Raw genomic sequence first — 288,358 nt, forward strand, 5'->3', positions numbered from 1 at the left:
GCAGATCATCTGAACACATCGGCGGTGTGTTTTTTTGTAACATATTGTTGAGAAAAAGTATAACCGATTCACATTGAGATCGAATCGTGAAAAAGAAGTTTGAAGTTCGATCCCTCCGCTCAGCTCAATCTCAGCTCTAAAGTTGGGTGCCTGATGTCATATTCAATAAAATATTTTTGACTTCGCATTTTCAACAGGTGAAACAGTGCAGCTGCGGTGAAGCTCAAAAGGCCGTTGTTGGGGGGAAAGAACTTACATTTATTTCAACGTTATAACATTTTCCCTTGTAAAATTATTCTTACCAGAAACTAATTCGTATCTCTAACCACAGTTATCACTCAATTATCCTGAGATTGCGCGCTAAAATCAGCAAAATGTTGAACACAATCAGCACCGTCTAATTCGTGCAAAAATTGTAATCCAGCTGTGCAATTTTGGAATTATGTTTCGTTCCTTTGTCGGGAAAACGACGGAGATTACTGCCAACCCTTTTTTCCCCACAGGGTGGTTGGGTTCCCGCTTCCTGCTATTAAATTAATTCCATTTGGACGTATTTCTATCAAACAGAACTATGTGGAGGTGAGGAATATGGGGTGTGCTCTAGAAATCTGCATAAGAAACAATGTAAAAGTGGGCGTGATTCCTTTTGAAGAATTGGAAAAGCGGAATATTACATTCTATCAAACAGACCTATGTGCCAACTGAATGCGGAGTTCATGAGCCGCGGGCATGGCACGAGAGCGTTGTGAACAGGGCTCATGAGTTAAAGCGCCCAGACGAAGATCGCGCTCCTCGCTCCCCAGATCGATCATTGCCGCTGACGTCACTGGCGCTTTATTATTCTCATTCACTCTTACGCAAAGAGAACTAACGAGCACACCCCATATTTCTCACCTCCACATAGGTCTGTTTGGTAGAAATACGTCCATTTGTACCTGAGAATAGTACTGTCCCACTAAAGAATAACGCCGTATAAACATTCGAGAGCAGCCAAACCTCCAACGAAATGTTTATTATTTAGGTGAGTTATGAATATTTTCTCATGAAATTTTCAGATTATTTAGATCTAATTACAAAGAAAATTCCCCGAAAAATTGAACGGTATGTATTTACGAGTTTTACGGAAAATTTGTATTTAATCTAAGGAAATTTGGCAACTGACGAAAGTTCATACGGCATTTTCCCGTAGCGTGGCAGAATAGGCCATGACAATCACACTTGTTCGATGGAGATTTTTTCGTACAAATTGAGTATGAATTTGCTACTAGATCTTTTAACTCAGTCTAAAACCAGGCATACACACACCACAACTTGTGGTTTCACAGACGATGGAACAAAATCACACTTTGCAAGGTTGTCAATTGACTTGAAAAATTTAACATTCATAAAAATATAACTGCGCGATTTCTATTCAAAATTATTCTGGTCTTTGCCTATTCTCAGAGGAATTATCGGCGATTTGGTGAAAAGCAGTATGGCGTAGCGAGCAATTGTCCACAGGAGAATCTGCGACCAAAAATTGCTTTCAAGGGGGAAAAGGTTGTCCGAAAGTTATAAATTACTAAAAAAACACGCAAAAAAACGTTAATTTGGAAAAATGTCTCAATAATAGGGGGAGAGATAGACAGCATAGATCCCTCTTTTAACCACATGAATATTTACTACGGCTTATTTTTGAACTGCGGGCCGATTATTGAAACTTATAGACAAAGCTATAGACAAAGACGACAAAAGGGATTTGGAGGGATCCTATTGATGGAAACAAGTGGTGGCAATGGATATAGGAGGTAGGTTATGGACTAACTAACGGCAACCCACTAAAGACCCGACAGTTCGTCCATCATTTCCTTCCTTAGTCTATAAGAACCAACCATGTCAATCAATAGGATCGCTCCATACTCCGTATGTCTTCTTTGTCTATCGCTTTGTCCATTAGTTTCAATAAGCGGCCCGCTGGTAGACAAAAGAGTAGACAAAGAAGATGCGTCCACCGAAAAGGTGATTCATTTTTGAATCTCCGAAAAACCACGTTTGGCTTGAACTTTCGAGCATGAAAGGATGTTGCCGTTCACCCAGCAGTCTGATTTTTGAAATTGATAGAGAAAGCAATAGACAAAGAAGACAAAGAGGAAATAGAGCGATCCTACTAGTAGAAACTGGTGGATGCAATAATGGACAAAGGAGGTATTAGACGAACAACGGCAAACGGCAACCCACGTGAGACCAGCTCCGTTTACCCGATAGCAGCCGCCTGTTTCAACGTATAGAATCGCTTCGTTATCCGTTTATCTTCTTTGTCTCTCAATGGAGAATTTGCATGAAGAAACTTCATTGCTGCATCTAAGAGTGCTGAAAGAGCCGATTTCTCAGTATGTTTTATAATTTTTTTCTGGTATGGGGAATGGTATAAAAATAGATCTAAAAGTGAAACATGCACTGACTTCATGTGGCGGCAATTTCCATTTAAACACATGTATTTTAGCAGATTAGAAAATTTGGTCTTATCTCCTCCAATAATTTGCCACGGCTCATCTCAAAGAAACGTAAAGTGCATTTTAATGTTGCCAGATTTTCCAGCGCAAATTGAATTTTTCCCCGCAGAATTTTGAAAATTTCTTATTGAAAATTTCACTAATTTTTTCCCAGCTCCCGTTCAAAAATCGGACAAATTTCCGACGAAAATCATGCAGGTTTCTCTCTCGTAAAAAATTCGATCACTCGAGTCAATTTCGCAACCATTGGATAGAATTACGCTCCTTCGTTTGAAGAAACGACGAATCGTTCAATTTACAAACAAAGAGTATCCTCGTGTTCAGTTCACTTCGTTATTTCCACTTAAACACGAAATTCGTCGAATTCCAGGGTATAAAAATTCTCCGTTCACGAGCGATAGTTGGCAACGCTGAAACGTAGTTAGGATTTTTGGCCGGGAATCACGACCGACTTACCGTGCTTTTTTGTCCACTTGCACTCTTGTTTTCACATGCAATACCGATACCGAGCCACGCGAACTTACATGACGCGTTGACAGGTTTGCGAACTCGGGGTGAAAATCGAGCAAAAAAAACAAAAAAAAAAAACAAAAAATTCTAAAAGCCGCGCATCAGAACGGGTTTTTTAAAAGCTCCGGTGACTGACTGGCGTGACACACAGTCCCACGATCCGTCCCGCAACGCCGTTCTCCCAGCCTCGGCGTCGGGAGAAATTTCTAAATTTAAACCCCGACCGACGCCCGACGGCCCACAGTAGGTCGAGCCCATGGGGGAGCTCAGACAACATTTGGAAGATTTAAAAGCTCACAACTCTGTTCATACAATACATCGAGGTTACACTGAAAGAAAAATCTCGGTGTATTTACTAAGAAAAGGGTAAAATTACCAAGAATTCAGGGTTCTATTTGATCCCAGTTTTTTCTTGGTAAAATTACCATTTATGGAATTGGTAATTTTCCGAGAAATCTCGGTAAAATTGTTGAACTTTCCCGGTAATTTTACTGGACCTTGGTAAAAACGCCAATATTTTTTATCAACTGTGGTAGAATTACTGAGATAAAATGGCAAAGTTACCGGGAATTGATTACCGATAAAAGTGGTATTTCTACCTGAAAAAACAGTAAAAATACCGGTTTTTAGGTAAGCTTACCAGTCTGTCTTGATTAAATTACCAATAATTGGTAAAAAAAAGTGAGATGGTAAAGGTACCAACGGACCTTGGTAAAAACGCTGAGAATTTTTTTTAGTGTATAAAAGTGATTTCAGTAGATTCTTCGTGATATTTCCTTCCAGAAGCACCCCTCAAAATTCAAAATTTGACGAAATGAACATCAACATTTTTGTGGAAAATTTCATGTCCAACGTATAACCAAGATTCGGACCTATGTGCGGCCCGGCGTCCGGCCCAATGCCCTAATGCGAAAAGCGCCGCCAAATATCGCGTACGCAATTTTTAACCCCGGACCCCCCGCCCCCCTTCTCCGGGTCTTCCTGGGGCGGGCGACGTATAATTTATTGTGAGTCATTCAACCAGCTCTTAGTCCGCGTCCCGCGCGTGTAGCGCAGCGTTCCTTGCACTTTTCACACAGACATGAGAATTTGAATAATTTTTTACCAGCCTTATACGCATGTCAAGCGGGGTGATTGTTGAAATTGATAGACAAAACGATGGACAAAGAAAACGTAAGGTCGAGTACGGAGCGAGCGATTGGATTGGTTGGAATGGATGGTTCTTGGACTAAGGGAGAAAATGGTGGACGAACTGAAGGATATCTCGTGGGCTGCCGTTAGTAAGTCTTACCTACCTCCTTTGTCCATTGCAACCTTTCGCTTCCATCAATAGGATCTTACAATGTACCCTTTTTGTCTATCAATTTTTCTACCGATTTCAACAATCAGCCCGCTATTAGTGACTTCTGGATTTTTTTCTAGAACAACTGAAATTTCCAATTCAAATTGAAAATTACAAAAAAAAAAAAAAAAAAAAAAAAAAAAAAAAAAAAAAAAAGGTCGATGTAGTTATAGCTCCGAAACGCGTCCCACAGAAAGGAAGAGAGGAAAAAAAAATCATTTATGTAAAGGTAAACGATGCAATGTTATATAAGGAGGGGTATCAATAAGAACCGTTTTGGACCCACCCTGAATTTCTCTAACCCTATAATTTTTACTCAAATACGGTCTATATTTTACGAAATGCACCAGGATGTGGTCATTTTCGTTCTATTTTCGGGTGTGATACTGCCCTACGCATGAGTCTGCGCGTGGACAGATTTTACCAAAAAATGCGGGTCCGCTGTCGAATGCCGACAAATCCGTATTCGCCGCCGAGATCGGCCCCCTTTCTTATATATTTAGGCTACAATTCAGATGTTGCATGTGTGAGGAATTTGCAATTTGACTCCTGATTCTTATGTAAAAGTTCACGAGAAACACGATGGTGCCACTGGTTTTCTCTGAAATCAACCCCCAAGCTCGAAAAAAGCTCTCAAGTTGAGGCCAAAATGAAGGGAATATCCCACGCTATCCTGCGAGTCCACCTCTACATCAAGACAAACTCTCCATACAAAGATAGGAAGCATATACATTGACAGGGCTGCCACTTTATTTGGGGACTCCAAAACTGAAAACACGGCATCACTGCTGATGTATTTGCTTCCTATCTTTGCATGGAGAGTTTGTCTTGATGTAGAGGTGGACTCTCAGGACAGCGTGGGATATCCCCTCCATTTTGGCCTCAACTTGAGAGCTTTTTTCGAGCTTGGGAGTTGATTTCAGAGAAAACCAGTGGCACCATCGTGTTTCTCGCGAACTTTTACATCAGAATGAACAGTCAAATCGCAAATTCTTCACACATGCAACATCTCCAGTGGTTGTATTTCTACCAAACGAAACTATGTGTATTAAGACATGAGCCCTGAGACCCATAAGAATATGTGTATATGCATAATAGGGCTTAAATCGTAATGGAAGTTGTTCCGTTTGGTAGAAATACATCCAATCGGACTTGAAAAAAGACCGGAAACGACCAAATCATGATTTACTCCATAAGATATAAACCTTTCAATGAGCAACAAATTATAGAGTTGAGGAAATTTCGCTAGGGTTCCGCCCGAGAACGGCCTTTTCCCTGCCCATCTTTTCGATTTATCTTATTTATTTGACTTCTGTAGACCCTAACTAAAGTTTTTCATCCACTTAAATTATCTTCCTCTGTATGCTTGCTGTTTACAGCAGCCAAAATTATATCGGAACAACGAAAATCTGCAAATAAAGTTCTTCGAAAATTCAAAAAAAAAAAAAAATTCATGAATTTTTCGAAAATTTTGTATTTTATCGGACGAATTTTGGCAACATTGGATGTCTATATGGTGCGTTTCCGCATCACGATAGCGTAAGCGAAGATGAAAGTAATATTAAGGCATTTTGTCACGTGAATAATGATAACGGATGCGCCATGCATGTACTCGCTTGTGCCTCTTACCAAGGAACATTTCAAGCGATAAACTCTTTAAACCTTGCGTTAAATGGGTGTCGAATTGTACGGAGGGTGCACCGCTCTGATAATTACCTCTTGTTAAGCGCTCACCTGATGTCTTCATAAACCTTCAACCGCCACTTCAATTATCCTCCCGAGGTGTCTGGTCTCTGGTCTAGCGGGAACATTGAGCCATTAAGAACCTAATTTATCTTGTGCCGACGAGTACCAAGCGACGCGACGTCGCGCTTCTAGCGGTTTAATCCCCCCCCCCCCCCCGACCCCTCCTTCCACTTCGCTCGTAAATATGTACTGACATCGTAATTCGAGAGGATTTAAAGGTTCTTGGTCCTATTTTTCTGCTACGGATTTTTTTTCGTCCCTGCCGTTGAGCAGATGGGTTTCAGAACATTTTGTCAACGATTTTTTGTCCGCGCACCTTTTTTGTCCAGTAGTTTACGCCCACACGTAAAATAAGCAACGGTGACTTGGGCCAAGCGTCATATTTTAGTCGGTATGTAAAATTATATTGACAATATCGAAATGAGAAATTAGGAGAGAAGGAGGTGTTGTTATGGTTGCTCATTTTCTAAATGAAATGTTATTACTTTCTCCTTTTGAATCATCTTTTTAAATTGGCATTGGTGAATATTTGTTTTTATTTCTATCCTTAAAATATTCGATGTACAATATACCTTATATGTGTATAGGTACTTTTTTTTATTTTTTTTTTAATTTTTTCTTTACGAAATTATTACTTCATTTTGAAAGCTTTTATATTTTTAAAACGTGACAAATATTTGCAAAACCTTTTCCAAGCGGCATTCATCTCAAGAAGCCGCAGTTGTGCCGACAGGAACTGCAAAAATGAATAAAAGAGGGGAAAAAACCAAGAAGCACGCAATCTTTAGTTTTATCCCATCGGTACTCTCTCTAGGAGAAGATAAAATTCCACACGACAATGTCGCCAAATATCTTGGACTTCACCTGGATTCCAGGCTCAGGTGGGGCAACCATATTAAAAAAAAGGTAGCACAATTGCGACTGAAATTTTCCAATATGCAGTGGCTCATCGGACGTAAGTCACGGTTATCTCTAAATATCAAGTTGCTCTCTACAAATCAATGTTGAGGCCTGTTTGGAGTTACGGTTGCCAATTGTGGGGTTGTGCAGCCAAGTCAAATTTAGATAAAATAGAAATCATGCAAATGAAGATTTTAAGAAGTATAGCTAAAGCAAGATGGTATGAGAGGAATGTAGATATTCGCACGGACCTCAACATTGATTCAGTGGAGGACTACATCACCAAGATGTACACTGCATATGAATTTCGACTACACCGGCACCCCAACCCTGAAGCTCTTGAGCTCTTGGAATGGGACCGATGTGGTCGAAGATTAAAACGTCGCAAGCCCTATGAGCTTGGAATCCAGGGCTTTTCAAAATTTCCCTAAATAGTTAAACCACACATGCCTCTCTACGCTCTCAAGACGTGATCAGGGGCTTTTTCGGGCTTTGACCGAGTCCGGTCGCCCAATTTTCCACACAGATAAATCAAAAAGACCTTTTTACTTTGAAGTAAACTTGTCTTTATTCTTTCTCCTTAATATTGTAAAGGTAGTACTTTTTATAAAATGTGTTTAGAATTAGTTTAATCTTATTTAGACAGTTAAGAAAAGCTTTTAAAAGACTTTTTATAAAGTCTAAAAGTGTATTTTGTACAAAATCTCTTATGTGCAAATAAAAAAAAAAAAAAAAAAAAAAAAAAAAAAAAAAAAAAAAAAAAAAAAAATCCCATCTGTACATCGATCTTTCAGAGTCAAATACGTTAAATTTTGAGCGTTTGGTTGCGCGTACACCTCGCTGCAGCACAATAAAAGCAAAAAATGTAAAAGAAAAAATTAAAGTGCTTTGGAAATCATTTTTGACACGGAACCACCAATATTTAAAAAAACACACATTATATGATTATTCTCCTTTGATAAATCAATACATATTTTTTTCCCATCAATTTAAATGAGAATAATCGATGCAGAGTGTGCAAACATTTCAAAATACTGAGTAAAAAAACACTGACTATGCGAGTATAAATATTAAAGCCTAACAAAGTGGACCGGCGTGCAGCCAGCGCGAGAGGCTCACTGGCGCCTACAAACCTAAGTGAATACTTCACGCATTGCACAATGCTGGAACAAGCTGCGTACAAACCTAAGTGGATACTTCACGCATTGCACAATGCTGGAAGTATCCACTTAGGTTTGTAGGCGCCAATGCGCTCTTTGCGCTGGCCGCCCGCCCGCCGTGCGGCGGCACCTGAAGCAACTATTTCACAACAGAGGTGTTGCACAGTATTATACGAAATTGAACGTATTAGGAATGGCAGGCATCCTTTAAAAGCACAGATCTTTCCTCGCAAAATAAATCAAGATACTTCTCGTACACAGGAAAATTCTAAGAGCCTTTAGCTGAGGCAAATAAAGAGGTTTATCCGGTTCAGGTATAAGAAGGTGGGAATTTCTTGAAAGATAATTAAGTCCTGTTACACCAAAGAGGTGTAGAGAGTTTTAGTGAATTTTGTCTCATGGAATTGACGCTCCCCCATTTTTACCAAAACTCTCGACGATATATTATTCTCCGTTGGACCAAACAGACATAACAAAAAAACAAGTAAACCCTCATTCTTCCAAGACATTTTACATGTTCATCCAAAAACGTCGTGAGCAATTGTCGCTCGTATTTACATGTGGGCCAATTAACATTGGGTCTCAACTGGCACGTGGACCGAAACTCCCGTGCCGAAAAAACGCGTGGACGTAAATTACTGGAAAAAACAGGTGTGCGGACAAAATGTCCTATAACCAGCAGATGCGTTATTCACGGAAAAATAAACTTCGTGTGTGAGACCTGAAGTTGAGGTCACATGGATCTCTGAAGTTTTCAGATTGCGCATCCGAAAACTCCGAGGTTCACTTACCGAAGTTCGGATCAAACATCCGAAGTACTCTGGTGTTTCCGAGGGGTTCGGTTCACACATCTGAAGTATTTCGGTATGTTATTGAACTCGTACATGTTTCATTGTTTTATGTGCATGTCTGCGATATGTACTGTTTGACCCGAACTTCGGCAGGAGGACCTCAAGTTTTTGGATGTGTGATCAAAAAACTCCAGAGATCCATATGACCTCAACTTTGGGTCCCAGACTTGAAGTTGTTTTCTCCGTGTAGTTAAGTGGCCGCTAAGGGTGGTTAGAAGTTTTCCAAAGAAGGATATATGTTTTTGGAGTGGGGATGGAATTTTGGAAACGTGAAAGAAAATTTTAAGCCTGCCCTTACGTCAATAAAAAATGCCCTTACGTCAATAAAATTGACCAGAATTTTTCTAAGTAAAGATCAATAAACACATATATCTTCGTATACGGAGAAACTAACTTCGTGCGTGGGACCCGAAGTTGAGGTCATATGGTTCTCTGAAGTTTCGGATCACGTATCTAAAAACTTAAGGTCCAGCTGCCGAAGTTTGGGTCAGACATCTGAAGTACTTCGATATATAATGAAGGGTTCGGGTCACACATCTGAAGTACTCCGGTACATACGATGTCTCACCCGAACTTCGGCAGCTCGACCTCAAGTTTTTGGATGCGTGATCAGAAAACTTCAGAGATCCATATGATCTCAACCTCGGGTCCCATGCACGAAGTTTTTTTTCTCCGTGTAGCACCCCCAGGCTGGTGCTCTACGACACCCAACCGCCATTATCCCCTATCAAACCATAACCCCTCGGGAATCGAGAACCTTAACATACCCGCATCAGTGTCATCCCTCCGCCCTTTCGTGGTGGCGAAGGGGGCAATATCTCTCATTGGACTTCATTTGAGTCATTTCGTCTGCCTTCCTGTCGGGCTGCGCTAAGAAGGAACGTCGTATGTACACTAAAATTTGTCAGGATGGGTCCCTAAACCTAGCTCTTTGTATTTACCCAGAAAAAACAAACTTCGGCCGGAGAAGCCGTACTTACGGGCTATATAGACATACCGTCCGCGTTCCTGTCTCAAAGATCGAAACTTTCGGACCATTGGCGGATCCAGCAAACTGGCAACATTGTCTTTGCTCCATTTAAACCTATGGAAATCTATCTTTTCTTAGAGGGGCCAGTTGTCCCGACAATGATCGATTTTTACCATAGGGTTGAATGGAGGAAATCCAGTGTTGCCAAATTGCTGGATCCGCCTCTGATTCAGACCTAACACCCGGAGCAGTCAATGCTACTTCTCCAGCACCCGGAACTTTCGGCCTCTGAGCCCGGAACGGACGGTATGCCTATATAACCGAGAACTTTATTTTTAGTATAGAGATACAAATTGTTTAGCCTACTCATTCGGCAACAGAGAGGCCGGGGCCGTATCCGTCGGTGGCGGCGGCCAAAGCGGCCACGGCGGGGGGGGGGGGGGGTGCGGGGGCCGGGCCGAAACTCCTCTGCTCACTTCGGCTCAGTTCGGCGGCCCACTGCTCCCGAGGAAGCGGGAATCCGTCCAAATTCCGAGTCCGCGCCTGCGCGATTTTTCAGTGTCCATCCGTGCGCGATTTCCCTCGCTCAACCCCGATTTTCGGATTTTTTTTTTTTTTAAGGATTATCGGTATGTGCTATGATCCGCCCGCCTGCAATTTGAATTCGTTCTAAGGATTTGTGCACTTATAATTTGTGATGTGCCTCTTTGGACGGTCTCCCCTGGGACCGGCTTACTTAACCTCAAAATTTGCCGGAGCACTGTGAAGAGCACAGGAGAATTGGATTGCTGATCTAACAATTAAACAATTAAAAACTAAGTCCGACATGTTAAAAATATAAAAAGAGAATTTGCAATTGTCTGAAATTTGATGGATTTTGTGTTCAAGTGGAAACTACTGAGTGAACTGAACACGAGGATACCCTTGGTTCATGAATTGAACAATTACCTATTGGAGAAGATATGACAAAATGATCTAATCTGCTGAAATACATGCGTTCAAATGGGAAATGCGGCCAGATGGCGCCACTAGGCGGTGCATTTTCTCACTTTTAAATATATTTTCATACCATTTTCCACATCAGAAAAAAATTATAAAAAATACTGTGAAAACAGCTCCTCAAGCACTTTCAGATGAAGCAATAAAAAATTCACTTGCAAATTCTCCATTTCACAAAAAAGGAAAGCAGATTCATCCACGGGGGTGGTTAAATTAGCATATTTTCATTATAAAATCTACATTAAAACATGTTGGACACTTTTTTTTAAACTAAAAAATTGTCAAATTAGCAGTATCATATTTTTCCGTGAAGTTGGCTTTCGATGGTGCACGGAAGGGAATATTACTGATCGAATCTCAAGGGTTTTAAGAGCGGAGTCAAAATATATAACCCTATTTGGATGAATTGTCACTCATTTCATTTATTTATTTTTTCCTGAGGCTAATTATCTTGAACGATTTCAAGAAATTCTCACACAGGCAAAGATTAAGCACAAAAATGTTGTTCCTTCCCGTTCGTTTCGCTTTGATTTCTATTGAAAATGTTTTCTTTGAATCAATAACGCTTTGGGGAACAAGAGGTGAGCTTGTGATTGTCTCGGCTTAATACTGCCGTACTAAGGAAAAACGCCGTATGAACCTCCAGGCGTTGCCAAATTTCCTTTGATAAAACAAGGATTTCCTGGTAAACTTATGAATATTTTTCTTCCGATTTTTCAAATAATTTTGTTCGCAATGTCACCTAATGTTCTTGAAATTTTCAAGGAAAGATATTCATAACTTTCCTCAAAAATGAACATTTTATTCGGGGAAATTTGGCAACTCTTGAATGTTCATACGGCGTTCTTCCTTAGCACGGCAGAATAAGAGCAATGTCAATCAATGTGCGTTTTTCTCATCTTCATCAGATATTTTATTTTACCGGTGGATTTTTTTTTTTGAAAACAATCATTTGTATGCACTTTACGCAGCGATTTAAGAACATAGAGAATGTAGACGATGGAATAAATGTGGACGATGGATGCAAAGTCATTTGCATTTAATTATCTGTTTTGGATTAAGTATCGTCCTATAGCAGTCTTAGGGAGGATATGTGCCTAACAGTCGGCTTTCCACTTTGTCTTGACGTATGATTCGTCCAATGATTAGCAAAGCCAACCGACGAATCAAAATCACGCTCATGAATTAATAAGACCGATTACAAAATTACCTTTAAAGCATCCAAATGAAAGTTTTGACATTGAGTACTTTCTTCACGATAATTGACGAATGTAAAATCCTTTCAACATCATTCATTAACAGGCTGACCTCTTCTTCCCCTCGTAATCCGGCATTATCTTGCCAAAGCTGCCCATTTTGAAGTGCACGAATATTTAAGACGAATTTTTAAACACTAATGTCTATAAATTTTAACTGCATCTCTCGATTAGTAATTTTCTCGTGACGATGACTGTTCGTCGATGTGCTACGAATTTCGTTAGGTTCTCTTGGTTTTAATGTCAGTCAAGGCGTTCAATGCGCATGTTTAACGTGTGAAATTGACTTTAAAAAAGATGGTTTTCTGACGACGACCCTACTCGCTATTAGCGCCAATCTGCAGCAGATCCTCACTGTTGAAACAACTGGATTATGGCCTCCTCAGGTAAATCAAACTTTTTTTTCAATAATCGATTTCTTCCACCACGAGAGGGATAGCGGTGAGTCTCTATCGATGCCATGAAATTGAATTTCTAAAATTTTACACAATTCTAGAAAGAGCACAATTACATCACGACATTTTTCATACATCCAGGAAAAAGGGGCTTTTAGCTTGACAACTTGTAGAGTAGTCACCATATTAATAGTTTGAATGTAGAATGAATATCTCATTTTGTCGTATTTCTGCAAAACGGAACTATGTACATTAAAACATGAGCTCTGAGGCTCTCAGGAATACATGCATAACAAGGTTCACGTCATAACGCTTATAGTTTTGTTTGGTAGAAATACGTCCATTTAGATCCAAAGGGAGGCGTGATACTAATCAGTTATCACTAAAGTATTTCTGGTAAAATTCGTTCAAGAGTGAATAAACCAGATTTCACCAAGATTTTGGGAAACACGGAGAAATTAAGCTCGACGACACGGCGATTGGTATGAATATAATCATAATCAGCGCTAAAATTGGCGGAATGAACTGCTAAAACCCCCTTTATAAAAAAATTAGGTCCTTAAGGACCTAATATTTTATCGTCGTCATCTAGTATGCTAACTCATTACAACCTTTCATTCACAACTTCTTTCCATTCATTCATAACCACGATGAGTGGTGGAAATAGTAGTCGTATGTGTATGTATACCTACTTCGATTTCCACGAATTTACGTTGCCTACTGACAATTCATGTCATACCATATCAGTTTCATTGCAGTTTATTTACATTTAAATGTATGTCCTTCATTACATCACATTCACATTCGAGAAATTTTAAAAAAAAACCAGGTTCAGTTGTCGTAGCTCTTCATGGGTGTGTCGATTTATGAGTGTGGACCAACTAATGAAAAGTGACTATTTCGAGCATACTTAAAGCTTCCCTCGCCAGTCAGCTCGGGGCAAAGTAACATGCGTAACGTAACGTGCACAAAGTAACGTGTGGTACTTTTATAGGTCTAATATCACTCAGATATATGCCTCTTTTAGCCGGTACTTGAAATCTGATTCTCCTGTTCGCGGGAAAGAGGCTGTATAATCCTAACGCAATACCAAACTTGAAGTTGGTCCAATATGGTTCTAATCGCAGCCACCGTTCTGTTTTTTGGTTTCTTTCTTTCTTTTTTCCTTTTTTTTTGACGAAGATAAATTTTAGACTTTGCTCAACATTTCTCTCGGATGTTGAACATTTTTACGACACAAAAATGAATATATAATCATGCTTACTAGGATTTCTTGTTCAATATTGAACATCAGACCGATTTTTCAACAAATGTATTTGTATACATTTGTTGAAACATGTGTCTGATTTTTGCAGGAAATCAGAAGAAAAATCGAGGAAATTTCTAGTTGAATATTTCCAAGATTCTCCCAGTAAAAATGCCATTTGTGAGAGAAAATCGTCCTTTTCCTCCCGAAAGAACGTAACATCATTTTGGTGTCGTCCCCATCGCAAATCGTATATTTACTAGGAAAGACTTAAAATTCCTAATTGAAAATCCCACCGATTTTTTTCTGATTTCAATCAAAAATTGAAAAAATTTCGGACAAAAATTGCACGGGTAAATTCTTGTAAAAAATGTAATTGTTCCGACCATTTTTGCAACCTTGCAATTATGTTACGTTCCTTTGTCCGGAGAACGACAAAACGTGGCAATTTCGAAATTTAGTTACCTCTTTTCGTGAGAAAAACGATGAATTTTTCCCGGCAAAAATTTTTCTGACTCGAGAGATCCGTCTGTCAGTGCTAAAATGGCCAAGCTCCGATATGACGAGCCAGAAAAAAACGGCGACCTAAGAGTGGCGTGGCGTGCTTTGCGATATATCGATTAATCCGTCATTTAAAGCCATGGAGAATAATCGATAAACAGGGTGTTGGCAAGGGAGACCCGAATAATCGATTCTTTACCGTAGCTTTAAATGAGGAAATATCGAAAGTCGATCGTTCTGGCCTCGCCGCCGCGACGAGAGCGATGTGGAGCAAAGCTGGTCAAGTAGAGAGAAAGCCAAGTCGTGGCGGGGAGCGGAGGGGCTATTTACGTGATGGAGCATGTTGCAGATGAAATTAAAGAAATATAAAAATTAAACTGGCTTACGCTTCATCCTCGTCCTTCTCAGCCCGGAGGCTGGGGCCGTCCTCGCAACGAGAGATTTGAGACCGAGGTAAAAGTGAAGACGTAAGTTCAATGCATCCTCTTTTTTCGGCAGGCTCTTATAGAGGACATTAATTAGAGTACCTGCGCGGGGAGAGTTTTGCCATGTCTGTCTTGCTCTCTGATTGGTTCCAGCAGAGCCATTTCAGGGAAAGCTTGGGGGAGGGGGTCTACAAGTTGTTCGGAGGAAGTAAAGTTGGCTGGCAGTACAGTCCCTTTATACTGAGAGTCAAGACAATGTGAATCCATTTCTGATTGGTCACCGTATTTTAGGCCTCCACCGTGTCACAAACGGGAATAAAGATTACATTTTCACCAATTGCAAAGATTATAATCTGGAATGGACCGAGGAATAACGAGTTCGACAAGGAACAAACACGAGTTCAATGGAGAAAGGAATTTGAGAATGGGCCGATCAAAGATTATGAAAAACGTTCAATTTGTGTAATTTTTATTCCCGTTTGTAACTCCATGAGGGAGTGTTGTCTTAACTCTTAGTATAAAGGAATTCTAGCTGGCAGGAGGGCCAAAACTAGAATATCTTAGACACAAAGGCAATGAATCACCAGAAAAAAAAGAAAAAGAATTTAGAGTACCTAAATGGAGAGAGTATGGACGAGTCGACATCTTCACCTTCCGGCCGAAGTATCACAAGCTCCATGCGACGTTTCATAATTTCCGCCGCCATTTTATTTTTTACAGAGAAATTGTTCAACGAAGCTGTCCAATAATTTCACTAAATTTTCTTTGTGCTGCCGAAAAAATTCAGTGAAATTTTCAAACAGATTCAAGCAACAAATTATCTGTAAAAAAAATAAAATGGCGGCGGAAATGTTAAACGTCGCATGACGCTTATGATACTTTGGCCGGAAGGTGACGATATATGGAGTGCTAGGTCCAAAAAGGGCAGCCAACCTCCTAGCACGAAAAACACTAGGAAAGTGCCGCTGCTAATCTGCAGATGCCGATATCAAACCAAGTTGGCAAGGAACGTGCATAAGCGATTGTTTCTCCGCAAAAATGAGTGAATTTATGCAACAACTAAGTCATACGTGCTTACAAATTATGGGTTGTAAAAATTACGATAATGAATAATTCTGGTTAATGATTTTACTCTACAGGTTACCAAGCGCTCCGTGACCTTACCTCGAAATTACCGACATGCCCGTACTTTCCCCGCACAGTTACTCAAGCCAAAACTTCGAAAAGACCTATGTTGGTGTGCTGCGGTTAATACCGACCGAAAAGTCTTGGGTTCGAACCTCAGCTTGGGCGACAAGAATCGCCTCAGAGCTTGTCACTTTGGATTATGGCATGAATGGATGTTTGCTCTGTCTCTCTAACTCTTTCCCTTTTGTGGTCTTCTTCTTCTCTTTTAAATTTTCTTCGTTGAATCCTAGTTGACGAAAGAGGCCTCTTAAACTAGCTAGGAAAAAAAGAAGAAAAAATTCTCAAGAGGGCCCAATTTTGCATCATACGTATAACACCCTTATCTGGTGTAAACTACTAAATTACTCCTTTTTGCCATTGTAAAGGGCAAATGAATGTTCACTTCGAAATTCTGATGTCAATAGTTTATTTCGTGGCAAGGTATCAATTTTCCTCAGTTTTGAACCATTACCAGCCGCCTTTTCAAACCGTGATCTATGGTTTTTGCCTATATTTTGATGTTCCAACGGAGTATCACACAACGGAAGCTCCCCCTGTCTCCCACGCCCATCACCCCCTCCCCTCACCCAGAGAAGGTGAAGGGTGTGGGAGACATCAGACATGCGTATGACATCAGAATTGCGAAGTGAACATTTATTTGCCCTTTAAAATGGCAAAAAATTAGTAGTTCAGAAGTTTACACCAGAGGAGGGTGTTGTAAGTATGATGCAAAATAGGACCCTTTTGAGATTTTTTTTTCTGGGGTCTCGTCCAAGCCGCATGTCAAAATCTGTAACCGTTCTCGAGGTATTAAAAAATTATTCATACTTTTTGTACGTCCTATACAGTGAGGATCCGAGCAATGAGCGACAGTGGGTTTAATGCACCTCTAAGTATAGAGTCGGAGATGTTAACGTCATTTACGTCATAGCCACCCATGCTTTTTTCTCTAAAAATTGAACTGCTCATTTCAAAGGGGGAAAAACTGTTAAAAGGAAAACGACTTTTTGTTGCTCTCTTGATTGGTTGAAACTTATGTTCCTCCGAACAGCGTGACGCATAACTTAAAAGGGTAAATAATTCGCTCTCGATGAATTTTTTCCCTCGTAATTGATATTTCTGTTTTTTAAAATTACAGAACATTGATGACCATAAAATGACGTAGTATCATGATTTCTGTCTCCGTAGTGGGAAGGTATAACACAGCAGTGATGTTTCAGGTTGAACATTGCTTATTTTACTTCCACACAAATCGCCCGTATTACACAATATTCGTGTCAACCGCAATCCGTATTCTGCACTCTGCGCCGAAAGAAGGAATATTTTGTAAAGAAATCCGATCAAGATTTATGAAAATTTCGTTACCAATAATGAAGACAAAATACTCATAATTTTGAACCGAGGAATATTGACGATGCCATTAGAGGGTTTTAATTTAAAACGCACCATTTGAAGTTTTTATTTTAGAACGCCCTATTTGTATTTCATACCAACGGGGCATATATAGCCTATCGCAGGAATGTGCGGTTGCATTAATTTTAACTACCCTCAAAGGAGCTATAGAGCATTGAGTAGTACTTCTATGTATCCGCCGAAAATCGCCTTCAGATCGAGTGTATACAATCCCGCACAACTCATGCGCCGCAATAGTAATTTCTCAAAATCCATCGATAACTCGAAGGGGTTTTCTTGAACCTGCCTCTGACTCTAATTTGCGTTTTGCATGAAGCCACGAATTTCAAAGATACTGCCAACAAAAAGAAAAAAAACTACAATTCTATGAAAGTATTCTCGCCTTTACTAATTTTACAAAATTTAAAAAATGCACCCTAACTTTAAAATGTGCTTATATATTAAGCACATCTTTTTTTCAGCTGGCTAACTATCATGTGGATTTTTTTATCATGGGTGAGAAAAATAGGCATAGAAAATAAGTCTCATCCAAAGAACAACTCAAACAAATAGCCACCCTGATGTTGGCGTGAATGCGAATCAACGCAATTGAACATTTGCCCAAGTGCCAAATGAAAATGTGGTAATTTTAAAGCAGGCTTACAATAGCGCACTCGCATGTATCGGCGCGTAAAGTGCGATGACTGTGGAACAGTCGAAATGACGTCACTGATTTCAACAGCGTTGTCGCTGACAGCTTTATCGGATGGAACCTTAGTGGCAAAAAATTGATACACGGACGAAAAGGCTCACGAAAATTCCGCAACTAGTTAGAGCAAACACGTGTTCGGTTTTCCAGAAATTTCATTTCATTTCCTTTTTAAAGGTGGAAAAAATTGGCCCACGCGTTAAAAACTACTTTTCACCACAGGCAGACGAGGAACAAAAAATAACTTTTCGAAAAAAGTAGGTGCGCGTAAGCGCAGTTTTACGGAAATGTCGCAATTAACTCTTGTGTTAGAACATACATTCTTCCTGCTTCCCGATAAAAAAGTTTTTAAAAAAAAATCTCAAAATGACGTAGCGTAAAAGTCACCACCAGAAGGCATCTCTTTTTCAAAATCGAGCTCTAAAAAGTAATGTTCTATCCAAAGAGGCGCTTGTTACCGCTATATCAATGTTCTTTCATCTTTGTCCCATTTCTCTTTTTCTCTTTGTCTCTCATCCCATCTTTTCTGCCCTCTGTGTTCCCTTCTTTTTCTATCTTTCTCCTCTTTCTTTTTGAAGCGCTCAGTCGAGAGGGAGCACTTTTTGACTTCAATAATTCTAGGATAGTAGTGGCAATGCGTTCAAATGCCGCACTAGCTCAACAACAGAATGGCGGAGAGGGGCATAACATATTGAAAAATAGATTGATATGTGATACTTTTATTCAACGATTTTAATGTCAAAGCACGGAGGAAGATAATTGTTTTTCATTAAATTATTTTTTTAGTGGTAGTGTAGTTTTCTCAAAGTTGATTTTTGATTTCAACCGTCCTATAGAATTCTATAGTACACTCGTCAGGATTGCAAAATCTCTACAATTCTGTGATCCTAGGATTGCAAGCTCGCCGTGTGTACCGTTCTGAAATGGTGCATACCGAGGTAGGCTCGACACCAAGGAAATATGATTTTCCAACGACTTGAGCGCGCACCGTGGTATACGCGCAATGCACGAAGTATCCTGCAGACTTGTAAGGCGCTATATTATGCGTTGCGCGCACCATGATGTACGCGCAACGCATGCAGTATCCTGCAGTCTTGTAAAGCGCTACTATGCATCTTGGCATTCAAAATTTACGATGTTGCGTTCTAATGGCGCACTGGCTAAACAACAAGATGGCGGAGGGGTCTAACATTGTTCGAATAGATTCATCTGTGATACCTTTATTAAATTTAATGATTCTAATGTCTAAGTATGGAGGACGATAATCGTTTTACATTAAATTATGTTTTAGTGGTAGCGTAGTTTTCTTGGAGTCGATAGTTGAAATTTTGGTAAGCGAGTTCTTTCGTTTCAATGGTGTTCCTCTCGTCTTCTCTCCCTCTCTCTTCGTCTTTTCCTCCTCCATCTATACACATTTTCTCAAAACGGTTTGAGTGGTTACGTGATAACGGCTGGGGTCAGGTCGCCACTCAATTTTTTACTTGTTTTTGTGTGTTTTTGCAGCTGAAAATGAGCTGGTAACAGCTCGAAACGTCCTGCCTTTTAGTGTTTTAATATTTTTTTAGCCTTGTTTACCCATATTTTAAGTAAATCTCCTTCCTTATTTTCTCAAAACTCTTGATGGAAACTGCTCCTTCCGTTGAAATGCATCCTGTGGCAACTCTGTGTGAACAGCAAGGATCACGGAATCGTCAACGAGTGGCGGTGCAAAGCGTGACCATGCAGATGAGAGCCCTCCCCCTAATTACGATGGATCGAATCGAAATTCAGCCTATCGAATCGCGATACTACACCTCGTGCCTGGTCCCAGCCTCGTATCGAAGAAAGTCGCTAGCGCGATATGAAGACGAGGACTAGCACACTCATCACCATCTTCACTCATCGCTGCCTGATTCGATTTGCCGTGACACTGACGCCCGCTGTTGCCGAGTGGGTCGCCGCATCCCTCGGTTTTTCCATGGGTCTCCCGATTTCTGCGCCCGATTTGGCGGCAATGCGTCTTGGATATAGAGCAAACACGCCACCGAATTTTGGCTGGAATTGCTATGTGCTCATCCAACTATTAGAGAAGGCCCTTTTGTGGCACGCTAGTCGCAATGCATTGGGAGGGCAAGCAGGAGAGCAGGAAAGCAGGGTGAACGCAGTTAAAAATCTGGGAAATTAGAAAAAGTCCGGGAAAATAAGCAGTTTTGCGGGGAGGAAAATTCGGTAAAAACATAGTACGGTCATACCTCGTTAAAAATTCAAAACTTGCATTGCGCGTTTTAAAGCAAATTTTTTATGGAAGGTTTTTACTTTCTTGGTAGGGGTCGTGGAAAGCAGGGTGACGCAGTTAAACACCTAGAAAATTGAAAAAAGTCTGGGAAAATAAGCAGTTTTCTGAGGAGGAAAATTCGGTAAAAACATAATACGGTCATACCTCGTTCAAATTTCAAAATTTGCATTGCGCGTTTTAGAGCAAATTTTATACGATTTAAAAACGCATGAGTGTAATTATGAAAGAACCTCAAAAACAGAATTTGCGTCAAACTGGTCAGCTTTAGCCTGCATGTCGCCTGCTGCTGGTCGATCGAGCAACTCGAACTTGTGCGCTATTTTTTCTCCCTTTTCCACTGACCTTTTCCTGAAAAGAGTCTCGCTGCAAAAAATTTGCGTGCTGTTTGAAGCCATGAAAATTCTGTTCCGATGCAATATAACGCGTCATCGCTCATCATAGTTCTGAAGCGATTCCACGAAATTTTTTTCTGAGCAAGAGCATTGTGGAGGAAAATGCAGGGAAATTTTCACTCGACCACGCACCGGCCGCAAAAAAAATTGGTCGCAAACTTTAAAAGGAAAATGATGGTTTTTAAAATCTCTCCATGCCGTTTTTTTTTAAAAAAAATTGTGCTCGAGCGATTCTAATACGTAAGCATAATCCACGCTTTCAACATTCTGCCACATGTGAGATGAATACGAGGGTCATCCAAAAAGTAAGGTTCCCTACCTTGTATCTTCCGAACGAAAAGAGATAAATCAAATCGGTAAAAACGTACATATTAGGCATACTCTAAGCTTTAAAACAAGCTCAAGTTTTCGAAAATCGGTTGAGGACTTCGCGAGAAAACTCAATTTTACTGAGACGACCTCTCGTCGTCGCGTGCCCACCTCCGAGGTCAGGATGCGCGGAGAGTCCCTTACTTCAGACTCGGCTTATCGCCTCTAATCGCATCAAATCGAAAAGGAATTTAAAAGCTTTTATCAAGTAGGCCTTACCTTACTTTTTGAGATAGTCTCCGCATCTTTTTTGACATTTCTGGTATCATTACAGCAGCTCTTTCATGCCTTCCGCGTAAAAGGTCTCGTCTTGGCTCCAAAACCAGTCATTGCCAGCGATCTGCACATCCAAATCAGTTGTTTACCGTGGTAAAATTTTTCCCCAATCCTCCGTACTCTCTTAATTTAGCCTCAGGTGACTTTCGTCTATTCCTGAGATGAAAAACTCCCAATGTGGAAAGCGATTTCCAACCGATTTAGAGGTGCAGATCGCTGGCAATGACTGGTTTTGGAGCCAAGACGAGACCTTTTACGCGGAAGGCATGAAAGAGCTGCTGTAATGATACCAGAAATGTCAAAAAAGATGCGGAGACTATCTCAAAAAGTAAGGTAAGGCCTACTTGATAAAATCTTTTAAATTCCTTTTCGATTTGATGTTTAAAGGCGATAAGCCGAGTCTGAAGTAAGGGACTCTCCGCGCATCCTGACCTCGGAGGTGGGCACGCGACGACGAGAGGTCGTCTCAGTAAAATTGAGTTTTCTCGCGAAGTCCTCAACCGATTTTCAAAAACTTGAGTTTGTTTTAAAGCTTAGAGTATGCCTAATATGTACGTTTTTACCGATTTGATTTATCTCTTTTCGTTCGGAAGATACAAGGTAGGGAACCTTACTTTTTGGATGACCCTCGTATTTCTCGATACTGTCAAGCTTTGAGTTCACGATGACCGCGTGGAAAACTCCATTTTTATCCTCTTCTTCCTCATGTATTTACCTAATCAAAGAATTCGGTATCTCTATAAATTCTGTCAGAAAATTTTTTTCCTCCCCGTTCTTAGAATTATAAGAGCAGTTTGCTAAAAAAAAGTATTCTGTACATTGACTCATCTCATGTGAAATATGAACGTTGCAGTGGTGTTGCGTGCTTTGCGATACATTGATTTGGCTCTCCTTTAAATCTACGGAAAAGGATCGATATACAGGGTGTTCGCAACGAACACTTTAAAAATCAATTCTTTACCATTGATTCAAATGGGAAAATATCGATAGACGATCATTTACGCCTCGCCACTGAACCGTTGCAATGTATTTTAGCAGATTTCATTATTTTGTTATATTTCCTCCAATAATTGTTCAAGATAAAAGCCACGTATCCTTGCGTTCAATTCTCTTCGTTATTTCATCTTAAACATGATTTCCTCAGACATCAGACACTTGAATATCATCTCCATCGCTCTTAGTTTCAGGCCAAGACTCGTCATTTTTAGACACTTATATTTCCGTGCAGTGAAGTACTCGGTTGCACGATCTCAGCAATGGAGATGTTGTATGTGTGAGGAATCTGCGATTTGACTGTTGATTCTTATGTAAATCTTCGTTAGAAACACGATGGTGCCACTGGTTTTCTCTTGAATCAACTCCCAAGCTCAAAAAAGCTCTCAAGTTGATGCCAAAATGGAGGGGGTATCCCACGCTACCCTGAGAGTCCACATATACATCAAGACAAACTCTCCATGCAAAGATAGGGAGTAAGTACATTAGCAGGGTTGCCTTGATTTCAATTTTAGAGTCCCTAAACAAGGTGACAGCCCTTTCAATGTATTTGCTCCCTATCTTTCTATGGAGAGTTTGTCTTGATGTAAGAGGTGGACTCTCAGGATAGCGTGGGGTATCCCCTCCTTTTTGGCCTCATCTTGAGAGCTTTTTTTGAGCTTGGGAGATAATTTCAGAGGAAACCAGTTGGACCATCGTGTTTCTCGCGAACTTTTACATCAGAATCAACAGTCAAATCGCAAATTCCTCATACATGCAACATCTCCATTGCTGATGGAACTTAGTTTGTTTTGACACCCTCCTCCTCATGCGCCGTTGATGAATGAATGAATGAGCCAATGAATTGAGCATCCTCGCCAAAAAGCTTCAACGTGCAAATTTTGGCTGTGAAATGCCCGCGCGGAGAAATCAGGAAGTCGCCGAGTTCCTGATACTTAATTGCCCGAAGCCGGTGAGTTTGAACTGTCGCGCATGCGCACAGACTCGCGGGTAATTAGGTCTCTTCCTTGTCGCTTGTCGCACCGTCGGAAAACTGCCAACCGTGTCGTGGACAAAACGCTGAAAAAGTGGCTCATCCTACAGTCTTAATGTGCCCTGTGGCTGGTGCGAATAGTAGGCCCGCGTTAAGGTGATTCGATGGACGCAATATTTTGTGTCAGAACGGCATGCGATATATAGCATCAGTTGGTTCCATTTTTCAGCTACTCGTCATTTTTCTCCAATTTTGAGATCGCAATTCTGTTGTCAGGAGACTAAAGCACTCACTTACCAATTTTAACAAAGAAATTCAACGTGATAAAGACGTGGTCTTTTTAGAGAGAAAACATCGCATACGATACTGATATCGAAACTGCACTCGAATGCGATATTTTACCTCTAAAAAAACCACGCCTTTAATACGTTGAATTTCTTTGTTAAAATTGGTAAGTGAGTGCTTTAGTCTCCTGGCAACAGAATTGCGACACTCACTTACCAATTTTAACAAAGAAATTCAACGTAATAAAGGCGTGGTTTTTTAGAGAGAAAACATCGCATACGATACTGATATCGAAACTGCATTCAAATGCTATATTTTCTCGCTAAAAAAACCACGCCTTTATTACGTTGAATTTCATTGTTAAAATTGGTAAGTGAGTGCTTTAATCTCCTGACAACAGAATTGCGATCTCAAAATTGGAGAAAAATGACGAGTAGCTGAGAAAATGGAACCAATTGATGCGATACATCGCATGCCGTTCTGACACAAAATATGGCGTCCATCGAATCACCTTAACTATGATTCAAGGGATAAAGCTCCAACACGTTCGTATTAGAGAATCATTCGGTTGTCTCCTATGTAGGCGCGTATTTTTTAAGTTCCCCGAAGAGGATGAGCACCGTTGAGATGAAAGGACTCGCTCATCAAAATTTCAACCATCAATTTAAAGAAAACTACACTACCCATTGGAAACTAAATTATAGAAAAACGAGTGCTGTCCTTCGTGCTTTGAAATCAGAAGCATTCAATAAAGGTATCACAGATTAGCACGATGATTAGTCCTTGTGAGCTGTTTGAAGTAGTAAAAATAATAATAATAAAAAAAGATTAATCTATTGTAAAAATGGTAGGCCCTCAAACTAAAGGTCTTCTAAATATCTTCAGATTCCAGTATCAAACCACGAAGGTCAAGAATGTTCTTAGATGAGTGTACTTCCGCGAAAATGATCGAATTCATGTGAAAGATAGGGAGCAAATAAATTAGAAAGGTTGCCACTTTATTTGGGGACTCCAAAACTGAAAAATTGGCAACCCTGCTAATGCATCTGCTCCCTATCTTTGCATGGAGAGTTTGTCTTGATGTAGTGGTGGACTCTCAGGATAGCGTGGGATATCCCCTCCATTTTGGTCTCAACTTGAGAGCTTTTTTTGAGCTTGGGAGTTGATTTCAGAGAAAACCAGTGGCACCATCGTGTTTCTCGCGACACGTAAAGAATCAATGGTCAAATCGCAAATCCTTCATACATGCAACATCTCCATTAAGAGAAATATGGCGACGTCTAAAGGCTCATACGGCGTTTTCCCTTATGACGGCAGAATAGACAAAGTTGCTTTATGACGGCAGAATAGACAAAGTTGCTTTATGACGGCAGAATAGACAAAGTTGCTTTTTGCCCACGAACGGTCACATTTACGCACTGGCAGCTCTCCTCACGATTAGGACTTGTCGAAGAAGCGCAATGGGAACTGGTCGACTGGAGCATTGGATCACGGGAGCAGCGAAGCCAGGTTGCACTCGGTGTACATGGCCGCGCCGCTTCGCGTCCGCAAGTGGCATTGCCTGCAACTCCTGCAAGTGCCTTACAGTTATTTTAATTATTAGAAATCGTAAATATTCGTATTAGCGTCCCCCTCGCCCGCCCCCCCGCACCCGCGGCTCCTCCCGGAGTCGTCGTCAACTTTCTTGCCAGCGCTGAGCTTCGCGCGCTGTTGCCGGGGTTCGCGGCAAGACGCGTCGGGAATGTGGGGAAACGCGGGGTTTTCAGAGCGGTTTGGCAACGCCGCGTTGCATCCTCCGCCGAGCGGTGCAGTCCATCTTTCACCTAATCTCAATATCTGTCGCCTTGTCACCTCGCGCAAGCTGCGCCGCCAGATCGCCGCCTCGGAAACTTTCGGCACCTTGGGGGAGGCATCGTCTTCAGGGTTGGATTCAATGAAACAAATGGTTTTCATACATGAATAGTACGCTGAAAAAGGAATGACTTGGTCAATTTTTGACTTAAAAAGCTCGGATTTGTCTTGTTTTATCGGTAATTGGCCGGTCTTTAAGACTACACAAACCGCATTTTGATATCTACTACCGTTCGTCCAAAAAAAAAAAAAAAAAAAAAAAAAAAAAAAAAAAAAAAAAAAAAAAAAAAAAAACGTGCAGTACTTTTACATACATAGGACAACCTATGTATATAGTTGAAAGTTTTGGTAAAAATAGGGGAGCGTCAATTCCATGAGACAAAATTCACTAAAACTCTCTACACCTCTTTGGTGTAACAGGACTTAATTATCTTTCAAGAAATTCCCACCTTGTTATACCTGAACCGGATAAACCTCTATATTTGCCTCAGTTAAAGGCTCTAAAATTTTTCCTGTGTACGATGAGTATCTTGATTTATTTTGCGAGGAAAGATCTGTACTTTTAAAGGATGCCTGTCATTCTTAATACGTTCAATTTCGTATAATACTGTGCAATACCTCTGTTGTGAAATAGTTGCTTCAGGCGCCGCCGTACTGCGGGCGGGCGGCCAGCGCGAAACGTGCATTGGCGCCTACAAACCTAAGTGGATACTTCAAGCATTGTGCAATGTGTGAAGTATCCACTTAGGTTTGTAGGCGCCAGTGAGCCTCTCGTGCTGGCAGCACGCCGCCGCTCCCCACTGTTAGGGCGACACCAAATCGCCATCCTTGCCTATCGATCCAGAGGTCATCTGGTAAATGGCATCTTGTTCCTCTGCGACACCTAATCGCCATCATTGTCTTTCGATCCAGAGGTCATCTGGTAAATGGCATCTTTTGATTTCATCTTGAATGCCACCAATCCACGATTTTGCTGGACGTCCCCTACGTCTTCTCCCAGGAGGAACCCAATCTAGTACCTGCTTAGGCAACCTATCATCTGCCATTCGTTGAACATGACCGTACCAGACAAGCTGTTTGGTCATAATTTCATGCACGATGTTTCGCTCGGCGTTCATGATCTCACGGACTCTTTCGTTCCTTACGTGATCTCTCCTCGAGATTCCAGCTGAGTTTTTGTAAATAAGTTTAATATTATCAAACTGAGCGTTCAATCCTTAGGTTATGAGTCCACATCAGGCGAATTTGAGCATTGATTGCCGGAAGTAACTTTTATACTTTGGAGAATATAGCAATGCGACGTTTCTAAAACCACGGTGACTACTCACTACTCAGCCGTGCTAAGGAAAAACGCCGTATGAACATTCGAGAGTTACCAAATTTCCTCCGCTTATAAAACGTTCATTTTGGAAGGAATAAGTTTTGCATACTTTTCCTTGAAATTTTAAGATATTTTAGATTAAACTGCAAACAATATCGTCTAAAAAATTGGAAGAAAAATATTCATAGCTTTTTCAATAAATTCGTGTTTTATCAAGGGAAACTTAGCAACGTCTGAAGGCTTATACGGCGTTCATCCTTAGCACGGCAGTACTGTCACATGTCCCCACACGTACTTAATCTTCATGCGACAAAAACCCGAATTGATCCGTAAAACAAATGGATTCTTTTATAAAAAAAAGAGATATTGTGATTATGACTATGCTTGACGATTAAAAAATAAAAAAAAAATAATGTACTTAGAATGTTTCATTAAAAAGTGCCAAAGCCCGGTTTCTTCCATTAGATTTAATATCTACTTCGGAAGGTTCAACTTTTGAAGGAGTACCTGCATTTTTTTTATGTGACAAGATGTTCAATAATAGTGCATGCTTCTTGTTTCAGGAGGCCTACTGAAACATATGGGCAATGAGAGGAGGCACTACAGTAGCAAACTTATCGTCCAGGACAGAAAAAACCATTCGATTGGAGGTAAGTTGTTTTATGCAATTTTGAGTGTCTTTTACCGGATGCTTTGTTTTGTGCTGAATATAATTTTTCCCCAAAATGACATGTACATTTGAAGGTACGGCTTTCTAATGTTTCAGAAGGTAGATTTTACTTTCCTCTCCTTTTCTTTTCTTGCTTTCAAGATTGTGATAGAGTTTTCTGGACCAAAACACGATCCTTAATTTGAGCATGAGGTCCATTCAAGATCGGCATTTCAATTACCCAACACTGGAGAAAAAACACATTGGATCTAGAGTCAAGACTCTTAAAAACATCAACAAGAAAAAGTACTCTTGATTCAATCAGAATCTAGCTTAAATCAAGAACCAAGCCTCTTAATTTAAGCGGATTTCGTTTTGATTCAAGCAAAAATCCGATTGAATCAAGAGTATTTTTTCTTGTCAATGTTTTCAAGAGTCTGGACTCTAGATCTAATGTGTTTTTTTTCCAGTGAAGAAGAAAAAATCGTAATCTTTGGCTTTAACCCATTTGTAGATCGATCTTTTAGACTATATCACGTCAAATTTTAAGAATTTTGTGGCGCGTACACCACGCTGCAGCACATTAGAAGCACATAATATGAGAGAAAAAATTAATGTGCTTTGGAAATCATTAAATTTGACACGGTACCACATTAATATTTACAAAACACACAGTATATTTTCCTTTAATACATTTCTTAATTCATCAATTTAAATGAGAATAATCCATGAAGATTGAGCAAGCATGTCAAAATTATAAATTGGAAAACGCTGACTGCGCGAGTTTAAATATTAGAGCCTTAAACAGCGGAGCAGCGTGCTGCCAGCGAGAAACTCGCACTGACGCCTACAAACCTAACTGGATGCTTCACGCATTGCGCAATGCTTGAAGTATCCACTTAGGTTTGAAGGCGCCAATGCGTGTGTTGCGCTGGCCGCGCCGCGCACCGCGGCGTGCCACGGCGCTTCAAGCAACTATTTCGCAACAGAGGTTGCACAGGATAATACGAGATTTAAGACGCTCCAAAGCATTAAGAATGACAGGCATCCTCAGAGAGTACGGAGCTTTCCTCGCAAAATAAATCAAGATACTACGGCACAAAGAGAGAGCGGTAGTCCAAAAACTCACATAGTCCTAGCATCCTTATTTAATATCGTTTGGCATAATTGGCAACCGGGCAATTAAAAATCCTTGCAACCAATGTAAAATTAAAATATAGATGTCTTAGTTAGGAGTTGATTTCAGTAATTTTTGATGACAGAATTGTGTTTTACGTGAAATTCTGGTTTAGGCGTATGTATCAGTATTCAGGAATTCGTACCTCGTCTAGTGGTCCATTCTACACGGAGAAAAAAACTTCGTGCGTGGGACCCGAGGTTGAGTTCATATGGATGTCTGAAGTTTTCGGATCAGGAATCTCAAAACTTGAGGTCGAGCTGCCGAAGTTCGGGTCAGACATCTGAAGTACTTCGATGTACACCGAAGGGTTCGGGTCACACATCTGAAGTACTCCGGTACATACGAAGTGCCTCGATGTCTGACCCGAACTTCGGCAGCTCGACCTCAAGATTTCGGATGCGTGATCCAAAAACTTCAGAGATCCATATGACCTCAACTTCGGGTCTCGTGCACGAAGTTTTTTTCTCCGCATACGCATCTCTCAAGAATGAGCGGCAATCACCGGATATGGGTCACCGGGAAACAAGACAAAACAATATCCGCGGAGCTTTTGACCCTCCACCACCGGAGAAGGGGGGCTGTCCCGACGGCGATGCTGAACAGCTGTCATGCTGATGGGATTGCAGTCTGCACCGCAGCTTGTTGTTATGCCAGCGCGCTATTGAAAAGCCGTCGCCACCAGATCGTCCCGGAAAACACCCCCCGAAGGATTTTCGAAGGGCGGAGCTTCGGGAAGTCCGGCAACCCTGGATTCAGACGAGAATGAGGCGTTGTCGAATTGTTCGCGGTGAGGATGTGCCAAGCCGGGAAACCGGGGGGTTTTCGGAGGAATCGGGCGGCCGCGGCGGGACTAAGTGCGTGGTCACCGCAATTACCGGATTACCGGCACCGGCAAGGAGTCAGCCAGAGACCGGCGCGTCTCTAACCAGCTTTGCTCTAGCTTCTGGCTCCCACTTTCTCGCTCTCCGACTCGCAAGCTCATTTTGCCAATTTGGCTCCAAACCGCGCTGCCAGTTCCGCACGAAAATCCTCTTGCGTCCGTCGCCACTCACTCTAAAAGGGATTCAACGGGATTCGCATTGGCGGAAATAGGGGGAAGTTGCACCATAATGGGCCTGTTGCAAACTTTTGCTGGAGCAAAAATAAGAGTTGCTCCTTATAGATAACTAGGGGGCTATGTGATAAAAAACCTCGTGTAGTGAGTGATTTTCGAGAGAGCACAGCAACCTAAAGCAAATTTTCCGATCTGCGTAGGAGAGCACCCGCGAAGTGAATGCACCGATCGCGGTGACAGCTGCGAGCTCTTCCACACGCAACCAAGAACTTCGGTTCCCGTAAAAAAAAAGTTTTTGGTTCAGGTAATCGCAAGCGCCTCACAAAAAAGTTCTCCATCTTGGAGAAACTCAGGACTTAGTTCAAACTAGGGGGCTGTGCCCCCTATCCGTTACGTGGCCCAACCCCCAGAGGGCGTTTCGCCCTCTCTTAGGCCCGCTTTGGCAAAAGAACTACCTAAAAAATGAAAAGATTTTCATGCCCGACCCTCATTTGGACGAATTTCTGCTAAACGGAACTAAGCGCCAAATTAAGGTCCTCTTGAGGAATTCAGAATGTCGGGTATCGCGGTCTGTCAAACGGAACTAAGCGCCATGGAAAAGCATTGCGAGTATTGGACGGAATGAGCCCGACGCCCGGCCCCGCCGCTAATCCAAGCCCCCCTCTACCTTTCTCCCCCGATGGCGCTTAGTTCCGTTTGACAAAAATACGTCCATTTTTCCAACTTCCCTCTGTCCCGAAGCGATGGGACCAATAAGAATCAAATGAGAATACTGCCATTTATTTCAAACTTCAGGCCTAGACTGAAACGAAACGTTACGAACGGAACGGAGAGTTTCGTTACTTTTGGATAGTCTGTAGTAAAGGAGCATACCTTCGATTCACTTACCTTAAACTACTAACAGACCAAGATTCACATTTTCCCACTTAGTTCGATTTCCGGAAAATTTGAAATTCCCGCCAATGAAAAATGGCGGGAATTTCAAATTTTGCCCCCTTTTTAAACTTCCAGCTACACTCTATTATAAAAAAATCTGGGTCCAATCTCTAAAATCTGATTACAGCGGGCTCATTTAGAGGCTATTACCTGTCGACAACCGCAAAAGTTATGGAAATCGGCTTAGTAGAACGCTTAAACGAACCATGACAAAAAATAAAAATTACATTGTTTAAAAGGGGGAATTTGCAAGTTTACCACGTAATATAAAAAAACCTGGGTCATATTTTCAAAATCTGAATAAAATGGGCTCATTTAGAGACAATTGTCTGTCGATAGCCGCAAAAATCAAGGAAATCGGCCCGGTAGAACGCTAGAACTAAGCGTTACCAGATACACAAATTTAGGAGGTCTCGGAGCTTACATTTATGATGTCTTGAAAATCACGATGAGCGCATCGGCAAACTCTGAAATACACTCCTAACCCCACAATCTGCGTAAGAAACTTGCATTTCTTTAAAGCTTCCCGCATCAAAAAGGATACTATAGCATAGGTGAAAATTGCGTTAGAGGAGTTGTTCTATTCAATCCCTGTTCAACATAGCCGGCGCTTCCGCGCGCAAGTTATAAGGATAGCACGGGGTCAATCAAGGCGGATATCCATCAACGCGAGAAAAATGTGAATGTTAACACGTCGATTGTAATCAGGTGGTCAGAATCATCGTCCCGTCACATGTGTTTTGGCGGAATGGCGTCGGCTATGTTGAATATTGCGTAGTATCCTTGTGAGCAGGGGTTGGATGGAATGACTCCTCTAACGAAATGCTCACCTGAGCCGTGGCATATCGTTTTTGAGGCGGGAAGCTCGATAAAACGCAAATTTTATATGCAAACTGTAAGTCTACCAGTAAGGAGTGCATCTCAGAATTTGCCGATGCGCTCATCGTGATTTTTGAGACATTTTCTTTGAGTAACAACTCTTATTTTTACTCTAGCAAAAGTTTGCGACAGGCCAATTCTACTAGACCTCTTCCAAGAAATGTCAAGGACCCAAGCTACTAATTAGATTTGAGGTAAAAGGCATGGGGAATGTAATAAATTTGAGCTTAATCCTAATATAATCGATCGAAGGTGTCAGAAGATGAAGATTTCTCGCAAAGAGGGCAGCTTCCTCCGATTAAGGAACATGGAATGCAGTTTGACTGTATCCGGTTGTGCTTTTTCATTTTGATGACAGCAAATTTTCTGTCATCTGTAATATTTAATTGCATTTAATTCGTCATTGAGGATGACTTAAATTTGCACTTGAGACGTTCCAATTTTCAAAAATTTTCAAAAAATTCGGAAGCGGGTGGTTGCAATGGACAAAACAGGTAGGTAATAATAGACTAACTAACGACAACCCACGAGAGACCCTTTAGTTAGTTGATCATTTTCTCTCTTAGTCCATAAGAACCACCCATTTCAACGAATAGGATTGCTCCATACTCCTTATGTCTACTTCGTCTATAGCTTCGTCTATCGCTTTGATGGACGTCTGAGGAAGAATAGACGAGAGAGGCGAGAGGCAGTATCTATCGACAACGACTGAAAAAGAGCACAAGTATGAGGACCAAAAAATGGGGTACCTTTATGGATGCAAAATGCAAACTTTGAGTTGCGGTGTACGATTACGGAATTCAGGAGAGAGTGAGTGCTGTGTTTGTTGCCTACACGGTCCGTTGAAGGCGATTTGAATTCCTAGCGCGCAGACTGAGGCGTTTGGTAAAAAAACCGCTTGGAGTCAATTTCACGCTTGGTGCAAGGACTGCAAGGAAAATTTCTGCGACGGAGAGCAAATTTTGTGGGCCGAACCATGCAATGGTAAATTTGAAAGACTTTCTTCCTATTTTGAGATCTGGTTGTGTTACCTCTCTTTCCTCCCGAAACAGCCTTTGGGCATGTGATAAGAGCTTTGGGGACTTGGTTCTTGAGTTAAGAACTCTAATTTCCCCAGAATAATTCATTTAATGATTACAATGGGTCTCTGGAGTCTGAACAAGGTGTGGAATAAAGCACAACGCTATGTGTTTCCTCAAAATTCCGCAAGAGCCTGTGTCACACTATCAAAGCTAGCCATCAAAATATCAAGGGCAGGTGTTGTGATTGGCTTATTCGATGACTTGGACTAATCACAGCACTCAACCTTGACATTTTGATGGAGTATTTTGATGGTGTGACACAGGCTTAGGAAAACGAATCACACGACTGGAAGTTTGAAAATCACCTCCTAAACAAGATATACGTGTTTTCTGTTTTTATTGGGTTATAGGACATTTTGTCAACGATTATTTGTCCGCGCACTTGTTTTGTCTAGTAGTTTACGTCCACGCGTTTTTTCGACAAGGGAATTTCGGTCCACTTACCAATTATTAGAGACCCAAGTTAATTGGTCCACAAGTAAATACAAACGATATTGGCTTACGAGTTTTCAGGATGAAAATGTGTAATGTCTTGGAAAAATGAGGGTTTCCTTGTTTTTTCTTTGTTTGTTTGGTCCTACGGAGAAAAATATATAATTGGAATTTTTGGTAAAAATGGAGGAGCGTCAATTCTATGAGGAAAAACTCTCCACCCCTCTTTGGTGCAACAGGACTTAATTGTCTTTCAAGGAAATCCCATTTTATTATACCTGAACCGGATATACCTTTTGATTTGCCTCAGCTGAAGGCTCTCAGATTTTTCCTGTGCACGATAACTTCGCGACGGCGCGGCATCGGCACGGTGTACCACGGTGCTTCGCTACTATTTTGCCATAGAGGTGTTGCATAGTATCATACGAGATTGAAGGCACCCCAACGTATCATGATTGATGGCATCTACCAAAAGCACTAAATCGCCTCGCAAAATAAATCGAGTGATGTCGACGACCAAAAGAGAACGGTAGTTATTAAGTCCTAGCATCTGTATTCAATAACGTTTAGCATGATTTTTTTTACTTCATTAGCGGAAAAAGTGACTTGATTCTAACAGAGATATGCTTGAATTTACCGCAGAGATTTCCTTATGACTCATAATAAAGAAAATAATGCTTGTTTAAAGAGGAAAGGATACTCATATATAGAGAAAAGTCACTTACATCAAGCAGAAACCCACTTTCATTCAGCGATTCTATTCTTGGTTCAAAATAAAATCTTCGTTCCGGCATACTCAAGAATGTTTCTGCCTAAATCAAGTCACTTTTTTCTCTGATGAAATTCAAAAATTATGCTAAAAGTTATTTAATATGTATGGTAGGACTTGGTAAGTTTTAGGACAACCGCTCTCTTTTTGTGCCGTAGTATCTTGATTTATTTTGCGAGGAAAGCTCCGTACTATTAAAGTATGGCTGTCATATTTAATATGTTGGAGCGCCTTCAATTTCGTATGATACTGTGCAAAACCTTGGTTGCGAAACAGTTGCTTGAAGAACGCGGCGGGCGAGAGCATCCAGCGCTATGCGCGCGTGGGCGCCTACAAACCTAACAGGGATACCTCACGCATTGCGCAGTGCGTGAAGTATCCCTGTTAGGTTTGTAGGCGCCACTGCGCGTTTCGTGCTGGCAGCACGCCGCTCCGCTGTGTTTGACTCAAATATTTAAACTCACGGAGTCAGCGTTTTTCGACTCATGATTTTGAAATGTTTGCACACTCTTCATGGATTATTCTCATCAAAATTGATGAAAAAAAATACGTATTAAGGGAAAACCCAATGTGTGTTTTGTAAATATTTAGGTGGTTTCGTGTGAAATGTAATGATTTCCAGAGTACTTTATTTTTTTTCTTTTATATGTAATTGTGGCAAAAAATCCTGGAGGCGGTTACGCTACGTGTCATTTTCATAAACCTGTATCTCTGTTAATTTTTGAGCTAGAGAGCTGTTCTTGGTCTTGTTTTATTGGTAATTACGTCTACTTTAAGCACACACAAATCGCAAATCAACAGCTGCTTTCATTCACTCAAAAGCTGGAAGTGTGCAAAACTTTTTGAAGACCCTATGTATGTCTCCTAGTCAGAAACAGCACTTCTGAAAAATGAAAAAAATTGAATTTATATGAGTTGAACTTTTCTACTCTTCTGAGTAGAATATTTTAGTGGTATGAGTGGAATTTTTTCTCATATGAGTAGGATTTCTACTCGTATAAGTAGGAAGTTCTACTCATGAGTTGGCGAATTCTGAATAACCTACTCGTCATTTTTAGCAGGGAAATTTCAACAATCAGGCTGCACGTTTGGGACACGAACCATGCTACACGACAACTCTCGAAGAAACGTAACGCTCCATTAGCTACCCTAGATTACTGGTCGTAAAAACTTTTATAGTCACTTCCGACGAGAGCCGATGACACCCTGGTGGCTAAATCATATTGCACAACGCGCACCCATCACTAGTTTTCTCCATTACCGTTGTATCCTCACCTGGATCATCATAATCGCTGAAAGGGAGAGTCGGCCAATGCGATTATCGGAACCTGCTATCGGGTCCGGCCGGGGGTCTTTTTCAAAGTCACCGGTTATAGCATCGGCGGCCGGGCAACCGGTCCCGGCGCGTGACGCCGCCGTTAGCTTCACTTTCCTTTACGCGCTCTTTTGATTCGCATTGGCTCGTCGGAGAAAACAAAGCTGCCCGTGGGGAGGGGGGAGGGGGGCCCCTCGGCCAAGGCGCCGCGGCGCGGCTCTTGTTTCGCGGCCGCCAGTGCGAGCGGGTCTCAATTTCGGTGCGCGTCCGTAAAATCCGTAACCGCGTTGCGTTGGTGCTGTGCGCGGCATGGCAGCATGACCATGACCATGATGAGTGATAAGAGTGATAAGGAGAGTGATAAGCCGGGCTCCGTCACCTCGGCCAGCGCCGCTGATAAGCGCGTCACCACCACCGCTGAGAAGACGAGCATCGGAGGATTCGAGACTTACGGTAGGTCGTCCTTCCGCACTTTGTTTTACGCTTCACTGGAAAAAAACTCATTGGATCTAGAGTCCATACTCTTGAATACATTGACAAGAAAAAATACTCTTGATTCAATCAGATCTTCGCTTAAATCAAAAGGAAATCCGCTCAAATTAAGAGGCTTGGTTCTTGATTTAAGCTAAAATCCGATTGAATCAAGAGTATTTTTTCTTGTCAATGTTTTTAGGAGTCTGGACTCTGGATTCAATGTGGTTTTTTTCCAGTGTTCTAGTACGGCAGTTTCCCTGTGCACTTAAGTGTTTTTCTAGAAGAGCCAGAACTTATAGTTCCAAATTGCAAAATGCAGTCCATTTGTAGTTCCTAAAAATGAGAGCACTGGAGGACGAGGGATTATGAGCGAGGTTTCAAGGATGAGGGACCCAGAAAGGAAATCAGCAAAAACTGGGAGAGTGAGGGATTTTTTCTTTTTCTTCTTTCTGGTCTGGTTCTATCTCTTCTTGGGGGCTGTCTATGAATTACGTAACGCTATTTTTCCACCCACCATTTCCTTGTTTAACGCTCTGCATTCACATTGCTGGTTTTATAACCCTCCCCCTCTAATAATTACGTAACATTTGCCTTAACAGCCTCTTAACCTCTGTTGCCAAAAAAACCCCTCAAAACTAGCCCATTTTTGTATGCAACCGTCTAAATTCTAGAAACATACCCCAAAGTAGAAAAAGTAAAGGGGGGTCTCGATCGTATTTTTAGGTGATATTTTCTTGGCGACTGCTTTATAGAGTGCCACTCTACAATAAATTAATTTATTGTATTTAGGGGGATTTTGTTACCTCCCGGCCAAAATATCACAAGCGCCATGCGACGTTTCAAAATTTCCGCCACCATTTCATTTTTTTTTCAGAGGAATTGTTGATTGAATCCGTTTGAAAACATTGAATTTTATCGGCAACACAAAGATAGTTCAGTGACATTCTCGGACAGCTTCGTGGAACAATTCCTCTTTAAAAAAAGATGACGGCGGAAATTTGTAAACGTAGCATGACGCTTGTGATACTTTGGCCGGAGGGTGACGATTTGTCCATGATATGCATTTTGCCCTCTCTGAAGAAAGGGGACAGGATACCTTCTATTTTTAAGAGGCTCTGAGTTTCAAGTGACAAGAAAAAATAAGGGGAAAACATCTTTGTAAGATGTCAGACCACTATAGTAGTAGGACCAACCCCTAAAAAGTCAAAGCAAAAATTTTGTGACCAATCCTCTGTCTGGGTTATAATCATGACTGTCTTTGTCATCTCTTCTTGTGTTAAAGTAAAGCTACACAATGGTGTTATCCGCAGTTTAAAATTTTCCAGCCATTGTAGAGATAAGTCCGGAATACATATAAATCAGGGAGTTGTGCCAAAAAGAATGTTACAGGAAAGTTTATAAGCGGAGCTACGAGAGACTTTTCTCTCCAAGAGCGCCGTCTAACAAATTCAAAACAAGTAACTTTAAGAGACAGATTTAAATAGAAATTGTGTCTGTCACGTATATCTCAATGACAACAACACCGTAGGTTGGTAATGAAGAATTAACGCATGTTTTGAGCAAATTTCTAAAAAACCGATAGGAGGTATAAAAAACTGAAGTCTTTTTCGGCTCAGCAGCAAAAATAAAACAAGCAGGAAGCTCCAACGCATTGGCGTCGGAGAGCGGCTCTGGGGGCAGTAGTTGTAGTCAAGAATGAGGGCCTAGACACATTTTGTCATTGATGTACAATCCGACAACTGTCGATTCAATCAACGAAAACGATTCAAACTGTCGAATCGCCCCAATGGCCACGATAGTTGTTAGACGTTTACGGTTTCCCTGGTAACCTTTGTTTGCTATCAGCTGATATCGAGTAAATGACTAGGAAGCTCCAACCCAGTGGTTAAAGCTTCCTTAACCGCGAAAACTTTCAAATTCAAATTTTCAAATTTTGAACGTAAAGTACATTTTTTCCATCACGAGATAAAAGCACAAACAAGTTTTGAATTGTTGACTGTATCACCATGATTCCAAAAATACAATACACAACATAGCATTGACTAACAATAAAACAATATGCAATAAAATAAAGTCATGACAAGGAACATAGCCGAAAATGGCGCCGATTCCCATCAACCAACGCGCGGTCTCTACAATGTAACATGCTGCATTGATACTCCCCAGCTGGGACCGTCCGGAATAGCAGCTCTAGTGCAAGCACCAGAGCCGCTAAAATAAGAAAAAAAATGGCAGCACACCCATTAAACGCCAAGGTTTTTGTCGTCATTTCAAACTTAGAACAAGCGGACTAGTTTTTCATGGAAGTATACGGGCAGGACACCTGGGAGTGGGATTGAGACATACAATATATGTCACGTCATGTATTTCTGACTTCTGAATCTGAAAATAACCTTGTGTTTTTTTATACATCAAACCTATTTTCCTCGGTGAAATCCATTTTTTGTTTTAGAAAAACCTTGATTACGGGGAAAAGTAATTCGTTGAAGGGAAAAACTACATTCAAAACTGGATTTTGGCGGTAAAAATTACTCAGAAAGTCAACAATCAAATCCACTGTCTTTTTTCGGTGCAGACCTGTGTTACATGCCATCTATTTCCTCCACAAATAGATTTGCTTATGAACGTGCTCAACTGCTCATGTACTTTTTTCGTTTCTGCAAACAAGATTGAGCAAAGTGATGCACCTCTGTCTTTTAAAAACTTTCTTTCTTCGGTTCTCTCCGGGGAAGGGACTTGAGTTACCATTTGGCTCGTCAAGCACACCCACACACCATAACACATGACCCTTAACTTCGCGATAAGTGCCATCCTAATATCATGCACACATACTCAAAGATTCCATGCGCTTCTACACCATTGCTTACTGTGTTGTCAAACGCAACACCTGGTGATCACTTTATTTCAAACACTCTCTGGCGGAATAATGCATCTTACGGCTGCTTCGTGTCAATTTTTGCGCCTTTCCGGTTTTCTCATAGGTCTCGTTTACATACAAATTAGACGATGTGTGCCGCCTTGCCTGGTTCAATGCTAAGTCACCCAAAAGAGATTCGACGAATTTGGAAAGAAATTCGATTTCGAAAATTTGAGAGTTACGGCTCTCTTCTCTATCAAAGCAGAATACTGCCGTGATTGTGAAGAGAGCAGTAAGTGTCAAATTTTTGAAATCGAGTTTCTTTCAAAATGCGTCTATTCTCGCTTAGATAAAATCACTGAAATAGCTAAAAGAGCAAAATTCATCTTAATTGTATAAAAACGAGACAAATGAGAAAGCTGTAAGTACGCAAAAAATGACGTAGTTTTAGGCGAGATAGCCGTAAGTGACATTATTCCCCCAGGGAGCCAATAAAAACAGTGCTTTCAAGTACAGTGCCGCTCTCATCGGCCGATTTTTTAACTGGAAATGCGTTTGTTGCGTGACCAAACCGCGACCACGAAAACATGTTTAAGATAGCACACGGTTGTTTTTCCTAAAACTATAGCCTAACATGAAAATGAATGATACTCCTTATACGCAACAGAAATAAAATCGGTGGAATTTTAATCATCCAAACGATTTCTAGGAGTCTTATGAATGATTAGAGGCAATTTGACAAAGATCGGAGGCTTTTTTCAATAAAATCTTCCCGTCAGACACTTCCGAGCCCGAGTTCTCAAAACCTCATTTTTGCACTTACTGGTCTCTTCGCTACCACGGCAGAATAGATGGATTTATAAAACTGCCGTACTAAGCAAGAACGCCGCAAATCCATCAAGATTTTCCCTCGTTTCTGGAACTTAACACTCAATAAAATGAAAAATGTTTGACCCATGCACCTCAAATTTTTAGGATAAGTCCTCGACAGTAGTTGCGAATGGTAGATACACAAGTTTTTCCGCTACGATATTTTGTTTCCAAAAAAATGTTAAATGGCGTTTACGGCGTTTTCGCGTTGCACGGCAGAAAAGTACTCTGCGGGCTGATTGTTGAAATTGTTAGACAAAGCTATAGACAAAGAAGACAAAAATGATATGGAGGGATCCTATTGGTGGAAGCGGGTGGTTGCAATAGACAAAAGTGGTAGATAATAGACTAACTAACTCCATCTCACGAGAGCTCTTTTAGTTAGTCCATCATTAACCCCCTTAGTCTATAAGAACAACCGCCCTGGGAAAAGAAACACATTGGATCTAGAGTCCATACTCTTGAAAACATCGACAGGAAAAAATACTCTTGATTCAATCGAAGTTTTGTTTAGATCAAGAACCAAGCCTCTTAATTTGAGCGGATTTCCTTTTGATTCAAGCAAAAGTCTGATTGAATCAAGAGTATTTTTTCTTGTCAATGTTTTCAAGAGTCTTGACTCTAGATACAATGTGTTTTTTTTTTTTTTTTTTTTTTTTTTTTTTTTTTTTTTTTCCAGTGGGGAATTAACCAACAGGATCCCTCCATACTCATCATGTCCTCTTCGTCTATAGCTTTGTCTATCAACTTCAATAATCAGCTCGCTGGTAAGAACTCGGAGATTTGAGCCGCGGTCTTGGAATCGCGAAACGGAGGCGCGACCCGGCAAAAGCGCATCTCGGATGCACCGCGACGCCCAAATTGTGATGCAAAGCAACCGAAGCCGCAGGGGGGGGGGGGGGGGGGCTGTGGGCTGAAATATTTCAGGGGGATCCCGCTTCAGCGGGCGAGCAAAGGCGCTTTCGCTGTCCGCAGTCACTTTCGTTTTCGTCCGGGCCCCGACGCCGACGCCGGCTCAACTTTGACCCGGCCACGGTCGTCGTCGCGGTCGCGGCCTCCGGTTACGGTTACGGCCACGGCGAGATACGGCCACGGCGGGATACGGCCACGGCGAGATGCGGCCACGACAACGGGACTCGATCCCCGACGTCACCGCGCGCTCGTTTGTCGAGATTTGTCACGATATTAAACCTTTGAAAGCGACTCCTACTTGGGAGCATGGTAATTTTGCGCGCGGCAGGTCGCTTCAGCGGGCTGATTATTGGAATTGGTAGGCAAAGCTAGAGACCTATATAGGAAGAAATTGAAAGTTTTTGCATTTATCAGCGCCTTTATTCCCTTTGATATATACAAAGTTTGGACTTGTCGGCACATTTGAGTCTATGACCGAGATTTTAGAGCAAAAAAGTCAGCCAAAGCGCGAGAAATGGATGTGTGCTAATTTTACTTCTTCTTTTTTTTCTTCCTCTTTCTTTTTAATTTGACACATTTTGGGCCATTTTATCTTGGAAAAAAAAAAAAAAACATACTTTTCAATAAAAGTGTTGATTTTTTAGCCTTTGCGCTAAGGCTCTTTGAGGGAAAGAAGAAATTGTTTTCAAAATTATGTAGAAACCCTTGGATCGGTGCACGAATTCAGATGCAAGCGTAGTGGTGACATTCTGAAAGACTTAAACGCCAGAGTATAAAATTTAGCTAATCGATCTCTCGCTTGAGCCGCTGACTTCGAACCACCGATTGTAAGATTTTAAGTAAGTGTTTGAACTTTTTGGATATTATTTCAAATATCATTTTTCGAGCAACTTGAACTGAGTAGCTGAGTAGTTTATTAGTATTTTATTATTCATTATACGGTTATGTCAATTACGACCGACGGATGGCTTGCTTTTTTTCTCCCAGGAAAATCAGTAAAATGTATGTCTCAAACAGCGGTGTCCGTCCATCGCAGCCTATTTTCGCTGAAAAAAAGTGCTTGCCTCAAGCCTGATAATTCTTGAATTTGCCACCAATAATTATTTTTCTTGATTCGAGCTGAAATTCTCTATAATCAAGAGAAAAATCGCTTGTATTAAGTAAAAAATTAAAACAACGTAATTGATTCAAGTAAGAACATTTTTTCGCGGTAAAGGATGTGTCCCATTAAGGAGGGTATTTTGGCCCCACTTTGGTCGAAAATCGAAGCAGCTTAGAATAATGTCATGTAAAGTCAAATCGACTATTAATCATCTACCCTGTGAGAACTTTTCCTTATTTGAGGTGTTTTTGAAAGGTTTTTGCCTGATTTACCAGCGCAAAGTAGTGAAGTTTTGCAGTTTTCTCGAATAATCGCTCATTTTCGGTCCTAAATTAGATTGTGTATGTATGAGCGTAAGTGACTACAACTTTTTCCATTTAATATGTTGTAATGGGTGTACTAAAGATTAACATATTCGAATATGAAAGTGGTGGTCCCTTGTGCTCATACATAAACAATCGAATTTAGGACTGAAAATGAGCAATTATTCGAGAAAACTGCAAAACTCCACTACTTTGCTCTGGTAAATCAGGCAAAACCTTTCAAAAACACCTCAAATATTGACAGGTTCTCACAGGGTAGATGATTAAAAGTCGATTTGACCATACATGACATTATTCTGAGGTGTTTCAATTTTCGACCAAAGTTAGGACCAGAATACCCTCCTCAATGGGACAAATCCTCCAAGCCTTTTTTTCAGCGCTCTTATGAAAATGCCGGTTCAGTTCCAACGACCATCGATGTCGTACTCTTTTAACTCGCATGCATCCCAGTGTCGAAAAAGATGAACGCTGCAACCAGCGAAACAAGCAACACTGCAAGCGGTAGTAGCAGTTGGAAAAGGTCACCGACAGAGTTCACTGCCATCGCGCGATCTGCCGTGCAATCTGATCGATGGGTATCTATTCGACGATCCCATGCCGGCGCGGCGCGGCTATCCGTGGGCCGTTCTCGTTCTCACTTTCGTTGCCCCTTGAACCGCCCCCACCCCACCCCGCACAACCTCAAGCGAGGAAGAGAAACCTCTCTCGATTAACAAGCGCAAAAACGCAACGCGCTTACGTCTTTCACCACGAGCTCCACATTACACGCAAATCGCAAAAGTTATGGCCTTGGCGGGGCCCTCATTGAATTCAAGTCGGGCGTATCTATGCTTAAAGGATCTATGACGATCGAACTAAATTGAAAGGATCTATGCGCGCAGGATTCATGTGCTGTATATCGTCGCCTTCCTGACAAAAGGGCGTAACTCCACTTTGCAATGAGCCTTGTCTACCGTGCAGTTCAATGCTTTTCCGGGCTCATCTCAATCTGTAGTTACGCCCTTATGTCAGTCAAGCGACGATATAGCTCCTTTCAGCATGAATACGCTCAGTTCGATGAGATCCGTTCCAACCTGAAACTGCTTAACTTTATCCGCGGAAGAAACCGTGGAGCATAGGCTTTTAATTAAGAGGGAAGGAGCGCCTTGTGCTGGAAGCTTGGGTCTTAATCTGGTGTGCTAAGGATATACGCCGTTGCACCTCTAGACGTTGCCAAATTTTCGATTCGATGATAAAATACAACTCTATTGGGCAAGTTGTAAATATTTTCCATCCACTTTTTCAGACAATTTTGTTCACAATGGAGATGTTGCATGTGTGAGGGATTTGCGATTTGACTAAGGATTCCCATGTAAAAGTTCGCGAGAAACACGATGGTGCCACTGGTTTTCTCTGAAATCAACTCCCAAGCTCAAAAAAGCTCTCAGGTTGGGGCCAAAATGGAGGGGATATCCCACGCTATCCTGAGAGTCCACCTCTACATCAAGTCAAACCCTCCATGCGAAGATAGGGAGCAAACACATTCACAGGATGTATTTGCTCCCTATCTTTGCATGGAGAGTTTGTCTAGATGCAGAGGTGAATTCTTAGAGTAGGGTGGGTTATTCCCTCCATTTTGGCCTCAACTTGAGAGCTTTTTTTTTGAGCTTGGGAGTTGATTTCAGAGAAAACCAGTGGCACTATCGTGTTTCTTGCGAACTTTTACATCAGAATCAACAGTCAAATCGCAAATTCCTCACACATGTAACATCCCCATTTTGTTCACAATTTAATCTAAAATATTTGAAAGGAGGGGTATCGTTAAGGGCCTTTTTTGGGCCCACCCTGAAATTCCTCAACTCCGCGATTTTTTGGTCATTGAAGGTCTATATTTTACGGAATTCATAATGGTTTGGTCATTTCCGATCTATTTCAGGGTCTACCACTGGCCTAAACATGGGTCTGAAGGCCGATTTTGGCGAAAAATGCTGGTTTTTCGGCATTCAACGCGCTGTTTCATACCGATCCCTTCGGAGGACAAAAAAGTCCTTCAAGTATGTTCATTAGGGATGTAAGAGAGTCACTTTGGCCAATTTTCGTTGATGTCAAACTTTGCGCTCATAGTTAAAAAAAAACTTTTTATAGAATTCTCCTGTTTTTCATCGTTATTTAAAATGGCTTAAAAAAGCGACTCATCTTACGCCAGAGTTTAACTTTTTTGGCAATAAATGGACGTGGGTGGTCAAAACCTTCCTCAAAAAACTTTTTTGGATTCAAAGCCCCCCCTAAAAGCCGGTGTTGCCATATTTCATTGCCTGAATTCACGGAAAACCTAGTATTTTAGAATTCGGAGGCTGCTCCTCGTCAAGAACATTCCGAGAGTTCAGAAACCTTTATTTTTCACACGCAGTGGCCACATTAGTAGGAATTTTATGCATGTTTTATCTATTTATGTATTTATCTCCCGCTGTGGCGCATCACTTTTTTCTTCATCATTCCAAGAACTCGTAAGAGAATGGGTCGTCTGTAGGTGCATGATCTTAGAAAAATTAATACCGGCACATATGATCCACTTGTACCTCTCTTATATATTTATTCCATAGGCATGATCCGAAAACCACCTAAACGCGAATTTTTCTCGATTTTCACGAATAACATGTGGCAACGCTGCGCCACAGCGGGAGATAAATACATAAATAGATAAAACATGCATCAAATCCCTACTAATGTGGCCACTGCGTGTGAAAAATAAAGGTTTCTGAACTCTCGGAATGTTCTTGACGAGGAAGCAGCCTCCGAATTCTAAAATACTAGGTTTTCCGTGAATTCAGGCAATGAAATATGGCAACACCGGCCTTTTTGGGGGGCTTTGAATCCAAAAAAGTTTTTTGAGGAAGGTTTTGACCACCAACGTCTATTTATTGCCAAAAAAGTTAAACTCTGGCGTAAGATGAGTCGCTTTTTTAAGCCATTTTAAATAACGATGAAAAACAGGAGAATTCTAAAAAGTTTTTTTTTTAAGAATGAGCGCAAAGTTTGACATCAACGAAAATTGGCCAAAGTGACTCTCTTACATCCCTAATGAACATACTTGAAGGACTTTTTTGTCCTCCGAAGGGATCGGTATGAAACAGCGCGTTGAATGCCGAAAAACCAGCATTTTTCGCCAAAATTGGCCTTCAGACCCATGTTTAGGCCAGTGGTAGACCCTGAAATAGATCGGAAATGACCAAACCATTATGCATTCCGTAAAATATAGACCTTCAATGACCAAAAAATCGCGGAGTTGAGGAATTTCAGGGTGGGCCCAAAGAAGGCCCTTAACGATACCCCTCCTTTCCAAGTAAAAGTATGCGTAACTTTCTTTCAAAATGAATTGTTCATCAGGAGAGGTTTGGTAACTTTCGAGTGTACGTAGGACGTTTTTCCTAAGCAAGGCAGTAATAAGGACGCTTTTGAAAAGGAAAAGGAAAGGAAAGGAACGGTGGGGGAAAGTTCAACGCTTATTTTCAGACTGCGGTTCATAAAGGCCCGCATAGTGAATGTACGACGTGAAGCGGTGTCTGAAATGCGTTGGTAAAAAACTGTTGCATGTTACTTATGGGTTTTTCGTAATGCATAGTGGTTCCAACTCATTTGCGATGGACTCTTTGGGAATCATTGACTGCAATGACGGAACAGATTAAACTTATATGTGCATGAACCTCTAAGTTTCCTTTATACTAAAAGTGTTTATACCGGATCCCGTCCATCGAATGAAAAGAGACCACTCAGGTTATAGGACGATGCCGTCACCTTCTGGCCGAAGTATCACAAAATTTCCGCCGCAACTTTATTTTTTTTACAGAGAAATTGTTCAACAAAGCTGGCCAAAAATGTCACTACATTTTCTTTGTGCTGCCGATAAAATTCAGTGAATTGTCAAACAAATTCAACTAACCATTTCTCTGTAAACAATTAAAATGACGGCGGAAATTTTGTGATATTTTGGCCGGAAGGTGACGATGTGTCCACCCTTTTATGTCCGACATAAAAATTGGTCCATATAGTCGATTTGACCTATGAAATTTGTCTTGAGGAGTATCTGAATTTTTGGCTCAAAAACTGAATCTAATCTAATGGAAGAGTGTAAAAATCTTGGAAAATCGAGGGTAAAATTTCACAAAGTGCTAATGTTTAATGAAATTTCGAGGATGAAAGTTGAGATTTTAAAAATGCTTCATGAAATGTATGAAACTTCGCATCTCTGGCTGTAACGTGCTGCAAGGGTCTCGATGGGTATCACTCGATTTCGATGCATGTAAAGGGCGAAATGAGGCCACAGCATATGCAATATTGTATTTTAAATAATTTTTTGGACTACTTATTGCAATAGACATATGTTGATTGCACAAGATTTGCATTCGAAGCAACAGATTTATCGGACAGAAAAAGTGACAAACGAATCGGTCAAGTGGATTAAATGTGCACAAAAACAAATGGGTGAATCGTCCTGAAACCACCGCACCACTCAAGTATCATCATATCTTATCATACCTTCAAAAAGCTTCAATTATTGCATTCAAAGGTGCTATTAATAAATTTCGGAAAGTTAAGATATTCTCGTATAAATTTCGCCGCTGAAGGCATAGAAATTAAAGGATCTACGCCTAAAATGCTTCAACCTCCCAGGAGAATTATGATAATTATTCCCAAGAATAAATAGAGTAATAGGAATATTTCAACATACATGTCTCGTTCCAAACGACTTTTGACGTATACTTTTAACGCGCTGAACATCTTTGAAGGGTTAGGGTATTGAGGTTGCATAGTCATCCACGGTCACGATGACTGATAATAATTATCAGTAATTAGTTTAACAGTGAAATAAGTGTCTTCAAATATTAGTCACCTCCGGGATTGAACCCGGGACCTCATTGCTGGCAACGAACAATATGACCAATAAAAACTATTTTATAGCTACAACGGAAAGATCCAAAACAGAGGAGAAAACCAGTAATGTCGTAGAAAGAGGAGTGGAAGGAAAACTAAATTTGGATTTCCCAAGGGATAGTTTTAATTCGTGTTATTTCAAAATTATTGTGGTACATTCTAAATCTCTTTATATCCAGGTAAATTTATTTCGATTGTTTGTCCAGAGTTTTTTTGTGCTCAGAATAACTACACAATTTTGGACGGAAACATTCAGCTTCCTAACATAATTCTAGCAAAGATTCGGCATAATCGTGAAGTGTATTTTCTGTTGCTGCTGCAAGCCAATACTTTCCATTTCTTGCAAAATATGCTACTCTTCTTATCACTGCTTAGGTTAAGTTTCTCGATGCGGTGCAATATTCCGTTTAATTTCGCCTTCAAGTATCCTGTCCGTGAGCGCAGCGTAGCGGTCGGGCTAGAAGTATCACATCGTTTTGCGGGCGCGCCATGAGGTCACTTGACTTGCGCTTCGCGAGGCCAACTTGTAACTTTACTCCAGTGTACTTGTCTGTCTTTACGCTTAGGTTCCAGTTCTCGTGAATCACGGTATTAGTTAAACTTTTGAAATACACAGTTTTCCTTGTCGCCTAATTTAATTCTCAGAAATTGGAAATATAAATATATCTGAAAATTCTGGAAACTACCGGCATGTCATAATGAAGACGATTCCCTCCATTTTTTTGTTTTTTTGCTTTTCCATTATGAAACAAGTCAAATATTACAGCGCAAAGTGGTACACATTTTTTATTGACAGTACTACTGTTTTCAAATAAATCAAATATGTCGTAATTTGGCAAGCAGGTTTCCAATTTCCATGAAGGCCATGAAGGCATTTTCACCTTCTATGTTTTACTTCTACAATTCTACAGTTTTTCTTTCAATCTAAAAATTTCAAAAATCTTTGAGTGTAAATTCATTTTTTTAAAAGCTTCGAAAACAAATAAAAATAGGTAGGAAAACGCAGAATATCTCAGAAACCTGAGTGCCAAATTCAAATATAATATTATAAGATTACAGATTAAATTACTCAAATTACAGATGATACCAATGCCATTGATCCGCACATTTTTACCCATTTTTGATCCGAAATTGTTTTAGGAGGGGAGTAAGAAGGGGCAGGAGACTGACCCAACGATTATTGTAATTTATTCTCATTCAGATTTTTATAAACAAAACAAAAAACGTAAAAACAGTGCAGTAAGGCGGCTTTTTAAAACATTTGTATTTATGCCCTTCAAAAAAGTACCTGAGGTTCTACCGTAGAAATTGCAGGATCATATAAGAGTATGAATTCAAATTAGCATTATATATAGCGATGAAAAAATTAGAGTGAACATGGCATCCATTCAATCTGCTTTCGAGGAAATCCAAAAAGTTCAATTAAGTATGACTTTTGAAATTTGTAGCTCTACTTAAATTAGAGCTTAACTGCTATTTAAATAGCATTTTGCAAAAGAAACCTTGAGCATTCCAATGTCGCTAAGATTTTGCCACTTTCTTTACCTTGCAAATATGAATTGATCATCTAAAAAAGTTTCTTTACTCCTGATAAACTATAAACTCCCGATGAAAATTACCTTTATGAATTTAAGTTTACACGATTTTTGTAATATTATACATATAGCAACGAATTTAAGTTGTACAATCCTAGCAACATCGGAATTCTCTCGCTTCTTTTTTGCAAAATACAATTCATTTAAGTATTGATTCATAGCAATGTATCATGCCTTTTCCAAAAAACTAAATTTTTGCGTGATTCTTTGAAAGTTACAAGAAGTTTTCTTTTTTTCCCTTTTGACCCTATTTGCGTGTTTAATTTTCCTTTTGAATAATCATTTTACCATCCATTCCTCGCTCAGAAACCTTGACATCTGCGATGAAAGCGAGAAAGTTATCTCAGTCCTTAGTGACAGTCCTCAGTCAAGTACAAGTCCGAGCTTTTACGCACTCGAAACTAGAGCAGCTTTTTCTGTACTTTTACGTTCGATCGCGGCGAGCTTTCATGCTGGGAGCTTTTGTCGCCACATGTCAATCGTTCCGTCGTGGCTATGCCGTCAAGCCTTTTCACTTTTCACTGACCAACCAACGGCCGATAGCCATTCCCTCTCGTTCACGCCATCGTCTCTCTCGCGAATATTTCGCATTCTTAGCTCTCTCCTTTTTCTCTCCAACCAGCTGTTGTAACGTCTCCTGAATAAATGAGTCCTGTACTATAGGAAATCATACAATGCGATAAAATCAATAATAATAAATCAATAGAAATAAAGGGAAAAAATTAGCCGAAACTGTATTTGGATTACATTTTGCAAAAAGGAATACCAAGAGCATTCCAATGTCGCTATGATTATTTAACTTTTTATACCTTACAATTATAAACTGATCATCTAAACAAGTTTCATCTTTTACTTAGAATAAACTATGAATACAAGAAGAAAATTACTGGTGTAAATTTAATTTTTTGCATGATTTCGGTGATTTTATTGCAAAGAATGTAAGTTGCACACTCCTAGCAACATTGAAAAACTCTTTGTTCCTTTCTGCAAAATGCAATCCAAGTCATGTTTTTTAGCTTTTTGTGTTAAATTTACAAAATTTCGTAAAATCTGTCGAAGTTTCACCATCTACCGAGGCATTTGATAAAATACCTGGTCATACTTGGATCACAATTAGCAAAAAGGAACTAACGCGATCACACCATTGTAAATGTTGCCTCTACATGATTATCTAACAAATCTCTCAGAATAGCAAATAGTTTTTGTTTCCCACCAAAAAGAAAATACTGTTAATATTAAAGAAAAATAATTGTGTAAATTTTAATACTGTGCATACATTATATATTTTTAAAGGAAGTAAGAAGTTGAACGATTTTGAAAACACTATAATTGCGCTGTTTCGTGCGTTCCAATTGACCTCATTTTGCACTGAGGAACCACTATTTCTTGCTCATTTTAGAAACAACATATCGACAGTGTAAGTAAGCAATCACATAACTCGCTTTGGAACGTCGCAGACTTCCTGTCATACTTTATTTTTTAAACGGAAAACTAATCAACGGCAACACTTTGAAACTGCCATGATTTTTTTTTCTCTGTGCGAAGAAAATTCTGCAAAAACTTCAAGGAATGATATCAATTTGTTCTCCTTTGAAAAAATAACATAGAGGCGGAGATTTTCAGACACCGCAAACGAGTTATTTGATTGCCGATTTACACCGTCGGTATATGCAATTGGTTTCTTTATGCAGGAAGGTGCTTTTACAGAGGAGCCAGAGATAGTGGTTCCTTATTGCAAACTGAAGTTCAATTGACTGCAATATGTTGATACCATCAATGACAAGACGCTGGGACACGATGCTGGAAGCTCCAGGCGTGGAGAATGGATTTTCGGCCATCGACAAATCGTCAAGGACAACCGGTGGGCCAACAAAACTTCCGCATCGGTTGATTGGGCGGAGCAGTCCAAGTCACTCCTATTCCTTCCTCCACTCACACCGCACCGACCGCCGGCCGCCTCTTCACTAATGAGACTAATGACGCTTCCAATCGTTCGGCCACAATCCTCAAAAAAAAAAAACTCCGATGTCCAACCCACCACACCAGTTTACAGTGATTTTAAGGCCTTCGTAGGACCAATGGAGAATTTGCATGCATATTTTTTATTGCTTCATCTGAAAGTGCTTAAATTAAAGAGCTGATATCACAGTATTTTTTATAATTTTTTTCTGATATGAGGAATGCTATAAAAATAGATTAAAAAATGCACCGCCTAGTGACGTCATCCGGCGGCATTTCCCATTTAAACACACACATTTTAGCAGATTATATCATTTTGTCATATCTTCTCCAATATCAGTTTATTTCATGAACCAAGGGTATCCTCGTGTTTAGTTTACTCAGGAGTTTCCACTTAAACAAGAAATTCATCAAATTTCAGACACCTGCAAATTCTCTTTTGGACCGAGTTCATCAGAAAGGAACCAACCCACATTTTAGAAAAATTGAGTTAAAAATGTTTTTGAGTTCCTCCAGTTGTGTATATTTTCTCCTGCCAAAAATTCAAAGTCGAAAAAAAATATTAGTTCGTGAAAAGTGGGGTGAAAGTTTATTTTCTACGTTGGATCTCATGGAGGAATAAAACTTCAAACCTCTTTTTCTCAGTTTCAACTTGATGTGGGATGGTATCTTTCTGAAAAACTCGGTCCAATTTAGCTGTCCTCGGGATTTAACCGAGGAAATGAACGAGTTTGAATCAACGGAATTGTGATGGAGTTTAATTTGGACCTTCAGCAGTATGGAATTACAATTTTGGCTCGATTTAGAAACAACTTATGTGTCATTATTTCCCCCTGCATATAGGGATTCTTCTCTGTGAGTCAAAAATTGTAGTCTCTTATTGCAATGCTTCTTATTGATCTTTATTGATTTGCACCAGCATTTAGCAGAGAGGTGCCAAGCCACATTAGCTTTTGCCAAATTTAACGAGCAATTTAATTTCTTACAGAAAACGTTTGCGTGGACTCCTTTGAAAATTTTAAGGACTTTGCCTTGTGCTTTGCAAAAAATTCACTGAAATTTGCGCAAAAATTCCCACAACCCTTTGCATGTAAAACATTAAAATACCCGATAAAATTTGGCAATAGCTGTTGTGGCTTGGACCCTTTCTGCTTAATAACACGGTACAGGTTTGACCGCGGGACTCGTTTTGAAAACTACATAACATGCGTCAAAAAATTGTCCGTCGATTAATTTCGTCTAGGTTGAGTTTCTTACACTAAAAAAAAGGAATTTTAAATTTGCCGCCAATAAATATTTTTTCTTGAATCAAGAATTTTTCTGCTTAATGTAAACTACTTTTTTGCTTAATCCGAGCATTATTTTCTTGTGTCAAGAAAAATTTAGCTTAGATAAAAGATAAAAAAAAAGTATTGGCGGAAAATTCAAGAATCATCATTCTTGAGCCGATCACTTTTTTTTCAGTGTAGTTTTTTACCGTTTTTTTTCACACTGAAAAAAAAAATTCGGTAAATCCGAACTAGTTATAGGATCATATGGAGCCACGATTTTGTTCGGTACACACGACCGAATTATTCGGTCTGCTCAGCCGAACTGTTCGATCCACTGAACCGAACTGTAAGAATTTATTATGGTTCGGTCGCACAAATCGAACAATTCGGTTGAACAGACCGTTCTGTGTACCCAACAAAACCTGGCTCCATATGGACGTATTTCTACCAAATAGACCTATGTGGAGGTGAGAAATATGGGGTGTGCTCTAGAAATCTGTATAAGAAACAATGTAAAAGTGGGTGTGATTCCTTTTGAAGAATTTGAAAAGCGTGATTTTACATTCTATCAAAGAGACCTATGTGCCAACTGAATGCGGGATTCATGAGCCGCAGGCATGGCAAGAGAGCGTTGTGAACAGGGCTCATGAGTTAAAGCGCCCAGACGAAGATCGCGCTCCTCGCTCCCCAGATCGATCATTGCCGCTGACGTCACTGGCGCTTTATTATTCTCATTCACTCCTACGCAAAGAGAACTAACGAGCATACCCCATATTTTTCACTTACACATAGGTCTGTTTGGTAGAAATACGTCCATATGATCCTAACTAGCTCGGATTTACCGAACTTTTTTTTTCAGTGCAGAGTTCCATACCACGAGAGGTATGGAACGTATAAAGGAAGCTCGTATCGAGTACGAACTACTCAAATTTGTGCCACGACCTATCCAAATCGCGGTTGATACAGAGCTATGCGCAAAGCGGCGTGACATATTAAATCAAAGAGTGATTTGATGAGTCATTAACGGAGTTGATTGGCCGCTCGAGAGGGCCAATCTTTTCCGCCGTCCAACCTCCCTCACGGCTGCCTCACTATTCCTGCGTAACTCGAGTTCCGCATGAGCCCCAGAAAGCATGAAATCATACAGAAAGCAGGGCTCACGTGGGAATCGAGATAATCCTTTGCGTCAGAGGAGCGACCTTATTTGCATATCAATCAGCGCGCAGCATCAATGGCTTCATTCTTCACCCGTCAGACCGCGCCACGCGCCACTCACCATTTACTTTATGTTTCCAAGGAAATAGCGGAGAAAAATCTATTAAACACGATTTGCATTGTAAAATTACGCTAATCATACACATTATTTGAGTTACATATAATGCATCGTGAACATCATCGGTCTTTTTTTTAAAATTATTTCTTGCATAACGATGGTTAAGAAACAGTACTGTCCAACACTGGAAAAAGAAAACACATTGGATCTAGAGTCCAAACTCTTAAAACATCGACAAGGAAAGGACTCTTGATTCAATCAGAATCTAGCTTAAATCAAGAACCAAGCCCCTTAATTTGAGCGGATTTTGTTTTGATTCAAGCAAAAATCCGATTGAATCAAGAGTATTTTTTCTTGTCAATGTTTTCAATAGTCTGGACTCTAGATCCAATGTGTTTTTTTCCAGTGAACAGACATTTTAGCTAAATAGACCGTATTTGATAGTAGTTCAACATATCGTTTGGTTTAAAATAATGCAACATAACCTGAAACGAAAATTTCAGGACAGTAGTTGAAAAAGCTAAAAATGCGAACATTTTAACAATTACACTTTTTATTGGTATTTGACACTCGAAGGCTAAAAAATCAATCACTATAAAGACTCGTTCCCTCATATTTCTAAATTGACTTCTAAGGCTTTGTTTACATGTTGATTCAATAATCAACATCGATACAATGTCACCTGTTTGAAGTATCGAATACAATCTATTGAGTTGGCGACTTTACCATTTTCTAAAGTATAAAATACGCAAACTGAGAGTTTTAGTTTTTTCCTATCACGCGTTAAAGCTCTGTAATGACGCGTAAAAATTTAAAACAAATTTAAAATCAAACCTCAAATTTTAAAAAAACGGCAAATTTGCTCTCCGTCCCCTTAAAATCGTAAGTTTGCAGATAGATGATATAGTTCCTTAGCCAATGATCACTTATCATTTTGTTCTATACCCTTTTGCTTTCAAGTCTCTGAAATTGTTGCCGCTTATATACTGTTCATGCGTTACATTACTTGGACCGAGTTTAGCAGAAAGGAACCAAGCCACAACTGTTATTTCCAAATTTGATGGGCATAATTTAATTTTTTACAAGAGAACGTTTGTGTGGATTCCTTGGAAATGTTTAAGGAATTTGCTTCGTGCTATGCAAAAAATTCACTAAAATTTACATAAAAATCCGCATAACCGTTTTCATGTAAAACATCAAAACATCAAAGTGCCCAATTAAATTTGTCAATATCCGATGTGGCTTGGCTCCTTTCTGCTTAACGCGGTTCGTATAATACATCATATGTTTTAATCAGTGGCAAGGTATAGATTATCGACAATCGATATTCTCCCACTTAAATCTATCGAAAAGAATCAATTAATAAGGTGTTCGTTAAAACACCCTGATAATCGATCCTTTTACATAGATATAAAGGGCAGAATAATCGATACATCGCAAATCACGTCAAGCAATTGGTTTATATTGAATTCTCCAATCTCTGAAATTGCTCTTCGTCTTCGTTATCAATTTGTTCTACCCTTGCGTTAAAGTCTCTGACATTGTTGCGGCTCAATTCTGTTCACAACTTGCATCAATGAGTCATATTTTAATCCTCTAATTCCTGAAATTGCTTTTCCTCTTGGTTATCATTTTGTTCTACCCTTGCGTTTAAATCTCTGACGCTGTCGCTGTCGCTGTGGATGAGTTACATTATATAGTTATGATATTATTTTATCATTTGTATTAATACCTCACTGTGCATTGTTTTATCGTGTTTCCTTACTTAATTAATTCAAATTTTATTTTATCTTTTTTTTTCAGGTAAGTCAGTGGCTTTGAAAAGTCCAAGCTGTCATTTTGCTAACGTGTGAGTGTTTTCAATGCTTAAAATTTCTTAGAACAACCCAAAAATTACGCACTGAAAAGTTTTAAGATTCATTCTTGGTATTTCATTCTTCCCGTGATAACTTTTATTGATGCGGCGAATATATTCTAATTATGACTCACTGGACGATATAATCATAATTTTTACGTTATGATTTACCGAAAAATTGCTGATATTTTTTAAATTAAAACAGAACTTACTGGTCAAACTTTGACCTTTGGTCAAAAAGAAATTATTTTAGGGGGAAGGTAATTTTGTAAACGTTCTTTTCAATTTTCCATTGATGACAAAGATAAACTTTTTCGAAAAGTAACATTTCACAAAAAATTGTTCCTTGAAACAAGTTCACAGCCCGCTCTTAACTTTTAACGAAGCTTAAAAAAATTTACAATAGCTTATGTTACAAATTTTATCCCACAAGATTTATTCATCATCAGGGGACAAATATGCGTTTCTACATGTACACTGCTGATGTAAGATCTCTGATGCACTCGGATACGTTTCCAGATCTGCCGTGCTAAGGAAAAACGCCGTATAAACTTTCGAGCGTTGCCAAATTTCCCCGGATAAAACGTATATTCTTGAGAAAAGTCAAACATATTTTTCCGTGAAATTTTCGGATGTGCAAGATCAAACGGCGAACAAAATTACCTGAAAAATTGGAAATTAAATATTCACAATTATTCCGGTAAACCCGGTTTTTCGTAAAGAAACTAGGGCAACGTCTAAAGGCTCATACGGCGTTTTTCCTTAGCACGGCAGATCTCTTTTCAAGTCAGAAAAAACTTCCGGGCAAGTTTCGTCGCGAATTCAAAATGAGTTATCATCGACGCTTCTAATAATTGTGGGTTCCACCTTTCATAATTTGGTGAATGGTTTCATACCATACTAAACTTATCGAGATTGATATCGATCCAAAATAACCTGTAATTAAGTGCGCTTCCACCGTTTTACTGACACGCACGCGTTGTCGCCAATTTTACGTAAAACTTACCCTAACACCCTCGCATCTCACAGAAAAAAATGATATTTATCTGATAACGTGGCACCTCTGCACGCACGGTCCCTCGCGCCCAGTTTCACAGCAAGTAAAACCTGTCAATTATGTGGATTGATTGCGGAGCTGAGAATATGCAATTTCAACAGCCTCTGAATTTGTATGAATTAATGCGTCTGTTTGGAATAATATTATTGTAATTTAAATTAGAAAATCGACGAGTTGGGATAATGTTCACCTTTGAAGTGTCGATAGTAGTGCTGGTCTTACGTTCTGAATTTTGGGATTTGAGGTGAAAGACGACAAATACGCATTCTGTCGTGCTAGGGAAGAACGTAGTATGAACATTCGAGAGTTGCCAAATTTCTCTCAATAAAATTCTTATTTTTAAGGAAAGTTATAAATATTTTTCATTGAACTTTTCTGGAGCTTTAGGTAAAAGTGCAAGCAACATCTCCTGAAAAATTGGAAGAAAAATATTCATAAGTTTATTAGGAAATTTGTATTTTAGAAATGGAAATTTGGCAACGCCTGAAGGTTCATACGGCGTTCTTCTTTAGCACGGTAGCATTGATCCCGTTCGTCCTAAAAGGCATTTTATTTTCTGATTTTTGAATATTTAAGAAAAAATCTAGTTTTCATATTTCTCGTTAATATCTTCACTAGAAGAAGTCTTTACAAAAAAAAGAACCCGAATCATTTTTCCAGTCCAGCGTTACGTAATTCTATTTATTTATTTATTTATTTATTAAAACTTTGTACATGGGAGCCCCATTATTAAGGCTATGGCACAGGTCAAGAAACACTATACAATAATTAAAAATAAATTACAACTGTACATTAGTTGGTGGTTAGAACGTTACTCAACCGATGAGTTTAGAAACTCGTTCAAATTATAAAAAGCCTTGTTCAAAAGAAGATCGCGAAGTAAATTGAAAAACTTCCGGATATCACCGTCGCGGAGTTGTTTTTTGATATTCCAGGGTAGAGCATTTATAATTTGGATAGCCGAAAATTTGCAATCTTGCTCGGATAGCTTCAATCGGACTTTTACGTTTTTGATATCTCTATGTCTGCTGTTGTAATTATGAGACGGTAGAAGATCAGAGGGAGATACCAATCCATTTGAGATTGCAAACTTTAGGCTATCCAAGATATAAAGGGAGGTCAGGGTGAACAATCTATGCTCTATGAAGATTGGGCGGCAGTGGGCATTCCAGGGCATATTAAACATAATTCTGACGAGCTTTTTTTGTAACATGAAAACTTGCTCTGCTCCAGTGCTACGGCCCCAAAGGATTAGTCCGTATCTCATATGGGAAACAACATGGGCATGATAGAATGCTAAGCAACACTGAAGGGTAGATATTCTTGACAGGTTGCGCAGGGCCCAAGATGCTCGGCTTAATTTACATATGACTTTACTGGTATGTTCTTTCCAGGTGAGCCCTTTATCTATTTGGATACCAAGAAACTCAACAGAGTTTTCCAGTCGAATACTATTTGAGTCTCCTAGAATACAATAATCAATGGATGGAGCATTACAAGAGCCGGCTGAGTACATTAAAGCTTGTGTCTTACTTTGGTTAACCGTCAGATCGTTGGCATTAAACCAGGCGGAGGCCTGATCATACACTTCACGAGCCTTAAGTATTATATCTCCACCCTCAACTAAGGCAGAAGTGTCATCCGCAAATAGTAAAATGGGGTATTTGACATTAAAGGGAAGGTCATTCATGAAAATGATAAATAAAAGTGGGCCTAAAATTGATCCCTGAGGGACTCCGGTCATTAAGGGTAAGACACTAGAAAGAATGGGTCCATTGACAGAGTCAATTTTTACTCTCTGATTACGATCAGAAAGATATGAAGCAATGAGCGTTAAGGCATTTTCAGAGAGACCGTATAAATGTAATTTCTTGAGTAGCAAAGAATGATTGAGGAGATCGAAAGCTTTGGTTAAATCAAAATGTATACTCATTACAGGAAGTTTTTTTTCAAAGGCGGTGAGAACTTTATCTATAAGTTTATACAGAGCATGGGTGGTAGATAAACCCTTTCTAAAGCCAAACTGGTGATCATATAGCAGGTTATTGGACTCAAAGTGGCATAGAAGCTGCTTAAATAGGATTTTTTCGAATAGTTTGCTTACTGTAGAAAGAACAGAAATAGGTCGATAGTTAGATACATCCTGCCTGGAACCCTTTTTAAACAAAGGAGTTACATTGGCAGATTTCAAGCAGTGCGGGAACACACCTGTCACGATACATTTATTAATCAGCACGAGCAGATGCTCACCAATGATAGAAAAATAGTCACGAAAGAAAAATGGAGGTATGCAGCCATATGTATCAGCTTTGTTTGGCTTGAGACTACAGACACATGAGTATAGCTCATTTAGTGTTATCTGGGAGAATGTAAAGGTTGGAGGGGGGTTTTTCAGGGACTTTTTTGTCATCTCCAGAGCCATAGAATGAGCTAAATTACTTGGAAACGTATTATGCAGGGAGGTGAGATGTTCATTGAAAACATTAGCTATTTTAGTTGGATCAGAAACAATCACCCCATCACAACGAACAGCATCAATTAGAGAATTGTTATTAGTACTCGGCGTTTGGTCCTTTATAATTTTCCAAGTAGTAAAAGATTTGTTCTTGGAGTTCTTAATCATTCTCTCAACATTTTTACGCTTTTCTCGGTATAAGGACTTTTTAAGTAACTTATTAGTTTTATTGAAGAGCTTTTTATATTTAAGAAGACCAGTATTTTTATACAGAGAATGATATTCTTTTTTACGTTCACTGAGTGAATTGAGGGTATCATTTTTTAACCTCCTGCAAGAAAATGACTTTACTGGTCGGACAGGACAACATAGTTCAATAGCAGAGTACAAGCCTCTGATAAAATGTTCTACTGTATTATTTACATTTCCAAGTTGAGGGTCAAAAGTGGAGCAAAAGTAATGAAGTTGCCCAGTTAGACCTAGACAGGCCTCTTCAGACCAGTGTCTTTTAAAACGCTTATTATTAATATAATTGGCTTCGGTATCGATGGGAAATGAGACAATTTGACCTCGATGGTCTGAAAGACCTGGATCCCACGTTACAGAATCAATGGGACGAGAGCTAGAGAAACAGTTGTCAAGCAAAGTGGCAGAAGTTTTAGCTACCCTGGAAGGTTCATCACAAAATATCGGTCGAAGGTTGAATTCAGAGAGCAAGTTACATAGAGAGATAACATCTTTACGCCGTGGATCCAGAAAGTCGATATTAAAGTCACCTGATAGACTATAATGACAATTCATTTCGTGTAAGGTACTAAGTACTGCTTCTAATTTTTCCAACATTACTTCAAAATCGCCAGTAGGCGGCCTGTATATTGATAGAATAACCCAAGGCTTTTTAAGATGAATATTATTAAGTTTATGTATTGAGATAGCCGAAATTTCAAAGTGGTGTTCTACAGAATGGGCTTCAAAAATTTGAGGACGAGAATACTTAATAGTTGGCTTGACATAGATTGCAGACCCCCCTCCTCTTGAAATTTCTCTAGCCTTGGAGTCAGCGCAAATGTAATTGGAGAGGGGAATAGCGCTGTCTGGCTTAAACCAAGTTTCTGTAAGGCAGATAATATCCGGCTCGGACTTTAATTTGCCCATCTCAAGAGCAAGAAGATGAGTTTTACCAATTTTATGGAGGCTTTGAATATTTAGATTAAGTAATTGGAATTTAGGCGAATTTATATTGTTGATACGGTTATTTTCAAGAGTCAAAATTTCAGAGCGCAGAAAATTAGCATTTCCATTGTCAGAGGAGTTTAGTTTAAATGAAAGTTGAGGAATGACGTCAACTCAAGCGCCATCAAGCGTTTGAAATTATCTTTCACATGAAGTCCGTCCCTACAATAATCATTCTCAATAGCAAAACACATCCTATTGAAGAAGGTACAATTTTCATTCTTTTGTCCTAGGTCAAATAAACTTAAATTAAAATCATAGATTTGTTGATTCATAGGATCAGAGGGTGCTTTGTCCCTCCTATAGGGTACCGCAGAAACAATTACATTTGTATGTTTATGCCTAGCTGCAAAGGAAATGATAGGATGATTGGCTGCACTTATACTATCATGGTTTCTGCTACTTATCTTATAAACGTCATTAGAACCCGAGAGGATTAGTACACAGTCATTTTTGGATAGGTCAGGAAAGTTTGCACTTGCAAGTATTTTATTTGAACCCGCACCTGGGTGTACATATGATTCTATGGCAAAGTTTGTTGAGTTTAAGCGCAAATGCTTGGCAAAATTTCTAGAGTGACTATCACCTAGGATAATTATTTTCTTTTTTCCCTTCCTTGCCTTAGCACTTTCTTCCTTTAATTGATTTAATCTATCAACATTAAGGACTACCTGTTGAAACGCCGTTGAATTTCCTGTATTCCTAAATTTTTTAAATATAAAAGTGTTTCTCAAGCTGAACTCTAATTTTAGACTCTGTTTTGGCTTTTTTGATTTTAATTGCTTAAGTATGCCTCTATTTGCTTTTTGAAGGGAATAGTTGTCGGAGTTTACCTTGCTTAGGTCATTTTTAAGCGTGTCAATTTGGTCTAATAACATTTTGTTCTTTTTGGTTAAGCTGTTTTTTGAAAGATTTGAAGTGTCCTCTACTTTATTTACATGATGTAATTTTTCATTCAAAACCCTTATCTCCTCTTTTAAAATTGTTATCTCATCAATCAACATCGAGTTCTCATGCAAAGAAGAACTTAATTTATTTTTAGTATCTATAAGTTCATTATTTAAAGCATCCCTTTGGACTTTTAGATCGAGCTCAAGACTAGTTTGGGTGCTCATTGAGGTTGTGACAGGATTACTAGTATTACTAGTATTACAATTTACTATTACATTTGAAGTCGTTGCTTTGGTTTTGGAAGAAGAAGTAGATTTCACCCGCTTAGAAGAACACAATGGAAGACTTCGTAATGAAAGCGTTGGTGAAGCAGTTGTTTTTGTATCACCGTCAGTTGAAGGGGCCAGAGACTTAGTAGATGAGACCGCATTTCTTTTCTTGCTATTATTGCGGGCTGCACTCGGAGAGGCTTGACTGTTAGGTGTCACTGATGCTACCTTTGGTGCCGGCTTGGACGTTATCTTCTCGCGCCTTGTGGTCTTTCGGCCAGCGGTTGAGAGTGACAATGGAGAAGGTGAGGGCCTGTTAGAGCTGAAACTGCTTTTCTTATCAGACTCCAACTCCTTGTTCACGTTGCTCCTTAGCGCATATGCTCCATTTCGTGGCGACGCTGTCTCAGTCGGAATATTCGCCGTCGATAATCCAGCGAACGATTTAATCGTATTAGTGATGGTCGCTGATATCATCATGCCTTAAGTGTACGCAGTGTATTTAGACTTCAATAGAATCGACTTTCGATAGGAATGTTACGCTATTGGCATTCCTCACATTCTTCAGATTCTTTAGAAGTTGTGCAAGCTATAGCTCCGGTACTAGATTGAGCTCGGAAAACACGTCGTAACTGAACTAACTTGAAATCGCGGAAAATTCACACATAGTCTTAAAGAGGAGATTAAGACGAGTAACTAGATGTTAAAATCTGTTCGAAAAACGCCCGAATTACACACTATTCGTAATAAACACTCGGAGCGTCACAAAGACGCGTCCGTTCACGGCGGCCCGCGTAAAAAAAAAAAAAAAAAAAAAAAAAAAAAAAAAAAAAAAAAAAAAAAAAATATAAAAATATTAAAAAATAATTCTTGAGAACAGTGTAGGGCTGCGTCACGGGTGCGTTAAAAGGGAGGAGGGGGGTCAAAAAATCGGGAAAAGTGCGTTACGTGAAACTTGCAGGCCTCTAAGTTCGTATTAGTAAACTCAGTTTACCGCTGCTTCTATCAAAATCAAGGGTTTACATTTGAGTAAAATTTAGAGTCATAAATCATGGCAAGAATTGTTGAAATGGAATTTTCCCGGAACTTTCCGAACTTTACGTCCGTACTTTACTTTTGTGGAACTTTACGTCCGTAGGATTGTCAATTGTGATTACACTGAAATGCTGTAAATTTTATAATAACATCTATTTGCATTCAAATGCAATATTTTAAATCCCGAAAAAAGCGACATGTGACACCTAACTGACTTTACTCATGGCCCAGCCAAAATATTGCTCAGTCCCAGGAATACGTGCATACGAAAGCTGGAATCATGACCTTGGAAATGTCTCAAGTGGGAGCCACTTCAGCCCACATAGATCTAATTTTATGTCCTTGTATATTGTCTAGGTCCTAGAAAGTAGTTAGAACTGCCAGGATGAGAGGAGAAGAAGAAAAGCGAACAGTTCATTTTACGATAAAAGCCCTGGCATCGTATTACAACATAAAGTTTACCACTGCACGCAGGGTCAATACGAGGTAACTTAGTCCATAAAGTTTGAGCCAAGAAGAAGTGGGGGGGGGGGGGATATGAAAGATTGGAGGAGCAGAATTGGCGCACGAATGACTCTCACTTTCTCTGAACAGGCCCCTTGGGGACGGAGGGGGGGGGGGGGGGGGCATTTACAAAGTACTTAGTCGCCCGTCGTCCAATAATTCATACGCAGAGATCGGCTATCCAGCACCTGCGGTAATTACGCTCTTTGATTTCATGTTACGCGCTAGGCGCACCTTGAGGGCACGTTAGTGTGTGGATTAGTTGAAAACGGTGTTGAGAATCCCGTTAATTGAAGTGTCTCTCAGGGCAAGCTTCAATGGTACAATGGATGAGGTGTGAATTATATCATAATTATGCCCTACGTGATTCTGCAAAACAAAAGCATCAGTGTTTTTCAAAACGCAATATATTTTTAGATTTTTTAATAGGTTGTACCGTTGGTACTGATCTTATATTTCTCGGTGGAGTGATGAGAAGCGCCTGGTATTTCTGCCGTGCGACGGAGAGTATACAAATAGTACAGTAGACTTTCGATAATGCGACACAATATAATCACTTCCGGCCAAAGTATCATAAGTGCCATCCAAAGTTCCAAAATGTTCGCTGCCATTTATTTTCTTACAGAGAAATATTTGATTCAATCTGTTTGAAAATCTCACGGAATATTATCGACAGCCTCTGGACTAACAATATGGTCTCTCGTGGGTTGCCGTTAGTTAGTCTATTTCCTTCCTTCTTTGTCCATTGCAACCTTTCGCTTCCGCCAATGGGATGCCTCCATATCCCTTTCGTTTCCTTTGTCTATATCTTTGTCTACCAGTTTCAATAATAGGCCCGCAGCTTTGATAGTCGCTCATTGCCCCTCTTAGTCTGTATGAACCACCCGCTGCAACCAATAGTTCTTTCCAATGTGGTTTATTCTTCTATGTCTATCGCTCTATCTATCAATTTCAATAATCAGCCCTCTGATATGGCAAGAATGCCCTTCCAATCCTTCGGTCTTTATTCTAAGACTACCCGGAGCACTTAGGACCAAGACTCTTTATCTCAAGATCAACGAACATTGTAATACAATATCTAAAGGGTAGTAGCACTGAATATATTGGTATTTGGAGTGTAGCCGAGTGCTAGAAATAATGTAAAATTTTCTTTAAAAACCTACATTTTATTCATAAACTTTGACCGAAGCTTTTCGAAGCAAAAAATTCATCGTCAGGGTCACAAAATCGATATAACAAAGGCCATAATTTAATTTCAAACAAGGCAACAGATTTCAGTGGTAACAATTGAGCTTGTAATAATGGCAAATTAATAGCTTGTTATCAACTGTTACCGCTGAAATCAGTTACCTTGTTAGAAATTAATGCAAGGCCTTAGCGATATCGATTTTGTGACCCTGACGATGAAGCGTTTGCTTCGAAAAGCTTCGGTCAAAGTTTGTTAATAAAATGTAGGTTTTTAAAGAAAATTTTACATTATTTCTAGCACTCGGCTACACTCCAAATACCAAATTCTTTATCTATCGCTCTGTCTATCAATTTCAATAATCAGCGGGCTGATATGGCAAGAGTGCCCTTGGATCCTTTAGTCTTTATTCTACGACTACTCTGGAGCACTCGGGACCAATAACTGAATGAAGCCGGGTAGCGGTAGCGGCCTTAGACGCGGAGAAATTAGAACTGGAACCTGCCCCGGTCTGTCTGCCCCCTCCCCCCCGGGGGGGGGGGGAGGGAGGGGTACAGGGATAATTAACTCATTAAGTGCATTTATATCAAAGCGAGCAGCCTCCGTTCGGATCGTGCACTGGCGTCTGCATGTGTGTTTCTGTGCTTGTGTGCTTGTGTGCTCACCTTAATTGTCCACAGTAAACACTCACCCGTCCAGGGGGGAAGAGGGGGGAAGAGGGGGAATGGGGGGGGGGGAGCTCTTGGCGCGAACGCAGGATCCTCGCCGAATGATAACTTTCTTCGCGGTGCCGTTGGCGTCTTTCGATGCAATTTGTTGAGTTGGATGTCGAAGTATTCAAATGCGATATCGTAATTCGTCACCTAGCCGACAAAAGGGCGTAACTTCAGATCGACATGAGCCCAGCGGGCCGATTATTGAAATTGATAGACAAAGCTATTGACAAAGAAGACAAAGAAGACAAAATGGATATGGAGGGGTCCTATTGGTGGAAGCGGGTGGCTGCAATGGACAAAATCAGTAGGTAATAGACTAACTGACGGGAACCCACGAGAAACCCAACAGTAAGTCTATTATTTTCTGCCTTAGTCTATAAGAACCACACATTTCAACCAATAGGCTCGCTCCATACTCCCAATGTCCTTTTTGTCTATCGCTTTGTCCATCAACTTCAATAATCAGCCTGCAGAAAAGCATTTAATCGCACGGATGACAGGGTTCATTGCAGGGTGTAGTTATGCCCTAATGACAGAAGGGTGATGCATTGTTGAGGTACACCGAGGCAGAGAGTACCTTTGATCGAGAGTTTTCTTTCTTGTAAAATGTTTTTAAATGTAGGTAAAAAAAAATTCGGATTTAGAAAAAAAAAAAAATTACAAAAGAGAAAAGGCGACCAAAACTCTAATTTTCTAAGAGAATAGTAATTTCTACTTTTGTTGTCTTTCAGTGATACAAGAGACAGCACCTTTAATTAGTCGAGTTAAGAGCGAAACCAAACACGCAATTTGGCCTGGAACGGCGCGACTTACCTAGTGAGAAATGATGACGAGGACTTGAGATGAAAAGGAGAAGCCCTCGGCCCTGCGATCGGCATGTAACACATATTAGCGCCTACAAGACTCCATGAATACTTCACGCATTGCGTTAAATGTAGTTCGGTCGGCAGTGGTCGGCGTGAAACTTATAGTGCCTACAAGACTGCATGAATACCTCACGCATTGCTGCAAACACAGTGCGATCAGCGTGAGACGCATAGCGCCTACAAGACTGCGTGAATACTTAGCGCATTGCGTCAAACACAGTGCGGTCTGCGAGGCGCGGCGGCGGAACTTAAAATCATTATGTTTGTTCTTTCATAATTTTTTCGTTCATTTCTTATGAATGGAAGGCCTTGTCCACACAGAGATAGGTTTACGAAACTTAACTTTCGCGCGAAGTTCCGTGAACTTTTGCTAGTAGTGTTGACAGGGTTTTCCCAAAAAATGTTTTCAACACCAGTAAACGCGTCTTATATGCACCCCTCCCCGCTGGCACGTTCATTTGATGGTTTTCATTGATGTTTCAAAACGAATGAGAAGGGGGCGGCGAAATACTAGCGGCCCATGGGCGGCAAGTAGGTAAATCCGGCCCTGCGGAAGGTGACGATTTTTTGAAAGCGTGGTCAGTAAGTAGTTTTCTGAAAGTCTCCTGAAAGTATGTCAGATAATCAAACCTCTCTTGTGATGTGATTACTTTTAATTAGGCTTTTCTTCGCTTCCGATTAACTTGTTTCGCTTACTTTTTATTCTTCGGTCCTGATTCTTTGTACAAAGAATCAGGACCGAAGAATAAAAAGTAAGCGAAACAAGTTAACGTATTCACCTGATAAAGAAATAAACCCAGCCAACTTAAAAGCCTCCAACTAAGTTATATACAGTGTAAATATTATATTTCTTTACAATGTACGAGTAAATAAGACGTGTACCTGTATAAAATAAAACAGTTTCTAATTCGTAATTTCTATCGGTGGGAATCCTTACACCGCGGAGCATGGGTTTAGTGCTTAGCTTTAGTTTCGACTTGGTTCATAACTCAGTCATTGAATCCTCTCGTGAGACTCCTTCTTCGGTCGCATTTCTCCCGCAAAAGCGTCCTTTCTCCAGCGACACAACCTTAAAACGAAGCGATTTATGCCAGAAGGACCTATGCACATAGGGATCCATGTGACATAGTTCCTTTTGGTATAAATCGTCTGAATGGCCCTTTTCCTCGGCGAATGTGATCGCGCTCTCATAAATCGTCAGCTTTTATCGCGCTCATGTTTCCGACCAAAGTAAGTGAGCGTCCCATGACACGGTTCACCGCAGACACGGGAGCAAACTCCCACAGCTTTAAAATTGGCTTTCTCCCACCGCCAGCGCCACCGGACCCTTGTTAGAACCCACTGACTCGCGAAATCGTGATCTGAACCTGATCGCACTTCGGCACTTAACATCCGCGAGTTTTTGCATCCTTCCGCGTTCCCAACACCACGATGCCCGATGGCGCTCGCTCTTTCCCGCCGAAATGGGCCTGCGGGCCGATTATTGAAATCGATAGACAAAACTAAAGACAAAATGGATATGGAGGGATCCTATTGGTGGAAACGGGTGGTTGCAATGGACAAAGGCAGGGTAACAGACTAACTAACGGCAACCCACCAGAAACCCGAGAGTTAGTCCATCGTCTTCTCCCTTAGTCTATTGGAACCACACATTGCAACCAATAAGATCGCTCCATACTCCCTATGTCCTTTTTGTCTATTACTTTGTCTAAAAATTTCAATAATCAGCCCGCTGTTGAGAACAATGCCTTTTATGCAAAGGATATTTTCCTTATAGAGTGTGATTTTAAAAAATGTCGATGATTACTTGAGAAATTTCTAACATTCACGATTTCTTAAAAAATTTGTTAAACAAGTTTGTCGACAAAAATTTGTCAAAAAAATGTGTCTGATTTTTGCAAGAAATTGGAAGGAAAATCTAGGAAATTTTCCGTCGAATATTTCGAAGATCATCCTTGTAGAAATTCCATTCGTGAGGGGAAATCGTCCTTTTCCTCGCAAGAAAATTTAACTATATTTTGGTGTTCGCGCAAATCGCATATTTACCAGGAGAATCTTAAAAATTTATAATTGAAAATTTCACCGATTTTTTTCTAATCCCACGCAGAAATGGAACCAATTTTGGACAAAAATTGCGCAGGTACATTCTTGTAAAAAATCGAATTATTCTCGTCAATTTTGTAACTTTGGACTGAGGGTAAGCTCCTTCGCTGCGGAGACGACGTTTTGTCGAAACTATAATCCCTAAGAATATTCGTCGATATCTTCAGGAAAAAACGTAACTCCACTCCAATGTTGCCATATTTTATTCTCGCAAATTTCATTTTTACTAGGAGAATATAGAGCATTTCTGACTGAAATTTTCACCCATTTTTCTACTAATCTCATGCTAAAATCAGAAATATTTCGGCAAAATATCGCGCAGGTACATTTTTGTAAAAACTTGAAGTACACTGGAAAAAATAGCACATTGGATCTAGAGTCAAGACTCTTAAAACACATCAACAAGAAAAAGTACTCTTGATTCAATGATAGAATCTAGCTTAAATCAAGAACCAAGCCTCTTAATTTAAGCGGAGTTCGTTTTGATTCAAGCAAAAATCCGATTGAATCAAGAGTATTTTTTCTTGTCAGTGTTTTCAAGAGTCCGGACTCTAGATCCAATGTGTTTTTTTTTCAGTGTATTTGCGTTAATTTTCGAACCTCGGAATGGAGTTACGCTTCAACATTAACTGCAACTACAAGTAGCTACATTTTAGGTGGTACCAAAGTTCCCATCGCAAATCACATATTTACCAGAAGAATCTTAATAATTGCTGATTGAAAATCTCACCGATTTTTCTTCTGATCTCATGCTAAAATCAGAAAAATTTGGCAAATTATCGCGCAGCTGCATTTTTGTAAGAACTTGAATTATTCGCGTCAATTTTGCGACCTCGGAATGAAGTTACGACGTTTCGTCGACGCCATAATCCCGGAGAATATTCGTTGGTTCACGCGTGGAGCGTTTCCGGTGGCTACCCGCAAGGACACCGCGATTACGTCCGGCGCCGGTCAATGAGCAGCGGCCGCCGGGGGGGGGGGGGGGGGCGCCGGGCAAAAATGGAAATGGAAAGTTAAGAAAACAAAGAGAGGAGGTGCCCGAGGCCCGGTGCAAGTTGCAAGTAAGAGATGAAAACCAGATACGAGACGAGGAGGAGGAGGAGGAGGAGGAGGAGGAGGAGGAGGAGGCCGGGATGGTAGAAATCAGCGACTCGGAGTCGGGCACCAAGATCAAGTGCCCACTCTGGAGTCCGGACTAAGGACTCGCCGCTGCCCAACAAGCTTCGCCCCTCGCCAAGAGTAGCAGCGCGTGCCGTCGCCCGCCCGTGTTGCCATTTAAATATACACGGAATAAATGAAATTGCTCATTGAATCATTTTATAGTTCAAATACGTGTCCGACATTTGTCAATGTAAATTTTACAATCAAAAAATGCTAATTTAACGACCTCCGCACCGGAAAAAAAAACACATTGGATCTAAAGTCCAGACTCTTGAAAATATTGACAAGAAAAATGACTCTTGATTCAATCAGATCTAAGCTTATATCAAAAGGAAATCAGCTCAAATTAAGAGGCTTGGTTCTTGATTTAAGCTTAAATCTGATTGAATCAAGAGTATTTTTTCTTGTCGATGTTTTTAAGAGTCTGGACTCTAGATACAATGTGTTTTTTTTTCAGTGTGGGGGGGCATATTCCCTCCTCATAATATCGATCAGAATGCAATGGGCGCGTTTGAAAACTTTACACTCCATAAATATGTGCTTCTTGGCCAATTCATTGGTATCCTCTATCAACAACTACATTACTGGTCTAATCGGGCGTTGGAAACTTGTTTTCATCTTGTTTCGTTACAGAGTGCATGCTGCGATGAACCTCGAGACACATAAAAGCATGTGCTAATCATGGCTCATATTATACACTAACTGCTCTCTTCGCTATCACGGCCGACAGGACTGCGGTTTTTGATTCAAGCTGCAATACGCACACACGTACCTTGGAGACTTTAACGAATGTTATGAAAGTAGACCTATCTATACTTTAACAAACTCACAATATGCATTGAAAAACCGTTGAACCGGGAGACGGCCGTTCAATTCTTGTTTTCTTTTTTGCCCCCTTTTTCTATGATAACCACCTCATTTGTCATCTTATCTTGCCGTAAGTGAGGATTACAGCGGACTCAATCGTTTACTGAAGGAGAGTAGATTTGTTTTAACGTTGCTGCGTATTGTTCAACAGCGTTTCGTCTTATCGTTGAACCAACGTTGAGAACGTCACATGACACTTCACCGTCCATTCACGTTTAGGTCGCTAGTCGAAGTTTGAAACTACGTACCTCCGTTTGCGACGTTGCAGACATCCTCACCGATGGTGGAACTCGTGCCGCGTTTGTTTTAACCTCGGATGAGATGTCGGAATTTCTTCACGACTGATTAACGAACCTGCTATTCCTGATGAACAGTAGACGAGTGAAATGTGTTTCTTTCCTCTTAAAAATTGTTGTCTTTTATCAAAAGTTCGATAGTCAAACGCGAATCAATAATCTGCACGGTGTTGCCAAATTGTGTACAGAAATAAAATGAGTGGAAGGATTTTGTGCGAAAATGTCAACCTTCCGTTCCGATGACCAGGGTGGCAAAATTTCACGAGAAATAAAATCTTGAAACCTCATGCGAAATATTTCATGAAATTTCAGAAATTTATGACGGATATGTAAAAATATCGCTCCCTTCTCATGTTTCGCAAAAATATAAAGATCGTGACTTTCTTCTATTTTCTGCGTGTTTGAGTGCGAGTTGCGTACCCTAGCCCCTAAAAAATATGCAATATTTCACAGCCTCGTGAAATTTCATGAAATATCATTCGAAAATTCCAATATTTCATTTCTTTCATACGTTTCATGCCACCCTGCGGGTCGATCATTGAAACTGATAGACAAAGCGATAGACAAAGAAGACGTAGGGAGTATAGAGCGATCCTATGGTTGACATGGTTGGTTCTTATTGACTATAAGGAAGAAAATGATGGACTAACTGTCGGGTCTTTGGTGGATTGCCCTTAGTTAGTCCATTACCTATCTCCTATGTCCATTGCCACCACCCGCTTCCACCAATAGGATCCCTCCAAATCCCTTTTGTCGTCTTTGTCCGTAGCTTTCTCTATCAGTCTCAATAATCGGCCAGCGGGCCGATTATTGACATTGATTTTTTTTTTTTTTTATTGTTTATTGTTGCATGAAATAGTTACATATTATAAAATTTCACTTACAATGAAAGTGAATTGACATTGATAGACAAAGCTATAGACAAAGAAGACAAAAGATATATGGAGGGATCCTATTGGTGGAAGCGGGTGGTTGCAATGGACAAATAAGGTGGGTAATAGACTAAGTAACGGCAACCCACCAAAGACCCGACAGTTAGTCCATCATTTTCTTCCTTAGTCTATAAGAAGCAACCGTGTCAACCGATAGGATCGCTCTATACTCCCTATGTCTTCTTTGTCTATCGCTTTGTCTATCAATTTCAATAACCGGCCCGCTGCTGCCGATGACTCATCGTTCAACGACCATTATTGATCTGGCAAGCGCGCCTTGAATAGCTCGTGCGAGATCCACGGCAAAGACTGGGTACAACTAGGTAACTAGAGTAGAAGCGACTGCGGCGGGGACGAGCATGGGCACCTACCACCCCGAGGCCCCGCGGCCACTCTGATAAGCCCACTCGCACATCACTTTTACCGCGGAGTCCGCTAACCTTGATTCCCGCAGAAATCGCCCACCCCACCGTCCGCGGACCTTGCTCTTGTGAGAGCCGGGCCGGCTGCGGTAAAGCCGGTTGCCATCGCTTATTTTCTTTAATTGTGCCCTTGGTTGGCCACTCGCCGCAGCCGGCTCCACGTTTCCTTTTTACGACATTTGCGAGACTCACTTTCCGTTGGCGCTGCCTGCGCTCGCCGAGTCCCGCGTGTCCAACCCGTTTCCACTTCCACGGCCATGCCGAAGAAAGCTGCCGTCATGACGTCGACTGACGGGTGTCGCCAGCGTCGTGCGTGGACCTTGGACCAGGGTCGCCGGGGGAGGGTGAAGGGGTGAGAAAGTCGAGGCAGGGATGCCCGGCTGCGATCTTCACTTTACGATTACAGCGGGTTGATTATTGAAATTGATAGACAAAGCTATAGACAAAGAAGACATAGGGCACTGGTAAAAAAAAAAACCTCTTGGTTCAAGAGTGCAGTTTCTTTTCGCTGGATTTAAGAGTCTGGACTCTTGTTTCAATGCAAAATCCGCTTGAATCAAGAGTTCAAGACTCTTAAATCCGAAACTGAACTGAACTGAAGAAACTGAACTCTTAAGTCAATGCAATGCGCCATTGGTCCAAGAGGTTTTTTTTTACCAGTGGGGGTAAAAAGCAATCCTATTGGTTGAAATGGGTGGTTCTCATAGACTAAGGGGAAAAATGATAGACTAACAGTCGGGTCTCTCGTGGGTTGCCGTTAGTTAGTCTATTACCTGCCTCCTTCGTCCATTGCAACCACTCGCTCCTACCAATAGGATCTCTCCAAATCCTTTTTGTCTTCTTTGTCTATTGCTTTGTCTATCAATTTCAATAATCAGCCCGCAGAGGAGCTCCTCTGAACGCAAAAATTGACGCATCTCAAATTGGAGTACGGACGTATTTATGCTGAGCGGAAATATAAGCAAGTGAGAGGATGGGGTGTGCTCGTGGAAGCTGCATAAGAAACAATGTGGTCAGTGGATATAATTCATTTTGAGAAAATGGAAAATCGGGATTTGGCATTAAATCAAAAGGAGCTGAGCGCTAACTCGTGAGTCGTGGACATGTGATAAGAGCCTTGTGGACAAGGCTCATGAGTTAAAGACGAGCGAGAACGACAACGGAGACGGCTTCGTTGCCGCTGACGTCACTGGCGCTTTCAAATCCTCACTCATTCTTATGGCTTAAGCCATAACCAGCACACTCCGTCTTTCCACTGGCACATAGTTTTATTTGACATAAACACGCCCATATACGGTTCGTAATGGAACGTCCGTTATGAAAGTGACGTTTTTGCAGAGCCGAGTGAGGGAGGAGGGAAATTGAGCAACGGGTTGATTGTTGTGATAGGTAGACATAGCTATTGACAAAGAAGACAAACGGGATATGAAGGGATCCTACTGGTGGAAGCGGATGGTTGCAATTGACAAAAGAGGAAGGCAATAGCCAACTAACGGCAGCCCCCTATAATTAATCCATCATTTTCTCCTTTTGTCTTAAGGAACCACTCATGTCGACCTATAGGATCGCTCCATACTCCCTATGTCTTCTTTGTCTATCGCTTTGTCTATCAAATGTCAACAATCAGCTCACCGAAGACACTTTATATGCCAGTATTTCAGCCTCTGAGTGAGAATCCACATAGCGCACTTGAAAGTGTTGAAACAACCACTGTAGGTATAATACATCATGGTATCATTGTAATGATGATGGTAATCCAAACCGTCAGGTGGTCTATTGCATTCCTCATTTGTCCATTGGAACCATCCGCTTCCATCAACAGAATCCCTCCAGATCCCTTTTTATCGTCTTTGTCGATCGCTTTGTCTTACGTCAGATAAGATGAAGTATAGTTTGGATGTGAATTACACCAGGTCATTTTACGCTGATTCGATAACTACTCTCGAAAGTTTCGACGTCGATAACTAGACCCCAAAAACTCATCCGTCTGGTTTTCGGATCGTTAGTTCTCCGGAGCGGTGGCATATTTTATTTAATGGATACTCAAAGTGATTTTGTTCAGTAGAGCGTAGGGCATTGTTAACTACGGCTTACGAGACTCACCTTATGAAGAATAATCGATGTTATCTAATCCGGCTCTGATTGCTGGAGATAACTCGGAGATTTTCTGCGGCACTTGGACCCTACTTCCCAGGAAAAATAAAATTGCTGATTTAACAATTTTTTAGTTGAAACAAGTGTCCGACATGTTTCAATGTAGATTTTACGATAAAAAAATGCTAATTCAACCACTCTCGTAGTTAAATTAGCTTTCTACTACTGTAAAACGTACTTTTGAAGCATGTCGGTCATATTTTTTAACAATTTAATTGTTAAATCAGCGATCCATTTTTTCTGTGTATGTTGAATCGTAATCGCTCCGTAGACATGTTTTTTCTTCCTTATTTTGCACCAATAGGGACTCAAAAAATTTCTGAAGTCACTAAGAATTAATAACTTAACTCTCAGTAATAAAGATTAGGCCTGTCATCAGTGATTTGGCTGTACGCAATGACTACTAATCGATCATGCTGGACTAAATATAGTCGCGTAGTTCATAAGGGGGTATGGTGAAAAATTACCTAACAAAACTTTGTTGATAATTGCGACCAATTTCTGTAAATTGAGGATCAAGTATCGAAGATGGGACTTAATCTCTACCTCTTTTTTCCACCCAAGGACTGCATATTTTGGATTTAATTACTTAGAATGAACGTGAAGTAAAAGGGTGTCTCCCACTTGAAGCATGCTTCAAAATCCTTGACGCTTCATCCAACAGGTGATACCGTCGAATTATTATTAACTCTCGCTCTAATTTGCTGCGTCTGTACGGTTCTCGATATTATCCGCGATTAGATGTGCGTAGCAACCGCACCTAATCATAGGTTGAAGTTTAAAGCGCATGGATAAATCGACTTTCTCCATGCTTTAGTTTTAATGCAAGCTCGAGTTAGTAAACTATCTCGATTTTTTTATAAAGCTTTCAATGAAATGAGTTAAAGATCCAGAATATGAACAGTTTTGTAAACGGTCGAATTAAACGTATCATCAGATCGAAATTGGTTATTCATATTGAAAAATTTGCCGGTATAAACTTATGGATTCTCGTTTTGAAAAAGGGATAACTTGTATTAGATTCACTTCTGGGATGTAAAACAATGTTTAAATGTTGTGTATGTCAAGAGAAAAAAAAGAAAAAAAAGAGAAAAAGCTAAACTAAGCCAAGCAACTGGTTAGTTATGCTTGTCACGTAGCTGGATCAGGTGGAACTTTCGATTAGTTGTCAATCACAGTAAAAAGAATACCCTGATGGCTTGTCGTCCATCATCCGATACATCTTTGTGACAGTCGTGACCAACAAATTGCACAGCTTCATTTTACTTCAGTCTTTTCTTATTGAAATGCAGAAGTACAAAAGTCTTAAGTCAAACTAACTTCAGTAATACATCTCGAACATTTTAACAAAGTAAAATGACAACTTAAAGCCGCTGTAAAAAGTGCAAAATATCTCTCAAGAACCTAGACATAGTGAAATTATTAAAGTCTCATTTTCAATCGGAAAGACGATGAAATTTTAGCGAATCGAAAACTCGCTATTTGTAATGTCAAAACGTCCCAGGATCTTCGTTTTTCACTACAGCTTTTCCTGGATTGAGTTGTTATTTTACTGTGTTTTTTGGCTGATGAAGTTGTTCTTCATTTCAACCAATATATACAAACACTTTTTCATGGGGCAAAGTGAAGCACCAATACTTAGGCCAAGTTAGTTCCGTGTAATCATAACATCATTTGACACTATGATATGGTTCTTGTCATTGACATCTGCATATAAGCACACGTTTATTTGTGTATCATAAAGGCTCTTGTTGAAAAAAATAGACAAAGAGGATTATGAGTCTTTTTTATACCCTAAAATTGCTCTTGAAAAATGCAAATTATACCCCTGTTTTTGTCTGAGAACGATTTTAAGTAATTCATTTTTCAGTGTATGTACTGCTTATGACCTGTGGTCGCAATTTTGCAATCATAGAAACTAGTTCTGCCCCTTCGTTTGGGTGACGTCTAGCCGGAATAAAATAATTTACTTCCAGTAAAGATCTGATACCTTATACACGACAATTTGGCCTCCAACCAACCCTTCATTATAAGCTAATACCCGCCTACAATTAAGAAAATCTTTGCCTGTGCCTTAAGAAACCCGACGTTCAGTGCCAAGGCTTACCGCAGCTGAAATTCTCATTTGTGTCAACGGAACGAAAGACATCACGCCTTCTTTGGAAGCGTCCCAACCGAACGCCGTCGCAATCCAAGAGCACTTTTTCTATCGAACTAAAGTATTTTGCCAGGTTGTGCGGAAAATTTAGCGAAATCAGCACACGTCTACTGTGCAACTCGATGATTTTCACACAATCTGGCAACCTGAACGAAAGTGAATCGAGCCTCGAAACGGCATTTACAAGGAGCAAAAGCTAGCGAGACCGCGCCCCAAGGAGGCTTGTGCGCGGGGAAAGTGAAAGGTTCCCGAGCCTTTGAGGATGGCGTAAGCCACAATGCGTCGCCTGGAACTACAAATAAATGATCTTTCTTTTAATCGACTCGATTCTTGCGTAAGGCTTTTATCTCACGACTATATTTTCAAAAGTTGAATCTTTGATAATTTGTTGACTATAATTTGAAACATTAACAAATAAAAATTGTTCTCGTTCTGTTAAAAATGTCAACGTCAATGGAGAATTTGCACACACAAATTTTATTGCTTCACCTAAAAGTGCCCGATGAGCTGAGTTCGCAGTATTTCTCATAATATTTTTCTGACAAGTGAAATTGGAGAAAAATTGATTAAAAAGTGAACGCCGCCTCATGACGTCATCTGGCGGCATTTTCCATTTGAACAAATGTATTTTAGCAAATTAGGTTATTTTGTTATATTTCTTCCAATAATTGTCCAATTTAGAAACCAAGAATATCCTCGTACTCAGCTTTCCAAGTGGTATCATTTTAAAAACGAAATTAAATGTTCGACACCAAGAAAATATGATTTTTCAACGACTTGAGAGCGCATCGTGGTACTCGCGCTATGCATGAAGTATCCTGCAGACTTGTAAGGCGCTTCTATGTGCTGTACGCGCAATGCATGAAGTATACTGCGGTCTTGTAAGGCGTTACTATGCGTATTGGCGTTCAAATTTCACCATATTACGTTCAAATGGCGCACCGACTCAACAACAACATGGCGGGTAGAGGCCTTACATATTTAAAGTAGATTTATCTGTTACATCTTTATTGAATGCTTATGACGTCATCTGGCGGCATTTCCCATTTAAACGCATGTATTTTAGCAGAATCAGTTATTTTGTCATAAATCCTCTAATAATTGCTCAATTTATGAATCAAAGGTATCTACGAGTTCAGTTTACTCAGTAGATTTCATTCAATCACAAAAGTCATTAAATTTCAGACCCTTGCAAATTCTCCATTAAAACGATAGAATCTCTTTTTATACCTTTGTCTATAGCTTTTTCCGTCAATTTCAATAATCATCTCGCTGGGAGATGGCGACGTCAGTTCATACTATACATTTTTGACAGTTCGTTAAAGTCACCAAGGTATATGTGCTTGTTGCACCTTGAATAAAACCCAAAAAGAAACTGATCATTTCGTCGCCCGGTGTGAATATTGTGTAGTAAACTAGTGCATAGGGGTTGAATAGAATGACACCTCAAACGCAATTTTCATCTATTTCGTAGTATCGGTTTTTGAAGCGGGAAGATAAAAAAAAACGCAAATTTCTTACGCAGATTATGCAGTTGGCATGAAGTATGCATTTCAAAATTTGCCAGTGCGCTCATCGTAATTTTCACACATTTACTGATTGAAACAACTCTTATTTTTGCTCTCGCAAAATTTTACAACAGGCCTATTGTAATAAAGAATCTCCCTGGATGATTTGAATTCATAGGGTGGCTGTATTTTTGGACCCTGTAAGCTCTGTGACTTTACCTAAAAATTACCGACATGCCCGTACTCTTCCTACACTGGAAAAAAAACACATTGGATCTAGAGTCCAGACTCTTAAAAATATCGACAAGAAAAAGTACTCTTGATTCAATCAGAATCTTGCTTAAATCAAGAACCAAGCCTCTTAATTTAAGCGGATTTCGTTTTGATTCAAGCAAAAATCCGATTGAATCAAGAGTATTTTTTCTTATCAATGTTTTAAAGAGTCTGGACTTTAGGTCTAATATGTTTTTTCCCCAGTGTATGTAGGTACTCCAGTCCGACTTCGCCCAGTGGCCCATTGAATGCAGGCTTGAAGCATCCCAATCGAATGGAGTCGGAATGCAAGCTCACTTTTTCTATGAACGAAAGTGCAGAGTGCATAAACGGCATTTGCAGCGGGCCTCGGCCCTCGGGCCGGCTCGTTTCGCAGGGAAAGTGAGGGACTTTGGAAAGGGCATATTACCCTAGTATTACACTAGAAACCGGCACAATCGACATAATTATCCGACCGGCCATCGATCGAAAAACCCGTCCACTTTCCACCGCGAGACCGGTTCGCTCGTCCGCGCGTGTGACGTCACTGGGGGACGCGCGCTGATTGGCCGCCCGGCGCGGGTCCGTGGGCCCACAGCGGGGCCCGTTCGCTGTGGTGCGTCCAGGGGCTCAGTGACGACGCGCATCTCAGTGTGCTTGCCTCGGTGTTCGCGCTCCATGCGTTTGAGTTCGCGTGTGTTCGACCGGTATCTGTGCCTTTGCGATAGTGTTCGATATTGATTTTGAATTGTGCGGATGGATCGCGTCTGAATCTCGGAGTTTATCGAGCGGGCAGTGGATTACCGCGGCTCAAGTTTGTCGAATTGTAACGCTGTCTTTTTATTTTATTTGAATACCTTTTGGTGAAATGATGAATGGATACATGGATATCTTTCTGGAAATGTACAATTTGAATATCTTTTGGTGAAATGGTGAATGAATACATGGATATCCTCCTGGTAATGTACGAAGTCTAGTGCTCAAGGGAAAAGTGTGCTCACTGTGAGTTTTTGCTCTTACTAATGGGAATTTCCGCCGTGCAGAAAATATCGTTGATGCCTACCCCGTGATATATGTAGACATTTTTGTTTCGAAAAGTCAGATAATATCATTAAGTGTTCGCGGATTGGATATCAATTCAAAAAAAGCGAACGTAAAATGAATGTATCCCTTTACTCACGGCCCAACTAAATGTACATAAGAAATGCACCCTCTAATTGAATCATGGCGTGCGAAAACCGCTAATGTCCATTTTTGCAACTTTCAGTTTTTTCATGTTGATATTACTCCTAAGGATTGATGCAATCATAAAAACGCTGAAAATACTCTTTTTGGGATCGAGACATCATCCCAAAATTGAATGTCAACACTATTTTTATGGTTGCTTGTAAAGTATTGAAAGTGCTGAAAAGTATTTTATCAACCCCAAAAAACTTAAGACTGGAAAATAGACATCAGCGGTTTTCGCACGAAACGATTCTTTGAGCTTGTGCAATCCATTCTGAAAAAATCAATGCCGTGTTCACATCAATAGCGCTGAAGCATTGTTGTGGATTGACGGATGTCTGTATGAGAACTATAATGTGCAGAAATTCGAAAATTGCTAGAAAATGAAGAGAGGATTCCTATCTAAAACGAAATTTATCAGGACTTTTCTCACCTTAATCTAAAATTCTGCCCAAGTCCAAAATCATTTGGACTTTTAGTGAGACCTATAAACTTATTTTTTGGTGTATCATAGCTATTTTATGATCACCAGTTTAACTGAAAGGACTTAAATTTTGACTCGCACCATGGAAGTGTTGCGCCCCATTTGAAACTTGATAAGACTAGAGTTGCATTGTTGAAACGGTCCTTGAAATGTTTTAAAAAATTTAGCGTTTGCTTTCACTAAATTGAGTTTTTTTAGATAAAAATCTCATGCCAAAAGGTCGGACAAAGTTATATTAGTTATCTTTTTATAGTTTTGCATCACTTTGCCTGGAACATATTGACGTTTTTATGGTTTTAGGATAAATCGTCATTGGTCAGCTTTTTTAAATGTCTAATTTGTGACGAGTTTACCTACACGTCAGTTCAGCTAAGAGGATGAGGATTTGCTTCTCCAATATCCTGAAGTGGATCACTCATTTGAAGTAAAATCTCGAGAGGAGATCTCAAATTGGCGCGAATTCCCCTTCGGATTCACCGTTCTATCGTTCTTGTGCAAAAATTTTATCTCACGTACGATTCAAAGCGAACAAATTAAACAAATCGCTCTTTTCCTATAGTATCTGACGAGGAGAGGGTTGTCTCTCCGATGCAATTAGTAACCATTTATAGCGGTGTTCATTACACCTGTTGCGTTAAAAATCTCATTTTCTTGTTGTTGAAACGTCAAGATCAAAATCACTATGTTGCAATTTCGCATCATATCTGACCTACAGTGAAAAGTGCCACTTTCCCTCAAAACTATACCCGTCTTTGGGAATTAGTGATTTTCTTCCCGTCTTTTTCGTGGTATAAAGCGATTCCATTAATATTTTTAATAAAATATTTTTAATGTTTTGTTCTTGAAAATAGTTCGCTATCACATAAAAAAGTCGCCGGTCTGAGGGCGCAAGAAATATTTTTCTCAGCACAGCCATGAAAAAAACTTTCCCGCAAGGAAGGGCTACTTTCTTGTGTCGAGGAATCCGATTTAGCTAAATACGCTGGATCTTGGAATTCGGTTAGCTCATATCATTTTTCGCTAGTCTGCGGGATGATTTTCAAAATTGGTGGACAGCGCTTTAGACAGAGGAGACAAAAGGGATATGGAGGGGTCCTTTTGGTGGCAGCGGGTGGTTGCAATGGACACAGGAGGCACAAGTTAACAGCTGCCCCTCGAGAGACCCTATGGTTAGTCCTTCATTTTCTCCCTTCGTCTATAGGAACTACCCATTTCAACCAATAGGACCGCTGCATACCATGTCATCTTTGTCTATAGCTTTGTCTGTAGATTTCAACAATCAGCCCGCTGCACGTTCCAACCATCAAAACGCGATTCTAGTCCATCATTTTCTACCTTCGTCTATAAGAACCACCCATTTCAACTAATAGGAACGCTACTAGGTACTTTTTAAGTCCTCTTTGCACGCTCCAACCATCAAAACGCGATTCTAGTCCACCATTTTCTCCCTTCACTGGAAAAAAAAGAATCTTAATTTGCCGCCGAGAAGTATTTCTTCTTAAATCAAGAATTTTGCTGGTTAATATAAGCTACTTTTTTGCTTAACCCAAGCATCATTTTTCTTGAATCAAGAAAAAGTCAGCTTAAAGCAAGATAAAGAAAATTCTTGGCGGCAAATTCAAGAATTATCATGCTTGATCCAAGCTACACTGAAAAAAAAACTGCTAAAATCAACACATGAAATAGTGAAAAAAGGTGACAACTCATCAAAATAGATTAAGAACACTGGGTTGATTTTACTAATTTGGTGATTTGTCACCGTATTTTAGCAATTTTTTTTTTTCAGTGTTCGTCTATAGGAACCACCCATTTCAACCAATAAGACCGCTGCATACCATGTCCTCTTTGTCTATAGCTTTGTCTGTAGATTTCAACAATCAGCCCGCTGCACGTTCCAACCATCAAAACGCGATTCTAGTCCATATCATTTTCTCCCTGCGTCCATAGGAACCACCCGTTCCAACCAACGGGATGCCTACGCCTACATACTCCCTATGTCTTCGTCTTTAGCTTTGTCTATCTATTTCAACAATCAAAACGCGATTCTCTGACACCCGCCACCGATGCCACATGCCATCACGAGGAGCTACCTGTTACCCCCTCCCTCCTTGCCACGAATTGCAGCCCTTGTATTTGAGGTTCAATTGCGTAACAGGACGCATTGCGCACGCTTCTGGCCGGCGCGGCGCCGCAGTGAGCGTGCGCAGTCATGGGTGGATCAAACGAGCGAGGAAGCCTAGCATCCAGCGCGGCCGATATGACTTCTTTACATGCTATACATAACAAATTGTGCGCATCCACCGTACAGACTCATTACCCTCCGCTCTTCCTCCTGTCTATCGCCGGCGTCGATGAGTCTGGAGAGAGTCGCTCCTATGAATGGATCTTACGATCGCCGACTCTTGCGACCGCAAGATTCTTATTCATTCCAGGCGCCCAGAATTTTACAACTCCAGAAAATTGAACCCTCAAATGGTGTAATCAATCACCGAGAATGTTCCTTGTGGTTCCAGTGGCGTGGCGTGAATTGCGATGTATCGATTGTTCCACCATTTAAACCAATGGTAAAGAATGGATTATTAAGGTGTTCGCTGCGAACTTCCTGTTTATCGATCCTTTTCTATAGGTTCAAATGGTAGAACAATCGATGTATCGCAAAGCACGCCACGACACTGTGTGGTTCATTAGATAATCAGTGCCGTATAGGTAAAATGGACCGCGTTCAGCAGAAAGGAACCAAGCCACATCAGTTCTTGCCAAACTTCATTGGGCATTATAATTTTTTTACATGGAAACAGTTGTGTATATTTTTGTGCAAACAGGGAATTTTCTGCACAGTACGAAGCAAATGTTCTGAAATTTTCAAAGATATCTGCACAAACGTTCTTTTGTAAAAAAATAAATTGCCCAGTTACATTTGGCAATAGCTGATGTGGCTTGGTCTCTTTCTGCTAAACGCGTTCCATTGCCACGGGAACGAAAGGCTAAAACGATGATCTGTTTTCACGGTTTCTCTTTCATCTGCTCCGATTGGGGTGTTCGCGGCGTAAAATTTTACGAGGATGCCGGTGACTAGATTGGTAGTGCGATGTTTCTCGAAATGCAGCTAAAAGTGACAGAAACTGTTTCCAATTTCCATTGGATAATTTCACGCATTGCTAGACAAGAGTTTTACATACTCTTTCGGGAAGATTTAGAGATGTTGCTTAATGTCATGAAGAAAATTCCCTGAAATTTTTGTGAGGATCAGTTCAACCGTTCTATTGTTATGAAAAATAAATTGTTCGATAAAATGCGGTAAATTGACGTTACTTGGTAACTTTTTGAGGCACACCACCTTGTGCTCATCCTACTTAAAATCAGTATGGTATATTCTGAGGCTTCAAGTGGCTTCTTTCGCCCTTGTGTGATTAAGTATACTACACGTCTTTCTTTAGGTCGAAATTAAGGTATGATGACGCCTATTATTTTGAAGTTGACGCTAGATTACCTCTTGAAGAGGGAAGTGTATCTACAAACGAAGTTCATACGGACGTATTGTTGCCAAACGAAACTATGTGCATTATGACGTGAGCGTTGTTATGCATATATTCTTATGAGTCTCAGAGCTCATTTCTGAATGCACATCGTTCCTTTTGGCAGAAATACGTCCATATGTAAGTTTGCGAGGGAGCAATATTTCCTGTGAAATTTTTATCGGAGTGTTTTTCTCTTGCTTTAGTGGTTAGTGCTTTTCAATTATCTTCCAAATATATGCTGATGGGGTCTGAAAAAGCATCTTATTCTTGCTATCCTCAAGAATTATTACCCCTCTACTGACGAAATAAGGAGGAATTTAGTCAGTTTTTTTTACTCTCCAGGAAAAACTTTCACCCTCGATATGCTGCAGGAATACACGGAGAAAAAAACATCGTGCATGGAACCCGAAATTAAGGTCATATGGATCTCTGAAATTTTCTGATCACGCATGCGAAAACTTGAGGTCGAGCTGCCGAAGTTCGGGTTAGACCTAGAGGCACTTGGGTGTGTACCGGCGTACTTCAGATGTGTGACCCGAACTTCGGCAGCTGGACCTCAAGTTTTCGCATGCGTGATCCGAAAACTTCAGAGATCCATATGACTTCAACCTCGGGTCCCGTACGCACAAAGTTTTTTTCTATGTGAATCACTAAATACAAAAAGGGCACATGTCCAGAAAACCAAATCGTTCAGGAGACACAAAAAACTGTTTATTTCGTGGTAGATATTTTTTGGAAAGTCGTTATGTTTGAAAAAATATCTACCACGAAATAAACAGTTTTTTGTGTCTCCTGAACGATTTGGTTTTCTGGACATGTGCCCTTTTTGTATTCAGTGATGCATGTAGGGACAGCTTTTTTAGTGAACTGAACGAGCTCTGCGTAAACTTGAAGCGGAAAAACATAGATGCATTTACGGGCATGAAACTTTCGGTCTTTCCTGTTGTTCGTCTTCAACTAGACCACTGTCCCTCACCAGCGCCAAAAATAACTATAAGACCTCATACTCAGCCTGAGATTCGGGGCCGGACACGCCTTGTCAGAAACACATCTCGTCGCTCCTCTAACGTAGGGCCGCATCTCAATTTTCACATGAGCCCTGCTCTCTACACAACCCTGCGCTTGCGGAGGCTCATACGGAAACGGAGATAGGCCCTTACGTCAGAGCCGCGACGATGCGTCTGAAGTCTGTCTATGGCGAGACACGCTCTTGAGTTGATTTTCACGACTTCTGCGCATCTTTTCCATGAGCCGGTTCCATTGTGGGCCAGTTTGACGTGGTTCAACACGAACTTGGGTCTCGTTTCGAGGTTCTGGTCCTCGGAAGCTCATAAAAAAGAAATCGGGGCTCATGAAGCTAGGACCCAGCGAAAGAGGGGCGGAGGGAGGGTAGATGATCCAGGAATCAGCGGAGCATTCATTGACGGCCTGGACAGTGGTTACTCGGCCATTTCGGCCACTCTCGGCCACTTGTTTGACCGTGTGGCCGTTTCGTGAATTGTAACCGAGCTTAGTTGTCTTCACATGCGATAGCCGAGAGAGCAGTAAGTGCCAGATTTTCGAAGTCGAGTTTTCCGCAAAATGTGTTTCATTTCTTTTTGATGACATCACTGAAGTAGCTAAAACTGCAAAATTCATCTTAATGGAGAATTTGCATGCAAATTTTTTATTCCTGCATCTGAAAGTGCTTCAAGAGCTGATTTCACAGTATTTTTCTTAATTTTTTTCTGATGTGGGAAATAGTATAAAACTAGATTGAAACTTGAGAAAATGCACCGCAAAGTGATGTTATCTGGCGGCATTTCCCATTTAAACATACGTATTTTAGCAGATTAGATCATTTTGTCATATCTTCCTCCGATAATCGTTCAATTCACGAACCACGCGTACCCTCGTGTTCAGTTCACTCAGTAGTTTCCACTTGAACACGAAATTCATCAAATTTCAGACACCTGCAAATTCTCTATCGTATGAAAACGAGGCATATGAGAAAGCCGTAAATGCGCAAAAATTGACGTAGTTTCAGGCAAAATAGCCGCAAGTGACAGTATTTCTCCAGAGCCGATGAAAACTGTGCTTTCAAGTACTGCCGTCCTCAGCAAAAGCGCTTGTAACTCCCATCAACACTTTGCATTTTTCTTCCGCACATACTTTTTAATTCCGAGAGAACCTGATAACTAAGATGTTTCATTTTGTACATTTTGAATACTCAGTGATACGCAAAAGTTATTTTAGAACTAAGAGGGATAGATGGTCGTTAGTTTTTCGGCAATGAAACATTTTTGATAAAAATTTAAGACAATCTAAAATTTATTTACGGCGTTTTTGCTGAGAACGGCACAGTAAAGTGCCGCCCTCTTCTGCGGAGTTCTAAGCTGAAAATGTGTTTGTTGTGTGTCTAAAACGCAACCGCGAAAGCATGCAGAAGTTAGCGCTTTCGGCTGCCTTGCCTCACACTAGCCCAACATGATAATGAATAATAGCCTTTGTGTGTAATTGAAAAAAAATCGGTCGATCTTTAATCATCCAAGCGATTTCCAAGATTCTTTCGGATGATTAGTGGCAATTTGACAAAAAACGGAGGCTTTTTCCGTGCCCTGGTAAAAATTGGCAGTAGAATCTGTGTTCCAAAATACCATAGACCTACAGCCGGCTGTAAGATTTCCAATAGCTTCTATAGCCGGCTATACAATTTCTTATCGCCTTTTAGAGCCGATGGTGATTAAGCAACAGCCAGGCGATAAAGTGTGTGCTAAACGTTACTAATTACGGATGCTAGGACTTAGTGAGTTTTTGGACTACTGCTCTCTTTTTGGGCAGTAGTATCTTGATTTATTTTGCGAGGAAAGCTCCGAACTTTTGATGGATGCCTGCCATTACTAACATATTAGAGCGCCTTCAGATTCGTATGATACTGTGCAATACCTCTGGTGTGAAATAGTTGCTTCAAGCGCCGTGGCAGGCGGGCAGTCAGCGCAAACACGCATTGGCGCCTACAAACCCAACAGGGATACTTCAAGCGTTGCGCAATGCGTGATGTATATCTGTTAGGTTCCAAAGCACACGAATTTCTACACAATTTCTTATAGCCTTTAATAATCGATGGCGAAAAAGCAACAGCCAGGCGATAAAGTGTAAAGCCCGGCGATAGGAACCATAGCTCGGCTTCATAATTTTTTATCGCTTCGTATAGCCCGGCCGGATTTTGCGGATTTTCTCCGCATTCTATAGCCAGCTATATGATTTTCTGAAGCCTTCTTTAGCCGGCTTTAAGAATTTCTATGGTATTTTGAAACGCAACTCTTATCGCCAATTTTTACCAGGGTGGCGTGGTGAACGTTCAAAATGTCCCATCTCCGGCATTAAGGTGACGAGAGCGCGTTCTTATATGATGACGAGTGATGGGTGTGCTTACTCGTGATATGATTTTACAACCATCGCGTTCTCTCTAAAAAGCACAGACGTAACCTGAAACGCTTTCAAGCCGTTAAACAGACACAAATTGCATGGCATTTGTCGTAGACATCAAATAACTGCCATCAAAGATGCCTAATTGAGCTAGGTACCGTTCCTTAAAGGAGAGTGGGCAAAGAGTCAGGGTCCATCTTTGACACTTCTAAAGTTATTCCCCTTACGAGATTAATTTGGAGAGGAGGGGCGGTAAGGCATTTTCTCCCTCCCCCAAATCGTAGATTATATTATAGTTTCTTTTATTGATAATGCTTTTCAGAGTAAAGGTTTTTTCAAAAAAAAATTCTCGCCAGTAAATTTTTGAAATATTTCCCCTCTCAATTTTCAATTTTGCAGTCGTGGTACCCCAACTTGAGTCGTTGTACCACCGCAGTTAATTGGATCGTATTTTGCAAGAAGGAAGCAACGCGATTACAGTGTTTTAAAAATCGTCCAAAATCTTATTTTCTTTTAAAACTACGCTATAAATGAACGGGATGAAAATCCACACGATTATTTTCCTTTGAAATCGAAATTTTTTCGGTGGAAAGCCAAAACTTATCGCTAATCCAGGAGATTTTTTGAAAAATCACGAAGAAGCAAGATTTTTACAACACTAAATTCGCGCTGGTCCCTTTCCACTGAACGCGGTCCAATTGGAAATGCCCATATCTTCCACGAAATTGAGGTAGTACTACAATTTAAGAGGATAACCCCTCACACTTTCTTCCCCGTGTTCTTCGTTTCTCCTATCTTCGATCTCGTGTCTTTAAAGTTTAAGAGGAGAACAAGCGATAAAACGCACTGATCACCACCTTGTGCTCAAGTTGAGCACGTAAGAAATTAAGTTGTTGAGTCGCGCGCATCGCGCATCTACGCGGCCCGCTCCACATGCTAAGTCCACTCTGTGTCGAGCCAGGTTCATTGGTTTGCTCGCTCGTCAAATTAATTGGGCGTCTTTCTGCCAAACAGAACTACGTGCATTAAGACGAGAGCCCTGAGATCCATAAGAATATATGCGTAACAGGGTTCACATAATAATGCACATAGTTCCGAGAGGCAGAAATACGTCCAACTGGGCTCAAGTAGAGTGCAGCGTTCGTTTGTTTTATTCGCAGTTAAATTAACCTCATGACCCAAATCGGAGCAAAAGATAAAGAGAGCTTTTAATTTAGGTGTGTGGTTCACGAGAACGTTTCGTTTTAAGGTGTGTTAAGCAAAATTTGGGAGCTCCCGCATCAAGAAATGGTCCTTTCGGCCATTGATCATCATGGAATGATGAAATCGATAAAATATAGCAACATTTATGTTATGGATAAAATTCGAAATTCAGGGGAAAAACAGACTAATTCGCCGTTTCTCTCATGAAGGAACGTACCTCCATTTCAATGATGCCAAATTTCCCCGCGCGAATGACACTTTAATCTGGAAAATTTGGAGAATTTCCGATCGAAAATTTCACTGAATTTTCCACCGATCTCATGCACAAATCAGACTAATTTTCAATTAAAATTCCGTAGGTACATTCTTGTGAAATCTTGTTGAATCGATTCTTGAGTCAAGCCCCAGTTGTTTGCGGCAAATACCAACTCTCTAAATTCAATATTTACGGGAGCTTTGACAAATTCGTTTATTGATGTCATCCACCGCGATGGTGACACCCTCGGTTTCTTCCAACTTGCTTTCATTTGGACGTATTTCTATCAAACAGAACTATGTGCAGGTAAGAAATATGGGATGTGCTCTAGAAAGCTGGATAAGAAACAATGTGGTCAGTGGGCGCGATTCCTTTTGAAGAATTGGAAAAGCGGGATTTTAAATTCAGCAAACAGTTCTATGTGCCAACTGAATGCGGGATATATGAGCCGCGGGCATGGCACGAGAGCGTTGTGGACAGGGCTCATGAGTTAATGACCACTACGAGGAGCCCCGACCGAGGAGATCGGCATCCATCTCCGTTGACGTCACCGGCGCTTTATTATTCTCTTTCACTCTTACGGCCAGAGAACTGACGAGCACACCCCATATCTCTCACCTCCGCATAAATCTGTTTGATAGAAATACGTCCATTTGTCAGGGAGACGCACATTTTCACATGTCACTCAACGTGAAGCTCGGATGAAAGCGCAAGGTGGAAGAAACCAAGGGTGTCACTACTGCAAGGGAAGACGTCACAAGGAAACAATTTTTTTGAAGCGCGATATTTCCGTTAATATTGAAGGTAGAGAGTTGCTGTTTGTTCAGATCTTATTAGTTTTAGCTAATCTAATAGAATCGAGCATCAAAACACGATTTTGTGACCAGTGCAACTGAACCACTGGTGGAAATTTGACAAAGAGCGGATGTCTCTTTCAATAAAATTTTCTGCTCAGACGCCTCTGAGTTCATGTTCTCGAAACTTCATTTTTGCACTTATGGCTCTCTTCGCTATGGCGGCAGTATTCCCAGTCCTCGATCCGCGAGGCAGAGAAATTGGTGATGGGGAGCTGAGCCGGTAGTCTTCGCTTGCCAAGTGCCAAGTGCATCGGACACTTGCTGCCCGCGTCGCGGCGCACAGTGGATCGAGTCAATTAGAGAGGTCGCACATGAAATTTTCGACTAAAACTGCACATTCTGGTGTTTATCTCGTCACATTTTACATTTAAAGGGGTGCTTTACGAAGAAAATTTCACGAGGGAACCAATAGAGCCACTTTTAGGACCTCAGAGTTTTGTATAGACGGAGTTATGAGTGTTCGAAGCTTCGAAATTTTGTCCGAGCTTTTTGATTGACTGGATCCACGGCGCGGCGGGCGGAAGGACGGAAGCGGAAACTCTCGGCTCGGTTTTCACACGGCGCTAAGCAGGAGGCAGGAGGGCCCGAGCCTACGCTCCGAGCACTCGAGATGACCGGATGGCTCCGCGCTTGCGCAATGCATTTTCGTGAATTAATTAAAGCCAAGTCTCGCTGGATAAGATAAGGACGCAGAATTAGGAGAATTTTTCGCTAGCTTGTCAGAACTCGGTGTTAGCATCACAGGAGGTTGAGTACTCATGCTTGCACAATTGCACACAAGGAAACAATTTTGACTACTTCACTGGAAAAAAAAACACACACACATTGGATGTAGAGTCCTAACTCTTCGACTATCGCGAGCAGGTAAGGCGTGCTTGCGGGCACCCGATATAGCGCCTTCTACATCTTGGAGATACTTCAAACACTACACCATTTTACACATACGTTCTGACGTGCTAATTGCCTAAACTGCGCCTGCCGGAGTGTGCACCGTATTGTGTAGTGTACACCGAGCACTGTAAGGAAATTTACTCTGATTCACTGTCAATGTAGAATATTTCCTTGAGTCACTCAGATTTCTGAGAGAGTCGCCCTGAGTACTCCTCAGCGACATAGAAATTTCCTTGCTCACGGATGAGCGACATGGATTCGTAAAGGCATGAGTAAGCGTCTGAGTGCATTTCTCCTAAGCAAACCTTCTCGGTCCCAAAAATGTCACTGGAAAATAAAGAAGCTTGGATCTAGAGTCCAGACTCTTAAAAACATCGGCAAGAAAAAATAATCGTGATTCAATCGGATTTTTGCTTAAATCAAAAGGAAATCCGCTCAAATTAAGAGGTATGGTTCTTGATGTAAGCTTAAATCTGATTGAATCCAGAGTATTTTTTCTTGCCGATTTTTTAAGAGTCTGGACTCTTGATCCAATGTGTTTTTTTTTTTTTGTCCAGTGTTGGATAGCATTTAGTAAGAAGGGACCAGCGCGTATACAGTAGTGTTTTCAAATTCGTGCGACTTTCTCTTTCCTTAAAAAATGCTCAATACATGTACACTATTAAAATCAAAACCTTTATTTACCTTAAAAATTAACATTTTTTTGGTAGAAAGCAAAAACGATTTGCTGTTCTGGGAGATTTTGTATATTATTACGAAGGAGAGACATTTTTACAACACTATAATCGCGCTGGTTCCCTTTTGCTAAATGCGATCCACTTATAGCGGGTTATCCAAAAGTCTCACACCACGGCCATAACCTTTGAGATTCTTCCTCCCCACTGAAAGAAAATTGTCTTGAGATATTATTTTGACTTACAACGTCGTTTCTTGTCGACAAAATTTTTTTTGTTTTTGTTGTTAAATCCGCGCGTATGTAACTTAAAGTTAGTTTTTGTGAGTTAAAGAAACGTTTATTTGTTTTCGTTTTTAGAAGTGAAACTTAACGATAGCAAAATGACGCTTTTTAACTAAAAAAAAAAATGATGTTCAGTTGAATCCGCATAGATTTACCAAAAAAAAAATTCAACAAAATTGGTTTTTTGAGTTAAATCCGTGCAGAAGTAGGCGGATTTAAACTTTTCATATCCCTCCGAAACAAAATAACAATACACGCGTTGATGGCCACACCTTCACTTTTTTTCGTAACCACTGTTTACTCGCCAGCTCATTCGGCTATTTCCGGCACCCGACGGAACCACGCTTCTAATCTAGATGAGAATCAGCCTTCTTCCCGCCCCTTGTGAATCTTGAGTTCTTGCAAAGACGCGTGTATGATGCAACGGATTCTTTGTCTTCATTTTGTGTCAGGATTTTGCCACTTCCCAGAATCTTGGTTAGGATTTAAGTAGAAGCATTGCAAATACAGTTTTGATAGCTGCCCCTAGTAGCAATGGCTCTTAAAAGAAGTTCTACAAAAAGTTGTCCAAAAAATGTAAAAAACTTGTAAATTTTCAGAGCTCGTAAAATTTTAAGTAAAAAAACTCTTAAAATACTCGTTTTGGGAAACCCTTTGGGGAATTCTTTTAAGTAAAAAAATGGTGTTATTTTAATCAAAAGAAAACGTAAAATTTACGTAAAAATCAATAACCTTTATCCTCAATTTTTATGGGCTGCAACTGTTCCTTTTATACTTTGCTATTCACCACTTTTTCCCTCGTTTTTGCCCGCAGGAAGCTAAAAAAAATACGTAAAATTTACGTTAAAAATTTACTTAAAGTTTACTTAAAATTTTTCTTCAAATTTATGTAAAAAAGTCCCAAAGAGGGTTTCCTTATACGAATATTTCAAGAATTTTTTTACCTAATGTTCAAGTGGTTTTAAAGTAAATTTTAAGAGATGTCTTAAAGTTTACGAGTTTTTTACAACTTTTCTCAACAGCCACTGCTACTAGGGGCAATTACTCGTAGTTTTCCCTCACGGAAGAACGTTAACTACATTTCAATATTGCCGAATTTCCCCTCGAAAATTGCATTCTTACCGGGAGAGTCTCGGGCTTGGAAGCTAAAAATGTCAATGATATTACTCCTGATGTCATGCAAAAATCGATACAATTTTGGGGAAAATTGGATAGGTATACTCTTATGAAAATGTAATTGTTTTGAGTGAATTTTGTGAACATGGGATTGAGTTACGTTCCTTCCTCCGGGAAACGACGAATTGAACTACATTTTGCAATTTGGAACTATAAATTGAAGCCAGTTTTAAAAACAACGTATGTGCCATTCGTTTCCCTATGCACATATGTGTTTTTCCAGAAGAGCCAGAATTTATAGTTCCAAATTGCAAAATGCAGTCCAACTGGACGTATTTATGCGAAAAGGCGCTAAACGCCATTTCCAAACTTCTCAGTAAAGCAAGTTTGACTAAAACAATTGGCGTTTCCGTACTAATGGACCGATTTTGGTTTACTTTAGCTTGTTTGAAAGCTGAAGAGTTCCTCTAATTACGTACGTTGCCAAAATTAGGAAAAAATGCATATTAAGCGAGATATAGGGGATTTTTGCACGTAGGTCCATTTGATTTAATGCGCTAACCCGGATTCCGAATTAAATCAAAAGGCGCTATCTCCACTTGAATCACTTGATTGACGCGCGCGCGGCGAAGCTTGGTGGAAACTTGGTGAAATTTGGTACCGGGGGGTATTTTTGGACGGGAAACTCGAATTTCGGGTCAAATTTTGAAAATTCAGAAATCCAAGATGGCGGACATGGCCTAAAATGCTATCTCGGCCCCTATCCAGCCGATCTTGGTGAAACTTGGTATCAGAGGGTATTTTCGCATGGGAAACTCGAATTTCGGGTCAAATTTTGAAAATTCAGAAATCCAAGATGGCGGACATGGCCTAAAATGCTATCTCGGCCCCTATCCAGCTGATCTTGGTGAAACTTGGTATCAGGGGGTATTTTCGGACGGGAAACTCGAATTTCGGGTCAAATTTTGAAAATTCAGAAATCCAAGATGGCGGACATGGCCTAAAATGCTATCTCGGCCCCTATCCAGCCGATCTTGGTGAAACTTGGTATCAGGGGGTATTTTCGGACGGGAAATTCGAATTTCGGGTCAAATTTTGAAAATTCAGAAATCGAAGATGGCGGACATGGCCTAAAATGCTATCTCGGCTCCTGTCCAGCCGATCTTGGTGAAACTTGGCATCGGGGAGTATTTTCGGACGGGAAACTCGAATTTCGGGTCAAATTTTGAAAATTCAGAAATCCAAGATGGCGGATGTGGCTTAAAATGATATCTATTTCTTAAACAAACGCACTACACGTCTAGAATGGCCGCCAATGAACCTGCGTAAAGCGCACGGGCCGGGTTGTGAAGGCCGGAGGTGGTGGGAGCCCAAATATACCTACCTAACCTCAATCTGCTTTCCCGCTGCATCTTGCCAATGTGGATGAGATGTGGAAATTTCCACGTTTGTAAACTTTAAATATATGGCACTCTACACGGAGAAAAAAACTCGTACGTGGGACCCGAAGTTTGGGTCATATGGATCTCTGAAGTTTTCGGATTGAGCATCTGAACACTTTAGGTCTAGCTGTCGAGGTTCGGATCACACATCTGAAACTTCAGTTCTTACGTCTGAAGTCTTCAGGTGTGAGAACCGAAGTTTTTCGGTTGTGAGAACCGAAGTTTTCGGATGTGAAAACCGAAGTACTTTAGATGTAAGAACTGAAGTTTCAGATGTGTGATCAAAACCTCAGCAGCTGGACCGAAAGTGTTCAGATGCTCAATCCGAAAACTTCACAGATCCATATGACCTAAACTTCGGGTCCCACGCACGAAGTTTTTTTCTCCGTGTACGTTCACAATACACCGCCTCGTCGAGGTGCGTGGTTTACCTAGCAGCGTCGGATCGTGAATTCCCTTCATGTGCTGATTACCTATGTTAAAATTTTCGTATCTAAATAAAACAGTTTCTGTTGTCATTTTGAGCCCCTCATACCGAACTTCACACAAACGATTCAGGCATTGAGCTATTGTTGAAGGCCACATCCGCCATTTCGGAGTTTAAAATTTTAACAATGAGGTTATTCAGTAATTTTTAATTTATGCATTTTTTTGGAGGATTGAGTACGCACAGTTCGCTGGAATTTTCTCCGATTTTTTGAAACATTATTAACCCACGGAAAACAAGTTCGAAGTTGCGTATTCTGAGCTCCCATTTAAACTCGCGTCTCCGAGCAAGTCAAGATGGGGCCTGACGAACCCCTAGGTGACGATCACGCTTTTGACCACGTAATCCTTCCAGCGCGCTCTTAATACTCATGAATTTCTAAATACTGTTCCGATTCCAATAAAGTACCCAACAGTGATTTTAATGAAAATTAAGTGATTCCTGATGGGTTCGTTAATTTGTTCGCTCGTTAAAAGCCCCTTGTCTATGTCAGTGCACACTGACATCGATCGAGCCAGAGGGAACGCACGGTCGATATGTGACCGTCACTCAGGGGACGACATCTGGGATTTTTTGGCGATGCGCGTTTAAATAGGAGATAACATTTTAGGCCACATATGACCCAAACTTCGGGTCCCACGTACGAGTTTTTTTCTCCGTGTAGAGTGCCATATATTTAAAGTTTACAAACGTGGAAATTTCCACATCTCATCCACATTGGCATCCACATTGGTTCGGTATGAGGGGCTCAAAATGACAACAGAAACTGTTTTATTTAGATACGAAAATTTTAACATAGGTAATCAGCACATGAAGGGAATTCACGATCCGACGCTGCTAGGTAAACCACGCACCTCGACGAGGCGGTGTATTGTGAACGTACACGGAGAAAAAAACTTCGTGCGTGGGACCCGAAGTTTAGGTCATATGGATCTGTGAAGTTTTCGGATTGAGCATCTGAACACTTTCGGTCCAGCTGCTGAGGTTTTGATCACACATCTGAAACTTCAGTTCTTACATCTAAAGTACTTCGGTTTTCACATCCGAAAACTTCGGTTCTCACAACCGAAAAACTTCGGTTCTCACACCTGAAGACTTCAGACGTAAGAACTGAAGTTTCAGATGTGTGATCCGAACCTCGACAGCTAGACCTAAAGTGTTCAGATGCTCAATCCGAAAACTTCAGAGATCCATATGACCCAAACTTCGGGTCCTACGTACGAGTTTTTTTCTCCGTGTAGAGTGCCATATATTTAAAGTTTACAAACGTGGAAATTTCCACATCTCATCCACATTGGCAAGATGCAGCGGAAAAGCAGATTGAGGTTAGGTAGGTATATTTGGGCTCCCACCACCTCCGGCCTTCACAACCCGGCCCGTGCGCTTTACGCAGGTTCATTGGCGGCCATTCTAGACGTGTAGTGCGTTTGTTTAAGAAATAGATATCATTTTAAGCCACATCCGCCATCTTGGATTTCTGAATTTTCAAAATTTGACCCGAAATTCGAGTTTCCCGTCCGAAAATACTCCCCGATGCCAAGTTTCACCAAGATCGGCTGGCCAGGAGCCGAGATAGCATTTTAGGCCATGTCCGCCATCTTCGATTTCTGAATTTTCAAAATTTGACCCGAAATTCGAATTTCCCGTCCGAAAATACCCCCTGATACCAAGTTTCACCAAGATCGGCTGGATAGGGGCCGAGGTAGCATTTTAGGCCATGTCCGCCATCTTGGATTTCTGAATTTTCAAAATTTGACCCGAAATTCAAGTTTCCCGTCCGAAAATACCCCCTGATACCAAGTTTCACCAAGATCAGCTGGATAGGGGCCGAAATAGCATTTTAGGCCATGTCCGCCATCTTGGATTTCTGAATTTTCAAAATTTGACCCGAAATTCAAGTTTCCCGTCCGAAAATACCCCCTGATACCAAGTTTCACCAAGATCAGCTGGATAGGGGCCGAAATAGCATTTTAGGCCATGTCCGCCATCTTGGATTTCTGAATTTTCAAAATTTGACCCGAAATTCGAATTTCCCGTCCGAAAATACCCTTTGATACCAAGTTTCACCAAGATCGGCTGGATAGGGGCCGAGATAGCATTTTAGGCCATGTCCGCCATCTTGGATTTCTGAATTTTCAAAATTTGACCCGAAATTCATGTTTCCCGTCCAAAAATACCCCCCGGTACTAAATTTCACCAAGTTTCCACCAAGCTTCGCCGCGCGCGCGTCAATCAAGTGATTCAAGTGGAGATAGCGCCTTTTGATTTAATTCGGAATCCGGGTTAGCGCATTAAATCAAAGGGAATTACAGATAGTTCCTTTTGATTTTATTCGTAATCGCTGATTCCCTGTTTTGCGATTTTTCAGGGGCTGATTCCAGGGGATGAAATTAGTATTTTGGGGGCATATTTACGTGTGAGAGCAGCCTATTAACTGGAGAATCCAGATCCGTTGAAAACTGAAATTTGGAAATTTGGCGCTTAGTTCCCTTTCGTATAAATACGTCCAACTGACAATAATGAACGTAGATTATAGATAGTACTAGTTAAATATACTTATTTCTGCCAAATAGAATTATGTGCATTGAAACATGAACTCTGAGACTTATAAGAATATATGCATAACAGGGTTTGAGTCATAATGCACGTAATTCCGTTTAGCAGAAATACAGCGAATTTTTCTTTACTTCTACCTAAAGTAAGATTTTGAAAATAAGGCGAGTTTATCCTTCGTACTTGCTTACTTGTTACATAAATGCTTTCGACTAATCTTTCCTGGATAATCTTGTTGATCGGAAAAACCTGAAATAAATTTAGTTGGGCTGATATCCTTTTGCTGGAGGGCATTCGCTTATCATGAAAAATTTTAGGATAATATGAGAGTCATATGTTCGACACAACTCGGATGGTTTTCAAAACGATCCAAAAAATTCATCATTGCCAGGAGGATATCCTATAAATCGCACAAATCTGCTGAGTGTACTTTTTATCGGTTCTCATGGCTAACTTTAAAATTGACGTTTATTTATTTCAATGCCAAATATTTTCGTCATTTTCATCACCAAAAGAACATTTTTCTCTGAATTTTGTTTTGATTATTGAATTTTCATTGAATTACGTAGCCACTAAATAAATCTATTCTATCCAAAAAAGACCGTCCATAAACTGCGTCACCCATGTGTTTCAATTTTTCGGACCCCTCCCCTCATCATGTGCAACCGCCATCCACTGCTAGACCCTTTAAAAATTACGTCATCCTTAGCGTATCCCACCCCCCCCCCCCCCCACTTTTAGGGGAATAACGCAGAAAATCGATAAAAATCAGTATATATTGTAGAATTTCAAGCAGGCATTTTCAGCCCTTTTGCCTTCTGGCAAAAGGGCTGGCAAAAGGCTCTTTTGCCTTACGTCATCCTTAGCTTGATGCCCCTTCCTTCCTCTTCACCTATCGCCATTTACCGCCAGAGGCTCTCCCCCCCATCTTCTACTTGGGTGACGTAATTTATGGACGGTCTCTAAGTTATCTACAACGGGCTTCAAGCCGCTTTAATAGACGCAGCTTCACGGAAAAATTGAATGTTGCTTTGGCGTTTATAATGCACTAAAAAGAAACTCCGGCCGCACTTACGGGCTATATATACATACCGTCTGCATTCCGGGCTCAGAGGCCGAAAGTTCCGGGCGGAGCACCCGGAGCAGTTTAAATTACGGCTCCAGCACCCGGAACTTTCGGCCTCTGAGTCCGGAACGGACGGTATGTCTACATAGCCCGTAACATTTCTTTCAGTGTGTGTTACTGACGAGTATATAAGTGCTGATTTTACAAAAAAAGAAAAAAAAAGAAAAAAAAATGCCAGGTGAACTTCGTCCATGGTTGCATGAACAAATTCAATGTCGAGTTAGCATTTTTTTTTGTGCTGGTTGCACGCTCAAACTTCCATCAATTTCCGATCAAATGGACGTATTTATACGAAAGGGAACTAAGCGCCAAATTTCCAAATTTCAGTTTTCAACGGATCTGGATTCTCCAGTTAATAGGCTGCTCTCACACGTAAATATGCCCCCAAAATACTAATTTCATCCCCTGGAATCAGCCCCTGAAAAATCGCAAAACAGGGAATCAGCGATTACGAATAAAATCAAAAGGAACTATCTGTAATTCCCTTTGATTTAATGCGCTAACCCGGATTCCGAATTAAATCAAAAGGCGCTATCTCCACTTGAATCACTTGATTGACGCGCGCGCGGCGAAGCTTGGTGGAAACTTGGTGAAATTTAGTACCGGGGGGTATTTTTGGACGGGAAACATGAATTTCGGGTCAAATTTTGAAAATTCAGAAATCCAAGATGGCGGACATGGCCTAAAATGCTATCTCGGCCCCTATCCAGCCGATCTTGGTGAAACTTGGTATCAAAGGGTATTTTCGGACGGGAAATTCGAATTTCGGGTCAAATTTTGAAAATTCAGAAATCCAAGATGGCGGACATGGCCTAAAATGCTATTTCGGCCCCTATCCAGCTGATCTTGGTGAAACTTGGTATCAGGGGGTATTTTCGGACGGGAAACTTGAATTTCGGGTCAAATTTTGAAAATTCAGAAATCCAAGATGGCGGACATGGCCTAAAATGCTATTTCGGCCCCTATCCAGCTGATCTTGGTGAAACTTGGTATCAGGGGGTATTTTCGGACGGGAAACTTGAATTTCGGGTCAAATTTTGAAAATTCAGAAATCCAAGATGGCGGACATGGCCTAAAATGCTACCTCGGCCCCTATCCAGCCGATCTTGGTGAAACTTGGTATCAGGGGGTATTTTCGGACGGGAAATTCGAATTTCGGGTCAAATTTTGAAAATTCAGAAATCGAAGATGGCGGACATGGCCTAAAATGCTATCTCGGCTCCTGGCCAGCCGATCTTGGTGAAACTTGGCATCGGGGAGTATTTTCGGACGGGAAACTCGAATTTCGGGTCAAATTTTGAAAATTCAGAAATCCAAGATGGCGGATGTGGCTTAAAATGATATCTATTTCTTAAACAAACGCACTACACGTCTAGAATGGCCGCCAATGAACCTGCGTAAAGCGCACGGGCCGGGTTGTGAAGGCCGGAGGTGGTGGGAGCCCAAATATACCTACCTAACCTCAATCTGCTTTTCCGCTGCATCTTGCCAATGTGGATGAGATGTGGAAATTTCCACGTTTGTAAACTTTAAATATATGGCACTCTACACGGAGAAAAAAACTCGTACGTGGGACCCGAAGTTTGGGTCATATGGATCTCTGAAGTTTTCGGATTGAGCATCTGAACACTTTAGGTCTAGCTGTCGAGGTTCGGATCACACATCTGAAACTTCAGTTCTTACGTCTGAAGTCTTCAGGTGTGAGAACCGAAGTTTTTCGGTTGTGAGAACCGAAGTTTTCGGATGTGAAAACCGAAGTACTTTAGATGTAAGAACTGAAGTTTCAGATGTGTGATCAAAACCTCAGCAGCTGGACCGAAAGTGTTCAGATGCTCAATCCGAAAACTTCACAGATCCATATGACCTAAACTTCGGGTCCCACGCACGAAGTTTTTTTCTCCGTGTACGTTCACAATACACCGCCTCGTCGAGGTGCGTGGTTTACCTAGCAGCGTCGGATCGTGAATTCCCTTCATGTGCTGATTACCTATGTTAAAATTTTCGTATCTAAATAAAACAGTTTCTGTTGTCATTTTGAGCCCCTCATACCGAACCAATGTGGATGCCAATGTGGATGAGATGTGGAAATTTCCACGTTTGTAAACTTTAAATATATGGCACTCTACACGGAGAAAAAAACTCGTACGTGGGACCCGAAGTTTGGGTCATATGTGGCCTAAAATGTTATCTCCTATTTAAACGCGCATCGCCAAAAAATCCCAGATGTCGTCCCCTGAGTGACGGTCACATATCGACCGTGCGTTCCCTCTGGCTCGATCGATGTCAGTGTGCACTGACATAGACAAGGGGCTTTTAACGAGCGAACAAATTAACGAACCCATCGGAATCACTTAATTTTCATTAAAATCACTGTTGGGTACTTTATTGGAATCGGAACAGTATTTAGAAATTCATGAGTATTAAGAGCGCGCTGGAAGGATTACGTGGTCAAAAGCGTGATCGTCACCTAGGGGTTCGTCAGGCCCCATCTTGACTTGCTCGGAGACGCGAGTTTAAATGGGAGCTCAGAATACGCAACTTCGAACTTGTTTTCCGTGGGTTAATAATGTTTCAAAAAATCGGAGAAAATTCCAGCGAACTGTGCGTACTCAATCCTCCAAAAAAATGCAAAAATTAAAAATTACTGAATAACCTCATTGTTAAAATTTTAAACTCCGAAATGGCGGATGTGGCCTTCAACAATAGCTCAATGCCTGAATCGTTTGTGTGAAGTTCGGTATGAGGGGCTCAAAATGACAACAGAAACTGTTTTATTTAGATACGAAAATTTTAACATAGGTAATCAGCACATGAAGGGAATTCACGATCCGACGCTGCTAGGTAAACCACGCACCTCGACGAGGCGGTGTATTGTGAACGTACACGGAGAAAAAAACTTCGTGCGTGGGACCCGAAGTTTAGGTCATATGGATCTGTGAAGTTTTCGGATTGAGCATCTGAACACTTTCGGTCCAGCTGCTGAGGTTTTGATCACACATCTGAAACTTCAGTTCTTACATCTAAAGTACTTCGGTTTTCACATCCGAAAACTTCGGTTCTCACAACCGAAAAACTTCGGTTCTCACACCTGAAGACTTCAGACGTAAGAACTGAAGTTTCAGATGTGTGATCCGAACCTCGACAGCTAGACCTAAAGTGTTCAGATGCTCAATCCGAAAACTTCAGAGATCCATATGACCCAAACTTCGGGTCCCACGTACGAGTTTTTTTCTCCGTGTAGAGTGCCATATATTTAAAGTTTACAAACGTGGAAATTTCCACATCTCATCCACATTGGCAAGATGCAGCGGGAAAGCAGATTGAGGTTAGGTAGGTATATTTGGGCTCCCACCACCTCCGGCCTTCACAACCCGGCCCGTGCGCTTTACGCAGGTTCATTGGCGGCCATTCTAGACGTGTAGTGCGTTTGTTTAAGAAATAGATATCATTTTAAGCCACATCCGCCATCTTGGATTTCTGAATTTTCAAAATTTGACCCGAAATTCGAGTTTCCCGTCCGAAAATACTCCCCGATGCCAAGTTTCACCAAGATCGGCTGGCCAGGAGCCGAGATAGCATTTTAGGCCATGTCCGCCATCTTCGATTTCTGAATTTTCAAAATTTGACCCGAAATTCGAATTTCCCGTCCGAAAATACCCCCTGATACCAAGTTTCACCAAGATCGGCTGGATAGGGGCCGAGATAGCATTTTAGGCCATGTCCGCCATCTTGGATTTCTGAATTTTCAAAATTTGACCCGAAATTCGAGTTTCCCGTCCGAAAATACCCCCTGATACCAAGTTTCACCAAGATCAGCTGGATAGGGGCCGAGATAGCATTTTAGGCCATGTCCGCCATCTTGGATTTCTGAATTTTCAAAATTTGACCCGAAATTCGAGTTTCCCATGCGAAAATACCCCTTGATACCAAGTTTCACCAAGATCGGCTGGATAGGGGCCGAGATAGCATTTTAGGCCATGTCCGCCATCTTGGATTTCTGAATTTTCAAAATTTGACCCGAAATTCGAGTTTCCCGTCCAAAAATACCCCCCGGTACCAAATTTCACCAAGTTTCCACCAAGCTTCGCCGCGCGCGCGTCAATCAAGTGATTCAAGTGGAGATAGCGCCTTTTGATTTAATTCGGAATCCGGGTTAGCGCATTAAATCAAATGGACCTACGTGCAAAAATCCCCTATATCTCGCTTAATATGCATTTTTTCCTAATTTTGGCAACGTACGTAATTAGAGGAACTCTTCAGCTTTCAAACAAGCTAAAGTAAACCAAAATCGGTCCATTAGTACGGAAACGCCAATTGTTTTAGTCAAACTTGCTTTACTGAGAAGTTTGGAAATGGCGTTTAGCGCCTTTTCGCATAAATACGTCCAAATGGTGACTGGTGCGCACCATCTACCATCAAATTTCTGCTGCCTGCAAAAATTTGATGGTAGATGATGGAGCTGTGGAGCTCATCCTTCATCTGATTTCCACACAACCGTGCTTGTTTCGTGCTTATTTCAATCAACACACTGTTTTAATTAATTTTACTCATCAATCTAGATAACTCTCGATCGCCATCTTGGTCATAATTTTGATCGGAATTTGACGGAAATTTGAGCGTGTGACTAGGCCATTTGGATGTAAACTCAAAATTTGACACATGTCGCACATTCAATAGCATACATGCTTAATCAACATTCAATTTTTCCCGTGTTATTCATTCGAAATTCTTCCAACAAAATCGCAGAAGAGCTGAAAAGGTAGTAGCGGATCCAACTCCAAGTGAGCGCGAAGGATGATGTCAACGAAACCAGCGCGGTGAAAAGTGCGCGAGTGATACCTATGATGTCAGTGGCCCTCGGGCGCCGGAATCCGAGCCAGCATGGAAGATGAAATCCTGACGGACCACTCGCAGCCGCAGATCGGGGCGGCCGGCGGCGGCGGCGGCGGGGGCGGGGACGCCCACGGGAACAACGGGCGCCCCTCCTCGCCCAAGGTCAAGATCGGCGGGCACCACGTCATCGAGTCGGTGCGGGGCGCCCTCTCCAGCGGGGAGTCCGAGAGCCCGCCGGCCCGCTCCCCCAAGAAGAAGAAGACCCCCAAGAAGTCCTCGCCCCTCCTCGAGGACACCCCCGGCAGGGAGAACTGGAAGCTCAAGAGGGATGGGGCCAGCGCTGCCGCTGCCGCGCCTCCCGGCGGCGGGGGCGGGGGCGGCCTTTTCGGGCGCCACAAGAGTTTGGCCGTGGGCGAGAGCGGGATTTTGTCGCTCTTAAATGGACCATGGATCAAGGATCATAAATGTAAGTATTCAAGTTTTTACTGCCTGGCGCCATACTGTTCTTCGACCAGAAGCCGATCCAGCAATTTGGCAACACTGGGTTTCCTTCATTTAAACCCATGTCAAGTAATCGATTATAGTCGGAGCATCTGGCTCCTCCAAGATTCGATACATTTCCGTGGGCTTACATGGAGGAAACCTGGTGTTGCCGAATTGCCCACCGAATAACCATGATATGATCATGATGAGATTGGTAAATAAAGCGATGGACAAAAAGGACGAGGAGAAGATGAAGCTTTCTCAGTGGTTGAAACGGGTTGTTGTTATAGATTAAGGGGACGAATTATGGAAAAATCAATGGTTTAACGTGGGTTATACCTTTAGTCATAGTCTACCATTTACCGCATTTGTCCATTGCAACCACCCTCCACCAACATTAGGATTGCTCCATTTTCCCCTTGTCATCTTTGTCTATAGCTTTGTCCATCAAAATTTTTGTTTTCTATAATCAGTTCCAGACCCAGTGAAACAATCCACTGTAGCCATTAGAAACAGAGCTGATGTAAGAAAAGTTCCCCGCATGGCATTCCGATTCCTAACAGTAATACTTCTTCAACAGTGTGGATCCTTCATTAATTTGAACAACTGAATTTATTCCTAGGCAGAAATAAATTTCCCCCGCACTATAAAAACATATGCACTAGAAAAATTGCGGGATTTAAATGAATTCAACGTGATTTCATAACGACCAGTAAGACACCTCAAAAAACAAGCAGATGGACCCGAAGATCCCCAAATGTCATTATAATATTCCGAGAGACCTTAACGCCAGAGTAGGAAAGTTAGCTAATCGATCTCTCGCGCTGGAACTGCTAATGAAAGTACTAAAACTTCAGATTACGTTTGATTAAGTTGGACAATATTTCGAAAAGCATATTTTTGGAGACTTAACGTGAACGCGGAGTCAAATAGTTACCCATTCGGTCTCCCGTTTTACAAAAACTGAAAATTAGGAGGCAAAGACATTGGCGGATTCATCGCCAAAAAAAAAGTGATGCTGATTCTACATTCATGGATGTAAAAAATGTACGACAACTCACAAAATGCTGAATAAACCGCTACAGCAGTTCCCTCATTAGCAATGTCAAGATGTAAAACTAGGTACGACTCGTCCTAAAAGCCGCTCAAATATAGTTACGTCTTTTCGTTAGACAAACGGCGGATTTTTCTTTCTCTATCGCTCTGTCTATCTATTTCAATAATGAACTTGCATGTGATCTTGGGAGCAATATCCCGAGCAGTCGGCGCTCTGCAGACACAATCAGAGAAGTGAGTTTGCGCGGTTGCGGTGGTCTTGCTGCGCGTCTCCGACCCGGTTGCGTCTCCGTCGCGCATCCGTAGGCGCACGCATGCGCATGCGCACCGTCTGACGTCATGCTGCCGTAACTCACGGCCCAAGCCACTCGCGGCTCCCGCGTGGAAGCACCGTTTTTATCAGAGGAAAATGAATGGACTGAGTCCTAGGAAAAAGACTCGTTTTCTCTACCGAGGAAGAATCGCAACATACACTGAAAAAAATTCTCGGCGTTTTTACCAAGGTCCGTTGGTACCTTTACCATCTCATTTTTTTTTACCAATTATTGGTAATTTTACCAAGACAGACTGCTAAGCTTACCTAAAAACCGGTATTTTTACTGTCTTTTTCAGGTAAGAATACCACTTTAATTGGTAATCAATTCCCGGTAACTTTGCCATTTCATCTCGGTAATTTTACCACAGTCGATAAAAAATATTGGCGTTTTTACCAAGGTTTAGTAAAATTACCGAGAAATTTCTATAATTTTACTGAGATTTCTCGGTAAAATTACCAATTCCATAAATGGTAATTTTACCAAAAAAAAAAAGTGGGATCAAATAGAACCCTGGATTCTTGGTAATTTTGCCCTTTCTTAGTAAATACACCGAGATTTTTTTTTTCAGTGTAGAACAATTTACGTCACGGGTCAAAATGTGTGCATCGCCTGGAAGTCCTCATAAAAGCACCCTATTTGCACTCCGCAGATGTTAGAGTAGAAGTTTTGAAAACAATTCCGATCGATTAATTCATAAGACACACCAAACACCATAACTGTGATTAAATGTTAAATTACCGAGGGTATTATCATTAAACCGAGCGCATATAATCTCCGGAACAGCTCCCGTCAAATTCTATCCGCAAGGATTACAAAACCCAACAATTTCAAGCTCGTTGACTCCCTCACCACACCGTCCGGTCGTCAGGAATTCATTGCTAATTGGATCGTGTAACGAGAGCCCAACATATTCGGATCCCACAAAAATTCCTCCCGCATACGATCTACCATGCTAAGAAAAAACGCCGTATGACCATTCAAAAGTTGCCAAATTTCCTACAGTGAAATACTTATTTCGAAGGAGAGACATGGATATTTTTTTTTTTGAATTCTCTAGATAATTTAGATCTAATTGTGAATTAAATTCTCCGAAAAATTGGATAAAAAAGATTTACAGACTTCCCTAAAAATTCATATTTTAACCCAGGAAATTTGGCAACGCCTGATGGTTCATACGGCATTTTCCCTTAGCCACGACAGCGAAGTACCCAGCATTGTGTTTCGTTACTCAATCCAAACGTCCACGAGTCACAAATGGAGGGAGGGGGCGGGGGGAGGAGGTTGGCGAGACCACCGGCTTCTGCTCTGCAGAAAGAAAGCTCTGATAGCGGGGGAGGGGGGCTGGGGTTGGGCGTCTTAATGGATTTATCAATGAGCGGTGTGGAGGAGTAGAATAGTTTACACTCGCGGGAGTTGAGAGCAAACATCCGAGGTGCACCGGAGCAGAGCGGGACTGCTGAGTTACCGGCTTCTGTTCCAGGTGAAACCGCTCGACTCGTCCTTATCCAACTGATGCATCGCCACTTGATCCAAGCTCGTGAGTTCAATTGAGGAGTGGGGGGCCTTATGAAAATTTTTAAGTATTCTCTACACTGAAAAAAAAATCTCGGTGTATTTACTAAGAAAATGGTAAAATTACCAAGAATTCAGGGTTCCATTTGATCCCAGTTTTTTCTTGGTAAAATTACCATTTATGGAATTGGCAGTTTTACCTAGAAATCTCGGTAGAATTATTGAACTTTCTTGGTAATTTTACTGGACCTTGGTAAAAATGCCAATATTTGTCATCGACTGTGGGAGAATTACCGAGATAAAATGGCAAAGTTACCGGGAATTGATTACCCATAAAAGTGGTATTCTTACCTGAAAAAACAGTAAAAATACCGGCTTGTAGGTAAGCTTACCAGTTTGTCTTGGTAAAATTGCTAATGATTGGTAAAAAAAGTGAGATGGTAAAGGTACCAACGGACCTTGGTAAAAACGCCAAGAATTGTTTTTCAGTGTATAAAGAATTGACCTCTAGGACAAGGTACGAAGTTACGCATGCTGATACATATTCTCCACCAAAATTTAACGCAGAACACGAATCTTGCGACGAAAATGACTGAAATTGACGCATAATTAAAATATTAATGTTTCTTGACGCGTGAGTTCAAACCTCCCGCTCAATAAAACACAATGGTCTGCGTACGCTAGATTTTTGACACGGAACCACCAATATTTAAAAATATACACATTTTATGATTATTCTCCTTTGATAAATTGATACATATTTTTTTTTCCCATCAATTTAAATGAGAATAATCAATGCAGAGAGTGCTAACATTTCAAAATCATGAGTTAAAAAACGCTGACTATGCGAGTATCAATATTAAACCCTAACAGAGCAGAGCGGCGTGCTGCCAGCGCGAGAGGCTCACTGGCGCCTACAAACCTAAGTGGATACTTCACGCATTGCACAATGCTTGAAGTATCCACTTAGGTTTGTAGGCGCCAATGCGCGCTTCGCGCTGGCCGCCCGCCCGCCGTGCGGCGGCGCCTGAAGCTACTATTTCACAACAGAAAAGTTGCACAGTATTATACGAAAATGAACGTATTAGGAATGACAGGCATCCTCTAAAAGTACAGATCTTTCCTCGCAAAATAAATCAAGATACTTCTCGTACACTGGAAAAATCCAAGAGCCTTTAGCTGAGGCAAATAAAGAGGTTTATCCGGTTCAGGTATGACAAGGTGGGAATTTCTTAAAAGATAATTAAGTCATGTTATACCAAAGAGGTGTAGAGAGTTTTAGTGAATTTTGTCTCATGGAATTTACGCTCCCCCATTTTTACCAAGTGTCTCAACTATATATTATTCTCCGTTGGACCAAACAGACAAAACAAAAAAACAAGCAAACCCTCATTCTTCCAAGACATTTTACATTTTCATCCAAAAACGTCGTGGGCAATTGTCGTTTGTATTTACATGTGGGCCAATTAACTTTGGGTCTCAACTGGCACGTGGACCAAAACTCCCGTGCCGAAAAAACGCGTGGACGTAAATTACTGGAAAAAACAGGTGCGCGGACAAAAAATCGTTGACGAAATGTCCTATAACCGAAATGATTGCGGTTTGTATCAATGATTATATTAATGTTTTAATAAAATCAGCAGATCTTATGGCGTCATGAAAATGTGTTCAAGTGTACTTATTTGTGACTTTACTGTATTTTTATTAACGGAATGACACCAGAAATTATTTAAAATTATGTATTCTCTTTGTTTCAGGTAAGCCACGTTATAATGTTATTCACTATGGTCACTTCGTTTGTTTCGTAAGTACTATTTTTGCTCAATAAAACTGCGCCACAACACTTCATTAAAATGAGGCGATGCGAAAAGATATATACATCCTCCGACACGCCGTGGTTTTATGATATCCCGAGTTGAACGAACCGTACTTATCGTCTTCATTATGAGTCTGATCCATATTTCAATCGAAGCAAGGCTCACTCAGCATAAAGTCCACAAAACAGGGCATCGGCTTTCGCAGTAAAGTCTTCTTAATTTTGGTGTGAAATAAATCATAAGATTTTTCTAAACACCCATAATACTGTTAAACCTGGTCATGAACTAAGAACTTCACCGATGCATTAAGGCTTTCAAAATCTAAGTATTCTCAGAAACTACCTATTGAATTTTTAAATATATCATACGTTCTTTACTGCAAATTTTTTTATCCTTATGTTTTCTGTTGGGTATTTTGAGACGAAAATTTTCATGGTTATTCTTTTGGTTACGGGCAAAATGCACGAAACTTTTGCGCCAAAATCACAGTCATAATAATGTGAAAAATTAAAATTTTGCAATCAATTTAACAACCTTGAAATGGGATTACGTTCTCATATGAACAATTATGGAGATATTCAAAATACCGGAATATTATATTTTACGGCGTACTAAAGAAACACACACCAAAATAGCACTAATTTGAAAGCACCTAACTCATGTAAAAGTGAAATCTCCCCCCCTCAATCACTCTCACTTTTCGTTATCAAATGAGCCGTATCTCATCCAAGTCCCAAAATGTCAGACCAGCGCGGCGGTGATGATTTTGCCCTTTACCTTAACACTTAACGCTCAATGTCCGCTCGAACATAAATATGAGATAATTGGTGCATCATGATGGTGATGAGCTAGGATGGGAGGGGGGGCTGTGTTGTGGGCGTTATATCACCTTTGTGCGAAGCGCCCGTAGCGACTTATGCATAGAAAGTGCTCTGCGCGTCTCGATGAAGAGGTTCCCAAGTTCGAATAGACGGAGAAGAGAGGGGGAGAGATGGGGTGTTTAATGGTCCAAGTACCTTGACAGACAATAAATCGGAGATTATCGCTTGTTGCATGGGGCTTGGATAACGATAAGTACGGACCTGGGGATCCATTGAGTGGATCATCAGTAACTTTGCGTGAAATTGTAAGGGCATCAGTTGTACTTGCATAATTAATAAGGCTAAAGGTCATACGAGGCCCTCTGTCGCTATCGGGTTTACGCAAAACAGGGAAGCAATTCAAAAAGTGCACTGGAAAAAAAAAAAACACATTGGATCTAGAGTCCAGACTCTTGAAAACATTGACAAGAAAAAATACTCTTGATTCCTGCTGCTTGAATCAAAACGAAATCCGCTTAAATTGAGAGGCTTGGTTCTTGATTTAGGCTAATTGAATCAAGAGTACTTTTTCTTGTCGATGTTTTTAAGAGTCCGGACTCTAGATCCAATGTGTTTTTTTTTTTCCAGTGTAACACCTATAAACTCAAAACAAAGTAACATTGCGATTGGACTAAAGTGGTATTAAATTCAGCACAGTGAGAATAATAATGAGGATCAGGAATGTTAATTGGCCAATTAAAGTATTTTCGATCTATTCCCAGGGAAAATGCAAAATCAGAATTTCACAAGTCGTAGCAATAATGCAATGCTTCTGTTCCAAATAATTCATAATACGCAGAATGATGATCCCAGAGATCGAACTAAAAGCCAAATTTAAATAAAAACATTATAATTCAACCACACGATGGTAAAGTTACAAGCAAGCAATTCATGAAAGATATGTAAATTCGTAAAAATAACAAAGGCGTCTTATAGACCGAAACGTTAACCTTTGTTATTTTTCTGAAGTTATGTATCTTTCATCAAATGTTCACTTGTAACTTTATCATCATGTAGTTGCATTATCTTCTTTTTATTTAATTTGGCTTTTAGCTCGATCTTTGGATCTTTGAAGAGCAAATGAGTTCAAATAAAATCTAAAACGCTCTTTCGGACATTATTCACCCTTATCTTCTAAAATGTCTCCTAATTAACTATGTTACGAAAGTTTCGCAGAAGTTTAATCGAAAGGCTTGTCATCACTTGAATGTATTAAAACTTCAACTCCTAAGACGCTTTTTCTGATTAAAATTCCCCCAAAATCCTCAAAAACTTGAAAATTAAATCACGCAGTAGTACGCCAGGTGCAAATATGTGAATTGAGGAGGATCGAAAAGAACTCCGAAATTACGACGGCCCAAAGAAAAACTCGAGAATTTGAAGTATAGAAAAAGTACTTTGGCGGCTCACTCATGTGATACTTTTGGAATCGTTACAAATCGTTGTCTAATTAAATTTTGGATATAAATACCGAGCGTATAGGATAATTTTCTTTCCGAGGGCTCATGTAAAAATACTTTCACATTGAGAAACTGCCAGACTATGAAAAAACTATCGAATGACTTTTTGAAATCGCTTTACTTTAAAGTATAAAAGAGCAGTCATATCCTTTTTGCATCATGCTGTGCAAAATCGGAAAGTAATAATGCTAAAGCTTTGATGGGATTCGTGACCAAACTATGAGTAGTCCACCAATCGTCCAACTCCACGCGGTAAAGCTGCCAGTGTTACCCGTGCTTCGCGTCGCACGTCGCATGAAGCGCCTTAGAAAAGCTCCGTATGCAACAACTACTACAGGCGAGAAATGAACGGGCACCAGTAGCTGCTCGATTTGAAGGAGCTTCGATCATCGTCTGTCATCGAAGCAAACTTTTCCATTCCTTCCATCACACGGCAACAAAACGGAAATGTTCAGAAGTTTCATTTCAAACCACCCGGATCGAAGAACTATTTCGCTAAACTGCCGAAACTTCTTGTAATTCCCGCATTCAATGCAGTGAACTTTTGGAAATTTTTAGGTCACTGCAAGGGTTTTGTCGATTGTTTTTGCTCACAGATATTTTAACTTTCAAGGATTGTCGATGGAGAGTTTTCCTTTGACGTAGATTAACGTTACCATTACTGAATTGAATTGAGGGAGATAAACATGTTTATCAAGGTTTCATTTTGACGCAAAATTGCTATTTATTCAAATACCATGATCTGGATTGATTGTAGTGTTTTTCATTTACTTTCACATCATTGACGCCGACGTTATGGGGCCAGGAGGAGGGTAGTTTGGCCCCTCTAGATTTTGAAATAATATTATTTGGCCCCTTCTCTCCCCCGAAAATGTTTGGACTTTAAATATAACCCTAAAATGTATAATGCGATGAAAAGAAGAGAACAATTTGTTGGATTCACACAATTTTAAATGAAAATTTGTCTCATAAGGCATCTAAAAATGCAGTAAATGTCTAAAAAAAACATGTAAAAAATAGGGGTGCCCCCTGCCCCCCACATATTTCTTTTCACGCATCTTCCATTTCCCCCAGACACCCCCCTTGAGTAAAGTTAGGATTGGAGATTATTTTTTCAGGGGCAAGGGCCATCTAGGCCAAAAGAAGAGACAGAAAATTAACAAAAAACCTACAGTATCATCGATTGAACCGATATGATTACTCAACGGTAAAAGCTTACATTTCCCATCCATACTATGGCCTTTATAGGAAGGCAATATTGACTGTCAAAAATGAGCTCGCTGTCTCTAAATGTCCAAATTGCAATCGTGCGGGCTGATTTTTGGATTTGTTCGGTGATAAACGGACGGTTGTTATGGATCAAGGGGAGAAATGATGGACCTACTATTCTGCCATCCAGCGGCGTGGCGTGAATTGCGATATATCGATCGTTATGCCATTTAAACCTATGGAAAAGGATCGATACACAGGGTGCGAACACCTTAATAATCGATTCTTTACCATAGGTTTAAATGGCATAACAATCGATATATCGCAATTCACGCCACGCCACTGTTGCCGTCCACCGAAAAAACGCCGTGCCGTAACTCCATCTTTAAAATTTTGTATATTTTCCAAGCATACTTCTTTATTACAAGAAAGTCAAATCACAACAAGGATTCATTGTTTCATTTTGAGTTCCTAATGCTATGCCAGAGTTTTTGCAAAAAAAATCTAGGACAACTGGACGTATTTCTACCAAACAGACCTATGCGCAGGTGAGAAATATGGGGTGTGCTCTAGAGAACTGCATAAGAAACAATGTGGTCAGTGGGCGTGATTCCTTTTGAAGAATTGGAAAAGCGGAATTTTAAATTGAGCAAACAGAACTATGTGCCAACTGGATATATGAGCCGCGGGCATGGCAAGAGAGCCTTGTGGACAGGGCTCATGAGTTAAAGCGCATCGTCGACGAGCTAAGCGTCGTAATGCGTATCGTTTGTTGCCGCTGACGTCGCACTGGCGCATGGCGCTTTATTATTATCATTCACTCTTCCGCAAAGAGTACTAACGAGCACACGCCATATTTCTCACCTCCACATAGGTCTGTTTGGTAGAAGTACGTCTAGCTAATTGTTATTTTTCTTGTAAGGCGGCATTTTGTCGGAAAACGATTGACAAAATTTTCAATGGCATTTTTGGACGACAGTATAAGGTCTCTCGTGGAGTTATTAATTTGTATTACTTATTCCTCCTTTGTCCATTGCAACTGCCCGCTTCCGCCAATAGGATCGCTCAATTTTCTCTTAGTCCTCTCCGTCTATCGCTTATTTGTGCATCAATTTCTAGACAAAGTTCTTCATGGTAACTCTGGTTGAAACCATCCAGTTGTTTCAAAACGGCGCTATGAGGCCGCGGAGCGCGCAGAGAGGACCTCTCCTCCCTTTTTCCTATTTATATTTAAGGATGGGATGTTATTTATTATCGTTGTTTGGAAAAAGGGCCTCTTCCGGCCTTTGAAGTCCGCGGCGCAAAGTCCGCGTCTCGACGTCTTGGAACGTGCACGTGGTCAGATTCCCGTTGACGTTCAACTTTCGCTGAGCGCACTGAGAGCCAAACCGCGGATAGGATGGGGGTTTCAGGCAGGAGATACGCGGTTTCTTAGAAAGACGCGCGGAGCAGAGCAAGTTGCCCGAGGCCCCGGCATGAGCCGCCGTTGCAGATCCAGAAGCGGCTTCTTCGGATACTCGGCGTGTCGCTGTCGCTTGCGCATGCGCCGCGCATCCCGCCCATCCTTGCCAAGTCGAACCTTGAAAAGCTCTTTAAGTTGGTCGATAGTCGGATGCGGGTATCATAAAATTGTGGAGGACCTATATGGGGAGTACCACTGAAAAAATGTCACTGACAATCTTCAGATTTCAATATAAAACTAAGATAAACAAATATGTTCGTAAATGAGTAATTTATTTAAAAACTAAGTGAAATGCGTGCCTTACAGACGTGTTGTAACACTTATAATAATGAGCAATTCTGGATTTCTGAATTTTTGCGAACCTGAAGTAATAACCCCCTCCCTCTCCCCGTATAACTGTCCTCGAAAGGAATTACAATGACTTACTACCACAGAAAATATAAACTACGAGACGAACTTCGCTGCAAAACTTCAAAGTTTGTCGAAATCGTGAATAATAGGTCATCTAGAAGGATTAAACTGCTTTACTACTACAAAAAATTCAGAGAATGAGAGGATATTTACTGCATGTTTTGTAAATTTTGCCTACAAATTTTATGTACTTCTTTTTCAAATATTTGTATACACCGAAAAAAAGTATCACAATTCACAAAAGTCGCAAATATGGTCAACTCACCTGGAAGTGTGGTTGCATTAACCATACCTCTAACTGGTACCTTCACAGTCAGCATAAGTGTGGTTGGATTAACTATACAGCTGGCTCGCTTCAAAATCAGCTGGAAGATTAGTTAATTGAGACCCTTTTTTTTTTCAGTGCACATTTTTTAGTCGTGGTAAATCGTTGTAATTCCTCCCAAGGATCCATGTTCATAGCTGTACTGCTGAATTTTACTCGAGATTTTCAAAAAAACTATCAACTTTATGATGTTTTTGAAGTCTTTCTCAATCCTCTCTTAATTTAAATAATGCATACACTGGAAAAAAAAACACATTGGATCTAGAGTCCAGACTCTTGAAAGCATTGACAAGAAAAAATACTCTTGATTCAATCAGATTCAAGCTTAAATCAAAGGGAAAACCGCTCAAATTAAGAGGCTTGGTTCTTGATTCAAGCTTAAATCGGATTGAATCAAGAGTATTTTTTCTTGTCGATGTTTTTAAGAGTCTGGACTCTAGATCCAATTGTGTTTTTTCCCAGTGTACCAAAAGGATCCTCCTAAGGTTAGGCTGGTCAGGAGCTGCTCAAGAAAAGACCCAACAACTTTATATTTAAGACGGCAACGCTGTCTGTAGTTGCTCTCTCTCTCTCTCTCTCTTCCTCTGATCCATGCAAGAGGTCCATTTAACGATAGAAGTGCAAGAAGGGGGGGGGGGTGTTTCTTCGGTCTTGATCAGTCCGCCGCTTAGCTCCGATTCGTTGGTCCGTTTGCTCTCGTGTTTGCGTTTCGCGACGGTTCGTTCGGCGGCGGGGTTTGGCCCGGGTGCTCGGTTTTATTTAATTGATCCATTAAATGTCGGCCGTCGCGTCGCGCCGTTCCTCAGCAGGAGCGCCGGGCGCCAGTGGATCATTCGGATCAGTTCGCCCTCGGCGTCGCGACGTCTCGTGTAGCCCGTGCCGCCAGGATCAGCGTCGGTCTCGTTGTCGATAGTTCCGAGTTTCGCCGCGTGGGAGCGCCACTCGCGTTGTTCCGCACGTAGAAGACGGGTCGAGATTGGATCACCCTGCGACTGCGACGGGATTCTGTGATCGGAGGGTTTAGCTGGACAAAGGACAAAAAGCACAGAAAGTTGTAAGACAAGACGGTAAAGCGAGAAGACAGAAAGGAATCAAATATAATTTTGTGGAAAAAATAGTTAGTAGTGCAGTCGTGCTAATGGCCTGGTTACACGCTCAAATTTCCAGCAATTTCCGATCAAATGGTGACTGGTGCGCACCATCTACCATCAAATTTCTGCGGCCTGCAAAAATTTGATCGTAGTTGATGGAGCTGTGGGGCTCATCCTTCATCTGACTTCCACACAACCGTGCTTATTCCATGCTTATTTCAATCGACACGCTGTTTTAATTAATTTTACGCATCAATCAAGATAACTTTCGACCGCCATCTTGGTCATCATTTTAATCGGAATTTGACGGAAATTTGATCGTGTAACCAGGCCATAAGGAAAAAAGCCGCATGAACCTTCGTCAGTTGCCAAATTTCCTTTGACAAAATAAGAATTTCCAGGAACAATGGTGAATATTTTCACCTCAATTTCTCAGAGAAGTTTTTTCGTCGTCGGATCTACATCATCTGAAGATTGCAAGACGAAATATTTATAACTCTCCTCAAAATTAAACCTTTTACTGGAAGAAATTTGGCAACTATTGAATTAAAATGAAATAATTTTTTTTTTTAAAAAAAAAAAACAACAACTATTGAATGTTTCTTCGCCGTTTTTTCTTGGCATGGCAGAATAGTTTTGAGCTGAGCCAGTTGCAGATGTTCTCCACTCGAAAGGTCGATTTCGGAAAAAAATATATTGAGTGCAAAAATAGGCGATGGACTTTACCTTTAACACTGATTCTTAGGAAGGAATAAAACCTAAAATTCGTAATTCTTGAATCCATCATGATGTGACTTGGTTCCTTTTAATTTCAATCAAACGCGGTCGGACAACAAATCTATCTGATTTTGGGCCTAGTTAGACTTGTTTTTGAAAGTTATCAAAGTTTTGGTAGCATTCACTAATCCCCGGTGAATATCATTTTAAGTACATTTTGAAATTAGGAGCTACAATTTGTGGTTTAGTGTAGAAACAACGTGCTTACCATTACTTTCTCCATGCACGTTAGTATGTTTTTACAGAAAAGCCAGAAATTATATTGCAGCTCTTAATTGCAAAATTTAGTATTCCTTATGCACGTTAGTGTTTTTACAGATAAGCCAGAAAATAAATTATAGCTCTTAATTGCAAAATTTAGTCCAAATAATGTTCACTAGAGAATTGTGAATGGTACTGAGACTGAGAATCACCTTCACGAACAAGTCTAACCGAGTACAACAAAAAAATGAAGAAACATAAAGCGTGGACTGCTGTGCTGTCGTGCTAAGGAAGAACGCCGTATGAACATTCGAGAGTTGCCAAAATTTCCCCGGATAAAACATGTATTTTTGAAGAAATTCATGCATATTTCTCCTTGAAATTTTCAGATATTTTAAATTAAATTACGAACTAAATCTCCTGAAAAATCCGAGGAGATCTACGCAGAAATTTCCCTAGAAATTCGTGATTCGTTGAAGGAAATTTGGCAACGCCTGATGGCTCATACGGCGTTCTTCCTTAGCACGGCAGTGTGCAACAAGTACCCAGCCTCCGGCGCGGATCGCGCTTGAAGACGTCGCTGCAAATGTCGTGTCGTTTTGTTTAGCGTGATGCGTACCTCGGAGCAGAGTCGGCTTAGCTCGATATCCACTTTCCCTCCTGGGACAACCGTTTAGAAAGATTCTAGCGTGCCAAGCCCGTGAACTTTGTTTATCCACCTGCAGTTGTTGTTCTGCATCTGCATCCAGCTTGTGCTTCCCTGACCGTCCACAATTACCCACCGTAAACTAATCGATCCTAGTTGTGAATCTTTTAAATCACCGTAATTGAATCCTCCTGCAGAATCCTGATGTTTACCGTGAATCGTATTTTTTTAAAAACAAAAGAACAGTTGAAATTTTTCTTACCCGCGCGTTCAAGTCTCCTGCGATTAGTGTCGCATAATCGATCCAAATTTTCCAGCAAAATCCTGATCTTTGCGGTGAATCGTATTTTTTAAAATAAGGGAACAGTTGAACTTTTTCTTACCCGCGCGTTCAAGTCTCCTAGATTAGTTTTCCATGGTTGAACCGATCCCTTAAACCTCCAATACAATTTTATGAGAGATTCGGAATTGTGTGCGTTATTTCACACGAACTCGTTTGCACTTAAATGAATGAAATCGCACGGTTTAATTTTTGTGAATTTTATTCCGCTTTTTTTCTAATCAACAATAGTACTCGGATGTAGATCTATGATTCCCCATGTGTAATAAGTCAAAAAGCAACTTTGCGCTTTAGACCGGGAAGAGAAAAACTTCAGTGATTGTTTTTGGGCCGTCAGTATTTATTCTGATCTTCGGACATGATGGAAAAGACAATCAAAAGAACCCTCAGCTGTCTTTATACAGAGGTTTCTCTTCGGTTTGATCGGTGACAAATAACGATGCACATCTTCTGCCATGCACTTGCATCATACCAATGACGACCGGGTGGACCCCATCTACATCAATAAAAGTAACGTATTTCCATCAAGTTTTTTTTGCTCTTCGTGTAATTTGCTCTCCGTAAGAAAAATGTATATTTAATGGAGATATTGCATGAGTGAGGAATTTGCGATTTAATGTTGATACTTTTGTAAAAGTTCGCGAGAAACACGATGATGCCACTGGTTTTCTGTGAAGTTGACTCCCAAGCTCAAAAAAGCTCTCAAGTTGAGGCCAAAATGGAGGGGATATTCCACGCTATCCTAAGAGTCCACCTCTACATCAAGACAAACTCTACATGCAAAGATAGGGAGCAAATACATTGACAGGGCTGCCACTTTATATTTGGGGACTCCACAACTGAAAACACGGCAACCCTGCTTATGTATTTACTCCCTATTTTTGCATGGAGAGTTTGTCCTGATATAGAGGTGGACTCTCAGGGTAGGGTGGGATATACCCTCCATTTTGGTCTCTTTTGCTTTTTTTGAGCTTGGGAGTTGAATTCAGAGAAAACCAGTAGCACCATCGTGTTTCTCGCGAATTTTTACATAAAAATCAACAGCAAATCGCACATTCCTCACACATGCAACATCTCCAGTATGGTTTCCTTTGGATTATTCTGCTTCTTGTTGAGTAGAGAATAGTTCAAAATAATTAAGCGGGAAAGCTCTATCTAATACGTTCGTATCAGAGAAGCGCTCAGCTGATTTCTATGCAGGCGCGTTCTTCAGTTCACCTAAGAATATGAGCAATATTGAGTGAAAAAACTCGCCTCACCAAAATTTAAACTATCAATTTTGAGAAAACTACACCACCGTTTGAAAAAAATATAGAAAATCAATTATAGTCCTCGGCTAACTGCTATCAGAAGCATTAAATAAAGGTGTAGGTAACATATAAATCTATTAGCGGCTCTGGTGCTTGCACTAGAGCTGCTATTCCGGACGGTCCCAGCTGGGGAGTATCATTGGACCATGTTACATTGGAGAGACCGCGCGTTGGTTAATGGGAATCGGCGCCATTTTCGGCTATGTTCCTTGTCATGACTTTATTTTATTGCATATTGTTTTATTGTTAGCCAATGCTATGTTGTGTAGTGTATTTTTGGAATCATGGTGATACAGTCAATAATTCAAAACTTGTCTGTGCTTTAATCTCGTGATGGAAAAAATGTACTTTACGTTCAAAATTTGAAAATTTGAATTTTAAAGTTTTCGCGGTTAAGGAAGCTCCAACCACTGGGTTGGAGCTTCCTAGTCATATTACTCGATATCAGCTGATAGCAAACAAAGGTTACCAAGGAAACCGTAAACGTCTAATGCCGTCTGCCCACGTAGCAAATGGGAGGCGAAAATGGAAGTCATCAGTGCATCGTTGAGTGTTGACGCCCGATCCCATTTTCAGACATGTTCACACGTTTTGCTTGCAAAGAAAAAAGGCGGCAAATCAATTTTTATTATTGGACCAATGAGTGTTCTCCAATTTGAGTTTGTAAACATCGTGGTTTCTAGGTTAGGTTTTTGGCTGTGTGATAAATGATATTATGCCGTCTTTGATTTTGTTAAAATGACTCGATATATGTTATTTGATAAACGATTGGAGTTTTGATAAAGTAAGTTGATTTGAATTAAAAATTGTGTCCTTAAAAAATGGATGATGAGGTGATTTGGTTAACATGGGCATTTGTGGTACTTGCGGCGTATTGGGAGTTTGTATGGAAACGACGTGGCAGTAGTCCACACTTTTTACAAGAAACTATTTTGTACAAAGTTCTGTACAAATTTTACACTATTTATACAGTAATATAATACAAAAAAATTATGTACTTTATCACAACTCACATAGCTTCAAAACAAGATAGAAAATGATGGATGCTCAGCCCCGACACATCGATGATCGCGAAATTTGCGCGGCCCGCGCAATTTTCACGTTCAACACTCACCGATGCACTGATGACTTCCATTTTCGCCTCCCATTTGCTACGTGGGCAGACGGCACACAACTACCGTGGCCATCGGGGCGATTATTGAAATGACATCGACTCTATGTCGCCGCTTACGACAAGACATATAGCCCTATCTTAACCGTGTAATATATCGCAATTCGATATTCAAAACCATTACCTACAATTTCAGATATAAAAATGCAAATTTTTTGCAGCCTCGCTAAACGACTTATCAACCATGCATTCCAAAGTTTCTTATCACAGGGCTGTGAAAATATACAATCTAATAAATACAAAATAACCAAATATCTAAAAAGACAAAATTTCAGTTACAGTCAGTTTCAGTCTTATTGTTGCACAAACTAGTTATTTGACAAAAAAAGAAGATGATCACTCAATTGAAAGAAATTGGCGCCCAATCACAACGACAAGTTAAAAAAAATACTGTGGGAGAAATTTTTTAGGATGCGGACCTCCAAAGAGCCTTCAAAATTAAAAGTATACAACAAGTGATAGTGCCATGCATTCTGCATATCAAGGGCCAATACACATTTATACACCGGCTACGTAAATCTGCCAAGTTACAAAACATGAATCGACAGTTGTCGGATTGTACATCAGTGACAAAATGTGTCTAGGCCCTCATTCTTGACTACAACTACTGTCGCCAGAGCCGCTCTCCGATGCGAATGCGTTGGAGCTTCCTGCTTGTTTTTAATATGTGAGGTCCCTACTCGCCATGTTGTTGATGAGTCGGTGCGCCATTTGAACGCAATATAGTAAAATTTGGACGCCAATACGCTTAGTAACGCCTTACAAGACCGCATGATACTTCATGCATTGCGCGCACAGCACATAGTAGCGCCTTACAAGTCTGCAGGATACTTCATGCATTGCGCGTACACCTTGATACGCGCTCAAGTCGTTGAAAACTCGTATTTTCTTGGTGTCGAACCTTTAATTTTATCTTTAAAATGATACCACTCGGAAAACTGAGTTTGAGGATATTTTTAGTTTCTCAATTGGACAATTATTGGAAGAAATATATCATAATAACCTAACCTGCTAAAATACAAGTGTTCAAATGGAAATTGCCGCCAGATGACCTGATGAAGCGGTACATTTTCTCACGTTTAAATATATTTTTCTTCAATTTCCCATTTCAGAAAAATATTATGAAAAATACTGCGAACTCAGTTCATTCAGCACTCTCAGATGAAGCAATAAAAAGTGCGTGTGCGAATCCTCCATTTCTTCGTAAAAAAATACAATGGCGTCGGAAATTTTGAAACGCCTCATGACGCTCGTGATATTTTCACTGGTAAAAAAAAAACCTCTTGGTTCAAGAGTGCAGTTTCTTGTCGCCGGATTTAAGAGTCTGGACTATTTTTTCAATGCAAAATCCGCTTGAATCAATGCAAAATCCGCTTGAAACAAGAGTTCAAGACTCTTAAATCCGGCGACAAGAAACTGCACTCTTAAGTCAATGCAATGCGGCATTGGTCCAAGAGGTTTTTTTTTACCAGTGTTGGCCGGAAGGTGACGATATCTTCTTTTTCTATCGCTTTGTCGATTAATTTCAAGAATCAGTGGACTGTGCGCCGGCCGGCGAGGCGGAAGGATTTTCGTTTGGGGGCTCATCGCGTGTCACCCGAACCCGAACGCCGAACGGCGAACGCGGAACCCGACAATGCGTCGCTTGGCCGACATAAGGGCGTAACTACACATTGGGATGAGCCCGGAAAAGCATTGAGTTGTATGGAGGACAGGGTTCATTGCAGAGTGCAGTTACGCCTTTATGTCAGCCAAGCGACGAATGAACGCGAGTGGAAGCTGCAAGTTCCCTCGTTGAAATTAAAGTGAAATCTCGCCGCTTTTACTCGCCATCCAATTTATTCCGCGGCGGCCGCAACCTCGACAAGGACACGATGCACCTCCTCCGTCGTTCTCCGCGCCAAAGAACGTAACTCCACTCCAACGTTGCAAAATTGACTCGGAAAATTCGAATTTTTACGAGAGAAAACTTGCACTATTTTCGTCAAAAATATGTCTGATTTTTGCATGAGATCAGAGGAAAAATCGGTAAAGTTTCCAGTCGGAAAACCTTAAAATCATCCCGGTAAAAATGCAATTTTCGAGGGATGATCTGGCAACATTGCAATTTAGTTACGTTCTTTCGTGAGGGAAAGGAGGACTCGGGAGCCACTGAACGGTAACCAGTTTCGATGGATCGGAGAAGTGAAAATTCAATTACATTTACTTTCGTTAAAAAATAGGAGGAACAGAAATCTCAAGGTTGTATGCATCTTCGTTCATTTACAGCCATTTTTTTAAGAGGCGCCATTATGGTTTATTGTGATGAAGTAATATACTCTCATAAATACCGGATGGTGGTAAAATTAATTTCTGGTGATTGATAAGTACTGAGAAATCTATTATACCGACATGATGATTATTGTAAGACGGTAAACTGATGTGTTTTTACTCGATGTAATAAGCGTTAAGCATCGTGAGTTACGCTTCCTTGACAAAATGTCTCATCACACACATTCACCGGGCAATCTTGGTATTTTTACTGGGTTTCAAAAGTTTTCGTACTTGCTCGATAATTGGTAACTCTACTCTTGGTAAAATTTTGTCGTGTCACGGAAGAGAGCCGTAAGTGAAATTCTGCATGAGCCACGGCCCCGGTTAGTACTTGCTCTTACGTGTTGCGAGACTCATCCCAGAATGTACATACGAATCTTTTTAGTACGGCAGAATCGCCGTTAAAACAGGAAGTAGCGATTTTTCATGAGTTTCAAACCATCACTGTTACCAAAATTAGGGGAAACCTATTATTCTCCCAGAAAAAGCCTCCCAAAAAAGAGGCTGATTTTGGCCCCTTTTTAGGTATTCGATTCGACCATCGGACCAAGGTTTAAATGGAAGCTTATATTAACAGAAAACTCAGGAAAAAATTTCAAGATGAGTATAGGAACCGTTTTCGAGTTACGGGGGGGCAAAGGGGTCACAATCCGGCCTAATTTTTTGCTGTTTTCTTGTAGAATTGATGTATCGGCGGGGTTCTTATCGTTGTTTACGCATGTGTAGCACATGGATTCCTACGTGTTTTTACACGTAGAATAGATTTTTAACGTTGCCGAATCGATAAACTGATCGGTTAAATCGATTTTGAACGATTTATTAAGGAAAATCGATGATTCCTCAGGATCGAAATTGTTTATTTTCGATTCATGAATGAATAAATGCATCTGAAATGACTGAAGCACACGTGACCCTATGTATTTTGATACGTAGAATTGATTTTTAACGTTGACGAATCGATTTATTCATCGTTTGTATCGAATTTTTGCGATTTTTTACGGAAAATCGATGACTTTTCGGAATTCGAATCGGGTTTGCTCCATCCGAGATCGGAGATATGTACCCAACATGATTGGTGCACATCGACTCTTACGTATTTTTATACGTGGAATCGATCTATAACCTCGATAAATCGATATATCGATCAATTGTATTGAATTTTTTCGATTTTCTGCGGAAAATCGACGGTTTATTGGGATTGAGAATGATACGTAATAGCGATTTTTTACGGATATTCGATGGTTATTTTGGACTGGCATTGGAAACATCTACCAGACATGACTGGACACATCGATTCGTTTGTGATTAGTCTCGCAAAATCAATTTTTCAGAAGTCGATGAGTCGATACATTGACTGGTCGTATTGATTTCTTGTGATTTTTATGGAAAATCGATTTTTTGAACAGAAATGAAATTGGTTACCAACGGTCCGAGGGTGAAGATATGCACCTGACATGGTCGGAGCACGCCGTTTCCACGTACTTTTAAACGTAGACTCATTTCGTGTCGGGTGCATTCCTTCATTCTCATTTTGATTAAAATCAAAATTATTTCAACTTCAAGAAACCATCGGATTTCCGTAAATCTCAAAAAATTGATTGGTCCGATTGCCAAACCGACTCGTCAACCTTAAAAATGATTCTACGTATCAAAATACATAGGGTCACGTGTGCTTCAGTCATTTCAGATGCATTTATTCATTCATGAATCGAAAATAAACAATTTCGATCCTGAGGAATCATCGATTTTCCTTAATAAATCGTTCAAAATCGATTTAACCGATCAGTATATCGATTCGGCAACGTTAAAAATCTATTCTACGTGTAAAAACACGTAGGAATCCATGTGCTACACATGCGTAAACAACGATAAGAACCCCGCCGATACATCAATTCTACAAGAAAACAGCAAAAAATTAGGCCGGATTGTGACCCCTTTGCCCCCCCGTAACTCGAAAACGGTTCCTATACTCATCTTGAAATTTTTTCCTGAGTTTTCTGTTAATATAAGCTTCCATTTAAACCTTGGTCCGATGGTCGAATCGAATACCTAAAAAGGGGCCAAATTTTGGGAGGCTTTTATGGCGTAGCTCTGAAGGGAAGCACCTTGGGGGGAAGGAGCTTTCTACACGAAAAAACCTCATTTTAACCCGTGTAACACGATCCTGGAATATGGTGGTTAACCCCGAGGCAGCCTGTATACATAGTCGTTGATGAAAACACGGAAAATAGGTTGGCAGAGAATCTGCAAATTCTCAATTGGAGAATTTGCAAGGGTCTGAAATTTGATGAATTTCGTGTGTAAGTGGAATCTACTGAGTGAACTAAACACGTGGATACCCTTCATTCATAAATTGAGCAATTATTAGAGGAGATATGACAAAATAACCGATTCTGCTAAAATACATGTGTTTCAATGGGAAATGCCGCCAGATGACGTCACTAGGCGGTGCATTTTCTCACTTTTAAATCTATTTTTAAATCATCTCCCATGTCAGAAGAAAATTATAAAAAATACTGTGAAATCAGCTCTTTAAGTATACTTTCAGATTAAGCAATGAAAAATGTGCTCGCAAATTCTCCATTACGTAATGCAAAATGCAGTTTAGCTACTCCTGGTTAGTTTCGTCCGTTCAAACAAAACATCTTAGATCCAGCATTCGCTAATCATAGGATGACTCGGGTTTGTTTTTCAAAATCGTTGCAAGAAAGCGGAAAAGTTAAAAGTTACTCTCATTAAAAGAGGTTTAAAAATCAATTCATCATATTTTGTAGTGACATGCATGTAAGCTCGCCGAAGGCATGAAGCTTTGGAGGATTATTGATCTTTAGTCGTCAATCTCAACAATCACCACTTCAGTTCCGTAATCCTTTGTGTTCCTCGGTGCTCGACCACAAGTACATTATTACATACTATTACAGCACAAGAACGAAAATTGACTCCTTCAGTGCAATCAATGTATCATCTTTGTGTCGTCAGTCAAATAATGTAGCTTTCGTTGACAAGTTTACAATAGACATTGACAAGTCAGTTGACAGGATAATCTTCGGAAAGAAACCTCAGATTTTGCCCTTTGTTAAGTAACACATCGTAATATCATACAAACTATGCATGGACAGAAAGTTAAGTAAACTTTTTCCTTCATTTCGCTGTGGATACTTTAAAAAGGTGTTTGTTTAATACTTCAGAGTGAAGCATCAAGTCAACAAATGATGGTTGATCCTTCGTAAAAATTACCCAGATCGCATTTAGTAAACAGGAACGAGCACGTCTAGTGTTGTAAAAATTTTGCTTCTTCATAATTGTGTAAAAAAATCTTCCAGAACAGCAAATAACTTTGGCTTCCTACCAAAAAATATTCAATTTTAAAGGAAAATAATGGTGTATTGGTGTAATTGGTGTATGGTGTAATGGTGTATTAAGTCTTGTTAAAGAAAATGAAAAGTTGCACGATTTTAAAAACACCGTAATCGAGCTATTTCCTTTTTGCTGTATACGATCCAGTTATTATTATTTCGAAAATTCATCAATTCTGTGCATTTATCGGGCACGTTAAGAATAATTGGACTTTTTATACTAAAAAGAACTATGTGCATTGCGTTTGTGTGCAACATGGTTCCTTTTAGCGTAAATACGTCCAATTTTAGGCCTCGAAATCAAATTCGATTAGTGATTATTTGCTGGGATATAAATAAAGGGAGGAAACAAAAAATAGGAAAATTAAATAAATACTAATTGACTTTGGTAATAGTATATTTTAAGTTCTTCGGAAAAACCTTAAATAAAGCGAAGATTTAGTTCAAAATATTTTGAGATCAATAAAACTTCAAATATGAGAAACCATTAAGGATCTGGACTACAGGAACAGTTAGAAAACATTGAGATTCTTTCAAAGCATCCGTAAAGTCAGGCTGTGTAAATAAGTTAATGATCACACACAGTGGCGAGGCATGAATAATGGATTGTCGATATTTCCTCATTTGAAGCTATGGTGGAAAATCAACTGTCAAGATATTCGTTGCGAATACCCTGTCTATCAATTATTTTTCATAGGTTTAAATGACGGATAACAGATGATCGATTTATCGCAAAATGACCAGTGGCAGCGCGTGTTAGGAGCTAGAGGACAGCAGTGGCACTCCCAATTTTTATGTTTTTTTTTTTTTTTAAAATTAAAAATATGATTTATCATTGTGATAACAACCAAAAATTACGTACTAGGTGTTCCTTTGTCGCTAAGATTGTGCAACTTTTATTCACATTGTCAGTACAAACTGATCACCTATGTAAGTTTTATCTTTACTCCCGATCAACTATAAATTCAAGCCAAAAATTACGTTTGTAAATTTAATTTTTGCATCATTTCAGTGCCTCTATCGCAAAGAATGCAAGTTACACAACCCTAGCAAGATGAAAATGCTCTTGATTCCTTTTTAAAAAACGCAATCAACTCGTAGCCCAGCAGGAGCCTATTGGCTGGGGGGAAATTCGCCCCCTCGAAAAGTTTTAGCCCACGCGCCACTGCCAATAACTCTCTTACAAGTTGGAACGTTTTTAACGTTTACGTTATCACCAGTTTTATTTTCACGAGGAATAATGGGGAAGATCTTAAGTTAAGAAGGCACAGTCCTGAAGTCCCCTTTGACTTTCTTGAATCCCCCGTGGAGAGGTCTGGATTTGTTCCTGTTGCTCACAAGACGATTAAACCCACGTCGAAGAAAAAGTAAGGGAAGTGAGGACGAGCATATCCCTGAATTGATCCCGGCTTTCGGGGCCCGAGTTACAAATAAAAGTGCGAAAAATAGGGGGATTGGAGCCATTATCGGAGCGTGTTTATCACCCGACGCCAATAAAAAATCGATTCCGTTTTTTTTCCAAGTTGAGCGGTGATAAAAGAGGGGACAATGTTTCTTAAATGGGTGAAGTTTCGCTATAATGGTAGCCTTATTTGCTCGGCGCACAGGAGACAGGGGCCAAATTGGACGTATATTTCTATCAAACGGTACCATGTTTATTGTGACGCGAGCCCTGTAATGCATATATTCTTATGGGTCTCAGGGCTCATGTTTTAATGCACATAGTTCCGTTTGATAGAAATACGTCAACTTTTGTCGGCTCTTTCACACGGAGACGCAACATTAATCGATGAGTACAAACCGCACCACCGACCGCTAAGTCGGACTTATAAGTGCGGTCAAGACTCGTCCTAAGTATATTTAACTACGATGGGAGGATCTAGAGTCCCTTCATACTGAGAGTTAAGACAATGTGGCTCATGAATATCACAAACGGGAATAAAAATTACACAAATTGGACGTTTTTTGTGATCTTTGATCAACCCATTCAATATGACAGGCGATTGAAGAGGAAGATTCAAAAAGAGTTCGTAAGTTTGATAAGTTCTTTTTCCAAAACCAGTAAAAACTCGTGAGCTCCTCGCCATTAATTCACAAAATTTTGTAGAATATCAAAGTTTAAATATCTGTCTAGGCATTTGACAAAATGTCTGATTTTACTATTTGCCTGCGACACATATGAGGACTTATCTGTAACAATAGCGGATGTGAAAAATTACCTTCTGGAAACACATTAAAAAAACACATCACATCACATTTGGCATCGAGAAAATTTTGAGAAAATATTTGAGATGTGATCGTCGAGATCTGTACATTATTCCAGAGCCAAACATATTAAATTTTTGTGGGAACAAAACAGTTTTTTAAGCGTGTTTCGAAAAGGTAATTTTTCACATCCGCTATTGTTACAGATAAGTCCTCATATATTCTTGTTTGTCTCAGGGCCCATGTCTTAATGCACATAGTTCCATTTGGCAGGAATACCTCCATTTTTGCTCAGGCCATGCTTGGTCAAGAGCACTGAAAACTCTTCTCATCGCCAATAAACCTATCGATCAATTCGAGAGCCCACCGCGGTTTGGCAGCAGCGATCAGGTGCCCGGAATTCCGCAAGAGAACTTCGGTTAGAGGTCCGGTGGTTTTGTAATATCCAGCCACTTCATCCCCGACCATAAACTGACACCTCTTCGCCTTGAAGTATTCTTTGGACCGAGGCCACTCGTAGTCATCGAACATCCTGCCCCTGATCGACCTGAAGGGGTCAAGCTGACCGTACACACTCAAAATCGGTAGAGATCCATCCGTGAGCATGGATTCGACCGCTGATTTGGTCGAAGCCCATGGCGTTCGGAGCAAATGCTCGCCGGCTTCCGCGGAGTTTTCTGTGAACTCGTGTTCGCCTACATGAAGAGCTTTCTTTATCTCGGGTTGATTCAGGAACCAGGATGATGCTTTCTTCTGGTACACGCCGATGTCATCGTGGACAAAATCTAGAGTGTCTCTCAGCCCGGTGAATTCCTTGATGCGCTTTACCGTTTGGGCCCAGTGGATTCCCTATAATCAGGATAAATGCAGGTTACTCGCACTGAGAAAAAATTGGACCGCGTTAAACAGAAAGGAACCAAGCCACATCAGCTATTGCCAACTTTAATTGGGCATTTTAATTTTTTACATGAAAACGGTTGTGCGGGTTTTTCGTGCAAATATTAGTGGATTTTCTCCATAGTACGAAGCAAATTCCTTACAATTTTCAGAGAAATCAGCATAAACGGTCTCTCGTAAAAAATTAAATTGCCCAGTTAAATTTGGCAATAGCTGATGTGGCTTATGGTTCCATTCTGTTAAACGCGGTCCAATTATGGTTATAATTGCCATATTAGTGGTGTTCAACATGACCTCTTAAGTAGTAGTTGCAATAACCAATAATAGAGATATTTTCACCATTAAATGGTAATTTTACTTCCGCACACTTGTAAAATTACGATTGCTCCAGTAAAAATATCACTACTATTGGTTATGGCCACTACTAATTAAGAGTTCATATTGAACACCACTAATATGGTATAATTATTTTAGTCAGAAATTTAAGTTCATAAACCGAGCAACAACGGATTTGAAGACTAAGCAAAAATTCGGTAAGAATCGCATGGTCAACTTGTGAATCATCACCCTCTGGCCAAAGTATCACAACGTTTCAAAATCTCCGTTCATTTTTCTCCATGCAGAGATGTGTTGGTTGAATATGTTTGCAAATTTTACTAAATTTTTTTCGGCAGCATAAAAAATTCAGTGACTTTATAGGACATCTTCGTTGAACAATTTCTCCGTATTAAATAAAATGGCGGCGGATATTTTTAAACATCGCAAGGTGCTCGTAATACTTTGGCCGGAAGGTGACGAAATGATGATAAAATGATGCAGAATGATGATAGACAAAATTAGCAAATGATGATATTCCTAATCCTTCTCGACCTCTAATCCAGGAGATTTATCTCTGGTCTCATAATTAATCGTATTACGGAAATTGCAAAGATTGCCAACATTTATTAAAACATGACTCTTCTTTTTCAATGTAAAATTGGGCATAAACTAAAATTCAAGTAGTGATCGAATTCTAGTAGCGGTGGATTCCTTTAGGAACAATTATTGACACAAAAAATGGTCCACTGTCTCACAGTAGATCGAGTCAATCCGGAAGGTCGGACATGAAGTTTTTGACTAGAATTGCAAATTTTAATGTATATTCCGTTACATTTTAAATTTAAAGGGACATTTTTAGAAACAAATTTCCCAAAGTTACCACTGGAACCACTTAACTTACAAAACTTAGAGGTTCTAAAGTTTTGTATAAACAGAGTTATAAGCTTTTAAAGTTTCCAAATGTTGTACTCTGGAAAATAACACATTGGATCCAGAGTTCAGACTGTCAGACTCTTAAAAACATCGACAAGAAAAAATACTCTTGATTCGATCAGATTTAAACGTAAATCAGGAACCAAGCCTCTTAATTTGAGCGGATTTCCTTTTGATTTAAGCTTAAATCTGCTTGAATCAAGAGTCCTTTTTTCTTGTCAATGTTTTCAAGAGTCTGGGCTCTAGATCCAACGTGTTTTTTTCCCCCAGTGTTTCCAAATTTTGTAGGCCCTCTCTTACTGGCTCGATCTCCCGTGCGTCGTGAAGAATGAAATAAAATCTTACCGACTCGGTTGCATTTCCGATCAATTCAATCGCTCGCAGTTCTTCCTCATAGCCAGCGATTTCTTGTCTCTGGAAGTCGTCGATGAGTCCTAACTCGAAAAGAAACGAACTGCTCCTTCGCAGCATCCCTTGGTCCGTATGTCTGCTCGCTATAATCAACCTCCTTAAATTCAACTTGCAATCGGAAATCTTGTTTTCCTCAAAGATCTTTTGGGCCAGCAGCTCCGCGTACACCGTTCCGGTGGACTCGCCTACGAGCACGAGTTTGTTTTGCTTGAAAGACGGAAACATTCTGTGTAGCTGAACCAAAAATTTATAAAGATCCTCAGTTACAGCCTTTAAACTAGTGGGGTACCCTGATTCTGATTTCGTGAAGCTGAATCCAGCGCCGACTGGGTTGTCGACGAAAACCATGTTGTATTTTTGAGTCCAGGCGTATTTTCTGCGTTTCAGTTTCTTGTCGCGGCCGACGTAGAAAGGGCCCGTGTCTCTGAATAGGCCGAACATTGCCGTTTGGGCTAGTCCTCCGTGCAGCCACACGATCAGCGGACGTTCTTCAAACTTACCTGGAAGATAAATATGCTAATAAAAAAGACATACCCTACCGGTAAAAACTTTTAAAAAATTTTAATTTCAAAGAGATAACTCTCAAAAAACTGTTGAAATTTACTTAATATGAAACCCTTTTTGGCGATTTTTAAATAAAATATACGAGCAGTAAAATTTAAGTAAGGAGCTGTGAAAAAACTCTCCAAAAATAAATGTAACTTTTCAAACCTGTAAATGTTTGAAAAAAATGTTGAAAAACTACGGTGATATTTTAAGGGTCTTTTTGGACTTGAGTATAATGAGAATTTGAGTATGATGAGTATGAGTATAATGAAAGTATGAGTATAATGAAAGTATGAGTATAATGAAAGTATGAGTATAATGAAAGTATGAGTATAATGAGTATGAGTATAATGGAAACTAAAGTAGAATACCTTGTTGACTTTTAAAAAGCCAGAAGAATAGATTAGCGCCGCTAGTGCTATTCACAGTTAAATATCCAGCGAAGCTCTTGATGTCTCTAACAAGAGAAACCTCAGAAAGATGTTGGGCCTTTTCTATTTGGCCAGCCTCGATGAGTGGTGTCAAAAATAGTGCCCCGTCTTTCTTACTGATAATTTTGTCATCAGCGAGAAAGTCGCGGGTATTGCCTTTCAGTTCCTCGATAATTTGTGTATCAATCGATCGATTATGATCACTTTGGTGATTGTTGTCAGTCAGGTTGTCACTCTCGTGGGTTTCACTAGCAATAATACGTACGCCTTTGTCATCTTCCCTTTTGGATTGATTAACACTGCTAGAGCCACGAATGGAAAAATTATCAGAGGTGCTGAAACCATCGTGAACCGCGAGAAATATAGTCACTAAAAACAGTATCGACTTTTCACCGGAAAATCTCGTCATTGCATCAACGTGATAACGTGACATAGCAATCGAGAATGTCACAGGTTTCGCTATTTAATATGGGCTCTCTGTTCAAGTTTGGAGGATAGTCCTAAAATAGTCAAATGTAAGCTTAGTTTAGATGGCAAAATAAACAACGAAGCTAGGTAATTTGTAGTTAAACTGAGAAATTGAAACGCTATTTCTTTGAATTTTGTTTTGGGAGGAGACCGATTTTTCATTTGCCACAGAGAGAAATCTCTCGGCGAAACTTGAATTCAAATCAAATATGCGCACGATTGCTTCTAGCCCGATCTACGTTGGTGGCTGTAAGAACACTATAAATGCCCTTGCACTTAATTTTCTCAACAAGAGCATCATTTTCCTCTTCAGTTTAAGTGGTCCTAATCTCTGTATCTCTACCAAATCAGATTTTTTTCTAGTACGATGTAATCCTTCTCCATGGAAGTTGACTTCTTGTTGCAAATCCTATTTTTTTACACAAGGAATAATTTCACTTACTCACCACGTGAAAACCTATCAGAATATACGTGTGTGTTGATATTTTGCACTTAAGCCTACCATAAATTTTTATGCAACCCAGACAGATTGTTTATATTGGTGCAACCCGCATGGATAAGTCTGCACAGTGAATGTGACTAAAAATGTTATTCTGCTCATTGAGCTTATGAGCAAAGTGCAGCATAGCAAACCACGTTGAAAGAACCATGTACATGTGTACTCTCAAGTATGTGCGATATGTAAAGGAGTACCGATATCGGCAGAGTACGAACATGCCGGTATTTTGAGGTGAGATCATGGAGCTTTTATGGCCGAAAAGGGAAGCCAACCTATGAATTCAAATTATCCAGAGTGATTTATTATTACAATTGTTAAGTTTGTAAAGTTCATGTTCCATAAATTCACTCATTCTTGCGGAAGAACGCTTATTTATCAACTTTGGTCTCTATTTTGTTTTGATATTGGAATCCGAAGCTTGGTGGTGACATTTATCGTGTTCGAAAGTTGACTGCTGGAATTTGCTATCTTTTGATGTTCGATATGCTACATGATCAATTTTTTTACTTTTTCCGAAGAATTTCTCAATTATATGCTGAATTTTCACAATTGTTTGAGATTTTGTAAAGAATACGAACTTACTTGACATACTATTTTGCGAGGCTTTGACTCCGTAATCGCCTGACTTTAAGGCAGTTAGCAGAATTAACACAAACGAGAAGCTGTGAAGGTAACGTACTCTGATTATTCGCCTTCAATTCTCAAAGTAGGCCAGAGAGCGTACTTCGTGCAGCGATAGTTATCTAATAGAAATCATTGAATCGTATTGCCATAATTTTTCCAGTAAATTGATCCTATTCCATTTTGAAATGTTGATGCGAGCTCTGTCTTTTTCAATAGTCTGGTGGCCGATTGTGCACGTTTAAAAATCAATGATCCTTAAACAATGCACGAGCTGAGTTTCTCTCAATTGGATGTATTTCTATCAAACGGAACTATGTTCATTATGAAATGAGCCCTGTTATGCGTGGATTCTAATGGGTCTCAGGGCTCATGTCATAATGCACATTGTTCCGTTTGATAGAAATTCGTCCAATTTTTCCTCGCGCTGAGAGTTTCTCCTAGCTCCAATTTTTTTTTTCAGCTATAGGTCACGGAGTTTGTTCTGCTTCATCTTTCGTATCCACCCTCAACATAATGGACCTATTGCAAACCTCAGCTAGAGCAAGACGAAGAGTTGTTTCCTGTAGAAAATGGCTCAAAAATCACAATGAGTGCATCGGGAAAGTCCGAAGTTCACTCCTAGCTTCACAATCTGCGTAGGAAATATGCGCAAAAAAATTAATGATATTAAAATCAAAACACAGCGGTGGCTCCGGTGGCACCCCTTGCGCGGAGATTCTTACTTCTCCGAGCTGTACATACACCTCAAATAAAAAAACCTATAAATCCTATTTATTCATAAGATCTTATATAATTATCATTTATATTTTAAACCTGGTTATTCCTTTTAATGAAAGAAGTTTAGGATATAGGTTAAGTTAGGGTAAGTGAAGTTACATGAGGCGAGGTTAGATTAGGTTTCGACGGCCACATCGCACTGAAAAAAAATTCCAGGCGTTTTTACCGAGGTCCGTCGGTACCTTTACCATCTCACTTTTTTTTACCGATTATTGGTAATTTTACAAAGACAGACTGGTAAGGTTACCTACAAAGCCGGTATTTTTACTGTTTTTTTCAGGTAAGGATACAACTTTTATTGGTAATCAATTCCCGGTAACTTTGCCATTTTATCTCGGTAATTCTGCCACAGACGATGGCGTTTTTACCGGGCTCCAGTAAAATTACCGAGAAAGTCAATAATTTTACCGAGATTTCTCGGTAAAATTACCAATTCCATAAACGGTAATTTTACCAAGAAAAAACTGGGATCAAATAGAAACCTGAATTCTTGGTAATTTTACCCTTTTCTTAGCAAATACACCGAGATTTTTTTTTCAGTGCGGAAAGGAAAATCACGATGGATTTTTTATACGATATAGTCATAGTGTAAGACCGTTGTAACGCTATTGTTTCTATAGGAAAAGATCTTCGAAACGCCACTCCTCATATAATAGCACTCGAAACTCTCACAAAAATGACGACATTCGAGGGGCCTTTGATTGCAGTTTAACGGCTCTTCTCACTCCGTCGCGACCTTTTAATCGCTCGTTTGCTGACGAGCTGCGCCTGTGTGTGTTATTATTGCGCCGGTGTGCTCCTCTCATTTTCGCCCCCGGATGGGGGTCGGGGGCGGTTGCCAATATCGTCGATTCCTTTCTCAAATCACGTTCGCTTTAATAAAAAGCGATGCAATCTTTTGGTCCCTTCCCCAACCCCCGCGGGGGTAGTTGATATAACTTTCTTGTCTTAGAAGCAACGTCCTCCCCCGACGATCTGCCCTTTTCTTTCTCGGGCAACTTTAATAAATCCGCTGTGTGCACCAGTGGCGTGGCGTGCTTTGCGATATATCGATTGATCCGTCATTTGAAACATACGGTAAAGGATCGAATTAAGGGCGTTCGCAGCGAACACCTAATTAATCGATTCTTTACCACGGATTCAAATGGGGACAATCGATATATCGCAAATCACGCCACGCCACTGGTGTGCACCGGTATTTTCACTTTCCTGTCCGGCGCTTCGACGCGCGAGTAAGCGCGCTGCGGAAAAAAATGTTTTGAACCGATTACAGGAGCGTAGTTTAGTTTTCTGCTGGGGATGGTCCAATTACGATTCTTGAAAATATCGGATTTTTGCATTTTCCATCTATTTTTTACGAAACATTTTATAATTTTTTATTTTCGACCCTAAAGATTGCATTCAGCTGAAATGCATCTGTATGTTGATGACATAAAATGATCGACTTCATGTGATAAAAGTATTTTTAAAGTATCTAGACTAATTATTGTAAAAAACCTATGTTTTTTTTTATTCAAATTTAGAATAAGGAGAATATGAGGAGCGCAACAGAAGAATAAGCTCTCAATTTAAATAAATCTTTAGTCATTTCTTCCTTTTTTGCGTTGCCTTCAATTTTAGGACTTATAAGAAAGGTAAAGTAAATTAATTTAACGGTTTCCTAGGAGCGAAAATCACACAAATGCTTTAAAATTTTCCTAAATTTTCTGATTATGCGTTACATTCTGACGAAATACATTTTCTTTGGCTGAGCAGTTGAGCACAATGAAGAAAGACAATAAAAATTTCACTCAAATAGTGACATGCCGCAATCATACGATGAATTTGGCAGCTGAATGTGGCATTCAATAGCCAGCGACTCAGCGCTATCAACGGCTGAAATTTCACTAATTCGAGTTATTTTCATCCAAATGTGTATCAAATTTATTCGAATAGTTCAGACAAATCCGACATTTTCCGATGGTTGCTGAGAATCGTTGCTGAATTTTGGGCGTCACGCGCAAAATTCAGGCATCGGGCCGATGACTTCCACATTCAAGCCACATTCAGCGTGTGATTGCGGCATCAGACAATCGGCTGAAAGAACTCTATTTTTGTGACGTAAGTTGAGGCTTTCAAATATTCCCTCTCCCACTCAAAATTCATCTGCAACCGCGCATTCGAACTGAAACGCACCAAAAATTAAACGTACACTGAAACGTTGCACATACTTAACTCTATTCATTTGACTACCGCGTTTATCTCGCAAGGAATAATATGGGGTTTGCAGGATTTATTCGAAAAATCGCAACACCGGACAAGAGATGCGTAACGCAAACCGCCGAAGGTATTGCTGCTAAAAGGAATCATGTAAAAACGAATCGAACCAAAAGAAACTATGAGGCATGCTTATCCTCAGCATCACAGTTCATTTTGATTTAGCTCATTTTCACATACTACCTTTTAGCGCAACACTGAGAAAAAACAATGGTTTATAAACCTATTAGAGGTAAATATGGAACACCTATAATAGTCGTAAATAAACTAATGATTCTCGGTCTGTGAACCATACTAAGGTCTCTGTACCTAATTAAGGTACCCCGTACCATAACTAAGGTATATGTGCTATTATTATATGTAGAGGTACTACTATTAGTGGTGTTCCATATTTACCTCTAATAGGTTTATAAGCCATAGTTTTTTCTCAGTGAAACATGTCCGTTTAAAATCCACAAACGTAGTCCCCAGTAAAAGTGAAACCGTCCACTGACTTGTTTACTGCCGTGCTAATGAAGAACGCCGTATGAGTCTTCAAACGTTGCCAAGTTTCCTCCGATAAAATCGAAATTTCTGGGAAAATCGTGAAGATTATTTTCTCAAATTTTCAGATAATTTTGTACACAATTTACCCTAAAATATCTGAAAATTTCAAGGAAAAATATGCATAAATTTCGTCAAAAGTATAAGTTTTATCAAGGGAAATTTGGCAACTCCCGAATGTTCACACGGCGTTCTTCCTTAGCACGTCAGTTTAGTGGTCAAATGCGAAGATGAACAAACCATCACCTAAGAAATCCACCTGAACAGCGTGAACCGTTGCTCGTAGTAGAGGCCACAATTTTCGAGACGCATGTTGAAACGGGAATAATTCCCTTCTGCACTTAACGCTATCCCGTGTCACGGGGCACCGGGGGGGGGGGGGACGGGGGGCTTTTAATCGCGTTCTAATGATACAACTCTATCCGCGGCGGTGACGTCGCAAATGCTCGGAATATCGCCCGAATTTGAATAATAAATAGCTTTTTATTAGCCACGAAATGAGTTTACAGTTAGACTGACCACGCCGCGTTGCGGTGACATTAGATGCGCTCCGTGCCCGGCAGCTGTGTTTGTGGTCGATACGTTGTTCTTCGCGAAGCAAATGAGAGCTTCCTCTGGAAGCGGGTTTGTACGTTTTGTTGTTCTTCGGACGTAAAATCGTAACTTTGTTTTGACGTGAGCTCTGGAGTTCATTGAGTTGTATGGACAACAGTGTTCATATTAAAATGTAGTTACGCTTTTTTGCCAGAGGAGGAACGAGTTGCTGCCTGGCTGTTCGAAATAGTTTGGTAATTCCAAGAAGGAAAGGGTCTTTCTTCGAAGAGGTAAAAAGATTACTTTGAAGATGGGGAAAACCACGAGGATCCAACTTGTATGATTAAAATGTAACAACCATGGGTGCTTTTTCATAAAAATCCATTAAAATTTATGTAAGACAATCGATTCTTGGCGAGGAAGCTTGCCCAGGGTTGCAATTTTTCATAAAAAAGAAAAGCTTGGAATTTCATGAAATATCAAAAAAATTTGAAAAGTATTGAAGATCTTTCGAAATTAAATGCAAAATTAAATAAAAGGCGACTGGTTCTTGCTTTTTGGTGTTTCTTAGTGCGTATTGCATACCCAGCCCCTGGAAATATGTTTCACGTTTCACATTTTTCACAACTTTGTGAAATTTCATGAAATATCTCACGGAAATTTTCAATATTTCACCCGTGCAACCCTGCCGCCTAAAATCGATATTTTAATGGATTTAAATGGAGTAAAAATAAGTTTACCAACTTTCGAAATCGCCACTGGGGAATCGTTTCCCAGAAGTAAGGTTGTGTGCTGTCGTACATACGGTACGTATGACCGAGCTTTTTTTCCCTGATGCACGAGTCAAACGTACCAATCAGAAGCGAGTCGCTGTACAATATCTATACCCCTTTTCCTTTTACCATAGTTTTCCTCCTTTTTATCCATTCCTCCGTCTGGCCGAAAAAACTAGATCGCTCATCCGGCGGTTTCAACCGACAAATTCATTCATTCCCGCCCGGGCTGGTAGTACCCTACCTTGCCGTGGTAAGGTAAAACGACTTATAAACATTCGAATGTTGTCAGATTTACCCTCATAAGATATTGGATTACTGCGATATATTAGGAATATTTTTACTTGAAATTTTCATATCACGCATATTGCATCTGTTAATTTGAAATTGGAAAGGTTTAAATTAGACCGATATGATAAAATTAATCTATCGTGCTATATGTATTTTGACCTCGTAGGTAGGTAACTTATTTCAAATAAATTTGATTATTTCGTTCTCAAAGTCAATAATCGTAATTATGACGAATTGTAGTATCTAATTTTATTCATCATGATTACCTATATTTTCTTAACTGTGTTACTGCAGTGCTACCTACAATATGGATTAATTTGTTTTTACCATATGTTAAATTCTTGTTACTTGCTACTGCAGCTAACCTACAAGGTCAAAATGCAATTAGTACAATTAAATAATTTTATCATGCATGTAAGGTCTAATGAAAGCCATTCATATCTAAAATGTTCAGACACTGTAGATCATCTTGCAAAGAATATTCTCTGAAAAACTGGACGCAAAATATTAAAAAATTTTCCTCAAAATTAATGCTGCCATTTCCCGGAAGGAATTGCGAATTTCAGATTTTTGTAATTTCTCGGAATCTTTAGAATTTCCGGAATTATAGCTTATTTCGGAATCCTTTCCAAATTTCGGGGTTTTTCGTCGCTTTGACCAAATTCGACGATCTTTGGAACTGAGCCCGGGTGTATTTTGGAATATTTTCCCGGTACTTTTGAAAAATCCGAATTTTTCTCGGAGCATTTGGAAATTGTGTCCATTTTGAAAACCCGGGAATCATCGATAAAACAAAATGGCACCACTGCTAAAAATACATGTTTCGACCGAGGAAATTCGGCAACGTCTGAAGGTTCATACGTCGTTCTTCATGAGCGCGGCAGTACTCGGGTCCCGACGATGTGCTTGTACGACTCTATCAACGGGCACCGCGTTGCGGCTTTGCCTACCGTTCCTGCTCCGGATGAGAAAGTAAAAGCATGACCGGGGGGGGGGGGGGGGCGATTGGGCGCTAATTCGGGCATATCTCCACTCGAGGCGCAGCGCAACACCCAGCCGCTGCGGTGGGCGCCCGCGGCTCGACTTGGGGCTTGGGTCGCGGCTTAATCGACACCGTCGCACTGTGGTGCGCCCTCTCGAAGAGGGTGGATCAGTCCGGCTGGTCGGAGAATCATATTTTCATGGTACATTCCTGTACTGCGGCCAGATTATTGAAATTGATAGACAAAACTATAGACAAAGAAGATATAGGGAGTGTGAAGCGATCACTGGAAAAAATAAAACACATTGGATCTGGAGTCCAGACTCTTGAAAACATTGACAAGAAATAATACTCTTGATTTTTGCTTAGATCAAAAGGAAATCCGCTCAAATTAAGAGGCTTGGTTCTTGATTTAAAATCCGATTGAATCAAGAGTATTTTTTCTTGTCGATGTTTTTAAGAGTCTGGACACTAGATCCAATGTGTTTCTTTTTCCAGTGATCTTACTGGTTGAAATGGGGGGGGGGGGGAGTGTCTACAAACTAAGGGAGAAAATGATAGACTACACGGAGAAAAAACTTCGTGCGTGGGACCCGAAGTTGAGGTCATATGGATCTCTGAAGTTTTCGGATCAAGTATCTAAAACTTGAGGTCCAGCTGCCGAAGTTCGGGTCAGACATTTGAAGTACGTCTATATATACCGAAGGGTTCGGGTCACACATCTGAAGTACTCCAGTACGCACCGAAGTGCCTCGATGTCTGACCCGAACTTCGGTAGTTGGACCTCAAGTTTTCGGATGCGTGACCAGAAAACTTCAGAGATCCATATGACCTCAACTTCGGGTCCCATGCACGAAGTTTTTTTCTCCGTGTATCCATAGGGTCTTTCATGGATTACCTTTAGTTAGTCTATTACCTACCTCATTCGTTCACTGAGCCCATCCGCTTCCATCAACAGGATCCCTCTGTATCCATTTTGAATTTTTTGTCTATAGCTCTGTCTATTAATTTCAATAATCAGCTTGCTGCCGTGATAGCTAAGAGAGTAATAAGTGTCAAATTTTCGAAATCGAGTTTCCGTCAAAATTCGTCCTATCTCTCGTAGATGAAATCACTTAAATAGCTAAAACAGCGAAATTCATCTTTATTTTATCTCAACAGGACTTATGTGAAAGCCGTAAAAGCACAAAAAGGACGTAATTTCATGCAAGGTAGCGGTATAAGTGACGCTAATTCTCCAGAGAGCCAATGAAAACAGCGCTTTCAAGTATACAGCCGCCCTCCTCTGTCAATTTCTAAGTGATATGTATTTGTTGTGTGTCTAAAAGGCAACCGCGAAAGCCTGCAAAAATAGCACTTACGGCTGTCTTGCCTAACATGGAAATGAAAAACACCCTTTTTATGTATTTGAAATAAATTCGGTCTGTTTTGAATCATCCTAACGATTTATAAGAGTCTTTCATATGATTACTGGCAATTTGACAAAAAACTGAGGCTTCTTTCGGTAAAATTTTCCAGTCAGAAGCTTCTGAGCCCTTCTGAAGTTTTCTGAAAACTTCATTGTTTCACCAATAGCTCTCTTCGCTATCACAACAGTACATCATACACCGAAAAAAAATTGATGTTGATTTAACATCCTAGATGTGAAAAAAGTGTAGAAGAACTATCAAAATACTGAATTGACCGCTACAGCAGTTACTTTAGCAATTTCAAGATGTAAAGCTAACTGCTGTTGCGGGTAGTTAAAACAACATAATTTTTTTTCGGTGTACGTACAAAAATTAACCTCATCCATGAATTTAAGCATAGGTAGGCAACCTGTTGAATCTGAGATGCCTGGCTACCGGTAGCGGTCCACCGTGCGGCGGGCCGGCTGATCCGTTTTCGAGGCCCGACCAAGACCGACATCGTGGAGTTCCGAAATCAGTCCGGTGGCAACGATCCCCAAGAAAGCCCACGTTCCACGTTTTACCGTCCCCCGAATACCGACCCCTCGTGCTCCTATAGTGTGATATCAGTGATACCAGTATAGTGATATCAGTATAGTGATACCAGTATGTGCTCGTGCTTTTCGGCCAAGAAAGGAAAGAAGTACGCCTTCGATAATTACAGCTACGGCACCCGCAACGACCGGGTTGCCACCCTCTTCTTCGAGCCCTCAGGTCAGTCCCCCCTCCTCCGGAGAAGATCCCCCTCTGAGGGGACAGGGAGGGGGTTACGTGTGAGTTTGAAGAAAACCAAATCGGCAGTCGTTTTAAGTGAACTTTCGGTTGTTGGGTTTTTATTGATGCAATCCGGGTGCAAGCTGCATTATAAAATCAAGTTTTTGGGGTTGACTAAGTTTAAAAATTGAAATACTCTTAGATATACTCTATACAGCGCATTATACATCCGTGACCGGCTGCACGAATGTTGTAAATTGATAAGGTTAAAGTTAATCTTAAGAGTCAAAATTTTTTGTGTACAGCTTTCCTCACAGTCAGTGGTGAAAATGAAGAATCACTTCATCAGCGAATAACACAGTAAATCGACAACTTAATCCGGAGCAGAAAGCTGTTACAGAATATAAAATTAAAATTACAAAAATATATTATTCAGGTTATCTTTTATATTTTGCATCAACCTATCTTTTCATCAAATTCTTCTTTTATTGTGATTATTAATTCTCAGTTCAAACAGTTTGAAATAATTATTTTTCAAATCGGATCTTGTGTGAAACACTACTTGCCCTACGCTTGCAAATTAAAATTAAGCAAAGGTATTTTCAATTCAATAAGTATAATATTCGAATGAAAGCCATTATGCGTTCCATGGTTGTTGCTGATTAACAAACTTGTTTTTCACCAAACTGCGTATCTCCTAATCCACTAATGGATGTTCATTACGATTAAATTATTGCACCTTATTCGAAGATAATTAAGTAAAAACAAGGGGAAAAACGCTCAATCTCATTTGCAAGCGGTGGCGTTGACAGCTCGATAGTTTTTCGGGTTACCTGAAAAAGAACGAATGAAATAAATTAATTACAAAGTGTACAGCTCCACCACATACAGATAGCTCGAATAGGGAACCTGTATGACACAGTTGTCAGTTGGTGCATCATTCCGAAATTTTCACTCCCCACGCGAAGTAGAGTGGTGGAATCGATATCGTAAATAAGGCTTTGTTGTATCGTTCCCAGTAATCAACTCTTTCGGCTTCTGAAGACGACTTCCAAGAAACAAGTCTGACCTTTTGTGACTGATATCATTATCTGGATGTATTTCTGCCAAACGGAACTATGTGCATCATGTCGTGAGCCCTGTTATACATAATGCATAATATTCTTATGGGTCTCAGGGCTCATGTCTTAATGCACATAGTTCCGTTTGGCAGAAATACGTCCAAATCACCTCCCGTGTCCGATACCAGGCTTGTTAAATCGCGCACAATCCCAAAGTCCTGTAAACATTCGAATGCACAGTTATATTTTTCGTATCTTTAACAACTCCTTTGAAAGGGTCCTGTCTTTTTTCCTCTCTCTGGGCAGCGCTTGACATCTTCTGAGTTCACGACGTCCATAGTTAGGATTTTCAGCTGTATCGTATTTTACTATTGTGACAACATATAATAACGTAATGTGAACAGAATCTGGGGGTCTTAATAGAAATAAAAATAGATTAAGTTGTGAAATGAAATTCGCATGATTTTTGCGGCTACCAATACGGCCGGATTAAGGGGATGGCCACATGGGCCCCGGCCCATGGCGGCAAATTTAGAAGGCGGCAAATTTTGCAGTTTTTTTAAATATAGGTATAAAAAAAATCGGATTCAGAAAAAAAATTATCCATAAGAAAAGGAAACAAAATATCTTTTTCCTGAGAGTATAGTAATTTCTAATTTTGTCGTTTTTCGGTGACACAAGAGACAGCATCTTTAATTAGTCGACTCAAGAGAGGAACTGAACACGCAATTTTGCCTGGAGCTCAGCGCAGAGAGGAATGATGACGAGGTTTTGAGATGAAAAGGACAAGTCCTCAGCGCGACCGCGGCGGTCAGCATGTAACACATATTAGTGCCTACAAGACTGCAGGAATACTTCACGCATTGCGCCAAACACAGTGCGATCAGCGCGACGCGGCGCAGCGGTGGAAATTAAAATTATTAAACCACATTTATGTTTGTTCTGTCATAATTTTTTCGTTCATTTCTTATAACTGGAAAATTTTGTCCACGCAGAGATAGGTTTACGGAACTTAACTTTCGCGTCAAGTTCCGTGAAATTTTGCTGGTAGTGTTGACAGGGTTTTCGCAAAAAAATGTATTCAACACGAGTAAGTAAACGCGTCTCATGCACCCCTCCCCCTCCGGCACGTTCACTTGATGGTTTTTATTAATGCTTCAAAACGAATGAGAAGGGGCGGCATAATACAGGCGACCCATGGGCGGCAAGTAAGTAAATCCGACCCTGGCTAACAATACTGCTGTGCTAAAGAAGACCGCCGTATTAGCTAGAAGGCGTTGCCATATTTCTTTCGATAAGTATAAAAAAACTAATTGGGAAAATTGTGAATATTTTGCTGCACGTTTTTTCAGACAATTTTGTACGAAATTTTCTGGTTGGGCACTTTTTATGTAGCAGGCAATTAGCAATCACCGGCAATTTGCAAGCGGATCACATGGTGTTTCGATATATCGCAATAATGCACATCGGAATGACTAAGGGTTGATTTGTATTGGCCTTCAATTGCATGATCTTGGCTTAGAGCGCCTTCATATTTTGTGATACTCTACGCTTTATCACGGGGTTAGTTTAGTTGCCTGTCTGATCCAAACTCAATTGGACTGAGTTAAGCAGAATGGAACCAACCCACATTTTGGAAAAAATTGAGTTATGAGTGGTTTTGAACTCAACCACTGCTCTACTATCTATCGCCGAAAATTCAAAGTTTTTGTTGGAGCAAATTTTGCAGAAATTGAACTTGAAGTTCATCTTTTACATTGAGTCTTATGCAGGAGCCAAACTTTAAACCTCTTTTTCTCGGTTCGATCCCGATGTGGCTTGGTTCCTTTCTGTTTAACTCCGTCCAATTGGGGGGCTTGGAGAACAAGGCGCATGAGTAAAAATTTTCCTATTTCGAGAAATACGTGTTTGAAGTTTTGAACTTACATAGACCGTTAATGGCGGAACGAAAGTTCAACCTGACTTTTCAATGCTTAAAAATCTGAATTTGGGAGCAAAGTCACAGAATATGCATCAAGACTGGTTCCACTTGAAATCATTAATATCTCAATTTTTTCGAAAACTGCACTTATGCGCCTTGTCCTCCGAGCCCCTCGATTATTAGCGTCATGATTCTTACCACACGTCTTCCCAAGTGTGTCTGCTACTGCCCATTTTTACCGAGGAAGGATTGCTCAATCACTTTAAGAGCAAAATAATTTGTATCCTCAAATTTTGTTCCATTATTTCTAAACTTTATGTGTTTCTGTTTGTTCACTGGTGCACGGAGAAAAAAACCTCGTGCGCGGGACCCGAAGTTTAGGTCTTATGGATCTCTGCAGTTTTCAGATTGAGCATCTAAACACTTTAGATCTAGCTATCGAGGTTCGGATCACACATCTGAAACTTCAGTACTTACATCTGAAGTAAGTACTTCAGATGTGAGAACCGAACTTTTTCGGATGTGAAAACCGAAGTACCAGATGTAAGGACTAAAGTTTCAGCTGTGTGATCCGAACCTCGACAGCTAGATCTGAAGTATGTTCAGATGCTCAATCCGTAAACTTCAGAGATCCATAAGACCTAAACTTTGGGTCTAACGCACGTGGTTTTTTTCTCCGCGTGGCTTGTAAATTTCCGAAGATTGCTATATACCTGCGAGAGATACAAATCGTTCTTTCGTTCGGTCCATTTTGTAAACCGATTTTTGAACTGGACTGCATTTTGCAATTAGGAGTTATAAATTCTGGCCCGGTTTAAAAACAACGTATGTGCCATTAGTTTCCCTATGCACATGAGTGTTTTTTCACATGAGTCAGAGTTTTATAGTTCCAAATTGCAAAATGAAGTCCAACTCGCCAAGAGTAAAAATGTACGAAAAATTGTGGATTAAAAGAGACTAAATGATGATTTTGTTGTTGTGTTGCAGTGTATAGTGACCAGCCGGAGCGGGACAGCCTGAACGGGCCACCCTCGCTGGTGGACCATGAGCCGGATCCCAGTCCGGGAGTCGGGGCCGGGAAGGCCTCCCGTAGGAACGTCTCCTCCAAGATGCGCGGTGGCAGGTCCAACGGCTTCCTCGGGCTCCTCTCCAACCGCAACTCCGACATGCTCCAACACACAGAGTCATTGTGAGTACACACACTCTCGCCCGCGCTTTATCTTGCCACGTGAAAATACTTTCGATTGCATTTTGCAAAAAGGAACCAAGAGCACTGAAAAAAAAATCTCGGCGTTTTACCAAGGTCCGTTGATACCTTTACCATCTCACTTTTTTTTACCAATTATTGGTAATTTTACCAAGACAGACTGGTAAACTTGCCTAAAAACCGGTATTTTTGCTGTTTTTTTCAGGTAAGAGTACCACTTTTATTGGTAATCAATTCCCGGTAACTTTGCCATTTTATCTCGGTAATTCTACCACAGTCGATAAAAAATACTGTCGTTTTTACCAAGGTCCTGTAAAATTACCGAGAAAGCTCAATAATTTTACCGAGATTTTCCGGTAAAATTACCAATTCCATAAATGGTAATTTTACCAAGAAAAAACTGGGATCAAATAGAACCCTGAATTCTTGGTAATTTTACCCTTTTCTTAGAAAATACATCGAGATTTTTTTTTACAGTGAGCACTCGCTAAGATTGTGCACCTTTTCCTTACGCTTGCAAGTAGTGTTCGAAACTCACAGGCGCAAACGCTCCAAATGCGCCTAAAAAATCGGTCATGGCGCCTGTAAAATGAAGGCTCTGCGCCAGCGTGGCCCCTAAAAAGTTCCCCCGGCAAAAAAAATCCTGGTTTTTCTATTCAGTGATTTTTTGAAAGTTACCAGTTACAGCTACTAGTTCTGTAACTAAAACATCTTGCGTCTGACTTTTCACAAAATGTGCCGCGATAATATGTAGGCAAAAAGTAAATTTCGCCCCTAAAAAACCGTCGATGGCCCCTTATAATTGAACTTAATGGGCCACCTGGCTCCTGAAACTCTAAAGTGAGTCTCGAACACTGCTTGCAAATATAGACTGATCATCAGAACAAATTGTGGCTTTACTCCCAATTACCCATAAATTCAAGACGGAAATTGCCCTTGTAAATTTATTTGTCGAACGATTTCAGTAATTTTCCTGGAAAGAATGTAGATTGCACAACACCATCTTAGCAACCTTTGAGTGCTTTGGTTTCTTTTTGAAGAATTGAATCCATCTTTTTTAACGGAGCTTGGTTTAAATGGGCGTATTTGAAGCGAGTTTGTCAGAAAGTAACCAACAAACATTCAGTTGAAACTGGGAAACAGAGGTTTGAAGTTTTATTCCTGCATTATTCTCAATGTAGAAAATAAATTTTAACCCCTCTTTTCACACACTAATTTCTTTTTTTCGACTTTCAGATTCTGGCAGGAGAATATAAACGACTATTGAAACTTAAAAACGTTCTTAATTCAATTTTTGCGAAAATGAGGGTTGGTTTCTTTCTGATAAATACGGCCCATTTATGTTAGAAGGAACTAAGATGGGTGGGAATGGTGAGGTGTGCTCGTGGTGAGCTGTATAAAAAACCATGTAAAAGTGGGCATAATTCCTTTTGGAAAAATGGAGAGTCTGTGACAACCAATGCTTTCAGCCAATAGGATCATTCTCATCTCCGCCCTCTTTGTCCATTGATTTCAATAATTCTCTCGCAGAATTAGGTTTCAAGGCATTATGTTGTATTTGATTTTCCGTAAGAATAAAATTCAAGGGGAAATTAGTCCAATTATTGTAATGTTACTCGGAAACGAATGAACGTGCCTGACTGGAATTTTCAGACTTATCCTCTGATTTTACCCGAATTTCAAGAAAAATTTTAAATAGAAATGACCCGTCACGCGCTCGTACAGATTGAATTTTCCAAATGACGAATCCAACTTTAGAATCGAGTTACGTTGAGAAAACGACGATAAGCTATTTTGAAAAACTCGCAAACAGAGATGTGTCACCGTATTACATAACCCCATCCGATTTACACAGCATAATTTTCTGAAACGAATGAACGTGCCCGAAGCTGTTTCCACTGACTTTTCCTCCGATTTTACGCAAATTTCAAAGAGAACTTTGAACAAAAATTGCCCGTCATTTTCCCCTTTAAAAATTAAAATTTCCAACTCACTAATACAACCTTGGAATCTAATTACGTTCCTTTACACAGGGACCAGGGTGGCATGAAACGTAAGAAAAAAAAAGAAATATTGGGAATTTCAGTAAATATTCCATGTAATTTTACGAGGCTGTTAAATGTTTTATATTTTTCAGGGGCTAGAGTATGCAACCCGCACTCCAACACACAAAAATAGAAGAAAATTAACAATTTTTACATTTAGCGAAACATGAAAAGGAACCGGTATTTTTCAATATCTTTCATTCTCTGAAATTTCATGAAATATTTCACGTGAAATTTCAAGATTTTATTGTTCTTGAAATTTTGACGCACTGCTTGGGGCCGATGATAAAAATGATATTACAAACTCGCAGCGGAGATGTGTCCGTATTACTTAACCCCATCCGATTTCCACATCATAATTTTCCGACTCGACAATGGAAAATCAATCGACGAGGAAATAATATCGCCCGGGGGAAGCGTGCCCGAGCGGATAAAATATTTCGGGGGGAAAAGTCCCCGACAGCGTTCCCGTCGGAAATGAGTAGATTAACTGCGGCGCCGCCAGTCCTCCCTCAAAACACCCGACTTTCAACGGGGAATCCGTAATATTCCGTTCGATTCGGCAACGCGCATCAGCCGGGTCCGCAATTAATGGTCGATCCAGATCGGAAATAAGGTGAAAATGCAATTCGGATATTTCTCTACCACCTCGCTCCCCCTCTCCACGCCGCACAGTGGATCGAGTCAATCAGAAAAGTCGGACATTAATTTTCTCACCAACTCTGCAAATTTCGGTGTATATTTCGTCAGATTTTACACTGAGAAAAAAAGTTCGGTAAATCCGAACTAGTTTGGTTCATATGGATCCACGATTTTGTTCGCCACACACGACCGAATCATTTGGTCTGCTCAGCCGAACTTTTCGGTCCACTGAACCGAACTGTTAGAATTATTATGGTTCGGTTGCACAAACCGAACAATTCGGTTGAACAGACCGAATAATTCGGTTGTGTGTACCAAACAAAATCGTGGTTGCATAAGATCCAAACTAGTTCGGATTTACCGAACTTTTTTTCTGAAACTTTTTTTTCTTGAAATGTATACATTTCAAGAGGTGGTTCTGGAAGAAATTTTCACGAGGAAACCAATGAAACCACTTTGAGGACCTCAAAGTTTTGTCTACACGGAGTTATAAGCGTGGAAAGTTTCAAAATTTTGTCCGACCTCTCCTATGGACTCGATCCACTGTGCGCCAATACCGGATCGCGTTTTGTCGATTCAGTTGCTGCATTCCGGGATGCTGCATGGAATGGATGCTCCCCATTCGAGGGCTTTGGAGCGGTTATTTTGGGATTAAAGGGCTCGGCGAGTCGATTGTTGAATTACTATCGAATAACCATGATCGATGTATATGCATGGTGAAGATAGGGAGTTATCTATAAAAAGCGTTCGATAACGATTCGACAAGACGTAGGCAGACGGAGGTATAATGCGAGTATGTATTTGTTGAAAAAAAAAGAGCTTAGCTCAAAATTTATGACGTAGTCGTTGAAAAAGGATAATAGGCAATACGAGTATCACTGAACCCCTATTTTGCTCACGGGGTCCGTAAAATAATTCGAATTTCATTTCTTTCTAATTTAATGCTCGTGTAGCCCTCAGAGTATTTTTTCTTCCTTTTTTTATAAGTCTTAAATGGATTTTATTTCGTAATTAAGAATAGTGGTTCCATTTTATTTTAGCAAAGATTAAGGGGCTCCCGGAATTGACTTCAATTTCTGAAAATGCCGAGAAAAATATAATTTTTCAAAAGTTCCGGGAAAATATTCCGAAATACGCCTGGTCTCAGAATTAGCTTCAAACATCGTTTAATTTGACCTAAAAATCATCAAATTTGATCAAATTCTCCATCAAACTGACAAAAACCCCGGTTTCCGAGAAGATTTTCGAAAATAGCTGGACATTCGATTCCGGAAAATTACAAAAGTTCTGAAATTCAGAACTAATTCTAGGAAATGTCAGCACTGTGGGAATTTCTTGCGTATCCATTAAAACACTTATATGTATAGGGAAACTAATGGTGCATACGTTGTTTCCAAACTGAGCCAGAAATTGTCGTTTCTAATTGCAAAATGTAGTCCGATTGAGAGCTCGCAGTGGGTTGAGTAGGCCAAGCTCTTCCTCCCCGTTTGGAGCTACCACCAAGTTTTCCGCCGGTTAACCCACAACCCCACGAGCCTCTCTCCAAGTCGCCAACTTTGCAATAACTCTGTTCCCACGCCTCACAGTGGATCAAGTCAATAAGAGCTGTGGACAAAATCTGAAAACTCTAAAAGCTTATAACTCCCTGCATACAAAACTTTGAGGCCTTGAAAGTGGTTTCGTTGGTTTCCTCGTGAAATTATTTTTAGAAACTCGCCTCAAAATTTAAAATCCGACGGATTAAACATCAAGATTTGCAGTTTTAGTTAAAAATGTCATGCCTGACCTCTCTGATTGACTCGATCCACTGTGAGGCGCCTCTGCGGAAACGGAACTTTGGCGAGCTTTCGGTGACGACCGAACTTGGCCATGATTCCGGGCTGGCGAAAGGCTAACTAAAAGCGAGTCGCCTGGATTAATTAATTAATTACTTAAAAAGTTGAGGAGTCTGTTTGTTCGCGCCGCGCTATCTCCCAGCATCTTTGATTCCCACCAACTGATACGTTTCGTCCCCCCCTCCTCGCGCTCCGCGCGTTGTCCTTAGCCCGAGGCATGAGATTCTGAGCTCACGGCGACTTCCGGAAAGCTTCGGAAGCTCACGAAAGTTGCACCTGCGACTGGGGCATTGTTTAGAGCATAGGATCAAAACATTGGATTTTGAGATTTTTATGGAGGATTTGATTTAGTGTCTAAAGTGACCTCCTCTGGAAAGAATCCTTTTGAAGTGAATTTCTCTCCGAGGAGCATTTCATCAAGTGCCTGAGTTTATGTATATTAAAAAAATTTGCAAGAGAGGGAATAGCACTTCGATGGTGAAATTGCAAAAATGCGTAAATCGTGTTCAAAAATCTCTGCTAACATTTTATTTTTAAGAAGGAGACCGAACTAACATCGTAGCTTGACATTTTCACAGAATACTCTCCACATAGAGAAGAAAAACATCCGAAGTGTTCAATAAATGACGTTAAGTGGTTTTTCATTCGAAAACTAAAGTATGGCAGGAAGTATGCAACGCCGCAAACGGATGTACGCATTTCTGCATCTATACCATAGATTTATCGTCTACGACTGAAGCATAAAGTTCAATTTTTTGACCAGCGGAACAACCGTGATAAACGTAAGTCAAGTCGGTCATCGGAAGCGAACGCAATTGAATCAGTCATTCACGAAAAGACTTAAGCGCCGAATATGAAAATACAAGGAAAACAGTAGAAACTGCATTAAACGCCCCGTTTTAAATCGCAGATCAATAAAGAATGTCATACATTAACACGCTGCTTTAATATTTTAGAGGTTTGGGATTTAGAACGGGTCAATAGGTCAGTTGTGTTTGTCACAAATTCGAGTTTTGATACTATATTCTCGCAGATCAACTAAAAATAGCAAGATCTGTTCAAACCGCAACTTTATACATTGAATATTAATCGAGAAATCGCGGCTTGAAAAACTCGATTTATGACGTCATCCACCGTAGTACATACCATATTATGCACTACCGCGGTGGCTGACGTGAAAAACCCGTCTTTTCAAAGGACGATATCTCGGTTAATATTCAACGTAGAAAGTGTTGCTGTTTGGACGATCTTCTTACTTTCGCTGATCTACAAAAATCAAGCATCAAAACACGATTCTGTCACCAGCGCAACTGGTCTATTAATATGGTGATTATAGTTTTTCTCGTAGATCCATTTCTGGCGCTTACGTCTTTTTGCGAATGACCGATTCACTTACTTACTGATGTCCTAAACTTTGCGTGCACAAAATCGCCTCACAGTTCGGTCATTCCACCAATCCATTGATTTTAGACTCTGTTTAGAAGTCTGTTTATCGCGGATCTCCGTAATGAATTGGTTTCCTTGGATGCAGCCGCTGCTGAGTAAGCGAGATGATGGCAAGTTGAACTTATGCCCGCGATAAACTGAACCACTTGGAGTAATCAAAGACAGAATAAGCCCCTCGGTTGGAATGAGACTGAAGTCAGGCATGGGAGCCGCTCCCAGGGAGCGTCTAATCGGATTAGATATCAGGGCTCGCCGAGAAACAGAAAATAATGATAGCTGTCAGGAGCAGGCGGAGGTAAAGGAACCACTTACCGGTCCAGCCATTTTTCCTGCGTCCAGTTCACGGAGAGCTTATGATTTGGGATCGATCCGGATCGGAAAACTGTTTTTCCTGCGCTGAACTTGTTGTAATGCGACTACTTGAAACAAACACAGCCGAATATTATCTCCAGAGTAACAAAATAGCCCCTCTGGATAAAAGTGGCGCACAGTGGATCGAGTCAGTAGGAAAGGTCGGACAAAATTTTGAAACTTTAAACGCTTATGACTCCGCTTATACAAAACTTTGAGGTTCAAAAGTGGTTTCATAGGTTCAGTCGTATTTTTCTTCCAGAAACACCCCTTAAACTTTAAAATGTGACAAAATGAACATCAAAATTTGCAGTTTTAGTCAAAAATGTCATTTCCGACCTCTCTAATTGACTCGATCCGCACTGTGTTGCCGGATTGGTTTCCAAGACATGTAAGATGTTCGGTTGAAAATTCTTCATGTCGTCATTTTCCGTGCGAAAGAATGTAACTTCAATCTAAGATTGCAAAAATTACTTAAACAATTCAATTTTTTAAAAGAATGTACTGGTGCGAATTGTTCTCAAAATTTGTGTGGCTTTTGCATGGGATCGGAGGAAAAATCAGTGAAATTTTCAGTTTGGAATGCTTATGAGTCTCTGAGGAAAATTGCAATTTGCGAGGGAAAATTTGGCAACATTGATATGTTGGAAAAAGGTGGGATTCGAAGTGAAGAGAATCCGAGAATAGTGAAACATGAAAAATGACCGTTTCTGAGAGAAGATTTTGGCTATGGAAGGGGTAAAAATGTATTAGATGCTATTTTCTTTATTGTTATTATCCTAAATGTTTTTATTTTGTATGTTTCAGTTGTTACCTATGGGTAATTCTGAGCTCTCTGTATGGAAAAACGCTCATAATCCTCATGTTGGCATTTTGTCTCATCGAAGTCATGGACAACTCCGTCAAACTACTCACGCTTCAGGTATTAACCGCTCTTCTCATCCGCCAGTGCCCGCACTTTGATTTCACTCCGTGAAATTTTTAATTTACCGATTAAAAATTGTAAAGTAGCATTACAAAATACAATATTTACGTTAAGAAAGTTACTAATTACACCGAGGACACTGTTGGTTCTGACGACAAACATTTCCTCGCTGTTATGGAGATTGTTTTGTTGTCTGAACTTTAAATCTCCATTACGATAAGAAAACTTTCCTCTTTTAACTAAAATCAATTGCAATTAATTGCTCAATTTTTTGATGTGAAAAGTGTCTCTCGCCGCGTAGCTGGGAAGTATCAATATCTCTTTTCAATTGGACGTATTTATGCTAAAAGGAATGATGTGCACAGGATTTGCATGTAACATAGTTCCTTTTAGCATAAATACTTCCAATTTCACAAATAAAGAGACACTTCAACGCGCGTTGATGACTGCGCCTGTAGAGATACAACTATTCGTGCTTGATCGATGTCCACGTTGCATCTTCAAAGTTGAAGGCGCGAGTCGGGAACGCAGAATGCTCCGCTGTATGTTGCTAGTGAGGTGTCGCTTAGATTTGAGAGAATAGTTAAAGAAACAAAGCTGGATTACGACTTTCATATCCTCGACTGTCTTGCTCATGTAGTCCTTGAAAGCACCTCTACAAAAAATGCAAAGTGTGCTAGCACAATATTGCAATAGAGGAAGGGAAATGACGCGCGTTAATGACGGCGCAGAGATACAACTATTCGTACCTGATGGATGTCCGCGTTGCATCTGCAAAATTGAAGGAGCGATGGCGCGAGGCAAAAACTCGCTACGCTTTGCTCTTTGCTGTCATTGAGGGGTTGGTTCCAACAACTTTTAACGTTTTTTAGACTTTTTGTCCTTACTGTAGACCCTGAACGACAACTTAAATTCAAGTTTAATTGTTTTGTGTTGTTAATTGTTGTTGTATAAAGTTTTAATTGTTCATATCCATTTTTTGCCGTCACATCTCACTAGATCAAATTATATTCATGGTGAATTTAAAGAGAGAGCATCGCCGGAAAAAGTTGAGTTATCCTTAGATTTAGCACTTTTTGTAAGGTCTACGGTAAGGACAAAAATAATTAATTTTGTCCTACGTAGAACGTACAAAAAGAGCTAAATCAAAGGGGAACTCAACTTTGGACGATATTTTGAGGTATTTATGAACGTTTAAACATTTATTTTCCTTGAATTTAAGTTGTGCCTCAGGGTCTACGGTAAGGAAAAAACGTCTAAGAAACATTAAAAGTTATGTCTAGTGTGTAGTTAGAAAAGTTATGTGTAAAGTTAATGTTCCGCTAAAGTCTGAGACGTCCAACAATTTTTATCAAGTAAGTTTGATCTTGTATGATGGTCCTTTGTTTGAATTGGGATTGCTCCGGAAGAAGGACGGCGTGGACGTGCCAGTTTAAGGTTGGCGAGACTTTTGTCGGAGGAGAAATCGATGATCAATAGTTTTAATTTGCCGCTAAAATCTTTGTGGAAGGATCGAAATTCCGATGGCGAATTTAGAGTTTCACAAGTTCGCAATCTTATTGCGCAGAGGATAGAGCTTGCAAAATCGAAGTCATTGCATCTAGTATAAGGGTCCTTTAAGTTGTCAAAAAATTCTCCTTCACTGATTCTTTCACATTGCCTTTTGTGGGTTTGCAGGGGATCTACCTGATGTACCTCTACGTGGGGAGTATAGCAGTGATCATCTGCATCTATGTTTGGGTTTTGATCGACAGCTGCGCGAGTCTCCACGACTCGCCGGCCTCCATGACGACGACCATCATGGCCGACGCGGAGATGGGATCCCTCCCGGTCTCCAGGTTCGGCTCCCTCAAGCGCGCCCACATCTCCAGAGCCAAGACCTCCGGCACCAGTTTCTACCTCAGGGTCGGCGCTCTAGGTAAAAAACATGTCCATTTTCATCGATATTGAGTTCATTTTGAATCATTACTGCATCAGTTTATTTTTAACAGGAGAAAAACAAGGGGGGAAAAACGAGAGACAAGGCTAAAATACATAGTTAAAAACCTAGACGTTTCGACTTAAAACTTAGTCATTATCAGTCGGAGGTGTTACAATAAAAATTTAAAGAAACGATGAAAAACCTGAGCCCTACATTCCGGCCACGACCATGTAGGGCTCGGGTTTTTCATCGTTTTTTTAAATGTTTATTGTAACATTTTCGACTGAAAATGACTCAGTTTTAAGTCGAAACGTCTCGGTTTTTAATTGTGTATTTTAGCCTCGTCCCCCCCCCCCCCTCTTGTTTTTCTACTGTTACCATTGCCTTGGTAAAAATTGGCGATAAAAGCCGCGTTTCAAAATACCATAGGAATTCTTATATCCGGCTGGAGAAGGCTACAGAAAATCATATAGCTGGCTGTAGAATGCGGAGAAAGTCATACGGTCGGGCTATACGAAGCGATAAAAAATTATGCAGCCGGGTTATAGTTCCTATCGCCGGGCTTTACACTTTATCGCCTGGCTGTTGCTCTTTCGCCATCGATTATAAAAGGCTATAAGAAATTGTGTAGAAATTCGTGGGCTTTGGAAATCATTAAGTTTGATACGGAACCATCTTAATATTTACAAAACACACATTATATTTTCCTTTAATACATTATTTTTTTTCATCAATTAAAATGAGAATAATCCATACAGGATGTGCAAACATTTCAAAATCATAAGTTGAAAAACGCTGACTCCGCCAGATTAAATATTAGAGCCTAACACAACGTGGAGCGGCGACGCAGTGGCGCCTACAAACCTAACAGGGATACTTCACGCATTGCGCAACGCGTGAAGTATCCCTGTTAGGTTTGTAGGCGCCAATGCGCGTTTTGCGCTGGCTGCCCGCCTGCCGCGCCGCAGCGAGCCACGGCGCTTGAAGCAACTATTTCACACCAAAGGTATTGCACAGTATCATACGAAACTGAAGGTGCCCTAATATATTAGGAATATCAGGCATCCATCAGAAGTACGGAGGTTTCCTCGCAAAAGAAATCAAGATACTACGGCCCAAAAAGAGAGCAGTGGTCCAAAAACTCACTAAGTCCTAGCATCCGTAATTAGTAACGTTTAGCATACACTTTATCGCCTGGATGTTGCTTAATCGTCATTGGCTATAAAAGACTATAAGAAATTGTGTGGCCGGCTATAGAAGCTATTGGAAATCTTACAGCCGGCTGTAGGTCTATGGTATTTTGGAACACAGATTCCGCTGCCAATTTTTGCCAGGGTGTCTCGGGCTGCTTTATAAAAATGTGTATCTTTACTTTTAACCTGTGCTATTTTTCGATTGGTTCACAAAATTAAGGCATAATTGGACCGCGTTTGGTAGAAGGAACCAAGCCATATAAGCAATTGCCAAATTCAATACGGCAATTTACTTATTTACATGAAAACGGTTGTGCGGATTTTTGTGCAACTTTCGTTGAATTTTCTGCATGACACGTAGCAAATTCCTTAAAATTTTTAAAAAAATCGGCACAACGCGTTCTCTTGTAAAAAATTAAGCTGCCCCGTCACATTTGGCAATAGCGGACGTGGCTTGGTTCCTTTCTGCTTAACGCGGTCTAATTGGCGTTATTTTTGAAGAAACTTATGAATATTTTTCATTGAAATTTTTAGACACTTTAGACGAAATTATGAGCCAAATTCTCTGAAAAATCGGAAGAAAATTATTTATAACGTTACCTGGAAATATGTGATTTCTTGACGGAAATTTGGCAACGCCTGAAGGCTCATCCGGCGTTCTTCCTTAGCACGGCAGTATAGAACAGGAAGAAGATGCCGCTGTCTCACTGCTAAAATGGAAAGAAACCTATTACATATCGATGGGTTATTTTTTCAAAGGTTTCTAGTGACCCAGAAGAGGATGAAAGTTACCATATGATTCATTTTTCCAGCTTTCGGTTTGGGCACGTTGGTGTTCAACGGGCTTGAAATGGCCATGCATTCAATGATGGAGGGATCGTGCCTCAATGACGTCGTCTTTGTCCACCCTATCCTTCACGGTCTTTTCACCTTCCTTCAGATGCATTTCCTCTTCGTCAACTCGCAGGTATGCTTCAAGGCTTCAGATTTGCCTTTTACGTCAAGTAATGAGCTGCCAGGAATATCAAAAGGTTCCTCCGTAATGAGGCTCAGAGATATTGTCCATGTAATGATGCAATTGCATACACAGTGAATTTATTTTTAATGGGACACAGTCTTTTGAAGGAGTCGGACACGGCATTTTTGACAACTATTGAAAATTGAAATGTTTATTTCGTTACGCTTTAAATTCTAAAGGGCACTTCCTGCAGAAAATTTAACGAGAAAAGCAATGAAACTATAAAAACAGGCCGAAGGGGAATTTTGAGGGTTCAAAGGATACCAAAATCTTCATTCTGATAGAATCAAGGCCCCAAGAAATCCCCCTTGTTTAAGCTTGGAATTGATATATTTTTAACGCGATAGGCGTTTTCATCGTTGAAAAAGTCTTATATTTGTCGTAAGTTTCAGTCCATAACCGACATCAAAATTCAGAAAATGCGATAATTTTCAAAATTCGTTTTGTAGAATGAGCCGCTCTGCTGAACGTAGTTCAATTCCCAGGCAACTGTGAAGTTGAATTTGGACCGCAGTTAACAGAAAAGGACCAAGCCACATCAGCTTTTGCCAAATTTAACTCGGCGAATAATTTTTAACATGAGAACGTTTGTGCGGATTTTATTGAAAATTTGAAGGATTTCGCTCTAAGCTGAGCATCGAAATTTTTCCAAAAATCCGCTCAATCGTCTTCATGTAAAACATTAAAATGCCGAACAAATTTGGCAATAACAAATGTGGCTTGGTTCCTTTCTACTTAACGCGGTCCAATTATGATAAGTCTTAAGTATGCCATAAGTTTCAGTCCATAATCGTCAACAATATTCAGGAAATTTGATGATTTTCAAAATTCCTTCCGTAGAATGAGCCCCTCTGCTGAACGTGGCTCAATTCACTGACAATGTAGGTGTTGCATGTGTGAGGAATTTGCGATTTGACTGTTGATTCATATGTAAAAGTTCGCGAGAAACACGAAGGGGACACTGGTTTTCTCTGAAATCAACTCCCAAGCTCAAAAAAAGCTCTCAACTTGAGGCCAAAATGGAGGGGATACCCCACCCTACCCTGAGAGTCCACCTCTACATCAAGACAAACTCTCCATGCAAAGATAGGGAGCAAATATATTTGCAGGGTTGCCGTTTTTTCAGTTGTGGAGTCCCCAAATAAAGTGGCAGCCTTGTCAATGTATTTGCTCCCTATCTTTGCATAGAGAGTTTGTTTTGATGTAGAGGTGGACTCTCAGGATAGCGTGGGATATCCCCTCCATTTTGACCTCAAGTTGAGAGCTTTTTCTGAGCCTGGGAGTTGCGAAATTTCACATAAGAATCAACAGTCAAATCGCAAATTCCTCACACATGCAACATCTCCATTAACTCGAGAAAATATTCAACAACTAAAACGTGCAGTCGCGCACCGTGCTGCAGGCGCAATGCGTGAAGTATTCCAACAGTCTAGTAGGCGCTAACATGTCATCACCTTCCGGCCAAAGTATCACAAGCGCCATGCGACGTTTAAAAATTTACGCCGCCATTTTAATTTTTTATAGAGAAATTGCCGTCGGAAATTCCCTCCATTTTGGCCTCAACTTGAGAGCTGTTTTTGAGCTTGGGAGTTGATTTCAGAGAAAACCAGTGGCACCATCGTGTTTCTCGCAAACTTTTACATGAGAATCCATAGTCAAAACGCAAATTCCTCACACATGCAACATCTCCGATGTAGAGTTTGATTTCATCGGAGTTCCGTTTGAGATTTTGGATTTTGTGATGTTTCCAGGTGTTGGTGGAGAAGTTTGGTCTGATCGCGCGGTTCGGTTTCATGCATCTGGCGGCGACCAACTTAGCTCTGTGGGTGAGGTTGGTGATCTGGGAGAGCGGAATCGAATGGACGTATTTCGTGTATCTGGCTCAGACTGAGGGCGGACTTCAGCCGCGAGATCGCGCTTCGTCCCCGTTCGAGACCGGGATCCCAACTCCTCTCCAACTCAGGGGCTTCCCCAAGTCCATGAGCCTCCAGCGGCACATCAGGGACGTTGGATATGGTAAGTCTTCATTTTTAGGATCATTAATAAGCTGTAGAATTTAATTGAGATTTTGAGCATCATTTGGACGTATTTCTACACTGAAAAAATAGGGGTTGAATTTATCGGCACGCAAAAAAAGGGTAAATTCACGGAAAAAGTATGTTTATCACGAAATCGAAAACGAATGTCACAGTAATTGTAATAATTCACGCAACTGTAAAAGAATTCACGCAATGGAAAAAATGTTTCACGAAAAATCAAAGTTGTGAACAGAAAAAAAAAAAATACTTTCACGAAAAACTTGCAGCAGAATTCTGTGGTATCAAATTAAAATGTCGTGCAAAAAATACCGCGCAGTTCAATAAATTTTGCGTGCATTCAGACGATTTTTGTAAAAAAAAATTGCGTGCAAACCTCTTTTCTTGCGTGTGCTTTATTATTCCCCAAAAAATAGTTCTGTTCACAGGGCTCCTGCACTTCTTTTGTAGCAGTCACAGAAGATTCCGTCATGAGGACAGAGTACTCTGTTCCCACGATCAAAGTTCTGTTCTCACAACAGAAAAATGCTGTAAGTATAACGAAGAAACTGCAGGAGCCCTGTGAACAGAAGGTTCTGTCGTCAGCACCATCTATTTTTTTTCGGTGTATCAAACAGAACTATGTGCAGGCGAGAAATATGGGGTGTGTTCTAGAGAGTTGCATAAGAAACAATGTGGTCAGTGGGCGTGATTCCTTTTGAAGAATTGGAAAAGCGGGATTTTAAATTCAGCAAAGAGAACTATGTGCCGATTGAATGCGGGATATATGAGCCGCGGGCATGGCACGAGAGCGTTGTGGACAGGGCTCATGAGTTAATGATCAACGAGGCGAACTGCACGATGATATCCATCTCCGTTGACGTCACTGGCGCTTTATTATTCACATTCATTCTTACGGCCAGAGAACTAACGAGCGCACCCCATATTTCTCACCTGCATATAAAGAGCCTTGTTAAAAATGGGTCGAAATTCGCCCCTTTTTAGGCCCTCGATTTTGCAAACGGGAATTGCGCCAAATTGTTGCATATGATGCCCTAAGTCTCTGGTAAAAATTTCAGCTTGAGTTGAAAAGTGGTTTCGGAGATACGGGGGGGGGGTGAAGTGGGGGAGTTGAGCGGCTGGCGTGCGCTATTTCCGCGGCTGTTCCTCGCCAAATCTTCGTTTTGATGTCACCCATTACGTGTTTTTTTACGTAATTTTTCGCGTACTTTCCATTTCTGGCCTTAAAAATTACTTACAACCACTTTTCAAGGCGCTAGGGGGTGAAAATAAGGGTTGAACGGCCAGCGGCGCGCTCTTTCCTTGGCTGTTCCTCGCCAAATCTTCGTTTTGATGTCACCCATCACATGTTTTCCTATGTAACTTTTTGCGTACTTTCCGTTTCTAACCTTAAAAATTACTTACAACCACTTTTTAAGGCGCTAGGGGGTGAACGTGGGGGTTGAGCGGTTGGCGGCGCGCTCTTTCCGCGGTTGTTCCTCACCAAATCTTCGTTTTGATGTCACCCGTTACATATTGTTCTATGTATTTTTTCGCGTACTTTCCATTTCTGGCCTTAAAAATTACTTAAAACCACTTTTCAAGGGGCCATGAATTTTTTTCGCATTTTTTTTTTTTTTTTTTTTTTTTTTTTTTTTTGAGTTTTTTTAATCGATTTCGTATTATTCCCTAAGACCTATTCGTGCCGTATATTTTCACGTTTTCTCAGTGTACCTCCCACGTCGCACGAGAAAATATATACGCATGATTTCATCGGAACATAAATGTTTACACGCCTATATGATATGCAAAGACGAGCGTTCGTAGAAGGGATATGGTAGAATAATGGCAGAATCATCAAGTGAAGCTTTAAAGCTTTCATGAGGGGGGAGGCACATTTTTAAATCGATAAGTTGCCATAGCTCTTAATTTTTCATACTTCCATTGACTTAATTAGGGTGACGATTGGTCTCTCAGCGTGAACGTGTAAATGTATCTGTGGTCATAATATCCTTAAATACGGCGTGTAGACTGGTAATGGCTGCTTTTAAATAAATAAATAACGAAGTAAAGGACAGATTTTTTATTAATCAGATTAATGTACTGCCCGGGGAATATCTCAGATTTTTCCCCATATTTGCCATGTCATTTTGGCGTGTAAACATTTATGTTCCGATGAAATCATGCGTATATATTTTCTCGTGCGACGTGGGAGATACACTGAGAAAACGTGAAAATATACGGCACGAATAGGTCTTAGGGAATAATACGAAATCGATTAAAAAAACTCAAAAAAAAAAAAAAAAAAAAAAAAAAAAAAAAAAAATGCGAAAAAAATTCATGGCCCCTTGAAAAGTGGTTTTAAGTAATTTTTAAGGCCAGAAATGGAAAGTACGCGAAAAAATACATAGAACCATATGTAACGGGTGACATCAAAACGAAGATTTGGTGAGGAACAACCGCGGAAAGAGCGCGCCGCCAACCGCTCAACCCCCACGTTCACCCCCTAGCGCCTTAAAAAGTGGTTGTAAGTAATTTTTAAGGTTAGAAACGGAAAGTACGCAAAAAGTTACATAGGAAAACATGTGATGGGTGACATCAAAACGAAGATTTGGCGAGGAACAGCCAAGGAAAGAGCGCGCCGCTGGCCGTTCAACCCTTATTTTCACCCCCTAGCGCCTTGAAAAGTGGTTGTAAGTAATTTTTAAGGCCAGAAATGGAAAGTACGCGAAAAATTACGTAAAAAAACACGTAACGGGTGACATCAAAACGAAGATTTGGCGAGGAACAGCCGCGGAAATAGCGCACGCCAGCCGCTCAACTCCCCCACTTCACCCCCCCGTATCTCCGAAACCACTTTTCAACTCAAGCTGAAATTTTTACCAGAGACTTAGGGCATCATATGCAACAATATGGCGCAATTCCCGTTTGCAAAATCGAGGGCCTAAAAAGGGGCGAATTTCGACCCATTTTTAACAAGGCTCTTTGTTTGATAGAAATATATGTACGTCCAGTTATAAAATTGCATCCTTCGAAGTAAAATTATCTGATCTAAATAATAAAAATTCTCTCTCATGTTCAGACCCTCTTTTATAATAATCACCTTATTCTATGTTTTGTTTATACAGCCGCTTACAACGGTAGTTGGAGCAACGTGGCGATTTACCGACCTGTCTCTGACAACCACATCTCTCAAGTTGTAGCCCTTCACCAGTGCCTAAACACGAATTCCCTCGGTCAACTTTGGACCTCATCAATGCCTTTCCTGTATCCGTTTATTGTTCAATTCAGGTATGAGAATGTTTAAAAATCCTTAAAATAATAATATTCATTAATCTCAGTCAGAAAAAGTGAAAGAAGACCATTAAAAATGCACGAATTGGATGTGCGTAAAAAAAATACATGTTGTTACAGGCAATTTTTCAACTTATCAGATTACCCATAACAATTCCGCTTGGTTGTGTATAGCCGAGTCAAACAAAAAGATTAATTCCGTCAATTTTATACCTAAGGTTACAGCATTTAGATGGTGAAATTACAAAAATGCGTATATCTCGCTTGCGGTGTTTCGAAATCTCCGCTCCTATTTTATTTTTTAGAAGGAGACCGAACCAATATTATGGTTCGAAGTTTTCTTAGAATATTCTTCATAAAGCGAAGAAAAATCACTAAAATATTTAATAAATGACGTTCAATAGTTTTTCACGTAGAAAATAAAATATGACAGGAAGGCTGCAACGCCGCAAAGCGAGATACGCATTTCTGCAGTGGTACCATGGATTTGTGGTTTCACATGCTCATGCACTCGAACTCCTTCAATCAGAAACGATACAACAATTGGATTGCATTTTGGAAAAAGGAACCACTAGCATTGCAATGTTGCTAAGATTGTGCAACTTCTTTTGTCTTGGAGGAAAAACCCGATTATCCATTAATAGTTTCTATTTTACTCGCTATAAACTGTAAATTTAAGACAAAAATGACCATCTAAATTTCATAGTTTTTCACGATTTCCGCAATTTTATTGCAAAAGATGAAGTTGCACAATCTTAGCATCATTGCAATGCTAGTGGTTCCTTTTTGCAAAATACAATCCAATTCCAACTCGGAAGTATATAAATTTGCCTATCCCGATCCCGCAAGGCGCTTCTGAACCCCGCGTCTGATTTCAGCCTGATCGCGGCCGGCGTGACGTACATCATGGGGCAGAACGTGGGGAAGGACCGGATGCGGCACCTGAAGCCGTCGAGTTCCTCCTCCGGGAACCTGAAGAAGAACCTGATCAACTCGTCGAACGGGAACGGCGGCCTGAGCAACGGGAAGTCCTGCCTGTCGCACGGCGTGGATTCCCGACTCGGGGACGAGAATGTCGACTGCGGCGGGGCTTCCAAGGGTCTTTTCCTCGGGCTCCTGTGTTTGGTCACCGTCATCGTCATCATCATCATCTTCCTCGTTGTCAAGGAGGATGTTGATTTCCCCGCGGAGACCCTATTCTGGCTAACGAGCGGCACTCTCGCAGGGATACTCAGTATCAGCTCTGTTATGACCGTTCTTGGACTTATCCAGGTCCGCAAGCTTTCGCATACAGGTATGTAGCGCTTTGGCTCATTCAAAACTGATCAAAACGAAATGAAATAATGATAAAGCGGATATTTTGAAAACTCATGAACTCACTTTCACCCGCAAAAACAACAATTAGCCCAGGTGTTATTTACTCACACTGAGAAAAATATTTGTGTTCTTGTGTTACTTTTGGTTACCACATAGGAAGTATAATAATATGTATACGTTTATTTTTGACAAAATTAAATTTGACTAGAAGTCTTCAACGTCAGGAATTAGATTACATGTTTTGCAACTTACATTTTTGATATGTCTGCCACTGGTAGATTGTCAGCTGGACTCCATTCTTCAATACAGAACTATTATTTCTAGTCTATTTTAGAAACAACACACGTGCGTTCAGTTCCTCTCTGCAAATAGGTGTTTTTAAGGATTAGTTCAAAATAGTATTTTCTCATTGCACAATTTAGTGATAATGTATACATTAGTATAGCTTTTGTCAAACGGTAAGTGGGAAAAATCCCAGAAGTTTCACTCCTGCGATTCGAACTTGGGACAAGTCCCATGAAAACGTCCCGTGGAGACAAGGCCTCAGTATAAAGGGACTCTAGCTGGAACATTGAACATATCTTTTTCGCAGGTAAAACGCCCTCTGCACTGGACAACCTCCTGTCGGCGATCACGGTTGCCGGCGTGCAGCTGTACTCGATATTCGGGCTCATCGTGGGTGCGAGCGGGTTCGCGGCGGCGCCGGTGCACAGCGTGGACCAGCGCACCCACGCAATGCTTCTCGCCGTGAGCCTCCTCCAGCTCATCCAGGCCGGCGCCCAGTCCACCCTCATCGGAGAGGCCCTCCGACGGGGCTCCATCACCAGGCACCAGCTACTCACCAAGCCCGGACGACAGGTAAACTCACCCTTCCATCCTTCAAGTAGGCAATACATCGCACAGTTGTGAAATCAGTGTTTCAACTTCATGGCCTGGGTACACGCTCAAATTTCCATCAAATCCCGATCAAAATGATGACCAAGATGGCGGTCCAGAGTTATCTAGATTGATGAGTAAAATTAATTTAAACAGCGTGTTGATTGAAATAAGCATGAAATAAGCACGGTTGTGTGGCAATCAGATGAAGGATGAGCCCAACAGCTCCATCATCTACCATCAAATTTTTGCAGGCCGCAGAAATTTGATGGTAGATGGTGCGCACCAGTCACCATTGGATCGGAAATTGACGGGAATTTGAGCGTGTAACCAGCACATCATCTTCAAGTTTAGAAGCCAGTTTACCCCAGAGCTCTAATTTTTAAGCCCAGCGGGATGATTACTGAATTGATAGACAAAGCTATACACAAAGAAGACCAAAGAGATTTGGAGGGATCCTATTGGAAGCGGGTGGTTGAACTGGACAAAGGAGGTAGGTAATAGACTAACGAACGGCAACCCTCGAGAGACCCTATAGTTAGTCCATCATTTACCTCTTTGGTAGAACAACCAATTTTAGCCAAAAGGATCTCTCCATACTCTCTATGTCCTCTTTGTCCATAGCTTTGTCTATCAATTTCATGAATAAGGGCGCAGGGTTATAGGACATTTAGTCAACGATTTTTTGTCCGCGCAACTGTTTTTTCCAGTAATTTACGTCCACGCGTTTTTTCGGCACGGGAGTTTTGGTCCACGTGCCAGTTAAGACCCAAAGTTAATTGGCCCACGTGTAAATACAAACGACAATTGCTCACGATGTTTTCGGATGAAAATGTAAAATGCCTTGGAAGAATGAGGGTTTGCTTGTTTTTTTTGTTTTGTCTGTTTGGCCCAACGGAGAATAATATAAAGTTGAGAGTTTTGGTAAAAATGGGGGAGCGTCAATTCCATGAGACAAAATTCACTAAAACTCTCTACACCTTTTTGGTGTAACAGGACTTAATTATCTTTCAAGATTTTCCCACCTTGTTATAACCGAATAAACCTCTATATTTACATCAACTAAAGGCTCTTAGATTTTTCCAGTGTACGATAAGTATTTTGATTTATTTTGCGAGGAAAGATCTGTACTTTTAAAGGATGCCTGTCATTCTTAATACTTTCAATTTCGTATAATACTGTGCAACACCTCTGTTGTGAAATAGTTGCTCCAGGCGCCGGCGGGCGGGCGGCCAACGCCAAACGCGCATTGGCGCCTACAAACCTAAGTGGATACTTCAAGCATTGTGCAATGCGTGGAGTATCCACTTAGGTTTGTAGGCGCCAGTGAGCCTCTCGCGCTGGCAGCACGCCGCTCTGCTCTGTTAGGCTTTAATATTTATACTCGCATAGTCAGCGTTTTTTAACTTATGATTTTGAAATGTTTGCCCACTCTGCATTGATTATTCGCATTTAAATTGATGGAGAAAAAATATGTATCAATTTATCAAAGGAGAATAATAATATAATGTGTGTTTTTTAAATGTTGGTGGTTCCGTGTCAAATTTAATGATTTCCAAAGCACTTTGATGCTTTCTTTTACATTTTGTGCTTTTATTGTGCTGCAGCGAGGTGTACGCGCAACCAAACGCTCAAAATGTGACGTATTTGACTCTAAAAGATTGATGTACAAATGGGTTAAAACTAAAGATTGCGTGCTTCTTGGTTTTTTTCCCTCTTTATTCATTTTTGCAGTTTCTGTCGGCACAACTGCGGCTCATTGAGATTAATGTCGCTTGGAAAAAGTTTTACAAATATTTGTCACGTTTTAAAAATATAAATGTTTTCAAAATGAAGTAATAATTTCGTAAAGAAAAAATAAAAAAAAGTCATGCCTATTTTTTCAGGTGATAACGTTCCTGTTGTTCAGCAACGCGGCGCTGTGGGCGTTCGACTCGTTCATAACGCAGAGCTGGCTAACGCAGGAGCTGCAGCTGCGCTTCATGGGGCTCCTGGCCTGGGGCGTCGTCTCGCGGATTTCGCTGCCCCTCCTCGTCTTCTACCGCTTCCACTCGGGTGTCCTCCTCCTCGAGGTCTGGCAGAGGGCCTACAGAAGCACCAGGCTCGACCCGCACAATTGACCCTGGCCTCGCCTGACGCCCAGGTACTAACCATTCTTCAAAATTCCACAACCCCGAAAGTCCCAACACTGAAAAAAGTAGTTCTGTTCACAGGGCTCCTGCACTTCTGTTGTAAAAGTCACAGAAGCTTCCGTTATGAGGACAGAGTGCTCTGTTCCCACGACCGAAGTTCTGTTCTCACAACAGGAAAAGTCTGTAAGTGTAACAAAGAAACCGCAGGAGCCCTGTGAACAGAAGGTTCTGTCGTCAGCACCATCTATTTTTTTCTGTGAAGGATTCACCGAGACATCGAACATTTCCATTTGAAGAGCCTCTAATTGCAATACGTGCGCAGTATAGAATTGAAAGAAAGTAAGAGGGATCCGTCAGGTTGAAGGATTTTTGAGAGAATTTAAAACTCTTTGAAAAATTCTTGACTGTCAGCTTTATAAAGCTGTCATGAATCCTGCGTAGAACTTCAACTTATCGTTTTCCAATCTGGAAAATGTAACTTTATTCCAATATTGCGAAATTGACTCCAACAATTTAATTTTTTACATGAATATACATACGTAATTCATAGCCAAAACTTCATTGATTCTTGCATGTAATCGGAAGAAAAATCAGTGACATTTGTAATCAGAAAATTCCAATAGTCTTATCATAACAACACCATTTGCAGGTAGAAATTTTGCAATGTTGAAATGAAGTTACGTTCTTTCGTCCGAGAAAATATGAATAATTTTGAACCTGCTTCACACAATTAAACTGAAGCTATATTTAGAAGAAAAAAAATTAACTAGCGAGCTTTTTACGCGCCAGTCAGAGATCATTAATGTCAAATTACTGCGTCACGCAGTAATTTGATGCCATAGACATCTCTTCTTGGTATTCTTCGAACCAATCAGAATTCTGACCTCGCTGACTTCACCAGTGGGCCGATTATTGAAATCGGTAGACAAAGCTATTGACAAAAAAGACAAAAGGGATATAAGGCGATCCTATTGGTTAAAATGAGTGGTTCTTATAGACCAAGAGGGTAAATGATGGACTGACTAGGGTTCCTCGTGTATTGCCGTTAGGTAGTCTATTACATGTCTCCTCCATCTATTGCAATCACCTGCTTCCACTAATAGGATCCCTCCATATCCTCTTTGTCATCTTTGTCTATGGCTTTGTCTATCAATTTAAACAATCAGCCTCCTAATTGATAGCTCATTTGGATGGTGTGACCGAGGCTTCCTGGCGGTTAAGTAGTATTTTTTTTTTATTATTATTATTATTATCCAGGACATTCCCCTTCTAACTTTATTCAACAATTTACATAATATAAGTTCTTATAGTAATTAATATGAGACAAAAGATAGAAATTAGTTACAAAAAAGAAATAGAGATAATTTACATATAGTGTTGAAAGGGACGGAAATATCTGTAGATATGACTATCGCCCAGGTTAGGTTTAAAATTATTATAAGTCATAAATAAAATGTACAAAGATATAAGATTGCCTAAAGAAATTATTGCTTAAAATTTATGAGGGGACCCCGGGACCGTCTGGTGACATTACGTCGGGGAGTGTTGGCTGTTGGATTGGTTAGTTTTTTGTAATATTTAATTTTAGTGTCCAATATATCTTAAGGTTAAGTAGTAATGACTCTCCTTTTTTGTTGCTCAGGGTAAGAGGGAGAGGCGCGAAAGGACGGAAGAGCTTCGGAGGGCGGTTGACGGGATCCCGGACGGACCCAGGGACTCGGCGCCGAGGGATGGTGGGACGGACGCGGAGCTGGATGTACCTGGAGCCGGGATCCTGCGGCCACGCGGGGGCGGAGGGCGAGTACAGTCTCGTCGACGACGACCCGTGGCCGCACGCGCACGCGCGCGCCTTCCCGAGACGACAGAGGACGCTCAGCGTCGACAACTGGCACTGCGTCGACGGATTCTGCTGCGACACCCCCTTCCGCAAGGCCCCCTGGCACTCCAACCTACACATGTTCAAGTACTGACAGTAACCACGGTTGCAAACGTCAAATGAAAAATACGATATATTGAAAATTTACGTGAAATATATCACACATTTTCATGTATTCCTGCCAAACGGAACTATGTTCATTATGACGTGAGCCCTGTTATGCATATATTCTTATGAGTCTCAGGGCTCACGTCCACGGAAAAAAGAGGTAGAGGTTAGCTCCCAATTGGACGTATTTCTGTCAAACGGAACTAAGCGCCAATTTGAGTTCCTTTTGAGGAATTTAGAATCCCGGATAGCGCGTTCTGTCAAACGGAACTAAGCGCCATGGAAAAGCATTGCGAGCATAGGAAGGAACGAGCAGGACGCCCGTTTTCGCCGCCAATCCAAGCCCCCCTCTACCTTCCTCCCCATATGGCGCTTAGTTCCGTTTGATTGAAATACGTCCAATTGTTGGATGATATGCAAATTCCTATTTAATTGTGGTTATACCCCGATTAATTGTGATAGTATCCCGATAAATTAGGTTACTAACCCAAATGTCGCGGTATTACCCCCAACTTGAATTGTGGTGCTACCAAAATTAATTGGAAATGTCCAAATCATTTAACAAGTGTGGGTAGTAGAACAATTTTTGGGATAACCCCTGAAACTTTTTTTCCGTGTCTTAATGCACATAGTTTCGCTTGGCAGAAATACGCGTCCATTTGTGAAAAATGTGAAACATATTTTCAGGGGCTGGGTATGCATCGCGCACTAAAAAACACCAAAAAGCAAAACCCAGTCGCCTTTTATTTGATTTTGCATTTAATTTCGATAAAACATGTTTCAATATTTTTCATATTTTTTCTGAAATCGCATGGAATATTTCATACGAAATTTCAAGATTTTATTTTTCATGAAACATTGCAACCCTGGCGGTAACCCGTGGTGTAAGGATACGATCGGCTAGTTGTAGCACACGGATAAAAAAAACACATCGACGGTGAAACTTCAAAAATGCAGTGGTGTGGCGGGAATTGCGATGTATCGATTGTTCTGCCATTTAAACCTATGGTGAAGAATCGATTACTAAGGTGTTCGCTGCGAACACCCTGTTTATCGATCCTTTTCCATAGATTTAAATGGCATAACAATCGATACATCGCAAAGCACGCCACGCCACTGCAAAAATGTGTACCTCAGTGTCGGTGTCTTGAAATCGTCGCAATTGTTTTTTTTACTTTTTGAAAGGAGACTGAACTTACATTAAGGCTTGAAGTTTTTTTTACAGAGTTTGCTTTTTTTACAATCAAGTTTGTCCTTAAAAAAATGTCTAACAATTATTTACACCATTAAATTGTTAAGATTAGAAGAGTATAAAACCAAATGGAATTAAAATGGGAGGAAACATTTTGGATAAAAAAGGCATGATTCCATTTTTCCTTATGGGATTCTGCGTGATGAAATCAACTTTGACTTTCATAGTACCTGTTCAGACCTTATCACGAAAGTTCTGAGCTGTCATTCAAGCTTTAGGTCAAAAAAGTTCAATTTGCTAAAAAAAAATTACAGATTTATTTTCAGTTCAGGGAAAGTTGAACAGGGTGACTCTGTGCCCTTTTGGTGTTACATTAAAAGCCTTTTAGACAATTGTTTCAGCTGTTTAAAATACGACTAATGTAATGGAATCGGTCTCTTTTCCACAGTTCTCACCTACGCGAAACGTATTGCGTTTGTCATCCTTATACCACAATGAAAAATATATATCAAAGAACAAAAATGAAAGAGAACTAGTAAGAATGGTTGTGCCAATGAATCTGAATACCGTTTCATTCTTCTCGCTGCCCAGTCTAGGAGTGTCTTGAATTTCTTTTTTTTTTACCAAATTTGTTTATTTTGCGAGGAATCGCTGCATGTGCCATTTGTAAGAATATCCAGCATTCTTGTCTTGCATAATAGTTTGCACTTCTATTTTAGTTGTTTACCTTCAGATTACTCATCCTTAAGAAGAATACAGAACACTCAATTTGATTTTTTTTCTTCAAAATTTTGCAATGTTTTAAACTTCATTTTCGTGCTCTTTTTGGAATATTAAATATGGCAACGTATTCTTGTTGTTCGCTCTTCAGAAGGAGACCTGGTAACATCCTGGTCAAAGCTTCAACGAAAAAACCTTACCCTGGAGCTAATCTTACTTATTTTTTCATTTTCTGGATAACAGAGCAATAGCTGTTTGCTCTCTGCGAGCAACGGTAAATAAATATTGAAGAAGTGCTTCATTTCGATCAATTTTTCCCTTCCGAGTCAAGAAATTCCGGATCCTGTGCCTGTTATCATTTCTTGTCCGTGAAAACAGCATAAGTTTCCTTTTAAAACAAGCTAGAAAATCAACATGCTCTCTCCGAAGGAAATAGCGCCCTCTCTGCTTGTTATCATAGTGTGGATTTAATATTGTACATTTTTTTATTATGTTTAGTCAAAGTTTCATGCTGTGCTTTTTTAATCGCAATTCAGTTTCAACTCTTTCCCCTTCATTTTTTATTTTAAATGCTTGATCTGTAGCTTGATCGGTTTGTGATAAAAACTGAGAATATGATTGAAATTACTCCGACAGTTCATCATATCATGGCTCCAAGCTATTAAACATTTTTATCAGTTCTTGCGGGAAAAACGATTCGATATTTTCAACTAAACTTGATTGCGTCCGCACACATCTAAGTAGCCGTATTTTCTACTGTCTGAAGAGGAATGGGTACAATTAGACTTAATCTCCCCAAAACATACTTCAGTGTTGGTGTGTTAACATTCATCCAAATGACTTTCATGTCTTACAATGATGCATCTTTGCCCCGTCTTCGAAATGATCAAAATGTTTTACTAGCGAAATTATTCTCCGATCTTAAATCGTAGTGTCAATTTTTAGCTTTCTAACTAAATTATTTCGGCAAAGCATGAGTTTAAGTTACTGTTCCTTAAATAGGATTAAAATTGTGTCCTTCATTGACAAAGTGCAATGCGAACTATTTATTAAACTGTACATATCTGATTTTACCCTGACTTGTATGTAACACTTGTCTCTATTTTTAAGTATTTATTTCCATTTTGGTAGCTATTATTGTTATCGCATGTTAATGCTTGTAGCATAAGTTAAACTGAGATTTTGACAATAAATTAATTTATTTTTTCCCCGGTTGTTTATCTCTTCCCCTTTTTCTTCTCAAACAAAAGCATGCTGTATAGAGGCAAATTCGGATATGTACTACATCGAGAAATATTTCCTCATATCACGTAGTCAATGGGATTCCATTCCTGAGATTTCGTTAACTAGGCTCTATCTACACAAGGAGCAAAACATTCGCCCGAACTGGGACTTGAACCCAGGACCCTTAGGTTAAAAGCCTAATGCTCTACCGACTGAGCTATCCGGGCTACCATGTTTGGAAAATGTCCCGTTTGAATATTTTACCAGTAACTGATATAAGTGTTTTGGCTGATTACTGATAAGAAATTCTCGTGAATATTAAGAACGGTGTACTATATTAAAAAAAAATCAGAGCCGGATATAGGTTTTTGCCGCCTCACCTCCCAGATAAACGGAGTAATATTTTATGGAAACACGCTGCGCACGAATTATAAATTTCGAAAACACGGCAATAGCGTATTCTGATTCTGCGATAATGAGAAGGATGCGCAAGAAAGTGTCGCAAACAAGTATTTTAGGAGAAGGAAATGATTCTTCAAGGAATGAGAATTTGTGACACGATGAAGGCAAAAATGAAAGATAGTAAGAAATTAAATTAAAGGTATATCTCCTAGAAATTCCTGTAGACCTCCTCCAGAAATCCATCTACGTTGCTCTTAGCTTTATCTTTGGGAATTTTTAATTTATTTTTTTATTATATTATACAATGTAACAATATTATACAATAAAATGATCAGACATAAAAACTAGTTTTTATACATTCAATCGTATCATCATAAAATTTGGAGGAAGGCACTTTTTGTAAAACGGAATTTGAAAATTTCCTAGTTACAGAAATGGAGGGCTAGTGTATTGAAAGATTATGAGAATCTTTGAGAATCATCTCATTATGATAGTCTTTGTAATATATGATACAAACTGGGTTACATTTACAAACAAAAATAGAACAGGCACTATCACGTCTCAATATAGTCGCATGAAAACTTGAACCCGAATTTTGAATCAGCGCATGGACCTAACAATTCGAACTCGAAGACTGTGCGTGTTGTTGAGCGAAAATTGAAGGCGTTTTTACCCTTCTCCAGCCCATAGTATAATACCGCATTGGTACAGATCGAAAGGATTTCCCTCCAATACCCCACACACATTTTTCGACGAGAAGTCGATATTGGGCCTTTCTGATGTGTTCAACTTGAGTTACGTGCGATTCCTCGAATGAAAAGGCGCAACAGTTAGTTGTATCTCTTTAGATCAAAAGACTAAACAAACATCCTATAATGGTGCGTTGAAATTTGATGAAGAGACCTGTTTTGAACTTTGATCAGGTTGACTTTAACGAAGACCAAAAATATGAATCGCTGGGAAATCATCTTCGTTTTGTGTTTTTACAATTTAGAAAAAGGATTTTTTACGTTCCGTCTGCCTTTGCTGTTTCGGTTCTGGAACAATGGTCGTAGATCGCCTTGCCTTTGACAAAGTGCGGTATCTGAGGTATTCTTTGTTGATATCTTTGACGCAGTCTCTCAGGCGACGCACGCTCCATCTCTGATGAGGTGTACACCCCAAACAAGAAATAAACACAACATTGAAAATATCGAAAGTAATTAAATTACACGCGAATCAAAAGCATTCCTTTGTTTCTATATTTTGTTCAAAATTGTTATCAACTATTTCTCCTTGCTTGCAGGGTTTCGCACAAAACCACTCAGACGTATTATGTTTTGTGTTTTCCTCAGCAGTCACAATTCAGTAAATTGAAAATCGTTAATTTACGGACAAAAGAATCTGACTGTACTGAAACTCGGCAATATTTCCACCCGCATTTTTTATTTTCTCGAGGAACTATGAGACACTAGGGTGTTTCAGAAAAAAATGGTTTAATTGAAAATCCTTGCTTCACTCAAAATGTCTGATGCTACTTGCATTCTACAAAAAGGAACCAGAGGCTAAGAATGATCCTATGATTGTGCATTTTCATCTTTAGTAATTATATTACTGAAATTATGAAATTTACACGGTAATTTTTGTCTTAAATTTACGGTTTTTAGCGAGTGAGATAGAAATCGTAAATTGATAATCAGGTTTTTCTCCCAAGACAAAAGAAGTTGCACAATCTTTGCAACACTGCCCTTGGTTCCTTTTTGCAAAATGCAATCCAAATATGGGTCATATTTGGGACTAGCACATATCTAAGTGGATCCCAAGCTCCAAAGCTCCCCTCTTTCGAGAAACGGGCTGATTTTGAAGATTTTTTTTTTAAGTTGTATATTTACGTATAAGACATTCTTTTGGCGATTCCTCAATTAAAATGCTACAATCACCCAGAGTCCCTTTATACTGAGAGTCAAGACAATGTGAATCCATTTCTGATTGGTTCCCGTATTTTAGGCCTTCATAGTGTCACAAACGGGAATAAAGATTACAGTTTCACCGATTGCAAAGATTATAATCTGGAATGGACCGGGGAATTACGGGTTCGGCAAGGAACAAACGGAATGAGGGAAGGGACGAAGAAAGGAATTCGAGAATGGGCCGATCAAAGATTACGAAAAACGTTCAATTTCTGTAATCTTTATTCCCGTTTGTGACTCCATGAGGGGTGTTGTCTTGACTCTCAGTATAAAGGGACTCTACATTCACCCTCATCCGATGAAAATTTAGTTAGTTGAGCAACTGTATCAGAATGCGGAAATTCGTGCCTTGTCTACTGGTCCATTATGAAACTGAGCGAACCTGGACAGGCATTGGTCGTTGGAGAAAACCATGACGGTGCATCTTGGGTTCTTGCGGAAGAAAGAGGTGGAGCGGCACTTGGGTTTGTCGACGATTGGACAACGGCTTCGGTCCTCGACCGGCAGATCTTGGAACCTCTTCATCGCAATGGCGCATTCTTCGTTGCTCGCTTTTACTTCGTCACCAGACGAATTCCCCCTGAGGTTCGAACAACTGTCCAAACGCATTGAGTACACATGCAAAATGCTCCGCTTGTCTTTAATCGACTAATAAAAAAACAAACATGCAAGGTGTAAAGGGGATTGCCAAAATTGTCTTCTTTTACTTTAAAGAAAGGGAGTCAGCCTCAGTGGTGTAGTGGTCAAGGCAGTTCGCTGCCAACATTGAGGTCCCGGGCTCAATCCCCGGAGGTGACTGATATTTGAGGACACTCAAATGTCAGTCATCGTGACCGTGGATGACTATGCCACTCCAATACCCTGACCCTCCGAGGTAACAGGGTGCGGGAGGGTCATAGTCACCCAGTAGGCACAAAAATGCAAGATGGAAAGGACTAAAATGAAAGTGCCTCAACAAGTTACAACGTGGAAAATTTTAATTTTTAATTCCATTAATTTAAGACTCTATCTCAATTTTAAGGTGATCTCGTGAAATGAGGGTATGATATCGGGTCTCTTCAGACCTTCATGGATAAGGCACATCCCCGTAAGAATATTTTTTCGGCACTTAACATTTAGAGTGCTGAAAAAAGTTATATACAGTATGGTAAATTTTATTTTTTAATTCCATTTGTTTTGGTTCAGTTTTGCAGTCTCACCACGTGATAAAGGGAGTATTGACTGTTGAGCGTTTTCCTGTATTTATTAAAAAAAGCTAAAAACGGACATTCTTGGGGACAAATCAAGATGTTAGACACCAAGCCCTACTATTTTTTTAAGAGATTCAACTTTCAAACTGAGCTAGAGTCATAAAATATTGCCCAACTATAAATTGTTGATTTTTCTTGGAACCTAAATCCTCAAGTTTTAAGCTCTCTCCCCTTTCGCCCCTTTAGCCACCATTTTTCAGCTACAATACCGCTTTACATGTAGCATATAGACAGTGAAACTACCAGACCACGTATCTCGGATTGCGACGTTGTAGACTTCTCGTCATATGCATTATTTGTTAAATAGACAATAACATCTTAATTTAAATTAATGAAAATGTTCGCGTATTTTCTTCTCTATGCGAAAAAAACTCCGTGAAAATTTCAGGAAGTTATACTGATTTGTTTTCCCTTAAAAAAAAATAAAATGAGAGTGGCGTTTTTTAAACACCGCGAACGAGATACGTGGGCTGGTACTGCCTTGCTAAGGAAAAACGCCGTATGAGCCATCAGGCGTTGCCAAATTTCCCCCGTCAAATCCCTCATTTTCTGGAAAATTTTTGAATGTGTGTCTACCGATTTCTCAGATAATTTTGCTCGTAATTTGATCTAAAACGTCCGAAAATTTCAAGGAAAAATATTAATAATTTTCCTCAAAAGTAAACATTTTATCGAATAAGATTTGGCAACTCTCGAATGTTCATACGGCGTTCTTCCTTAGCACGGCAGGGTAGTTTCATCGTTGACATACAGATTCATGTTTAGGCGTTATTTTGTCTTCGATGGTTTATTATAACATTTTATTGTTTGGTCAATGTAGAATCACGCAAGGAATTTAATTTTGTATATATCATCAATATGATTTTTTTTTTTTTTTTTTTTGCGAGCGAGTGATTTTGCTCTCATCCTATTAGTGTTAAAGTAACGTGAATGCACTTACCAATTGTGGAGAAACTTGATTTGCGAAAGTGACACGACTAAAAATCACCAAAAAAACGAAAAAATGGACGGAACAAATCATTATCTGCCACAATTTTGGCTCACTAATGTCCCTGCTCTCGGTTTATTAGAAGTCGCGACGAATTCATAGCATGGATTTCAAAAGGCCTTGTGAACGAGAGACGGTTCTGGCAGATACTATCTTTTTTTGTGTTCGCTTTTTAGCCGATGTAATTTTGTACAAGGTCATATATTCTCATCATCCTTAAAGTGAGGAGAGTCAAATGGGAAAGAGAAAAAAAGTAAAAATGTGCCATTAGATGGATCTTTTTTCGTATGTTTTTTTGATTTGGCTGAATCTAACTGATGAGTTGAACGATCAATCTGGCTTTGAAAACATGGACTCTCGTGTTGACATGCCTCAGACCTTCGTCTAACAATATCTGTCTACGACTTGTGAAATAGGGTCACCCAGGGGTAGGGGAGGGAGGAAATAGTTGTAGAATCAACGGTTATCGAGAAAAATTGTTGACCAATATATATAGAGTACTTAATAATTCTCGTCATGAGTAGAGATCATTAGTTCCTAAACTATAAGAAACAAATTTTGCCTTTTTTATTCCTTAAGTTGAAATCGCTGGAATTGGTTGGATCTGTAGATAATATGATTTGATGAAGAACGGCTGCTGCGACGCCGTGATACCACAAATTTAGCGATAAAATGGAATCTAAGTGTGAAACAAATACGTAACATTTTTATGCGGATTGATTTCAATTAGAGATTGAATTTTAAGATTTTCAATTTAAGTATCTCCTAATAGGAAAATCTAAAATTTTCATACGGAGAATAATCCCCGGTCGCTACCGTGACATTACTATAGATAGACAACGGTTAAAATAATTCAAAAGACAATTTTCGTACCAGAATCTCATGAAATTTATTTTTAAATCCACCAAACATTGAATATTATTCCAAAAAGTTCGTGTATTTCCGTCGAGATAATACCTACTAAAGAGTACGGGCAAAAGAAGCAAATTAAGTCTGATTATTTGCCTACACAGTAAAGATTCATAATCTCGTGCTGAGCGATAGAACGTATTATATTTTTATCGATTAAAATATTGCTTTGTGGACTTTGTTCAACAATATGTTTAATGTAGAGTATTTTGTGCGTCTAAAAGCTGAAACACTTCGCACTTATGGTGAGGTAAAAGATACAGTGATGATAAAACAAATACTCTAAGAATTGGTTTCAAAAATATTTCATATAACACTGTTAGTGAGTAGTAAGTCGTTTGATGAGTTCGTAAAGAACAGCGCAAACCTTTACAAATCGTTATAATTGATACAAAAAATACGAAATACATTCTGAGAGAATCATTCAGATGGATAAAATTGCATGGAACCAAAACTTTGATCCGGTAAATAAAAAATTGGACGTATTTCTACCGCACAGAACTATGCGCGGGTGGGAAATATGACGTTTGCTCGTTAGTTCCCGGGCAGTAAGTGTGAATGGGATTTATAAAGGGCCAGTGATGTCAGCTGTGACCACGGGAGCGATCCGAGGAGTTGCGCGGTCTTTAGGTCCAGTTACACGATCAAATTGAGCCATCAAATTGGGCCTCTCATTGGTCGCATCCTTACCTCAGGTCTTTTTCCACCAATCAGAGCTTCAATTTGATGGCTCAATGTGATCGTGTAACTGGACCATTTAACTCATGAGCCCTGTCCACAACGCTCTTGTCACATGCCCGCGGCTCACGAGTTCTGCATACAGTTCTGCCGTGATAGCGAAGAGAGCCGTAAGTGCAAAATTGTCGAAATCGAGTTTTAAACTCTTTTAGATGAAATTACTGACACAGCTAAAATAGCAAAATTCATCCTAATTTAATGAGAACGAGACGTATGTAAAAGCCGTAAGTGCACAAAAAATGACACAGTTTTTTTTTTCAAGACAGCCGTAGATGCATGAGAGCCAATGAAAACAATGCTTTCCAGTAAAGTGCCGCCCTCTTCTGCCAATTTCTAACCTGCAAATGTGTTTGTTGTGCGTCCAAAACGCAACCACGAAAGCATGCAGAAGATAGCACTTACGGCTGTCTTGCCTGACAATAACCTAGCATGAAAATGAAAAATACCCTTTTTATGTCATGGAAATAAAATCAGTCGATTTTGAATCATCCATACGATTTTTAGGAGTCTTCCGGACGATTAGTGGCAATTTGACAAAGAACGGAGGCTTCTTTCAATAAAATGATCTTGTCAGAAGCTTCTGAGCCCGTTTTCTCAAAACTTCATTTTTGCACTTACGGCTCTCTTCGCTATCACGGCAGAGTTGGCACATACATTCCGTATGGTGAATTTAAAATCTTACTTTTCCATTCCTCAAAAGGAATCATTACATTGTTTCTTATCCAGCTCACCGCGAGCACACTTCATCGTTACCACCCGCACAAATTTCTGTTTGGTAAAAATACGTCCGATTGAGAATGCACACTGAAAAAAAAATATTGGTAGAATTTACCATTCCCTCACTTTGTATTTCACACAGCGTCAACTCAGAGTGAATTCTGCCCGAAGACAGGTAAACGTTACTATATACTGGTACAGGTAACCATTTCTCTGGCAGAATCGACTTTGAATTCACGCTGTGTGAAATACAGCGTGACGGAATGGTGAAGTCTGCCAATATTTTTTATCAGTGTACCTGTACATTCTCAATTGGCCGTATTTCTACCAAACAGAAATTTTTGCGGGTGGCGAAGATGAGGTGTGCTCGTGGTGAGTCGGATAAGAAACAATTTAATGATTCATTTTGAGGAATTGGAAAAGTAGGATTTTAAATTCACCCAACGGAGGTATGTGCCAACTTTATCCGGGACTAATCTTCTTTTTAGTGAACAATGATGTATATGAAATATTTGTAAAAAAAATCCAACGGTTATTCCTAGAAACCCATAAAATCCATTTCAAATCCCGCGTTTGTGATCTGTCTGCGTGAGCGTACGCATGGATGGCTTTTCGATATCATCATTTCAGATTGTTGCAGAGGTACCACAGAGGACAAGCGAAGATGAAGCAGCCGAGCAGCACCAACGTGTAGTGAGCCACCAAAAACCTGGAAAAATGAATTTTTTAATCACGCAAACCGTTTGAAAAATACCTTGATCGTTTTTATTTTGTGAGGTATCGAAGCAAAAAACGTAACTTTTTCGCAGTTGTTGATGTGTAGGAGGGTATTACGCAAAAACACCGGCAAGTTTTTCTGCTTGAGGTATTAATTATGGATAGTTTACACGTGTATACATGCGGGGAAAAACTGATTTTTTTCAGCATAACCTGGCACAAATAACCGCCATGGATGAGTCACGACGCGAAATTCATAAACAGGACGCTGGTGCGTTTTTTAGTCGGCGACATTTGATAATTAAACGAGATATTTGATATTAAATTGCAATAAATCTGAGCACGCAAGTGATAAATTCAACGGAATACACTCTAAAGGGCAATTTCGTGGGCACATCATTAAAGAAGTCTGAAATCCGCTCCTCAACGCACGACCTGTGTCGTTTGTAACACGCTTTTTCAAATTTCCCGCGTCTAAGGGCGGTATTTTTCAGTCACCGCCCACACAGGCAGGTTTGGACAGGCAGAGGAGTAAGAGCAATGCATGATATCCTGCAGATTTGTAAGGCGCTAATACGTTACCCGCAGCGCGTGCTGTACGCGCAATGCATGAAGTATCCTGCGGTCTTGTAAGGCGCTACTATGTTTTCCGCTACTGTGCGGTTCAGCGCGTCGTCTCTGACTGTGTTTGACGCGATTATCTGAACGTATATCTACAAAACGGAACTATGTGCATTAAGACAAGAGCCCTGAGACCCATAAGGATATATGCTGAACAGGGCTCACGTCATAATGCACATAGTTCCGTTTGACAGAAATACGTCCATTTAAACTTGCGGCGTCAGCGGTTTTCAACTTAAGATTTTAAAGTTGTTGTACATATTGTTGGAATGGGTCTGTTGCACGCAGAGGTACAGCCAACTGAATACCTTGTTAAGGGTAAATTTTCTCAAAACACTTGGGCACGTAAAAAAGTCTGAAATCCCCTCCTTAGCGCGCAATCTGCGTATTTTGTGACACTTTTTTTTTCAAAATTACCGCGTCTGCTAGCAATTTTTTTGAACGATTACCTAACTTTTTCTATTGTATGATTTTAATCTTTTTTGAGTGTTCCATTCCTTTTTCTTTCTTTATTTTGCAAAAACAAAAGCTTTGAATGAATTGAAATCTTCTGCAAAGAGAGTTTGTAACAGTTCGCGAGATTGTTCGTTTATTTGGGTCAGGTCTCTCTTCGGGCAAACCTGACAGTCAGCCACCATGAAAAACTGCCCGCATACGCGGTAAATTTGAAAAAAACGTGTTACGAACTACACCGGTTGCTCACTGAAGAGTAGATTTCAGCCTGTTTTTATATGTCCAACGTGATTTTAGAGTGAATTGATCCTTGACTGTGTATTCAGTTGGCTGCATCTCTTGCTTGCGATCGACAAATTGGATACGAAACGATTGGGAAATGGTGCGTTCTTCCTTAAGAAGTAAAGAGAGTAGTTAGTAATAGAGCCCGTTTCAGATAACTTTTCCTTTTAAGCTATTCAACTTAAATTAAAACAATAACCCCGGCCAATGAAATACCTGTTTGTAATGCCGGCGTGTCTTGGGACGCAAACACTTAATTGAAGTGAACCCTGAATTAATATGATATGAATGATATTTAAATGATAAGACCTGTAAAGTATTTGTAAAATTATGCATTTCTGAGGTACAAAAAAAAACTTAAATTAAAAACTCACCAATTTCTCTTTTTACGACCCTCCCGGACAGTTTCTGATGGTTCGTGCAGCAAGTGTTTTCGAAGACCAAGCATGTAGTCATGAAAATATTCCTCCCAAACAAGGTCTTTTAAGTCGAAATAAAATATATTTTTGTCAGTGGCGCTTAATTTTGACCATAACTTTGTCACATTTTCGTCTTGGTACTCCCACTGCTTTAAGCTGAAGAATGAAAGGAGTGTGGAAAATTTATGGAGTTTCCGGTATAAATCGAAGAATCTGAAACGCAAATCAAAACACTTCAAATTTAAAAAGCTTTCATACATAGAATCATTTAGAAATATGGGGTCATGCGAACCTCTTGTCTTTTTTCAAATTTGGATTGACAAATTGCTTAACCCCTAATCGATATTTTGGACTCGAGATATTTTAAAAAGTCTTCTTTACGAATGTCACTTAATGGCGTAAGTGGCACGCTTATGGTTAGACGAAGTAGGTCATCCTTCCTTCTCATTAAAAAGATGCGCAAAACGTAGAAAATATTTGTTGGAATTGCTGCAAAAAAGAATAAGTTACATATAAGTTGTACCCCCTTCGTTACAGCATCTCAGTAGGCCAGCATAATACTGCCGCATCAACAGGAACACGATCTGAAACTTTTAACGGACTCCCGCACTATGGTCTGGGGGCGCCGAATTGTGGCCAAAAATCCAATTTTTGAAAGTACGAAAATCTGGCAATCGAGCATATAATCCTTATCTACATCCTTTAGTAGGTGTGAAATGACCTATCAAATCTTATGTAATTGTTTTTACGATCAGATATAAGGTGGCGAACTTCACATCCTCCGAGGTAAGTAAAAAAACGTGAGAATTTAAAGTGCACGTTATCGTGTGTTGCCTTGTGTCGGTTTGTGATAAGTTGGCGTAAATCCCCGATCGAATATGGAAAAGAAAGGTCAAAGTAAGTACTTTTTGATGGTTTAATCGTTTTTAGTATTAAGATTAATTTTATGACCACCATGAGACTCCAAAGTTTTGTCCTAATTTAGGCAAAAAATTGCCTTCACCTTAAGTTTTAGTTATCAGTAACACGAGGTTACACGTTCTCATTTGTGCAAGAATGTAGCTCATATGTTCCTCTAACAGGATATCACAGGTTTTTTTTGCGTATTTTTGCGTCTGGGGCCTTTTTTGGTCATTTTAGTGAAGGACTTATACGATTTTCTGCGCAATCTGATTTCATTGCAGAAGGAGATAAGAGAGATGAGACAAGGTCAACGTTTGAAATAAGGTGATTCATATGTATTTTTGGCTGCTGAATCCGAAAATGATATTAGTGTTTTTCCAGTACTTGCCAGATTTCCGGAAAATAAAGTTTATTTTGCAAAAAACCTCATTTTTAAGCAAAACAATATTTTCTCCGGAAAAACGACAAATGGTGGATAAAACTTAGGTATTTTTTTTTATTCTTCAGCCTGTATACATAATACAAATGTATTAACTCGGCCCGCTGTGGTGCGTAGTGGTTGTAGTGCTGGCTTTAAGATCAAGAGGTTCCGAGTTCAATTCCTGGCTAGGCAACCCGAGAATGGTAATCCGCGCAAGGTTTTAGGGTCTGATCTGGGTCTGGGTCTGAAGGCCCCAGAGGCAAAAAGATGCAAAAAAACCTATGATATCCTGTTAGAGGAACATATGAGCTACATTCTTGCACTAATAAGAACGTGTAACTTCGTGTTACGTGATAACTAAAACTTAAGGTGAAGGCAATTTTTTGCCTAAATTAGGACAAAACTTTGGAGTCTCATGGTGGTCATAAAATTAATCTTAATACTAAAAACGATTAAACCATCAAAAAGTACATACTTTGACCTTTCTTTTCCATATTCGATCGGGGATTTACGCCAACTTATCACAAACCGACACAAGGCAACACACGATAACGTGCACTTTAAATTCTCACGTTTTTTTACTTACCTCGGAGGATGTGAAGTTCGCCACCTTATATCTGATCGTAAAAACAATTACATAAGATTTGATAGGTCATTTCACACCTACTAAAGGATGTAGATAAGGATTATATGCTCGATTGCCAGATTTTCGTACTTTCAAAAATCGGATTTTGGCCACGATTCATTAGGCCTAGAATCTTTATAATAATTCTAACCATGAAAATCAGCGCAAAATGGTTGACAGCCTCCAATGAGTATAAGAATGTCAAAGCTATTTAGGTCTAAGTAGTATTGAGATATCTAGAAAATTTTGCTAGCAGGATTTGATGATCAAAGAGTAAATTATTTTTAAAAAATCGCTAGAAATGAACATTTTTAGGGACAATTTTTGGTTCGGGGAGGGGCGCCCTAAAGGGCTAATACCATATGTCTTGCTAACACGAATATCACCGTATTGAATGTGCGATTTTTTTAACTTACGCTCCAGTCAGGATCAATAGACCGAAAAACATAGTACTGACTTGATTCAATTTCAATCATTTCTTCTCCTCTTATTTTTTTGGATTAAATACGTATTTTTGGGGCTTCTGCCCTGATAACCTCTTGATCATTGAAAAATAGATTTCATATTATAGTTAGACAACCTTCAAAACATTAAACTGACATTCAATGTGGTATTCTAATCATATTTTGGCTTTTCTTCTAATTTTTTGGTTTCAAGGGCCTGCCGCCATCTTGGATTTAAGAATTTTGTAAAACTGGGGTCAAATTTGAATTTAACGACCCAAAAAACACAAGTACACCAAATTTCATGATATTCTGATCATTTCCTGATTTATGGCCACAATTCGGCGCCCCCAGACCATAGTGTCCCGATGGTTTAATTAATCATTCCGATGATATGTAACAAAATTTCGAATTTTGTAAAATTTATTCTAAATTGTACGCCTCCTTACGCGTACTTATTAAACGCGTCGTCTAAGTGTCGCAGCAATTTTAGCGTTCGTCCCGCCAGCGAGGTTTGGCGGGGCGGTCAAGATACCTTCGCAGTTTGACTCGCCTTCAATCCGGCGGAGCTGCAACATGCTTACACCCGTGGTCAAATAGTTGTATGTCACGCCTGCCGTAAATGAACTCAAGTATCGATGCTTCCATGCGAAAAGGAGCTTATTTACCTTGATTGCAACGTTGCAAACCGCAGTTAATGCTTCAATTTCAATCAATATATTTTAATAGATACGCACAGATTTGCTGAAAAATTTTCAAGAATTTTTCGAACGATTTAATTGAAATCACGGGAAATTTGATCACGCGAAACACCATGAAATTTCAAAACGTGAGATTTCATTTTCCATCTCTGATAACAATTCTGCTCGCAATTTTGCAAGAAAAAATGAGAAATTACGCCAAAATTGTTATAAAATCGCGGCAAATACGCGATTTTCAGGGCTTTATAAAGTCATTAGAATTACAAAATAATTCACTTAATATCAACGCAATTTTACAGCGGTTGATGAATGACAGGGAAAATCCCGATATTTTCACCTCAATCGCGGAAGATGCGCCAATTTAATATTAATGCGAGCATAATTTTTATGAGCGTAGTAAATTCAGATAAGAGAAAACGTATGAGTCTCCTTCAATTTGGCTCGATACCATATACTTACCCCGGAGTTCGATTAGTTGCTCACTTCAATTCCGACTTCTAAAACGAGAGAAATTACACGCTTCTCATCTCGGTATCACTCGAAATGCGTTTTTCTTCTCAAGAAATTAATTCAATTCTTCTTATTTTGCGAGAAAAAATGAAAGATCACGCGAGAATCACCACTGTATCGAGTCGAATATGCGATTTTATAAAAACATTAAAAATTACAAGATGTTCACCTGAGTATCAATTTAAGTGCGCAAAACAGTGATTGAACATTAAAAATCCCACAAATTTCAGCTCAATCGCGGAAGATACGCGAATTTTATATCGATGCGAGCTTAATTTTTACGAGGTTCATGAATCCAGAAAGCAGAAGAGGTATTATTCTCCTTTAATTACGCGTGATACCACATACCTACTCCGGAGTTTGAATAGTTGCTTGCTTCAATTCAGACGGTTCAAAAGTGTAAAATTTATTTGGCGATTTCAGAAATTGTAGTACCTAATTGTAAAATGTAGTCCAATTATAAGATAGTAGCGTGTGTTTTACACATTTTGAAAAGGAAGTTGAATTCTTACCTTGCTTTTTCACCTATGAGAGTAAGGTAGCTATCGATTATAATAGCTGGGATAAAATGGAGCATTATGGCATAAAGTAGGCATAGAAACGTGTTTGGTATAATTCTGATTGAGAGACACCAGACCTGCGAATACAAAATATTTACATTATAACTTTCCACTCTTGAAAGGTTCTCAGCAAAGGCACATATAGATAGTGATGCTAGAAAAAAACGGATCTTGCTCAACAATTTTGATGAGAATTTCAACGAACTTGTGAAAAAATCTGAAATGAAATAATGAGAAACAAAGACCCTTCAGAATTTTATAGAATAATAATAAAAAAAAAATATTCATTTAAATGCAATGAATAAAAAATAACTTTTCTGTACATAAAATAAATATCTCATAATGGACAAAATTATCTGATTTTAATTACAAAATTCGATAAACTGTCTTAGATGTATCAGCATTTTTGAAATATATTTTTAAAACGTTTGTCACAAAGTCGTTATTTGAGTATTATACTATCTCACGGAGCAAAAGAATAACATCAAGCAGCACGGGACACTACAATCAATCCTCTTTTTTGTTGTTCGACGACTATTTCAAAATCCAGTTGAGTCAATTTTCCCACCTACTATTAATATTAGCATTTAAATATATTACAAACACATCGACGGTGAAGCTACTAGACCACGTATCTCGTTTTCGGTTTCACAAAATCTCCGCTCCCATTTTATTTTTTTAAAGAGAAAAAATCAACATAATTCCCTGAAGTTTTCACATAATTTTCTTCGCATAGAGAGAAAAAAAATCTCAGAAGTTTTTAAGAATTGATATCGAGCAGATTTTCATTTAAAAATTACATTTTGACAGGAATTCTGCAAAATCGCAAACCAAGATACGTGGTTTGGAAGTTTCACCGCGACATGCTATTAAATAGTTGTAGATATTACTATGAACATGCACCCCAAAAGGTTCTTAGTACGCACCGCTGATTTTGGAGGGTATTTCGATCCATTTTCGATGAGTTCACGCGAAAACTTTCCCCACTTTATTCTGTTTTTATTCGATGAGATGTAATTGAAGATCGGAATAGGAGATTTCTCCTCTTTGCGCTCCTCAGAGTAACCCGATTGATCGTCTTTCATTTGTTGGATCCCTCCAACATCTTCGAGAAAACTGCACTGGTTGCTCTCTTGTGTCCTTCTGCTGGTCTCAATTCTCTTATGCAAAATGCTGGAACAGAGAAGGTGGTTAGCAAGCTTGCAGTATGCACAGTGAAATATAAATGCGTAAATAAAGTAGATAGGCTTACCCATCTTTGGGCGAAATCGGTCTTAATACGGAATCCTACAAATTTCTCGGGGGTGTTAACTTCGCGTACCTCCGAGTCAGTTAAAATTGATTACAGGAGTTGTATCGTTAAGGACATATTTTGGGCCCACGCTAATTGATTACCTTCATTACTACGATGTTTTGCTAATTTCTGGTCTCTTTACAGGTTTAATACTGACCTAAATATGGGTCGGAGGGCTGATTTTTGCGGAAACTTCAGATTTATCGGCATTCGACCGCAAACCCGTAAAAACTGCATTTTTCGCCAAAATCGGCCTACAGTCGGCTGATTGTTGAAATAGGTAGATAAAGCTATAGACAAAAAAGGCATAGGGAGTGTAAAGCAATCATTTCTGGTTGGAACGAGTGGTTCTTATAGACAAAGGGGGTAAATGATGGACTCGTTATGGGATCACTTGGGTTGCCGTTAGCTATGTGCTGGTTACACGCTCAAATTTCCATCAATTTCCGATCAAATGGTGACTGGTGCGCACCATTTACCATCATATTTCTACGGCCTGCAAAAATTTGATGGTAGATGATGGAGCTGTGGGGCACATCCTCCATCTGATTTCCACACAACCGTGCTTATTTCATGCTTATTTCATGCTTATTTCAGTCAACACGCTGTTTTAATTAATTTTACTCATCAATAGATAACTCTCGACCGCCATCTTGGTCATCATTTTGATCGGAATTTGACGGAAATTTGAGCGTGTAACCAGGCCACTAGTCTATTACCTACCTCCTTTGTCCATTGCAAACATCCCCCTCCAACAATAGGACCCCTCCATATACCTTTTGTCTTCTTAGTGTATAGCTTTGTCTATACATTTCAATATTCGACCCGCAGGATCTTGCACGCGTCAAATGTAAAAACTTACGACTCGTTTCCAACATTCCAGGCACATGCAATGATAGCGTTGACAACGTAGTCAACAGGAACTATTTCAGCATCGCAGTCTCCGTTCGCTTGAAAAACTCTGAGTACCCCGCACACTGCACCAGCCACCGCTCCGGTGGGTCCGTAGTGGTTGTTGATCCATCCGCGGATAGGGCTCCTGGCCGTCGATATAACTGATAACATGCACAAAATTGAAGAGGAGAAAAATCAGAAATTACATCAACTTATCGATATCTCCACTGAAAAAAAATGGTATGCTGTTTTAGCACCTAGGATGTCAAAAATGCGTCTGGTGATCCTAGGATGCTGCCTTGATTGCCCACGCAATTGAATTTGCATTCACAGGATGTAAAGTTAACTGCGAAGGCAGTAAAGGCAACATCTTTGGATCACCAGACACATTTTTGACACCCTAGATGCTAAAATAGCATATTATTTTTTTCAGTGTCCCTATTTGAAGTCATGGTAAAAGATCGATTATGAAGGTGTTCGTTGCGAACACCCTGTTTATCGATCTTTTTCCATCGGTTTAAATGACAGTTCAATCGGCAGGTTGCAAAGCACGCCACGTTAAGGCCTAGATACACACGGCGATTCATCGAAGCGAGTGAAAGACGAGAGCCAATGGAGAGCCTTGATTTCGATCCATTGACGTCGATATATTCCGTCTATATATATCGTCGATAGTGTGTCTTTCACTGGCGGCGATCAATCGCCATGTGTATCCAGGCCTTCACTGAGAAGTTATTATTGCAGGCTCGAAATACTGGCAAGAATTCACGTAGAAACACATATTCAGAGACATCATAGAGGGCTGAGTACTTCTCATGCAGCCTCGTAAAAAATTGGGACAATGACGCTGGTAAAATTTGTTTCAGGATTGTGTTGTGTTTTGAATATTTACCAGCATCAATTGATAAGCATTGAAAAAAAAAAACAAAATTGCGAGAAAGCTCTGACTCGTTTGCACTTGAAAATCGCTCAGCTTTTTATTTTGTAGGCGCGTTTTTAAGTTTCTCAAAGAAGATGAGCACCGCGTTGAATGAAAGAACGCGCTTACGAAAACACAACTATCAATTTTGAGGAAACTACACAACCGTTAAAAAAGTAAATCATAGAAAGACGAGTATCATCCTCTGCTCTTTGATGTTAGAAGCATTAAGTGAAGGTATAACAGATAAATCTATTCTAAATATGCAAGACCCTTGCCCGCCATCTTGTTGTTGAGCCGGTGCACCATTTGAACGCAATATACTGAAATTTGAACGCCGATACGCATAGTGGCGCCTTACAAGACCGCGAGATACTTCATACATTGCGCGTACAGCACAGATTGCGTGGAAGGCATAGTAGCGTCTTACAAGCCTATATGATACTTCATGCATTGCACGTATACCACGGTGCGCGCTCAAGTCGTATTTTTTGGTGTCGAACCAACCCGCATGTGCACATTCCAGAACAGTGCATACCGCGAGTTTGCAATCCTAGGATCTCAGAATTGTAAAGATTTTGCAATCCTGACTAGTATACTAGAATCCTATAAGCTAAGACATCAGAAACATTAAACATAGGTATCACAGATTAATCTATTTTAAATTTTTTAGGCCACTCTCCACAATTTTGTTGTTGAGCTGCGGCGTCATTTGAACGCATTGCCTCTAGTATACTAGAATTCCAGAGGCAGGTTTAGATAAAAGAAGCGCTCCTTATCAGCTTAGCGCTAAAAAGAAGTGCTTTAATAGGGGACGGAAATTTCAGCATGCAAAAAATATAGTATGGAAGCATACCGATGCCAGGTCTCAAAATGGCCAGGGGCATATTTTCTCCCATTTCCTGATCACATCCTCGGCAAGATTTTTTGTGAAGACGTACGAATTTGGCCACTGCTTCATCAAGCTAGAATGAAAATAATCGCATAATAAAATATTCTCACGGTCTTATAACACCTTGGTAATTGTATGATATGATACGTTTTACATGTGCGTTTCATGTTTAATTTTGTATATCATTCCCGAAAATGAAATTCAATTGGAAATAGCATGATAAAATTAGAGGCCTTTTATTCTTTCAAATCTAAGCATTCAATTTAAGTACATTGAAATTTTTCAAAACCGCCTTTATCCTAACTCTGAAATTATTCATTCAAACTCACATCTCACCACACGATCGCTGTAATACTTTTAAGAGGTCAGGAATTAGAGTATTTTTCCATGAAGTGAAATAATATTTGTTTCATATGTAAGACATGTCGACGGTGTAGGTTGGCAATCACATAACTCGGTTTGCGACGTCGCAGACTTCCTGCCATACTTCATTTTTTACACGGAAAACTACTCAACGGCAATTCTTCAAAACTGCCTTGATTTTCCTGCTCTCTGCGAAGAAAATTCTGCAAAAACTTCAAGGGATGATGTCAATTTGTTCTCCTTTAAAAAAATAACATTGCGGCGGAGATTTTCAGACACCGCAAACGAGTTATGTGATTGCCAACTTACACCGTCGATATTTTAAAACATATTATTTGAGATCTTACAGTACTGTTTTTGTAAGCCCTCCAATTTCAGTCAGGATATGCAACATGATGCTTTTCTCCCAAGTTGCTTTGTTCTCGCAATTGCATACCCGATGTTAGTAAAGGGGCATTAAGGGCACTTGTACCTGAATTTATCTTACACTGGAGCTAGTTCAGCCATCAAATCTTCATCGACGCCTTCTGTGAGACAAATCGCTGCGTTCCCTGTCAGTCTAGGGGCGTAAAATTGCTCCATTATCGTATCCCGGATGCAGTTTGAAAACGCTGTAGATACATGTACGAAAACCTAGGACCAGATGGAAACATCGTTTTATCGAGTGGGTTAATAATAAATTATTCTTGTTCAGTGTGAAAGACAGTACGGGATTGAATGCCTTAATGTTTACAGTGGACTATCGTCCGACAGCACATAATGTATTTTTTTTCTCCGTTTTTTTTCTTTTTTTTCTTCTTTTTTTTACCGAATCCAAGATGGATCATTTTCCCGTGATAAGGGCAGGACTGATTAAACTTAATAGTACTTTTTCTTATTTGTTTACAAAAATGTTATGTTGGTAACAGAATCGTCTGCAGATACGGTCTTATTCATTAAAGGATTGAGTGCCCACTTAGATTTGAAGACAGAGTTACAGAATACGCAGCATGATGCTACCTAGTTAAAATTTCATGTAAAACACAATGTAAGCATCGAACGATTCCAAATTTAATTCATAACTTAGAAAATATCGATGTTTATCTTTCTTAATATCAACATTCCACTTGCAATAAAGTCATAGTGTACGTCAAGAACATTTTTTTAAAAATAAAATTGAAGATTTTTTCTGAGTGCTTAGTGATTTTTCAAATGTGGAAAAGAGAGATAAAAATACAGGAAAAATAAGCAATCCATATTATGCTGCAATATAAATAGTTTAAAAAGCAAGGACGTTGCGCCTGCCTGGCACCTGTTATGAATCGGACATAGATGGTTAAAGTGTGGCCTACCACTCGTTCTTAAGGAGCTCTTACCTCTCCGGAGTTCAATGTCACTTGGCCGTATCTGAGTTCCACCACCGGAGGCTGTGGTTGGACCACTTCGTTAGTACTCTGTGCTTTAATTGGACGTATTTCTACCAAACGGAACTATGTGCATTCAGACATGAGCCCTGAGACCCATAAGAATATATGCATGACAGGGCTCAAGTCAAAATGCACATTGTTCCGTTTGGCAGAAATACGTCCAATTTTCTTCAAGTTACTTTTATTTATTTACTCCATGACTGTGCTACGTAAGTTTTTTAAGCTTTTGCTCCTTTGTATTGTCTTTATATTTTTTCTCCGATTAAAAATGGGGTCTAGGGACTCTACATTAACCCCGATCCTTTCCAACAGTGTTGCCATTTCCGAGACTTAATTCCGAATATTTGGGACTTTTGAAATTTCTCGGAATCTTCAGAATTACCGGAATTTCCAGTTACTTTCGGAATCTTTTCGGATTTCGGGGTTCTTCGCCAGTTGGACGAATTTTTTTTATCAAAACTTGATGATTTTTTGGTCAAAGTTGACGATATTCGGAACGAAGTCCGGACGAATTTCAAAATATTTTCTCGGAACATTTGAATTTTTCTTGGAGGTTGTTTGGAAATTGGAATCGATTCTGGGAACCACCGAATCTTTGAATTTTTTTTCCTTTCCTGGTACACTAAGATCTTACGCTTAATAATACTAAAATTGAAGCTAAATGTCAGACCTTTAAATTTCTCATTCGCTGGGCCAGTTTGATAAGATCTCTGGTGGCCCTTGTGTTGATGTTCAAGGCCGTCTTGAGGGGCGCATCAAATTTCACCGTAGCGGCTGTGTGGAATACAACGCTGATTTCTGTCTCCAAAAGCTTCCGATCTGCTTCGGTCATTCCACAGTCAGCGCGCTCTAAATCTGCGTGGATAGGCTGCACTTTTCTCAGAACGTCCGGCATTTCTGCATGCAATACGGCAAATAGCTGCAGCAAAATGCACATTGATAACTTTAGATTTTAAGAGAGGCATTTTAACCAAAGAAACTATTCACTAATCTTCGATTTTTAAGTTGCTAAGCTAAATTCGTGAGATGTTAATCAAATCTGGGTAGTGTTTTCCATACCACGGTGAGCAAGATACAAACATTTAGTAAATGATGCTGCCAATGCTTTCATTTTCCTCGTTTAAAAGTTTATCTGTTTCTGTTAGCCATACTTTTTCCCATGAAGCACACTGGGAGTACCAGAACTGAAGCAATCCCATAGACTACGAACGTTAAGACAAAGTGATGAAAACTCTTCTCACATTATTCAACACAGAAAAAAGTAGATGGTGCTGACGACAGAACCTTCTGTTCTCAGGGCTTCTGTGTATTCACTTCTTTTTCAACAGTCACAGAAGCTTCCGTTATGAGGTCAGAGTACTCTGTTCCCACGACCGAAGTTCTATTCTCACAACAGGAAAATTCTGTAAGTGTAACAAAGAAACTGCAGGAGCCCTGTGGAGAGAATGTTCTTTCATCAGCGCCATTTATTTTTTTCTGTGAAGAAAAGCTAAGTTTTAAATTTTTCATACTCTTTGAAACAAGTCATTGAAATGAAAATAATTTTTTATAAATTAATTTTGCTGATGGTTGGTAATGTTTTTTTTTCTTCTTCCATTTTTTGATAATTAAAATTTACATGAGGCTCCAGTTTTATACAAACCTTCTTTAACGTCTCTCATTTTGCTCGAGATTTGGAAAAAAAATGGTTGCCTCCGTAATCTTGATGCACCAATAGTATTTAAAAGATTTGCTTTTTAGAATTTTCACCGATTGACGACTTAAATCTCTTCATCATGAAGCTATCCATCACCGGAAAAAGAAAACGAGAATGTATTTTATTGCTTACCGGATTGGAAAACATATTTGCCATACGCTCGGTAATGCTTTTGCCTTTTTTGGGTCGCACGGCGAGGTAAATTTTATTAATGCCTGGACAACACCTGAGGTTCAAAAAGGAAATTAATAATTATCATGGACTAATTGTTAGTATCATGAAACCAAATTACTTGGATCATTTGATTGAATTTTCTAGGATGTTTTTCAACGTGTACTTTTTTCTCTCTTCATAAAAGTTTTTTTAGGGTCCAAATTTTCTATAATTTTAGTCAATCGCAAATCATGATATTCATCATGTTATTATTGTCTTTTTTTATCATTTTTTCGTTCGCAACTAACTTGAAAAATCCTTCAATTCACAATAAAATTAAAAGTATTGATTTTGACATAACACATTTTTCCGGGGAAAACTGTTCGAAGATAAGTGAGGGTGCCAGGTGCCTCTTCACCTAACGGATTTGCAAAATGTCGTAACTCGCATTACTTTTGACCAAATAATTCTTCAAGGGTCAATGTTGACGCAAAGAAGTTATTTTTCAAAGTTTTATGTGCTGATCAATGGCTGCAGCTTTAAAAATTCATTAAATAACGTACCGCAACAACTTTTCGATGAGCACATTTCCGAGAAATCCTGTCCCACCAGTGATGAGCACATTTTGACCGATAAAAAATTTTTGAATTTCCGATTCCGTCGTCTGATCCGCCGCAAAACCCACTTTTCCTGGGCTCTGAAAGTCCGAATTTAGATCCTTGTCTGTCATTTTGCGGAACGGAAATAAAAGAATGGTCCTGGACAAAGTACCTAGTGGCCGTTTGCATCCAAGTCTGTAAAAAATTGTGTCGTATGTCTTAACTGCACTTCAAAACTATGATCGTAGTTTCTTAAAAGTCGACTAACTCTTCCGTAAACAAAGTTTTCCAATTTCTTCTCTTTCATTATGTTTCACATCAAACTGAAGTCGTTGCGTCTTGTGATATTGTCTCAACTGTTTAACATCCATTTGAAAATTAACAGAGGCGATTCTAAAAATTTGGCAACAGTCGGTTCTTCCCTGTCGAACACATAAAACGATGGATACCCAATCGTGAAGACTTTATGGTTCGTGTTTAGGTGCATTTAATCATCTTGAGCCAACATACGGTTTGCATTTCGGCTTTCTAAAAAATGAGTAAAATGCTTCATAAATAAGCAATTGAGTTTGAGGAGAAAAATTGATAATATATTAAGAATAGCTACAAAACTTACGCAAGAAGTGATGATCAAACTCTAAAATAAAGAAACACTCAGAGAGAAACTCTGACACTTTTCACATAGGACGAGCACGGATGGAAGAAGACTGATCTGAGAAATTAAAATTACACGTCGCCAAAAGTGATTCAAAATTTTCCACTCTGTCAACACTAAAACTGATGAAGTGAAAATTTGAGCCCGTCAAATCCCAACTGTTATATAATTACATAAAAAGCGAAACTGAATTCCAAGCAGCTACAGTTTACAAGCACGCTGGTCGGACAGCAATAAATTTTAAGCCATTAACAAAGAAGAGTTTGCGGTTAATCATTTTTTCTGTCGCGTTACTTCTTGACCATGATTTGTTCCCAACGATAAAGATCAGACTCATGTGTATTAATGATGAGTTACTTGAAAAAAAAAAAAAAAAAAAAAAAAAAAAAAAAAAAAAACTTAATTTGTAAATAAATCTCATTACTGGGCTTATTAAAAGGCGTGGTTGTGTTAAACACATTCCTAGTATTGTACTTCAGCGCTACTAAAAGTTACGCGCTGGACTAATTTCTTCTAACGCGCGTGTTGCATTGCTAAAAATAAGTATGGATTGTTTTTACTGAGTAGATTAATTTATTTTGAAGACAGGATGAAGCATTTTGTGTTTTAGTGCTGGTCAACTTTTTTGTTTGTGAATTTTTGAGGAAGGAACTTTTGGGAGGTACAGGTTGCGCGAGGTAATTTCTTATCTCGAGTCATTGTGATAGATTATGTGGGAACTTCGTCAGATCATATGCCAAATTTTGGCGAATCATCAATATTAACATCGATTACATCATGACTCTACCATGCCCATAGCAGGGCAGGTAATAGTATTCGCGGGGATTTCGAGACATTAAAAAGAAAAAAAGGAAGAAAAAACGCTCCACACAAACAGACAGCTCCAGCATGCGAATGCTAGATAAAAAAAGATGTAATATTGCATTGAATAATTGATACGTACAACTGAATCCGCAGCTTAAAAAAGCATCTTTCGATGTGTTCATTTATTTGTTTTTTTCTTTCTCTGAAAAAAAAACAATGCTTTATGCTAAACATGCCCTCTCACACGTCCACTTGGATCAATTTTCAGGGTTATGAAGAGTTGAGAAAAAACGAAGAGAGTAGACAATTAATAAGTGAACATTTAAAGTAGAAAAAAACGGCAGACAGCCGCCCGTTTCAAGAGACTTATTTCAAAATAAATTTATAGTTTGTCATATGAAGTTCTAAGAAACATACCTGCAGGTTATTGCTTCAAAGATAACTTAGCACGATAAAATAAATGAAAAGTGAAATTATACTGATTCTGCAGTATATTGCGATATTCTGTTATAATACTGCTAATATTCTTATTCAATAATAGTCAATCCTGCAAACGCTATTTTCTCAATTAGAGGTTTCGTGCGGTAAAAATTCGAGAGGAAATAATTTTGAGCCATACTTATTGCATACTTTATGATTTGAAGGCAATTTTGTACGAGCAGACAAAATCTCTTATTTCACAACCAATTTTAGCGAATAAATTCGAGATGAAAAGATATACTCAAAAACTTCATTGAAAATGTTTTAGGAATATTATGAGCCAAAAACTTTAGTCTTCTCATGAATCAGATTCCACTAGTTTCAAGAATTTTGCCTTATTCTGTTCTGTATTACAGATTTTTTATTTTAAATAGATGGCCCGAAAATCACATTGGGAGAGCAAAATTTAAAGAAATTCCTCTAGAAATTTGGCAATCTCAACAGTTTCTTTCTCAGTTTACCAGGGCGTTGAATCCCGGCTGGTTTTATGCACAGTCAATCGGTGGCGATTCCAGCAAATCGGCAACACTGTCAATACTCCATTTAAATCCATTGAACATATCGAGTCTTATTGGTGAAACAGGCTGCCTTACCTAGAATCGATTGTTAAACATACATTAAATCGAGAAAAACAGTATTACCAACTTGTAAGAATCGCCACTGCAGTCATTAAATATTAATTAAATCCTGGAATTCATGCTTTGCTTCATGCTTTCAGCCTTCGCCTCGGTTTAAAGCATGATGTTTATGGGTTAGTGTTTGTATATTTGCGGATTATTATCAGCTGAAAAAGTAAATAATTCGCCCATCGTTGTAATCCGTCGGTAAATACTCCTCTAGCATCGTCATGCTCCCGTTGTGACTATAATCTCATAGGAGGGAGACAGGCACGTAATGCAAGAGCGTAGATGATAATTGAAAACCTTATTTTGAACTTATAAATGTTAACTAATTATGTAATTGCTGCATCCGACAGAGTGTTTGTTTTGATTCCCCCTCGCGCAACGCGAGAAGTGTCAACACAGAAATTATCACGTTGCATGTCGGTTTCTACTCAGAAGTTGTGTAAGGTGATGCAGGCTTAAATGCAAGAACTTAGGAATTGGTCATCTGAGGCATACTGCCGTGCTAAGAGGAACTAGTGGCGTGGCGTGCTTTGCGATGTATGGATTGATCTGCCATTAAAACCTATGGGAAAGGATCGATAAACAGGGTGTTCGCAGCGAACACCTTAATAATCGATTTTTTTTTGCCATAGCTTCGAATGGGTCGATAACGATAATTCGATCGATAATCGATCTTTCACGCCTCGCCACTGGGAAGAACGCCACATGAGCATTCGAATGTCGCCAAAATTTCCTATCACAAAATATTTATTTTTGAAAAAGTTATAAATATTCTTCCTTGAAATTTTCAGACTTTTAAGATGAAATTCTAAACGAAATCTTCTAAAACAATGGGAAGAGAGTTACTCGCAGAACATATCCTGGAAGTTTATGATTTGTCAAAGGTACTTTGGCAATACTTGATGGCCTATACGGCGTTCTTCCTTAGCACGGCAGTGCTAGCCTGGGATTTTTTTTATCGGATGACCCAAATTTCGCCATGGGCAACTTCAGAATTATGTAGAGTTGTTTTAATTTATGGCCGCGTGATGTTTTTTCAAAAGAATAAGGTAAGAAAAACTTTTCGATTTCTTTTTAGAATTCTCGGAATCAGAATGCTGCTCCATGGAAATGTCCTATTTTAAATTTCCAATACGGAGCGTTAATCACAGCCTGTGATGATTACTTCAAAACTGCACGCACAATTCATATTGTGATGACGGGCTTAATTCGGGCTCAATGATTTGTCATGCCTCAAGTTCCGTTTTGTAAGCTCAAAAAAGACTATTAAAATGAAGAAAAATAAGTCCTGCACACCATATCGTAGAGAGTAAAACTGCAGTCATTAAAATAAAAACGAATATGTATCAAACTCCAATACTGGCATACTAAGGAAGAACACCGTATGAACCCTCGGGCGTTGCCAAATTTCCTTTGATAAAACTCGAATTTCCTGGTAGACTTGTGAAAATTATTCTTCCAAGTTTTCAGATAATTTTGCTCGGAATTCCACCAAAAAGTCCTGAAAATTTCGAAGGAAAATATTCATAACTTTCCTCGAAAATGGACAGGAAATGTTGGCAATTCTCGAATGTTCATACGGCGTTCTTCCTTAGCACGGCGGAACAGAACTGAAGACTAATTAGTCAAACACAAAATTGAAAACAGATTTTGAAGACTAATCTTTTAAAAGGGGCTGAATTTGAGAGAAAAATAAAGCCTTTCGGATGATGAATCCCATTGTTGAACCATTTTCCAGAGGATTTTTCTTGGGACAAAAGGAAGTGATACTTTGATCATCTTTCCCGATAGATATTCTTGAAGAAGAAAGTTATTCTAAAAAACGAAAATTATTTTGTATATTACTGATAGTAACCTCAAATGGGTGTAGAAACCTCATGCTGTTACACTAAGGCGAGTTCGTTGAAACTAAAACCTCCCGATTTTATCCACGACTTGGCATCTTAGCCGTATTGATGCCGCACAGATGCATCTTCTCTAGTGGCGAGACGTAAATGGTCGACAATCGATATTTCCCTATTTGAAACTGTTGGGAGGAATCGATTTTTAAGGTGTTCGTTGAGAGTACTCTGTTTATCGATCCTTATCCACAGGTTTAGCTGGGAGATCAATCGATAGATCGCAAAGGACGCTACGCCGCTGTATTCTCTCTCTCTCTTCATCATTCATTTGTCCCTGAAATCTCCCTCATGTCAATCTTCATGTATACTCAAATGTCGGATATGCGGTCTCGTCCTTCTTTGCATGACAATCAAAGGTGGTCATTCTCTCTCTGGTCTAGAGATGACGTAATACGAGAATGGGTCGGTTCCGACGATTATGGATCGTATTTCGCGCACATCAAACAGGTGAGATTGTATCGATATCGATTGGTTCAATAAGTATACACTGGGGGGCCATGTCCCCTGGCCGCTACACGGCCCAACCCCCAGAAGGCGTTTCGTTGCTGTCTTAGGCCCGCTTTGACAAAAAGACGACCAAAAAAATGAAAAGATTTTCATGCCCGACTCTCATTTGTCCAATCTCCCTATGGTAGGGAGCGAAGAGGACCTACACAGGCGGGAAGCGCCCAATTTGAGCTACGTAGTAGCCCGCGCTGCCATGAAAGCGAAGAGAGCAGTGAGTGTCAACTTTTCGAAATCGAGTTCCCTTCAAAATTCGTCAAATCTCTTTTCGTTTGAACTCACTGAAATAGCTAAAACAGCGGAATTCATCTTAATTGTATGTGAACGAGACATATGAGAAAGCCCTTAGTGCGCAAAAAATGACGTAGATTCAGACAAAACAGCAGTAAGTGACATTATTCCTCCAAAGAGCCAAAGAAATCAGTGCTTTCAAGTAAAGTTCCGCCCGCTTCAGAGATTTCTTACCTGAAAATGTGTTTGTTGTGTGTCCAAAATGCAATCAAGAAAGCATGCAGAAGATAGCACTTACGGCTGTTTTGCCTAACAATAGCCTAGCATGAAAATGGAAAATACCCTTTTCATGTAATTAAAATAAAATCTGTCGATTTTTAATCATCTAAACGATGTCTAAGAGTCTCTCAGATGATTAGTAGCAATTTTACAAAAGAACGGAGACTTCTTGCAATATTTTCCGGTCAGACGCTTCGGAGCCAGTTTTCCTCAAAACATCATATAATTGCACTTACTGCTCTTTTCGCTATCATGGCAGCGCTATATGTGGATGTGGACCCTCTCGTGATTTTCGCCGCATTCACCTGGCAAACCCACCACAGTGCGCCGCACAGTGGATCAAGTCAATAAGAGAGGTCGGACATGACATTTTTGACGAAAACTGCACATTTTGATGTTTATTTGTCCACATTTTAAACTTTCAAGGGTGCCAGTATGAGAAAATTTCACGAGAAAACCAATGAAGCCACTTTAAGAACCTCAAAAATGTGTGTAAACGGAGTCATAAGCGTCTATGAATCTCAGGGCACATGTCTTGATGCACATAGTTCTGTTCGGCAGGAATACTTCCAAATGCAGAAAAGCCGAAAGAAAGAGAGGCATCAACGACGCACAATGGATCGAGTAAATTAGAGAGGCCAAACACGAAATTTTTGACCACAACTGCAAATTTTGATGTTTATCATACCTTATTTTGAATTTTAAGAGGTTCTTTAAGAAGAAAATTTCACGGGAAATTCAATGGAATCGCGTTTAGAACTTCAAAGTTTTGTATACACGGAGTTATGACCGTTTAAAGTTTCCAAACTCTGTCCGACCTCTCTAATCGACTCGATCCACCGTGCGGCGGAGCGGGCGACGGAAATAAATCAAGCAGAGCTCATCTCTGACCGCGCAAATAAAGGTCAGTATGTCTCAAGCGATGCAGTGACTTACGCACAAAGCGCGCGCCGCTGAATTTCGCCCGCGGCGGCTTCGATCCCCGCGAAAAGCTCCGCGGAAAGTTCGCGCGGGCGAATATTTGGATAGCTCCGCGATTCGTGTGGCTTCTCCGCTGGAGGAGTTCGCGGCGGAACGTGAGGCCTGTCGAGGGTGAAATAGAATCCGTCAATCGAGAGGCGAGTCCCGCGGTCGACGCATCCGACCGAGGTGGTCAGTCAACTTTTTCGCGTGTGAATAGAGTGGGGATCTTGAGTGGCAGCGCCCGGCGTTGTGTGTGTCCAGTGTCCTTGAGTCGGAATAATTTTGTGGACTTTGTTGTCTGGTGTAATTGTCATCAAAGATATTCGCGAGGATCCGAGGTTTGTAGATTTTTATCAGAGGTCGCGCATGAAAAATCGGATTTTGACACCCCCCCCCTCCCATTATGCACCCGTAATGCAGAACTGCAATCCCTCCCCCCCCCCCCTCTACAAAAATACACTGCCGTGTAAAGGAAGAACGCCGTATAAACATTCAAGAGTTGCCAAATTTCCTTCGATAAAATGCTCATTCTTTAGGAAAGTTATAAACATTTTCTTTTTAAATTTGCAGGACTTTTCGGTGGGATTTGGAGCAAAATTATCTGAAAAATTGGAAGGAATATATTCACAACTTTACCAGGAAATTCGTATTTTATCAAAGGAAATTTGCCAAATTTTTCATTCAAAAATATGTATTTTTGGGGAAAGTTATGAAGACACTTTTGACACAAGTTTGACATTTCCATACTTTTTAGATCAAATTTCATACAAAACCCTCTGAAAAATTGGAGGAGAAATGCTCACACATTTTCCGGAAAATTTCAATTTTCCGGCGTTCCTACTTGGAACGGCAGACGAGGGGGGGGGGGGGGGGAGGCAAGATGGACGGCCGGAGGTGCGCAGTATCAAAAAACTTGTTCTCTTTCCGTCTTTCTCACCGTGCATTTGATAATATTTGGATTACACTTTGCAATTAGTAACCACTATCTCTGGCTCTTCCATAAAAGCACATATCAGCATAGGAAACCGATGTATATTGTTTCTAAAATGGGCCAGAAATAGTGGCTCCTTATTGCAAAATGTAATTCACTTAATTATAAACGCTTCCTAAATGGGGCAAACCACTTGACAGAGAGAGTTAAAGCGAATGACTGCATTTAAAAAGAGTCTTCTTAAGAATATCAATGACATTTCTATCGATTCAGGAATGAAACAAAATAAATTCCCTCAATTCTGCTGAACTCTGTTTCAGTAGCAAGAGAGTGCCAAGTTATTGAAATTGAATAATAAGTGGTCACACATTCGGTAGATGATGAGCACATGCGTGCAGTTCTTTAGATAAATTTTCGTATTTGCACACCTCCTTCATATTTTCTGTGAAGACATTCATAGCCTGAGACGCTGAATGTCTCTAATAAATTTAACGAACTAATTTAGACGATTAAATCCGCACCATAAAAAGTCGCAAGGTACTTAACCCACATTCTCTCTCCTAATGACAAGGAGGCCGGGCCTACTTCACTGCATTCACTTCTCAGTATTGCTTTGATCAAGATTTTCATCAAAGTTGATATGTCATTACTTCAAATATATAAAAATTCAAAACTCTCAGAAATGAATTATGAGAATGACAATATGAAACTATTTTTGAAAAAGATAATTACAGCCTACATTGTTTATATTTAATACCAAAAAAGTATCTAGGTAATGTATAGCAGAAACTTTTCTACTCTCACATTGAAAGTAGGTAAATATTACGATACAAGAAATACCTCCGCTGATCTTTTGCAAATGATTATTCTCATTGCGCATGGAAAGAGACAGTTTTAGAATGTGCATTTAAGTAAAATAAGGCATGAAGGTATTTACTATTAGGGAGGTCTCCAGAAGACGAGATCAAAGCAACTGACCGATGAAAATTCTCAAATTGAAACTCGCATTCTTCTTCAAATAAAATAATGCGCTCATTTAGGGCCAGTAGAATTGTTACCCAGTTGCCATATTGTGGATTTAGTTGAATTTTTTCCGAGGCTATTTCAGTTCTACTTTTCTGTTGCCATATAGACCGTGTATAATAGGGGCTGTATCAGTATGTATCGTTTTGTTCAAAACAGTAGAACATTTACCTACTTGTCATTTTGCATATTACAAATAATGATATAAATATAATAATTTAAAAATCATACAAATTCCACAGTAAGAACACATCAGAGTGACTTCGGATGGAAGTACCGGTAAAATTCTCCAAAAAGGACCAACTGAACAAGGTAAGATTATAAGCATTCTGTTACATGTTTCTTAACCAAAATGCACGTGAAACACGATTCGCGCCACGATAATTAATCAAGTTAACTCCTGACTAAGATATTCAATGTTTCTTGGGCGTGAATTCAAACTTTTTGCTCAATAAGACACAATAGTCTACGTGAGTCACATCGTGCACTAAACGTTACCGTAAGAGTCTTTACGATGTGAAAAGATTGCCACCTTAATCTTGACGCTTTGTCTCAGGTTTAGCAAGTTGTTCTCGCTTTATAAAACACGCGGTGGGAAAGGAATGATGTTCGATTGAGAAAACTGCCAAAATCGTTGTAGTTAGCGATTTGACTCACATAGAGTATTGCGTTTCTTGTAACATGGCAATTCAAATTTTCCGTAACCAGTGTAAAATGAAACTTTAATATCTTATTTAGACGTATTTCTACCAAACGGAACTATTTGCATTATGACGTGAGCTCTGATATGTATATATTATTATGGGTCTCGGAGCTTATGTCGTAAAGCACTTAGTTCCGTTTGGCAGAAATACGTTCCTGTAGGAGTTGATGATTCCATTAGTTTTTGATGCAAGAATTGTGTTTTACCTGAAATTCTAAATACGAAGCATGTATCAGAATGCTTAAATTCGTAGTTGTTTAGTGGTTCATTGTTACTAAAATGTCCACACAATCGAAATTTTTGTTGTAGTTGTACCTGTGCAGATCTTTAACCGAAAAGATATCCAAGAATTTTGACAATTTGGAGTCAATAATCTCTCCATTGCGGTCCTCAAATACTCGAATCATGGGTGGGTATTGAATTCCCGCCAGAGGCTCGCCTTAAAAGTGTGGAGCGCTGTTCAATGTCAAGACCGCATGGCGGCCGGGGGAGGGGGGCTCAATTATGATGGAGTCAAAAACCTGAGATTTATGATAGCAAATGATATAATTTCTCCTCTCTCTTATCATGCAAATTATCATATGAGACTTGCCTTTCCGGCGCTTTGAAACACGATAAAGTGTCTTATAGATAATCCTAAAAATTAGGTTCAAGTGCCCAGGTAGAGATAACGTGTACAAAACTTCATAGTAAGTCACCGAATTATCTGAACTCCAATAGCACTCAGCTTATAATATAACTCCTGGAAAAATGTGGAACTAGTCATTTCTATGAGTTTACAAGTTGCAGGTACCGAGAAAAGTAAGTATATAAATAATGAAAGTTCAATGATTTTACGTAAACAATTTTGGAGAAGAAGAGGTATAAAATATTGGAGAGAAAATTGAATTATAAGTGTGTTTTTGTATTAAATACTAGTGAATGGTGTTTGATTGCTGGTCCACCTAACTTGTTTTACAAGTTTTCTATTTACCATGTTTTCTTTGTTTTTTTTTTTGTTTTTTTTTGTAAAAAAATTGTTCGTGCTACCGGATAGGAAAAAATTTGCAAATCGATTTTGACCCATTAATAGAAACGTCACTTACTTTATCACAGATTGGAGATTCCTGAACCTCACTCTAGAGTAAAATTAATTTTATGTGCCTTTTTAAAAATGCATAAGTTAGAGACAAAAAGTATTTTATTTGGGTCAATAAATTGTGATCATCACCTCTTTTTACTTAAAGGTTCTTCAAGAATGAGAAAACACTTCTTTTCTATGTTGATAAAGAAGTTTGCTTCTTTGATTTTAGATTTTTTTTTCTTTTTTTGTTTAACAGTGCAAATAATGTTAATACCATGTGTGTACAAAACCCGTGCTACAAATGCTTCTTCCGTCGATGTGTAAAGTTTCCTGCAATGACTACGACTTTACCTTAATACAGCATCAATAAATTATTATCGAAGCGTACTCAATGCTCGGCACAAATGATCAACACGTCGAATTGTCTGTTGCAAAATTATTTTCGCAATACAAAACAAGATTATTGGCTCAGTGAAACATTTTCACTAGGATTTCGAGCCACTTTCTTAATTAGCGCAAAAATTACATTGCGGAAATCACTTCAATCGTTCTCAATGCGTGAGTACTTCACTTACGACCCGGATAAACTAACACCTATGCATACTGGTAAGCGATAAGCCCAATTTATTACAACTATCAGTTGGAATTAGCGGCTTAAGTACTTGAGCTTTATTTTTAGTAAGATAACCTACTGACCGTAAGTATTCCGAAGAAGCGTGCAGTATGTTTTGGCGAAAGGAACAGGAAGCAGTTGCAAGCGGCCAAATTTCAGATGCTTTCTAAATTTGAATTTTATTTTTGGTCAAAATTTTGAACACCGATTTTACGTAGACGATTTAATTCGAAAAATTAAATAAAAATTCAATCTTTTGTAGTATTTTGCAAATTTTAAAAACCTTGTGTCTTGAGCATGGTGTTATAGGAACCATAAGGCATTTTTCACATATATAGATCTTTTACTAGGAGGAGTTTTTACGTTTGTTTTAGAACCCTTTTCACCAGGGCAAGTATATTGAGAATGAAAGTAGGTAACTCGATTTTTTAAACAATTTCAGTTTCTGGCATTTAATTTTAATCTCGAAATTTCTCACGATGCTCAAAATTGCACACTCTAATTTTTCCGCCCCTTTTTTAAGATGACGATAAAAGACCCGGCCCCCTTCGTCATTATCCGTCACCTTCCGGCCAAAGTAAAACAAGCGGCATGCAAAGTTTCAAAATTTCTGCTGCCATTTTAATTTTCACAGAGAAATTGTTGGGTCGATCTGTTTGAAAATTCTATCGGCAGCACAAAGAAAATCCAGTGAAATTTCCGGATAGCTTCCTTACACAATGTTTTTAAGAAACAATTTAAGACAATTTTTTAAACTTCGCGTGGCGCTTGTGATACGTTGGCCGGAAGGTGACTGCTTATTGCCACTGCTTAAAATTTTTCCGACATAGACCGTCACTTTAGCGTCCTTTCTACATTTGCCCCTGGTGATTTTCATTTTGGAGATTCAAAATATTTCAAATTGTAATAAAATATATTTTAATCCACTTCTCCCTTGTATTTCAGGTTTTCCCAGATTTCCTGCTCTGAAGGAATTTTAAATCCACGTGAAACATAAAATGGAAATGCGGATAGCTTCACACAAGTTTACTTTCAATGCCTTGTACAAAAAACATCTAGTATTTTAAATACGTTCAACCAAATACCTTTTATTTAAATTTAAGATTTCTTTAAAAAAATGGATTACAAGTTCCTCTTGGGGGTAATGCTTGCCCTGCTCCTGAAAACGAGGTATGTCTACGGGTACAAAATTCTGGGACTATTCCCTTACAACGGCCAAAGTCACATCGTGATGTTCAAAAGCATAATGAAAGGCCTGGCAGAGCGTGGCCACGAGGTACATGTGTTGAGTCACTATCCTCAGCAAACGCCTATAGCGAACTACACGGATTTGAGCGTTCTGGGCTCAATAGAACTACCGAACAATCAGATGCCCTTCGATCACTTCGAAACCATCGGCAAATTGGATATCTTCAATATTCTCGGCACCCTGGTGCTGTACTCCAAGATTGAAGAGCATGCTGCGGTTATGGAGTCTGAAGCAGTTCAGAAATTGCTGAAATCGAATGAGAGGTATGATTGGAATTTTTTTTTAATTAATCTAAGAAAAAGTTCTATTTTAGTTCTATTTTACGAAAGAGCCAACCAATATTCATCTTCATTTGTTCGAAATGAGTCGAACATACCGCAATGACAAATTAAAATGAACTGGCAGTCAGGTTCTCTTGTAGAGAGCACAATGAATGAGAGAGGAATGCAAAACGCAGACTAAGATTACGGCGCGGTGTTTTTACTTCGGAGAACAGCGTAGTATGGTGATTGGTATCAGCAGGAAATGAAGGCGAAAATTGCGTCAAACTCCATAAGTCAGCTACCTCTTCTAAACGAACCCGTTCATTTTCAATTTTTTAAAGATAAACGAGAATTTTTTTCCTGTGTGATGAAATTTTGAATTTTCCTATTAAAACAATACAAATTCAAACACTTTTTCACAGTTTGTGTTAGAGATTTAAGGACCCCATTTCCATCAATTTTGTGGCTATATCAGCAGATTCTCTAGAGAATCATAAACGTCAAGATACTCTCAGTTCCATGTTATTTTTGAAAAATGACCGAGATAGGGGCCATTAAAGTATTCGAAGCGTCCCCTGCACGCTGATTTTTGAAATTGATAGACAAAGCTATAAAGGAAGAAGACAAGAGATCCACAAAGGGATCCTATTGGTGGAAGCGGATGGTTGCCATGACCAAAGGAGGTGGGTAACAGACTAACTAACGGCAACCCACCAGAGACCCTATAGTTAGTCCATCATTTACCCCCTTAGTCTATAAGAACCACGATCTTCAACCAACAGGATCACTCCATACTCACTATAGGTCTTCTTTATCTAGCGCTTTGTCCGTCAATTGCAAGAATCAGTCCGCTGTAGGCTAGGCCGCGGAGCGGGCAGGAGGCTACATCCGAACATATTTGAATGTATTTATTTCAAAATAAACTGTATTATCTGTAACTGTGTCCGTTGTGACACAGCCCTGTTATGCTCGTGTATGGATCTCAGGGCTCGTGTCAAGATTGGTGGTTAGATGGCACTGGGTCCACACCATTTTACGATGGAAAAAAATGCCAAAAAGTTCCTAAAATTTCGATCAGTCAAAAATTGTTGAACTCTAATGAGTGTCAAGACAAGACTGAGGAGGGAGAGTGCTCAGATCAGGCTTGTGCGGGTACTCATTAGAGTTCAAAAATGTTTGACTCTAATTGAAATTTTTGAAACTTTTTGGCTCCCCCCCCCCTCCGGAGTGACGTGGACCCAACACAATTTCACCACCTTGTTACATACAGTTCGGGCCATTTCTTAGTGGTTTTTTTTTGTTTCTCAATTGTCCAGATGGGTATAGTTTCTCTTGATCTACATAGCACATTTGGACGTATTTCTACCAAACAGACCTATATGGAGGTGAGACATATCGACGGTGCAAGTCGGCAATCACATAACTCGTTTGCGGTGTCTGAAAATCTCCGTAACTATGTTATTTTTTTAAAGGAGAACAAATGGACATGATTCCTTGCAGTTTTTGCAGAATTTTCCTCGCACATAGAAGAAAAATCACGGCAGTTTTAAGGAATTACCGTTGAGTAGTTTTCCGTTTGAAGAATAAAGTATGACAGGAAGTCTGCGACGTCGCAAATCGAGTTATGTGATTGCCGACTTTCACCGTCGATATGGGGTATGCTCGTCAGTTCTCTGGCCGTGGCAAGTGAGTGAGAATAATAAAGCGCCAGTGACGTCAACGGAAATGGATGCCGTCGATGCTGCTGCTCGTGCTCCTCGTAGTGCGCTTTAACTCATGAGCCCTGTTCACAACGCTCTCGTCCCATCCTCGCGGCTCATGACTGCCGCATTCAGTTGGCACATGGGTCTGTCTGATAGAATGTAATATCCCGCTTGTCCAATTCTTCGAAAGGAATCACGCCCACTTTTACATTGCTTCTTATGCAGCTTCCTAGAGCACACCCCATATTTCTCACCTCCACATAGGTCTGTTTGGTAGAAATCAGAGACAAGAGACCCTCCACTAGCCTCCTAGCGACAGGTGGAAGCTTTTACTTTCGGGGTTTCAACAATTCCTTATGGACAATTATTAGCGAGCAACAGTCATCACCCTATTTTCGGCTATTGACTTACCTACATTGTCGATGATGAGCTTCGGATGACGTCATGAGCCAAACAACTTTCCCAAACTTCGGCCATTTTCGGCTTGTTTGCAAAACGAAACTGCCAACACGTTGTTGAACATCAACCGTGTAGGTAAGTCAACAGTAGAATGCTGAAGTCCCGGATGTAAAAGCTTCCACCATGGCCAAGATACTAGTGGAGGGTCTCTTGTATCTGGTAGAAATACGTCCGTTTATCAGCACGAAATAAGCGCTTTTATTTTCGCAGGTACGATCTGATCATAACGGAGTCCTTCGTGCCGGACATGATGCTGGGCTTCGTGCACAAGTTCAAAGCCCCGCTGGTGCTCCTGAGTTCCTGCGGGCTGCCGCCGTGGACGAGCGACTTCCTGGCGAACCCGCAGAACCCGGCCTTCGTGCCCCACTTCCTCTCGCAGTTCAGCCCCCGGATGTCCTTCTTCGAGCGGGTCCGCAACACGGCCGGGCTCATCACCAACCTCGTCGCCTGGTACGCCTTCTTCGTCCCGGCCAACGAGCGGATCATGAGGCGCCATTTCGGGGATGACGTTCCGCCGATCTTGGATATCTTGAAGAGTACGAGTCTCATATTGGGCAACTCCCATTCCACGATTCACGGTGGACGACCCTTCGCGTCTACAGTTGTCGATGTTGGAGGTGTCCACGTGGAGCCTGCAAAGAGGCTCCCTAGGGTGAGTGTTTTTTTTCCAAAAAGCGTTACTCTCAGCCAAAACGCAGTATAACTCTGTTTTAGCTTTTCTTAGAGTCCCCCTATACCCAGAGTTAAGACAACTCAATTATCAGCTGACTGGCTGCCGGCCTTGGCTGGCCATGGAGGCACAAACGAGTGCACCCAAACGAACGATATTGAGGGATGAGGATAAGAAATCCTGCGATGTCAGTCATCCAAAAACAACAACATCAACAAAATTAATCAATTAAAAAGAAAATGAGATTGGTTTGTGAATAATTTCTTAATCTATTTTCATTTTGGACCGACGGAAATAACAATTCACTCTTGATAAACCACAATTAGGTAATATTTTCATTATTTTTGTTCACATTCGAGCCATCGCCATCTTGGTGCACTCGTTTGTGACTCCATGAGCGAGAACCAATCAGAATTGGATTTTTTTTTAGCCCAACCAAAAGTGAGTTGTCGTAACTCTGGGTATAAAGGGACACTAGCTTTTTTCAGATTTTCACCGGAAAACCAACGACCATTTGGACCGCGTTAAGCGGAATGGAACCAAGCCACATCAGCAATTGCCAAATTTAATTGCGCAGTATATTTTTTTACGGGAGAATGTCTGAGATCCCTTGACAATTTTAAGGAATTTGCCTCGTACCATGCAGAAAATTCACTGAAATGTGCCCAAAATACCGCACAACGGCTCCCATGTAAAAAATATAGATATATATGAGTCGCTTTTATAGCGCTCTTTGGCGCTGTGCGACGCCTAATCGCCACAAAGCTTGGTCTTCCCACAGGTCATCAGGGAGTTGACAATCTCTTATCTCATTTAACACCCCCTGTCGCCAACCTCTCACTGGGCGTCCCCTACGTCTCCTCCCAGGAGGAACCCAATCAAGCATCTTTTTTGGCAGCCTCTCTTCCGTCATCCTATTGACATGACCATACCAAACAAGTTGTTTGGTCATGACGTCGAATACGATGTCATTTTCGACTTCCATTATCTGACGCACTCTATCATTACGGACCCGATCTCTCCTAGAAATTCCTGCTGACCTTCTCCAGAAATCCATCTCCGTTGCTCTTAGCATATCCTGTGTCCGTTTCTTCAGCTGCCAAACTTCACATCCGTATGTTAATATACTTTTGACTACAGCGTTGTATATCCTCCTCTTGTTATCTTTGGAAATCCGCTGATCCCAGAGGATTCCATTTAACATCGCTATAGCCTTCCTTGCTAAGGTGTTCCTTTCCCTGATAGCTTGATCCGTCCTTCCATCCTGGGTCAACCGCACTCCCAAGTACTTAAAGTGCTCGCAGCCTTTGATCTGCTGCCCATCCTCCAACTCAATGCTTTGCTGATCACCGCCAAAAGTCATCTTCTCAGATTTGGATATGCTGACTTCCAAACCCCACTTCCGATACTCTTCTACTAGCTTGCGCATCATGTATTCCGCGTCATCTTGATCTTGAGCAACCACCACCTGGTCATCAGCAAAGCACAGAGTAAACAGAGTTTCGAGATCACCCAAGGGGACACCCATGCCAGAGCATTTCTTTTTCCATTCTTTTAGCACGCACTCGAGATAAATTTTAAATAATGTTGGCGACAAACAACATCCCTGTTTTAAACCCTTAGTCACATAAAATCCCGCTGACAACCCCCCATGGCACTTAATTTTGGTAAAACTCCCTTTATAAAATCGCTTAACAGCGTCAATCAACCCCCCGTTAAAATTCGATTTTTCCAAGGCCTCCCAAAGTTTCACCAACGGCACGCTGTCATACGCCTTCTGGAGATCCACAAAAATTAAATGCAGTTCCTGAGCTACGGCCATTTTCTTCTCAATGACCTGGACAATAACAAAGAGGTGATCTATCGTAGACCTGCCAGCTCTAAAACCAGCCTGCTCCTCTGCTTCGTGATCCTGCCATTCGTCCTCGATCTTCGCTTTCAGTATCTTCCCGTACACTTTGCTTATTGTCCCGGTCACTGAGAGCCCCCGGTAGTTGTTACAGTCGTCCATGTAAAAAATGGCAGGGCCAAATTAAATTTGGCATTAACTGATGTGGCTTGGTTGCTTTCTGCTTAACGTGGTCCATTTATCCTTATTAGTTTCAAAATAACTGTGGCGCACCTCTGAGAATTCATAATGTACGTAATGAAACATCTTAGTTTATTCAGGTTTTCTCGTAAAAGAACAGTATGTGAGCAAGAAAAATGCCAAGGGCTGCAGATGATTGGGGTTACGGCGTTTTTATTGAGAACGGCAGATTGGGTAATTTTTCCCTAAACGGAATCTATAAATTTCAAACAAAGAGCCTTTCAAAAGACTACCATTCTTTGAGCCAACTCAAAGATTTCGTTCCAATTTGGCCTACCTGATGAAACTCTAGCATCACGTAACAAAGGACTCTTGACGTAGAGGCAAATGAGATAACTCAATGACACAATTTTACACTTAACATTAATACTCATTAGACTTTTACTGATGCGCGCTAATTATAAAGCTCTTCGTTTTTTACTCCAATGGAAATTTTTGAACTTTTCTGACCTTGTTTTCCCCGCAAAATAGGGACCGCAAAAAAGTGTGGGCCCGGCACTGTTTCACTACTTTGTTTCAGACATAATCTTTACTGAATTTTTTTTTTTTTTTTTATTTTATTATTTTATTTTTTTTAACAGGACATTGAGAAATTCATCGAAGATTCTCCCGACGGTGTTATATATTTCTGCATGGGATCCCTGTTAAGAGCGGCCACGTTCCCCGAGCACAAAAAGAACGCTTTCCTCTACACTTTTTCAAAACTGAAGGAGCGCGTTTTGTGGAAATTTGAAGACGAGAATGTATCTGCACCCAGCAACGTCATGATTAAGGAATGGATGCCTCAAAGGGATATTTTAGGTACTGTGCCTCCCTATGTTTATAAATATATTAATCTTAATGGTTGTATCATTGACTTGACAAGATTAGCCTAGATATGTAAAATTATGAAATTGCATTAATTTAATCCAACATACCAATACATTTTCCTGCATATGGTCGCCTGATGATGGCGCTTGCCAAAATGAACTGGTATGTTAGATTAAACTGATAAAATTTTGTGATTTCATGCATCTAGGCTATTCTGACGCTAAGCTGCCGAGGCACATTTACTAGATGCAATAAAGTAGAAATACAAAAAAAAGATGTATCATTGTTATTGTAATTATTAAAAGAGTGCCAACCAGCGTAAGATATTCAACAACACGAGTTCACGTCTCCTGCTCAAGAATTCACTCGGAATTCGGTTAAAAAAAAATTAAAATGAACTGAAAATTCGTCAGTATAATTTTCTTTTTTTGTTGATTGAAACCTTTCTCTCACCAATGACACGCATGCCACAAGTAAAAAAGGGCACTGAATTGATTTCGGTGTGTTTTAAAACGGAATTTTGTTTTTCAAAGCGCTAATGAACCGCGTTTAGCAGAATTTACATAAGCTATTGCCAAATTTAATTGGGCTATTTAATTTTTTACAAGAGAGCGTTTGTGTGGATTCCTCTCAAACTTTTAAAAAATTTGCCTCGTACTTACATAACATACATAAGAGTCGCTCTCACAGCGCTCTCCGGCGCTCTGCAACGCCTAACCGCCACAAAACTCGATCCTCCCACAAGTCATCAGGAAGGCATCCCTGATACTTCGTACTTACTATGCAGAAAACTCACTGAAATTTGCACAAGGATCCACACAACCGTTTTCTTGTAAACAATTAAACTGCCCACTTGAACATGGCAATCGCTGATGTGGCTTGATTCCTTTCCGCTCAACGCAGTACAATTTTTTCTGGATTAATTTTGCAGCACACCCAAAAGTTAAGCTGTTTATCGGGCACGGGGGTTTGTTGGGAACCCTGGAAGCCATGACCGAAGGGAAACCTATGGTAGGGATCCCGATGTTTGGTGATCAGCCCATGAATGTGAAGTCGTTAGAAGCAAAAAAAGTCTCAAAATACGTGGACTACTACAGTATCACAAACGACACTATCTACGAAGCCGTGCGAGAAATGTTGAAGCCGAAGTAAGTAAGCCGTAAGATATTAAGCCTAGGACGTATTTATGCGAAAAGGCGCTAAACGCCATTTCCAAACTTCTCAGTAAAGCAAGTTTGACTAAAACAATTGGCGTTTCCGTACTAATGGACCGATTTTGGGTTACTTTAGCTTGTTTGAAAGCTGAAGAGTTCCTCTAATTACGTACGTTGCCAAAATTAGGAAAAAATGCATATTAAGCGAGATATAGGGGATTTTCGCACGTAGGTTCATTTGATTTAATGCGCTAACCCGGATTCCGAATTAAATCAAAAGGCGCTATCTCCACTTGAATCACTTGATTGACGCGCGCGCGGCGAAGCTTGGTGGAAACTTGGTATCGGGGAGTATTTTCGGACGGGAAACTCGAATTTCGGGTCAAATTTTGAAAATTCAGAAATCCAAGATGGCGGACATGGCCTAAAATGCTATCTCGGCTCCTGGCCAGCCGATCTTGGTGAAACTTGGCATAGGGGAGTATTTTCGGACGGGAAACTCGAATTTCGGGTCAAATTTTGAAAATTCAGAAATCGAAGATGGCGGACATGGCCTAAAATGCTATCTCGGCTCCTGGCCAGCCGATCTTGGTGAAACTTGGCATCGGGGAGTATTTTCGGACGGGAAACTCGAATTTCGGGTCAAATTTTGAAAATTCAGAAATCCAAGATGGCGGATGTGGCTTAAAATGATATCTATTTCTTAAACAAACGCACTACACGTCTAGAATGGCCGCCAATGAACCTGCGTAAAGCGCACGGGCCGGGTTGTGAAGGCCGGAGGTGGTGGGAGCCCAAATATACCTACCTAACCTCAATCTGCTTTCCCGCTGCATCTTGCCAATGTGGATGAGATGTGGAAATTTCCACGTTTGTAAACTTTAAATATATGGCACTCTACACGGAGAAAAAAACTCGTACGTGGGACCCGAAGTTTGGGTCATATGGATCTCTGAAGTTTTCGGATTGAGCATCTGAACACTTTAGGTCTAGCTGTCGAGGTTCGGATCACACATCTGAAACTTCAGTTCTTACGTCTGAAGTCTTCAGGTGTGAGAACCGAAGTTTTTCGGTTGTGAGAACCGAAATTTTCGGATGTGAAAACCGAAGTACTTTAGATGTAAGAACTGAAGTTTCAGATGTGTGATCAAAACCTCAGCAGCTGGACCGAAAGTGTTCAGATGCTCAATCCGAAAACTTCACAGATCCATATGACCTAAACTTCGGGTCCCACGCACGAAGTTTTTTTCTCCGTGTACGTTCACAATACACCGCCTCGTCGAGGTGCGTGGTTTACCTAGCAGCGTCGGATCGTGAATTCCCTTCATGTGCTGATTACCTATGTTAAAATTTTCGTATCTAAATAAAACAGTTTCTGTTGTCATTTTGAGCCCCTCATACCGAACCAATGTGGATGCCAATGTGGATGAGATGTGGAAATTTCCACGTTTGTAAACTTTAAATATATGGCACTCTACACGGAGAAAAAAACTCGTACGTGGGACCCGAAGTTTGGGTCATATGTGGCCTAAAATGTTATCTCCTATTTAAACGCGCATCGCCAAAAAATCCCAGATGTCGTCCCCTGAGTGACGGTCACATATCGACCGTGCGTTCCCTCTGGCTCGATCGATGTCAGTGTGCACTGACATAGACAAGGGGCTTTTAACGAGCGAACAAATTAACGAACCCATCGGAATCACTTAATTTTCATTAAAATCACTGTTAGGTACTTTATTGGAATCGGAACAGTATTTAGAAATTCATGAGTATTAAGAGCGCGCTGGAAGGATTACGTGGTCAAAAGCGTGATCGTCACCTAGGGGTTCGTCAGGCCCCATCTTGACTTGCTCGGAGACGCGAGTTTAAATGGGAGCTCAGAATACGCAACTTCGAACTTGTTTTCCGTGGGTTAATAATGTTTCAAAAAATCGGAGAAAATTCCAGCGAACTGTGCGTACTCAATCCTCCAAAAAAATGCAAAAATAAAAATTACTGAATAACCTCATTGTTAAAATTTTAAACTCCGAAATGGCGGATGTGGCCTTCAACAATAGCTCAATGCCTGAATCGTTTGTGTGAAGTTCGGTATGAGGGGCTCAAAATGACAACAGAAACTGTTTTATTTAGATACGAAAATTTTAACATAGGTAATCAGCACATGAAGGGAATTCACGATCCGACGCTGCTAGGTAAACCACGCACCTCGACGAGGCGGTGTATTGTGAACGTACACGGAGAAAAAAACTTCGTGCGTGGGACCCGAAGTTTAGGTCATATGGATCTGTGAAGTTTTCGGATTGAGCATCTGAACACTTTCGGTCCAGCTGCTGAGGTTTTGATCACACATCTGAAACTTCAGTTCTTACATCTAAAGTACTTCGGTTTTCACATCCGAAAATTTCGGTTCTCACAACCGAAAAACTTCGGTTCTCACACCTGAAGACTTCAGACGTAAGAACTGAAGTTTCAGATGTGTGATCCGAACCTCGACAGCTAGACCTAAAGTGTTCAGATGCTCAATCCGAAAACTTCAGAGATCCATATGACCCAAACTTCGGGTCCCACGTACGAGTTTTTTTCTCCGTGTAGAGTGCCATATATTTAAAGTTTACAAACGTGGAAATTTCCACATCTCATCCACATTGGCAAGATGCAGCGGGAAAGCAGATTGAGGTTAGGTAGGTATATTTGGGCTCCCACCACCTCCGGCCTTCACAACCCGGCCCGTGCGCTTTACGCAGGTTCATTGGCGGCCATTCTAGACGTGTAGTGCGTTTGTTTAAGAAATAGATATCATTTTAAGCCACATCCGCCATCTTGGATTTCTGAATTTTCAAAATTTGACCCGAAATTCGAGTTTCCCGTCCGAAAATACTCCCCGATGCCAAGTTTCACCAAGATCGGCTGGCCAGGAGCCGAGATAGCATTTTAGGCCATGTCCGCCATCTTCGATTTCTGAATTTTCAAAATTTGACCCGAAATTCGAGTTTCCCGTCCGAAAATACCCCCTGATACCAAGTTTCACCAAGATCGGCTGGACAGGAGCCGAGATAGCATTTTAGGCCATGTCCGCCATCTTGGATTTCTGAATTTTCAAAATTTGACCCGAAATTCGAGTTTCCCGTCCGAAAATACCCCCTGATACCAAGTTTCACCAAGATCAGCTGGATAGGGGCCGAAATAGCATTTTAGGCCATGTCCGCCATCTTGGATTTCTGAATTTTCAAAATTTGACCCGAAATTCGAGTTTCCCATGCGAAAATACCCCCTGATACCAAGTTTCACCAAGATCGGCTGGATAGGGGCCGAGATAGCATTTTAGGCCATGTCCGCCATCTTGGATTTCTGAATTTTCAAAATTTGACCCGAAATTCGAATTTCCCGTCCGAAAATACCCCTTGATACCAAGTTTCACCAAGATCGGCTGGATAGGGGCCGAGATAGCATTTTAGGCCATGTCCGCCATCTTGGATTTCTGAATTTTCAAAATTTGACCCGAAATTCGATGTTTCCCGTCCAAAAATACCCCCCGGTACTAAATTTCACCAAGTTTCCACCAAGCTTCGCCGCGCGCGCGTCAATCAAGTGATTCAAGTGGAGATAGCGCCTTTTGATTTAATTCGGAATCCGGGTTAGCGCATTAAATCAAAGGGAATTACACATAGTTCCTTTTGATTTTATTCGTAATCGCTGATTCCCTGTTTTGCGATTTTTCAGGGGCTGATTCCAGGGGATGAAATTAGTATTTTGGGGGCATATTTACGTGTGAGAGCAGCCTATTACATGGAGAATCCAGATCCGTTGAAAACTGAAATTTGGAAATTTGGCGCTTAGTTCCCTTTCGTATAAATACGTCCAACTACTTCAGTAGTGTAGAGGCAGGGTGGCATGAAACGTAAGAAGGAAAGAAAGATTGGAAATTTCCGTGAAAGATTTCATGAAATTTTACGAGGCTGTGAAATGTTTCATATTTTTCAGTGGCTAGAGTATGCAAGCCGCACTCAACCACACAATAATAGAAGAAAGTCACAAATCTCAAAATAACGCAAAAGTTGAACGGGTTCGTGTAAGATACAGTAGCGGCTCCCATTTTCGTTGTTGGAGATCTCTATAGGCTTGATAGGGTCGCTACCGCTCCTAGTAATTTTTACATTTTGCGAAACATGAAAAGAAACCGGTATTTTACAATAAAAATCATACATTTCTGAAACTTTATGAAATATTTCTAGTGAAATTTCAAATTTCAAGATTTCATATTTCATGAAATGTTGCCACCCTGGGTAGAGGTAGGCCGTCACAGCCTAGTGCTCTAAACAGTTTTTAGAATCGAGTTTTTTATCAATGGAAGGGGAAAAGTTTGCAAAAACTTGTACCATGGGAAACAACAAAAATCTTTTGTATTATTCAATTTTGCAACAATTTTATATTGACTAGAGAATGATTAGCTTAAATGCTTTAAAATACTGATAGGTACTAAATAAAGTTAATCAATTTATGGAAACATACTGATGTATTTCGACTGAGATTTTTTTTAGAGTATCTGAATAAGACGGTTCTTAGCCAAATTGCATCGGATTAACATAAACTAATTAACATTACGTAATAAAAATATTTTTAACACATCTAGGCTAATCATCCTCAAGTCATTTGGAAAACAAAAAACTTCTCCATTTAGAGTCCAGCTTCGTTCAATTATGAGATCCAGCAAAATGTGCTTAGTTGTCGACTTAAGAAGAGTGAAAGACTTAATGAGACCCAAGTTAACTAAGACAGAACTGGTTGTTGCTGGTTTCAGGCTCGGTTAATTTTAACTGCTGATCGCACGATTTAATTTTCAGAATAGACCACTAGACAAGGTACAAATTTCAGCATTTTAATACATATTGCTTAACCAGAATTTCACGTAGAACACGATTCTCGCATCGAAAATTACTGAAATGAACTCCGCACTAAGATATTAACGATTTGATTTTACACTGGTCACGGGAAATTTGAATTTCCCGGTCACAAGAAACGGAATTCTCTACGTGGGTCTAATCGCGTACTACAACGGTTTCGGTAGACTCATCAATCGAGTACTGTTGATTTCCCATTCTATGTTGTTCAAACTATAAACTACTTGCTATAGTTGAGCCAAGGCGTTAAGGTTAAGGTTGCCATATTTTCGTATAACAGAGACTGCTACGGTAACGTTTTTACTTGCGGTTTTTTCCTAATGAATTTCTGCATGAATTCAGCTGTATGTCAAAACATAATTTTTTAAAATCTGATCAATATCGAATAAGTTATATGCAAGGTTTTGTGATAGACGGAGTAATGCAACCTTATGTGCGTTCAAAACTTTAGACACAGGTTTTTCTCAAAACAATGTTTTTTGACAGGTACGTCTTTCTCACAATAGATGGATTTTTAAAAACTTCGGTTCTTTTCCTTACCTTTTATCTAACCACGGACGAGAGAGTTTGTTCTTATTATTCTGTTGGAGAAAAACAAATGAGTTTGAAGGCCTGATTTGCTTAAATTGTTTTATCGTTTCAAAAAATTCATGGAAATTTCAATTTTCATAATTTTTCAAAATTGCTTTGTCTAAATCTAGAGTGAAGTCTGAGGAATCGAACAATTTTTATCTTTTTTTTGAAAATCAGAGTCCAAAAGTCAAAAAGTCTGAGAAAAGTGTACCTTAGCATCAGTATAGTTTAGTAAGGAACAGCAAGAAAATTTGATCTACAACTCATCGTCGTCGTCTTTATTGTCTCAGATATCTGGAAAACGCAAGAGAGCTTTCGAAATTGTTCCACGACCGCCCAATGTCGCCAATGGACACTGCTGCTTACTGGGTGGAATATGTCATCCGAAATAAAGGAGCTAGAAATCTACGCTCCGCGGCTGTGGACATGCCATTTTACCAGTACCTACTATTAGATGTAATCTTATTTTATACTGTTTCTGTGATATTTAGCTTATATTTAATTAGTTGTTTATTAAATTGCGTTTGTAGGCGTAGTAAATCAAAGGATGGAAGGACAAAACTAAAACAGAAATAAATTTCCTTACCGAGATAGTACTTTAATTTATTTCTCGCTCTTATACATTTCAAGCTCACGCTCCATAAGAATCCCTATACTTAACTAAAAATACAGGGAAAAAAATGTTATCTCCTCTCGGCCAAAGTTTTACAAGTGCCATGGGACATTCAACAATTTCCGTCGCCACTTTATTTTTTTACACGGAAACTGTTGGTTGAATCTGAACATTTTACTGAATTTTATGTATCGGCAGCCCAAAGGAAATTCAGTGAAATTTTCGGACAACTTCGTTGAACGATTTCTCTATTAAAAAAATAAAATGGCGGCGCATATTTGCAACGTCGCATGGCACTTGTGACACTTTGGCCGGAAGGTGACGATTTGACAATTTTAACGGGTTTTATCGGCATTGCGATATTTCATTTATATATCTGTTTGCAGTATTTCAAGCACTAGTTGGATGTTGACGTCATCTTTTAAAGCCCTTTATCTTCCCATTTTCCTCCTACAGCGATGATTCAGAGAGGATATTCGTGGCATCAAATCTACCATTAAAAATCATGAATTGAAACTTCCTCTTAAGCCAAGTGCGGGAAGACTTTTTGCCCTCACATATGCTCGATTTATTACTCCGACGCAATATCTAAGTCGACGTAGGTCATTTGGTTTACCTCTAAGCCCAGAAAACATGCCCGGCCACCTAAAAGCATGAAAAGCGTTCGTCAAATCGATGGTGAGATTAGAGAAATATGTACCTCGCAACGTTGCGAACTTCCCACCACGTATCAATACACTGAAACCACAGAAATTCGTGAAATTCCGCATGTTATTTCGAGGGGAGGAGGCTATACAAGGGCCTATACTCCTAATATACTCCTATAATACTCCTAACCAGGGCCGGATTCACTTACTTTCCGCCCATGGGCCGCCTATATTTTGCCGCCCCCTTCTCATTCGTTTTGAAACTCGATAAAAACCATCAAATGAACATGCCAGCGGGGGAGGGGTGCAGAGGACGCATTTACTCGTGTTGAATACATTTTTTGGGAAAACCCTGTCAACACTACTAGCGAAAGTTCACGAAACTTTGCGCGAGAGTTAAGTTCCGTAAACCTATCTCTGTGTGGACAAAGCCTTCCATTCATAAGAAATGAACGAAAAAATTATGAAAGAACAGACATAAATGTGGTTCAATGATTTTAACTTCCGCCGTCGCGCCGCGCAGACCGCACCGTGTTGGACGCAGTGCGTGAAGTATTCACGCAGTCTTGTAGGCGCTATGCGTTTCACGCTGACAGCACTGTGTTTGGCTGAATGCCTGAAGTATTCATGCATTCTTGTAGGCGCTATCCGTTTCACGCTGACCGCGCAATGACCGCACCGTGTTTGATGCAATGCTTGAAGTGTTCGTGCAGTCTTGTAGGCGCTAATATGTGTTACATGCCGGTCGCCGCGCCGAGGGCGTCTCATTTTCATCTCAAGTCCTCGTTATCATTTCTCTCTAAGTAGCGCCGTTTCAGGCCAAATTGCGTGTTTGGTCTCTCTCTTAATTCGACTTATTGAAGGTGCTGTCTCTTGTATCACTAAGAGACGACAAAATTAGAAATTACCATACTCTCAGGAAATGAGAGATTTTCTCGACATTTCTCGTTTATAATTTTGTTTTTACAAATCCGATTTTTTTTATACCTACCTTTTAAAAAATTGCAAATTTTTGCCGCCCCTTAGATTTGCCGCCATGGGCCGCGGCCCATGTGGCCACCCCCTTAATCCGGCCCTGCTCCTAACTTCACAATCTGCGTAAGAAATTTGCATTTTTTTGAGCTTCCGACTTGAAAAACGATACTACGGCACAGGTGAACATCCCATCGTTCCACCGAACCCTTTCGCACGAGCAATACCCAACATAGCAGTGGCGTGCCGTGAATAATCGATTATCGATATCTCGCCATTTGAAGTTATGGTAAAGAATCGATTACTAAGGTGCTCGCTGCGAACACCCTGATAATCGATCTTTTTTCATATGTTTAAATGACATAACAATCGATTTATCGAATCCGAGTTGAAATCGCACTCGGGAGCACAAGCTCAATCAACGCAAGGAAATGTAAACACGCTAGGTTGCTAATAAATGGTTAGAAATAGAATCTTGTTCAAGCACATGTGTTTTGGCGGATTGGCGTCGGCCGCGTTGAATACGTGGAGAACGTGGTATTCTAATGGACAGGGGTTGGATAGAACGAAACTTCCAACGAAATGTTCACATGTGCGGTATAGCATTGTTTTTGAGGCGGAAAGCTCAAAAAAATGCAAATTTCTGATGCAGATTGTAAAGTTAGGAGTGCATTTCAACTTTCCCTATGCGCTCATCCTTATTTTTGAGACACTCGCTGGTAGAAACAACTCTTATTTTTGCTCCAGCGAAAGTCTGCAATAGGCTCATAAATTCTCTTAATCTTGGAATGTTTCGAAGAAGCCCAAGGTTTTGATTGATTTAACAAAACGTTTCGGTTGTTTTAACTAAAAATTCGTTCGACTCAAATCGTTCAGACGGACCCGACTGAATAAAAATCAACCGAAAGTAACCAGACACATACATATCGACGGTGAAACTACCGAACCACGTATCTCGGTTTGAGACGTCGCAGACTTCCTGTCATACTTTATTTTTTAAATGAAAAACTACTTAACATCCAATCTTGAAAATTTCTGTGATTTTTCCTCTTTGTGCGGAGAAAATTCCGTGAAAATTTCAAGGAATGATATTGATTTGGTCTACTTCAAAAAAATAAAACGTGAGCGTAGATTTTTAAACACCGCAAATGAGATACGTGGTTTGGTAGTTTCACCGTCGATATTTAACTGTGTAAGCAAACGAACCTGCGTTTCTCGTCCTTCGTTGGTTTGACTTTAACGGTGCACCTGTAGAGTCTGGTAATGCCCACACGCCTACACGCTGGCTCGCTGACCTCTGGGCATAGACGTTGCAGCCGTTCAGGTAGAGACTGGAACGTTTTGACCATGTCAACACACCTTTGGTTGATATCTTTAGCCTTACTTGGGGATTTTAGCCATCCAATTCTGGAGCATTCGTCGAAAACTGCTGTGTAGCAGAGGAGGTTGACACACTTGATGTTTACGTCCTTGAAACAGGCAGGGAAAAACACATCCTATGAAGCGCTGTCGCACAGTGCGTATCGAGTCAATAGTAGAGGTCGGACTAAACTTGGAAACTTTAAACGCTTATAACTCCATTCATACAAAACTTTGAGGGTCTAAAAATGTTACTATTGGTTTCCTCGTAAAATTTTCTACTAGGGGCACCCCTTGAACTTCAACATGTGACGAAATTAACATCAAAATTCGCAGTTTTTGTCAAAAATTTAATGTCCGACCTCTCTTATTGACTCTATCCACTGTGCATCGGCCCGGTCGTTAACACAAAAAATGAGACCAAAATACACGGTATCGATGGCTAAAATGAAAAAAATGAGCGTATATGATTTTAACGTTGCAAGACGCGGTTCATGTTTTATTTTTTCAGAAGAAAATAAACAGACATTTTTCCTCAAAGAACTTCTTCATTAAATTTCTCTCAATTATTAAAAAAAATTCACTAAAACGTTCAAGAAAATATTTTGGTTAGTTTCTTCCCACAAATTAAAATTAAACTTTCGTCCAGTTTGTGTTGTTTATTTTTAAATGCATAGTTAATAATTATGTATTATTGTTTCCGCAGGTTTTTGATCTTCCTGGAATTTGATCTTACAAATTGTTTAATACTTATAAATGCAAATAACTTGTGGTTTTTTCTGTACATGTGGTGAAGGAATACTTCTCCTCCAATGGAATCCAGGAGTAAATTTTTCTTTTTAATGTTTTTTCTTTTCTTTTTTTAAAATCGATCAACAAGTCTTGGATAGAAATATAGAGACACTTTTAAAAATTACCAGGTGTGATTGTTTCGGTCGCTTTGAAAGCCGCTCTTTTTTTCGGTAATAAGCAAACTGACCGAGAAATTGATAAAATAATTGATCTATAATTTTTTAAATACATAATACAGTAGGTATCAGGTTGTAAAATTTTTATATCCGGTATATCTTCCGATACTCTTTGTACAAGTGAAAAGGGATAATGTAATACTAAAACATTAGAATAGGCTTTGGCAGTTTCCGAAAACCATCCAATTTAATCTAGAGTAATCTAAAAGTAGACGACAGGTGACATACATTTAAAAATGATAATAATTGTTGAAGGCAAGATGGTTTCTGGACTACCTCAAAAATTAGAGGCAAAATATTAATTTTTATAGCCGTGATAACCCTCTCGCTCTCGTACCAGCTCCATTTCCTTCAAATTTTCAATCAGAAAACACCCCAGTAAGAAACTGATTGTTAAGGTTTACTTACTGATGTTTGCTCAATTGCGTTTAAAACCACGTCAAACACTAGAATATATTTGAGAAAAAGCACGAATGAGTTCATTGTCGATGTACTCAGGGGAACCTCTCAAAACCGCACTGTCCCATTAACTCTGGGTTCAGTTGCTCAGTCATGAGACAATTACGTCAAAACTATGTGAGCTTTATAGAGGTTTGGTGCCCGACAGTTGGAAAATCCGTAATTTTCTGCTGTGCGTGTTAACCTTTCGGGTTTCTAAATATATCGTCACCCTCCCGCCAAAGTATCGCAAGCGTCATGTGACGTTTAAAAACTGTATCCTCCAGATCACGTTGAAATTGCAAGAAGGAAAGTAGTAGATCGCATGAAAAAACGAGCAGCAGAAAACCCAACTGTCACACAGCAGCTGTCACACAACTACTAGGAGGGCATGGACATCTTAGAGACCCGATAAATTCAACGTATGTTCGAAACCAAAGACGCGTTGAGACGATAGTTGGAAATTACGAAGAATACAAGCAGCAAAACAATGTCCGTACTTACTTGCGGGCGATTGCTAACAATCTCAAGCAAAGGGCGGATGAGACTCGGACAGACTCGGAAGGCGGCGATGATTAGCCACATCATGAACAGACAGCATGTAAAAGTATGAATTTAATTTTTCCCACAAAATAAATATTACCTTGGACCAAAAACTAACGTGGACTAAGTTAACTATTGGTTAAAAAACTATTGGTCCAAAATTTTATTGGACAAATTTCAGCAACGGACCAAACAATTGTTGGACCAAACAAAATTGGGTAAAGTGTCTGGCCACCGAGGTCCATCATGTCCATCAAGAGGGCCGAAAATATGGCATTTTTCCGCTTGAGAGCTGTTTTTTTAAACTAACTGATCCATGAAAACATTTCTATTGATTTAAATGGATTGAGTTAGTGCGGTGCGAGCTACCTAATCAGTCGATTTTTTATTCTTATTCTAATTGTTTCTTTTAAAATGTGATACAAACTTCGAACCACGTTAAATTTCGCGAGGACTTTCGTTGGATTTCTTAGTGTGTTTTAGTGTTTTAGTGTTGGATGTCAGTACTGAAGAAGCCGCGTATGGGGGGCAAAACGCGTTTGCAGTGAACTTGAAGAACACTCTAAAAGTCGTAATAAAGGGGTGGCTTTTTTAGAGAGAAAATATCGCATTCGAGTGCAGTTTCGATATCAGTATCGAATGCGATGTATTCTCTCTGAAAAAACTGCGCCTTTATTACGTTGAATTTCTTTGTTAAAATTGGCAAGTGAGTGCTTTAGTCTCCTGACAATAGAATTGCGATCTAAAATTTGGAGAAAAATGACGAGTAGCTGAAAAAATGGAAGCAATTGATGTGATATATCGCATGCCGTTCTGACACAAGATATCGAATCACCTTAAGTTCCTTGTAATTTGGTTAAGTTTAGGGAAATATCTTGAGCTTCTATACCCTTTTCCTCACAAAGCCTCCGCCAAATACCCACCCCCCTCCCCTCCTCGCGATATTTGTCCGAAAGGAATAATTAATTTTGTTGGTGGTCTCATCATCGCTCCTGAAAATTCCCACGAGCCAAGAGGTCTCCTGGCTTCCGCATTAATTTCCTGGATCGACTCACCGCAGAGATTATTATGAGATTTTTCCGCTAAGTGAAACTGAAGGGTGAACGACCTTAATACGACTTAACCTCAGGGTCAGTAGGGCACAAGGGCGAAATTCATGAATTATGGGAAACTCTTGACCTATTATTCAGGTTGCACTTCGGTACATTGACCCATTGATCCGACCGTGACAATTATTATCAGTAAGTTACTGGACCGATCATCTTAAAATTGTTTATCAACAGGAACAGGAGGGTGAATGAACTCTAAACTCAGTCAGTGGGTCACAAGGTGAAAGTACTTGAGTTTAAGGGACAGGGTCATTGACCTTTCCACCAGCGATCGATGCTAACATGTGGGTTGTTTGTTGCTGATAACCTGTTGATCAAAAAAAATGGTCAGTGGGTCACCGCACCAATAACTCAACTTTTCTTCCAAGAGAAACTGAAAGGGAAACGGTCTTTGGGTCACGGGGTCAGTCCCGCTCGATAGGTCTTTCACGAAGTATGAATTGGCCCACATTTTGCAATTAGTAAAATCAAAAACTCTTGACCTATTATTCAGGTTGCACTTCGGTACATTGACCCATTGATCCGACCGTGAAAATTATTATCAGTAAGTTACTGGACCGATCATCTTAAAATTGTTTTTTAAGAAATCTTAAAATCTTAGAATTCATCAGTCATTCCATTGACTTTGTGCTACAAACTCCTAGCGAAGCAAGAATCCCAATATTGACACTTGGCTGTTTTGAAAACGCCTTCAAATGTGGCGTGATACCTCACGCATTCTGGAAGGTGCGAATAGTTGTATCATTGCGCCGGAAGATTAAAATCAAAATAGCCTTCTTTATGCTGAAAGATTTGATCATCCGTGGCCCGCTACTTACTGAGGATCTGTCATTGATAAGAAATTTTGAACCCTAATTCTCATCAAAATTTAGTCATACTAATGTGTATTTTAATCAAAATGGGTTTGTTGGGTGTTCAAAACACAATCACAAAAGCATGTAGAAGATAGCACATCATAACCTAACATGAAAATGATAAACTCCCTTTTTATGTAATTGAAATAGAATCGGTCGATTTTTAATTATCCATACGATTTCTAGGAGTCTTCCGGACGATTAGTGGCGATTTGACAAAAAAACTGAGGCTTCTTTCAATAAGTTCACTGGTCAGAAGCTTCCAAGCTCGTTTTATCGAAAATTCATTTTTGCACTTACTGCTCTCTTCGCTATCACGGCAGAATGATGCGCATGGGGTTGAATAGAGTCCCTTTACACTGAGAGTCAAGACAATGTGAATCCATTTCTGATTGGTTACCGTATTTTAGGCCTTCGCAGTGTCTTAAACGGGAATAAAGATTACATTTTCACCGATTGCAAAGATTATAATCTGGAATGGACCAGGGAATTACGGGTTCGGCAAGGAACAAACAGAATGAGAGAAGGAACGGAGAAAGGAATTTGGGAATGGGCCAATCAAAGATTACAAAAAACGTTCAATTTCTGTAATCTTTATTCCCGTTTGTGACTCCATGAGAGGGTTGAGGGGGTGTTGTCTCGACTCTCAGTATAAAGGGGCTCTAGGGTTGAAGCGCGTCGGGGCGCGACTTCGTCCGTTCCTCCGCCGCAAGAGCGCGCTGCAGAGCGCTTCCGGTTAAAAACGGCGCTTATCAGGAGGATGTGAGAATTCGCCAGTTGAACTACCGCTCGGCGCCACGCGGGGTGTCTCGCTGTTCTTTCCACCGTCTTCTCGTGACCGACTCGCGTGTTCACGTTGGCGTGCCACGGTATCCTAACACCTTCCCGGCTTGATTGAAAAATTATACCCGCGAGAAAATTTGATCCTACCTCCACGGATAAGGGCAGCTCTGATCGTAATTCCTGTAAACGAGTTTCATTAAGCTGTCCGAATCCAGTATGCGATTATCAAAAATGATGTCCAAATCTCGTGAAAATATGATTTTTTAGCCGCGGCGTGTACTGAAAAGCAAAAATAAATATTGACGCTCGCTATTGTTTTTAAGTTTTGTTTTGCTTTCGATGTCATTCAATTATTACATAGTTAAATCTACGGTTCGTTCCACGGCTATTAGCAAATTCATTAGAATTTTAATCCGGGATATTGACTTTAAATCAAGTGACAACCCTTGAGAGAACATTATAGGTCCTCGGTTTTTTTGTGTTAAGAATTTTGTGTAACGTTAATTTTACTGCACCGCTAAATTGTCTTGTGCACATGACGGCACGAGTTGGTGAATCACGTTGATGACTTAACTAAGTTAGTTCGGACGACTTATAAAACTCATTTCTTATGCGAGGATTCTGTTATTTGAAGCTGAGCTACCTCTAGAACTATTTTAAGGTTTCTGGCAGCGATCATAAATTTAAGTTTTCTCAGTCCTTATAATCTGACTTCTCTTGGTTGATCTAAGTTAGACATCAGTTATTAAGTGCCCAAATTAAGAGTTAGTCAAATTTAATGATGATGAAAAGCTATCAAAAATAAAATTGAGCCGTCCATCTGAACTAGTGGTGAACGGTGTCATGAGTGGGTGTTCCTCATCAACATTTTAAACCTGTTTTTTGGATTCTGTGTTTGGGAATTGAAGGTAATACTTCATTTCATATCTGCATGATTTTTCACCTTAATTTGATAAAAGTATGCTCGTGAGAATCTTGTGTACGTATTAAACATCGATGTTAACACGCATTGATTAAATTCGACATCTCAGCCTTGCGGGCTGATTGTTGAAATTGATGGACAATGCAATAGACAAAGAAGATGGAAGAAGTATGGAGCGATCCTGTTGGTTGAAATGGGTGGATTTTATAGACTAAGGGAGAAAAGATGAACTAACCAAAGGTTTTCACGTGGGTTGCCGTTAGTTAGTCTATTACCCACCTCCTTTGTCCATTGAAACCACCTGCTTCCACCAAAAGGATCCCTCCGAATCCTTTTTGTCTTCTTTGTCTATCGCTTTGTCTAACAATTTCAACAATTAGCAGGCAGAAACTGTTAACCTTATGGATTTCAAGGGTCTTCTGGAATGGACGCGTGACATGAACAAGACTAAAACCGAAATTTGAATTTTAAACTCTAGAGGCTCTTTACGACTTAGAATATACACGAATCACATCAGCGGGTTTTTTCATGGTAGGTAAGTTTAATTCATCGGCAGCCGACGATCAAGAATCTCCTTCAAAATAATGGGCATACGACACCCTTACTTCCATGACTGAATAGTTACCGCATCAATTCATTGAAGGCGCTTTGAGTTCGAAGCTCGTTTCGTTGAACTTGCAATTGGGTAGCGGAAAATGCCAATAAATGTTTTGGTATGGTGCCTGTCTATCCACTTTTGACAACTCGAACAAAAGCTAGAAGTCAACCGTCTGATGATGAACGATTTTCCGAAGACTGAGAGACTTCTTGATCAGCCTTGATATAGTAACATTTTTTGTTCAAACATCGTTTGATCCATCCTCAGCGTACAACAAACAAATTTAGAAAAAAAAAAAAGTTTAAAAATTCGGAAATTTTAAATAGACAATCTTTAAAAAAATGTTGAAATAATTGCTTTGGGAAACTTTTTTCCAATACTTTTCGAGCGGCATTTACGAGCGGTTATATTTAATTAAAGTGGTGTTTAAGAACTCTACTTTACAGCAGTTTTTAAAATGAGAGCTCTTGAAATGGCAACAAAACCTCATCTCTCCTCGATCGAAGGAACGTAGCTCGATTCAGAGGTTGCAACAAAAAATTCAGTTGTTTACCAGAAAGTACCTATGCAATTTTTGTCAAAAATATGTATAATTTTTGCCGGACATCAGAAGAAAAATTGTTGACATTTTCAGTTAAAGTGTGTTAGATTCTCCTGGTGCAAAATACAAATGCAATGTGCGGGGAAAAAATTGGCAGCATCGAAATGTAGTTACTTTGTATACGTGAGGGGAGTGACGAATTACACTGCCGTGCTAAGGAAGAAAGCATGAACATTCGAGAATTGCCAAATTTGCCTTGATAAAAAAATGTATTTTTTCCGCAATTTAAGCATATTTTTCCTTGAAATTTTCAGATACATTAGATTAAAATGCGTACAACATTGTCTGAAAATTTTGGAAAAAAGATTTACAATTTTCCCAGTAAATTCTGTTCTTATCGAAGAAAATTTGGCAACATATGAGGGCTCATGCGGCGTTCTTCCTTAGCACAGCAGTATAGCCTCACAGTTTTTTAAGATTTTTTATGTTAAAATATACGCATTTCTATACTGTTTTTTTTTTTTAATAGCCAGTGCCTCCGAGGTGAGGTTTTTCTCAAAACTTAATTCCCGGAATCACTGCTCTCTTTGATAGGGGTGCCGATCACCCCGTTGTGGAAAACCTTCCACCGTGGCTCTGCAAGTCCATCATCGATTCGTGGAAACCTTGAACGGGCACTCGTTCTCGGATATGTCAATCTTTATTCCCCCATCATCATGACTCGAATTCCACCACGGAAACCCGCTTATGATTCCCTGGGGACCTTGGCTTGTATTTACATGGTAAGGCACATGCACCTGGGATATTATCCGCCGTTTGGATCGTCGCACGGTGGATCGGGTCAATGAGAGAGGTCGGACATGAAAATGTTTGACTAAAACTACAAATGCTGATGTTTATCTCGTCACATTTTAAATTTTAAGGGGCGTTTTCAGAAGAAAATTTGACGCGGTAACCAATGAACTCATTTTATGGACCTCAACATTTTTTTCGGACGGAGTTATCAGCTTTTAAAGTTTCCGAAGTTTGTCCGATCTCTCCTTTTGACTCGATCCACCGTGCGTGGCGTCGTCGAGGACTCTATCAGATAGAGGGGTCCTGCCACTCATTCCGAGCACCCAATATTCGAACGAGAGCGATCACGTAATAGGGATGCAGCCGCGTTCTTCGCCAGCCCGCCGTACAGTGAAATTGAGCCGACGGGACACTTGCACTAATGGGTCACTCAACTATGAACGAATTTTGACTTGCCAATGGAGATGTTGCATGTGTGAGGAATTTGCGATATGACCATTGATTCTTTTGTAAATAAAGTACGCGAAAAACACGACGGTGCCACTGGATTTCTCTGAAATCAACTCCCAATCTTAAAAAAATTTCTCAAGTTGAGGCGAAAATGGAGGGGATATCCGACGCTATCCTGAGAGTCCACCTCTACATCAAGACGAACTCTCCATGCAAAGATAGGGTGCAAATACATTAGCAGAGATGCCGTGTTTTCAGTTTTAGAGTCCCCAAATAAAGTTGCAGCCCTGTCAATGTATTTGCTCCCTATCTTTGCATGGAGAGTTTGTTTTGATGTAGCAGTGGAATCTCAGGGTAGCGTGGGATATCCCCTCCATTTTGGCCTCAACTTGAGAGCTTTTTTTGAGCTTGGGAGTTGATTAAAGAAAAAACCAGTAGGGTGATTTCACGATAATAGGAATAGTCGTGTCGCCGTGGGTTTTGAACGACATAGGGCAAAACGATTGAAAACCAAATTAATTAATCAATAGGAATGATGTCCCTGAACCTATCCATGCTAAAAAATATGATGAATTATTATATTTAATAACATGAGACTTAAAAGGCCGAAAATGTCCGGTCGGTTACGCGTCGCCAACCCCGATTTTGAAGCAAAAGAGCAATTTGCGGTAACAAATCAGTACTGATCATGAACTCTATGGCAATATTTGCTGAAAAGAGACTCTAGTGTTCAAGAAAATTGCCAGTTTGAACTGAAATGTTTATTATTGAGCGAGAAAAGTCGTAAGAAAGAGGTGTCGCCACATTTGGCAACAAATTTTTGCAGTTGTATAAAGTGCAGTGTTTATCTCGCCAGATGGAGTCAGGAGTTTCAAAAGTGCCATCAAATTGTTTGCTGAAGTCTTCCTGACATAACTATTACTAATAAGTCAGTTTTTTTTACAATGAAAACTTTAATTATTATGAAAACCAGTGATTTTTACGTGTGTAGCACTAATTCCTCACTACGCAAAAACCTCAATTTAATAGTATTAAACTAAAAGGAAGTCTCCAAAGTTTAGAAAACTTTTAAGGCAGCATTAATTCCACCTCATGTTTGCGTGGACCTCCAGCAGTCCCGCGGGAAGCGCTGATACCTGATTCAATGGCTTGTTTATCAATCACTTTAACTTTGCACTGAATCAAAATAGAGCGTGCCAAAGCTGGAAAAAGGAAGTTTAATACCTTTAAAATGAGGTAATGAAATCCTGTTAAAATTGGTGCACTTTTATTTCTAAGGTATTTCACATTTTAACTATTCCTGTTATCGTGAAATCACCCAGTAGCACAATCGTGCTTCTCGCGAACCTACTTAACAATCAACAGTCAAATCGTAAATTCCTCACACACGCAACATCTACTTTTATTTTCCCAGCAGTGAATGACGCATTGAACACGATACGCACATTATAGAAAATCGAAAAACTAACAAAGAAACCCAGAAATACGCAGTTCAAAAAGCGCCACCCTTCCACAAATTTGAAACGCCACGGTTTTGCGCTGAGCTGAATGATGTCATGCGGCACCAATCAGGAGCGATCATGGGTTTGTACGAATTCCGTTACGTTGACGTAACTATATTTCAATGCAAATTGTATTTATGTGAGGAGAATCTTGAGCATTTCTAACTGAAAATTACATTGATTTTTGTACTAAAATCATGCAAAAATCAGAAAAATTAAGAACAAACATTTCACATGTACATTCTTGTAAGAAAATCAATTGTTTGAGTCGATTTGGAATATAAATACAATTCTTAATTCGGGAAACGACGAAATATCTCATGTCCGGTCCTTCCCAATATCCTGTTCCACTGAGCGCCGCCGTCGAATAGGAATACCAGATCACCAAGGTCTGAGCGGAAATGGGGTTGCATCTAGTTTGCGCGATTCCATCCGAAAGAAATTTGCACGTCTGATAGTGCCGGTTTTTTTGCAGCCTGTACATTCCGCCCTCGATATTGTCAAGCGGATATTCCGGCGGGGTCAATCTGAAAATGCCGTCGGTAGTATAAGGTTATAAAAACATTTTGCATTGAAATTTTGTTACAGTCTAAATAACTCTCGTATATTGATGCTAAACATTAAATAAACTGCAAAATATGTAAAGTTAAAAACTAGAATTGTGTGTAAACGAATTGTTAAAATTTAATGATGTAAAATGATAAAGTAGGATAAAGACACACAAAGACGGCTGCCAAAAAGGAAGTAATAGAATGAAACCAAGAAAACGGCGGAAGCAAGGCTTAAAAAAAACTGCACAGGACGTTATGGTATCTCATGGCATACCATTATCAACAGTTAAAAATGAAGTAAAGTCTGTATCCTTGTTTCTGTCGTTATTTTGGCTTCACCCTAAAGTGATAAATAACGATAAAAGTAGGAGGAGGCTCTTTGCCATGTGAAGGAATAGTAACTGGTTCCTAACTCAGATACTTTAACAGTTTTTAGGAGTACTCTTAATGAAATTTACGAGTTGCTTAACTTTTTTTAATTTTTTTTTATTTTGACAGCCGATGCTACTGAGATATAACGCTCCAGAGTAAAAAGGGTTTAGGGCCGCATCACGTGACACTCGAATCTCTATTATTTAAAAGAGGGTTTCTATTCATTTTTTGCTTTTTCATTTTATTGTATTGTAATATTTTATGTCAAAGGTTTTTTCCCCTCGTATAATTCTCTGCTGTGGTGCTTCTGTTACCTAAGAAAATAGCCCCCTGATTAGGCCCTCATTTTGGGGGACCGAATCAGGGTCAGTTCAGGGACAAATTATGAATGAGTTCATGCTCATTTGTACACGGATTGCGTAGAGATGCTTCCAAATAAAGAATATAAAGTGTATATTTCTCCCGTGTTCTCAACTGAGAAACCCTTACCTTATAAACTCAACCGCGTAGTTGTGTTTTGACCGTATAGCAGCTGAAAGGCCTTAAGAGTTCCCCAGAAAAAGAAATCGAGAGGAAAAAGTGATGGCAAAAATTCATGTAAACTATCCGTGTGATTACATTTTTAATTTTCGAATAATGCGAAACTATAAAGCAACTTCACTGAAAAAAAATCTCGGTGCATTTACTACGAAAAGGATAAAATTACCAAGAAGTCAGGGTTCTATTTGATCCCAGTTTTTTCTTGGTAAAATTACCATTTATGGATTTGGTAACTTTACCGAGAAATCTCGGTAAAATTATTGAACTCCCTCGGTAATTTTACTGGACCTTAATAAAAACGCCAATATTTTTTATCGACTGTGGTAGAATTACCGAGATAAAATGTCAAAGTTTCCGGGAATTGATTACCAATAAAAGTGGTATTCTCACCTGAAAAAAACAGTAAAAATACCGGTTTTTAGGTAAGTTTACCAGTCTGTCTTGGTAAAATTACCAATAATTGGTAAAAAAAGTGAGATGGTAAAGGCACCAACGGACCTTGGTAAAAACGCCGATAATTTTTTTTCAGTGTTAAGTTTTGATCGCGAGTTGAGGAGACGCTGGGTGCTCTAATAAAAATTTAAAAATGCTTTAGTGATACTTTCATAAATTTTTGGTTTAGACCACCTGTAATCCTTAATCTGATAAATGCTATGGATTTGCATCAATGGGAAGCTGAAACTTTTTCTCACTAAAAGTCATGAAAATTAAAGCCACGTAATTTTACCTTAGCGTCATTCTCCACCCTATCACTGGCTCAAAGCAATTTGGAATAATTGAGAGGCGTCGATTGTAAAGTAAGGTATTGATCTCCTTCTCCGTTTGAATTACGAAGATTGATTATCTGTTCTTTGATTCTTTTTTTTTTAGCTAGCTTTGATTAAAGATACTTCCTTCGGCTATTAGATTTCTCTTCATTTCGTCTTCGTGATTGAGTTAGTGCCTCTGGCCTTTTTAAACCTGTTACTAAAGAATTTTAAATGGAAATTCTCGGGCTTTAGTCCTTTCTAATTCCCTTTTGATATTCACTTTCTAGAATTGAATTGAGACCATCTGCTCAGAAGTTTGATTTTTAAGACCAGCAGCTTCGAAAGACTTGACCAAACATGTTGGTTTTTCATACATTATGAGCAAAAGTTGTAAGCTAAGTTTATTTTGAGATCGCATTTCTGTTATCGAGACCGAAGAATTCACTTAAACCAAATTTGACAAGAAAGTTCAACGTACTAAAATGTAATAAAAGCAGGGCTTTTCTAGGGAAAAAATATCGCATTAGAGTGCAGTTTCATTCTATCCGTATTGAATGCGATATTTTTCCTCTAAAATAATCCCTGCTTTTAAACCGCAAAATTCGTTTGTCGAAGGATTAAAACTCGAATAATTATAATACGATTCTGTCAACAGCGAAACTGATGTTTTTGGGTGTCATGTTGATTTATAAATGCATAACAGATCATCATAAATGCAAGAAAGAGCAGATCTCAAAGTATTTTGAGATATCTCGGCGAATGAATTCGATGAATCGTTGATCATAACTATCAGAGTTGGAAACCACTATTCGTGCTCCAAAGGTGGCCTTGTTGCATGCAATGCAAATGAAGGCGCTCTAGAGTTTCCTCTCGTAGACGCCAGGCATGCTATTATCCACTAAGCGCACAACGGTTGACTGCGTGTGCTTTATGCTTTAGTCTCGTAACAACAGAAATGCGATCTCAAAATTCGATGTATAAAAATGACAATTGGATAGATAGTAGATATATACTTAATGTCGTTCTGACTTAAAATATGGCAGCCACCGATAGTCACCGCAACTGAAACCTTGATTATCCTCATTGTTTTGGCACGGTTTGGCAGATTATACGACGATTGAACACCGGTATCTATAATGTGAAACAAAAAACTAGCCTCAACGACATCGAACCGACGTCGGTTTTTTCCCGTCCATTTTTTGGGATGGGTTACGAAGATTAGCGGACCCAGCGCTCGTATTTTCAGGATATTAATCATTCATGTTGTTTGATGAGCTATGTACTATGATATCGTCTCGAAAATTCCCTGCAAAAGGCTATGGACGGCGGGGGAGAGGGAGGGTTTACTGGGTGACAGCTTTTGCTGGGAATGATGAAACGATCCGTGGCTCTTATCTTGTCAATTAGCTAAAAATGCTGTTGCGACCCGAGTTGACTTCGTTGATGACTGATGACTCGAGTATGATGTCGGCGGCGTTGGTGTTCGTTGTATTCGGAAGAATTCGACTGCTGAGCCATCTACAAGGTGCCTCTCAACACGGATAGATTAGAGTACCGAAATAGGAAGAATACGGACATATCGAAATATGGTGCTCTCAGGGTCCAAAAGAGCAGTCAACCTTTTAACCTAAAAAATGTGACTGCAAATCTTCATCAGATTCCGATATCGAACGGAGATGGTCAAGAATGTTCCGAAACGAGCGTTCTTCCGCAAAAATGGTGACAGGTGAAAATTTTGGTATTTGGAATGTAGCCGAGTGCTAGAAATAATGTAAATTTTCTTTAAAAAATTTACATTTTATTAACTAACTTTGACCAACCCAGATAAGACAGGAATATTTAGCCAATATTTAAACAATATTGTTTTGGTATTTATGCAAACATTGGGCCAATATTGGTTAAATATTGAGCCAATGTTAAAATCGTACACCATCTTTCCTTTTGGCATAAATACTGTGCCAATACTTTGGCTGAGAATACTGTGCCAGTACTTCAAAGGGAAAGTATTTGGATATCAATATTGAGACAATACTACACCAATATTGAATCAATTTAGGGGTTCGCAGCTAGGGGATGGTGGAAAAGGGTTAATTGTGGAAATAATTTTAGAAACCATGAAAAATAAAAATAATGAAACCACTGGGATGTTATTGAATCGATTTTGCAGATTAGAAATTTTTCATCCACCTTGGGGATTGAACCCGGGACCTACCTAACACTAACCGACGACCCTACCGATTGAGCTTCACCAGACGATGTATTTTAGTGACTTAAAACCGGTATTTAACGTCGAGTTGGACGGGCAACTAGGATATTTTCCATCTGCCTGGATTTGTCCGTGTATTTATTTTACTTTTTACTTTACTATATTTTTTAAATTTATTTTATCGTTTTACTTTGTTTTATTTCCTTGCTGACTCTATTTTTTTCTTCACTCTATTTTTTTTTTTTTTTTTCAAGCACTTCATTTTTTTTCTTTAATTATTTACTTCTTATTCCTTTACTTTGTTTTGTTTTACTGTAATTTATTTTAATACTTCATCATAATTTTTTTGACTTCAGTTAATTCTTTAAATTCATTCTATTCTTTAACCTCATTTAGTTTTTTCCCTTATACTTTATTTTTTTCTTCATCTCAGTTTTTTTACTTCATCTCCTTGCTCCCTCTAATGTTTTACTTCAGTTTAGTCTTTGACTTCATTTTATCATTAATTTGATTTACTTCATTTTATTTCTCTTCTTTTGTCTATGTTATTCTATTATTTCCACCATTCTATTATTTTATTTATTTTTTTCTCTTTAAATTTTTCATCGACATTCTGAGATGCATTTTGCATTTGATTGCAGTTTGATGTCTTCCTCATAAAGACTATGCAGGTGCGATTGCCATAATCTCACAGCTGCACAGCTACTAAGTGCAAGTTCTACAGGAGACCAATAAGCACACGAGATCAAGAATTTCTTCTTCAGTTGAATTTAAATGTTTCATTTGAAATTTGAAAAATAAAAAATAAACAACCAGATGTGAATGAATGATAACATTCTCATTCAATGATAATATTCACAACAGTACATGAACTACAAACGAAACAAAAAAAGAAATAAACTGAGATCACGCGCAAATACATTGAAAATGACCTCAAGGAGGTGGAAATTCAACAATTTCTTGGGAGGCAAAAAAATATATATTATATTATATTATATTAAATTTGACAACAACTGCAATAACCTTTATGAATAATAAGGTTGAAAATAATGGATAATTGTTCAGAAAGAACACATTTGAGCTACGTCTTAAATCTAAGCCTTATTATGTTTAATACTTTTCGTTATGGGCAGGCATTTAGTATGATGACTTATACCGATTAGGATATTGAAAATATTTTAAAAATATTTTGAATAGCAGTATTATTGTTTAAAATATTTTCAAAATATTTTGAAAATACTTACCAATGCATTACTGTCTTTTAAAATGTTTTTAAAATATATAATAAATATTTTGAATATAAATATTATATGTACTGATATTTTAAAAATACTCTCACGATATAAATTTTTACAGTATTGAAATACAAATATTTTGAAAATATTTTTATGATGTTTTGGGTAAACATATTATTTTTAAAAATACTAAATGATGATTCTTTAAATATTTTCTAAAAAAATAATTTTGATTATAATATTATCAAAATATTGTCAGTATTGTGTAAATATTGCGACAGTACTGACAATATTTGCCCAATATTGTAAAAATATTATGTCTTATCTGGGAAAGCTTTTCGAAGCAAACGCTTCATCGTCAGGGTCACAAAATCAATATCTCAAAGGCCATAATTTAATTTTAAAGAAGATAACAGATTTCAGTGGTAACAATTGATAACAAGCTATTAGATCAAAACACTCTTAAAGTGTTTGTTTAAGTGTTTGGTCAAAGTTTTTTAATAAAATGTAAGTTTTTTAAAGAAAATTTTACATTATTTCTAGCACTCGGCTACACTCTTAATACCAATATACTCAGTGCTACTACCTTTCAGACATTGTATTACAATGTTCGATGATTTTGAGGTGAAAAGTCCAGTCTGAGATGTCCAACCGCAAAAATGACCAATAAAAAATGCTGCTGTCGTAATGTCCTCTTTTAAATGTCCGATACATAAAATTTCCACTCAAAAAAAATACCCATGTTTCCTAATGTCCAAAGTAATAAAAATGTCCACAGTATTTGATAAGTCTGAGCCGAAGTAGGTGAGGTACTCAAAGTTTTTGTCTTTCACTCAAAATTCTTTCAAATTTTCCGTTTCTCTCATTCTATAACATAAAATCATAAGAGTGACGTATACATAAGGCGTGAAGCACTTCGGGAGTTTGGACTGCGAAGCGCTCAGATAGCGTACCCCGTAGTTAAAATTATGCTTACACGAGAAATTAATTAATTTATAAACTTAATGTTATTCTTCCAGGGCCACAAGTGTCTCTATAGAGTATTTTAACATGTACCCTTCTCGACCACTTTCCTTGGCCAAATGGCTTACTTTCAGATAATCCGCAATTTTTGATTATCTATGGTCAAAATCATCGCGAAAAATTGATACTAATGTACTAAAAAATATGACAAAATATTCCAAACTCGCAATACTTTTAAGAGGCTCTTCCACAACACAACGTCTAACTACATTTTTCCGCGCTCGGCCGAAACATTTCCGAACCACCCTTTTTTCTGCGGATCCAGTCTTTGGGGGCCAAAAAATGATTGATCTGCGGGTAAACAAGCGGGCAAAGATTACGTGGGTGGATTGCGAGGGAAGTATGAGGACCCCCTCCCCCCCTCTCGCACATCGTTGGAAAAGCGTTATCGATGGACTTTTCATTTTCAGCAACCGCAGCGCGACGGAAGACGCGAGTCGGTCGCGGAATGCGTGTCGCGTTAGTCTCCATGTCTGCACACACATTATCCCATTTCACCGCACAGTGGTACGAACCATTGAGAGAAGTTAGACATGGAATTTTCGGCTAAAACTTCGATGATACTGACTTCGTTTTATTTTAAAAAGGGGCACCTCTCGAGAGAAATTTCACAAGAAAACCAATTCACCCATTTTTAGCGATTCGAAGCATGATCGCGTCTTCCGATTAATTTACTACTCTACAGATCTATGTTTCACCCGTTTGATCGAAGCGAAAATATCGCGACCTATAGCATACTTCAAATGGTTCGTTTCTGTTGAAATAATTCTGGACGAAAGAATAGTGCAAATGGGCAATTTTCCACAATCCGGGCTCATTTCAAGTGCACCTCATTCAATTTTCGGGTAATTATTAACGAAGAAACAGTTTTTATACGCGTTGAAAGTTTTATACATCGATTACTCGATTACTCGATTTAGAGGTTATGAAAAATCGAAAAAGAACTCGGCTGATTTAAGACGTATTAATTTTTGCTCTCACGGCGTTGCCATATTTCAACTCACCTCCGGTCGATTAAATTTAATAGATAAACTATTAGAGGGAACATTGAATCGCTTTCTTATCCGGCACCCGAGGGCCGGAGAAGTCAGCTTGTTAAACTTTCAATTTACTTCATCGAGAAAATAGTTACGGGCTACATCGACATACCGTCCGTTCCTGGCTTAGAGGCCGAAAGTTCCGGGTGCTAAAGTCGTAGCATCGATTGCCACGAGTGCTACGCCCGGCCTCTAAGTCCAAAACGCGGACGGTATGTCCATGTAGCCCGTAAGTACGGTTTCCACGGCCGGAGTTTTGTTTTTCAGTGTTCGGACAACTAATACAAATATGTCGCCAAAAATTAGGAAGGGCATGGATTCGATTGACATAAATCGATCGAAAAATAAAAACGCGAGTCGACCGACACCTCCGTGAATCGATAGACAAATCTGCGAATCGACCGACAACTCCGTGAATCGATAGACAAATCTGCGAATCGACCGACAACTCCGTGAATCGATAGACAAATCTGCGAATCGACCAACAACTCCGTGAAGCGATAGACAAATCTGCGAATCGACCGACAACTCCGTGAATCAATCGACAAATCTATGGACTGATCGAATTTTGTCAATCGAATCATGTCGATCAGTTGACGTTTTTATTTTTCGATCGGATCATGTCAATCAAATCCATACCCTCCAAAAATTAGGAAGCACCGGCGATGAGTCAATTGCGCTTGTCACACAATCGTATTTTTATGATTTCAGATTATAGTTCAGCATACAATGGAAAAAAAACACATTGGATCTAGAGTCCAGACTCTTAAAAACATCGACAAGAAAAAGTACTCTTAATTCAATCAGAATCTAGCTTAAACCCAGAACCAAGCCTCTTAATTTAAGCGGATTTCGTTTTGATTCAAGCAAAAATCCGATTAAATCAAGAGTATTTTTTCTTGTCAATGTTTTCAAGAGTCTGGACTCTAGATCCAATGTGTTTTTTTTCCGGTGTATAATAAAAGGATGTGTCCAATTAACAAGTTTCCAATAAGAGCGGAGATACTGCCTCCCGGGAAAATGGTGTGCGATTTCATCCCTCACGGTGATGATGCATAATTAATTGCATACCATGGTTTCTCCCACCTTGGTTTCATTCGTGATCCAAGCGAGGCAACCGGTGCAAATGTTGCGCAAAGCAACAATTTGGCTACATTTTGCAATTAGGAAATACAATTTCCGGTCCTTCCCTAAATACACCTATGTGCACAGGAAAACTAATGGTATATGCGTTATTTTTAAGCCGAGCCAGGTATTGAAGAAACTAATTGCAAAATGTAGCCCAATGTTGCATTGATTGCGTAAGATTTTTTGATAAATGAGAAAAAGCTATGCTATGTCCTACCGCGGTGTATGACGTCATAAACCATTTCTTCCGAGGTCGATATTTTCGTTGATATCGAACTGGAAAACTATGCTTTTGAACAAAATTTTTGTTGGCTAAAATGGGCTTCAAAAAATCAAAAAGCGACTTTTTGACAAGTGCAACTGACCAATTTGGAAGCGACTCCGCGTTATTTCGACAAATCGCAATTATTCGTTTCGAAATGGTGATAGTGTAAAGGTAGAGAATCTTGAAAAGAACGACCGAAGAAAAAAGAATTAATAAGAAAAAAAATTGCTTATGACAAGTATAAGATCATACCGCTTCCACATTATGCCCGAACTCTCCACCGAATCGCCCCACTGTGCGCCGCCCGCCGGCAAGGATTAATCACCGAAGCCGTGATTATGTGTCCCCGCGTGATTGATATCGTTAAGGATTTCGGCCACTCACAGCGCTGCAGTCACTCACGAATGAGGCGTTTGCTGCTCACCGAAGGAAGAGCAAGGTATTCGCACGATTAGTGTGAGTGCAAAAACTGTAATTACCGTCGTAAATGTTTCAACTCCTGAGAAACGTGCAATCAAGAAGCTTTAGATTCTGGGTATCAGTGGATGAAAAGGAATAAAAGATGTGTTCCGTTAGGAGGGTTTATCAGCCCTGAAGCTTTGAGGGTTTTGTGTGTATCCTTTTAGTTTAGACATTAAAACTTTTTGAAACACCCATCTTAGCAGAGCCGGTTGTGTGTTCAAAGAATTGCAGGCACTTAAAGTTCTATGATCGTAGAAATGAAACAAGTCCGGAAAAAAGCTCTAAAGATATGATGGTTTCTCCCTATGGCATTTTTAGCACTCAGTCCGGAGATAACCCTAGTTTTCCTCTATGCCTGCACATTTTACGGAAAATCCAGGTTTTTCTAGAAACAAGAGCTTTTCCGAGGCACATTACTTTGCCGAGATTTGTGCAAGACAAATAAAAACTTAGGTCATTTTTGGACTTGGCAGCCGTAAGTACAATGGATAACATGTATGGTATACGTAAACAATTGTCCTGCGATGTCTGATAGTCAGGTTTTCCCTGTCGAATCGTCATATCCCTCATGAAAGAACGTAACTCAATACCCCTCCTAAATCCAATTTGCTCACTCCAAATTTCTAGTTACAACAACTGCTAGAAAGTTAGAGCTGGATTTTGTTTTTGCAACGCGAAAATTATGGAAAGTTTAAATACGTTTTACAAAATTACACTACAAAAAATTAAATATCCACACTGAAAAAAATGGTCCACACTGCTTGGGAAATCTGACGGTATAAACTGCTCGCTTATACGGTCTGGCTTTCACGACTAGAGCAGAGATGTGCAGTAAACGTGTCGTGTATGGAAAATCAGGTGTATGAACTTACTGTTCATACGATATGGACTTAGAGTCCATACTCTTCATATGTAACATGTGTCCATACTAAAATGGACTGTATCTCTATTCTAATAATCGCATCAAACACAGTGCGTCCGGCGCGGGGCTGGCGTGCACGGCGCGGAACGCATAGTAGCGCCTTACAAGCCCGCAGGATACTTCATGCATTGCGCATACAGCGTAGCGCCTCACAAGTCTGCAGAATACTTCATGCATTGTGCGTACAGCATGGTGCGCGCTCAAGTTGTTGAAAATCGTATTTTCTTGGTGTCGAATCCACCGCGCCTCGCAAAGAAATTGAGGTACGCTCTTACAATAGAGGAGCGACTAAATGCGTGTCATCTCGAATAGGAACTGCGTAAGCTGCGAAGTCTGTGACGTGATGGAAGTTCCTTTCTCAGTTCGTTACCCCTGGGCGTGATTTACTCATGGAGAAGGGGCAACGGAGACTTTAAATACCCCTTCCCGTTAAGAAAAAAGTGAGCTATTCGCCTCTTGAAAATGCATCATTCAGCCAAGAAACGAATTATTGGTAGCCTAAGTCGCATGTGCTTAGTTTTATCTTCTACGTTTAAAGATTTTGAAAATGTTATAGTTTTTGAACGGAGACTGTATAATCTTTCTACTCGAAATGTTGTCATCTTTTCGAAAAGTCCGTTTCTAGATTAATCAATTTTTCGATGAAAAGGTCGGACTCCTCTAAATTCTGCAAAGAGTCAATTATTGAATACAATACTCGGTTGCTGAGTACAGTTGTCATGCTACCCTGCGCGGACCCGATGCGGGTCGACGCAAATAAACACTTTGCCCATTTCAGATTATTTTCCCTCTTTCGCTATATGTGCAGAATAGGGAATGCTTGTACACCCCCCCCCCCCCCATTCACTATCCTACACATACAGCGAAAGATGAAAAGTAATCTGAAACGGACTCTTAAAAAAAATGGTATAGAAATAGGACGAAAGAATGTGTCTTTTGACAGTTTTCAAGAGGACGGGAGATTGGTTTAATAAAAATTTCCTCTTAAGTACCACTGGGTTCATTTATGAAAACTTTATTTTTGCTTATATTGCTCTTTTCAGTAAAACTGGAGCGCATCACACGCATCTGTTGGATGAATTTTACAGTCTCTGCTAAAAATGCTCATATTGATACCGTGTTAGAGTGAGACAATTGAGAAAATTGAGGCATGATGCCACATCGGTGATGTAAACATGTTACCATGGTGGCGATTGAACTTCAGACGTTGCAAAATTTTCTCGCGCAAATCGCGAATAAGGGGGTCATTTTTAAACATTTCTGCTCTGATTTATCAGACAACTTTTTTCCTAATTTGATCTAAAGAGTCTGAAAATTCCAAGAGAAAATATTCATAACTTCTCAAGAAATGAATATATTCTGACAGGAAAGTTGGCAACATTTGAATACTCATACGGCGTTTTCCTTAACCCGACAGTATTGGTCACCGTCTACAATTTGACCAATTTGGTACCATAATGAAACCATGTCAATACCACGTTGATACCATGTTTAACTACCAATACGGTTTTGAGCAGGGGTTCCTTTGTAATTTTATATTCTATACTATATATTCTCACTGAAAAAAAAGTGAAGTTGATTTAACATTTCAGATGTTAAAAAAGTGTGCGAAAACTTACAAAATGCTAAATTAATTGCTACAGCAGCTACTTTAGCGATGTCAAGATGTGAAACTGACTGCCATAGTAGGTAATTTAGCATTTTGCGAGTTCTCGCACACTTTTTTTACATCCAGAATGTTAAATCAACCTCACTTTTTTTTCGGTATATATTATATATTCTACATTCTATATCCTATATCCAATATTCTAGATTCTATATTCCGTATTCTATATTCTATATTTCTTTATTTCTTTATTTTTCTATATTACCTTATTCCTTATATTCCATCGTAAATTGACAACGGCGCTCTCTTTTGGACGCGCACTCGCATTCAGATTCGTTTGTCGAGGCGGGATGCCTTCGAGGGCGGGGAGGGGCGGGGGGTTATGTAAGCGCGAAAAAATTGGTGGGCTGGGGCGGGAAAAAGGGTCGAGGGGGCAGGGGGGAGGAAAGGGGGCAATTGAATCCAATCATCAGTCGGATGACGGAATGTGGGAATGTGTCGAACCGAATGAACATGACGGGAATCGAAATAGAACCCGCATCGCCCCGCAATCTCGTCCCTTGCCATGTTTCCCGATTTTTAATGTTTTCTCTCCACCCATTTCCGGGTTCAAGCATCACCGAGGGCTGATTATCGCAGTATATATATAAAGTCGCTTTATAACACACTCTGGCGTTCTACGACACCCAAACGCCACATATGCCTGTCTTCCCAGAGGTTATCGCAGTTCATGGACAAAAATCTATAGGCAAGAAGACAAGGAGAAAGTGGAACGATTGGTGAAAGCTGGAGTTACTCGACAATTTGTTATATGGATTGCATTTTGCAAAAAGGAACCACTAGCATTGCAATGTTGCTAAGATTGTGCAACTTCTTTTGTCTTGGAGGAAAAACCCGATTATCCATTAATAGTTTATATTTTACTCGTTAAAAACTGTAAATTTAAGACAAAAATTATAATCTAAATTTAATAGTTTTTCACGATTTCCGTAATTTTATTGCAAAAGATGAAGTTGCACAATCTTAGCATCATTGCAATGCTAGTAGTTCCTTTTTGCAAAATGCAATCCATATAAAAATCACGTTGGATAATTTGAATTCCTAGGTTGGCTGCCCTTTTGGGCCCTAAAATCTCCATGACCTATTTCAAAATAACCGACATTTCATGAGCCTAAGTCACACTATCAAAATACCATCAAAATTTCAAGGTCAAGTGCTGTGATTGGTCCAAGTCATCGAATAAGCCAATCACAACACCTGACCTTGATATTTTGATGGCTAGTTTTGGTAGTGTGACACAGGCTTTGCTCTCTAAAAAGAAAGCGTACATCAGACTACCGACTCCGGCAAGTTGGCAACACTGTTAATAATCTATAAAAATCCATTGAATATATCGATTCTAGTTGAGACTGGCTGCCTCACGTAAAATTGATTGTTTAACATACATTTAAGTGGAGAAAAATAGAGTTTCCAAGTTGAAAGAATCGCTACTGCTTTGACGAGGACACACATCGTATTCTGTAACCTACCGACGTGACCTTTTTGATAATACTGTGTCACTCTAAACATGCCGAAAGGAGATGTGCCCTTATAGCTTAACCTCATCTATATAACAGTATAAATTCAGGCAATCGATAATGAAATGAGTCGCGATCCATTAAAAGCACACGCGAATGATGGTTAGGAACCACACCGAAAGCGTCAAGTTGGCTTAAGCCCCTCGAGGTGAAACACCTGATGTTCCCAAACTCCGACTCCCACTCAAAGGAGTGCTGTGTGAGTCTCCAGACGTTGCCAAAATTCCGTCGATAAAATACGTGTTTTTTGGGAAAGTTGTGAGTACTTTTGTTCCGATGTCTCAAAGGATATTATACGCGATTGGAATAGATTGGACGTATTTCTATCAATCAGAACTAAGTGCAGGTGGGGAAGTCGGGGGTGTGCTCTTCAGTGCTCGGGCCATAAGAATGGAGGGGAATGATAAAGCGCCAGTGACGTAGCCGCCGCTCCAGTAGCCATTCGTCGTCTTTAACTCATGAGCCCTGTCCACAACGCACTTGACACATGCCCACGGATCATGAGTCTTGCATTCAGTCGGCACACAGCTCCATTTGCTGAATTAGAAAAGCGGGATTTTACATTCTATCAAAGGGAACTATTTGCACACTCCATGAGCCGTGGGCACGTGTCAAGTGCGTTGTGGACAGGGCTCATGAGTTGAAGACGACGAATGGCTACTAGAGCGGCGGCTACGTCACTGGCGCTTTATCATTCCCACTCATTCTTATGGCCCGAGCACCAACGAGCACACTACATCTTTCCCTCTGCGCATAGTTCTGTTTGCTAGAAATAGTCCAATGGAGATGTTGCATGTGTGAGGAATTTGCGATTTGACTGTTGATTCTTATGTAAAAGTTCGCGGAGAAACACGATGGTGCCACTGGTTTTCTCTGAAATCAACTCCCAAGCTCAAAAAAAGCTCTCAAGTTGAGGCCAAGATGGAGGAGATATCCCACGCTATCCTGACAGTCCACCTCTCTATGCAAAGATAGGGAGCAAATACATTGACAGGGCTGCCACTTTATTTGGGACTCTAAAACTGAAATCACGGCATCACTGCTAATGTATTCACTTCCTATCTTTGCATGGAGAGTTTGTCTTGATGTAGAGGTGGACTCTCAGGATAGCGTGGGATATCCCCTCCATTTTGGCCTCAACTTGAGAGCTTTTTATGAGCTTGGGAGTTGATTTCAGAGAAAACCAGTGGTACGATCGTGTTTCTCGCCAACTTTTACATATGAATCAACAGTCAAATCGCAAATTCCTCACACATGGAACATCTCCATTATGAGCGTAGAGAACGCCAAGGCGCCTTCATTCCCAAAGATGCATCGTGGTTATCCGCGGAGCACGAATAGTTGCCTCAAGGCGTTTCGACCGACTTTCACTCTTTTAAATGATTGAAACTTACAGTCATAGGTTTGGCAACACTGGAAAGTTCATAGGACGTTTCTCCTCAGCAGGGCAGTATCTCACACAACTTTCCCGAGCTCCTCCTACAGAGCCCCTTCGAGTGCGTAACACACCCCGAAACACTCGGATTCGATCTTTGTCGGCCCGTTGATGCCAAACAAAAGGTGGATGGGGCTCATCGGGGGCCGAGGGCGAGGGGCTGGGGGAGGTTCAGAAGGGTAGCCGGAGAGGACGCAAGGATTGAGGTGCGAAGTTCGGGGAAGCGAGGCAAGTTCGTGGCGAAGTGCTCATTTCGGCTCCATTTCGAGTTCTTGTTTCAGCCATTCATCTTTTCCCAATTACGCCGACCCCTTTTCGAGGTGTGTGGAGCACGGCACCGGTGCGTTGTCCCGCGATTCGAACCGCTAGCCCGGCCACACGCTGGGGTTTGACCGTGAAACTTGGTCAAAAACCCGATTTCACCAATCCAATTACTCCTTCAGGACGAGTATCGGTAGCTCATATTCGTATTTTTAGGCATATTAGCCTACTAGGGGCCTCACTGGAAAAATAAAAAACCACATTGGATCTAGAGTCCAGACTCTTGAAAACATCGACAAGAAAAAGTACTCTTGATTCAATCAGAATCCAGCTTAAATCAAGAACCAAGCCTCTTAATTTAAGCGGATTTCGTTTTGATTCAAGCAAAAATCCGATTGAATCAAGAGTATTTTTTCTTGTCGATGTTTTTAAGAGTCTGGACTCTAGATCCAATGTATTTTTTTCCAGTGAGGACATCACATGATTTCTTTTTTCCAAAAATGAGGGGTATCGATAAGAGCCGTACTGCCGTGATAAGGAAAAACGTCCTATGAACATTCGGGTGATGCCTGATTTCCAAGTCTCAACAACCATGAATGTTGATGTAACTACTGGGTTAGTTGTGACGTCCACCGCGGTAGTCATCGTAACTACCGCACAGTAGCTGGCGCATTTTTAACTAGCCGCTGGTTGTGTCGACTACCCTATTTTTTCCCGTGATTGAGCGCATTTACCCATAAAAAATGGATGTATTTCTGCCGAAAGGAACTATGTGCATTAGGGCATGAGCCGTGAGACCCATGAGAATATATGCATAACACGGCTCACGTCATAATGCACTTTGTTCCGTTTGGCAGAAATACGTCCAAATGTATACTCAATTGGCTGTATCTCTTGCGTGCAACAGACCCACTTGAAAACGATTTTTTCACAGAATGTGCATTAAGACAAGTTTTCCTTTAAATCATTGATATCTCAATTTTTTCAAGTACTGCACTTACGCGCCTTGTCCTTCAAGCCCCTAAATTCAAGAGCGTTGACGCGCGATCTCCCCTCGTCGAAACTTGATACAAAACTGAAGGAACTCTCCCCATTGTGCGATGCAGGAGTCGAAGTGGCCTCTGGGTAAGAGGAGTAGCGGTGGTTTCTCGAATAGTTAAAGTGAAGGAAAACGCTTTCCGATGAGAAGTTTTCGGAGAACGGGCTTCGTGTGGGAGGGGGGTTATATGTGAGCGCGGTCAATTACAAAGCTTTGTAGACGCGAGCGCCCCCCTCGCGTGGCCACTCAAATCACTCGATCTCAACTCAGAGCAATATTGTTAAAGAGGGGACTTACATGAAATGTGAAGCTATTCTCAGGGTATGCTTTTGATGGACACAAACCAGCGAAATCTACTATGGATGTCATTCCGTGATGATGCACGCTGTATTGTTATGGAGGGACAGTTTAGAAATCACTGAAAAGAAGAATCTTTAATTTGCCGCTGAGGCCTGGCCTCCACGAGACGTTTTCATAGGATTCGTCCTAGCAATGAAAGCACCACCCTTATCGCCTTCTACTTTTTTCAAGGATTTTCTTGAAGATCAGGTTTGGGTGGTTACTGCCATGCAAAATTTCCCGACATTTTTTTCATGAGACTTTTAAAGAATTATTCTTACAATGGGTAAATAAGGGGGGAAGCCTTCATGCTTATAAAATACAATTTTAAAATCTAATCAAACATGGTTTCTTGTGTTTCAGGTAAGTTACTTCTAGATCCTCCTTTGAATGTACAATAATGTAGGGTAAGTTGAATATCTATTATTTTCTCCTCTTTGCCAAGCAAATTATTAGCTTTTGTTGCAGTGAATAGAGCGCATCAATGAAAGTTCAATTTAGACAGTAAGCTCCCAATACACACGCCCTGACAAAAAAAGATACACCTCAACGCGCGTTGATGACGGCGCAGAGATGCAATTATTCGTGCTTGATGGATGTCCATGTTGCGTCCGCATAATTGAAGGCGCAATGGCGTGAATTTACGACTCGCAATGCTCCGCTCTATGCTGCTAGTGAGGCGTTGCTCAGATCTGAGTAACGCCTCACTAGCAGCACGGGAGAAAATATAAAAAACGAGGCCCAATTGTGCCTCTCTTGTCTTTGGCTATGTTGCTCACGCACCCATGAAGCACCATCACAAATGAGACAAACGGAAACAATTAATAAATGGAAATATAACTAGGGAACAGACGTGTATTGATGACGCGACGGCGCGAAGATACAACTATTCGTACTTAATGGATATCCGTATTGTATCTGCAAAATTGAAGGCGCGATGGCACGAGGTGTGACAAACTCAACTCGCAATGCTTCGCTCTATGCTACCAACGAGATGGCGCTCGATTCATGAGAAACACTAAGAGGCGAGGCTCGAATACGTTTCTTCTATCATCAGCGTGTATTTAATTCATTTTTAAAAAAAATTGTGAAAAGGTAGGATAGTCGAGAAAGTATGAGTGCAAGGTTTGATATTGAAAAAAAATGGTCATGGTGGCTCTCTCATATTCCTAAAGAACATATTTGAAGGACTTTTTGCTCCTCTCACCAGATCGTTACGACGCAGCGTGTTGCACAGTGGCGTGGTGTCAATTGCGATGTATCGATTGTTATCCCATTTAAACCTATGATAAAGAATCGATTATTAAGGCGTTCGCTGCGAACACATCGATCCTTTTCCATAGATTTAAATGGCATAACAATCGATATATCGCAAAGCACGCCTCGCCACCGGTGTCGAACGCCAAAAAACTCACATTTTTTACCAAACTTTAATAAGCATGCAAAAATAATTTCAAGCTTGTAAACCGGGAAGTTTCAAAAGCAATTGTGTAGTCTAGACGGAAAAATCACAGCGAAGAACTTAAATTCGCGAAAAACCGAGAAGTTAAGATATATTAGTTAGAAAGTGGACCCAACTTTTTAACTTGAAGATTGTTATAACGATGATCCTTATCTGTTTCCTTGAGTTTGAGGGATGAAACTCTCTCGAGGATGTTCGCCGGCTGACGCTATAGACGCCATTATGAAAATATTTTTGAGGAGAGGTGGAAGGATGAACGTTTTGAGGAAGACTCTACCTGGAGGTGAATCCGTGAAACGGACTGTAATTAGCATGAGTGCTTTGCTCAACGAATCAATGCGATGGTTTTTGCTCGAGCTGCAGTGGAAAAATGATTAGATTTTATGACGTGTTATTATGCGTGTATATTATTTTTATCATTTTCTTCGAGGGTATCTCTTTTCTCGTATCTGTATCTGTGTCTACACATATACAACAACAATATTATGTTTACAAAACCGCTTTAAGTATCAAATTTAAACCGAGAATTAGAGGTTTGAAGTTTTACTCCTCCGCATAAGGAGCGTAATGTTATGGGTAAAGTCAATGACTATTTTCGCGCTCAAAACATTTTTTTCTTGTCTTTGAATTTACGACTAGAGAAAAATTGCAATTAGTTGATTTTAAAACTTCTCTGAACTTATTTTTCCAAAATGCGACTCGGCACATTTCTGCTAAACTCGGTCTAGTACTAATTAAAATTATTTTTTTAAAATTATTAATATAATTATTTTTATTACTAAATTTAATACAAATTGGTCACGTGTTGAAGGCAATTGTCATAAGAGCCCCAAAGAAGTATCGTGTGCACAATTATATGAAAAGATCACGAAATGCATGAACAGAGGGAATGGATTCGATCGACATGAATTGATCGAAATGTATGAAAGCGTGAACCGATCAGCGTGATTCGATCGACAACCGAGAATAGATCGACAAACCCGTAAACAGATTATATCGGTGTCGATAGAATCACGTTGATAGATTCACGGCAATCGATTTACGTTTTTATTTTTTGATCGATTCTTGTCGATCGAATCCATACTCTCCATACAAATCAGAATTCTTGATTGCAGCGTATTTATTTATTTATTTATTTATCCATTTTTGGCGCGTATACGTAGTATACCGCCTTTGCGATCGTTTCGACCCCCCCCCCCCCCCTCGATACAATAACCGAGTCCCCTAGTTCCTTACCGAAAAGTGACTACCGCGAACTTCTGAGATTTTCCAAAGCGTGTAAAAAGTTTACTAATCCGTCAATAATAATGATTAAAATTTGTTTCTCATTCTGGGGCTCGCTAGTTTATGTGTAATGAATACCAAGAGTCTACGTTTCTTGGTTTTTTTTAAAAAAACCTTAGAATGGGGCGCGCTGATTTAAAATATGCATATATAAGCGGAAGCAAGCGAACTGATTCGAGGATGGCTGACCAGTTCGGCACTCCTTGAATGAGAATTTCACTCACTCCGTTTTGTTCACAACGTTGCTTTGACATATCTCCACAACACTGTTATCCTTTTCAAAAGTTGGTACTCCTTGCTCTGATAGCCGGGGCCACCAGGATAGTGGTAAGTGCAATCTGTGATGAGCCTCGAGACTCATTAGACCATTTGCTAAACGTGGCTCATACAGGAGTCCACTAAGCCCTCTCGTCCCCACGCTCCTGATCACTGCGTCGGCGTCACGAAGAACAATGGGCCTTGGGTCCCAACGCGGCCGATACCCGTACCCCAATTACTCACGCTTCATTAACCATTTCACCGTCACGCTAGGATTCATCCAATTTTCAAAAAAAATTGTTTCGCATGTATTTAGCAATTTTTTCCTTACTCTCCGTTAAAACACAAATAAAAAGAGACCTCATTCATAAAAATCGGCCGAATAGAAGAGAAGTTACAGTAATCGAAATCCGAAGAAATCAACAAAACCTCGACTCCTCGATACGAAAAATAAAATGAAGGGGAAAAAAAGAAAGTATAAATTACAATTAAATATAATTGACCTCAAAATTTGACAAACAATTCATTTATATACCTAACGCTGAAAAAACTGGGAGAAATTACAAAAAATTTGCCTCTTGCAAGGGGCTTCTTTGTAAGAATTTTGACCTGAAGACAACGGTCGAATAACAGCAGTACTCCATACAATACACGGTGTGCCTGAACGAGCTAAACATTTTTCATACGTCCAAATCGAAAAATCTTTATATTTTTAACTACAATGTTTCTTGAATCGTTTAAGCAAAAAAAAAAAAAAAAAAAAAAATTCCGTCGAGATTCTGGAACGCAAAGGCGCTTTAAAAGTATTCTGGGGCTATAATAGCTAAATCACCGGTAGTAAATTCGTTATATTATTAAAAAGAAATTGACTCCATAGTTTAATTCCTTAGTTTCTTGAATACGATTATTTTAAGCACTTAAACATTTATACCACCAATTTTAGCCATGGGGTGATTTCCTGAGAGCCGATAATATCACGAATTTCTCATAGAACCCCTCAACAGTGGCTTGCTTTTTTGGCAGCCGATTCGGCCATCGAACCGGAGTTTAAATGGAAGCTGATAATAACCCAAAGCTCTGAGAAAAATTTTGAGATGAGTATAAGAACGGTTTGTTGTAAGTAGCGAGGAGAGGCGGGCAAAGCGGCTAAAATCCTATCTAATTTTTACAGTTTTTCTGTTGAATTAATGTTGCCGCGGGCTTCTGACTGTCCACACATAGTTCTGTTCAGCATATCGATACATAAGTATTTACATTTTACATACGTAGAATCTAATTTTCACGTCGGGGAGTTGACATATTTTGATTTTTTCGATTTTATACGGAAAATTGATGGTTTTTCGGGATTGAAATTATTATTGTTTCATGAAAAATAAATGCACCCAAAATGACTATAGCATATTGATTCTTACACATTTGCACTCACAAAATTGGTTGGTAAATTCAACGAGTGGGTGCATCGACCTGGTATATCAAGTTTCTGCAATTTTTTACGGCAAATCAGTAGATTTTCGGGATGTAGATTGCTTACTTTCAATTCATGAATGAATAAAGCAACGACATGGTTGAACTTCTTTGCATGGAAAGACGTTAAAATAACAAAATCAAGACGTTCCCTTACCTGAAAAAAGTTTATTTTCCATTTTAATTTCATTAAAAATAATTTTTTTAATTAAAAATTGAATATATTTAAACGCTCGAAACTGCCCCATACAAACCTGAAGGGCCGCCGCGAAGAAAAACAATTTAATACAATGCTTCTGTTATGAGTGCGGAACCCTTAACCAAGCGTGGAAATTACTCTCTTTAGGCGCAGCCTCTTGGAACCGCAACGAAGAATGGAAATCACGGAGCATCCAGAATCAAGCAAAGGCGGCGCACAGTAAGTTGAGTCAATCAGAGAGGTCGGCTATGCAATTTTTGACTAAAACTGCAAATTTTGATGTTTAATGGGGATATTGCATGTGTGAGGAATTTGCGATTTGACTGTTGATTCTTATGTAAAAGTTCGTGAGAAACACGATGGTGCCACCGGTTTTCTCTGAAATCAACTCCCATGCTCAAAAAAAGCTCTCAAGTAGAGGCCAAAATGGAGGGGATATCCCTCGCTATCCTGAGAGTCCACCTCTACATCAAGACAATCTCTTCATGCTAAGATAGAGTGCAAATACATTGACAGGGCTGCCACTTCATTTGGGGACTCTAAAACTGAAAACTCGGCATCACTGCTAATATATTTACTCCCTATCTTTGCATGGAGAGTTTGTCTTGATGTAGAGGTGGACTCTCAGGGTAGCGTGGGATATCCCCGGCCATTTTGGCCTCTACTTGAGAGCTTTTTTTGAGCTTGGGAGTTGATTTCAGAGAAAGCCAGTGGCACAATCGTGCTTCTCGCGAACCTACCTAACAATCAACAGTCAAATCCCAAATTCCTCACACATGCAAGATCTCCATTCGTCACATTTTAAATTTTAAGAGACGCTACTTGAAGAAAATTCCAGGAGGAGACCAATGGAACTTCTTTTAAAATCTCAAAGTTTTGTATAATTTGAGTTATAAGCTTTTGAAGTTTTCAAGTTTAGTCCAACCTCTCTCACTGACTTGATCCACCGTGCGGCGAGACGCACTCGCACAGCCGAATAAACGCCAAAAAGAGGTAAAGGCGTGCCAAAGCGAATGTGCGGTCGGTCGAGCCTGTGTGTGTAAATGTGAGCCCTTGTGCGTGTGCGTGTTGGTGAGCTTGTGTGGAGGAGGATGGCGCACTGAGGGTAGAATCAACGCCAAATCAGGGCTACGCTGATTCGCTCTACAGAAAGTGGCGCCACACTACAGCAAGCTCCGACGAAAAATCCCAGATTGTCGTCACAGAGTGTGGCGCCACACAACAACAGTTTTTGTAAGTCCGAAAGCGCCTTTTTGCTGTTGACCCCCGCCACAGATCAGTGGGTGGAATAAATTACACTTACGCCGTTTTATCGCTTAAGTGGAAAACCGCGTAACAGCTGTTGATTTTTCCCACAAATCTGTGGCGGAGATCGACAGCAACTAACGGTCACAAAACAACTGTTGGAACGCGCAAAAGAGCCCACAATCCAACTTTCACCTCCAAGTTCCTTCCAAATATTGATAGCTTTTTCCTTGAAAATTCTAAGTTTACAAACTTTCAGGCGAGATACGCTCCACGGAGGTACATCCCACTGACATCTTCCCCACAATACATAATTGCCTATCGCCTGATTAGAAGGCAAAGGAGATTACAAAATGATTGTTACAAACATTACATCGATGCTTTAAAAATTATTAAAGGTAAATATTTGGAGGGGGAGGGGTTAAAACTGGATACGATCATTAATATTGTAAAAAAGATTATCAACATTTTTAAGTAATCAAAGACGTTTTGTTAAAGCCAGAAACACCGTACATATTTATATACAATGTTTTTGGCTTACAAAAAATCCAAGTTATTAACGTTTTTTAAAAAATTTCTAAAACTCAATATAAAACAAACCATAGAATATTTTTGAAACACTTTTTGAATAAACCATCCAACAAATCTCCAAATTATTTTCAAAATATCTGCGGCTGTCGTTGGCCGAGTTCAGAGTGACTCGACCCACGGCGCGGCGCAACGGGGAAGAAAAACAGCACTTTTGTCGAATGAAGTGTCAGGGCACATTGATAAAAGCCCCGTCGCGATAAGTCGTTACGCCGCCGAAAAAACCACCTAAGCTCACTTTGAAGTGAACCCCGCTGCCCGTTTAATTAAACACTCCCCGAAGCTCACACGAGCAAGGTGTTGCGACCTTTTTAAAGGCGAAGCTTCGAAGTTAGGCTTCTAAGTGCTCAAAGGCTCATACATAATTCAAAATGCACTACGCGCGGGGAGGGGATGAACTGCGGCCGCTCTGTGTAAATGTATGTATGCGTGTGTGGGGGTGGAAGGGGTTTGAAGGGGGTTGAAGGGGGTTGAAGGGGGTTGACAGGCACCCCGAGCTTTTTGGTGTATTGTGCTAAGAATAGCGTATCAACGCAGGATTCCGTCGCAATTGGGGGGTTTTTGATCAGGGGATCCGTGTGCGGGAACCGCCGGCCCTCCAGGGTTGACAGGTTGTGCGATTAAATGTGGATATTTTAGCTGGGTTTAATGAGGAAAGTGTTGGTTTTTTGTGCGATCTAGCAACAATGCAGCCCTGGCGTCGGGAATTCGGCGGCTTTTGAAGTTGAGTTTTGTGAGATTCGAGTTAAATTACCGTAACCTCGAATAATTAAGCGGTTTTCCTCCTGAGCCGCTCCAATAAGTAGGCAGTCGTATTCCGCCGTGCTGAGGAAAAACGCCGTATGAAAATTCGAGAGTTGCCAAATTTTCTTTGATAATACATGGATTTCCCGGTAAGCCTATGAATATATTCCTTCCGATTTTTCAGATAAATTTGTTCGCAATTTCACCTAAAGTTCCTGAAAATTTCAAGGAAAAATATTTATAACTTTCCTCAAATATGAACAATTTATCTGGGAAAATTTGGCAACTCTCTTATGTCTATACAGCGTTCTTCCTTCAGCACGGCAAAATAAGTAGGCAGTCGTATTGCCGTGCTCGAGATGTAACGCCGTATGAACGTTCAGACGTTGTCATATTTCTTCTGATAAAATACGAATTTTGTGGATAGCTAGAAGGTTATTTCGTTGATTTTTCCTCGTTGTTTTATTTTAAATTTAATGTAATAGGCAAAGTCCCGCGAGTGAATTTGGTTAGGTTGACACACTACCAACTGGACCACATTTTGCAATTAGGAACCGCTATTTCTGGCTCATTTAAGAAACAACATACTTGCCATTGGTTTTCCTATGCAGATATGTGCTTTTATGGGAGAGCCAGAGATAGTGACTCCTTATTGCAAAATGTAATCCAACTAGAGTACCTATCAGGTACCTATACATCAAGAGTACAGACGAGTCGATCGGTAATTTTGAGGTTAAGTTATGGAGCTTTCAGAGTCCTAACGACATTTTGAACATCGAGGGCTAAGGAACAATACCACCTAACCAGTGGCGTGGCGTGCTTTTCGATATATCGATTGATATACCATTTAAACCTATGGAAAAGGATCGATAAACAGGGTGTTCGCAGCCAACACCTTAATAATCGATTCTTTACCATAGGTTTAAATGGCAGAACAATCGATATATCGCAATTCACGCCACGCCACTGCACCTAACTGACAATGTTTGCAAGAATGAGTGAATGACTTTGCCGCATTCTGCAGTATAAAATACGCAAGCTGACGATTTCAGTTTTTTTCCAATTCTGTAGGGGAGCGCTGCAATGACGCTGCAATCTACACGGAGAAAAAAACCTCGTGCGCGGGACCCGAAGTTTAGGTCATATGGATCTCTGAAGTAAACTCCTTAACCTAAATCAGTAAAAAAATCTTAATGAGACTATTAGCCATCTTAATCAAAATATCAGTATTAAATAAAATCACCATACCGGCCCCATCTGCGGAATTAAACTAAACTAGCTTTCATTAAAGATTGAGCATTTGAACACTTTAGGTCTAGCTGTCGAGGTTCGGATCACACATCTGAAACTTCAGTTCTTACATCTGAAGTACTTCAGATGTGAGAACCGAAGTTTTTCGGATGTGAGAACCGAAGTTCTTCGGATGTGAAAACCGAAGTACTTCAGATGTAAGAACTGAAGTTTCAGATGTGTGATCCAAACCTCAGCAGCTGGACGTTAAGTGTTCGGATGCTCAATCCGAAAACTTCAGAGATCCATATGACCTAAACTTTGGGTCCCACGCACGAAGTTTTTTTCTCCGTGTATAAAAAAATTACAAATCTAACCTTAAGTGTACAAAAATGGCGAAGTTTTCTATGCGTTTTGCAAAGTCGTAAGTTTGCAGATTGGTGCGGTTTTGTTCGTTAGCCATTGACATGCTGCTCGGGGTTGATACTGTTAGAAATAAATCGAGGAAAATTCCTGTGAACCGTGTAAAAAATTGGAAAAACGGTGCTGGGTCTGCACTGTTATTCGGGGAAAGCAACGCCAAAAAATTTCAATTAGAGTCAAAAATTTTGCGCCCGAATAGTCCTGTGCTGATACTCATTACAGCTCAAATTTTTGACTCTAATTGAAATGTTTGGAAGTTTTTGGTCTTACTTTCCCCGAAAAATAGGACGGACATGGCACTATTTGGATTGCATTTTGCAAAAAGGAACCAAGGGCATTCCAGTGTTGCTAGGATTGTGCAACGTATATTCCTTGCAATAAAATGTCGAAATCTTGCAACAAATTAAATTTACTTTGGTAATTTTCCTACTGAATTTAAAGGTTATTTGGAGTAAAGACGAGACTTGTACAGATGATGAGTTTAAATTTGCAAGGCAAGAACAGTTGCACCAAATTAGCGGCATTGGAATGCTCTTGCTTCCTTTTTGCAAAATGCAATCCATTTTACAACACCTTGTTACATACATTTCGGACTACATCCTTTGTGTTATAACTTGCTTCTCCAAAATGCAAGCCTCAAAACTTTCCGGACATGCCCATTAGTCCCAAAATTAAAAGTTTTATCGAAGGATGTTCGGCAATATCTAAGTGATTATGCGGCGTTTTTCTCTGAAAAGATGCCTCACCAAGAGTTATCAGGACCCCCTTTGGGAGCTGTTTGAATATTAAGTAACGCTTTTTTTCCATTTTTCTGAGCCATCCTAGCGATCAAAGGAGGCATAATAAGTCTTAAACATGCATAAAGTTTGTGCCTAAAAGAATAATTTCATGGGTGTATAGGCACCCATCATCCTTTAAAAACTGGGGTTCCTCCCTCTTAATTGAAGTCAAGATATATATACTGCCGATCTAAGGTAAAACGCCGTATGAGCCTTCAGGCGTTGCCCAAATTCCCAGTGGAAAATAGCTTATTTTCAGAAAAAATTGTGAATATTTTTCCTCAAAATTTTCAGATAATTTTGATCATAATTCGATTTAAAGTATCTGAAAATTTCAATTAAAAATATTCATTACTTTCCTCAAAAATATATATTTTACCGGAGTAAATTTTGCAACTCTCGCATGTTCGTACGGCGCCCTTCTTTAGCTCGACAGTATAGGGTGCTGGATCTTACTTTTAAACATGGAATTTAAGCTCATTTCGTGGTTCTCTAGGCGAGGGTAGCAATTTTACAACACTGAGATGTAGTTACATTCTTTCGCCTGGGAAACGACGATCTGCAACCTGATTATTGATATTTATAGACATAGATATAGACAGAGAAGACATGAGGAAAATCCTATTAGTGGAAGTGATTAGTTGCAATGGACAAAGGAGGTGTGTATTAGACTGGTTAGGTGTGTTAATGGCAACCCACGAGAGATTCGATGGTTAGTCCATCATTTTCACCCTTACTCCATAAGAACCAACCACTTTCACCAATAGGATCGCTTTATTTATTCCTTCGGGTTTTCTTTTTCTCTTGCTTATCAATTTCAATTTATTAGCCCGCTATTTCGTAATAGGACCGCGTTAAGCAGAGATAAACCAAACCACATCAGCTGCTGCTAAATTTAACTGGGGAATTTAATTTCTTGCATAAAAACGGTTCTACAGACTTTCACGCGCTTTCAGTGAATTTCTTGCATGGCACGAAGCAAATTCCTTGAAATTTTCGAAGGAATCCGCACAGACGCTCTCTTTTAAGAAATTAAATTGCTCGGATAAATTTGGCAATAGCTGATGTGGCTTGGTACCTTTCTGATAAGGGCGGTCCAACTATGACTGTCTACGACAACTTCAGCTCACGTGAATGCAGGAGTGCTTACGAAAGTAATAAGTACCTTAATGTTTATTAAGAAAAAATTGTCATAAGAAGGAAGATATTTACGTAACGTGGACGGTAGAGCTCACCCTTCTCCATAAATGTGTCGATCTGAACATCTGTGACATCACTGTATCATGGTCAAGTCACAGACAGCTTTTAAATCAATCGTAAAAAGCCAGCAGGGATGACCCGTCGAATCCCTTGACCTTGGCGCCTTTTCTCGGTCACCGATTCTCGGTGTGTGAGCGCACCGGAGGGTGAGAGGGTGTTTCGCCGTGCTAAAGAAAAACGTCGTATCCACATTCCGGTGTTGCTATATTTTTCCAGATATAACATGTACTTCTAAATGAAGCAATGCGAATTTCACCTTGGAATTGCCAGATCCTTTAGATTAAATTACGAACAAAATCGTCTGAAAAATTTAAAGAAAAATATTGACCATTTTTCCAGCGGATTTGTGGTTTATTGAAGGGAATATGACAACGTCTGAAAGCTCATACGACGTTCTTCCTCTGCACGGAAATGTGGGTGTGCGTCAGAATGTCACGATCTTGCTGTAATGTTTGGTCGATCGATATACGCAGCTGGAAATATGAACGGTGGGGTTGGTGCTACGGGGTTGGTGCTGCGCGGGGACGTGGGGTAACTAAACAGTTTAGAGCCCAACAGTCGATTAACCATTGTCGACAATCAACAAGTATTTGAATGATTGAGGATTTGTTGACCCAGAACTGTCGTCGGCAACCCCCCTTTCCCCTCCACCAGCGTTACTCCCCACCCTCGACCAACCCCATATGTTCGACGCTCGTCGTGGATTCACGGTCGGAGGGTTGGGGAGAATAAGAACATATGAATTTTCGGCGTGCAGCAAGAAAATAGTCTGGATCTGTGGCTTAACGCGATTTTCATTCGAACTACTTTGATTGAAAATTTTTCTGGATCGCATTTCAGCAAAAAGGAACGAAACCACATCAGCTATTGCCAAATTTAACTGGGCAATTTACTTTTTTTTTACAAAAGAACTATAGTGCGGATCCTTTTGAAAATGTTGAGGAATTTTTTTCGCACTATACAGAAAATTTACTGAAATTAACAAAAGAATACGCATAACCGAGTTCAAGTAAGAACATTAAATTGCTCAATTACTAATTTTGGCAAAAACTGATTAGGCTTGATTCCTTTCTGCTTGAAGCGGTCCAATTAAGCTTCAACCCAAGTTTTCGTGGTAACAAAGGCATCTTGTAAACGCATTGTTTGATCCATGTAAAATTTGACAAATTAAACATCAAAATTTGACAAATCAAACTTCAAAATTTGACAAATCAAACATCAAAATTTAACAAACCGAACATCAAAATTTGACAAATTAAACATCAAAATTTGACAAATCAAACATCAAAATTTGCAATTATACACTAAAAAAATAGTATCAAAATCTAAACTATACTTCCTACTGATTTTGGCGCCAACCATGGTGAGTAGTTGCACTATCTAGAAGTGTAAGGCACCAGCCAGCGGTATATTTAATCCAACCACTGGAGGTGACGGTGACCACTGACGTGAGAAAGCGTAGTATTGTTCATCCAACCACTTCTTCAGCTGACTTAATCATACCTCTGGCTTGTGCAACTATTCTAATGTCTGGCGCCAAAATCAGCTAGAAGTATAGTTGGGATTGTCATACTTTTTTTTTTTTTTTTTTTTTTTTTTGTAGTTCTTCCGGGAGAAAAAGTGGCAAATCTTATCGAAGATATGACAATTTAAGCATCTTGTTCCACCGAATGTGAAAAATCAAAATCGGGGATTTCGACTCCCAATCGTTTCGCACTACTACCCCACAAGGGGTAGGTTTCGGCCAAATGGTCGTCTAAATGGTTAAACTATCATATGTTGGTTTAGGCTCTAATTTAAAGAAAAAGCTCTGATCAGGAGCTGGCTAGGGAGATCGGGGACCGCAGTCGAGCCGACCAACTAAACCAAACTCACGGCTGCATATCTGCGCCCGTACTTTTTTTTTCTGTGTTGCTTAAAACCTCATGTCCGAGCTCTCCGATTGACTCGATCCACTGTGCGTGGCGAGAAATATCGCAACGATGGCGATTCTCGGATGATCCATTTGGATATGACATCCTCTTTTACGACGCGGGTGTGGTTAGCGGGGAGGGGCCGCGTGACAGTGGGACGAGTGGCGTGACCCCGGATCAATTTCCCTGTGACAGGGTCAAACAGGCCGATGAAAATTGGAAGAGCCAAACATGGCCACCGTCCACGTGCTCCCGATCCCCCGAAAAGGGTCCGAGATTTCCGGAGCCCCGGCCTCCCATCCCTTCGGCCCAAGTTTTTAGAAATCCATCGCGAGGCTGTCACTACGTCACAACTTCTCCATACAAATCCACCGTAAGCTCCAGCCTAAGATCTGGACCGCGAGCGTCCGCGCTGGGCAGTCCTCAAATCCACGGCAAGATTTCTCCGGAGTACCAGTTGCAAGGGAGGTCCCTCCGATGTTGCCGAAAATAGAGTCCCTTTATACTGAGAGTCAAGACAATGTGAATCCATTTCTGATTCGTTCTCGTATTTTAGGCCTTCACAGTGACACAAACGGGAATAAAAATTACATTTTTACCAATTGCAAAGATTATAATCTGGAATGGACCAGGGAATTACGGGTTCGGCAAAGAACAAACGGAATAAGAGAAGGAAATAAGAAAAGAATTTAGGAATGGGCCGATCAAAGATGACAAAAAACGTTCAATTTCTGTAATCTTTATTCCCGTTTGTGACTCCATGAGGGGGTGTTGTCTTAACTCTCAGTATAAAGGGACTCTAGCCGAAAATATCGCCCGATGAACCACTAGACAAGGTACGAATTTCAGCATTCTGATACATTTTTCTTCACCAAAATATCACGTTCGATGCGCACAACGAAAATTACCGAAATCAACTCCTTCCGAAGATATTGAATGATTCTTGGTGCGTGAATCAAACCGCCCGCTCATGAAAACTCAATGCTTTGCGTGATTCACATCGCGCGCTAAACGTTATCATGAACGTCTCTGCGATCAAAAAATCTGGCAACCTCAATCTTGACGCTTTGGATCAGCTGTAGCAAATTGCTTATAGTTTGGACAACACATGGTGGGAAATGAACATTGCTCGATTAAGAAGCTTGCTGAAACCATTGTACTGCGCGATTTGACTCACGTAGAGCTTTGAGTCTCTTGAGAGCGGGCAGTTCAAATTCCTCGTAACCAATGTGAAATAAAAATGTTATTATCTCCGTTAGGTGTTGGTTTAAGTAATTTTCTTTTCTCGAATCGTGTTTTACGGGAAATTCTGGTTAAGACACATGTATCAGAATGCTGAAATTCGTACCTTGCCTAGTGGTCCATTAGCATTTTGCAAACTTCAGCTAGAGCAAAAAAAGCAACTTCAAGAACAACTTCAGCTCAGTTGTTTCTCACAGAAAACGGCCCGAAAATCACAATGAGCGCATCGAGAAAGTCTGAAACACACTCCTCAGCCTCCATACGAAATATGTGTTTTATAAGATTATCGGCTTCCAGGCGATGGGATATAGCAATTATTCAAACGTCTAAGCAGTCATATTGCCTAATACACATAATTGAAGGCATTTATTCGAGGTAGAATCTAAGCGAGTTTTTCTCATCATTATCATTTGAACACGGCAAAAACTGCGCTGCTCTCTAACTGGTCTACGATTTAAAGACTTCATTGAGCTGTTTAAGAAACGAAGACTAGGAGAACGACCATAGGTCTGCAGATGCCTCCTCAATGGGCCTGTTGCGAACTATTGGCGTCGGCCATGTTGAATTTTGTGTAACATCCTATCTTACGCAAGGACTGGGTGGGATAGCTCCTCTTAAAATATGTTCATCTGTGCTGTAGTATTTAGAGTAGTTTTTAAATCGGGAAGCTTAAACATGTGCATATTTCTCAAGCAGATTGTGAAGTGAGGAGTGTATGTCAGACTTCCTAGTGACAATGCCACGGAATGGAGTCGCCGGTTTTCTGATAGTTTAATATTTTTTTCTGCCAATTACATTGAATAAATGCACGTCAGTCGGGAAATTGAACACCACGTTCGTGGCTGAAAGTTTCTTTGAAGTGATTATTTTCCTTCCTCATTTTTGGATTTATATCACAAGGATCTATATACATTTTTCCATGAACCCTGTTAAGCATGAACTCTCATAGATCTCAGGGCTCATGTCGGGATGGATAAAGTATAATACATCCGTTTTCGGGTTGTATTTTGCACGAGGGTGTCGTATCGCGAATTCGTTACTCTTTATAGCCAAATAGAGCCATTAGATCTTATCTTGAAATTAGGGACTCATTCTGCCGTGCTAAAGAAGGAGAGCCCTCAGACGTTGCCATATTTTCTTCAATAAAAACGAATTTACCATGGATGATTTTGAATATTTTTTTTAAGTCCGAAACGTCGTCCGAACGATTTTATTCTCAATTTAGTTTAACATATCTGAAAATTTCAAATAGATACAAATTTTTGTAGTGCAGCCCGAGACAATGGTTGAAGTAGAAAAAGAAGGGGAAATAACGGAAAACAAGGCTAAAATACACAATTAAAGAAAGCGAGACGTTTCGACTCAAAACTGAGTCATTCTCAGTCGGAAATACAATATACATGTTAAAAAAAAAACGATGAAAACCTAAGCCCTACAAGATGCGGTGGGGGGGATCTGAGAAACATGATAACCAAGTTTTCAGTCAAAACGTCTCGATTTTTTGAATTGTGTATTTTAGCCTTGTTTCCCGTTTTTCCCCCTTGTTTTTCCTCTGTTAAAATTTCAAATATAAATAAGCATCACTTTCCTCTGAAAGATATTTTTTATCAGGAGAAAGGCAACTCTTGAATTTTCATATGGTTTTGCCTCAGCATGGCAGCATTACGGGGTTGCCCTACTTCTGAAGTTCTGAGGACGCATGTCGGGCTCTGCAGTGAAGTATACCTTCAATTTTCCAGAGGAACTTTTGAAAATTGCCAGATACATAAATCTGTTGCCCATGAGATAACGATCTCTAGTACATTGTGTTCAGCAGTCTATTACACTAGAGTGTAAAAGATCGTATTTGAAAAACAAATATTCATAGCTAATTACTAAACAAATGACCAATTACTGTAAATGACCGTTCCATAAGAAAAGAAAGTCGCGGCAGAAGACATCGCAAAATACTACATCCGCACTCTCATCAGTTTTTTCTGAATTGAGCTATGAGAATCTCATCAATTTTCGAATTTTAGGGCGTTTTCCGCCGGCAAACACGTTAATTTGCCTTTCATTACCATGCTGTTAATATCTTTTCTCGACTAATAGACGCTGTCTTATAACGCCCTCATATATGTAACTATTCGAACTCAATGGACGCCCGTGTTGCTTCTTTCATAAATGAAGGCGTTTTGCCTGGTCGCAATGACATCGCACACTGTTTCAATATGATCTCGGACACGCAAGATTTCTCCACAACTTACCAAAGCAGAATCTCATTACAAATGTCAGGAACTCACAGAATTTTTGTTTCATCATTCAGAAATTATATCTGCTTGAAAAAAATAAAATATATGTAGTCTCTTCCTGAAAATTACTCATCATTGGATGATTGATCGATCACGTGATTATTTTTGGGGTTTCATTTTAGTTGCACTGATGATGAGCCACCCGCTCGAAACGTACCCGATAAAAATTACGCCACAAGTGATTAACAAATTTTAAAATTTTAATTACCTGTTTTTTGGGGCTGATTGCATTACTAAATTGTTCTGCTACAAAAAGAGAACAGCTTAATTAGGACCCCAATTTCTCTCTTGTGCCGTACTATAAGGCCAGGACGTGTTTCAAATTAACAATAAATCGGGCTGTGTAAAACCCTTCTTTTTACTTAATCTTTTGTCGTTGTTGTTAAACCACATAATTTGAAGTAAGTCAACTGTTTTTTTTTTTGTAAATTTCCGAAGAAAATACGAGGGTTATCCAAAAAGTAAGGTTCCCTACCTTGTATCTTCCGAGCGAAACGAGATAAATCAAATCGGTAAAAAATCACATATCAGGCATACTCTAAGCTTTAAAACAAGCTCAAGTTTTTGAAAATCGGTCAAAGAATTCGCGAGTTAACTTAATTTTACTGAGACAACCTCCTGTCCACCTCCGGGGTCAGGATGCGTGGAGAGTCGATTATTGAAGACTCGGGTTGTCGCCTCTATACATCACATCAACAAGGAATTTTAAAGTTTTCATTGAGCAGGCCTTACCTTACTTTTTGACGTAGTCTCCACATCTTTTTTTGACATTTCTGGTATCATTACAGCAGCTTCTTGATGCCCTCCGCGTATAGAAGCTTTCGCCTTGACTCTGAAACCAGTCATTGACAGCTATCTGTACCTCTGAATCGGTTGAAAATCGCTTCCATCGTGGAAGTTTTCCGCTCGGGAACAAATAAAAGTCACATGAAGCTAAAGTAAGAGATTTCGAAGGATTGGGGGAAAATTTCCCTACGCAAAGCAACTGATTTGGAAGTGCAGATCGCTGTCAATGACTGGTTTTGGAGTCAAGGCGAAAGCCTCTACGCGGAAGGCATCAAGAAGCTGCTGTAATGATACCAGAAATGTCAAAAAAAGATGTGGAGACTACGTCAAAAAGTAAGGTAAGGCCTGCTCAATGAAAACTTTAAAATTCCTTGTTGATGTGATGTATAGAGGCGACAATCCGAGTCTTCAATAATCGACTCTCCACGCATCCTGACCCCGGAGGTGGGCACGCGGCGACAGGAGGTTGTCTCAGTAAATATTAAGTTAACTCGCGAATTCTTTGACCGATTTTCAAAAACTTGAGCTTGTTTTGAAAGCTTAGAGTATGCCTGATATGTGATTTTTTACCGATTTGATTTATCTCGTTTCGCTCGGAAGATACAAGGTAGGGAACCTTACTTTTTGGATGACCCTCGTACACTGTTTGATTTTCTATTCCTTTTTCTCTAATGAACTTCAAAGAATCGGGCTAGACTAAATGTTTCTTTTTTCAGCCTACGTTTGGGTGCGTAAAAGCTGCAACATTCACATGGGGGAAAAAACTTGTCTCTGAATTTTTCTCTCGTTAATCGGAATTAAACCGTGGAAAAAATACAAACAGGTGAACAGCGTAATTTTAAACGAGAGGCAGCAAAGAGAGGGTGGATCGACCAAAACACGACATCAAATAAACGTACGCTTGGGAAGGTTGCAAGACCTGTCGGAGCATGGGATGTGAACGACAGAACATTTGTCGCTTGTCCCTTTCTCGTGTAAATGTATCCATCAACATTAAAATTCATAGTAACTTGTCAGTGTTTTACATTTTATGGGCCCTCGACTCGGCTTCCCGAATCCATCACGCATTGAAGTCAACTAGGGATTCAATGTTGCCACTTCACACTATTTTACATCGATTTACACCAAAAATTTCTGGATATTTCCATTTATAAATGCAACATCGATTGTAAGCCCCGTCATGGATTTTACTCAGCATTTCCCCATTCATGACTAAAGGCTGTCAGTTTTGATTTCAAAGCCGCCAGCCGCAGCTTATAATTTTCGCGTCACTTATCATCGCCTCTTGAACTTTTTCCAATTAACGTAAATTTTACGATTTCATACGTAACAGAATTGACCTGCGCCTGCCATGAAGTTTATTTTACCGATGACTGTCTATTTAATTAAAGCTGCTCGTTCAGATATTTCAATCTCGCTTTGAATAAAAGATAAATTAGATTTTGAGCAGTGTATTTTTTTCAAAAGTGAGGAGTTAGGTTAGGTTAACATTACCTAACCTAACCTAACCTAACTCGAATTCAATATCAAGATCGCGAGGTATACGTAACTGCACTGATCACTACAGCAATTATTTATAGGAAATGAGAAATTACGTGATAATCACCTTAATATCGCGGCAAATAAGAGCCGAGCGGTTTTGTAAGATCAATACAAATTACGCGTTATTCAGCGCAAATTTGCGACTATCCGCAAATTTTCCAGCGGTTGATTGAGATGACAAAATTTCCGTTCCAATACGACGGAAAATACGCGATTGTTATGTTGATGCGAGCATAATATTCAGAAACTTCAGTAACTTGAGTAGACGGAGAGCTAAGATTTTCCTTCAATTTCGCGTGATACCACATACCTTCTCCGGAGTTCAAATAGTCGCTCGCTTGATTTCCGAGTCGAAAAACCCGCTGGAGTTCCACAAACCTCATTTTATATTGCGAGAAATATGCGATTTTTCCAGCGGGTTTTTTTTACAACAGAAATTACGCGCTTTTCATCTCAGTAACACGGGAAATGCGCGATGTATTCAGCAATTATTTTAAAACAAGCAGTGAACTCCAACACCATGTGTTGATAAGGCGTGTCATTACCTCGTATCGATCAGTTCATCACTTGATTGAAACATTTTTGACGCAGCGAGGAAAACATTTGAGAATTTATTATCCAAATTAGTGCGATAATGTGACACAGGTGTTAGTAGTAAAGCATTGTGTGACGAGAAATTATTGTGAATTCTCATTTTCTTGACGTATATTACTATTATCTTTCGCAATGCTCGCCTCGTTACTGCGAGTGTGTATTTACACTGACATCCAATTACGCTGACAGTCACAATTTAGACTTTTGTTGAATTTCTAATGAAGTCTCGAGCACTATGCACTTTAGTAGGATTTACTTGTATCGCTTACTGCCTTTTGTCAATAAAAACACTAAAAATATTTTGCCATGTGCGCCACTTCAGTTACCTTAGTGACGGTAAAATGGGTCAAGCATTCACTTTGAAAATTTCCTTAAAATACGCAGTTTCACAGTTCCTCTGTCCAGTACATCACGTTATTCTCTCTTTTTTAAATGTGCTGTAATGTATATCGTTACACGCGAATTCGAGCAAGAAGCATAGACTGAACAAAGTCCAAGTTTTATACTATTGTAGTAAGTAGCTTTAACCGAGTATTAACATTCATTGACGATAGGTGTATGCCAGGTTGCCGCCGAAAATTAAATTTCAAAAGTACTCAATCATTTTAAAAATATTCACAATACGTTGACAAAAATCCGCTTAGTATCCGCGCTTTTATCAGGTACGTGAATATTACATCACTTATTTTGTTCATCCGCATCTGGATTTATACAGAGCAATTGCGATGTTGAAGTTTTTTCTTGCGGTTCTGTTGCTCTCCTGCTTGGTAGAGTACAAACTGCTCGGTTTCATCCATCTTCAGAACACTTTGAGCGATAAATGGGAAACTCCAAATTCAATCGCTCTTCGCGCATGTCGAAACACAGTCATCCAATCGCAGGAAAAGTTGTTCTATGCGATTGGACTCCATTCGGATCCCTTTTTTGTGCAGTTCATTCAACACTTGCAAAATGCGTCCATTCAGACCATTGTGATATCCCAGATTAGCGAACTGACGAGTTCCGTGTTCTCTTATCACAGCAAAAATATGATCTTCATCGTCAATGATGTCGATGAACTTTTGGATTTGATTTTCTATTCGACCTCTGAACAAAAACCGCTCGTATTGAACGGTGAAGTTTCCACGGATTTTGTGAATCATCAAACGGATGGAGGGTTTCGTTTAAAAAGTTCCTATTCCCACCATTGTATCGAAGATCGACGGACATAGTCTCTGGTCAAAAGAGGAGAAAACGTGTCATAAAACGATTGGGTTATCGTCCGCCGAACTGCGAGACGGCTCCATACTTAGTGATCCGGTGTTCAACGCAACTCGTACCCTTTATAGCAACAAAATTTGGAATTCCAAAAATCACCTGATTTTCTTCTTGAAAGATTTACGTTATGATTTCAGTAAGTCAAGCTCCAAACCTCAGCAAAGTGCGCGGCATCGAGAATTCGCGAATGAATCCGGCTATAATCATGAAGTAGATTCGGTTGGCAGTGTGATATTTTCCTTCAAATTTTTTTGGCGCTTCTTCAAAGGCCGGAAAGCGATAATTTGTCATACTCAAGGTTGTGAAAAGTATGACCCTTTTACAGAAAACCTAATTGCGCTTCAAGGAGAAAATGATGACAATTTTTTCGACTTTTCTTGGAAAAATATGCATAGAAAACCAATGAAAGTGCTCTTAGATTATTGGACTAAACCCAACTTGCACGTGCTCATAAACTTCGAATCTTGGACGAAATGGCTTACGTTTCATGAGATTGCCTTAGAACACCTCGCTAGCTCTCTAAATTGTAGTTTAAAATACGGCTTAGAAGAAAAATGGTTGCGTTTGCGCGAGGAAGAAGACGGCTTGAGGTATGACATCAATTTGCACATATTTGGCGGGAATGGATTTTCTCTGCGGGAATTTGATACCTCGGAAATTGACCTTGCGGTCAGCATTGATACTTCCGCCATATGCATCGCCACTCCTCACAGTGCCTTCATGTCGCAAGGACTCGTAATTTTTGTAAGTTTCACACCAATCGTCTGGGCTTTGACTTTAATTACTGTATTTCTTTTCATCCTTCTGCAATACCTTTTTCTGTATTCTCAGCGTGAATTTTTTGATCAACTATATTCCGAAGCAAAGAGGGATAATTTCAGAGGTACTTCATCGATGTTGACTGTCTACGCATATTTTGTTTGTGGAAGTCCACCAACTCTAACTTTAGGCCGCCTAGTTACGGGGAAGATGATTTTCACAATATTTAGTTTCTCTGCACTCATCATATCTACAGCATTTCTAGGTAGTATGACCACTTTACTTAGTAACCGGGTACTATATCCCGAAATTGATTCTCTGAGGACTTTAGAAGAGTCCGACCTTTTCATCGAAACATTAAACGATCTAGAAATGGACATTGATTTCTTCGCTGGCCGATCGGAATCATTAAGAGGAAAGTTAGTGAAAAATTACTTGTTTTATGAGTCTGAATTGTTTGACCGAGAGCTCTACTCTTCTGAAAATTTGGATTTTATGCTAAATGTATCACATATATTCTCTAAATCGACTTCTAACGCATTTCTGGTGAGTCTGCCTTTCATGTCGAATCCAAGAGAAAATGTCATCATACTACAAACCCACTTAGAAGAACCACTGGAATACCATTTGATGAAAGAGTGCCTTATGATGTATCCTTTAACACTTCCAATCCTAAAGAATTCAATATTTTATGATAAACTCAATCAAGTTATCGCAAGTATGTTGGAGACTGGACACGCTGGAAGAATTTTGGACGACACAACGAGGGATTTGATTAAGTGGGGTAATTCATCTGCAAGAGAGGAAAATGTTGAACCACGAGCATATGATATGAATGACTTACAGTCAGCTTTTTTTGGTCTAGTCGTAGGTTTATTCTTAAGTTTTCTTGCCTTTGTAGGAGAACTTTGCATCGATTTTTTTCAATGCTCCGTTCCTGTTAAATTTCTCAAGCGTAGGAATATTTGTTAGGCGAGATGGAATTTTACCTAGTAAGAGACTTAGCTGCTGTTATTTTCTGAAAAATTGTTATTTGTAGGCATTCACAGATGTAGGAAATAACGAATTAGAATAGGTGGAGATATTTTGAAATCACTGCAAAAGTACGCGATAATCATGTAAAATTGTTCAATAATAAATCGTTATTTTCCTGGATATTTTCATATTGGAGATGTAATATTTTAAATCGTTTTGAATCTTTACATAACTTCTATTGCGATGTAATGAAAATTTAGCTCTAGATTTCCAGCAGTGATAATTTTTTAATGAAAATCTGTAGTAAGTAAGTGTATTTGAAGTAAACGGGGTATGGATCGGACATTTTGCTGTTTAGCCTTCAATTCTCGAGGTAGACCAAGAAACATCTCCACTACAGTAATGATAATCTCTACAAAAATTTGCAACTTGCATTTTTAGCAAGTCTTGCCTTGTTATGCTCTACTTCAACAAGATGATTTTGACCCTAATGCTGTATGAGTATGGCTATACTTTATGACGAATAATAACAGAAAAATTATTCTCTCCCTGATTTTATACCTCTCCAATGATCGTATAGGAAACGCTATTGTCCTCATGTAGATCACTGCAATACTATTTGGATGCATTTTTGCAAAATTACTGGAATCATGTTTTTGCAAAATATCCTCACAGGAAAAATTATTTTCGGAAGGAGGGTCTTTATTGATCGATCGAGTCATTGCTAGTAACTCCATTACTGTATAGTAAAGTAGTAAACTGCATCACGATTTGTCGAAAAGACACACCAATGATTCATGTATCAAGTCTATCAGTTAAGCTTTACAATAATTGGCCTGTTGTAATCTTCAGTTAGAGCAAAAAATATCTATTTCTGAAATGAAATGGCTCAAAAATCACGGGAAATTCTGAAACACACTCCTAACTGCACAATCTTTGTGAGAAGTATGCGTTTTATTAGACTTCTCACTTCGAAAACGATCCTACGGCACAGGTGAAGATTTAGTAGAAAGTCGTTTCATCCAACCCTTGCGCACTAGGATGCCACACAATATTCAACATGGCCGACGCCAACCCGTCAAAACACACGTGACGAGAAGGGATTTTATTTGGCGTGTTTATACTTACATTTTCATTGCGTCGATAAAGACCATGGTGTTTTCTCATGATTTTCGTGAGAGCGTCAGCTATGTTGAATATAGTGTAGTATCCTAGTGCGCAAGGGTTGGATGGAACGACTTAGTACCTCACAAAATGTTCACCTATGCCGTAGTATAGTTTCTGAAGCGAGGAGCTGAAAAAACGTAAAATCTCACGTAAATTGTGTACTTAGGAGTGAATTTCAGAACTTCCGGATGCGTTCATCAAAATTTCTGAGCCATTTTCTTTACAACAACTCTTTTCTTTTTATTTCGCTGAGGTTTGCTATAGGCTCATTATGAGACATGGAAAAAATCATGCGAACGTAATGACAATAAGCATCGGCTGATCGGAATCAATTTCTAAACAGCAACTCTGTGTCTAAACGGATACATATAAATCAGTGAGATTTTCAGTCCGACATGCCCAAGATTCTCTTGGTAAGAATGAAATTTTCGAGGGGAAATGTAGTTTAGTTTCTTCGTGAGTGAGACGAAGATTTAACTGAGAAAGCCTCAGTTTCCGACATTGTAGGAAAACTTTTTTAGGTATGCAAAACACATTATCCATTGTATGGATACTTAACATGGATACATGGTCCATGGGAGTCCATGTTCTTACATCCCGCCGAAAAAATCGCGCATTTTTAATGTTCACTGCATCTATTTTCATAAAAACATTTGATGGGCACACTGGAAAAAAATACATTGAATCTAGAGTCCAGACTCTTAAAAACATCGACAAGAAAAATTACTCTTGATTCAATCAGAATCTACCTTAAATCAAGACCCAAGCCTCTTAATTTGAGCGGATTTCCTTTTGATTCAAGCTTAAATCTGATTGAATCAAGAGTCCTTTTTCTTGTCAATGTTTTCAAGAGTATGGACTCTAGATCCAATGTGTTTTTTTTCCAGTGCATGGAGGACAAGGCGCATAAGTTCACATACTATTCCGAGAAATGCGTGTGATAAGTGACGAAATTACACGGATCCTTATGGAGGAGAGAAAGTTCAAACTTACTTTTTGATGCCTAAAAATCGGAATTTAGGAGCAAATTTTTCGCATTATATGCATGAAGACTAATTTTACTTGAAATCATTAATACTTCATTTTTTTAAGAAACTGCACTTAGTTTGCGATATTGAGCTGAAAATTACGGCAATTTCATTCTTATTCTTATAAATCGTTGGAAAAATTTCTGATTAATTGAAAGTTCACGGAATTTTTAATTAAACTTTTTGATGGACGGTTTCCGGTACCACGCAAAAATGAAGGTAAATCATACTTTTTTCTCTGTATGTAAAACCTGTGGATTGTGAATGTAGGTATTAAACTCTCATCATTTTATGAAAAAATCAAGCGAGCTGCGAAACAGGCTTGTTGCATCACCCGAATTTGAAGGAAAACCTTAGCTCTTCGCGGGTCTCAAATAACTGCGACGTCTTAAAATTTTCGCCGCCGTTTTATTTTATACAGAGAAACCTTTAGTTGAATATGTTTGGAAATTTCACTGAATTTAATCAGCAGCACAAAGAAAATTCAGTGAAATTCTCGGACAGCTTCGTCGAACAATTTCGCTGTAAAAAAATAAAACGGCGGCAGAATCTTTTAAACGTCGCATGACACTTGTGATGCTTTGGCCGGAAAGTAACGATGTATAAGTCTCATGCTCGCATCGTTATTATAAAAGCGCGTATATTTCGCATGTACTAAATCGCTGAAGAAATCGCGTTACGAGATCATCGCAAGCGAGGTAGGTAATGTGGGAGCAGTTCATCGTCGATAAGTTATAGCTCACTAATTCTCAACTTGTAGCAAAGAGTCCCGGGTGGGCAGAACTTTCAGATCGACGACTTTGACGAGCTTTGGCCGTATTCTCATCTCAGGAAAAGCCTCCGGTCAAACTAGCGTTCACTCCACCGTCGATTTCGGAACGAACTTTAAGCATGAACCCTCCACCGTAGGCGCATTTTAGTGGACAGCCTTCAGTCGGAAACGGAAAAGAAAAGAGCTCTGTTTCGAGGTGTTGGTTTGGGAGGGGGTGGGGGTCCGATGGCCACGGCCGAAGCGCAACAGCCACCAAGGGAACAACTGCCGAGGAACAATCAATCAACGTTGTTCCGCCGAGACGAAGAAAGCAGCGCTGTCGTTTCCCCGGATAATTAGCCCAATTTTGGATCCAAAAAAAATGAAAGAAATGGATTTTATGCATGATTGGGCAACGCGGGTGGTGGTAGAAAGGGAGACCGGAGTTTTTGATTGACGCGAGACATGCTGACATCTGAATCGGTGCCAGCTTAGTGGCCTCTGGATGATGTTGTCGATTTCGGAGAAGCACGATTGTTTTCCCCTCGAAGGTTCGATTTTTTCCCGGGATTTGGCAACCGCGCTTATGAAGCTTTTTCCGACAACCCCCTCCGCGCGCTTCTCGCGGGGTTTGCGACCCGGAGCTTTTGTTTGGGTCAGCCGCGGATGCTGGGGAATTGGATGTATTTCTGTCAAACGGAACTATGTGCATTAAGACATGAGCCCTGAGACCCATAAGAATACACGCATAACGGGGCTCATGTCTTGATGCAAATAGTTCCGTTTGACAGAAATGCGTCCAATTGTGATCGGGGCGCGGTGAATCTGAGACGTCAGTGACATGTTGGCTCGAAATTCAGGCCGGCTGTCAGGATGCCGAGCCATTGTTGGATTGTGAAATATTTCCCTTCCTTCCGGGAAAGTGTCACCAAGCTCCACTTTCATCAAAAAACGGTCTGTTGCACGCACAGCGGTGAACTTTGAAAGTTGGCAACTTGGAGTTTCATCCATTTAAATACATGTATATGAATCGGTTCTTGGTGGGGTAGCTTGTCTCACTTAAATCGATATTTTCAATGGATTTAACCCTTTTGTTGCATGAGCTAATCGTTGATTTTGGAGAGAAAATCTACATTTTAGAGTATTTTTTCGACAAGTGAGTCAATTGAAATCGATTTTTGGAGTAATTTTTTAAGTGAGGAGATCAGACTTATAATGCTCCCCAAAAATCATTTCTTGCTTTGGTTCAATTTAATATACTCCAGCATAGAAATAAAGCTGAAAACCATTTGTTGCTTTCATGCAACGCTATGCAGTAAAGGGTTAATTGGAGGAATAACGACGCTGCCAACTTGCAAAATCTCCATTGTGTGCGCAAGAAATGCAGGCAAGTAAGTAGACCTCTCAATGTAAAATTGGACGCAAATCACGATAGGTATATCGAAACGCTTGAAATCTGCTTTCAAGCGAACAGCGCAAATTGCAATACCCTCTTTCAAACTCCCCGCGTCCTCCGCGCAGTCCTTCTTGGTCAGAGGCGTGGGTTGAAAAAAACCTAAAATGTTGAGTTCCTAATGGTATGCCAAAATTGACTTAAAAAAATGAATGAGTATTTGCTAGTTTTCGCGTAAAAAAGTATTTTGTCAGAAAAAAAATCGAAAAATGTCGAACGGAGGTCCGGCGTACTTTGGACGGCAGCGTTGAGCTCCTAAAATGGAGATATTGCATGTGTGAGGAATTTGCGATTTGACTGTTGATTCTTACGTAAAAGCTGGCGAGAAACACGATGGTGCCACTGGTTTTCTCTGAAATCAACACCCAAGCTCAAAAAAAGCTCTCAAAGTGAGGCCAAAATGGAGGGGATATATCCCACGCTATCCTGAGAGTCCACTTCTACATCAAGACAAACTCTCCATGCAAAGATAGGGAGCAAATACATTGACATGGTTGCCGTGTTTTCAGTTTCAGAGTCCCCAAATAAGGTGGCAGCCCTGTCAATGCATTTGCTCTCTATCTTTGCATGGAGAGTTCGTCTTGATATAGAGGTGGACTCTCAGGGTAGGGTGGGATATCCCCTCCATTTTGGCCTCAACTTGAGAGCTTTTTTTTGAGCTTGGAAGTTGATTTCAGAGAAAACCAGTGGCACCATCGTGTTTCTCGCAAACTTTTACGTAAGAATCAATAGTCAAATCCCCAAATTCCTCGCACATGCAACGTCTCCATTTCGAAATTTTTCATGTAGCCCATTTACAACCTGTAGAATACATTAGTTTGCGATCCTGACAAAGATTACGCTGCCTGATATTTAATATCCAGTTACAAGTGACGTGCGACTGAATCGACGACAACGGAATAAACAAAGGCGCAGATGGTCATTCTCTAGTTGGTGGCTTGATATAATAATAGAATCGTGGGAGATTGGCGTGATATTCGTATCGGACTTGTCAGTCCTGCCTCGGAAATTGTGCATGTTGTAACGAGGGAAGTGGGTCCGAGCCATGAGCGCTGTCAGAGTGCTCACTCACAGCTGCAGCTCCGGTTGCCTATCCTGCCGAGCTAAGGGAGAAGATCGTGCGATGATCGGACGTTGCCAAAATTGAACCGATTATTTTCCAACACTGGGAAACAAACACATTGGATCTAGAGTCCAAACTCTTGAAAACATTGATGAGAAAATGAACTCTTAATTCAATCAGATTTAAGCTTAAATCAAAAGGAAAACCGCTTAAATTAAGAGGCTTGGTTCTTGATTTAAGCTTAAAGCTGATTGAATCAAGAGTATTTTTTCTTGTCGATGTTTTTAAGAGTCTGAACTCTAGATTCAATGTCTTTTTTTTCAGTGAAATGTCTAATTTAAGTGTGCACTTTCCTGTGCACAGTCAAATTTCTTCTGCTTGAGGTCCAAAGAATCATAATGAGTTACTCAAGAGGGCAAATATTTTAGCGCAATCTCATCTGAAAGGTCCATCGCGTCGTCAGATGAGCACAAGGACCTTCAAAACGCCTTCATTTTCACGAATGCAACATGGTCATCCATAAAGTGCGAATAGTTGTATCAAGGCGTTTCAACCAACTTTGGATCGTATTACCGCCGCGGTGGCGAAGAACGCAGACACTGCTAAAATTCCGAAATCGAGTTTCCTCCAAACTTTGTCCAATCTGTTTTAGATGAAATCACTGATACAACTATAACAGCAAAATTGCATCTTATGATCATGAAAACGAGTTATATGAGAAAGCCGTAATTGCATTAAAAATGACAGAACAGCAGTAAATGACGTTTTCCCCAGAGAGTCAATGACATTAGTGCTTTCAATTTAGAGTACTGTCCTTCGCCAATTTCCAACCAATTTCTGTCAATGTGCTTGTTGTGTGTCCAAAATGCAACCACGAATGCTTGCAGAAGATAGCACTCACACGGCTGTCTTGCCTAACACTACGCTAACATGGAAATGGAAAATACCCTCTTTATGTAATTTAACCGCACTGAAAAAAAATTTCGATAAATCCGAACTAGTTAGGATCATATGGAACCAGGTTGTGTTCGGTACACACAACTGAATTATTCGGTCTGTTCAACCGAATTGTTCGGTTTGTGCGACCGAACCGTAATAAATTCTTACAGTTCGGTTCAGTGGACCGAACAGTTCGGCTAAGCAGACCGAATAATTCTGTCGTGTGTACCGAACAAAATCGTGGCTCCTATGATCCTAACTAGTTCCGATTTACCGATTTTTTTTTTCAGTGCGGAATCAGTCAAATTTTAATCATCCAAACAATTTCTGACAGTCTTTCGGATGATAAAGGGCAATTTGACAAGGACGGAGGCTCCTTTCAATACAATTTCCCAATCAGACGCTTCTGAGCCAGTTTTCTCAAAACTTCATTTTTGCACTTACTGCTCTCTTCGCTATCACAGAAATGCATATCTTCCGTGCAACAAACCCATTCGAGCTTGAACGCTCCTCGCAGAGAGAAAACTGCTTCCCAGTTCATATCCACAAACGAGTCTATTTCACAACGATGTCGACCCGCGGCGAAATTAGAGGAGGAAAAAGCGAGAATCGCAACGGCACGTTTGTTATCTTTGCCTGTTGATTGAGGAGCCAGCAGCGAGCAAGAGTATCCGGAGTGAAGCGCAAAGTTAGCGCAAAAATACAGGTTCCGCCGAACTTGTCGCAGGTCGAAACCATTCCTCGAAACTGTACACACCGCATTGTTTTGAGAACTTTGGTCCAAGCGGTGCATTCCCGTTGAATTACTTTTAGTACTCCTCCTCCTCCCCCCTCCTCCCCTCCTCCCCCTCCCTCCCATCCCATCCTCTCCTGCCCTGCACAGCAGGCTCTAGTATATCGATTGGTCAATCGAAGGGCCTTGATAGATAAATCCCTACCGTAGCAATGCTATCGATCGATCGAGGTATTTCGATAGCGATTCGACAATACAGGTGCAGACGCGCCTTTCGCGAATGGCCACTGCAGTATTTCAGCCCGGCTGTGCCGCCCATGCTCCATTACGGATGAAATATCTTCTCTGGAGAGGAAGTGCAATTCGTGGAAATAAGGGATTGTCCCTGGGGCGTTTTGCAGTCCGGCTTTCTTACATCGGAGGGAACGAGCGAATTATGACCGGCTGTTTTGCACTTTCGCGCATGCGCGGTTTCGTCAGGGTGGTGGGATTTCATGATCTGAAATCACGATCTGAGATTCCACGTGGAATATTTTATGACATTTCCGAAATGTATGGAAGATATTGCGAAATACCGGTTCCTTTTCATGTTTCGCAAAGTGTAAAAATGGCGACTCTCTTCTATTTTTGTGTGTTTGAGGCGGGTTGCATACCGTAACCTGCTAAAAATGGTGAGTGCATATGAGTAGAAAATCAAAGTCATATGAATAGAATTTCAATCATTGAATAGAATTTCAAATTAAATGAATAGAATTTAACTCACATGCGTAGAATTTCTCTATCCAGTTTTCGCCAACTTCTATGACTAGAGATTCCAACTCATATGACTAGAGATTTCAATTCACATGAGTTCAGCGTTGAATCTACCGTGACCGATATCTCAGAAACATAGTCACCGCATCAAAAAAATCATAAGATCAAAGTGTTTTTATTTTTCAAATTTACGTGTAACGTCGGTGTCTCCTGGTCAGAAACAGCACTTTTGAAAAATGAAAAAAATTGAATTCATATGAGTTGAGCTTTTCTACCCTTACGAGTAGAATATTCTAAGGATTTGAGTAGATTTCTTCTCTTATGAGGGGGAATTCTACTCATCATATAAGTAGAAAGTTCTACTCATGTGAGTTGGCGAATTCTGAATAGCCTACTCGTCATTTTTAGCAGGGATAGCCCCTGAAAAATACGAAATACTCAACAGTCTCGTAAAATATCATAAAATATTTCACTGAAATTTCAAATCTTTCATATTTTTCGCACATTTCATGCCACTCTGAGTGTCATGCATTGTTATGCTGTGCACGATGTAGCGACGTTCTGCAAAATTAAGAGTCACACACAGGGAGTGAAAAAAAAAAATGTAAATTACCAATGAGGGATCAGAGGAGTTGTCAGGCATTGGCGTGGCGTGCTTTCCGACTTATCGATTGATCTGCCAATAAACCTATGGAAAAGGATCAGTCTATAAACAGGGTGTTCGCAACGTCGTTCACTAACGTCACTGGCGCTTTATAATTTCCATTCATTACTACGGCCCTCCTACGGTCTCCCACTCCTACGATCCAAATATTCGTCCAACTACTGTGTGGAGGTTGGGATGAAGATGCTGAAATTCCATCTGTTGCTTGTTATTTTACGAATCCACGCCATTAGTTCTTGTCGGCAAAGTAAGAAACCTATCCCGACCTAACGTAATCTGAGAAGCATCCCTGAGGAAAAGGCTTTTTTAGGAGCAACTACATATGGACCGCGTTAAGCAGAAAGGAACTAAGCCACATCAGCTATTGCCAAGTTTAACTGGGCAATTTAATTTTTAACAGATGTGTACAGAATTTTGTGAAAATTTCAGTGAGTTTTCTTCATAATGCGAAGAAAATTCCTATAAAAATTTCAATGGAATCCGCACAAACGTTCTCTAAAAATATTAAATTATCCAGTTATTGGCAGTGGCTGATGTGGCTTGTTCCTTTTCTGCCAAACGAGGTCCATTTACGACCTAAAGACCGAAAACTGTTTTTTGAACGCCGTATGGCAACCACGCATAGAATTACCTCCAATAATGCATCTCCTCAAATCCCGCTAGACTCTTATGACAGGACAATATGTTTCCTCAGCGGACAGATTGCAAAAAATTACGCTTTGTCATAGCAGAGTCATTCGTCACTTAACCGTCATGCTGACCGAACTTCCATGACGTCATCTGGACATCACAAGACACATGAGTGACAGCTTCAGAGCATTCATTTTGGAAAATAAAATTTCATCCCGCGCTCTTGGCTAAAAGTTGCAGCGTTAAAGTTGAGCGAAAACTCTAGGGAAATTTGTCTCGTGGAAAGTGTAATTGCTTTTAGTTACTGGAAATCTGCTATTCTTTTGCCCCACCTTTCATCCATAAGAGAAAAGAAGAGGTCTACGAAGAGACCGAACAATGAGAAAAATAAGGGAAGAGTATGGAGAGGCAATGAGAGGAGGAAGGAGTAGAAGAGTAAGCAGATGAAAAGAAAGAAGATGAGGAAGAAAAAGAATCACATATCTGTAGAGGGAAATTAAGAGCAAATATGTTCTTTTTCTAAAATGAGCCTGAAATGTTGGTCATTTGTTGCAAAACGTAATCTAAATATCCTTTCAAGTTTATTTGCATACATGTATTTTGAGAGAAAAAATAATGAGAGAATACGTTTGTGTATCCAATATTTTTTTGATGCGAAGCACAGTGGCAAAATTTTATGAGGCTCAAAACCGTGGAATAATGCAAGAAATTTCAGAAATATATGAAAGATATAATGTACATGTTTCAAATCCTGGATTATCACCCTAAGCTGAATAATTGTCAAAAGGCTACTTATGCAAGACCTAAAGAGAAATATTCAGCGTTATAAAGATAAATTATTTTCAATTATTTGTGTTGCTTGGTTGTTTTTCTTTCTTCTTTCAGTGTGAATTGTATCCATCGCCCTGAAAGTTCCATATTCTTAAAAAATGTCATGCGTTTCGTGAAATGTCATAGAATATTTCAGGAAAATTTCAAATCTTCATAGGTTTCCTCCGTTTCATTCCACGCCCCACAGTAAAACAGTCAGTAAGAAAAATCGGACAAAATTTGGAAACTTTGAAAGCTTATATCGTCAAAAATAAGAAATGGAGAGGTTTTAAAGTAGTGCCGTTGATTTTTTCGTGAAGTTTCCTCTCTGAAACACCCATTGAACTTGAAATCGTGACGAAATAAACATAAAAATTTGATATTGCTGTCAAGAATTTCATGCCTGGCTTCTTCCGATAGCTCGTTCTTTCGAGCGTCCTTGTGCAAAGAGAAGGAAAAGTTAATCACAAAATTTCAGGAGTCAAAAATGAGTTAAACCTTTTCCCAGAGCGTAAAACAGCCCGACCCTCCCTCACACGACTAAAACCCGAGAAAAGAAACCAGGAAATCGAAGTTGAAAGCCCCCCGCCGGATTTTAACGACTCTCATAATCGCCCGATTTAATGAAAACACAGTTACGCGGAAACTCGTAGCCCTTACCCGCCGCACACTGGACCGATTCAATACGAGAGATCGGACAAAATTTGAAAACTTTAAACGCTCATAACTCCATTTATACCAAACTTTAAGGTTAAAAAAGTGGTTCCATCGGTTTCCTCGTGAAATTTCCTTCCAGAGGCACCCCTTAAAATTTAAAATGTAACGATATAAACATCAAAAGTTGCAGTTTTAGTAAACAACACTGGGAAAAAAAACATATCGGATCTAGAGTCCAGACTCTTAAAAAATCGACAAGAAAAAATACTCTTGATTCAATCAGATTTAAGCTTAAATCAAGAACCAAGCCTCTTAATTTGAGCGGATTTCCTTTTGATTTAAGCTTAAATCTGATTGCATCAAGAGTATTTTTCCTTGTCAATGTTTTCAAGAGTCTGGACTCTAGATCCAATGTGTTTTTTTTTTCCAGTGAAATTTATCAAAAAATTATACCAACTTTAGCGTCCTCTCTGATCGACTGGGCCCTTTGTGCGCCGCGGCGGCTAAACCCTACATTATCCGGCTTACCGAAGCCAAATTCCAGCGGGAAACCCCTTAATGAAGTCCTAAAAATTCGGCTCCGGCAGCGGATAAGTGGCCGGCAATGAATTACGGCTAATAGCCGGGGGGCGAAGGGGGGGGGCTGAGGGGGTGCATTAATGCTTTTCATTAAAAAGGATTAATATTGGTTCGACTGGTAATTAAAACGAGAAGCGAGGGAAGAAGGCGCCGTGGGAGCGGAGCTGGCCTCGCCCCATTTAAATAAATTAGACTCTTATAATCAATCGAGTAGTTAACGAGGGGGGTAGAGAGAGGTACCCCCCGGCCCCCTTCTGGGGGTGTCTGCCTTCGAGGCCGGGGGAGATACACGCGCCGCGGACCAATCGGATCGATCTTTGAATTCGTCGCGTGGCCTGGGTTATCAATGGGTCGGGTAATGAAAAACAAGCAGGAAGCTCCAACGCATTGGCGTCGGAGAGCGGCTCTGGGGGCAGTAGTTGTAGTCAAGAATGAGGGCCTAGACACATTTTGTCATTGATGTACAATCCGACAACTGTCGATTCATGTTTTGTAACTTAGCAGATTTACGTAGCCGGTGTATAAATGTGTATTGGGCTTTGATATGGCGAATACATGGCATTATCACTTGTTGTATACTTTTAATTTTGAAAGCTCTTTGGAGGTCCGCTTCCTAAAAAATCTCTGGTTGATAAGTCGTTTAGCGAGGCTGCAAAAAATTTGCATTTTTATATCTGAAAGTGTAGGTATTGGTTTTTTGTATAATTGTTTTTTTGGATTGCTGGAAAAGTAACGCATACTTCTATAATTTAGGACTGAGTCAGGGAAATATAAGGTTCGTTAAATAGTAAATATTCCTAGTACCGTGTGACACTATTGTTAACGAAAAGTTTTTGCAACTTGTCAAAGAGGTTGTTGAATGATCTTCGAATAACTTTTGATGAGCTAGAGGTAATGGTTCTATCTGCAGCTCGTGGACTTCTGTACGATATTGTCCAGAATCATCTAAATTTTCAAAAAGTGTCCGCTTGTTCGATACCCAATTTGCTCATTCATGCATACAAGGAGAAGCGCATGAAAGCTTTAGCAGACATTTTGGAGATGAATCAAGAATTAGATGAAGAATTGATGACTTAAATCACGGCACCTTAATCACGGGATGACCTTAATTACGGCAACTATTTATTGTCCATGAGATGCAGATGGTTCCATTTCCCTAGCTCATCAAAAGGTATTCGAAGATCAATTTCATCAGCCACCCGTACGAACCACGTTTCTAGTGACCCGTACTTGCTTCGCACGTATGAAACATACAATCAGAGAAAACAGAATTCATCTTACAATAATCAATAATCAGTAGGACATGAATCGTTGCGATGTATAATACGACATTATAATGCGGCATTACTATTGTAATTCATTTTAATGCTTAGGGGCATTATAAATCATTATTGCCACGTCGGAATGAAATGTTGTAGACTGAATTGAAAAGCATGTTGGCAAAATTTATTATAAAAATAGTATAACATGTAGGTACATAACATAAAGGTAATACAAATTAAATGATTAGAGCGTGTATATTTCATTACATTATAGGTATATTACAATCATTTTTGTCATTGTTGGAAATTTTGATAGTTTGAATTTTGATAGTTGATAGTTGATAGTTTGAGAGTTGAAAATTTGGTTATTTTATTTAGTTAAGGTGATTCGATAGACGCCATATTTTGTGTCAGAATGGCATGCGACATATCCCATCAATTGGTTCCATTTTTTCATTTACTCATCATTTTTCTCCAATTTTAAGTTTCGCAATTCTGTTTTCAGGAGACTAAAGCACTCACTTATCAATTTGTATATTTATATTGAGTTAAGGGTAGAGACGTATTCCTCACCGGAATTGAGGAATGGAGGTGTTACAGTAAGTCCGGCATTAGGTTCCATTTCGACATCAGCGACGATCAACGCTACGATACTGGAAGCCAGTCTTCCGATATCAAATCCCTAGCGGGGAAGAAAAAAAATGCCTAGATTTCGCTAAAAATCCCTAAATCCCCAGATTTGCTCAAATATACTTAAAAAATCCCTAGATTTTGCAAAAAGCGCCATTTTTTTATGAAGAATCATGATGTCATTCGATGTAGCGATTTGCAATATTTAAATCTGATTGGCTCGTTTGAATTTTGGCGCTCTCTGAAAGCAGTGCTAATCCAGACCAATAAAATGAAAGAATATTAGTTGATTTCTTATTATTAACAGGTTGAATGCAGTTGAATGTCAAGTACATCGAAGGACGCAATCGTTTTAATTTCCGGCTTATTTGCGGGGAAAATAGTGTTGCCAAAAAGGCCTACAAAATATAGATGAAAAAATGTTTTCGATTGTCGAAGCTAGAATTGAGGTTAAAAAGTTGATTTTTGGTAACTTTACCTCATCAAAAAAAAATCCCTAGATTTCCTGAAAAATCCCTAAATCCCTGGAAATTCCGGAAAATCCCTAAATCTAGGGATAAACCCTTAGACATCGGATGGCTGTTGGAAGCATTAGAGTCAACATTTGAAACGCTGCTGCAGAATTTGCCGGGAGTATAATCGAGTGTTGAAAGTCAGTAGAATTGAACAATGTAATAATTGCTTTCCGAAATAAGCGTTATAATAAAAAAACCACGAATCTGAACTGTTAATACTGGAACACACCTTCTGTAAATGTACCTTGCGAGAGATAAGTAAAAAAATAGATGTACTGGAGGAGAAGTGCTTCTCCACAGAGTTTGAAGAAGGAAAAAAAATGCCCAAATTTACTTACTTCAGCATTTTCGGCAAAATCACTGCAATTTCCGAACCTTTTTCTGGCCAGGGGCCAAAATTAAATGATTATGAAGGGCCACTTAGATGTTGTAGATAAAAATAGGACTGTTGAAAAAGTCGCCGTTTTCAATAAATATGTTCCCGGAATGGAAGAGTTAGGTTAAAAAATTTAGAGTTAAAAAATTCCCATGAGCCGAGTGCCGTAGGTTAAGGGCCCGTTCGCCAAAACTAATCGGAACTGTATGAATGAATTGCTCCTTTTAAAAATCAAAACAATATCGAATTGCGATATATTACACAGTTAATAAGATAGGGCTATGTCCTGTCGTAAGCGGCGACATACAGTCGATATCATTTCAATAATCGCCCCAATGGCCACGATAGTTGTTAGACGTTTACGGTTTCCCTGGTAACCTTTGTTTGCTATCAGCTGATATCGAGTAAATGACTAGGAAGCTCCAACCCAGTGGTTAAAGCTTCCTTAACCGCGAAAACTTTAAAATTCAAATTTTCAAATTTTGAACGTAAAGTACATTTTTTCCATCACGAGATAAAAGCACAAACAAGTTTTGAATTGTTGACTGTATCACCATGATTCCAAAAATACAATACACAACATAGCATTGACTAACAATAAAACAGTATGCAATAAAATAAAGTCATGACAAGGAACATAGCCGAAAATGGCGCCGATTCCCATCAACCAACGCGCGGTCTCTACAATGTAACATGCTGCATTGATACTCCCCAGCTGGGACCGTCCGGAATAGCAGCTCTAGTGCAAGCACCAGAGCCGCTAAAACGCCGTATCGGCCATTTGACGTTGTCAAATTTACCCCGTTAAGAGAGGAATTTCCCACGAGGCTTTTTCTGTGTATGCGTGTTCCGTAGTTGGTGGTTTTAAAATTTCCGAGGAAACACCGAGGTCAGTAGAAAAAATGTGCCTGACAACAAGCCTTATGAACGTTTTTATTCTCCTTATATTTTCAATCACCTTAATATTTACAAAACACACATCATATTTTCCTCCACAACGTATTTTTTTCCATCAATCTAAATAAGAATAATCCATAAAAAGTTTGAAAACACTTCAAAATCATGAGTTGAAAGCAAAGACATTCAATGTCTTTGGTTGAAAGACGCTGACTCCGCGAGACTAAAATTAGAGCCCAACACAGAACGGAGCGGCGCAGCGCTGCGTGCTGCGTGCTGCTAGCGCGGAACGTGCACCGGTGCCTACCAACCTATGTGGATACTTCACGCATTGCGCAATGCTTGAAGTATCTACTTAGGTTTGAAGGCAGCAGCCGCACCGCAGCATGGCACAGCTTCTCAAGGAACTATTTCACAACAGAGGTGTTGCACAGTATCATAGGAAATTTAAAGCGCTCCAACATATTAGAATGGCAGGTATTCTTTAAGAGCACAGAGCTTTCCTCGCAAAATAAATCAAGATACTATGGCACAAAAAGAGGGTGGTAGTCCATAAAACTCATTGACTTCTAGCATCCGTATTTAATAACGTTTAGCATAAATTTGGGCGCTTCTGGTTTACCAGATAGTCACAGTAACCAAATAGTGGACCTATTTAGGACACCGTGTTTTCTGTTCATAGGGTCAACCTTTTTCCTTAGTGTATGTATCAAAAAAACACGTACACGGAATAAATAGTATGATAAAATCAACTAGATTCCTGGCTAATTTTGGCGTCAGCCGGAAGTGCAGGTGCAATGGTCAAAGGTGGTTAAGTCAGTCTGGCATAAGGATGAAGCAGCTATTTCTGTGGCTGGTGAGGTGAACTTTGGAACCTGGTGCGGGACACTTCTGCCTATCGACAAAAGTAACCTAGAAGATAATGAGTCAGTTAAGCTCGGGAGGGATTTGCCTGCAAATAGTCGAATCTTATAGTTTTCATTGCGAGAAGAACGATGCGCGAGTTAAAATTTCACGAAAATTTGTCTCAGCGGAGATATAACGCTTCCTTTTTAGGGGCTCCTTAAAAACGTTCATACGTTTTTATTCCAAATGTTCAGATAATTTTTTCCGATTATCTGTCGGCCTCCTGTGCTGCCATGCTAAATAGAAACGCCGTATGAGCATTCGAATGTTGCCGAATTTCCTTGCAGAATATATTTTTATTTTTGAAAGAAGGTATGAATATGTGTCCCTTGTATTTCAGACTTTTTAGACCGAATTACGAACGAAATCCTCTGAAAGATCGGAAGAGAAATATTCAGGCATTTCCCTGAAAAAGCGTGATTTGTCGAGGGATGTTTGACAATGCATGATGGCCCTTACGACGTTTCCACGTAGCGCGGCAGTGTGGTGTAGTTGATGTAGTGCAGCAGGAATTGAGGGCGCTCCAAATTTTTAGTACCTGGTTGTTGATGTGGCGTGTAAAGCTCCCCTGTCCCTGGTCGTTAGGATATTGCCTTTATATTTCAACTATAAATATAAAAATGAGAGATGAGTGAGAATAAAATCCGCAGTTGAGATACGTACTTTTAATCTCTCAAAAGTTTCCTTGCCATTTATTCCGGCACTTACTAATGTGACGCGTAAAACAACTTTAGAACTGCGTTTTAAAACTGAGATAAGAGCTGAGTTATTTGTTAGGCGGACCCTCTCCCTCCCCCCTCCACCACTCCCTTCCCCCTCCACTCCCTCCCCCTCCACACCCCTCCCCCTACACACCCCTCCCCCTCCACTCCCCTCCCCCCTCCACTCCCCTCCCCCCTCCACTCCCCTCCCCCTCCACTCCCCTCCCCCTCCACTCCCCTCCCCCCACCCCTCCCTCCCCTCCTCGGTGCAGGAAATTTATCGGTTTACTTTTGAAGATTCACACGCCGAGAGGTACACTGCCGCGGTAGGTAAAATTGCCGTGTACGCATTCGAATGTTGCCAGCTTTCCAGTCATAAGATATTTATTTTTGAAGAAAAATATACATTTTTTCCCTTGACATTTTCAAACACTGTAGATAAAACTACGAGGTAAATTCTCTGAAAAAATCGGAAGAAAAATCTTGAAAATTTTCCCGAAAATACAGGATTTGTTGGAGGGGATTTGGCAACGTTCGAAGGCTCATGCGGCGTTTTTGCTGAGCACGGCGGCACAGGAGCGGAGAGCGCCCACTTACAATCTCTTATTTTACCCAACTTCGCGAGTCGCGGGCTCAACAATTTTTGAATGGGCGTAATCAAATAAAGCGAGATCCGGGAGAAGAAAAGATCCGGACGGGGAGGGGAGAGATAACAGCCCCGAAACCAAAATTTAGGAACTCACTTAGGAGCGAAGTCGGAGCGGAACTCTGGAGATCATTTCTGCCGTGCTAAGAGAAAACGTCGTATGAACCTGCAGGCGTTGCCAAATTTCCCTTGATAAAACAAGAATTTCCTGGTAAACTTATGAGTAGTTTCTTTCCAATCTTTCAGATACTTTGGCTCGCAAGTTCACCTAAAGTTCCTGAAAATTTCAAGGAAAAATATTCATTAATTTCCTTAAAAATGAATGTCTTGTCGAGGGAAATTTGGCAACTCCCAAATGTCCATACGGCGTCCTTTCTTAGCCCGGCAGTATCAGAAACGGACGTCGCTAAGAGCCGAGTTCAAATCGTAGAAGCGTAACTTTGTCTTTATTCGAATCCCAGAAAGTATTGAGATACATGAAGAACAGGGAAGTTGAATAGTTCGAACGTCGGTGCAGTTTTGCAAGAACGTAAGTACATTTTCGAGAGAGCCTTGAAAAGCATGAAGCTGCGTTGGAGAGGGAGCTCAGTTACGCATTGCAGTTATGATGTTACATCGCCCGAGACACAAACCCCATGCTAGAAAGTGGAACTCGTTATGAAACTATTAATGTCTCCCTCATTTTTAGTTATGATGCCGGTTATAACGAATGCCCTCTGCCCGAAAGCGTAATGAGTTCTCCATAGACCATAATGTCCTCCTTCCTCCTTTCAGCGTCAACTTCCTTGGCCACTTTGATAGCTTCCAGGACGAAAGAATGTCGCTATAATATCAACAAACACTGCGAAAAGTAGGCCTGAAATATTTTCATGGCGCCATTGGTTGACATTACTGCCGTGCAACGCAAAAACGCCGTAAACACCATTATAATTCTTTTGAAAACAATGTAGCATAATAAAAGAACGTGTGTACCTTGGGACAATGTTTTTTACAGAATTTCTTTGCTAATACTATCAAGAACTAATCCTGAAAATTTGAGGTGCATGGGTAAAATGGTTTTTACTTTATTCTGTGTTAAGTTCCAAAAAACGCGGGAGAATCTTGATGGATTTACGGCGTTCTTGCCTAGCGCGGCAGATTAGTTGATTGATGGAATCCGTAGATGAGCTCAATAATTAAAGTATACAAAAATAATTATGGAAAAAATATATTGCTGATTTACCAATTTTGTAATGAAAAGTGTGTCGGTTGCAGGACATTCTGCCAACGATTCTTTGTCCACGCATCTATTTCGTCCAGTAGTTTACGTTCACAAGTAACTTAAGCAACAGTAACTTGATTCAATTGTTATATTTCAGTCTGTATGTAAAATTATATTGAAAATAGCGAAATGAAGAAATTGAGAGAGAAGGTGTTAATATGGTGACTCGGTTTTTGAATGGAATGTTACTTTCTTCTTTTGATTCATCTATTGTCTTTGGTGAATATATTGTTTTATTTCTATCCTTAAAATTTTTGATGTAAACCTTATTTATACTTGTTTCTTTTTTTTTAATGCAAATATTACTTCATTATGAACACATTTGCATTTATTAAAACGTGGCAGACCTCATCCAAGTGATGACATTCATAATAATATTAATGAGCCGTAGTGGTTTCGAAATAAATCACAACAAATTAATAAAAGAGGGGGAAAAACAAAGGAGCACGCAATCTTTGGTTCTAACCCATTTGTACATCGATCTTTTAGAGTCAAATACGTCCAATTGTGAGCGTTTGGTTGCGCGTATACCACGTCGCAGCACAGTAAAAACACAAAATATATAAGAAATAATTATAAAGCTTGGAAAGCATTCAATTTGACACGGAATCACCTTAATATTTACAAAACACACATCATATTTTCCTTCAAAACGTATTTTTTTCAATCAATCTAAATGAGAATAATCCATAAAAAGTGTGAAAACATTTCAAAATCATGAGTTGAAAAACGCTGACTCCGCGAGATTAAAATTAGAGCCAGCGCTGCGTGCTGCCAGCGCGGAACGTGCACTGGCGCCTACAAACCTAAGCGGATACTTCACGCATTGCGCAATGCTTGAAGTATCCACTTAGGTTTGAAGGCAGCAGCCGCGCCGCAGCGTAGCACGGCGCGGCTATTGGCGGCTACGCGGCAGCTATTTCTGTGGCTGGTCAGGTGAACTTTGGAACTTGGTGCGGGGCACTTCTGCCTATCGACAAAAGTAATCTAGAAGATTATTGAGATCTTTAAAACAGTTTCCGTGATTCATTGAAGAATCGGCAAATCCTCTGTTTCTGTATCTCTTTTTGAAGATAAATTCTGAATGTTCAGGAATTTCAAGTAGGTAATACACGTTTGGAGAAAAGAGAGATCATGGTAAAAAATGGAAAAAGAAAGAATATAAATAAGAAATATAATTAAATTAGCCTTTTTGCTCGCAAGGTATTAAGTACAGCGTTCAGACAAACGAAAGTGCCAAAAGCTTGATTTTTAGGTTTTTGACCGTAACCTCCGTGACAATGGAATGACGCTTTGTTTCGCTGCGGCAAAAGTTTGCAACGATCCCATCAGTGTTCAAAAAAAGATACCATATTATTCAACCCGGCCGCGTTCCGCTATACTTCACAAACTCCTCTCAGAATAGACTCCCCGCGATGCTTCGAGGTTGTTATTCTATCCGGACTTCAACTTCGAGTAATTGGGGTGTGATTCTAACGGCCTCACTCGCTCGTTATATACCGCCTCCTTACTGTGCGGAGCCCGATACTGCCGTTCTGAGCTAAAACACCGTTTGGACCTTTAGACACTGCCAAATTTCCTTAGGTAACGTATTTATTCCTGTGACAAGTTATACAATTTCACCAAAAAAACTCAATTAGTCGATAGGGTAAATGAATCAGTGAGAACGAAAACACTTCAACTCGGTAGCTCGAAAATGCTCAATTTTCATGAAAGGCAGTCAGTTTTCTTTAAGGGCATTGAAGTTACCTCATCTGTTCCAATTTGGACATTTAAAGTGTCTTTAAGTACTTGCCTTAAGGCACCAAAATTTTTTTCTTAGACTAACTTCTTCACCTCCTAGGCAGTTTTTTGTGCATCTTGATTATTTTTATTTTTTCGAGTTGGTGTGTTTTCGTTCTTTGATTCAAAAATGGAAAAGTGGACGTGTCTAGTGGCTCTTTTTAAATACAATTATCAATAAGCTTGCAAGGGGAAAAATGCAACTATTTTTTGAAAAAAATAATATTTTATCTGGTAAAATTATGTCCAATGCCACAAAGATCATACGGTGTTTTTCCTTAGAACGCCAGGACCAGGACGACCTCTCATTCTCCGCGCGTGCCTCGCGCAGCGGTGAACCTCGACCTCGCTGTGGACGGAGCGGTTTTTCGCGGTCACTGGACACGGAGATCGCTCTTGGGCCAGCGAAGGGGGGGGGGGGTAGAGACAAATTAGAAAGGCAAATTCGGGGTGGAAGGAGGGGTGGGGTTGAAAAGTTGTGCTCCTGATTCCTGCTTTCCTCCCGTGATCTGATGCTTGCTTTCATTCATATTTATCAGGCCACGCC

General features: G+C 40.0%; 5 protein-coding genes and 1 non-coding gene across 6 annotated transcripts in view; 2 read left to right on the forward strand and 4 right to left on the reverse strand.

Moving 5' to 3' along the window:
• The window catches only part of LOC109036875 (uncharacterized), a 7,847-nt gene extending 4,689 nt beyond the window's left edge, over positions 1-3,158 (reverse strand). Inside the window, exon 1 of the mRNA XM_019051297.2 lies at positions 2,949-3,158. The gene's annotated coding sequence lies outside the window, so the exon portion shown is untranslated. The remainder of the gene's footprint in view (positions 1-2,948) is intronic.
• Positions 3,159-77,208: 74,050 nt separating this feature from the next.
• On the forward strand, positions 77,209-168,988 carry LOC109036869 (proton channel OtopLc). Its single transcript, XM_019051276.2, has 12 exons — positions 77,209-77,385; positions 100,832-101,384; positions 142,655-142,856; positions 150,001-150,115; positions 151,796-152,036; positions 154,045-154,199; positions 156,002-156,266; positions 159,394-159,556; positions 160,438-160,853; positions 161,469-161,734; positions 163,639-163,895; positions 165,527-168,988. The coding sequence occupies exons 2-11, from the start codon at positions 100,967-100,969 to the stop codon at positions 163,870-163,872; spliced, it is 2,475 nt and encodes an 824-aa protein (XP_018906821.2). The 5' UTR covers positions 77,209-77,385; positions 100,832-100,966; the 3' UTR covers positions 163,873-163,895; positions 165,527-168,988.
• On the reverse strand, positions 123,415-129,533 carry LOC109036870 (venom serine carboxypeptidase). The gene is made up of 3 exons (XM_019051279.2): positions 128,717-129,533; positions 127,734-128,299; positions 123,415-126,089 (listed from the first exon to the last, which is right to left on the reverse strand). The coding sequence occupies exons 1-3, from the start codon at positions 129,207-129,209 to the stop codon at positions 125,547-125,549; spliced, it is 1,602 nt and encodes a 533-aa protein (XP_018906824.2). The 5' UTR covers positions 129,210-129,533; the 3' UTR covers positions 123,415-125,546.
• Positions 168,989-169,158: 170 nt separating the features above from the next.
• On the reverse strand, positions 169,159-169,231 carry TRNAK-UUU (transfer RNA lysine (anticodon UUU)). Its single transcript has one exon. It is a non-coding gene; the product is annotated as a tRNA-Lys (tRNA).
• A 4,281-nt stretch (positions 169,232-173,512) lies between these two features.
• Positions 173,513-191,830, reverse strand: LOC109036848 (fatty acyl-CoA reductase wat-like). Its single transcript, XM_019051243.2, is given in 12 exon segments — positions 173,513-176,666; positions 178,405-178,662; positions 182,565-182,689; positions 183,539-183,785; positions 184,769-184,961; positions 186,576-186,608; positions 186,611-186,684; positions 187,462-187,607; positions 189,051-189,299; positions 190,209-190,302; positions 190,793-191,023; positions 191,445-191,830. Coding segments are annotated over 11 exon segments (1,674 nt in total). The 5' UTR covers positions 190,960-191,023; positions 191,445-191,830; the 3' UTR covers positions 173,513-176,578.
• Positions 191,831-197,220: 5,390 nt separating this feature from the next.
• LOC109036871 (UDP-glycosyltransferase UGT5) lies at positions 197,221-216,063 on the forward strand. Its single transcript, XM_072304025.1, has 6 exons — positions 197,221-197,609; positions 202,550-203,116; positions 205,489-205,930; positions 208,619-208,838; positions 209,779-209,995; positions 215,763-216,063. The coding sequence occupies exons 2-6, from the start codon at positions 202,722-202,724 to the stop codon at positions 216,046-216,048; spliced, it is 1,560 nt and encodes a 519-aa protein (XP_072160126.1). The 5' UTR covers positions 197,221-197,609; positions 202,550-202,721; the 3' UTR covers positions 216,049-216,063.
• Positions 216,064-288,358: the final 72,295 nt, after the last annotated feature.

Source organism: Bemisia tabaci, chromosome 9 (genome assembly GCF_918797505.1).
Source record: "Bemisia tabaci chromosome 9, PGI_BMITA_v3".
In the NCBI taxonomy this organism is placed as follows: domain Eukaryota; kingdom Metazoa; phylum Arthropoda; class Insecta; order Hemiptera; family Aleyrodidae; genus Bemisia; species Bemisia tabaci.

Coding starts and splice junctions, on each gene's coding strand:
- LOC109036869 (XM_019051276.2), top strand. CDS start 100,967: ATGGAAGATGAAATCCTGACGGACCACTCGCAGCCGCAGATCGGGGCG. Junction 150,116..151,795: donor TCAAACTACTCACGCTTCAG/GTATTAACCGCT, acceptor GTGGGTTTGCAG/GGGATCTACCTGATGTACCT. Junction 161,735..163,638: donor TCACCAAGCCCGGACGACAG/GTAAACTCACCC, acceptor CTATTTTTTCAG/GTGATAACGTTCCTGTTGTT.
- LOC109036871 (XM_072304025.1), top strand. CDS start 202,722: ATGGATTACAAGTTCCTCTTGGGGGTAATGCTTGCCCTGCTCCTGAAA. Junction 203,117..205,488: donor TTGCTGAAATCGAATGAGAG/GTATGATTGGAA, acceptor TTATTTTCGCAG/GTACGATCTGATCATAACGG. Junction 205,931..208,618: donor CTGCAAAGAGGCTCCCTAGG/GTGAGTGTTTTT, acceptor TTTTTTTAACAG/GACATTGAGAAATTCATCGA.
- LOC109036870 (XM_019051279.2), bottom strand. CDS start 129,209: ATGTCACGTTATCACGTTGATGCAATGACGAGATTTTCCGGTGAAAAG. Junction 128,300..128,716: donor GCTTTTTAAAAGTCAACAAG/GTATTCTACTTT, acceptor TTTATCTTCCAG/GTAAGTTTGAAGAACGTCCG. Junction 126,090..127,733: donor TCGGAAATGCAACCGAGTCG/GTAAGATTTTAT, acceptor TCCTGATTATAG/GGAATCCACTGGGCCCAAAC.